This window comes from Micropterus salmoides, unplaced genomic scaffold, assembly GCF_014851395.1.
Source record: "Micropterus salmoides isolate LMB-PRFRI ecotype aquatic unplaced genomic scaffold, ASM1485139v1 Ms_hic_scaffold_1, whole genome shotgun sequence".
Taxonomy (NCBI): Eukaryota; Metazoa; Chordata; class Actinopteri; order Centrarchiformes; family Centrarchidae; genus Micropterus; species Micropterus salmoides.
Window position 1 is genome coordinate 6,611,325 of NW_024040040.1, and position 288,358 is coordinate 6,899,682.

Here is a 288,358-nt window from a genome sequence, read left to right on the forward strand (position 1 = left end):
AGGAAAAAGGACTGAAAAAGCTTTTACTCTGTTTGACTTAAAGATATTTGTTGACAAAGATTTTATCATAATGGTTTTGAATGTTCTACCTCAGATTTGTGAAGTGATCCACTGTTTGGCATCAAGGGTTGACTATAAATAAGAGTTTAAAAAACAATAACCATCAGGTTTCTTCTACTTTCACTTAGGAGCAAAAATAAGCCTTGAAACTTGGAAGAAACAATGATTTCTTACTTATCGTGATAATTATGGATATCGAAAGATATTAAACTTTTTTTTGTGATACCACATATCATCCAGCTGTAATTTGATATCACGTCCATTACCTCGTTGTTTAGCTGGTACTCTAAATTGCCTTGTTGTGGAAATGTACTAACTAATAAATAAACTTGCCTTGCCTTCATATTTTCTCTCCATGCCCTTAGAAATGCTTAATCTGTAAATTCTGTATATTAAAAGTTAGTGTGATCAAGTTGTTTTTGAAAAACTATTAAATAGGGTATAATTATGTCTCATTATCATTAATGTCGGACAACGAGGAAGTCTAACGTAACCTCTGGTCATGACAACGGTGCTATCTCCATCCCCTGAAGTGGATTATGAGATGTGAATGAAAGCTCTGGAAAAAAAAAGCTTGTAAGTGGTCTTGTTTTTGTTCAACTATGTCAAAGTATAACCTACATAATAAATACGGTTTAGTCAATAATGAGTCAAACTTAGATTATAAATAGATACATGTGATACTCTGTATTTTCTGCAAAAACAAAATATCTGAAAGGAACCCGATGGCAGTCAGATCAGGTCATGTGGTAATTAGGATGCACCACATGATCTGAGCTGATGCAGAGACACTACCAGTCTCAGTTAGACTTACCTTATTGACCTAGGACTTTGTTTATGTCTGCATCGGGTCAGGTTACTAACTGTTTGAACCATAGAGAGACTGTATAGTGCATGCATTTCTAACTAAGAATAGGGACACAGATAAAATGGCATTAACATGTTGTGATTGTAAAATGTCCTAGTACAGAGAAAGTCACTTACTGACATCATCAACAGCATCGGACAGGTCAAACCCTGTGTGTGGAAGACATGAAGAACATCATTACAAATCAACACTGGTAGCAACAACTTAAACTGCTGTACAGAACTGCATAAAAGTCACCACTGACTCACAGTCATTGGTTAGTTTTGACTAACTTACTGCAGTGTTCTTCTTCTGAGTACCTATGACTCTACAACCACACAGTTTTTCCGTCATAGTGGAGCACATGTGTTCTGTGTTTGGGTGTTGCAGGGAGTCACAGTGTTTTTGCTGGCTGCCATGGCAGCGCTGACTGAAACACTGAGCAGCTTTGAAGCATGAGTCACCACTGAAACTAGTGAGCTGCCAGTACTCTTTGCACATGAGGCTGTAAAACACACAGCAGCGTGCCCGAGTTCTGCTTCGTGTATTAGTAACCTCACAGTGTCAGCGGGCGATTATCACAGACTACAATATGTATCCTGATACAAGCTTAACACTATCTATTCACAAACAGAAGAGCAAACCAATGCAACAAAAGGCAGTTTAAAACAGTGACTGACTATGAAACCAACACTTCACAACAAAAGCCTTCCAGCAACAAAAAACGCACAGGAAAACAAAAAATGAAATTAACCACCAATTTCACCAAATTCACCAATTTAAGTCTTGAAGTACTTTTACAAACCATTAAGCTAAAAATACAACAGCATAAGTGATCACTTCCAACAAAACAGCACAACAGTAAACAACACAACAAAGCAAATGTTCTACAGTAGGCTGAAGCTACAGCTCATAACACCTACTCTTACAATACCTGACCTATTCGATGTCGTACGTAATACCAAATAAAAACTTTCAATATTCCTACCATACTAATGCCACAAGCCGCAATGCACCAATCACAGTAGACTTATCTGTGAGTGTTTTAAAGAGTTTTTTTAAACGTGGAAAAATCCGTAAAGTTTGTATTTCTTATGCTTGTTTAACTTTGTCTGTTCAAGCTGCGAAATACACATTTAAAAATTTCAGTATTTTGTGCATTGTTCCATTATTTGGAAATCCCAATATTGTCCACAATAACCGCAATATGACCTTTTCTCCACATCGTGCAGCCCTACAGGACATTAATGAACATCTACACATGACAAGTAGTTTCCAGTCCAATACACAATAAAAAATTACCTGTATTTGTATTTTTACAAAGTGCTAGAAATTGGGTGTTTATTCCTACAACTGACCTAAAAGACCAAAAAAGGCCGTGGTCACCCAGACGCATGGTCAAGACCCCCCCAATGGGGAGCACCTTATCTCCATAGTACAACGCATTGGGGGAAGCCCTGTAGACTCATTTTTGAATGCTATAAGCTGGTGCAGGATATAAATAACAGAAAAGTCAGAGTAAGAAAGTGAGAGGGCCACAAAACAGTTTGTTTCTTGTGTCAACACTGATGTTTTTAGTGAAGTTAGGTAGGTTACTTAACTAACGCAAGTTGAGTCAAGTAAGTAACGAAGTAGCTTTGATGACTAGATCTAACCAAATGCTGACATTTCACAACATTAAACACTAGTTTTATTTTGAAAGTTTAACAGGACTCTGCTTATTTATTGTTGCTAACTTGACCGCGGAGCCCTACACGCTAAAAGGCGTTAAAAAGCAACGCCAAGGGGTCTTGACCAAGCGTCCATGAGTGACGACTTAGGAGTGAGAATGCTTAATATTTCTACAGTCTACACAATTATCCTCCCGAAAAACTACACAATCTGACTGGCGGGCCTGCAAGAACCCAGTCACCCAACACAATGAAGCAAGCAGCCTACATCTATTCTCTGTCCACAGCAGCCCTATGAATAAAGCCTGACCCCCAGGTGTGACCTCGAGCATGGTGCACTTGTGTGCAGGGTAAAGTCAAGTTTTAATTCACTCGTTCAATCAATGGGTCTCAGCTGAATACAGGGACTGAGTTTGCAGGGCTCAGTCATGGTCATTTAACTTGAACAATGAATTCAATCAAATGATTTTTTTTCAGAGAAACTCAATGACTCAATTGAAATGTCAACATCACAGGGTGATTTTTCACTGGAAGGACCTCCATCCAGAATGTATACCGTAAAACTTCGATTAGTAGCCCGTGTTTCTATTTGCTTCAACCCCTGAACTCACCCTGCCTACGTTTGGAACAGGCCTTAACTTCATTTTGCACAAAACTCTTGCTCAGCAATGATGAGAAATATAAAACATGGCTTTTTCTTTGTCTCTCTTGTTTACCATATCGCCAAATCTAAATTGTTTTCGTAACATTAACTGATTGATTGAATTGTGGAGAATCTAACTGTTTGTGCAGTCTAAGCAGCTTAGAACTATCTCAAGAACCCGATGGACTTTAAGAGGTTTTAAACATCCAGAGAACTTCTATAAAGGCGTCTAAATGACACCTGCGTTTAGTTGTGAGAAGTAAAAGGGACAGGCATCTAATTGGGACTAGGCCTTTAATAAAGGTTTCACAGTGTTGTCACAGTGAAGTTAATTTTGAGGCACTCCTTAATTTTTTTCTTCTGTGGTCCCTACTATAAATTAATTTTGCCTATTCCCCTCTGCCCTAAGTGTACAGGGGAGCAGGAACAGATATGGAGGTTCTGTCTCACGAATCCATGTAATAAACAGTAATAAAATCACCCCGGTGTCACATCAACACAATGGACCGGTCACATCAGCAGTCAAACTGAACTGATCATAACTTCCTGATCCTCTCAAATCAAGCCAACACATGTTTCCTTTAAAACTGTTGCTCTGGTGTAGGATTCAGGAAGTGAAGCTGGCCGAGCTCACTGAGCTAAGGCACGGGATGGAAAAAGGCATTTAGCTAACTAACATTACTAACTGCCACATAGCTACTGGTCTGTGGCAAATTCTACAAAAGTTGCAGCTTCTGTCGGGCTCATTTAAAATGTTCCTGGTTATATAATAACCCTAGCTGCCAGAAATACTTAGGATTGCCTTAACTTAGCCACACTTCTTTCCTTAAAAGGCAAGACCTCAATCATTGGCAGACAGTAACTAAGTACATTACTCAAGTACTGTACTCAAGTACAAATTTGAGGTACCTGTTCTACACTGTACAGCTGAAACTATTAGTGGGTTAACACAAAGTTAACTGGCAACTATTTTGATCATTTAAGTAATTTTTTGTGTAAAAACATTTCATGGCTCCACTTGAAAACTTGAATGTAAAGTTAATAATGTTGATGTTTGGGCTGTTAGTTGGATAAAACTAAGCATTATGAAGGTGTTACTTTGGGCTCTGGGTAGCCTAAATGTGACAGCATTTCCACTTCAGAATTTTTACAATCAGTCAAGTGATTAATGGAGAAAATTATCAGCAGATGAATTCTTAATGAAAATAATTATAAGTTGCAGTCGAATACAAAATAGTTCAAAATGAGCTCCACCTCAACAACTAAAGCAGTAAAATCCAGCTTTTACATGAATGCATGAGGAATAATGATCTAATGATAGCCCATAAACGCACAAGCAACAGTCACAGGAGACATTTTTCTGCAGTGAGTAACGTACTTCTAATGCTTTAAGAAGGCTAATTTAATTTACCTGATTATACTTTAATACCTTTACTTTCATAACACTTTCAATGCAGTACTTACTTGCACCAGAGTATTTTCACAGTGGTATTAGTACCTTTAAAGGATCTGAATGTCCACCACTGTCTAAAATACATACTATAATAATTAAGTTACACAACCTATAATTGTGTTCCAATGAGCTTACCTTGCGTTAAAGTTCCAGAAACAAGAAAAAGAAGTAAAACAGAAGCACTCAAACAAAGCCTCATGTTGGCTTTTCCTCTTTAGCGGCTACTTAAGTTTTTAGGAAACGTTAATGTTTGGTCGAAGCTTTAAAACTTTCTAGCTACGTTTTAAAGTGTCTCGCTTTGCGTAATTATCATGCTCTGGCACAGACGTTTTCCACGATCAGAGGCACACAGACCGCACAGCAAGCCCCGCCCGGTGTCATCTTACAGTTTGCAGTGCGTCAACTTTGCCTGGGAAGGACAGACGGGGTGTGGCAGCTTTTCAGAAGGACTTCATGTATGGCTTCGTGCTGATCCACCAGACACGTGCATGAAGGCTATGGAAGCCCATTTCAGCCACTGTGATGACAAAAAAAGAGATACTGTTAGTCATTATAATGAGAATATTTCTCTAAATATTGACTTGATATCTGAAATTAATGACAAACTTTCTCAAATGTATGAATTTACATATCTAAATAATGACTTATTGTACCTCTAAATAATGACAGTATTTTAAAATAAGGACTTAAATAGTATCTCAAAATAATGACTTTGTATTTCTAAATATGACTTATAGTATCTCTAAATATTGAGTTAATGAGCTAGCATCTCTAAATAATGAGATTTAGTGTCTCTAAATAATGTGTTAGCGTCTTAAAATAATGACTTATATAATAATAATAATAATCTTTATTTGTAGAGCACTTTTCAAAAACAAGTTACAAAGTGCTTTAACAAGTGTAAAGACAATAATACCCAAAAGACAATAATACAAAAACAATACAAGATAAAAGCATGAAAACAGTGAAAAATAAAGTCAAATAAGATCGGGAAAGGCTCTCCTATAAAAGTATGTTTTAAGAAGGGACTTAAAAGAGTTCACTGACTCAGCTGACCTGATTTCCTCGGGCAGGCTGTTCCAGAGCCTCGGGGCCCTGACAGCAAACGCTCTGTCCACTTTAGTTTTCAGTCGAGACTCTGGAACAGACAACAGACCTCTGCCCGAGGATCTCAAGGTACGTGCTGGTGCGTATGGGACTAAAAGGTCAGAAATATAACAAGGCGAGAGGCCATGAAGAGCTTTAAAAGTGATCAATAGAATTTTAAAGTCAATTCTAAAACACACTGGGAGCCAGTGTAATGAAGCTAAAATAGGAGTAATGTAGTCATATTTCTTTGTTCTGGTTAAAAGCCTGGCAGCTGAGTTCTGGACAGTCTGGAGTCGATCAATAGATTTTTGGGTTAAACAGGTGAAAAGGCTGTTGCAATAATCCAGGCGTGATGAGATGAAGGCGTGTAAAATGGTCTGTGTGTCCTTAAAAGTTAACATAGATCGAATTTTAGCTATATTTCTAAGTTGATAAAAACATTATTGAACAAGCTTTGTGGTGTGCTGCTCGAAATTTAAATTACTATCAAACCAAACACCAAGGTTCAAGGTTAATGTGATTTACTAGGGAACCAGCAGATGGCAGTATTTGATTTGCCATCCGCAGACCCGATGACCAGGATTTCTGTTTTGTCTGAGTTCAGCTGGAGGAAATTATTTGACATCCATTTTTTAACTTCACAAAGGCAGTTGTTAAGTGAACTCAGCATTCCAGGGTCTGTGGATCTGACGGGCAAGTATATTTGTGTGTCATCAGCATAAATATGAAAAGAAATGCCATGTTTATGGATAATATGTCCAAGGGGAAGCGGTTACAAGGAAAACAAAATGGGTCCTAAGACCGACCCCTGAGGCACACCATATTTAACTGGACAGAACGAAGAGACATAGTTGTTTACAGACACGCAAAACTTCCTATTTGACAGGTAGGATGAAAACCATTCTAGGGCAGTACCAGAGATCCCCACCCAGTGCCTCAGTCTGTCTAACATGATGTTGTGATCAATGATAAAAATAATGTGTTAGTGTCTTAAAATAATGACTTACAGTATCTCTAAATAATGTGTTAGCGTCTTAAAATAATGACTTACAGTATCTCTAAATAATGTGTTAGCGTCTTAAAATAATGACTTATAGTATCTCTAAATAATATGTTAGTCTCTTACAATAATGACTTATCATATCTCTAAATAATGTGTTAGTCTCTTAAAATAATGACTTATAGTATCTCTAAATAATGTGCTAGCGTCTTAAAATAATGACTTATAGTGTCTCTAAATAATGTGTTAGCGTCTTAAAATAATGACATATATTATCTCTAAATAATGTGTTAGTCTCTTAAAATAATGACTTATAGTATCTCTAAATAATGTGTTAGCATCTTAAAATAATGACTTCTAATGTCTCTAAATAATGTGTTAGCGTCTTAAAATAATGACTTATAGTGTCTCTAAATAATATGTTAGCGTCTTAAAATAATGACTTATAGTGTCTCTAAATAATGTGTTAGCATCTTAAAATAATGACTTATAGTGTCTCTAAATAATGTGTTAGCGTCTTAAAATAATGACTTTTTGTAGGCCTATATAAATAATGACCTATGGTATCTCTAAATATTGTTTTAGTATCTCAAAATCAGTTGGTATCTCAAAATAATGACTTATAGTATCTCTAAATAATGTGTTAGCATCTTAAAATAATGACTTATAGTGACTCTAAATAATGTGCTAGCGTCTTAAAATAATGACTTATAGTGTCTCTAAATAATGTGTTAGCATCTTAAAATAATGACTTATAGTGTCTCTAAATAATGTGTTAGCGTCTTAAAATAATGACTTATAGAGTCTCTAAATAATGTGTTAGCATCTTAAAATAATGACTTATAGAGTCTCTAAATAATGTGTTAGCATCTTAAAATAATGACTTATAGTGACTCTAAATAATGTGTTAGCGTCTTAAAATAATGACTTATAGTATCTCTAAATAATGTGTTAGCATCTTAAAATAATGACTTATAGTGTCTCTAAATAATGTGTTAGCGTCTTAAAATAATGACTTATAGTGTCTCTAAATAATGTGTTAGCATCTTAAAATAATGACTTATAGTGTCTCTAAATAATGTGTTAGCGTCTTAAAATAATGACTTATAGAGTCTCTAAATAATGTGTTAGCATCTTAAAATAATGACTTATAGTGACTCTAAATAATGTGTTAGCGTCTTAAAATAATGACTTATAGTATCTCTAAATAATGTGTTAGCATCTTAAAATAATGACTTTAGTGTCTCTAAAAAATGTGTTAGTCTCTTAAAATAATGACTTATAGTGTCTCTAAATAATGTGTTAGCATCTTAAAATAATGACTTATAGTGACTCTAAATAATGTGTTAGCGTCTTAAAATAATGACTTATAGTGTCTCTAAATAATGTGTTAGCGTCTTAAAATAATGACTTATAGTATCTCTAAATAATGTGTTAGCATCTTAAAATAATGACTTATAGTGACTCTAAATAATGTGCTAGCGTCTTAAAATAATGACTTATAGTGTCTCTAAATAATGTGTTAGCGTCTTAAAATAATGACTTATAGAGTCTCTAAATAATGTGTTAGCATCTTAAAATAATGACTTATAGAGTCTCTAAATAATGTGTTAGCATCTTAAAATAATGACTTATAGTGACTCTAAATAATGTGTTAGCGTCTTAAAATAATGACTTATAGTATCTCTAAATAATGTGTTAGCATCTTAAAATAATGACTTATAGTGTCTCTAAATAATGTGCTAGCGTCTTAAAATAATGACTTATAGTGTCTCTAAATAATGTGTTAGCATCTTAAAATAATGACTTATAGTGTCTCTAAATAATGTGTTAGCGTCTTAAAATAATGACTTTTTGTAGGCCTATATAAATAATGACTTATGGTATCTCTAAATATTGTTTTAGTATCTCAAATTCAGTTGGTATCTCAAAATAATGACTTATAGTATCTCTAAATAATGTGTTAGCTTCTTAAAATAATTACTTATATTATCTCTAAATAATGTGTTAGCGTCTTAAAATAATGTATTATAGTATCTCTAAATAATGTGTTAGCATCTTAAAATAATGACTTATAGTGTCTCTAAATAATGTGTTAGCGTCTTAAAATAATGACTTATAGTATCTCTAAATAATGTGTTAGTCTCTTAAAATAATGATTTATAGTATCTCTAAATAATGTGTTCGTCTCTTAAAATGATGACTTATAGTGTCTCTAAATAATGTGTTAGCGTCTTAAAATAATGACTTATAGTATCTCTAAATAATGTGTTAGCATCTTAAAATAATGACTTATAGTGTCTCTAAATAATGTGCTAGCGTCTTAAAATAATGACTTATAGTGTCTCTAAATAATGTGTTAGCATCTTAAAATAATGACTTATAGTGTCTCTAAATAATGTGTTAGCATCTTAAAATAATGACTTTTTGTAGGCCTATATAAATAATGACTTATGGTATCTCTAAATATTGTTTTAGTATCTCAAATTCAGTTGGTATCTCAAAATAATGACTTATAGTGTCTCTAAATAATGTGTTAGCATCTTAAAATAATGACTTATAGTGTCTCTAAATAATGTGTTAGCATCTTAAAATAATGACTTTTTGTAGGCCTATATAAATAATGACTTATGGTCAGGGAGGTGCACAGGAATTTTGAAGGGCAGTTGCTCTGACCTGAAAAAAGGCACTAAACACAGTATCCAAAATGTATTAACAATATAAATGTCACCAAAATACATATGAGAAAAAGAGTTCCTTATATTATTGTTTATTGTTTTTTTTAATCATTATTATTTTTTATTTGAAAATAAATAATCTAGATTGAATTGACAGATGGGGAAAACTCGCTTCTAATAAAATATTAAATTAAAAAAACCGCTTAGATTTCGGAAAAAAATACAATCCTTTTTTAACCTTTTGGCTTCCCGTACATTCAGTTGCGCTTCTAGCTTGTATTCACTTCTGTTGGTACGTATCACGTATGGTAACTGGGCAAAACTACGCATGATTTGTTGTAGTATGATTGCATAAAGGAAGGAAACAGGAATTCCGGTAGGGAACAGAATCGACTGACGTGCAGGCAGCGCTGCAGCAGTGCAGCCACTTAAACAGAGTTTGCCCTTCCCCTACTGACTTTCACTTTCGGTGCCCGAATGGAAGTGAATGAGGCTTTGCGATCGCGATAATTTTTTTATTTTATTTTTTTTCTCGGAAGGGCGAGTCGGAAGGGCAACTTGAGTCAGGAAAGGCAAACGGGCAGTTGCCCGGGCAACCAGAGCAACCCCCCTGTGCACGTCCCTGCTTATGGTATCTCTAAATATTGTTTTAGTATCTCAAATTCAGTTGGTATCTCAAAATAATGACTTATAGTATCTCTAAATAATGTGTTAGCTTCTTAAAATAATTACTTATATTATCTCTAAATAATGTGTTAGCGTCTTAAAATAATGACTTATAGTATATCTAAATAATGTGTTAGCGTCTTAAAATAATGACTTATAGTGTCTCTAAATAATGTGTTAGCATCTTAAAATAATGACTTATAGTGTCTCTAAATAATGTGTTAGCGTATTAAAATAATGACTTATAGTATCTCTAAATAATGTGTTAGCATCTTAAAATAATGACTTATAGTGTCTCTAAATAATGTGCTAGCGTCTTAAAATAATGACTTATAGTGTCTCTAAATAATGTGTTAGCATCTTAAAATAATGACTTATAGTGTCACTAAATAATGTGTTAGCGTCTTAAAATAATGACTTATAGAGTCTCTAAATAATGTGTTAGCGTCTTAAAATAATGACTTATAGTGTCTCTAAATAATGTGTTAGCGTCTTAAAATAATGACTTATAGTGTCTCTAAATAATGTGTTAGCATCTTAAAATAATGACTTATAGTGTCTCTAAATAATGTGTTAGCGTCTTAAAATAATGACTTATAGTATATCTAAATAATGTGTTAGCGTCTTAAAATAATGACTTATAGAGTCTCTAAATAATGTGTTAGCATCTTAAAATAATGACTTATAGTGTCTCTAAATAATGTGTTAGTCTCTTAAAATAATGACTTATAGAGTCTCTAAATAATGTGTTAGCATCTTAAAATAATGACTTATAGTGACTCTAAATAATGTGTTAGCGTCTTAAAATAATGACTTATAGTGTCTCTAAATAATGTGTTAGCGTCTTAAAATAATGACTTATAGTATCTCTAAATAATGTGTTAGCATCTTAAAATAATGACTTATAGTGACTCTAAATAATGTGCTAGCGTCTTAAAATAATGACTTATAGTTTCTCTAAATAATGTGTTAGCATCTTAAAATAATGACTTATAGTGTCTCTAAATAATGTGTTAGCGTCTTAAAATAATGACTTATAGAGTCTCTAAATAATGTGTTAGCATCTTAAAATAATGACTTATAGAGTCTCTAAATAATGTGTTAGCATCTTAAAATAATGACTTATAGTGACTCTAAATAATGTGTTAGCGTCTTAAAATAATGACTTATAGTATCTCTAAATAATGTGTTAGCATCTTAAAATAATGACTTATAGTGTCTCTAAATAATGTGCTAGCGTCTTAAAATAATGACTTATAGTGTCTCTAAATAATGTGTTAGCATCTTAAAATAATGACTTATAGTGTCTCTAAATAATGTGTTAGCGTCTTAAAATAATGACTTTTTGTAGGCCTATATAAATAATGACTTATGGTATCTCTAAATATTGTTTTAGTATCTCAAATTCAGTTGGTATCTCAAAATAATGACTTATAGTATCTCTAAATAATGTGTTAGCTTCTTAAAATAATTACTTATATTATCTCTAAATAATGTGTTAGCGTCTTAAAATAATGACTTATAGTATCTCTAAATAATGTGTTAGCTTCTTAAAATAATGACTTATAGTATCTCTAAATAATGTGTTAGCTTCTTAAAATAATGACTTATAGTATCTCTAAATAATGTGTTAGCTTCTTAAAATAATGATTTATAGTATCTCTAAATAATGTGTTAGCGTCTTAAAATAATGACTTATAGTATATCTAAATAATGTGTTAGCGTCTTAAATAATGACTTATAGTGTCTCTAAATAATGTGTTAGCATCTTAAAATAATGACTTATAGTGTCTCTAAATAATGTGTTAGCGTATTAAAATAATGACTTATAGTATCTCTAAATAATGTGTTAGCATCTTAAAATAATGACTTATAGTGACTCTAAATAATGTGCTAGCGTCTTAAAATAATGACTTATAGTGTCTCTAAATAATGTGTTAGCATCTTAAAATAATGACTTATAGTGTCTCTAAATAATGTGTTAGCGTCTTAAAATAATGACTTATAGAGTCTCTAAATAATGTGTTAGCATCTTAAAATAATGACTTATAGAGTCTCTAAATAATGTGTTAGCATCTTAAAATAATTTGTAGGCCTATATAAATAATGACTTATGGTATCTCTAAATATTGTTTTAGTATCTCAAATTCAGTTAGTATCTCAAAATAATGACTTATAGTATCTCTAAATAATGTGTTAGCTTCTTAAAATAATTACTTATATTATCTCTAAATAATGTGTTAGCGTCTTAAAATAATGTATTATAGTATCTCTAAATAATGTGTTAGTCTCTTAAAATAATGACTTTAGTGTCTCTAAATAATGTGTTAGCATCTTAAAATAATGACTTATAGTGTCTCTAGATAATGTGTTAGCGTCTTAAATAATGACTTATAGTATCTCTAAATAATGTGTTAGTCTCTTAAAATAATGATTTATAGTATCTCTAAATAATGTGTTCGTCTCTTAAAATAATGACTTATAGTGTCTCTAAATAATGTGTTAGCGTCTTAAAATAATGACTTATAGTATATCTAAATAATGTGTTAGCGTCTTAAAATAATGACTTATAGTGTCTCTAAATAATGTGTTAGCATCTTAAAATAATGACTTATAGTGTCTCTAAATAATGTGTTAGCATCTTAAAATAATGACTTATAGTATCTCTAAACAATGTGTTAGCGTCTTAAAATAATGACTTATAGTATCTCTAAATAATGTGTTAGTCTCTTAAAATAATGATTTATAGTATCTCTAAATAATGTGTTCGTCTCTTAAAATAATGACTTATAGTGTCTCTAAATAATGTGTTAGCGTCTTAAAATAATGACTTATAGTATATCTAAATAATGTGTTAGCGTCTTAAAATAATGACTTATAGTGTCTCTAAATAATGTGTTAGCATCTTAAAATAATGACTTATAGTGTCTCTAAATAATGTGTTAGCGTCTTAAAATAATGACTTATAGTATCTCTAAACAATGTGTTAGCGTCTTAAAATAATGACTTATAATGTCTCTAAATAATGTGATGCATCTTAAAATAATGACTTATAGTGTCTCTAAATAATGTGTTAGCGTCTTAAAATAATGACTTTTTGTAGGCCTATATAAATAATGACGTATGGTATCTCTAAATATTGTTTTAGTATCTCAAAATCAGTTGGTATCTCAAAATAATGACTTATAGTGTCTCTAAATAATGTGTTAGCATCTTAAAATAATGACTTATAGTGTCTCTAAATAATGTGTTAGCATCTTAAAATAATGACTTATAGTATCTCTAAATAATGTGTTAGTCTCTTAAAATAATGACTTATAGTATCTCTAAATAATGTGTTAGTCTCTTAAAATAATGACTTATAGTGTCTCTAAATAATGTGTTAGCGTCTTAAAATAATGACTTTTTGTAGGCCTATATAAATAATGACTTATGGTATCTCTAAATATTGTTTTAGTATCTCAAATTCAGTTGGTATCTCAAAATAATGACTTATAGTGTCTCTAAATAATGTGTTAGCGTCTTAAAATAATGACTTATAGTGTCTCTAAATAATGTGATGCATCTTAAAATAATGACTTATAGTGTCTCTAAATAATGTGTTAGCGTCTTAAAATAATGACTTTTTGTAGGCCTATATAAATAATGACTTGTAGTATCTCTAAATAATGTGTTAGTCTCTTAAAATAATGACTTATAGTATCTCAAAATAATGTGTTAGCGTCTTAAAATAATGACTTTTTGTAGGCCTATATAAATAATGACTTATAGTATCTCAAAATAATGTGTTAGCGTCTTAAAATAATGACTTTTTGTAGGCCTATCTATAAATAATGACTTATGGTATTTCTAAATAATGTGTTAGCGTCTTAAAATAATTAATTATAGTATCTCTAAATAATGTGTTAGCGTGTTAAAATCATGACTTATAGTATTTCTAAATAATGTGTTAGCGTCTTAAAATCATGACTTATAGTATTTCTAAATAATGTGTTAGCGTCTTAAAATAATGACTTTTTGTAGGCCTATCTATAAATAATGACTTATGGCAGCTGTAAATTATGAATTATGGTATCTCTAAATATTCTTTTTGTATCTCAAAATCAGTTGGTATCTCAAAATAATGACTTATAGTATCAAAATAATGAGTTAGCATCTCAAAATAGAGTGAAGATTTGCGGTTCTTACTCATTATTATGAGATGCTAAGTCATTATTTTGAGAAAGTTTCTCGTTATAATGACTTACAGGGTATTTACAGTGGCGGAAATGGGCTTCCATAATCAACGTAAGCTGCCCAGTTTCTTATTGAAATAGTTGGATTAAATAAAGTGCTGCTTTGTGAAATGGTGGTAAAGCTTGTTGCCTAATTGAGTATCCTCATTAGTAAAGTTACAGGTAAAGTTTTGCTGAGAGGCAAGGAATCCTTAACCCATCCCTCAGGGGAGCAGTGGGCAGCCGCTGTGCAGCGCCCGGGGACCAACTCCAGATCTTTATCAATGCTCGGCACTGACTGGAGAACATGTTTTTGGTGGTGGGGGAAACCGGTGCACCCGGGGGAAACCCATACAGACACGGGGAGAACATGCAAACAATGCACAGAAAACATTTTGTGAGACGTTTTCTTGCAACATTAAAGCAACATAGCAGGGTCTGTATGAAACATCATAAGGGGCCAAACATGCTAAAGCACAGACTGGACCTGTTTTCACTTACATGCAAAGTCAGTAGGAGAAATTACTGGCTTCCAGGAAGGACATGGGTGTGGCCCAACATGGATCTACAGTTTCTGATAAATGTGTGTGCCATCCAGTGGTGGAGAAAGTATTGAGATCCTTAACTTAAACCTTTAAGTAAATAGACAAATACCTCACTGTTAAAAATAATCTATATACGCTAATAAAATACTATGTTACAAGTAAAAGAACTGCATGTTACTTAAGTGAAAGTATGTAGGTATAATCAGGGAAAATTTACTATTAAAGGTAAAAGTACTCCACGCAGTCCCCTGTCCCTGTTACACCATTATATAATATATATAATTTGAGATTATTGTTACTCATGCATTCAGGTAAAAGCAGGATTTTCCTGTTGTAGTTGGTTGAGGTTGAACTATTTTGTATCAGACTGAATTTAAGTACTTTTTTGATCCTCCCTTTGCCAACAAATCATTTGAACTGATCTTGATTGTGCCATGTAGAGCTACAGAATCTCCTCATTAATCAAGTGTGTCCCTGTGAACCCTGATAACCCCCAACATGCTAGTAGTCTTCAAGATTCAAGGTACATTTATTTATCATTCTACAACACAGGGATGTTGTGTTATATTATATTATCTTTTCACACATATCTGTTGTACAAATGAAAAATGTAAGCTAAACTTTGCCACAAGACACAAAAGACACAAAGCTCTGTTACTTACTTACTTGATGAGCATCACTAGTGTTTTTTCCCAGCATGTATTTCATATGATGTTTTGCTTCCAGAAGAGATTTTGCAAACTTTAATGTTGATTTACAGGGAATATTTATCTTGTCATATTAGGAAAAACAAAAGTTGAACATTAACAGTGGCTCGGTGCCAGCAATAATTGCAATACAATACAGCAATTACTAATGTTATCTGTCTTTGGAAAGTTACATCCTCTATTCAAAACGGTTGTTTCACATTATCCCACCCTCCTGCAATGGCTCTGTACCCCACTAGGGGGAGACAATCTCTTACTTTGGAACTCATTTTTTAACCAATGATGGCCCCACACTGACCAAATAATATGGTGTACTATTAAGCTTTATACAAATGAAAGTACGTAATATCTTTAAAGATTTAACACACTCTTGGTGAATCACTAAACATCCTCCTGCACTCAGCACCATCCTTCCACCTGTTCTGGAGACATACTGTCACCTTATTTCATAACTTGTGCATCTGAAATTCAGGAGGTCAGTTTATTTAGCGACTGAATTCATGACAAATATAAATGTTTATTGATCAGGAAAAGGGGTTAAGATGTTCAGGCATATTCTGGAAGGCGTCATCATCCAGATCATCCTCTTCACGTCTGAAAGTAAAAGTGAGCAGAGAGTATAGGTTATGGAAATGTGTCTGTATCTCTTAAAGCCACAGCACATATTATTCTTCATAGACATTGAAAAATGCATGCGAAAAAAACATTTATTTCCTACTCGTAAAGTCCTTCCAGTAGCTCGACACTCAGCGCATGGGTTTTTCATTCAGGCGAGCTGAAGATGGCCGAGCAACCATCTGCAGCAGCAGGCGCAGCTGCTGATTTTGATTCTCAATGATCGTGCCCAGTTTTTGGACCACGTTTCCCTGGCAATCTGAGGAAGAGTTTAGGAAAGTGTCATTCATTTGCAGTGGTGGACAGTAACTAAGTACATTTCCTCAAGTACTGTACACATTAAAGGTATTTCTACTTGAGTAGTTCATGCTACTTTCTACTTCTACTCCCCTACATCTTAGAGGAAAATATTTGTACTTTTTACTTCATCTGACAGCTTCAGATTTTTACACACGCAAAACACATGAAGACTTAATAAAATATGTTTTGTTGTAAATTAAACTACCCAACATTTTATACAAGTACAGCTGATACGATTATTAGGTAGTATTATTTAGTAAAGGAACTAAATGTTATGTCCGCCACTGTTCATTTGGTTATGGGAGGAGATTACAATATTACATTGTAAAACAGAGGTAATGTCACTGGCACAGGAACATCTTTGAAACGTCATAATTTCCAAGTAAACTACTGACTGTAATAAAAGAAGACGTGAGGTTTGTAGACTCACCTCCTCCAGCGGGGTGATCAGTGGGTTTTGGAGCTGTGGGATCAGGAACATTGGACATAACATTAGTCATGAGGCACTTAGAGAGCGCATACCTCTGCCAAGTGACTGTATTTCATCATCTCATTGGATTACGTTACGCTGATTGAAGTCATTCAGATTCATAACCAAACCACAGTTGTGGATATTTAAACGTCATGTCTCTGTTATTCCACCTGTTGCCATCAGGATAAGCAGGATTGCATTTGGTTTGTGCTCTCGTCATGTAAATTTAGTTGCAACTACAAATATGCCAACACAACAAGAAACATATAATTTCACATGTTGCGTTATATCACTCACACTCGCGAAGTCATTTAGAGATGTACAAAATATAGAATAGAAAATATCAAAGCGCCCAGTTTACAATATGAAATTCAACAGGATATAAAGGATTATTTAACTTTAAGCTTAAACTAAGAACTTTACCTGGACGGAGAGCGTCCTCCAGATTGAACCCAAAGTCATCTAGGAATGAAGAATGTCAATGATACAGTTACTTACTGTAATGTCTTCTTGGCAAAACTTCCTGATATTTTTTTAGACTTTGTACTTTCAATTTTTGCCCATCTGTATGTCAAGAATCTGCAGGAAATACGCAAGTTGAAGTTTTGTGTACTCACTTCCACCAGCAGGCTGGGAGGTTTTGGGATCTATAGGTCAACAGAAAAGCTTGTATTATTACCGTATGTTGATTCAAAGTACATTATATTAGCATACTGTAATTTACCAGAAGGTTTCTTTATTCCAAACTACATTTATACAAATGAATGCTTATTAACAATTATTATTACTATCCTTGGTGTCACATGTGTCAGCTCTGGCTGCACTCCAGTATTTTTCACCTCAGCTACTTCCTGGTTAAATACAACACTTCTCCTTCTACTCGGCGGCAGATTGTTCGGTCACTCCACCACCAGCTTCCTCAACCACGCGAACAACCCCATCTTCTACTTGCTCGCCCTCTGCCTTCGTCAGGCCTGCCAGCCACCTCACTAATAGATGTAAAGACTTTCTTCCTAACTCCACCTGTTCTGTGTCTGCTCTTCCACTTAAACAATCTGGCCAATGTCGACCCAGCAGACACAATCAGACATGTATTAGCCTTTCATCCCCTCAACATGAGAGGATCGCTCAACTGAGCCAGGTGACCACTCATTGGTCTGCTTCCTCAGCCAGAGCGACTGTTATACCTCTTCTGCAACAGATCTGGCTTTGGTCCAGTTTTCGTGAGAGTTTTATCAGATATGTCTTGTGTTACATTCATGATTGAGTAATTGTAATTTTCAGTAGAACTACACGTGGTATTTTCAACAGTGAGGTCCCTGCTACTTTTGTCTGAAGAACCTAGAGCCCATCTCTCCCTCTCTGTTTGTTTCGCTGCCCCCAAGTTGCCACAGAATCACTTATTGAAACTTTTATTATAATCTGTATGTATAACACTGGCGTAAGTTGTTGCTATCACCTGTATAAACTCCTTTTTAGTAGAACCTTTTGGAGAAGCTGTACTAGTTTACCTGAACCAAGAGCATCTGCCAGATTGAACCCCAAGCCATCTAAAAAAGCCAAACAAAAAAATATATACAGGTATGTATGTATGAAATATATATATATATAATTATCAGTATGATAAAGATGCAATGAATTTAAATTAGTGTGATGTTAGTTGACTCACCTCCTCCTGTGGTTTTAGTAGCAGTAGCAGTAGTAGTAGCAGTAGTAGTAGTAGTAGTAGTAGTAGTAGTAGTAGTAGGTTTGGGCCCTGTAAGATAGAGATGCATAAAAAGAAGGATCTGTCCTCACTATTGTTTCCTTACAGATTTTGTCATTTCCCTGTCTAAAGTTTCTTATTGTTACTTTTACAAACTTTGTGGGGGGGTTACTCACCGCGAAGCTTATCGAACAAGCTAAATCCTGCATGAAAAACCAATTCAAAACACAACGTTAAAGATCATTTGACGATCCATTCAGCCAACATAAAGTTTCATGATGTTGTGAAACTCGGGAGTTTCCAAACATCAAAGCTGGGAGGACGTTTGGGGATTTGTGGTTGCTGTTGGAAAATCAGGGTGTCTTTCTTTAAACTCTTTCTCAGACCTGGTCTGGATAAAAAAAATCATATATACAACAGAACAAATATTCAACATGGCTTTAAAAACACACTTGACTATTAAATAAATACAGTGATTACAAAATATAATGCAGCCTAAAGTACAGTAAATAAAATTATTTATCCTGAAGGCAAGAAGTCTACTCGGTTTGTATCCTGGATAATGCTCTCTGTGTTTTTGCCTTATTGACATGATCCCTCATTATTTTAATATGCCTGACTAATATGTTACACATATAATATAAAAGATGCAACTGAAGCATTTGCCCACTCACCACGCCAACGCTTAGGTCGGTGCACAGCTGCCTCATGATTGGGCTCTGTGAGTACAGAAACATGAAGCCCATCAACAAGTAGGAAAACAGAAGGTGGAAACAGAGCAAGACAATGAAAAGGATTCTTAAAGATTACAGAATATCAAACAAAAGCTAATTTTTTGTTTCTAATGTATTTTGTCTTCCTGTTTACAATAGTTGATCATATCCATTCTGGCTCCATATAAGTGTGGAGATAAGTTTTTATTAGCAACACCTCACTGAACATTCAGTACATCTTTGTATGAAGCATTCATCACTTATTGATTGCTTTGACACTTTTTTGGCGTCTAGTACCAACGCACATAGCACCTTTCGCATTATAGTTCAACGCACTGAGGGAAGCCCTGTAGCGTCTTTGTTCAACGCTAAAAAGTCAGACTAAGGAGGTTGGACGGGTGGGACAAAAGATTCCACATTTTAGTGATATTACATAACTTACTGTATGGAAGTAGCGTTACTTAACTTGTGTAATTTAAGTCCCATAAGTAATGTAGTTATTTTAAGCCAAGCCATGATCTTTTCCTAAACCTAGTAGTTTTTACTTTAACTTAACCAAACCACGCACCATGCCGCTGCAGGTTAATCTGGCCCTGATGTCATAACATTAAAAAAGTTGTATTATTTTTTTTTAAACCTCTCCTCTTTCATTAGGAACAATAAAATAAAACAATAAAAAATACACGACAGCAGATGAGACACTATGAAGAGACTTTACAAGTGGTGGATACGTTACACCACTAGTGTGATACAGCAGAAATGGTGCAATGCTGCAGTGTTGATCCAGACATCTGATGCGATGATCTGTAAGAATCAACCTCAGAAAATCAGCAGTATCTGTTGCTCAACCGAAGCAGGACATGTTGTTGTTAGGACTGTTGTTGTTAGGACTTGCATGTCTTTGGTTGGCTTCACCAGCCCTCCCTCCTCATTAGGACAATAGTTAGATGCTACTGATGTTCTAAAGTGCATTCAACATCATCTATTTCTCCCTTTCATCTCATCTCTTTCAGGCCACAAGACAAAATCAAATCTAAACACCCAGATGGACACACACATCACAACATACTGTATGTCCATCAGACTAACAATCTAAAATAAATAAGTAGGAAACATTCAAAAACTGCAAGATCTTTACTACAAATTCACATTATTAGAATATGGAAAAGACTCTTGGTTTCAGTGTTAAATGTACTTGTATACAGCAATATTAAAAGGAAGTAATGGTCACTCGCCGTTGCCATCGAGGGCACCAGACAAGTCAGATCCTGTCAGAAGAAGACGAGGAATACCATCACCAATTAGCATCAGGCTATCATTGGTAGCAACAGCTCGAGCAACAGGAAAACATGAAAGTCATGACTGGTATAAACTGTGTTCAGTACAGTTTCCCTCAAACTGTGTGCCTATAACCATCACTAATAGCTTGTGTTAGCATGACAGACAGTGTTTTTGTTGGTTTCTATTGATGCTCTGAGCAGCTGTGGACACCACGAGTCAGGAGTTTCCCAAAAAGCCTGTTTGCTATTTTTTTTTTTAAGACAAAATCAGGGCCGTATCTCAATGAATGGGGAGAGAGACATAACTACACTTTTACTGGTCTGGATATAAAAGTAAAATCTGATAAAACCGCTGAAAAGGTTTGATGGCTTTGCCCCAAAATAAGGTTGAAAAAGGATTCCCCCCCCGCAAGGTTATACTTCTACTCTTTAAATACTCATCAGATGCAAACCCTACAAGTTGCTCTGATTTGATTGATACCACGTGGTCATAACCATGCAATGATCATGGATAACCTTTCTTTTGATAAAAGTGTAAAAATTACACTTTTGTCCAGTTGTCAGCTTACCTTCTACTGCCAATGTGCCAGAAACCAGAAGCAGAAGGAAAGCGACCCTCAAAACAAACTTCATTTTGACTGTAGCTTCCAACGTTTTCTCAAAGCTAGACCAACCTAAATCTTTTCTCGCAACACCAAATACAAACCAGCGTCAGTACACTAGATGTGGCTATCTATGAACTAGACTTTGCAGGTCCAACTGTCCTCCTACCTTTTAAAGAGCTCACCGGGTGTGGCAGTCTGAGAGGGCTGTTACAAAAGATATATTGCGAAAAAATATTCTTAATGAACCTGACAAAAACAGATTAGTTAAAAACAAACAGTCATTACAGAACAATAAGTGGTGTGAATGACTAATATGTTTTATTCTTGTACTAGTATGCACTGTATTCTTTACTTTATTTTTATTTGCATTGGACGATACATCTACAGATGGATGGCACGTAATGATCCATGCGGTGGGGGTTATATGTTAAACGTTATGTGATCTTATTCTATTTATTGTTGTGATTAGATGTTGTCTTGTCATGTGCCAATAAAGTATTGAATCACTTGTTACAGAACACAAAATGCGCATAAATACACCTGTCTGGTTTATGCACCGATTAATAGCAACTGTGCAATAACTTTTTATGGGTGCATTCACAATAATAATAATAATAATAATAATAATAATAATAATAATAATAATAATAATAATAATAACTTTTTTATATACAACTTTTTTGTTTCAAAAACAAAGTCACACAGTGCTTTACAATAAAAACATATAATAATATCGAGTAAGCTCTTGAAGGGCCCGGACAGTAAAGGCTCCTGGGTTAGCGGATCACAGACCGTTCAACAAAACCAACAGGTAAGGTTTGAAATATTGTGAGTCAGGTCTCTTTCTGTCTACCCCCCTAGGTGTTATGTGTTAATCTTTGTTCTATATTTTTATATTGTCAATTTATATATTATGTACACAATATTCTCTTCCGTTGCAATACGTCTGCACAACACAAACCCAGAATAATATATCTGCAATGTTGTTCTTTCTCTGCAAATAGTTGTATTATTTTTCCTCTATTCTTTTATTATTATATAACTTGCATTTTTTATTCCATATTTATATATTTCTGCATCTATTTATGTCAACTGTATGTTTGTCTACGTGTAGCACCTTATCACCAAAACAAACTCAAATTAAATTCTTCATGTTGAAAGTACATTTTTAGATTGTTTAAGGGTTGGGAACAATGGATTTCTTTACAAATGATTGTCATTGATTCACCTTCTGCTATCCTGCATGGAAACATTTCAAACACATTATTAAAGCTGCAACTAGCGATGAAATGGCTTGGGGCCAGAGGTCAGTCACCACAGCTTTGGATTTTCATGTGTTTTGGACGTTGCATGTGTCGCTTGATCGCACACGCTAATTATATGTTATGTTCTAGATCAAATGGTTGTCACAAAGGGCGCACTTCCTGTTGTCAGTCAGTGGCACAATGACTTTTACTGAGGATTGATGTTGATGTCTTCACGGCGGGAGTTCTGTTGACTCAAGAGTCTGTTTCCCAGATCTCAATAATCTTTCTGTGACAGGTAAATCATGCCAAATCAAGTCATGAAGTGAAAGTGACATGTCTTGTCATCATTGAGTGCAGGCCTACTCTATCGCCAGTAGTCATGTGGTCTACTTGAGGCTTAGTGCATTTCATGCTAACCTGGATATCATGCAATGTTGTAGGGTGAGAGGACCGTTCGTGGAGTGTGACACAGAAAAGGTTCATCTTCTGGAGAGCAGAAGATGTGCTAGTAAATTTCATGTCTGTTCAGTGAAGTTTGAAATGGAAATGTTTGCCTCTTGGTGTCAGGAAAGGTTCGTTCATTCTGGCCAGTAGTTGTTGTGATATATCTTGCTCTGGACCAAATTGTTTGGCAGACTGACCAAATGATAAAACAACAATGTAAAAATGTAGACAGTTTAAATTCATCAACCATGATCGTCTCTATGTTCCTCAAACCCTGTGAGAAATCTGAATGCTGTCTTTCATACAGCCACACGGGACACAAAATAATCTGGAGCATCACAGATCAAACTCCCCTGGACGAAGACAGAATCTGTCACATTTGAACTGGTGGTCATAAAATTACAAGCTTATAAGAAGTACATATATGGTCCCAAATGTCAAATATACCCCGAAAGCAGAAAAATAGTCCCACTCCACAGACCTTTACCATTTCCCCACTTGAATGAAAGTGCATCTGTGAAACAGCACACTATGACAAATGGTGAAATAGTGGATTCTGATTCATCCAGAACAACTGACCCGCTTTCAAACAATAAGACTCTGTTGAAAGCCATATCACATTAGGGAAGGATTGAGTGGGAACGTTCATGCTATTTGAGAGTTTGGTGAGTAAAATGAAAATTAGATCTTGTCTCATCATGAATACATTTTTGGGCAAAGGTCAATATCAGTTTTCAAAGTTTCAATGATATCATCTGCATGGGCTAAGCCTGGCATTTAAGATAAATGTTTTAGTAATAACAAGATGTAAAAAAAAATCATTACAAATTAATTATATTTAACAAAGAACACATTATACTTCCCGTGTCAGCAGAGCATGTCCGTGATGGTCTCTGCAGATTTTTCTGGGAATTCGGGGGATTTTATAACATGAAATAATAATTAAAAACTCACACAAGAGGATTATTTTATAGGCTGATTCCCTGACGACACTGACGTGACCTTCCAATTTGCGGCTTCCGATTCAACAGTAAATGGGAAAGTTAAGGGAAACTCCGGTCCAGATCAAACATCCACAATGCCTAGAGGGTTCAAATGTGATTTAGATTGACGCTAAAGCAATCTGTAAGGTCCCTTTTCCGCTGTTTCGATCACACTTGCCCTAGCTGTGTGTCCTCCTGCTGTGACTTTGCATTAGCCTTTCTGTGACTGACTCGCCTAGAAATATCCAGAATCCTTTAGTTTTGCTGCCATATTGTCCAGTTATATTGCTGCTGTACTGCTGGTGGCTCAGTGGATAAGACACAAACCTCTGGTGTGGGTGACCTGGATTCAAACCACCACATCCAATGTGTCCCTAGCCCATAATTCCTCCAGAGGCATGTGACCTCTGGCACATATAGCAATTGTAAAAAGTGGCAGCTAAATAACTAATTATTGTTGTTGTTGTTGTTATTACCAAGATTGACACAGCAATAAGTGTTTTATCATTCCAAAACAAAAATTATCTTATGAGCCCAACCACATCTGCCTAATTAGGCCTACTTTGCCTACTTACAATATTTAAATGTTTGTAGGGGTCTTTTTTCCTCTGAAAGAAATTAAAACAATTATAAAGAGTGGCCAGTCTGCAACTTGAAAATTCAACAACTCCCCATGTTTCTTTCTCTTTAGGAAATTCTAAATTGTTATTTTTGACTCATGAATTGGGAACTATAAGGGACTTTTATATAGTATTTGTTTCAGAAGTAAAATATGAGATTACATACTATTCATTGTGTAAATGACCCCTCCACGGGGAACCAGCCCTACGCTCAGCTTTAGCCTAAAATATGATAAAAACACATTCATAAAATGCAGTATGTTGTTTTAACAGTTAATCTGCACCATTTCTGGCATTTTGTGACGCAATTTTCCCAGGGGCGGAACCAAGGAAAGGAAAAACCCCATGGCAGGCTCCGAGCCGGACTCATTGACGTGAAGCACCGTTGGACTCGGAAGTTGTCCGGTCGGAAACAGAGGGATGTGGCTGCTGGCGGTGTTGGTGCCTCTTCTCAGGCTGTATTTCTGCGGAATTAAAGTTCTTATCTATCAGACGTTCAACAGATCTTTTTACGCTGCCAGGTCAGGTCTATCTATATTCCCCAAATGTCTGTCACTGTCTGCTAATCTGTAATCTTTAATGTTATATTTTCATTTCAAATACGTGCCGCTTGCATGCCGAACTTCTTTAGAAATTTGACAGTTTACAGAAATATTACTTTATTCGTCGACCTGTGAACATAGTTGATGGAGTCTGAATTAAGACTTTTAATAACGGTGTCTTCTGGGCAGTTCGGCGTAATATTATTTCTGATTAGTCAAGCATGTTTAGTGTGATCAGTAATTTACTCAATACATCAGGTTCATCTTCCAACAGTGACGTTACTTAAGTTATGTAACTTAACGTTAGCTTACATTGTGAACCAAATCTGATAAATGCGAGTTCAGTGAAAAGAAATGCGACCAGAGGTGTCCGTGTGTGTGTGTGTGTGTGGATTTAACTAGCTAAAAGGGATAACGGTAAAGTCTTAACAGGCGTTTATGGTTGGAAACATTGAAGACAACGTTAAATTGGGGATATTCTTAATGGAGTTTGGTGACACCGTTTATGAGTGCACCACCTGTCACTATTTATTTTGCCAGCTAGGGTGACAGTTAAAAGACTGTGTTATAGTGTATCTAATAAAGCAGTTTTTTATTCAAATGAACTGACTTTAATAGTGCCCTTACGTTTATATTAACTAGAACTACATACTGCTAGGCCTACTACATACTATCCACTCCAAGTGACGGGCTCTGGGGTCTGGTGGTTGAATGGCTCAAAAATAGGATCTTCACTCAGGAGAATGGGGTTTCTGTCCTGTGTGAAGCCAAAAGTCAAAATGTACTTTTTAATTTTAGACTCACTTTACATAATTTCAGTTTTCTTTTAAATTGTTTCCAGTTGTGGTTGCGGTTTTAGGTAAACAAATTACTTGGTTGATTTAGGAAAAGATTATTGGGTTTGGGTTAAAATTACAAGTCAGCGTTGACTTTTGGTTTGACATGGGACACGAACAGAATGCTCTGAAGGCAAACTTCACCCATGTGCAGAAACAACCCGTAGAAATCTTGCAAGAGTTTCGCGAAATCTAGGGTTTTACCATCTTGACCATAGACTGTGTAAAAGAAGTGGACGTAGCCACCATGGTGTCACCCATAGGTTTGTGGACTACCATTTTGAAGTGGCTTTTTGGAAGGGACTTGACTGGACATGACCATATCTGGGTGAGAGGGTGGCGATAGCTTGCTTGGTTAGTAAGGTGAATCTGTAATATTAATTGGGATGCAAATTTTGGCTAGCGAAAAAAAAAAAAAAAACAGGCTTAAAACCAAATGTACTTACCAGAAAAATTACAGGCGACTCCTACTGAACTTTTTCAACAGCGCTGCTTATATTTACACATTGTTGTGGATATGAGTACCCTCCTATACTGATGGACAGGTGTCCAAAAGACTGTCGCTCTCCATAGACCCCCCCCCATGTTAAAAAGACCAACTTTACAGCAGAAATAAATATGTTTACAGCCTGGTTTTGGTCCTTATAGCTAATTTCCCCCATAATGAAAACTGTGTGACAATTATATTGAGGCTTAAAGTTATGCATAATCAAGGGTGTATATTATAATTGTATTATATAGGGTGTATGAAGAGCAGATATGCAAACTCAGCGTTCAGTGTGTCAGTGTGTTATTAACACCTTCCACTGTTCAACAAGCACAATGCCATCATTAATGGGAAACACTAGCACTTGCAGTAACCTAAAAACGTTTTTATTTATTTATTGTTAATTGAATAGGGTTGCTTATCTAATGGTAGAGAAACCTGCCTAAAACGTTGGGAATTTAAGCATCAGACTTCACTCTTGACTTTGAAAGAAGTAGTAGTAGTAGTAGTAGTATGTTGGACTTTGGGCAAGGTCCCACTACTTTTTGCTGAGTTTAAAAGCCGTGGAGACAGCTAGTAAGTGGACCTTGAGCTTCAAATGAATCTTCTTGTAATACCTTAAACTATTAAAACATGTGATGGTAGAGTGAGAAATCATTAATGCAAAACACTGTAAGACAAAGAGGCGATTGTGTCTCCAGACACACACTAGTGTAATCTCACAAAAAATGCAAGCTGTTTAACAAGTAGTAAGGAGATTTCCTAAATTCCCACCATGGCAAAAAGATAAAGCCTGACTGGCTTATGAAGCAAAAATTCCAGTTTTGCTGCCTGGGTCTCTATTTATTTTTTTGGTTTTGGACATCAGTGTTTCTGGTTATGGACGACATTTACAGGAGTTTAGGTCTGTTGTAATTCTCCACTGCATTGTAAAACCATGCATGTACAAATAAGTAGAGTAGGTCAAAGTGCTACGTTACACAAGCTCTCTTAGCTTTTGTTGTCTGATAAATAAACTAAATTAACTCATAAAATGTCAAGAAAGGAAATATTCTTAAACCTATTTTCCTATCAAACAGAAACACCGTTCTAATGAAGTTTAAATAGTATGGTTAATAAATAATTACACAACTCAGACAGCATTGACACATACTGTATATTTAAATTAGTATAAGTAATTAGTGTAATTTGTTATATTTGTTAATAATAATAATAGTGTTGTGTGGCTCGTCCACATAACAGACTTCTCTCTTAGATATGAGCTCCTCGTTTTTGCTTGCATGGTCAGAGTCTGCCTGTTTTACCCAGTTCTGAGTAAACTTTACTCCTTCCGTGTTTGTTTATTCTGAATGACATTTCTTTGCTGCCTCCCGTACATGTGAGAGAACTAATGAAGAATCTAATCTATTTATCCATATTTTATTTCTTGCAACGAATAAGAAAGTAAGTTAGGCAGTGACCAGCAGAAGTGATAGTACATGATCTCGGAGAGGAACCTTCCTTCAAGGAGGTGTAATTATTAATTGAAAATGCAGAAGTTGGTATGGGAGATATGAAATATAATGACTGTTTGCATGTGAAGCAGGTTATTGGAGATCAGGCTGCAGCATGGGTAGAAGTAATCTGATTTCTTGTGTGCATGTGTACATTGCTGAAACAGTTTACAATCCTGTTTCAGTGTAGCTTCTCAAATGGCTGTAATGATTTCATCAACATCCTCAAATGTTTATTTCACTATTCTTGTTAGGTACTCAATAAGTGATTGCTTACTGAAGGAACCAATGGAGGGTAAAAGTTCAGGACCTTCATGCTCTGGCCTCAATCTGGTCGCACACCCACGGGCAAAAAGCAAAGTCTGGAAATACTTTGGCTTTGACACAGATGCAGATGGCTGCGTATTGCACTGGAAACGGATATACTGTCGCGTATGTATGAGTCAATTGCGTACTCTGGAAACACATCCAATCTGTCGTACCACCTGGAAAAAAACCACCCTGTAGAGTTCAGTGAGTTTGTGAAGAGCAACACGGATCAGATGCGCGAGGCGTTCGCCACAGCCTTCTCTAGGATAAAGACTGAGCCTTCAGGTCTACATGTTCAGCAACAATCCCAGGACACAAACCTACGGCAGAACTTAGACTTTGAAAACAGACGACACAATGATCTGACAGCTGCTGTCATCAACTTCATCTGCGAGGGGCTGTACCCTATAGCTGTAGTTGAAGAGCCTACATTCAAGACCTTAATGAGTACCATCGATCCCGAGTATTCTCCACCCAGCAAAAGTGATCTAGCAGTTAAAATGCTTCCTCGGATGTATTGCCGTACCCGGGACATGGTCTTTAGTGAGCTTGCGGGGGTTTTGAACTGTGGCATTACTACAGACCTTTGGCAAAGCCAAACCCAGAATAGAACATACATATCACTCTCTATGCATTCGGTTAATTACAACAGTTCAACTGGCTTCTCTGTGGCCAACAAATGCCTTAAAACTTTTGAAGTACAAGAGGACAACACGGCCGAGAACATCACCAGAGCTATGTATGAAGCCTTTGTTGAATGGGGAATAACTCATAAAGTCAGCGGTGCCACGACAAACGGTTCACTGGACATTGTAAAAGCATGCTCGCTCCTGGAACTATCAGTGGAAATGCCGTGCTTTGGACATACGGTCAATCGTGCAATGGATGAAGCCTTCCAGCTGCCGCATGTGGACAGCTTTTTGGGATGCTGCCGCAAACTTGTTGATCATTTCAGAGAACCGGCAATGTATCTGCTGAAGGAAAAACAAAAGCAGCATGGCCTTGCTCAGTGTGCACTTATCACAGACAGGGGTAGGTCTTGGTTGGCCACATTAGCAATGTTACAAAGACTGAAAGAGCAACAGGTTGCTGTAACTGCAGCACTTATAGAGAATTCCAGCAGCCATCATTTCAGCTTTGATGGTCCTGACTGGGCCTTGTTGGAGGGCTTGGTTGAAGTCCTCCAGTCTTTTAAAGTTGTGGCAAACATGATAACTTCTTGCAGGTACCCAACCATTAGCATGGTTAGGCCTGTGCTTCATATGCTGTTGAACACCACCCTCAAGGTCAAGGAAGGGGACCCCAAAGAGATCAGCATGACCAAAGAGGTCATCTCAAAGGTCCTTTCAAAAACCTATTCACAGAATTCACCATTATTGCAAGAAATTTCAACATTCCTCAACATTGCTACCTTCCTGGATCCTCGGTACAAGAAGTTGCCTTTTTTGTCCACTCAGGAATGCTCCAAAGTTGAGAATAACATCATTGAGGAGGCAAAAGCAATCCTTGAGAAGCAGATTGCGGAGCGACCATGCCTAGATGATTTCTCCTTGGTATCTGACGAGCCACCTAGCAAAAAGCAGACCCCTCTAAGAGAATCTTCGTCCAGCAGCGTAACACAGAACAACCCTTTGGCTGCCATATTTTGCCAGTCTGATGCAGACCAGAGCCAGGAGGAGTTGCATGCACAAGTGGTAGAGGAGCTCAGCAACTACAAATCACAAAGGGTCTTGGGTCTTGATGAAGACCCTTTACTGTGGTGGTCAAGTCATGCGCCCTTGTTCCCCACCCTACCCAAGGTGCTCCAGAAGTACTGGTGTATTCCTGCAACGAGTGTACCTTGTCACAGGCTGTTCAGCTCCTCTGGGACTGTTCTGTGTGGGAAAAGGAACCGTATAGCTCCAGCATTAGTTGATCAACAGGTCTTCTTGTATGAGAACTCGCGAAACTACTATGAGCCTGAGCCTTGTGAGGATGACTTGGACAATGTTCATGAAGGAAACTAGTCTGGGTCACTCACTTGAGGACAGTGTGCTAAACATTGCAAAAAGTCAAATAACTGTGATGACGTTATTCCTTGTATACTGTTGGCCTACATGGCAGACCTGGTGAAGCATTAAAACCAAGGTGTATCAGTCAGTAGTAGGCTTGAGCAGTATCTATGTTTTGATACCTTTCTGACAGTTATTACGCTAGTATGCGCTATTTAGGTAAAACAAACAAAAAAGCAACTGGTGATAGAAGTCACTATTGCATCCTAGAGACCCTAAGTGATGCTACTCGGCCATTAAAATCTGTGCATTGCAACTCCACTCAGAGAATGAGAAACACGGCCTGTGTGACACGGAGATGACATGAGAGACAGACTCTAAACTCTAATCCAAACTGAGAACACAGAAAATAAATGAGCCATTATGATCGATCCACCAGAAAGAGGAGTGTCTGTTTTTTATGGTATTTAAAATCATACCTTTGGGATATCTAGTTTCCGTGTTATTGTAATACTTTGATACTGCCCAAGCTTAGACAGTAGTATGAAAATGTAATGGACTTGTTATGATAACCTTCCTTTGAGTAATCTGTACGAAGAGTTTGACCTATATTGTCTCGGACAGAGCTTAAGTCAGGCAGCATAAGCAAGAGAAATGGCTATCCTGCATCCGTCCAAGTTGGAAACACCTAGCAACAATCTCCAAAGCCCACACTTCCTCTTGTTTAATTTGTAAATGGAAATGTAAAATCCAAAACCAGCTGCTTAAGAAATCAAATCATATAATCTTTATAGTCCCATCACAATCAACTCAGTACAACTTACAGTGAAATTCATTCTCTGCAGTTAACCCATTTTAAGTGTGAGGCGCAGTGTTAGGGGACCATTACATACGTGTTTTTTCATTTTGGGGGAACTGGAGAATTTGAAGCAAACATGCAGGCAGCGTGGCTCCAGGTCCAATCTGAATATCTCAACAAATACGAATTACTTTAGCGATGCTCTAACTTTCCGTGTAGCGCCATCATCGGGTCAAAGGTTGTATTTATCCAACACTTTGGTTCCTAATGACATTCCCATCAGAATCGGCTGTACTTTGTGTTTGAAATATCATGCTAACACACTAAACTAGGATAAAGAACATGGTGAAAATTGTGAAAACTGAGCATTTCATTGTGAGCATGTTAGCATGTAGCTCAAAACAGCACCATGCAAAAGTACAGCCTCACCGAGGGACCGTGGCTTTAGACGCAGGGGTGATGTTGGACTTCTTTCTACTTTGTGCGGAGCCAGGCTTGCCATTTTCCCCTGCTTGCAGTCTTTATGCTAAGCTAAGCTAACAACATCCTGACTCCAGCTCTATACCTAACGCACTAAACGTAAATTGAAGTAAATCTTCTGGAACGAGTGTATTAAAGCCTTTAAGTCTAATAAACATATATATTTTTTAAAATAGCTATTGCACAAATTAGCTAAAATCATTAAATTGCTACAGTTGACGTTTTTCCTTCCTCACTGTAGTTTTTTTTCTGTCAAAAGCTCTACAGAAAATGTAGTTTGTAGTTTGCACATCCACCTGTAATCAAAACTAAAAGAGTTCTGGTGATTACATAATAACACTGTGTGTTGTCTCTCATTATCTGTGCCTCCTGCAAACATCTGCTGTATGTTCTACGCTCTGTTTATATATTTTTGGCCTTTTCTGTTGCACTTTTTTGAGGTTCTGTAATTCAGGTGTTTAAGTTTTGTTTGGGATGAACTTTGTAAATATATTATGTATATGGACATTGCAGCATTAACAATGAATGAGTTTTAAAATTGTCTTGCTCCGCAGAACATAAAACACATATTATTATGATGTAAAATAACTATGACAGTAAAGCTTTTGTTTTCAACATTGCCTGACTGGTTGATGTCGTGTCTTTCACAAGGCGAACAGATAACACTTTATTAATTTATTCTTCTCAGTAGTTCACATAGCTTACCCTTCTGTTTTAGTCTTAAGAGTCTTTCTTCCCTGCAAGTTCAGGAACTGGATCAATAACAATCAATGACCTGGCTGTGATGTAACTACATTTAACTGCGCAGGGGAAAAAAAGTCATACTGATTCCCAAAAAATAATGAATTTGCATAATGTTCTCATGTGGTCCCCTTTCTCCTCCCACACAGTCTTACCCAAGCAAAATGGAAGGGTTGCCATTGTGACTGGGGGTACCAGAGGAATGGGTTTTGAGACAGCGAGACACCTGGCAAGCCTGGGCATGCATGTTATCATAGGTAGGCAACTGTCCAACCATATCACAGGTTATAAGTCTGCAGTTCAGCTGTAATTTGCAGTCTCTCCCCCCTATCTTAATTTTATTACTGTAAATAAATGATATAATGTTAAAAAAAGACAAGTTGTGCGCCATAATTGTGTCAAATTCAGTTTTTCAAAAGCCACGTAACAACATAGTGTTACTTTCTTGCACAAAAAAATATGGAGTACAACATTTTTAACAATTTGTGCTTATTTTAGCTACTGCTTGAGCATTGCATTGGCTATACTTTTACATTTGTGGTTTATACCCTAAGATATCATAGATTCCAATGTTTTGTATTTACAGTGTATCAAAGAGCTTGTATAATTCATGTTGAAGTTGGTACACACTGTGTGGAAATTTAAACAGACCTACCACCGTGTTATCGCTCTCAAGTCGTCACATATGGGCGCATAATCAAGACCCTTTGGCGTCGGTTTGTGACGCACTGGGAAACCCCTAGCGTCATAGTTCAACGCAGTGGGGAAAGCCGTGTAGCGCTGTGTAGTTTTCAGTGTTAAAGGAAGGTTTAGGATATTTATCAGAAAAGTCCATGTAAGGAGGTGGAGGGGTGGGCTAGAAACCGGATTTTACACAGGAGACCAGTGTTCGTTTCCTGTGTGAAACAAAAAGTCAACATTTAATGGTTTTTTAGTTGCGTTACTTGAGTCAAGTAATATTGTTATTTTAACATAACCAAGTACTTCTGGTGCCTAAACCTAACCAAATTGCTACGTTTCACAACATTAACCACTAGTTTTATTTTGAAAGTCTAACCGGACGTTGCATATTTGTTGTTTTTAACTTGACTGTTCAAAAATGACACACAAAGGGGTAACCAGGTCGATAAAAGTGACGCCAAGGGATCTTGAACAAGCGTCCATGTGTGACGAGTATTGGAGGTCTGCTGCCTTGCACCTTGCCCCACGTCAGACTAAATTCCATTGAGCTGACTGACTGAAGTAATGGTCTTACATTTAAACCAACAGGAACAATCCCCAATAGGCAGGTGCTTTGTGTTTACATGCTCTGTCATTTAGTTGCATGCAGTGTTTTGTTTAGTAGTCAAAATGATAAAAAAAATAAACCTTAGATTGATTATGTTTTATGATGTAAGAATTTCCAGGATAGATGAATAATTAGTATACTGCTATAAACAGATGACATGACATTCTTTAGCTAGTCTTACTGAGTCGGTGTAGACAGTTGGATTTAGTTGAAGTGGATATCTACTGGACATCTGCCCACCAAGCCTCTCTGATCTCCATCATCTCCAGCTGGGAACGAGAAAGAAGAGGGCGCAGCAGCCGTCAGGAGGATTCATGAAGAAGGCAGCGAGGGGAAAGGTAATCATCTACCTGTCTCCATCTCTCTCTGTTGCTTTTATCAATTTGCTAGCCAAAACAAAAGCTTTTAGAAAATAGTATAGTGACACAAAAGTGATGCTCAAAGTGGAACCTTCAAATCAAAGCTGGTCCTGTAAGATTTCATTGGATAGAGACAAAAATGCAGATTTAAAATGATGTGGATATAAGTCATTTGTAATCTCCATTATTAAGTTTTAATTGTGTTTCAAAATGTGGCACACAATCTTGCTGTTATCTCTTTAAAAGCTTTTCAAACCCCGTTTTAATATTAACTTAATGCTTTTATATTTTACAAGGACTGAAGTCCTTTTGCTGCGCACCCCCCTCATAGGATAGCCAACACCTTATCTGAAATTATTCATGTCAATAAACAGTATGGTGGGTTGTAAATGGTAGAGCCAGATATTTGCCAGCTTTTCAGAAACTGTTAAATAAAGAGGTCCATTTGTGTGCATGCACTGCCGCCACAGCAGGAGGCTCTCGGAGCTGGAAGATGACAGATCTGTGGAAGCCAACTGCAAAATGTCGCTCGGCCTCTGTATACACCGATCAGCCATAACATTATGACCACCTGCTTGTCGGTCTCCGCCGAAACAGCCCTCACTCGTCGAGGCATAGACCGCTGTGAGTGTGCGCTGTGTGTTCTGACAAGTTTGGTGCATCGGACTACACATGACAGCTTTCGCTTCCCTCATGCCTTGGCCGTCCACGACCCTGTCGCCAGCTCATCTTTTTTCTTCCTTGGACCAGTTTTGATAAAAAATATTGTAAATATTTAATGGTTTAATTTCTGCTTTATGGGTTGTGGACAAAACAAGACATTTGAGGACATAATCTTGGGCTTTGGGCTCATCATCATATATTTTATAATTTTCTGACTTTATACAAGGTACATTTATTTTACACATACAACAGGGTTGTAAGATGAGATGCAGTTTGTAGTTATAGAAACTAATAATCGACAACGAAAATAATCATAAGTTGCAGCCATAGCTTTAAATGGGAATCCTGGAGACGTCCATCTGTAATTAACCTGATTGAAGTTGAATAGAGGCAAGTGTCCTAAAATTTGTAAAATCTTATCTTAAACCTCCTGAGTGCTGGATAAATAGTCCAATCTAACGATGATTTCTACCCAAAGAGCTCTTTGTTTCAGCCTGACGATGTGTGAGAAACAGCACTAATTAGACCAGGGATTAACTGAATTCCAAGTAGGCTTCTCCTTTATATGGACATTCTTTGGCACATAACCCTCTCTCATGAGGCATTTCAATTAGTGTAATGCAGAATATGCTGCAGTGGAGGTGTTGAATTGATTTAATTAGGTGTTTGAGCAACTCCTCATATATGGACGCTTGGCCAACACCCCTTGGGATTGCTTGTTAACTCCCTGGGGTACCCCTTTTACATAAACTTTCAGACGTGTACGGCTGCGTGGTCAAGTTAGCAAGACTAAATATGCATATGCAATACGTCTAGTTAAACATTCAAAATGAAACTAATGCTTAATGTTGTGAAAGGTAGCAATTTGGTTAGGTTTAGGCACCAAAGTCCTTGGTTAGGATTAGTAAAACCTCATGGTTTGGTTTAAAAAAAAAAAAAAATACATTACTCGGACTTTTCTGTTATTTACTATGCACCTGCTTTTAGCGTTCATAATAAATGACGCTACAGGGCTCCCCCCCGTGCGTTGAGCTACGACGCTAAGGGGCTTCCCAGGGCGTTACAAACTGACACCAAGTTGCTAAAAAAATAAGACTTTAGGGAGAAAACTGGGCATAACCCCAGAAGCCACACAGTGCAGACTCACCTCTGTAACTGTCTGAACTAATATTGTTTTTTAAGTCCACTTTTACCCTTAAATTGTCCTTGGGTAACTGCAGATTTGGATAATTTGAAGACTTCACACCAAACATCATCATTTTTACCGGTGGTGGAAGAAGAATTTAGGTCCTTTACTTAAGTAAAAGTACCTGTACAACAATGGGGGGAAAAAAATCCAGTAAAAGTACAAGTCCTGCATTCAAAATTAGTAGTAGGACTATTGATAGTATTGTAAGGGAGGGTTACTGAATACCCAAAATAAAGATCGGTCTTAATCCTAACCTGTCATTTAAAAATGATCAAACAAAAATCATACACCAGGTAAAGGACACCAAGCACCGATTCCGTTTCCCGAAATAAAGCTGACGGCCTTTAAACCAAATAATAATCAACCCGTGTGATTCAAATTCACAGAATTAACAAATCAAATTAACAGAACCCACGTTCAAAATTTAGACTTCTGAGAATAAAAACACTAAAAAGTTTTAGAACATTTTTCTACTTCTTCAAGTCCAGTGAAAAACCTTAAATGGTACAAAAGTAAGCAGCAAACTGACAAAGATAAAAACAATGTCACTAAAACTGAGACATTTTCAGATATAAAATTAACAATTAAATTAAGGAGTTTTGTTTGTACAAACAAAGCTTCTGAGGGTGAATTAACACGCTGTAGAAATTTGTTTCTTTCAACTTCCACTGCTGCAGAATTATTTGAAGTTCACTCATAACTTGATCTGTGAAAATTGGACATCTCTGAAATTTACACAATTTCTCTGTTTTTCTGACCTAAACTTTGTCTTTACCTTCTTTGGTTATTCTGGAGCAGTGAAAGGTTAAAGGTTCAGTCCAAAATAAAAATGTTTGCATGTAAGAGAGAAGTCGGTTTCTTCTGGGTCGTCGTGCTGCTAAATTCCCTTTTGCTCTCTAATGCTGCGCCTTCATGTATCAGAGTCTTTATGTGTCCTGTGATGATTACCAAAATGTTTCAGTGATACCTCATTTATCCCTTAAATTTATTGATCGATTGTGAGAAATGCCGCTACTTCTTATTTCACTTCAAGTAGGAATTAAATTTACAGTGTTTTATATGTTATTTTAAATGGCATTTTATGTATTGTAAATATTAAATTTAAACACATGTTAGGCTTAAAATAATTTATTTCCATCCCTGCCTGGCTACCACACACAAGTTAAAAAAGTACAGCCACCACTTTTAAAGTTTTATTTGTGTGTATGTGTGTATTTATAGACATACACATATGTACATATATGTGTATATGTACACTGAACAAAATTATAACACTTTTGTTTTTGCCCCATTCGTCATGAGCTGAGACTTTCTAAGTACAAAAAATTTATTTAATCTATTTCTATTTCTCTCAAATATTGTTCACAAATCTGTCAAAATGTGTGTTAGTGAGCACTTCTCCTTTGCCGAGATAATCCATCCACCTCAGGTGTGGCATGTCAAGATGCTGATCCGACATCATGGGTATTGCACGGGTGTGCCTTAAGTTGACCACAATAAAAGTCTCACCAGCTAGATCTGCTGCTCCAAAATTTCCAAAAGATCAATGAATGCAGCTTTAAATTCAGAGGACGACATGTTTTCACACTGTGTGACGCTGTCACGTAAATAGTATTACTTATATATTGTATTCTTAGTTTGTGTGTTCCAGCACTTGATTGAAGTCACCCACTGCATGTGCAGGGCTTTTCTTTTCAAGATGGACGAGGTCAAAGGTTGCTTTTGTTTTGTTTTATACTCCCTTTCTTGAAGTTCAACAGGCATCTGTAGAACATCTTGTCTTAGTCTAGGAACAAGACGTTAGTTCATTCCAGCTATCTTTAAAAACCTGCAGTCATAACTGCTTGTTTAAATATTTTAAACCAGTAGTTCTTAACCTTTTTCACATCAAGGACCCCTAAACTGACAAAACTTAGACCCACATGTGATGGTAGTTTTGCTTTTAGATGTTTTATTACATAAAGTGTATGAAACCAATGGCCTTATAGTCACACATTCTATCATTGTGTCCCTGTATCGAATTATAGTAAAAGAAATTATTTCCCTTTTTGCTGGGGAACCCCCTGGAAACCCCTTTAGGACTGTTTTAAACAGTCTTAACTGGTCAGACTAACTTATCAAATCACAGTTATCTTTATCTCTGTCACATCTCTCTGGAATTTGTGCTAACATGTTTTTATTTTGTTTTCACAGCTGAGTTCATCTTCCTGGACCTGACCTCACTGAAATCAGTGAAACGGTTTGTTCAGACGTTCAGAGACAGAGGTCTCCCCCTCCATGTTCTGTTTAATAATGGTAGGCCACTTTGATTGTCTCCGTAAATCCATAAAAAAGTCATATAAGCTTATTATTTTTTTAAAAGTCGAGGTCTTTCTCAAACTATTTTTACCATATGTTAAACGATCTCATGTAGCTGGAACCATGCTGGTTCCTGAAGCACAGACGGTGGATGGCTTTGAGTTCCACTTTGGGCTCAACTACCTCGGCCACTTCCTGCTGACCAACCTGCTGCTGGACGTCCTGAAGAGGTCAGGAAGACAGGGCCGCTGCTCCCGAATCGTCAACATGTCCTCTGCTACGCACTACGCAGGAGTCGTGAACATGGATGACTTAAACAGGAGGTGAGAGAAAAGAAGGAAATCGTAAAATGATTGTTGTTTTTTAGATCACTAGGCGGTTTTATAAACACTTAAAAAGCACGTTATTTTAACTGTGCAAACACAACGACAAGTGCATCTTGGGTGTTTCCACCTGCTATTTTGAATCATGCGTGTGCAGCAGTGCTAAAGGCCTGGGTGATATAGATCAGAGGTGACGTGGTGATTAATAATAAACACACTCTCAGCCTGTCACACCACCGTTCTTGTTGCTCTGAAACAGCTGAGCCAATCACAGTGACGCACAACGAGCTACCTCTGGAAAATCGTGTTGCTGTCAGGATGCTGCAGAGCGGCACGATGTGAACACGCAGCACCAAACACCTGCAGGACGACAGACGACAGACGACAGGAGCAAGTAATTAAAAAGTTTGGTGTAGCGGTAATATCAATCTGACACTATACTGCTCTACTGTATTTCACATTGTAAATACTTGCATTAGATGTTAAAGTGAGACACAGCAGCACATAAACAGGCAGAATATAAAGTTGTTACGGACCAGTCTGATGTGTGCAGAAGTCTGTTTGGTTTTTCTGCATCAGCCTACTGTCCTGTGCTCATTGTGTAATAAAGGTAAACATCCAATTTTGACCAGTCAATCAGGGATGGCAGTGTCTGCCGGTGAAATATCTAAATATTACCATGAATTTCATGTTCCCTGTGACGGACCACCGTCACTACGGTTGAGTATGCGCTGTGACTGCCATACCAACAAGCCTGGCTCTTGCGGTCAAGTTGCTTGTTTGGTACACTGTAGACCCGGGTTCAAATCCGGGTGGGGTAACTGCTCTTGCCTTTCTGTCACATTCCCCTCAGGATGATCCTCTGACTTCTCATCATCACCGTCACCAGTATAACATTCAGATTTGTTTAATACTTTGGTTTGTCACCCCCCTCTCCAGGATCTGCTACAGCTCCCATGGTGCCTACTCCCAAAGCAAACTGGCTCTGGTCCTCTTCACCTACTACCTGCAGGAGCAGCTGACTGCCGGCGGCTTCCCGGTGACCGTCAACGCCGTGGACCCCGGCATGGTGGACACGGCGCTGTACGACAACCTGTGGAGCCTCGCACAGGCCCTGAAGAAACCAGTTGCCAAGATACTGTTCAGGGTACATTTTCACCAAAGCTTGAGTTAACACAGGCAAAATCTCTGCACAGCCTGGGACAGCAGAGTAAACAGTGCGTTATTTTTATGGAAAGAAAATATCAGTGCCATCAACTCTATTTCACTTTAATGATTTCCTTTCCCGTCTGTTTAATTCTGGCATAAATTACATTGGCTCAGACATCAGAACCACTTGTGAGTACAGATTTGTTCTTACATGGAACGCACTAGTGATTTGAAAGAACTTGAAGAGGCATTGCGCAATGTGAACATTTAATTTGGAATTTTATCTGTGACGCAAAACAAAATTCAGGAGCAGTCCAGACCTGTCGTATGACTCATGCAGATAGTCTGCATAGCTCCATAAGACAAAACATCTGTTTGATATTATGATGATAATGCTTTGGTCTGCATGATTTTGGAGTTAAAACAAAAAAATACTTTAAATAAACTTTTAATAAAACTGAATGCTAAATGAATATTCACACCATCAACCGGGTGTGTGTGAATATTCTAGGTGTGTTGTAATGTTTTTTCTCTTTTTGGGTTCTCTAAAACAATTACAGACGCCGCTAAATTTGTAGTCTTTCTGTCTGTTGATGTCCAACAGCAGGACTATGAGGTTCTTTTTACTCTTTGGTAACATGTTTGTGAATGAAACACTCCATTCTTTTAACACAACCTGCTGACAGCCTTCTCTTCATGCATGTCCTTTTCAGAGTCCAGCAGAGGGAGCATCCACAGCCATCTACGCCGCAGCTGCCTCTGAGATGGAAGGTTTCGGAGGCTCTTACCTGTACAACGGCCAGAAAAGGCAGTCCTCCGACATTTCCTACGACTCTGAGCTACAGGCTAAGCTGTGGAAGAAGAGCTGTGAGTTAGTAGGCCTTCAGGAGGACTGACGGACCCCACTGGGACCCTCGCACAAGGAGCGCCATCTGGAGCTCAATAATCATATCGAACCACTGCCTGACTTTATATTGTTCCAACATGTACATTAAGAATTAATATCTCTGTGCTAACCGCTAATGCTGTAGTCCTGTAAACGTAACCAAACTAAAATGACTAAACTTGCCTTTTAGTAATGCAGTAATGGCCTGCAGGTACATAAATTAAGAAATAATAATAATCAAATTAATATAACTGATGAAACATACTTTTTATTAAATTGCACAGCCATGTTTTTGTTAGCCCGGTTCCATACCTTTCTATTACTGCGATGGTTAGAGAAATAATCCACCGACAATGGAAAATAGCCACAAAAATGGCGACAGTTGGGGATGAGCTGGACACAGGTGCGCTTCTTACACAGTCGACTCACAGAAATAACAACTCGTAAATCAACATATTTATGTTAACAACTTGAAAAAGGTTAACAGTGAAAGTAAATTAAGTTTCTGTGTGTCGACTAGGCGGGACAGATGTGTCGCTCACCGTTCACTGGTTTGGGAAAAACAAAATAAACCCAAACAGAAATGACCTAATATGACTGAAAAATGAGGTGAAATGAAGTAACAGTTCCGTCTGATTATCCGATTGCTCTCTAATTACTAAGATGTCCAAGATATACAGGAGAAGATTCAAAATCGTGTCAGTATTATGTAAAAGGCTGCGCATTGTGTCTGATTAGACCTCTGTCCAGGGTAAAGCTAATTAATGCTGTGCTGGTAATTAAAGCTTACGCCCTTTAGGACCTTATTTCAGCAAAAATATGTACGGTAATCAACGGTAAGAGACAACTTTATCCCATTTAAATTGTGCCCTGAATTACCCTGAATATTATGATGTTTGTCAATTTATAAGATAAAAGCTGTAGTTGGTTGTAAGTAAGTAAAGTAACATTTAGTTTTGTGAAAACTGCTTGGTTGCTACTAGCTAGGTAACTTAGCTGTGTTCCACGCACAGTTTAATCTGATGTATTTAATCCAACGACTCCTGATCCTCTTATCACATGTACACATGGAGGTTATTTTACCTTAGCTTCGGTAATATTAGCTTTAGTTAATAGGGGCGTTTTAAGATGACCGCAGCTGACTTTCGCTGACTTGATAGTCAGACGTGAGTGCAGGGGTTAAGCAGTGTTCAGTCAGACACATTATACTTCCCATAGAGCGCATGAGCTTACTGTGAGCTTAAAACAGTTAGAACAATGACTGATCCTGCTGCAATTGCCTTTGCAAATGCCGCTAGATCAGGCAAAATGGTGGTTCCAACTGGGTTCAGCCGGAGAATAGCAACTGCGTCGGCCTGACTCTTGCTCCTGTGAGGTTTAATTTCATGTGACATGGTGACGTTTTGCAGCGACATTTCTAACCAGCATGCCAAAGTTAAGTCCAGCATGCATCACGTTAAGTCAACGCTGCAAAGTTTTACGACAAACTGCAACTTTCTTGACTTGCAAAATTATCTTTTAAATTGACATTTCAGGGCACAATTCAAATAAACATTAGTTGTCTCTCTCCATTGACCACCGTATATACTTTTTCTGAAATAAGGTCCACTGGAAGGGGAGTGACTAGTGCTCCAACTCTATCCGATACGCTATGCTCTCCATTAGCTATACGATTAGCTCTGTTAGCTTAGTCACCAGAATGGTATAGCTAATAAACTGTATAATATTTAACGTCCAGTACTTTTGTGGCATTAGCTACAAGTTTTACACCGTGTCTGTCAGTGGAAAGTACCATCAGCATACCACTCACTGCGTAAGTGCCGTTTCCCTCTTGCTTTGCTACTAGTTCTTATTTTCTGATATTCAGAGGCACTAACACTCACCACAGTGGATGACGTCGGTGTCGCATCACTTAGCAGATGAGACTGATGGGACAGATTCTGTTTCTACAACTGACTCCTGTTTTTCTTTGTACAGAGTTCTCCAAATGCACTTGTTGTGTTAATTGTCACTAAACCAGACTTTAATATGGGTGTTACACCACGCTGCGTTAAATAATCAAAACAACCTGAGCACTTGAACAACCTAAATGCCTTAGCGGTGCCTATTTAGGCCTATAAATAATTCTGTATCGATTTCTTATATCATGTGGTCCTGATGGCATCATCGGTCCGTGACCTTCAGCTCTCACTGGGTCGGTTCTCAGCAGAGTGCGAAGCGGTTGGGATGAGGATTAGCACCTCTAAATCTGTGGCCATGCTTCTCAGCAGGAAAGTGAAGGAGTTAAAGTACCTCGGGGTCTTGTTCACGAGTGAGGGGAGATTGGAGCAGGAGATTGGCCGGAGAATCGGAAGCAGCGGGGACGGTATTTTACTCGCTTTACCGCACCGTTGTGACGAAAAGAGAGCTGAGCCGATCTCGATCTACCGGTCATTTTTTGCTCCTACCTTCACCTATGGTCAGGAAGGCTGGGTCATGACCGAAAGAACGAGATCGTGGGTACAAGCAGCCGAAATGGGTTTCCTCAGGCGGGTTAATGTAAGACACTGTGTAATATCCTCTGGGCTATTTTTGTTAAATGTACTGTATACATTTCAGATGGTGACTTTATGATTTTATAATGCGCACAAATAGTTTACTATGATTTTTCCAGTGTATTAATTTAACTCCTGTAAATTAGTCTGTTTACAGTAATTATACAGATTGAGAAAGACGAACCACTTTGCAAGAATGTGTTGATTGCTAATAAAAAAATTGCCTTTTAGAGTCTGAACCACCTGGTATTTTATTAACTGTACAAATATAATAAATGTATAAAACAATGTATGTTGTTTTTGCTATTATTTTTAGTAAAATAACACAAAAACAGAATTTGGTGGAGAGCTGATGGACACATTATGTCTGACAGGGAAACAATTGTGAGGAGATGTCTCATTTTCTAGTCTGGACAGGCTGAAAGTTCAATTCAAGCTTCTCTTCTCTTTAAAAATATACACTTAAAGAAAGATATTCGCTGCTTCTGGCGCATAATGCAACTTACGCTGATAACATCATTCTCCAGAAGTAATCCATAAAGCTTTCTCAAGAATTCACTCAGCCAAAACATGGGAGTGTTTTTCAATCACGTGAAGGCCAGCTCACTCTGGGAGAATTTAAGGCACAGTGAAAAGCATTCATTCAGCACAAACTGTCATTATGTGGAGCAGCCAAAGATGATGCATGATCCACCTCTGGTGAGTCACAAGTCACGCAGATCAGGAAAAGTGATTCTGCTGTAGGCGAGACTTCAGAAAGTTTCCGCTATAGTGCCATCTAGTGAGTGAACTAGCAACAACTTGATGCATACTGAAAGATTATCTAACTTTCTACACTGAACATTCACCAAATGAGCAAAAGTATAGGGACAGGAAACAGGTCTTTAGTGCACTTTTGCATTGCAGTGGTGTTCTTGTAACTTTGTGTTCGGTGCTTTCCTGGTCGAACATGACAATGCTCCTGTGCACAAAGCCAGGTCTGGTATAGTTTGAGACAACTTGACTGGCCCTGCACAGAGCCCTGACTGCAACACCATCCCTCTGGGATGAAACTGGAACACTGACTGCAAGCCAGACCTCGTCGCCCAACATCAGTGTTGGACCTCACTAATACTCTTGCGGTTGAATGCGAGCAAATCCCCAAATCAGGCTTTCCACAAGATGTTGGAACTGTTCATTTTCCAGGCCGTGAAAGTTTATTCTTCACTTAAGGACTCTGAACTGAGGGAATAATAGTTTAACAACCTTTTCTGGAGCTTTAAACTGCATCTCAGTGTTCACTAATGAAGACAGTCTGTAAAAAGCTTCAGAAAGTGGTTTGAAAATAGATTTGTCAAAGACTATTTGGCAAAAGCAATTAGTGATAATTTAACTGGAGCCCTCAAAAGCTCCTAATGGACCTCTGAAAACCCCTATAACTGATTTTTGGCAGCACAGAAATCATTCATATGTTGATATTAGCACATACCGAAGGTCAAATCACAAACAAAGTCCTTTATTCAAGTGCAATGATGTGCAATGTTATTTATTAAATCTGTAATCAAACATACAAATCATTGAAACAGCCCCCATAAGTACAAGTAACCCAAGTAAACAGTCACTTTTGTTTGAGCTCTTTAAAAGCAAAGCTTTGTTATGTACCAGATTATAATGTGCAAGTCTAAGAGCTGATTTTGTTCAAATGTGCAAAGATGTAATAAAAAAGATTAAAAGGTGCCATCGAGTCAGGGAAAATCGTAGGTACAAAAATAATCTATGATGATTTGTTACATAGAAATGAGCAACGTCACACTGTATTAATCAATTTCCAACTTAAATACAAAGCGATGCAGCCAGCTTTTCCTTTAAGCACCGCTTAGTATGGGCCTCAATACCTGAAGAAGAAAGCTACGCAATGCCACACCGAAATCAACAAATACATAAAAAGTTAGGAATGATATAAAAATATGAATTCTCATGAGTATCTAAAAAGGATGACTTGGTAAAGTCAATTCTAAAACACAATACTGTGAGAAAATAAGTCACATCTTTTAATGTCAAAATGATGAGATACTTCTAGTTTGGCCAGTCCGAGCGTTACGACTGATTCAAATACTCGGCAGGAAGCGGCTTCCATACACTGTGGCACATACACATACACATAAACCTTAAAGTGAAAATTTTAATTTGATCTCAAACCGATATTCGAGTTAATACAGAGCAGAAACATCCCTGAAATTACTTTTCTGGTGGACAGACTATCTAATGAAAACACTGTTTTGACCTCAAACATAATATATATTTGACATTTCTCTACTGAAATATACTGTACTGTTTGTACTTATCAGCTGACATATACACCAATACTGATATATTGGTCAAGATATAGCCTGGTTCCACTGGAGACTACATTAAGTGTCACTTATTTCAGGCCAAATTAAAGGATATTATATCCTCTGTCCAGACAGTATCGGAATAAATGAACTGTGCTGTATAATTACTTCTTGTAGACCCTGAACAGGTTGAGAGGCAGTCTTGGATTCCTCATGTGGAAACACTGGACAGATTTTAAAAAAGCGAGATGATCCACTGATCCAGTCTGTCCTTACACACCATCAGGTGCATCTCAAAAACTTAGAGTATCATGGAAAAGTTCATTTTCTTCAGTAATTTAACTCAAAAAGTTCAATTTTCATGTATTCTAGCTTCATTACACATAAAGTGAAGCCTTTTTTTTTGTTTTAATTTTGAAGATTACGGCTTACAGCTCATAGAAATCAAAACTCCAGTAGCTCAAAATGTTAAAATAAATCATTTATAATACAGAAGTGTCGACCTGAGAAGATCTCTAATCAGCTAGTTAACTCAAAACACCTGCAAAGGTTTCCTGAACCTTTAATCTCTCAGTCTGGTTCTGGCGCTCACAGTGAACTTTTCCACGGTATTTTTGAGGTTGCACCTATGACACCATTATTAAATGCACCTTCAATAAAGAAATGTGAGCATTTAAACCTTCATCTCCTCGGGCCTCCAGGTGAGAACCTTAGCGCAGCTTTACATGCAGAGCCTGTTCAGTGGGTCAGGTTTTGACCTGAGGCAGCATGCTGTGGATTACATGTGTGATTCATAACCCTGCTGTGTCACCGGATTACTACTAAGTACCATTTCATGACTGGACAAAGTGTTTCTGTGCTTGGTTGGGGTTGTTTTGATCGTGTTGTTTTCCAGTCTGGCAACACATTTATTAAAGCAGAATATTGTACGTTCTGCAACATCCCTGTTGAGTAAACCGTGTGTAAACGTCAGTGCTGTGCGGTTTCTTAACCAGAGGATTTACTGGATTTAACCCTCTCCAGATGGCTTTTGTAATTCCAGGACACGCCTGTTGGCCCCAAATGTTGAGTCACCATTAAAATGTTGGCCATGTAAAATATGAAAAGCAAGACCAACCTCTCTCTCAATGCCACTGCTCTGGCGTCACACGACCCCCTTGTGACACAGAAATCTGCCAGCAGTGGTCACGATTACAGACTCAAGGTCAAGAGGCTTTAGAGGATAAAGAGAAGCAGGCTGACCCGCAGTCGCGTCACCATCTACAGTATGTGCTAACATCTAATCTAGCTTTTGTAACACAATGTGCATTTGTGATAGATCATGGAGCCATAAATGAGTGATACACAGTATGTTACTGGGATGTTCCCACTGCGATGATTCTGTAGTGGAAAAGCATTTTCAGAATGAACAAAACTACCTGAAAGAGGAAAAACTAAAATAAATACCAATTAAGTGCGCTGCTAAGAGGCTTAATTGCATTTTTGCCTGTGCTACCATTATTACATACGAAAGACTTGGAACTAAACGCATATAAATTGTTGTCACTGCTTTTAAAATAACTAATTCCTTTAAACCTATGTAACAACTGTACTTTTAATTAGTCTTAGTGTTTATTTGTAGATCTTAAAGAGTCATTGAACGTCCTTTGGTTTTGGCGGGTGTGTCTGGTAACTCTGTAACTCTGCTCTGTCAGTATGCTGCCAGGTGATCTCAATGAGATCATCTGGTTAAATAAAAACAAATATATTTGCATTTACACTGCCGGTCAACAGTTTAAGAACAGCCCCATTATTCTAGTTTGTATTGAAATATAAGTAGTTCAAGTCCAGAGAAAAACCTTTAAATGGTAAAAAAGGAAAGCAGCAAACTGCCAAAGTTAAAAACAAAGGTTATGTCACCAAAACTGAGACGTTTTCAGAGATAAAATTAACAATTAAATTGTATTGTTGTGTATGTATGTGTTTGTTTATTATTTAACTGTAGGATCAACAGATGCACACCTGGTCTGTCTTCCTTCATTAACTGCCTTCCTAGTAGCAATATTGTACAAACAAAGTGTGTTTTTACACAGCCTTAACTTTGTTGTTACCTTCTTTGGTTATTCTGCAGCAATGGAAGTAAATGAAGAACTTGAAATGCCTTGATGCAAAAACAAATTTCTGCAGCTGTTCCGACTATATTGCAACTAGAAAGGCATAAAGGAAGACAGAGCAGTTGATCCTACAGTGAAATATTGAACAAAACTCCTTAATTTTTGTTAATTTTATATCTGAAAATGTCTGTTTTGGTGGTGTGAATGTTGTTTTTAACTTTGTCGGTTTGCTGCTTACTTTGGCGTCATCAAGGTTTTTTTCACTGGACTTATATTTACATACAAACTAGAAAGACGCGGCCGTTCTAAAACCTTTGACCGGAGTAAATGAAAATCAATGTATGTGACTACTAGCTGTCGATAGGAAGACATCAAGGAAAAAAGGATTTGCTGATTGTTTTACACATTTTGAGATGCTGTATTCAACGCAAAGAATCAGCTGCACCGTAAAAAAAAAAAAAAAAGAAGCTGCGATTTGTTCTTGTGACCCAGTTTTTCCAATGCAACAAAAAAATTGTCTTTTGCCACATTTCTGCAAAAATTCTGTACCTGTCGACATCCCTGTACACCGTTTCCTGTCCTGTGTCAGTACCGATCTCACCCAAAGAAATGTGTCTTGGGTCTGGACTTGAAGGAACCTTTCGCTGACCCGTCCAGCTCCTCTGAGTCACGGAACGACGTGCTGTGGACAATCTGAGACGTCCTCGCGCGAAGCCTCTGCAGTTTGGGCTTCATCCTGCTGAGCGAAGACTTCCTCCTGAGGGGTTTCTCTCGGGGCTCCCCGTCCACAGAGTCACAGTTACTGGGGTTGAGGAGCCTGAGCGGCTTCAGGTTAGACTGGAGAACCTTAGAGAACCTCCAGCGGCCTCCATCCCTGGGGTCGGCGTTCTCTGACTCAGAACACTCGTATGCTCCTATGATGTCCCGTATGTCCACACTCACGTTGTCAGTGAGGTACTGGCAGGCCTTCCTCCCGCTGTAGTCTCTGATCTCCACATCTGTGTTGTAGGCCCCCACCAGGAGCTTCACCACCTCCATGTGGTTGTGCATGGCAGCGATGTGCAGCGGCGTGTAGCCGGTGTTGGATCGAACATCAACGCTGATGGGAACATTGTGCTGTTTGGCGAAGTTGATGATCAGGGCTATCAGCTCAGGCTTGCCGTGCTTGGCCGCCCAGTGCAGGCAAGTAAAACCGGTGACAAAGTCCTTCCTCAGGACGAGGCTGGGCTCTTGGGTGAGGAGGCCGTACATGCTGCCCCACTCCCCGTCCGAAGCACACACCATCCACTCATGCTCCAGCGGGTCCAGAGCGACTGAGGCCCTGTCGTCGTCCTGGTTGGAGGAAGCCAAGGAAACGGAGTCACTGTCATCCCTGGAGGACAGGTGAACAGAGTTACGTAACACCATGCTCCGCCTCAACTGGGGGGATCTGCTCACCATGACCTTGATGAAGTGTTTGCGGCTGCTTATCGGGGTGATGTTCCCTTCACTCCCAGACAAACTACGCTCATCCAACTGCCGTTCATCCTTCTCTTCGTCTGGCTGCTGCTGTCTGAATCTGTGCTTGGATCCTTTAGTGTTTCGCCGCCTGGTCGCCACATTAATCTGCTCCGCTTCCTTCAGGCCGTCTACTGTTTGAGACTCAGTCTCAACCTGCCGGTCTTTGGGATCGAGTCCAGAGGTGGCCGCGTCTACCTGTCCTGTAATACCAGTTTGTACAGGCCCAGGCAGGGTGAACACGGGTCCCGCTGCAGGGAGAGGCGAAACTTCAATCACTGCAATTTCTGGTATGTCAGGCCCTTTTCCAACACGCTCCTTCTTGGACTCCTTCCTCTCTTTTCGAAAGCTTTCTCTGTTCCCCATCTCACCTGAGCTGCTGCCCACCTCCTCAACTACACAAACAAACTTATGACTCTTACTTTTGTCATCCGTTTTGTCCGGCAAAATGGTTGCAGGAGACAAACCATGCGGAAATGTCACCTGCTTGTCACTTCCGAGACCTGAGGCAGGTGTTACCTGCGGCTGAACGTCACCGCCGGCGGGGCTTTGCGGGGCCGCATCCGCCACTGCGTCATTCCCACTAACCCGCCTGCTGTCTGCGGGATAATAACGGTGAGCTGGCTCCCTATCCGTCCCGTTGCTGACACCCTTCACTGAGCAGCGAAACTTTTTCTTAAGGCAGACATACTTAACTCCACTCTCCGTTTTACGAAAGCAACGTCGTCAACGTGGTTTTTAAACCTCTCGCGCACAGCCGCCCTCTTCTCAGGCTCCTCGGGGAACACAGCCTTAAAATGCTCAATTAAATCCGTGTTTTTCACTTTGCCCCCTTTGTCCTTCAGAAACCCCAGAATCGCCTCTTGAGTACACTCTGCAGCCATTGTAAAAAAAACTACTAATACGACCACTTTTTAACAGTTTTATCACGCTGTAGCGACGGACATGCTCTCCTGCCTGCCGTAGGCTCCCGTCCCGTCCCGACACATCCACCGAGCTATCCCTCGGTGTAGAAATTAAAAAAGTAGATCCTAACGTTGCCAAAGACTGAGGTCCACCTTTTCTCTGTGTTTTATTTCTACCGTCAGACGCTCTCCGCCTCCTAGGGACTGAATCCACTACCCGGCCGTACCATTTCATTTGTTGGGGGGGGGGGGTTGAATAATTAAAAACGTTATAATTGTTGTTATAAACTTAAAAATTATTGACATGTTTCGACATGATTATGTTTGAAAAAGAATCACATATCACAATGAAACTTTACAAGCTGATACATACATAGAAGCTTTTTTTCTTTTTTTTTTTTTTAATTAGGTTACTTTTTTATGTTTAAATTTTTTTTTATGAGCCTATGCAAATAAGTTATTTCCTCATTAAATATGCACTGATTTGCATATCACACAAATCCATTTTCCAGCACACATTTTTCTTTTGTTTGTGATAATATACCAGCCAGACATTTACAGAACGGCATATCAAATATTGTTTTTCCATGCATTTATTAAAAATATACTATATATATGTGATGGAGCCCTTTTTCGTTTTTTGCCATTTTGAGGAAACAGCTGTTAAAGATTAGCTAATGCTAATTAGAAACTTAGAATAAACATTACTGTTTGTCACATGAACACATCGCTTATAGATATATAGGCTAATTAGGATAAATGAACTAATATTGTGCTATAGAAAACAAACTTTCAAATGATATATGATTTAATATACTCAGTTAAACTTTTAAATGGAAAATGCTAACACAGATGTGCGGTTCATGGACTTGGTATAAAATAGATTATTATAGATAGATTTTAATAGATAAAAAAAATAAATTATTAAAGATTGTTTTGTACATTTTATGAAAGTTACAAAATAACTTGAAATCTTAAAACTGACAGAATGAAGCAAAATCATCATTTTGGATTGTGGTACTTAAGTACTAATGCCACACTAAAAATATTCAAGTAAAAGTCCCCCATTGAAAATGTTACTAAAGTATAATCAACAATAAATAAAGTTTTTTAACTGTGAATACAACTGTAAATAAAGGTATGCTACTAAAGTTATGTAACTATAAATATAGTTATACTGCATACTATATACATACAGTGTGATTCACCTTGGACTGGAAACATTGTCTGGTTTGTACTACAGGGAGTTTGTCTTTGTACTTATGTTCAAATAAAGTTTGATAAAAAAATACGTTCTTATCCTACAGGAACCAGAACTCCCTGATTGACCCTCCATTTTAAAAACTGATGTCCAACCCAAAGACTTGTGAGCTCTCCGGTGTTGATGCCATAAGGCAAAAGGAATTAAAAGACAATATCTGGAAAAAGATACCTGATCTTTAAAGGTTGTGGTTTCGACTGAATGCTGCTGTACGATAAAATTCACCACAGAGGAGAGCTCGAAGGTCTGAAGGCCGTTAACTCAGGTTGATAGAGGGTTGTGTGGATATCTTATCTGGGTTAGAATCTCAGCTGATGATGAATATTTTAAAAAGCTGATGTTTAAATGAAAGAGTGAAAAGCACCAGGAAACTCAGCGCATCTTTCTTGTCTAATAGCTCAGCCTGGTAGTGGGCGAGTTTGAGGTTCAGGGGTTGTGGGTTCAATCCTTATGGAGGCTCAGTGAGTTTTGAAGTTGAACTCCTAAAAGAAAAAGTCAAGAATTACAGGTGAAGTGTCTGGTCAGATAGCTCAAGGTGAAAGCACTTCATGGAGGTTCTGGGTTCGATGCTTATCGCGGCTCAGTGATTTTTGAAGAGCAACTGCCAGAAAAGAAAAAGTCAAGAGCTCTACGAAAGAAAATTAAAGTGTCTGGTCCTGTAGCTCGTTGAGATAGCGGCTGGCTTTGAAGTTCAGAGGTTGTGGGTTCGATCCTTATCAAGGCTCAGTGAATTTTAAGGCGCAACTCCTAATGTGAAGTGATAAAAGCGCCCAGAGAGAAGGCGCCATGGTGAAGGGTATTCGGTGGCGTGTTGAGATTGTCTGTGCCATTGGTGCGGCGTCTCCGGGTTCAAATCCCATCCGTTGCCGGTACCCGGATCATCTGAGACATTCCTGAAGTAACAGGGTCGGGGAGGGGCCGTGTCTCTCCCCGGCCGTTCTGAGAGATGCATGCTGGGGGTTATGGCAGGGAAGACCATAAGAATTTTACCCGGCTACACTTCAACATCACACACTGTGCATATGGAGAGTTTAAAGTCTTTTATTAAAAACGAAAATCTAACGAACCACAAACATTACATTTAACAAAGCAGCGTGTCATTAGGCGGTTTGTTTCAAAGACTGCAGAGCTGGAAGGATGTCGTCCAGCTGACTCACTCCTGAAACACAAAGCAGAAGATTCAGCCACATGAAGATTCACATTAAGCCCTGTTTATGACATGATATTCAGATTAGTGTTTGATACTTACCCAGAGTCTGTAAAATGTCCATAATGAGGGCATGGAAAGCAGGAAAGAACTCCTCGTGCTGCTTCACTTTGACGATGATGCTGGAAAACAAAAGCAAAGAGAAAGAAAACTTCAGCCCTGCAGTAAAAGCCTTTGATATTCCAGATAATATGTGTGGTTTCTGTGTATGTGAACCTGTCGATGTCAACATCTGCCAGCAGATCATGGAAACCAGCAGCGTGACCCGTGGAGGAAACAAGTCTGGCCACCTGGTTCACCACCTCTGAAGAAGGAGCCCTGCTGTCTGACACAACACCACAAAGAAGCAACTCAGTCATTTCATTCCTGCTGTGCAAACACCCAGCACTGACCGGCTCAGATTCCAGCTGAAGGTTACCTAGCTGTAGCTCATCTCGGAGATTCCTCATGGTGTTGGTCATCTCTCCCAGCCTGGTGTAGACCTCGTTCATACGCGGGTACACTCCGCTGAGGGAGGTCACGTCAAACAGCTTCTGGAAGTGAGACACCATGGAGCCCAGAGTGTATCGAGTGGGACTCCTCAGCACCTAGCAAACAGTTAAAAACGTTTAAATACAGTACGTTGCCTGGCTTGTCCTGGATCTGGGTTGATTAGAGCTATAAAAAGGGGCACTTGCAGCAGGTCTTAAAGGCTGCTGCAAGTGCATACGGCCATCAAAGCACCATGGAACGTATTAAACAACACCTTGAGCAAGTAGAACAAAGTAGTGTCCTACTTTCTCATTGTCAGTGGAGGCGTTTTCCAGCATGGTGTCCACCAGCAACATCATGTCCTCCACCTTCACAGCTTCCGCAGCGTTACAGCCACCGTGAGACGGCTGCCAGGGCATCAGCCTGTCACTCAGTTTGTTTAAACCCTGCTGCAGATCCTGCCAATATACACATATGAAAAGAAAGGTAAAGCAAAGGTAGAAAATCTGGAGACACATTCTGAATGATCAGCAAGAAGCTCGCTTAGACTGGGGTGAAGATACTGATAGTGGCGTTTACCTTCAGTAGGTGGAGCTGCTGGGCCCAGACTTCCAGAGAGGGGAGGAGAGTCTGAAACTCAGCCGGCTCCAAACCAACAGAAGAGGGTTTCTGTCTGTGCAGTCGTAACGGAGCGCTGGGATTGGTCACAACAGCACTGATCTCATTCAACAGCTGGAATTCAGGAAAAGTAGGAGAAGTGTTCAGTTAGGAAATCATATTTTAGAAAATGAGGGTTGAACCCCAGTAGAGAGAAGACAGGAAACCTTCCTTGTGGAATCAAACAGTATGCTTACATGGTGATAGTGGCCACACAGGCCGGCCTCCCTGGCTTGGTCACTGATGCTCTCACTGGTCTCAGTTGTGTCGTCTTCTTTAGGCAATCTGCAAAAATGGGTGGTGCTTCTGATTAAATCAGTCCCTGGACACTTACAATCCAATAGTTAAAGAGTTTGGCCCTTCATTCACTTGCCCAGTGCGGCAAATATGTTCACTGTGCTTTAAAAAGCTTAAGAACAGGTTGGGCTTACGACCCCTTTAGCAAAATCTACTTGTCACAGCTTATAGGCACTTTAAATATCCTTCATTAACACTTTGAATGCAATTTGTTTCATATGCGCTAATTGTTTTAGTGTTGCAGACGAGAGCACCCTGTACACTAGAAAGCAGCAAACTGCAGTATTTCAGAATAACCACAGACGGTAAAGTAAATTTCAGATATATACCATTTTCAGGAATAAAGTAATGAGTTAACAACTTCAAGTTATTCTGTACCAGTGGAAATAAATGAAGCCTTGAAAGTTGATGTCCCAACCTTGGAACAGCCTGTGTTAATACACTCTCAGAAGCTTTGTTTGTGCAATATTGCCACTAAAAAACTAAAAATAAATGAGGGAAGACAGAGCAGCTGGTCGTCAGTTGATCCTACAGTGAAATAATGAACAAACATACTTAATTTAATTGTTAATTTTATATCTAAAAATGTTATTTTTTTTGACCGGTAGAGTGCATGTAAAATAATAAAGATTTATGTTTCAGGAACTAAGAATCTATAGGAATAATAAACAGTTATGTTTCTGAAATTTCTGACATTAAATACAGTGAATGGCCATCTTCCTTTCTTTTAACTTGGACAAAAAAAACAAAAAACAAACCAAGCCATAATAACCACATCAGTGGATGGTTTAAATGGACTCTTATGAACGTGGTATTCTTATTTACATGGTAACACAACCACACCTGAAGGCATCATGCATCTGATACACAGATATAGCTGCCCTCCTCACATCTTGGGCACAGCGAGTAGATTTACAGCAGTCTTTCACTCACTGGTGTTCCTACCTTGTGTTATTTTGTTTGTGTAACCCCTCCAAACGGCGGAGCTTGTGTTTGTAGATCTTCACTTCTCTGAGTGTCGGCCTGCGCAGATGAACACAGTCAGCATGAATACTGATACGCCGGCACATGCACTTGCTTCAAGCTGGATGAACACGCACCTTGTCTGCAACTCTTGCTTCAGGCGCTCCGTCTCCCTCTTTAGCTCTTCTATCTCAGCTTTGCTTTCCTTTTGCTGTTCTTGGTACGCCTGAAGAAACGCAAGAATGTTACCTGCGGCTTCAGGGGAAACTACTTTGAAAATAAATAAACATTTCTCACGGTACCTTCAGAATGGTTTTGAAAGATGGAGTAACATTACTGGACGCTTTCTTGATTCTTGTCTGATGAGCCACTTGAGATCCTTCTGGTCGTCCTTTCACAGATCTGGGGTGAAATTGTTCAGAAATTTTTGTTTTTTCTTCCTGCCCCAGTTGTAATCTTGCTATTTTTTAGGTTTATCGCCCTTGTTGGGCTGGGAATCACTGCTCTAGCATACTAGTGACTAACACAGTGTGCCTGACAGGATGCAGCCAGCGTAAACACAATGCCAGGTTGATCTGGGCTACAGTGAGCCAAAAAAGGCAGCAGTCCACTGAACTACGCCACCTGCCACTACAGCCTCATAATATTCTACTCTGAAGCCAGTGTTTGAGAAGCACGCTTACCTGAGCTCATCCATCATCTGAGTCATTTTAGTTTCATAGAAGTCAATCACATCCAACACCCTGCAGACAGAAGCACCAGAAAACAAGTAGCAATCAACTCAATCACAGACATCTGTCTGAGGAAGTCTGCATGATGCATTTGAAAGCTGGGGAAAAAGCGAGTAATTGGACCTTAAGGTACAATTTCTGCAAACATTGTGTCCGACTCTCCTAGCCCCACGCCTCACATACTTCATGCTGCCATAGCCTAATGCAACCAATACTAACAAAAGAATCAATACCTTTGATAAAATCACCATGTGCTCATATTTTACAAGCCAGCAAAGAGAAGATATCATGTTCTTACTGCTGGTCTGCTGCGGAGTTCTGCTGGCTGACTTTGTTGCAGATGCGCTGGAAAGTCTGACTCTGTTGAGCCAATCGTCGCTCTTCTTCTTTGACGGTGAAATAAAGTTTCCTCTGAAGCTGAGCTGCCTCCTCCCTCTGTTTAGACAGCTTCTCCTCCAGAACCTGACACAGCTTCTAGAAAGATAACATTTCCCAAAATAATGAATCATATATGTATCCGGTGTGTACAAACTGAGCATCATATCTATATCTATCTATCTTTCATGTAAGTCTGTTGACATACCTGTGCTTCTTGTTTTTCCTGCTGCAGCTGTTGGGTGTGGCTGTGCTGCTGGACAGCCTTGCCGAGGTAGCGGTCCTCAAGGTCCTGGACTCTGGTCTTTACCACGTCCAGCAGCCCCTCCAGCTCTGCGGCCCTCTGAGACTGCTGAGCTGCTCGACCCATGTGCTCATGAACCTCCTCTCTAAACACACACACACAGAAAAGGTTCACTCTCAAAATGCAACAAGTTAGTCGTTACTATTTATTATTCATCGTATCTGTCTGTAATAAGTCATTTTATTTTAGATTGCCATTTTAAAAACTGGCCAAGGACAATGGATGAAAAACTGTCTCATTTACAGTTACTTTGCTGTCAAATAAACAAATATATGACAAAATGAGACATTCGGTGCAAACTGTCGGTATTACGCAGTTTAAAAGAGTACTCCCAAGATCTACTAATGTGCTTCCATGAATACGGAGGACTCACAAGAGCCAAATTGAAAACAAAGAGCACATAATGTGATTTACTAATGGTGATGTAACCCAAGAGGCTTCTAACTACAGTATTTCATCTGACTAAATGACTGAAATACGACCGTAATACAGTCAGCTGGTTTCCCTTTCGTCACTTCATACCTGCACTGAGCTGTAGCACTCAGGAGGCGCATCTCTGTGATACTCATCTGATGCTGATGAGATTAGATGACAGGAGGACAGGTGGTCGACACACACTACATATCCATTATTAAATAGATACACCTGCAGTAATCCATGCTGCAGGCATGTATGCACTGGAGCATTCCCTCAGCTGTGCTTCCACTGTTTTACTTCACTTTGAATTGTTTCATACATTCCAGGACGAGGACATGATGGAGTCTACATACTGCTATTGCCAACATGGCGCTGCAGATGGCTGCCTCTGTGTTTTAGCGCACGTTGTTAAAATTCAGTTTCCCCAGACTAGAAACCTAAAGGCCCCCACTCCATTAACAACCTGGCCTGCTATTGCTTTGAAAGACAATAGGACAGTTCTGACACCAGCCCCCGTGACCCTCGATCACCTCCCTGAGCAGGGACCTGGGGCCTCCATCCAACCTGAAGCACTGTGCCGATCAGCTGCCTCAGATATTCTTCAACATCTCACTGGGTACATGCCATGTGCCAGCCTGTTTAAAATCCTCCACCATCATCCCGTACTCAAAAAAACAAGGACCACAGGACTTAACGACTATAGAGCCATCGCAGTTCGTCAACAGAGCCAACAGGTCTGTAGATGATGCAGTTAACGTGGCCCTTCACTTCATCCTCCAGCACCTGGACTCCCGAGGAACCTACGCCAGGATCCTGTTTGTGGATTTCAGCCTTCAACACCATCATCACCAGTAACCAGCCCGTCAAGCTCCTGAAGTTTGCAGATGACACCACCCTCATTGGGCTCATCTCTGGTGGGGATGGGTCCGACCACAGGTGGGAGATCGACCATCTGGTGACCTGGTGCAGCCAGAACTACCCGGAGCTCAATGCTCTGCAGACAGTGGAGATGATTCCTGCTGATTTCAGGAAGAGCTCAGTCCCACCCTCCCCCATTACTATGTGTTCCGCTTCCTGGGCACAATCATCTCCCAGGACCTTAAGAGTGAGCTGAACATCAGCAATAAAAGATGTATGTTTCCAGTAGCTGTACAGTCACATCCTGTAAGTGTTTGTAGGCCTTATTAACATAAATAAAAACAGAATAACATAAATATATGCATGAAAACACACTTGGTTCCTGAATGCCGTTGTAATATTGTTGCAGCAAACAAAACTAACCAACATTATTGGGCCTTTGTACCTCACATAACACTAATGTATGACTGCTGCAATTAAAATGTCTGGGTTATTTCTCTGAATGGAAGACAAAGTGAAGTAAGGTGCCTGCATGCCTTCATCACGACATCCATGCAGATTCAAACCCTCTAAAAACCTTACATTTTTAACCCCCGCCGTTTTTTCCATTCACCACAAATGAACACGCCACTGTTTTGGGCAAAAGGTGGCAGTGATTAATGAAACAGATGGTCCAGGAGGTTGGTACTTAGTATAAAGATCAACATATCTGAGGGGAATGAGTGACTGCATCATTGTTTGACTTACTTGAGTTGGTTGTTAGCCTTGATGAGCTCCTGGATGAGGGTCTGCCTTCTCTCAGAGTCTGTGAGCATCGTCCTCAGAGTCGTCCTGATCTCACCAGCTGACTTCTTGTCCAGCAGAACCAAATCTAAGGACACATGAGGAGTCACGGGACCGAGAGGCTTCACTAATGAGTATAAAACTCAAGCTTCCCAAAGCCAAATGTACAGTATGCAGACAAGAATAAACTACTGAGCGAGAAATGCTACAAAGAAGAAAATTAGTTATTTCCTTCAATTAATTTAATTAGATCTTATTTAGAAATTGATATTTTGGCAAGGAATAAGAAGCACTGACTCTTACCCGAAAGGCTCTTATTCTCTAAAGGATCTGCAAAATGCACTGGCTTAAAACCATGATGCTGCATAAGTTTATTCACTTCATCCCACTCTACTTGCTCCTGCTGCAACAGAGACAAACACAACCCATCAGAACAACATCACATCAGTGTGAACCTGGTAAAGACATCTGAGCTCTACCTGGAACTGCCTGCAGGTCCACAAATAAACATATGTCTTATTTCTTGATTGCAAAAAATGAGCTGTCCCTCTGTCCATGTCCATTCTTAAAAGTCCTCCACTCCGTGCAAAATTAGCAAGAGCATCGTTGTTATCATTGCATCTTGGGTGCCTCCTTTCAAAACCAACAAGTGATCAAGTTTCTGCAGCTCCTGCTGCGGAGAAACTGCCACTTCAATGAATGAAAGGCGATCCACTTACTCCTACATGATCTCTCTGAACCCCTCCCCTCCACACACAAGCCTCTATATTAATGTTATTTTAGTCAGTGTTGACTTACCTGCTCCATCGTTTCACCCCACTGCAGGAAATAAAACGATATGCACGGCGTTAGAGTTAGTAGTGACTTCCAGTTAGTACAGTATTAAGTTGATGCGGATCTCAATTTAAAAAATGGGCAATTTAAAGATGACAGAATGTCTCTAACAAAAAAAACAACTTCAAATTAAATAAATAATACCATTTATGAATCTTGAAGTTATTGCGGTAAATTCGGCATAGAAGTAGTTAACCGAGCAAGCACTTTTAATTTATTAAAATAACATTAAACTGCCTAATATTCAACAGTGTTTTTTAAAGCGCTCTCGAAAAGGAACAGAAATGACAGGCACTAAATTAGCTAGATTTCATAATGCAGTTCCTCCACAAATGGCCCATTAACGCCCAGTAAGTACTTAAATATATCTGCAACCAAGTAACATTAACTTTTTCAACTTTAGAGGTCGGTTAATTTAACGTCAGCTAAAAAGCTATCGTTAACTTCCACCTTCTAGCTGTGAATGTGTTACTGTTAGCAGACTTTTAAAAGTAAAGATGCGGAGAGGTCGGTTACCAATTGTTGGTAGTTTTCTGAAACTGCAAAACAGCAGATGGTTTCACCGCAGCTTCTATTTACTTTACATTTACGCCTCTTCCGCATCTTCCGTCATTCAAACAAGTGCGCGCTGACGTAATCATACTAAACCAATGGGAGTGGGTTAATTCTTCTTCTTCTTCTCTGTGTTTGTTGGCGAGTCGCAAACTAACTTTAAAGGTTCATGCCGCCACCTACCGTGTCAGTGAGGAGATTCATGGCTTTGTGTCAGAATCAGAAATACTTTATTGATCCCCGAGAGGAAATTCAGGCTGCTTACTTTTCATATCAAGATATTAAGAAATAAATATAGAAAATTAGTAAGTAGAATATATAGCGATATATATACACAAATCTAAACATTTAGATATGTAGGCTACAGTGTTGACAGAAGTGTCAAACTGAATAGGAGTAGAGAATTAAAAACTTATATTAATTATGAGTATAGGCATGTGGAATGGAAGCAGTCCTTTATAATAATTAAAATAAATTAATCAAATTACATTAAAAATCAGGACTGGCGACCTGTCCAGGGTGTACCCCGCCTTTCGCCCCATGTCAGCTGGGATTGGCTCCACTGTACTACAGGATAAGTGATTGACAATGGATGGATGGATGGATTAAAAATCATTTCCTAACCCTGACTGTAATCTATTTACCCCCTTCTTATTTAAGGCTGTTAACAAGTGGCCATAACAAATACTGTTTATTTTACAAAAGGCTATTTATTTCAACAAACAAATTCAAATAGATCTTAGCCTTCAGAGACAATTTGACAGGAGCTAATTTGATGTCCATGTAGAGATTTATCACTCAATTGTAGCATCAGTCATCAATTGAGGGACATTTCAGTAATTTCCTGGAGGTTCATCCTACAATTACCAGTACAAAGGGAAACTTTCTCTTTAACACCCAACTATAGCCCTAAAGCCAAACATCTGTCAGCATTTGGCCCATAATTCTTTTTTTTTAATGCAAATAATAGTTTATATTAAAACTGTCCAAGGTTTGGTCCTGAGGTGCTAACACTGTTTCTGATGAGACACATTGCATTTTTTCAATGCTTTGAGCAACTCATACAACATCCCATATCACATCTATCTCTGCACACAATGTTATTATATGTGAGTGTATGTTGTGTGTATATAGTGTAAATATATTTATTTACTCATAGAATAGTAACTGATCATACAGTACTTTTATTGTATTTTGTTCCTTGTTGTTTCATTCCTCTGTACTGCTGTGCCAATGTGAATTTTCTCTACAAGTGATTGATAAAGTAATATATTATCGTAAACTCACATGTTCTTTGTGGCTGAACTGACTATTTAAGATTGATTGAAAGAGATAACATAACAGGACATCATCACGTCATGCTGTGATGGATTACCTAGTTCAAACAAGCTTTAACTTTGAATGTTTCCTTTTTGAGTATTATTAATGAGGCAGGCAGCAGCTCTCAGTAACATTGTTCCTGTACTTAACATTAGTTACCACAAGATGGCAGATATGTTTCAGCACTTCTTCAAAATGTTGTTGCCAGCAGGCAATGTGAAAATGTAAACATCTCTTTAAATTACTGACCAGTCTGAAATTGGTCAATAAAGATGAAAACAATATCTATAATAGAGAGAATAAAAAAGCAACTGCACTTGAAAGAAAATAAATAAATAGCACAGTTTAGGTGCAGTATCTTCTCGAGGCTGCAGGAAAACATGCTGATTTGGAAAAAAATATCAAATGACGTCCAACAACCTCAGCCGTATTTAAAACAAAAGACTTGACTCTGACCACATGTTTTGTTAAACTAAACATGCTAATTAAGACAGTTATTACACTGAGTGATGCATTCATTAGCACACATTTGTATGTCAGTACGCTTGCTGTCATGTTTATATTAACACTCACTCAACCTCGAACCACTACAGATATGTCATTAACTTTTCCTCATCAATTTGTAAATGAATGCAAAATCTGTTCAGATCACCTAGACAGGGGGAGCCAGAGGTGAATCATGTATTAAATATGATTATTTCAAAAGAATACTCAGACACGTACTCTCTTTTAACGGGTGTAGAAGGCAGCAAAATGTGAAAAAGGTGTCTGGTTTGCAATTTCATGTCTGTCCCATATCACGTCAAAAACACACATATCTGCTCGAACAGACTGTGGCATGGTACAGCAAATACACTGTGGTAAATATTGCAATAGCATTAGTCATGGATGTCTAATATTCTAACGTCACTGAGATTACACACTTCTTTATCTTGAACTTCAGCTCCCTGGTGACATTCGGACCCACTGGTGGACAACCGTACTGAGTGGAACGGTCAAACATACACATTTAAATGCAAATTGTCAGCTGTTATTTTGTCTTATCTGAGTCATGTTATTGGCCACATCAGTGTTTGTTTTACCATGTAAATGTGAGATGTATTCACAATGAAGTTTTAGAGGGACAATCTGAATTTTATTTGTATGTGTACTTAAAACAAAGGTGTGTTTACTGCCGTGTATAAAGTCGTCCTCAGAAATGCGTAGGCCTACCATCTAGCACGCATCTGCTTTCAACTCCCCCACTGTGGTCACTATGAGTACTTGGTCAGGCTGTTTGAACTCACCAATTCCCCTGGTGTAGTTAATGATGCATTTTTGGATGATATCCTCATCTTCTCAAAATCCAAACAGGAGCATGTGCGACACACGTGGAAAGTGCTCCAGAGGCTCCAGCAGAAGAAGAGGTGTCGTTCCTGGGTTTCATCATCAGTATCCGGATGGACTCCCAGGAACCAGGACAGTCATGAAGTGGCTCACTCCCTTGACATGTAAGGGGTGTCAACGTTTCCTGGGGTTTGCCAACAGGTTCATCATGAAGTACAGCTCTGTGGAAGCCCACCTCACTGCGCTCACCTCCCTTTTCATTCTTAAATCGGTCTTTGGTGGTGGAAGAAGCATTTGGTGAGTTTGTTATCAGGATTCCACCCTCAAACGATTGTCAAGCAGAATGTATGAACCAAGATATGGAGAAAGCCCTGCACTGCCTCGCCTCCTGAAACCCATCCTCCTGGTCCAAACAACTTCTCTGGGTCGAGTAGCCCACAACACCCTTCGGTTCGGCCACTGGCTTTTCTATTACCCAGTGCTCCCAGAGAGCAATACAGAGGCCCGGGGATGAAACGGCGTGGTTGAAGAGAGGGACTGAGAAGCAAACTGTGACAACAATAGTATAAACCTGAACATTCTTACAGTATGACAGTGTAAAAATAACACCTTCCATTTTCTGTATTACTAACATCAATTCTCTTTTTTAATTCACTGTCACAGTTATAGTGCTCTGTGGCCTTCGTACATGCTTCATGGTAACAGTGCAGACCAAAGACTCATTGCACCCACACTTTCCCAAGCAAGGATGAGCTGAAAGTCTCCCTCTCACACACAAGACATTCGTCATCCTTGGTCTGGGAAACTGTAGGTGCAGTGGTTTGATAAGAGTAGAAACACTTGTTGTTGCTGTAGAGAAAATGAAGAAACATCTGTTACTAGCGTCCCATCAATAACTCCTGTGTTACGTGCTGTACATGCTCACTTTGTGTTACTTTCATATCTGTTCTCCCTACTTTGCCATGCCTCAAGAACCTCACAACAGAACGTATAAAGCAATGTCCTTGGCACAAGCTTGCATTTTGTTGATGTGAAATTTACAGTCGCACAACTCCACACCTATCAAAGATGACACACAGATGAAAATCCCAATTTACTGCTGAGTATCTGTTTTTTTATTATGCTCCTCTGCACTAACACACAACCAATGCATTGTGGTGATCCAGTTTAACAAGCAAAACCACTGGTAATGGTCCTTTAGGTCTTCATTTAGAGGTAAGCAAAGACTTTGAGCAGGTAAACACACAAGTGATTTCCAAACCACAATGAGTAAACCTTGAAGAAATGAATTTTAAATCTCACCCTACATGACATTTGGCATGTCTCTTCATTGGATGGGAAATGTCTGGTGTCACTGAGTGTACGCATACTTTCCTGTCTCCTCATGTAGTTTTCCAAAAGAAAGGTCATCGTCATTTAATAATGAATGGAAGGGAGTGAAGAGCCTGGTTACTCACTGTGTCCCTGCATACATCAACTCCACTGAGCAGAAAATTAAAATGGAAATGTAGGCCTTGAACGGAGTCGAGGGTCCCATTGACCTGCGCTGTATGATTTATGGGAGATGATTACATCACCTCGACCACTGAGCTCACTCGGCGCTCCATCTCCTATCCACTGATTTTCAAAATGTTTCGAACATCTCTTTGATCCTCTTTTTATTATTAAGATATGAATATAGGTGTCAGGCTTTCTCAGGAAATGAACTCACAGAGCACAACTCCAATAAAATGAGCAATAACTTTATTGCAGGATGCTACAGTTCAGGAAAAGGTATCCAAAACACAAGGCTACGGTCAAACTCTCTGACTATGCAGGAATAACACAAGGAATAAGGCAGGAACGCCGTCACGGAAACATCTGGCAAAGACCTCAAGGGAAGGTGGGTTTATATAAACTAAGGGAGGGAAGACAATGAGACACAGGTGCAGCACATTAGGGCGGGGACAGGTAATCACACATGGAGGGACGGCAGACAAAGACCTGAAACGAAACACAAGAAAAGTAACTGAAACAAAACAGGAAGTGGTGACAGACAAGGAAACTGAACACATAACTCTTTAAAAGTTATATATTGACTGATTGTGTAATGAACCTCATCTAGTATGATGGATACGATTTCCATAGTTTGCATATTTATTACAATTGATTTAATTGATTCTGAACAGGGATTTTATCCCAAAGCTATGACAGAAGAAAGTTTTCAGTGTAAATAAGTGAAATAATAGTGTGTCAAGTATATAAAAGTCAGTGCTCTTACTTCATCACCTCATATCAAACCAAAATTTTAATATTATCTATGACTAGCATTTATTCTGCTATAACTATAGGTAGTTACTTTCTGTAATGTGGTTTCATGTAAAACATCATGAGCGTGCAAAGCACCAGGCACTCACATTATCTTGTCGTGTCATTAGTGCAGGAACTGTGCAGCATTGTGTGTGCAGCCAAGTGAATCTTCTGCTCAGCATGAGAATAATTGTTTGCATAAAATCAACTGAAAACAGAACTGTTTGTGTCTGCTGTCATGTTTACGAGCAGGTGACAAAATATTACACCGGCAACGCAGACATACGAGACTGATGATAAACACACAACAAACACCACTGAAGCTTCATGAAAGGAATTAGAAAGACTGATTTCAATACTCGCTAATTAATGCCTTTTTATTTATCAGTACAAAAGACGAAACATACAAACAATAACGGTTGGAAGTATTACCTAAGACGACTTGTTAATGACCAAAGGTCCCCACATGTCCACACCTCAGCTAGCTGTATCTGACGAAGAAGTGGATTGGAAATGGTCAAAAGCTTAAGAAAAAGTGTCAGTGAATAGCCCTAATAATATCATAATGATGAGCGTTAGTCTTGGAGAATTGTAATTTACAACAGAAATCACAGGTGTGTGAGGTGTGGAGTTTCAAAGAACTGGGTACAGGGCAGGTTCAGGTTCAGGTTTCTTTTTTGTTTTGTTGCATTGGACAAGTCATCACAAGTACTCAAGGTTCTATTAAAATAAATAAATGTTGCTTCTACATCTGTGCAACGTCACGTTCTTCTGTGTGATGGCTGCTGGAACAAAGCTCTTTTAATGCCGCATTCTTCCCTTTGGGACTGTAAACCTTCGTCTAGAAGGAAGAAGACATTAAAGTCGTCATTGAAAAATCGAGGCAGTTATCAGCTGGAACCGGCGTACAGGGACGCTGGGTTGAGCTGGGACTCAACAATCAGCCTACTAAGACAACTTTGGTTTAGGGAGTTTCTGTCTTTTAGGGACAGGTTTCCAAACCATGCCACCAAAGAGAAATATAAAATTGGTTCAAAAGCATGAAAAAATATAAAGTCATCATGGTTTTTTCAATGTGGAAATAGCACAGTTGCCTCAAACAAAACAAACGCTGGTTCAGTTTTGAGTCGATCATTGTCCCGAGATATTTGTAAGATTGGGCACATTCCACCATCTGACCCCTAATGGATGTGGCTGCATGTGAAGCAGGGGAGGTCTAATTAAAGATGCTATTAAGTTGCATAATGGGAAATGTAGGATCCAGAGTTTTTGGAGCTTGACTCTACTACTTCTAAGTACTAGTAATCAGGATATCTCGGCCTCTTCTGCTGCACAGATTTTGACCTTTCTTTCTAATAATCTATATCTTGTAAGTCCCTTTTTAAATGTTTTGGGTTCAGGCTGGGCTAATACAGAATAGGGGTCAAATGTTTGATCTCGTTCAAAACTCCAGACTGTGCTAGTATTTAACCATTACTAATTTTACTAAAGAATTGGTTTTGCTTCCAGCTGCGTTCCCCCTGTCTGCTCTTGGTTACTAACTTAATCATAAAACCTCATGAAAATTAAGTTAGCTAAGCCGTTGTTATGCTAATGTTAAAGGTGAGGACATACTGATAAGTTCTCTGTGGTTGGTGTATTTTTCTAACACCACTGTTGTTTTCATATCTCTGAGAAAAAGCTAACAGTGGTTGGAGCATTTTCTATCAGTGCTGTCGTACTGTATGTACATTGAGATCATGCAGAGGCCCATTAGGCGGCTAATGGGGTTTGATTGCTGGGGAAACGAGCCATGACAAATGAGGAGATGTTCTAATGGACGGACAACTTCAGCCACTGAGCCAGATAGTTTGATGGAGGGGGACGGGACCCTCAGGCTCTGCTCCAAATCTGCTCCTCCAGCTGCAATATTCCATTTACAAAGTGGAACGAATCATTTATCTCCCACGTTTTCACTTAAAACTGACATTAAGAAATATTTAATCTCTGGTGAGATTCTATATTTTTCAAAAAATTCACAGATCTCATGTGCAGAGATAAACCGACACTGAATGTATCCTATGCAACGAATAAGTATTGCGTGTGTATCCAAAGCCTAATATATATTCTTAATGTCAGAATGCGGTTGGAGCTGAGAGCCACAGACAGAGTCGGTACACATTACATAATGTCCCGGAGGGTCTCTATTCGATTCAGGTCAGGGGAACATGGAGGTCAGTCAATGGCATCAATGCTTTTATCATCCAGGAACTGCCCACACACTCTGGCCACATGAGGCCGAGCCTCGTCCTGCACCAGGGGGAACCCAGGTCCCATTGCACCCGCCTGAGGTCAAAGTGGGAGCTGAACATCACCTCCCTCACCAAGAAGGCCCAGCAGAGGATGTACTTCCTGCGGCAGCTGAAGAAGTTCAGCCTGCCAGAGACAATGATGGTGCACTTCTACACCGCCATCATTGAGTCCATCCTCACCTCCTCCATCACCATCTGGTACGCTGCTGCCACTGCCAGGGACAGGCGCAGGCTGCAGCGCATCATTCGCTCTGCAGAGAAGGTGATTGGCTGCAATCTTCCTCCTCTTCTGGACCTGCACGCCTCCAGGACTCTGAGGCGAGCAGGAAAGATTGCAGCTGACCCCTCCCACCCCGGACACAAACTGTTTCAGACTCTCCCCTCTGGCAGGAGGCTGCGGTCCATCAGGACCAAAACCTCTCGCCACAAAAACAGTTTCTTTCCAATGGCAGTGGGCTTCCTCAACAAGGCCCGGGTCCCCTACTGACATGTTGTTCTTTCTCTGCAAATAGTTTCTCTATATTTTTTAATTCTTACATAACTTGCATTTGTTTATTCCATGTGTATATGTTTCTAGATTTATTTATGTCAACTGTATGTTTGTCTACGTGTAGCACCTTAACACCACAGCAAATTACTTGTATGTGTTAAACTTGGCAATAAAGCGCCTTCTGATTCTGATTCTTCCGACAGTGGCTCTGAGGATTTCATCCTGGTAGGCTACCTAACAGCAGTCAGGGGACCGCTAGCTAGCACTGCCAAACCGGTCATGCTGTATGATGTTGCAGGCAGCGTAACGTTCACCGTCTTCCAAGTCTGTCACTGGTGCTCTCTGGGTCAAAGGCAGACGAAATGGCTGCTCAGGCCACAGCTATTTTTCAAGTTTTTATGTAAATTATAATATAAACTGGTTTTATATCTACACTTTATGGGAAAAATTAAACTGGAAACATAATCTCAGAGCAGAAGAGATGCAAGCCTCACAATTGCTAAGAAATTACTATTTCTAACTAGGCATTACTAAGTGGTTGAGGGGAAGGACTTTATCGAGGACACATTCTGTTTTACGTGGCCCCTGTCAGAGACTTAGCCCGGGAACATAATTTGCAGATAAATCAGGGAAGGTGGAGAAGTATGAAGAGTTTTCACTAATCCCACGTCACCTTGAAGCAGTTTGACTTCTCTTTTCTTTCATTTTTTAGCCACACTCAATCAGCTCAAATCCCATGGCCTGGAAACCAACTCATAACCTCTTGTACGTGGACACTAGGATGGGGAACGGAGGTTCACACAGAAAAAATAAACTAAATGTAGATAGGTCTGTCTTTTTGCAGAGGGACTGGCTGTCCCCTGGTGATGCAGAGCTGACAGGTAATCCACAGTGAGATTATCTGGCTCTCTCATGTTGCACAGGTGCCGCTGGCTGATATGACAGAAAGTAATAGGCCTCTAACAGCCCATGTGGAGATGGCGGTCAGGACAGCTTTAGATAGCAGCCGATACACCGCAGCTGCCTGGCATTATGTCAACAACAAAAAAAGCAGTGCAGCATTCACTAGAGTTTCCTCAATGCAATCATTTTGACATTACACCTTCACTGTCATGAATTTCAAAATGGAGACGCATTGAAGCAGTTGCATCCATTGTTGCTGGTCAAATCTATTTTGCTTTGCTCGTATATTTCCTAAACCCTCCTGTTTGTCTGGAATTGGCTCTTAAGTGGGAGGCTTATGTTATGGAACATTTGCTGTGGGGGTTTTACTGATCTGTCGCACAAGTAGCTGAATGTGGATATGAATGTGCAGCTTTAGAGGCCACAATATAAGGACGCCATTGAGACAATAAATGGAAACATACTTAGTCGAGTAAATTGATACATCATTTTCATAAATAATACATTTTAAGTACACAGAAAATTTAACAGAGTTTGGTTTGTGGCTCCTCAAAAAAAAATCCTATTAGGGTGGCTTTCTGAGAAAATCTTTACAATTACATTTATTTGTCTGGGAACATGAACATAAAAACATGAATCCTGAACAACAGAAGAAAAGAGATGCTTTGTACTACTGTAGATGTCTCTAGTGGCTTATTTCCATCTGCCTGGGAAGGTAAACACAGCCTCATGACCTCTGTGTTTTTGGTTCAGTGCAGGTGCAATCAGATACGTCAGATATTCCTTGTACAATTTTAAATGGAAAATTGAACCTGCCAGTGGAACTAAAGGAAAGGGAAGAAGATCACCAGAATAGATTACAGGCCGTAACGTAATGTGTAATTACTCCAGAGTCACAGAATAATCTTTTGTACTAACAGTTAAGTACAGTATGTATTAACGTTTATATATTTTTCAGTATTATTACAGGGATGTATGGCCTACAGTACTGAGCTATAATCTGGAAGTTTGGGACCAATCTAGAGAGAATCTATACTTTAGTTGTTGTTTAATTAGGCCCACATACCCTGTAGTTTGCCTGTCTGTTGGTAATAAGGTCATTTTCAAATAAAACCACATCATATTTATTAATTAAGGCAGAAGTCACTTTCATCTACTCTGATATCTCCCGCCATTAACTTCATTAATTACGTAAGCTTTTCTGTATCACCTGACTATTGCTTTAAGAAACAGAATTATCAACCTACCTGTTAAAACTGTGTGGAAAAGGGGAAAGCAAGGGCTGGGGTGGGCAAAGTTTTTAAGACCAAACCTTTCAGAGCCTACAGGTTAAATCCTTGAGTATGTCCTCGAGTATTTCGTAAACCTGCACTGCAAAGCACCATATCTGTAGTCCTTAGTTAAAGACAACCATAAAAAACAACTATAATAGCATTTTATTAAAGCTCTAGGCTCAGTGACTTGACACAGTTTCTACATATTTTATATTTATGGTTTTCATGCTTTACATGTAGAGCTCATGCATTAGGCCCCACAGTCTTTTACAGGGCAAATCAATGACGTAGTGCATGAACCCATCAGAACTGCAGAAGCTCACCAACATATGGACAGGGAGGATCAACATACAGAGGGCCATCTTTTAAAACTGATCCATTCACTTCTCCTCAAAGTCCATGAAAAACATGAATCGTTTCCCTTTTCGAAAAAGTGCATATCCTGTGGAAATATTATCAGCATCCAAAAACTGTGAGAGGCCGAGCATGGAGCCAGGTACACTGAGACGGGAACAGGTCTGCACGTGCTCAAAGTTAAGACATGTTTTCAGCAATTAAACAGAAGCGGAAGGATACACATTCAAATATATTAAGAAAATAACTCAACCTACATCAGAAGTAAGTTAGTTCAATGTGCCCAATGTGTGTTTGAGGCTTTACATCCAGAGGACGGCGGCAGCAAAACAAAGAGTTTAGAAAATTAAAAACATATTTGAAAGTTAAAATGTACATTTGGTTTATAGAAAACAGGTGATTTGGGATTATGTCTTGTTTGGTTTGAAAGAGTTGAACATCACACGTCACACACCGTCACAAACACTTTGTAGAGGCAGATTACAGTAATAAAAACAAACATTTGAATTTGTGGAAAACAACAGTGAAAATAAAAATGTAAAAAGTTGATGCTGACATCATCTTTGGTGAGCTTTTACTGGTGGTAAATGTGACTGAAGTGTTAACTGCAGCAACGCTAGCAGGGTCTGGGTTCTGGGATTTGGGTTTACTGTAGTTGCTGAATATGCAGGAGAGATTCACGTGCATAAGGGTTAGTTACCCTAATCTGGTGCAGCGGGGATCATATTGGGAGAGATGTTTGAAATTAACAAATTACCGGACGAAATCATTTGAATCAGCAAAGTGATTCATAATTCACCTCTCTCTGGCTGCAAGTGACGTATGATTGTATTTAATTGTAATTAAAAGTCCAAGCTTGTCTTTCAAAGTACAGTCACAATTTCTGTTGGTATTTGGATCTCAGTAGCCACCGTTTGTGCCTCTCAAGTATTACCATTACATTCAAATCACAATTCATCCGGGTATCCTTTTCTCAAAAAAAAAAAAAAAATCCAGCAATCTTTGATAAACCCAAAAGGTAATTTTAAAACAATTACCGCTGTTCTGAAAGTATAACCACCTGAAAGAAAAAATATTCTGCCCTAAGCACAATTAAACGTTTTTTTTTTTTGTTTGTTTCCCAAGTTTTGACTCTATTTCCAAATGAAAATCCTTTTTGAATTTGCACATTAACTAAAATAAAAAATGTATTATCACTTACTTTGGTACACGCAGTGGTGTAGTTGGTATACTACACTGTGTTCTAAACATCAACATGTAAGACTACTACATGTAGAACTATCATTATAAATGTATACCGTAAACACGCTTCTTTCCAATATTTTATACTTTCATTGAAAAACTCTGATGTATTGGCAACACACAGGGCTAGGGTCTCAGTAGCTTCCTTTAAACCAGCTTAATGCGACATTGATAATCATGTCATTACCGTCACTTTAAATGAGACTAGGTAACTTTTAAAAGGACACAATCTTCATGTTATGAACGAAAACTGAACCCTTAAGCAATAAAATAACCCTTGTCCAATCCAATACCACTCAACACTCTGGGGTTTTGCCTCTACAGCCTGACTGTACTTGGTCAGGTCTGACCAAGTGTCTAAAGGTGGCAAACTTGCTGAGTCAGTGCGCTACTAATACATTTTAGTATTTACCATCATCTCATAATTGTCACTTGTAGCTACAATAGCTTCTGCTCGGCAAGAGTTACGTAATTCAGGGGACGTCAAGTTTGAACTTCATGGGACTTAGCAAGGTGAAGTCAGAAGGTTAATTTGAAACTGGGACAACAGCGTTCTTGCTGACATCAGCAACACTTCAACGCAGCTTTACACCTGAGCATGAGTGTTCGTGAAACTTGAATGACACTGATTGGCCATGCTTATTAATAGTCCTGCCACAGATAACGGATTTTTTTTTTTCTTTTCATTTATGTGTCAGAGCATTTGATTCATTGATTGCTGTCGGGATGTAAAAAGAATTTCAACAAATCTAACAAAAATGCTTCTGAAAGAAATTGCATACCCCAACTTTAAGTATTTCAGTCATTTTACCCTAAAACTAAGAGGAAATATCCAAGTGAACTTAAGGTTGCTGTCAAAGAACCGCAACAGAGCAGATAAACATCCGTTACCAAACTGCAGAAGGACATCCTCAAGTTATCACAACACTGATGATTTGAGATCACAATACTGAACATGATAACAAACCTTTTACTGTAGATTTCCTACTGTATGAATTTGGTATAATCATACATGCAAAATGAATTTATCACTATTCTTACTGTACAGAAACACCTGCCATGGTAACTAACAATGCTGTACACAAGTTTCCATTCCCAACGTCTCCTTTTACATTTGTCCTTTGTATAAAGTTGCATAACTGATTTAATAATCTTTTTTTCAATGTGTAGTGCTGGTTGAGAGTAGCATGAGGCTATAAAAAAATAAGGAGGAACGTTAAAGCCATGGATTCTGACATCTGGATTAGGTGCGTCTTTCCTCCCGGTAACACACAGTCCACTCCGCGACAATCCAGAGGGAAACGTTTCCACCACTGAAACTGACCGAAACGGTTTCAGAAAGGAAAGCGTGCAGGTTGACACGTTTTCTGTCAAAAGACCCCCACCAACAGCATCACCAGCCCAGCGCTAACTCAGGTGGGGAGTGCAAACTGGTCCTGCTCAATAGGTTTCTTAACCCAGGCGCCCAGTCCGGCTTTGTGGAAGGCTCTGAAGAGCGCCTGCTTGGTGCTGTGGTACTCCACCGCCGCCTGCTTGGCCTCGTGGTAGCTGCTGGGCCTCACGGTTCTGATCCGCAGGGTGGAGGAGAGCTACGGGACATGGACAGACGTTAGACAGACCACAACCTTTTCTTATCTGTAAGCTTATATGACATATTGGCCATCGTTAGCTACGCGGAGACAGCTACAGTTGTGTAATTTTATCTATAAGGTCCTCTTATGCTTCCTTAGCTTTGCGGCCAGTATTCACACCTGGTCCTGCAGGCTACTGCTTTTTAAAAATTCCCAGGACGACTTGGACACACCTGTGTGAGTGCTTTGTTTTATGTTTTGTATATTGTTGTCCTTGGTTTTAAAGGAGACCTATTATGTTTTCCCACATTTTATGACTTATGTTACAATGTTGGATGTTCATGTTAAACATGTCTAAATTTACAACTAAATTTAGACCCTGGTCCCTTCGGTGGAAACGCAGTGAGTTCCTCCAAAAGGCTCCTAGTTCAGGGGTATAGTTCCTTTGGTAGAAACGCGGCTTTATACGTTTATAGAAGGAACCCCAGTATTTTCTAACACATACTGCAAGTACTGTATATCAGATCTGGCGCCTTTTCATGCAGTATTTTGGCGGACATGTAGTGCATCTGATCTGGTCACACAGCTGCTCCTCACTGCCACCACAACATTTGAAACAGTCGCAAACCTCAACTGTGCACTTAGGTCCGTGGAACCACACGATTGGCTTAATATGTTTCCTGGCTCGATTGGTTTTCTTGTAGGAAGGGTGGGATATGTGCATACACCCGCCATCCTTGCTGTTACAGGCTTTCCCCATAGATTTCTATTCAGGAATATTTAAGTGGCGTGCCTTTTTCCCTTAAACAGTCTCTACTACGCACTCGCAACTGTTCAACACCCGCTTGCTTGTCAACTTGACTTTGAAGAGATCCACACAGGAGAAGAGTTTGGATAGAGATTTCCTGCCTCACAGTGACGGTAGGACTAGCTGTCGTTCTGTATGAGTCTGTACCATTTAATCTGCGCATAATCTGTACCTTCATGATGACATGCCCACAGAGAACAAAACAACAGTAGGCTACAGGGTGTCAGTACACAGAGTGTGTTACCTTGCTGTGCAGGCGCATCCAGCGGCTGTAGAGAGCGTGTTTACAGAGCCTGGAGGCTCGACCCAGATCGTCTTTCCCTGTGGTGGCATTGATCACCTCTAGGCCTTGGTCTCCCACTGTCCAGTTCACACTGAAGTTGGGTGCTTTTCCAGGCTGACGAGCCTCTGCGTTACTTATTCCTGTAGAACATGGGAACACGGCAGGGTTTCAGCTCACAGTAGACGAGAAGAGAACGCCAAATCCATTTTATAAAACAGACCATTAAAAAAAAGCTACCGTCGAGAATGATATTCTGCTGAACTTGTATATCGTGCATAGATCAAATAGGACAATTTTAGATTGCGTTATGTAATTCAAAAGATTTAAAAGGACATGGAAAGGTATTTCTGAGCCGTAATCTCTTAAATGTTGAAAAATCATGTTTCAATACTTGTTCGGTGAATCATTTAATACAGTGAACTGAGGGAAAAAAAGGAAACTATTGTGAATTTCCTGACCTTCCCACAGAATTTACACAATGTTGTCTGCCTGAAATCAAACCCTCAAACTCCCCTGATATTCTATAACACCCATGAGAAGTGAACAGAGTGTACAGATGCCCTGGTATACTTGAAAATGCCCGATCTGTCAGGTGACAGATCATTTGTAAAAGTGCAGTCTGTTTCTCACCACTGAGCAGCGGTCTGTTCAAGCTGAAGGACTGCGGCAGGTCCTCGATCTCAGTAATCCTCTGATACATGGCTCTGGAGAGGTGGTCGGCGTGGTACAAGCTGCCCAGAATGATGCTGGAGAAGTAGATGGGCTCAGTGAAGTAGCTCATCAAAGAGCCTTGTAATCCAACCACATTCCACCTGAAGGGAGAAAGAACAAATGCTTTTATTCAATCAGGTGGATACCTATCCAGTTTGTCACCAAATGTACGGCTTAGGGCCAGAGACAAAGAGACAGCGGCGGTTAGAAGGAGTCTGAGCAAACATCCAAATCTACAAAAAAAAAAATCAACATTATTGTTCCAACTAATTCTCCTGAAAATACAAATCTGATTCCAGCTCAGAGGCGTCCTGAGGAGTTTGCGGCCTCCTGGAGATTCATCAAGAAGCCTAATCAAAGCTCGAGTGGCCTAATGACACCTGAGGACTGCAGCTGACAGACAGAAATGGAGTGATTGCAGCGTGGCACAGAGATAATTCAGCCTCTTTACACATGCAGATAATCATCAGGATTCCTGCTGGCCCGCTCAAAAACACCCGCCGACACCTCAAGTGCGTCTTTAGGGCTGAGTTTAATATTCTGAAAAGGAAAACCACAGTATGTATTACAGATTATAGGTAATGTTGATTCATTTACTCACGCTGTATACTCATATTTTTTCCATTACAAAGACATTTTAAAGCTAAAGCCGAGGGCAACGTTTCAGTGTAAACACACACCCCCCTTAGTGAAAACATTATGTATTCGCCCTTTTACTTTACTGGGCACTACTGGATCCCATGCCAAATTTAGGTGGCGTAAATGGCACTCTCTCTTGTAAAGTCTTTGTGTACTAACAGGAGGGCACAAGGGGGCGCTTGAGCTCCCCTTAAAATGGGCTGAGCTCCGCCTAATCACCGCCTGAATATTTCCTGTGTTACTGTATAAATAATTGTAATTGTAGTAATAATTGCATACAACCTCAACTGACTCCGTGTTTTGACTGGTTGCTCAAAACTCATAGGTCATGAGAGAAGATTAGACTTTTACGGAGAGCAGCAGTGAAACAAAGAAAGTAAGAAAATCTCATTGACATTTGTAAAAATGTAAATAACTACAAATACAGCCTTGGAACAGTATGTTGTATGTTTCACTCTATATGTTTAGATCAGGATATTTTTTTAGTGGCCTTTAACAGACACTATTTCCCACGAGCCCAAAGACCGCAGCAGGTTAAACATTGTGATTCAACAGAAGAGGTGAGTCCATGAGTAAGTCGTGGTTTAGTTCAGACACGAGTGTAATAACAGCAGGACAGAGAGGGTTGAAAGGTTTTAGACAGAAAGAGAGCGCTTTAGAAGAGAGTGTGCACTTTGCTAAAGTACTGTACTTAAGTACAAATTAGAGGTAGTTGTCCTTTACTTGAGTATTTTTTTCATGCCACTTTCTAATTCTACTTCACTACATCTCTGGCCAACCATCCACACTTCTCCGTTTTAGTTTACAAACGGAGAATTAAAACGAATACGATCTCCGTCCAGACCAGCGTTTTAGCTGCGTATCAGAGTTGATCTCCGTCTAGATTAAAACGACTGAAAACGCACTTTTATTGGCCTTTCAGGTACACTGGGCATGTGCGAGCCATTGTAAACATGAAGCAGACGGTCTATTCCGTAGTTACAGAAGATTTGGCGAAAGAATAAAGAAATGCAGACGAAGAATCAGACCAGATTTTTGTTTTTGCATGCACCAATAGCGAGCTGGGACTGTTACTGAATGTAACACGGGAGTGTGGCGGCGGAAAACAGACTGGGAGTTGTTGCAAAGTAAACAGCGACATGCACAGTACAAGTGTAGGCAGATAGGCCTAAGTGTCATTTGCACGTACACAATATTTTAATAAAAATACCAACTCAAAAACTGCTGTGCATGACTTATAAGAACCAATCAGAGAGCCGAGCGTGAGCGTCTGCGTCATCGTTTCTAAAGTCATCCGTTTTTGCCCATCTTCACTAAAACTCCCTCCGGAGTTTTGAAATGCAAAATGGGGTCGGCAGCATTTCTAAACTTCTACGTTTTAGGTCTTCGTTTTTGTCGTTTTAGTCTGGATGGGAGGTGCAAACGTAGCAAAAGGTCTCAGTAGTGTGGATGGGGCAAAATAAGATTTTCACACACAAAACATATGAAGATGTTACTACCCAACAGTTTATACAAGTACAACTTGTACATTTGCTGACTGACAGAAATTTAATTGGCAAATATTTGATAATCGTTTAAGTCATTTTTCATGTAAAAACATTTCCAGCTTCACAAATGTAAAGATTTGCTGCTTTTCCTTTTGAATATTTTATGAATTTTTTCATAATTTTGAAGTTTGGACTGACGAAAACAAGCATTGTGAAGTTGTCACTTTGGGCTCTGGTCATTTGTGACAACATTTCTCACTATTTTCAATACTTTTACAATCAATTAATGGAGAAAAATGATTAACAGATTAATTTATAATGAATTACATAATGAATAAATTTGTCTTAACAGTTATTTGTCTGTAACAGTGTGTGTGAACCATAGACTGTATAAAAAAAGGTGTGAACAGGAAGTGAATTAACACGTACCTGGCGATCTTATCGCTGCAGGACATGGTGAGCAACCTCTCACCCTGAAGAACCCCGTCCCACGTCTGAATGGTGTTACTGGAGCGCACTGGGATTGTTCCTTCACCAGACTCAATTTTAGTGCGGAGCTGCCCGCGGGCCTTTCTGTTCGGGTGTCTATCTCCCTGATCTGAGACATAAAAGCAAGGTCAGACACTTTGAAGATCTTATAGTGAACTATACATTTTCACGAAAAAAACCCCAAAAAACAATCATTAAAGTCTTAATCAGGGTCGTATTGAACAGACTTTCTTTAATTGTTCGTCCGCTCACCCTCCACTCCAGCTTCATGAGGAGAGAAGATGCGGGCGTCTCCACAGGGGGAGGTACTGATGTACAGGTGGAACTGGACGTTTTCTTTCAGTCTGAAGCCTTGTCTGTTGTCACACCTGGTAAATATGGATTTCTGCTGCTCCTCTTCGTGGTTACTGCAGACCCAGATGTGAATACATAAGACATTATACCACACAGGATGCTACGGAAAGTTTCTGATTGGTTGGCCTTTAAACTGGACATCAGAATGGCTCACCCAGTTCAAGGAAAAAAGACTTTCTTTAACTGGATGGAAGACATTTTAATTCTCCAAGTATCTGAATTGACAAGTTTAGAATTTATCTATAAAAGTTCTCCTCTCCTGATGTGTAAATGTTATTTTGATGAATGGTCGGGTCTTAACTGTTGGTCAAGACCCCTGGGCGTCGCTTGTTAACACCCAGGCTACAACTTTGGCGTTGTTGATGCACGTGTAGGGTTCCTTGGGCAAGCTGGCAACACTAATATGCAACATCTGGTTAGACTTTCTAAATAAAACGTGTGGTTAACGATGTGGAACATCATGATGCTACAGGGCTTCCTCTGCAGTTCGTTGAACTATGACGATTGACCTATGCTATGACCATTCGTCCATATGTGACGACTTGGGAGTGAGAACGTGTTGCAAGGACACAGCGTGGGTGTTTAAAGGACATGAGAAGACAAACGATTGCAGACATCAGCTCTCTGCTTTGCTGTGACTCACCTGAGGAAATGCTCCAGTTGGGAGTACAGGTACCTGATGAGCGACCGACGAGCCACAATCTCAGCATGGCAGTCATTGAGGGCCAAACCTCTATCGCTCATGTATTCACCATTGATGCACTTTGTCCCTGTGGATACGCAGATGACCTCAGCCTCCTTCACATCAGTACCTGTAAAAGAAAGTACAAAGACATAAGTCTAAAGATGGACACTGATTTGTCGTCATCGTACACTAACTGCCATACAGTGACCCAAAGATGAGTGACCTTTAAAGCTGGGGTAGGCAGTTTATTTCAGCTAATGCACATGTGCAGAAATCTTATGACTCACAACTTAAATCAACAAAATAATCCTTTTATCGTGGTTGTTCCTCAAATTTTACCATGCAGAAAACCCATTTGTCTTAAAAGATGTACAGAAAACCAAAGCATTTTGTTTTAACCTTTTCAGAAATCAAAAGGGAACAGACTATGGGAAACATTACAAGGAAAAAGCTTTATTAGTCTGTCTTTAGCGAGAGAAACAGTTTTTTGACTCTCATCGCTGAGGTTTCAACTCAAAGAGAAATTGAAGACTGACAGAATGTGTTTATCATCTCCTTATATAAGTGCAAGAAAACCTGAGGTCAGAGCTGGTTAGGCTTTGATATTTTACATAAAAACACATCACGATAACAGCTCAAGAATAAGTGCAGCTGAATCAGGCCCCTTCTGAAACAAACAAGGCTGCGACACATTTTGTGCAGAACAGGTACCGTAAACATCTTTAATCACTTGACTCTGTGTAAATGCTCAGCTGCAGTGTTCATGTATCCAATCCCCTTAGAAGAGCTTCTAAAATATTCATGGAAGTGGTTCAACTGTTTGACTAAAAAAATAATTTTTTTTACCTGTTGTCATGACGACGCCTGCCAATACTTTCCGTCGAGCATGCGGAGATGTGAAGTTTTCCGTCAGCTCGCTGAACTTGTCAACCACCAGACGAGAGACGGCATCTGCCAGCACCTGAGGTGGAGCATTGAAAAAATAATGACAGATAGATTACAAAAAGGTACAACAGCTTTAACAAAGAAACCCAGACCGAAAACGCCGGCCAGTCTCTTCTCGTCTGATTTTATGTAACACAAACACCAAAAAGTGTGATAAAAAGCAAGTGCAAGCTCTTCTTATCCACGCTGAAACTATTACTGATTATTTCAATTAGGAATGCTACACTGGTGTGAATGACAGGCAGGGATCTTAGCAGTTTAAAACTGTCGAATGCTTTGCTTCACTGACTGCTCTGCAAGTGAAGCAGAGTGACTTGGAAAGGCTGGTATAATGAACAGCAGTGTTTGAATAGCACTCAGAGGGTGATGGTAATTAAGATAGCAGCTTTGTTATCAGTGTGCAGGGATTACAGGCAGGGATTAGTTTATGTGTAAATAGATTTCCCAACGCATTGAACTTGTCTCTCCTGAAGCTGTCTCCATCTTCAGTCAGACACGGTCAGGTTGGTCATAATGATTTGTGGACGGGTCTTTAGGCGACAGAGATCTAACAAGCACGTGTTTGCAGCATGCGAGCAAACAGGCGAGACTACCTGCCTTTGACCTGCCTTTCTCTTATAATGCTGATTTTGAAATGGCTCACTTGTGCTTTTTTGTTATCACAAGCTGTAATGTTACGGGACTTTGGACTAAATTATTGTTATTGTACCTTGCTTTCAGGAAAACATAAAAACATTTCTTTCCTATTAATAAAAAAAGCTCTGCTCTTGCATGCCTGCTGTCAGCTAACGTTAGTACCGTTACATCAAAGAGAGCAAGACATGACAGTGAGACGATGGCTCAACAATATATATCCAATCTAAGCAGTACTAAGTACAGACCGATCCCCGTCTAAGCAAACTAATGGAAGCAATACTCCCATCAACAAAAGCCCCAACTACGGCTCCCACAGCCAGTTATGATGTTACAATAACTTCTAAAATTTAGCATTTTGGCTCCTAATAACATCTTTGCACGATAGCACACCAGAAAGCTCCTCACATAGAGGCGGCAACCAGCTGATACAAGATGTGGCCTGAGGGAACACAATTAGCAGCTGGTACAGCTGTAAGGCTTGGTGGAAATTAAAATCCCTTAGACCCACAAACCAACAAATCAATTCACAAGTACTACCTGTTATATAGAAGGTGGTACCATCAAATCAATTCAGGTTTATTTATATATTAGGGGTGGGAATCACCAGAGGCCCCACGATACAATATTATCACGATACTTATGTCATGATACGATATTATTATTACGATTTTAACACATATTGCAATTTCTTACCTTTTTCCAACTTCAAATTGTGTCCCCAAAGGAAAACTCTTTTTCTATTGGACTGAAAAAGCAACTGATTATATTATTATAGTACCAAAAAGTAAAGTTCTCATGTACAATTTATATAATAAAAGATCGAGACTTGACGTCCATGTATCGATACAATATTGCCACGGAAAATATCGCGATACTATGCAGTATTGATTTTTCCCCCCACCACTATTATATGTTATCTCATTGTACTTTTCATATAGCGCAGATCTCAGACCATACTCTTGTTCTTGCGACAGGGGCAAGAAAAAGCTCCTATTTAACAGGCAGAAACCTCCAGAACCAGAACCTAGACTCAGGCCCCTAAGGGTTTGGTTTAGAGAGAGAGGGGGAACCCTGCCTCTTTCCCAAAGCATGCTGATGGATGGAAAGATGGAGGCCTACTGTAGTTTCTGAGATGATAAATTCTAATAAAAACTGATTTTTTTTTTTTAATGGTGATAGTGTAGGACATGGGTCCACTTTTTCTTCTTGTAGTTTTATATGTATTATATGACTCCAGTCTGCCAGAAAGAATAAAGCGCGTGCCTGACAGAAAGAGTTCAGTGTGTTTATAGACATAGGGTGACAGAAGATCCAGGAAAAACATAAATGCCATATTAAATGGGACACAGCAATGAAAAGCCATAACTTACCAGAGGTCCAGATGAGGTACTGGGGCTTTTTGAATAAAATAATTTTGTACCATGTTCTTGATAATTTACATAAATCAAGTAATTGTAACCACACAATACTGACATTCATCAGTCCCCGTTTACTTTTCATATACTGCTACTAACTATAAACTGCTTCCATATGGCTGACACATACATAATGATCTTTGCATTGTTTATTTTTAACTTAGAGCAGAGAGACTAATTGTGAGCAGAACAAAGTTGCTGGTGCCAATTCATCAAGTAACACTCCTACAGTCTCATCATTATCATTATTTTCTTACTGTGATAATATTTTTTAATAAGTGAAAACTGTGAGGCAAACATCAAACTTTACCTTCCACCATGCTTACCTGTGGCAGGTGAAGCTGCAGCCCTTCTCTGGGTATAGGCTGTCTTGACGGATCCTGGTCCAGCTGCATGTTAAACAGAGCAGACAGAGCAGCCTGGGCAGCCCGAGCCTTGGCCAGCTTCTTGTTCCGTCCAGAACCCTGGAACTTCTGACCATCTACCGTCACCGACATAACAAAGTTCTTGGCATGGCTCTCCCCGCTCTCCGACACAAAGTCATACTTGAGGCCCGGCCGCAACTCATTGAGGATCATGACGGGATTCTTGCCGCTTGCAGGGGAGAAGAAGGTGGAGGAGGCTTGAGGTAAGGGGGCCTGGACCTGGTTTGGCAGAGGGGAGGGTAGCAACGGGTACTCTATTCCCAGTGAGCTGAAGGAACCATTACTGTTGGAGGCAAGGTAAAAGGGGTCATCTACAGGAGTGGATGTCTCAAAGGCATTAAAGAGCATGTCCGGAAAGTCAGCCTGGTCTGAGGTGAAGTCCGTGTGAACAGACAGAGTCCGGCCCATGGCCATGTGGGCTTCAGACGCGTTGGGGAACTGGACGAAAGAGCGCAGGGCCTTCTCTGCTGCGTTTAGCTTGGCCTTCTTCTTGGTTGGACCCGAACCCTCGAAGAGCTGCCCGTTGACCTCCACAGTCATCACAAAGACGGGCGCATGGACCGGCCCGGTCTGAGAGAGCAGTTTGTACTGCAGCCCGGGCTTGATCTCATTCAGCTGCATCAGGGCATTCTTAGGCAGAACCGGCCCCGGGACTTTCTTACGCTTCTTGGGCTTGTACTTGGAATGTGTGTGCCCATTATTGCCCTCCTCTAAGGGACGTTTCCTCCCACCCCCAGCACTCCCATTGGGGAGTTGAGCAGCCTCAGTTGCAACCCCCTCTTTGGAGAAGAGGTTGTCCAAGTTCCGATTTTCCTTAACATCTGTGCTGCATGAACCTGCGGTGCCCAGAAAGAGTAACTTACAATGCCTTCGTTGCAGGATCTTGTAAATGTAAAATTTAGAGATTCCTTTATCTCTCTTTGCAACCGAACAAGTGATGTGTGTTCCTTAATCAATACTTATGTGGTGACATTATAAAAATATATATATAGACAGTATATTACATTTGAACAAGTGTATTCTAAAACACAATCTGTGTACAGATTTTGATTTAAGCCACGACAGCTGACAACATTTAAAACTTCCCTGAGCAAAGTAAAGCATGACATTAGGATGAAATCACTGTATTAATGTCAAGAATTTGTTGCAGTATCACGCCAAATTTAGCAAATTACAGGACAAACTGTGTATATACAAAGAAGTCTTTCAAAGCTAAATCCTTCTTAAATTCCTTTCTCTTCTGTTTGTTGGGAACACATATCACCAGGCCCTGTTAACAAAGCCGATGGAACTTAATGTAAATTTCCATTTATAACATCCTCCAACAAAAGCTCGATAGGTTACTCCTTTCGGTGCTCAGGACAGAAACAATCCTATAAAATGCAGCTTTAGTGGGGTTGTGGGGAAAGAGTGGGGTGCAAAAAAGGGTGTCAACGTTTCCCAAAATAATTCTGTATTTTAATTGAGGCTGAAGGAAAATACCAGAGAAATGATATTAACTTTTAGCATTAGATGGCCACTTCAGACATAAAACCAGAAGCTACAGTGCATTATAATAAAAATTGGTTATTATTACAAAAACAGTAGTTCATGTTTAATATTTGTCAAAATAAACCAGCCACAGCTCAGGCACTGGAGTGTTTTAAACAAATAGACCTACAGTATTTCATTTGAGACAATAATGTGCCAACTGTAGGGACAGGTTCCCATAACCAGTTCAACGGATCTGTTGGATCTGATTCCAGGTTGGTAAAATACAGATTTGTTAAGCTCCGCTGCCAATGAATCCCGTATCAAAACCTTCATTCACAATCTCTCTTTGACAGTCTCTGGTCTCTTTTGCCTCTTTCTGACATTACAGGCAAAGACAAACATGATGTACTAAAAGTTCCAAAGTGCGGACCAAAACCAAACAACCGTGAAATGCAGTATTTGAGGGAGGGTACTCATAAAAAAAGGAGGTAACAACAGCTCCCTGTTTAAAAATGTATCTTTTGTCCATCATGTTAAAGTAAGAACCTGTGGCCTTTTTGATAACTTGAGAAGGACGAGTGCTCGGACTCATCCTACTGGCGGTGTTACACAATATTCTGTTGATATTCAGTTCATATTTGCTGAACGATAAAGTAGACGAACATTTCTCCTCTGTTGTTTTTACTCCTGCTGCTGTAGTACAACCCGCTAACACTAAGATGTCTTCATTCCCGACCAAACAAAGAACGTAGAAAGATTTGATAAGGGATTAGAAAGGGTTTGGGTTCGATTAGCAGATTCTGAAGTGGATTCAGTTTTCAGCCAACTGTCTGTTATTATAAGCCAAGTTTAGCTTTTACACTTCATATTGGACAACATAATCACTTCCTCTGTAACAAAAATGTACAGTGCTGTGGACAGAGTTGAGTTCGGCATTCAGTCACAGCCAGTTGACTACTGTAGGCAAAGTAAATAACAAGCATGCAAGAGGGGGACATGAAATATGGAAAAACACAATAGCAGATAATGCCCCGAGCAACAAGAGGAGGAGAGTGATTATAGGTCTGTTGGGGAAGAGGGAACACATTGTTATTGTTACTCCACTGAAACAGCCAGTATGAAGCTCGGCAAGCAAAAACATCCACTAGAAGCAGAAACAGAAATTCTCTTCATTAAAGTGCGGGAGAAGTAAATCTATCGGGCATGTCCTATTAGAAGGTCAATACCAAATGTGTTGCCTGGTGTCGGATACAGTTTTTTTATTTATCAAAAAGCCCTTGAACAACCTTGAGTACGTCCATCATCAGCCTTTGACCAACTCTGCCTACACTGTCAGGCATAATCCATGTTCTCCCGACTGGTTTCACTTTGGCTTACACAGAGCAGGGACAGGATTACTGCTGTCTGAACACAAATTCGTGTGTGTAAAGAAGCTCCATCAGTTAGTGTTGGGGCAAAGCATCAGCAGGCCGAATCATCGTGCAAAACTGGCTATCTAGCACGCACACGGGCTCCTTTCAGTCTACCTTGACAAACAGCTAGATTCGCTCACTCCCGAAAATGAAATGTCACCTCAGTCTGATGTTTGATCACATCACTTCTGCAAATACACAGTCAAGTTATCAAACCATGCGTCCTTTCCCTGTGAATAAACCATCAGCTTTTAGAACCAAATACAGGCACGTGAATGGTGTCAGATGAAAGGAAAGCTTTGTGTTAACTCTAAAACCTTGCCTATCATGGGTCAGGTGGTTTAAGGGCTGAAATAGACCTGCGTTCCAAATCCAGAGGTGGCTCTCAGGGGGCTTTAGGGAGCTTTTTTGTAAAGAGTAAGGGGACAAGCTTAGAAAAACGCCATCAAAATAGACTGAAATCTCCCAGTAGATACACCCTGGCCCTGGGATTAAGCTCTGATCCTGCCTCCTGAGTCCTTTTTCAAGGACAATCCTAGCGTAATACATTTTAATACTATTTAAGCTCAAGATTCAGTATTTCTTTTACCAATAAACATGCATCTCATACACAACCTGGACATTACTGGGGGTCCAGTATCATTTTCAGACATAGAATAAGTTTATACAAAATTAATCTATTTGTAGCTGAAGGGCAGTTTTGGCAAATACTTAAGAAAAGTTACATATTGATGTTTTGACTCGAAATGGAAATATTGACTCACTCATGCTTTCTACTTCGTCCCCCTCTATGGTGAGCAGCCTCTGTTGGTTTCGTAGTAGCCGAGCTCCCGCTCGACCTGAAAGAAACACACAAAGTTGACTTTCATCAAGGAAATGACAATTTACAGCAAATGGTTATGCAGTTAGATTTGCTCTTTGAAGGAATCACAGCAACGGTGTGGATTCTGCTGGGAAAGTTAATGCCACCTCATTAAACACAGTTAAAGTTGTGAAGGTGGAGGGAGCGCCAGCAAACAGCTTCAGAATTTATTACTATAGCATCAGGTTTTAATTGCCGCAATGTACATCTGCATGAATATATCTGGATGATCAAGCCAGTGATTATGCAGCATGAATGGAGCAGCTGATGCCAATCAACAAATCCAAGCGTTCATGCTTCATTTGTTTGATTGCTGTTTTTAACATAGACACCAGTATAGTCCCTTTGGGCCAAACTGGAATCCTCAATAACTAATGGATTTATTACCAGGAAAGTTTTGTAGAGAGATTCATGGTACACAGACAGTGAATCCTAATCAATAAAAAAACAACAACATAAAAATAAACTTGTAGGCTGTGAGTTATGTTTAATGCCACAGAAAATAAATTACTGCTTATGTAAATTTACTAAGGGGTCGTCTTCTTCTTCACAGCAGATTTAGCCCAGACTGTGGACAGCTAGCAAGCTAGCTAGCAGCTACAAGCCAGGCTAAATTCAACGTTACATAAACAGGGACTTTTTTATTTTCTGTGGCAGCAAACACAAAACACAGTTTTCACTAATTATTTTACTGCAACTCTACACACTTTGTGGCTGACTAAAGTAAAGCAGTTAACCCCCAGCAGGCAAAAGCACTGGAAAAAATGTGGTTATCCAGGGAAGGGCAACTGGACTTGGTTAAAAATGCTAGTGTTGTAGTACTAGAGTCTGGTCCTGGTCTTGAGACCCCTTTTTGATGGTCTCGTTCTCGTCTCAGACTCGGGATTTTATTTCAAGACCAGTCAAGAACATAACTTTGGGAATAAAAATAAATTGCTTTTGCATTGTCTGATTTATTTGTTATTTGTTATTTGCAACCAATAACTCCCCCCTTCACTAAGAAAGTGAATGTGGCTGACAGGAGAAGATGTGGGAGCAGGAGGATATGTCAGCAAAATCTTTGTAATAATATGTAGCTATTTAAACTATAAAGAATGAATCTGTCGAACTGCGTTCAGAAGAAATCACACACAATCTGTAAATTCTGCAGTGCAACCTTACGGAATATAACAAATGATTAATAAATGTTTGAGTTAATTGATTTGAATCAGAAACGAATTAGCTCTTAATTTTTCTATTAAGATATTTGTTATATTTCTTAATATTTTTTTTTTTTTATCATAATAGTTTTGAATATTCTACCTAAGATTTGTGAAGTGATCCACTGTAACAATAGTTTAAAACCACCAGTTTTAAAGAAATAATGATTAGACATTTATCGTGTTAATAATCGATATCGAATGATGTGACATTTTTTATCGTGATAACATTTTTGGCCATATCGCCCAGCTCTAGTGTTATGTCGACGGTAAACATGGAAAGAGAGCGTTGAATAAAGATGCTTAAGTTGATTTTAGCTCTTAGTGTTTGTATGTGGGTGTTTTAATAGGAATGTGGATCTTTTAGATCAATTTGAGAAGTGCTTGTAATCTCGTTCCACATTTTATTGTGTGTCATGTAATGTGGGGAACTGGTCTTGGTCTTGACTCAGTCTCGGTTTGGGTGGTCTTGACTACAACACTAGAAGATACTCAAAGACATTTCGTCCCCCAACCGAGAGACGTCTTCAGTTCTGACTGGTAGGGAAACTCTGCTATGTAAATGTCTGTGAGGTCATCTTAAAAACAACCCCAAAGAGGTTAAACATTTTACAGACTGGTCTATGTAATCAATAACATGATAACACACAAGACCACCACACCCAGTCCAAGAGATCTCACACAGTGGTGGGATTGGTCACCGATAACAATTAACTCACTTGGATTGCACGTTCTATCACTGCGCCAATCGGTCACATGATCAGCAGCACACACACCATAAAATCATTAGACTAACACAATGCCTACTTTTGGTAAGCTCAATCTGATCTATAACAGGAACAGAAAGAAGAAAATATTCAATATTTCTTTCATAGAGAGACCAATCAAAATCTTTTGCTAAAGTAGATAACTGATGTGTCTCAGGTAATAAAAGTTTCATGTGGATTAGTTTAATAGCAAAGTTACATCAAACAGTCTTTTAACCAAACCAGATTAAAACTTAATGTTTGAAAAGTTGAGAATTTCTTGCACTTTTCTGTAGCAAATGCTATCAAAGAAATCTGAAACAAGATCTGATGAAAAGACACTTCCTTTGTTGACATCTGGCTTTCATCATGCCATTATAGTCAGTGATTTCTTAGACATTTTGTTATGACAAATCTTTCATTGTCATCTTCCTGTTTGAACCAATCCATCCCCGCTCCCTCAACACCTCCTTTGCTCATATGTCACAAGTCATCACCAAGCATATTCTCCCTTTTAGCTAGCCCCCTCCACCTCCAACCGGCCCTAAGCTACTCCTGTCAGACAGAGGTACTCGTCTCTGAAGCTGATAAGAAACACTGAGCTGCCATTATTTCCTCCAGTCTAATCAGGAAACTGTCACTCAGCGTGTCATCCCTGGACATAAATAAACAAACCGCGGCCAGCAGAAATTACGTGATAATTGTTGTCGATTTACAGAGATGACAGGGGGGTTTCAACACCATTTCACTCCTCTGGTCAGAGGTGTGGTGCTGTAAGATTATGCGATAATCTAACTGTTTGAACAGCGTCAGTTTAAAGATCAACCCTGGTTTCTCCTCTTGGGTGGATGGGACAGACTGCAGCCTGACTATGCTCCAGTGATGATAACACAACATGATTTTTAAAGTGGTCATATTATGCTCATTTCAGGTTCATAAGTATATTTAGGGGTTGTACCAAAATAGGTTAAAGTGGTTTAATTTTTAAAAAACATACTGCACATTGCTGCAGCACCTCTCTGAACGCTCTGTTTTAGCTACAGAGTGAGGCATCTTATTTGTATAAAATCTTTGTTGGGGGTTGCACATGCGCAGTACCTAGGTAAGGACTACTAGCCAATCAGAAGCAGAGTAGGGCGGATCCTGACAAGCTGGTAGTGTGAACCAAAACAAAGCCCTTTCAGCCGATAACTGTGGCTTCGGTTTAGCCGTACATGTTTGAGCCCGAGGCTGATTCCAAAACACAGGCAGAGCAACCCGGACCAGCTTTGCAAACTGGTTTCAGAGTGGTGAGTTATTCATTTGTAAGAAATGTATCTTTCATACGTAAAGTTTTAACTGTGGACTGTCTCTACATCACGGTAACATCGTTATGTCTAATGACTGCGTGGAGGGTAGCTAATGGTTATTTGCCACACTAGCCGCTCAGCGAGCATTATGACTCGTGTTACAAAGTGATGCAGATAGTTTACGGAAGAAGACTACAATCGAGCTGGTTCAGGCAGTTCAGGAGCAGTGCTTTCTATGGGAGATGGTAACTCCCTTTGGGGTGGACTTTGGGCTTTTTTTTTTTACTATTACAAGCCCAAAAAATATATATAACACAACAAAAGAAAGGGAAAGGGAAAAAGACAAAGCATAACATGACTACTTTAAATTTCAGAAGGAAAACTAACCATGTTCCTTTATATAACCAAAGTGCACAGAATAATTGGCTTGAATACGGGGATTTGGAGAAAATGTCCAGTTTTTCAATTTTGATTCAAGTGGATATTTAAGTTAGTATTTAAGTAGTTGTGCGTTTCTGCCAAACAATGGCAGTGTACCATATAAGATGTGCTTTTAGAACGATCCATTAACGTGGACAAGTGGATCACACAAGGCTGAATTAAAAGGAGCAATGTTTTTACGAATAGGTCCCCATTTTCTTTGCATCTCCCTCATGGGAACATGGACCCACATAGGAGCATACATGTTCCTGTCAATGATCTTTATTCTACTAATGGGCAGTAGCAGTAATGACATCAAGACTTTTAGTCACTATTAGGAGTCAAGCTCCATAAACACTAGATCCTGTATTTCTCATATTCCAACTCCACAGTATCTCTCAGACCCTCCCAGTCTGATAAGCTCCCAGTCTTAAAACTCTACGCCATCTGTTGTAGTCTCCAAATCCAAACTGAGATTAGCCTAATGACATCACCCTGACATTATCAGGGTATTTTATTAGACTTAGAGAAGACATATAACTGTTCTCACAGCCTGAGTTATAGTAACCATGAGTGTAAACTGACTTTGACATGACTCAATGGAGTGCCCCTTTAAAGCTAGGGTATGAAACTAGCAAGGGATGATAGGCAGGTAGGTAGGCTCTCGTTTCAGGCCTGCGACAGCCACAGATACTGGACTTCTTTTTTGATTTATTGATTGCTGTGAGGATGTAAAGAGGCAAATGCTTCTGAAATATAGAACATTACCTACCCTAGCTTTAACAGGTCCCTGGAGGATATTTTAAAACCATTAACACTGCTTTCAGACTTTTCTCTTTTAGAACAACTGCAAATACATAAAACCAAATTGGTGTGAGCCAGTTTTACCAACACATGTTCACTCCCAACTCGTGACAAATGGACGCTTGGTGAAAACCCCTTGGTGTTGCTTTTTAACGCCCTGGGTACCACTTTAGCATCATTTTTCGACATGTAGGGCTCCACAGTCAAGTTACCAACAGTAAACATGCACCGTCTGGTTAGACTGTCGCAAATTGGTTTGGTTTAGGCACCGAAACTACTTGGTTAGGTTAAGGGTTAAAATAATGTTACATGACGTGATTACTTACGCAAGTTAAGTAACGTTACTTGTGTAATTTACGCAACTTATGTAACCTACGTAACTTCAATAAAAACAATCAATGTTGAGTTTTTGTTTCACACGGGAAACGAACACCGGTCTCCTGGGTGAAAGTCCAGTGTCTAGACCACCATCCACCTCCTTACTCTGACTTTTCAGTTAAATATCCAACACCTACCTTAAGCATTCAAAAATGACGCTACAGGCTTCCCCTAGCGCGCTGAACTATGATGCTAAGGGGCTCCCCAGGGCGTAACAAAATGACGCCAACGGGTCTTGACCATGCGTCCATGTGACAACTTGGGAGCTTGAACGGGTTAATTTTACTCAGCACTTAATGTTAAGACAGAAGTCAAGTCTCAGTTTTACCCATTCAGCCAGAACCAAATTTTTTGAGTTGCTTAACCTCAACCCATTAGCTAACTTCGTCAATACTTCATGGTGAGGAAACCTTCAGCAATATGTCATCAGGGTTGAGTTTCATGAAATTCTGTGACGCTAGGTTGTTTTTTGTCTGCATTTACATAAGTAGTTGGTTCACAATGTTTGTTATACTCAGCTACAAATGAGAAGATCTCAATTAGACCCAATGAAACGGCTAATCAGCTTTCCTCTGGAGGAAGTACAGAGTGAAACTCCACACCAGTGGGATTGACAGAAAAGGTTTCGGTCTGTATAGTCGCTCCTCTGTTGGCAGATATGGCCTCCTGCCCCGCTGCCACTCAGCTGAGTGGCTCCAACATTAGAAATGACAATGTTATCAGGCTTCTGTGGCTCTACTGTGTGAAACGGGTGGAAGGAGAAAAGGGCTTAGGTTGCCTTTCTTAAGATAATGGAAGAAGAAAATTAACTCAGAGAAAGTAAAATGTCAACAAATGTAGTTATCAGGAAGGGTTGTCACAGAAAAAGAAACTTTTGAGGGTTTGAAAATTGTATTATGCTCATTCAGCCTGAATGAGCCTGAATCACATATAGGTTACGATGACTTGTTATTATTTGCTTCAGGATCTGATTTATCTGATGCAGACTGTTTTATATGCACTGTTTCATACATACATACATACGGAGCATTATTTGTTGAGCAGTAATGCAAAGCGCCACCAACAAATTGGAACAAAAATGAAACTGGAAGATAAACAGCGGGCAGGATTTGAAAGCGGCATGTATATTAATGTATATTAAAGAAATCCGTGGCCTACCATCCATGTCGTATGTTTATCAGACAAGCAAGACAAAATAAATATAAATCTATTTAGGCTGCCTACTTCCACGCTCCGACACACTCCCGCCTCACAGCACAGCACACCAACCACAACAGCCCTCAGAACAAAACGCATTTACACACTGAGTAGCGAAGGCAGAAACTGTTTACATTTAAACAAGATTAGGAGCAGGCACAGGAGAAAATCAACTTCAAAATAAAATCAGCTTTAATTTTTAACCCTTTAATACTAGTTCAAGAAAAACCAAGCCACAAACAAGCTGTCAGTCGTGATTGGTCAAGCAGATGTGTTGTCATTTCACAATAAGGCCACCTGCAACAGAGTGTAATGAGTTTGGGTTTAAACAAAGTGTTACCAGATAATGGTGTGAATGTGGTTGTTTCTCGCAGAACTTGTGTAATTCCTTATATTTTCTCCATAATTTCTATCACACTGTACTTACAAAGCACAAATTAGACCACAGACCCCAATTTGGTCAGATTTTGTCCCAGGATCGCCCATCTGACAGGATTTTTAGCTTTTAGATGTGTATGAAATCCCTGACCAAAATAGTCATGTCTTCAGTCACTATAATAATAATAATAATAATAATAATCATACATTTTATTTCTATAGCACTTCTCAGGACACTCAAAGACACTTTACAGGTAAAAGCAGAAGTTATTTACATTTAAAACCATTAAAAACATAAATAGCATAATACAGTAGATAAAAACATGTGGTGCGGAAATACATGAGAGCAAGTGGCAACCATATAAATAATGTAATATAACATTATTTGATGTTAAAAGCTAGTTTAAAAAGGTGGGTTTTGATAAGTGATTTGAAAGAGTCCATGTCGCTGCAGTCTCGGATGTGTATGCATAAGGAGTTCCAGAGGGAGGGGGCTGCACTGGTGAAAGCTCTGCCGCCCCAGGTACTGTGCTTGGTCCTGATTTGTGGTGAGAGGAGGTTAGTGCCAGAGGATGATACTTACGGATGAAATTATAGTAAAAATAAATGATTCCCCTTTATGCTGGACCCCCTGGAACCAGCTCAAGGACCCCTGCACTAAGCTGAATGGTCTGTGCTGGGAACTTTGTTTGCCTGCTGTCACCTGTGCAGAGTGATTAATGTGTTTTGTACATGTGCATGGTTTTTATGTCTGTGCTTATATAGTGGCTTATAATTCAGCACAATGTTGTGTCCATATTTCAATTAACGTTGATATTTTCCATTTCATTGTTTAGTATGTATTGTATTATGAGCCTACAGAGGCGGATGAAGTATTCAGATCAAGTAAACATACTAACATTACTACTCACATAATACAAGCTTATGTTCCTTCTCGGAAACTGCGCTCCTCCACCAAATGCCGCCTGGCTCTGCCATCCCTACACACAAAGCAATCTCAGTCTCTTCTGTTAACACCACCATGGTGGAACAAGCTTCCACACGCCATCAAAGCAGGGGCGTCTCTCTCTAACTTCAAGAAGCTCTTGAAAATGCATCTCTTCCAAGAACACTTCCTCTTACACAGTAACACCTCTAACCCCTAACCTCTGACATGCACTTCCTGCGGTCTTCTTCTTCTATCCCCTTACAATTCTCTCGTATTGATTGCACTGTTTGTTAACTCTTACTTCTTTCCCTAGGTATTTACCCCATGATGCCGTACGCTCTAATAGCTCGCACTAGTATTTACTGCTGCACTTGCTGGTGTCAATGCAGTGAGAGACCGTACTGTATTGATGCTTTATTGATGTCACTTTGGATAAAAGCATCTGCCAAACAAGTAAATGTAAAAATACTCTGTTACAAGAAAAAGTACTGCATTGAAAACGTTACGTTAGTAAAAGTACTCAATGCAGAAAAATGTCCTCTGTGACTGTTATACTATCATATATTAAATGATCAGATTATTATTACGCATGCATTAATGTTAAAGCAGGATTTAATTTTGCAGCTGGTTGAGTTTGTATCAGACTGCAATTAATTACTTTTTTCATTATGGATTAATAGGTTGATCATTTTCTCCAACAATCGATTGAAAACATTTTGAAAATAGTGACAAATGTTGCCAAAAGCCCAAAGTGACCTTCACAACGCTAGTTTTGTCAGACAAAACCTCAAAAAGGATAAATTAAAATAATTTAAAGGCAAATCCTCACATTTGTGAAGCTGGAACCAAGGAATGTTTTATCAAAATAGTTGCCATTTAAATTTAGTAGAAAGTGGCATGAAAAGACGATACTCAAGTCAAATAGAGGGTATGCGCATGATGTCACAGAACGCAGTTACGCTCACTGAGTGGCAGAAACACGAGCAGCGGTGTTAGCTTGAATCAGCTAAAACACAAACGACACATCTAAAATGGGAAAGAGCTGGACCGCTGGTTCTTTGGTAAGCAGTAAGGATCACTGTCGAGTCCGACTGCCTTTAATTTGAGCAAATAATCACCTGTTTAACTCCCAGTTTGCTAAACGCGGCCACGGTAACGGATGTTTTGCCACTCAGTCCAACGTGTTCTGGAAGAGGAAGTGACATCAACGCATACGCTCTATTCAAATACCTCTAACATGTACTTAAGTACAGTAATATACTTAATTACTGTCCACCACTGTTTAAACAGTACCTGACAATGTAGTATTATGGTGTCTGGAATTATGTTTTTATACTAACATTAATGTTCTTGTCTCTTTGTATTATTGCTCTGCATGCTATCTGATCTACAAATTATTTTTGTCATTTTACTAACTTACTGTACTCTGTTTTTAGGGCGACTTTGCAGCAGCTGCCCAGGGACTACAGATGAAAAATAATCTCTGGGCTAACTGGTGTATTTACAGCAATGTTTATTAATGTGCTCTGTCCCTGTTAAATAAACCAATAAATAAAATACCTTCTGTATTGGCTTTGTTGTCTCCACTCCTGTGGGGAAGGAAATTCAAATAATGCACTCCATACATCAGAAACTCAACCTCAGAGATATTAGGCTATGTCAGGCTCTCACGCAGCCCTCAGGAAGCCCCATCAACAAGAACAGAGGGTTTGGACACCAGCCATCAGCGGTAACTAGCGACTGAGTCGACAATGATAAATGGATTTTGGAGCCTTTTCTTGGTGCTTGACGCGAGTTACAATCATAGCCCGAGAGGGAAAACAACAGCAAACAGCTGTCAGAGAACTCTTTTAGTGGCCTAATGCAGATGGATCGATCCTGAGGAGAAGCAGACTGCAAGGAGGGAAAAAATGGTGGCCTCAAACATGTGACGCAGACAAAAAAAAGAAGACTTTCGTGAACATTGCCGGCAGCACTGCGCTCACACACAAACTCTATTTTCTCCCCATGAAATGACATTTTGAGACGTACAGAAATTGGACCCTGACGGACCGGAGTGTGACACATTGATAGGCCAGGGAGAGGCGATGAGATGGTGGATGAGAGGGGACAGAGAGCAGAAACCTGGACACATTGGAGGGGAAGTTTCGAAAATGGTGTTTATTCTTTATAAAATTCCAGCTAATTCAGTTAAAAACACTGGCTATGGCTAAATCCATAATTTAACTGTCGTAAATCACATAATAGGATCTACAGTTTGGTTTAAAAATGTGGCATTTTAACTGTGAACAAGACTATCACAAAATTAAAACATTTCAGTAAAGTTTTCTCAATTCAACAAGATAATTGCCTGACCTTTTCAGCTGGGAAGGTACAAACAGAAAGCTTATTAACCTGCACCTATCTGGATAGTTCCGTTTTAAATTCACTTAACTTTTCACAGGCTTCTGGAGTTGGATGGAAATGTGACATTTGCAGCAGATTACAAGAAAATCATAACAAAATCTGCCTAATGAAATTGTAAAACCATCACATTCAATCACACAAGGAAATAAATGAATAAGGCAGCGGGTGACACAAAAACACACAGCTGGAAATCATTTTCCGTCTCACAATGTGGAAAGGTTAAGAGACACTGGGATCGATACCTCAAGGCCAACACATGATGCATGTCAAAACACCCACAACCCATAGTTTTCTTTCTTAAAAACAGTACTTTTACATTCACTCCCCAGATTGGCACTTCTGTGCTACTGTACCTTAACAGTAGAAATGTTTCAATGTAATTGTTAAGCGGATTTTATGCAAACTTTAAGCAAAAAAAAAAGAAGCAAATTAGACACATTTTCATCAACCGGTTTGGAGCGAACAAACCAGGCTACACAAAGCATAGTTTTGTCAGAAGTTGACGTCACGCATCAACAAGAAGTAGAGGTTGTAAACCGGAAACAAAACCTGTCGCATGGACCTGAGGACCATGGATCTAAGAAAAATGGAGAGAGGTCTTCAAGAATGTGTGTTGTAATTGTTCTTTCATGTCAGCTGGTACTGGCCATCTTTCTTGCTGTCCGGAGACAAAGAAATGCAGTTGTTTTAATGTTTTCGGGCATTACGGGAATATCCGGGAAGACGTCGACAGCGGAAACAGCTAATCAGTCATGTGAGGTACATTTTCGCTACGTCAAAACTTATTCAGCAAAGGTGTGTCCATCTCCCATTTAGCTCATTAACTCTTAAAGACTCTTAAACTCTAAACTGCGCATAAAAATACATAAACAATACCTATGTCTTTTGTCTACGTGACCTGGCCAGTGTTGGGCACATCAATTGATTGTCAGTTGAATGATGCTATACTTAACTACAAGTTAGTAGTTTAAAGTGTTCATCTCCCCCAAGGTTGCATTTTATCGGCCATTCATTTCTCTGTTTACACCAACAGCATCTCCTGCAGCAGCGAAGGAATGACACTTGATGACATGGCCCTAGTGGCCCACCTGACTGGCACCAGATGCTCTGTAGTAAACAACCTGGTCCTGACGTGTCGGGAAAGCTCCCTAGAGCTCAACATCACCAAGACCAAAGAACTGTGCTGTGGGAACAGACAGAAACCAGACTCACAAAAAACACCTTTTTTCAAACCCCTCAGTAATGAAGGCTGGCTGGTGGAACAAGTATGTTCATTTAAATACTTTGGGACGGAGATAGACACCTCCCTGTCCTTTTTCCCGCACACCGACTCTGTATACCCAGCAGTGCCTCCGCCTGCTGAGGAAGCTCAGGACTTTTATTGTCAGCAAGGACATTTTAACCCTAGTTTACAGGACGCTAATTAAATCCATCCTCACCTTCAACATTTCATCTTGATAAAACACCCTCACCATCAAACACAAAACAAAACTCTCCCGCATAACTAATCAGGCCAGCAAAATAATTGGTTCACCTCAAATCCCCTTTCTGAACTGTACACCCAGGCAGTAATCAAGAAAGCAACTCTGATCACGCTGGACCCCCTTCAACAGTCCTTCTCATAGGTGTCATTTACACTGGGGACTTTTTGAAATGGCAGATTTGGTCCCCATTACTTTTTTTAAGCATAATTTGTTTTTAAAAAATGTTCTTAAATATAGCTTGCCTTTTAATTAACAAAATGCCTTGAGAAAGGTTTATTTGCACATTAACAAAGCATGCAATGCAATTGAAATATAGAAGAAACAAAATGTGCATTGTCCAGAAAAAGGAACTTCAGCTAAAGAAAAACAAACATGACCCAAAAATGTGAACTTTAACAACTTCTTGACACTGTCACATATGTGTTGCCTCAGCAGGGATGATATTACATGAGAAAAGCTTATCTCCAGGAGAAAAAGATCTGAAAGCAACACAGAATGCCTCAGAGCTGCACTGACTTATATTCTATTATATTTTTATACTTTGAAATGTGAAGTGCCACCTGAAATTTGTGTTTCCTTTTACGTAAATAAAAACATTTTCAACGTACACTGGTGCAGAAACGTTCACCAGAATGCAGGAAATGAAGTGTTTAAAGAACAGACCCACAGCACCTATGTCTCAGCATTGAGGAGATCTTTAAAACACTTGTTTAAGGATCTTTTTGTCTCATTCTCGTGAACCTAATGTCGCGTATCGTGATGTCTCACGAGCTAAGTGTCTCTTCACCCCCCTAATCTGAGCCCATGTGTCCCCACCAAAGTGACGCCCTTGGTCCTTCCAGTCCCACTGGCCTACAGGAACATCTATAAAAAATATTTTATTCCCTCTGCGATCATCACCCTGAACAAACATAAATAGACATTGTAATATAATCTGTTTAACAATGTCAATATTTTGTCATCGATAATTTTATATTTTTCTTTTAGTTCTATCTTGGGTGTGTGTGTTTCTAGATGGGTTTAAATGTGTATTATTGTTTCAATGTTGAGCCTTGTCAAAGGAAAATTTCTGTTACCCTGTGACAGAAAAATAAAGATAACTAATTTTGTTGTTGTAGAGTTTGTGGCAAACTTACACCTTCCGCCTGTGCCCATCTGTCTCTCTGTATGTGTTGACACTGAGCTCTGTGTTGAGACAGACTATTAACACTTCAATGATAGAGGGTGCACATGGGGAAAGAACTTGGTCTAGTGAGTTGTCGTGAGGGCCCCCCCCAACCGAGTAGGGAATCACACCTTACCTGAACTTACACGGGAACTCATTTTGTTCCAGAATCTCATTCTGGATGGCCATCAGACATTTAGGATTATCACCACTATAAGATAACACATATGCAAAGAAGATTAAGGCAGATAAATAGGACATTTTGTAGACTGCTTTCTTTAAAAAGATCCATCCTCACATTATTTGCATTTATTCTTTTTTTATTCATTCATCACTAGTCATTGATGCTACACTAATTATGCCATAAAGACTTAAAAGGAAGTATCTCATTTAACTCTTTAAAAATAAAATATAATAACAATACCTTTACTATTTGCCAGCACCGCTGAACTACAGAAAGTAAATTCCTCACTGCCTCCCAAGGACAATCGCAGGCTTCAGCCATCTTTCTAACATTTTCACAGGGACTCTGTGAAATCTTTATGACGGCTTTAATTTGCTGTGTGGCCCTGTCAGTAGCTGGAGGGGCAGGGCGAATGCTGTATCAATTCCACACGCTAATGCGACTCACTTAACCAACAGGGCTTCAATGCAGACCAGCACACAGCCCGGCCCTCCCCTCCACCCCCGAGACATTGGTGCTGCTGACAGCAAACTATTCAAACCACTGTAGTGCCCTCTCCATTGGGGGCTAAGGAGAGGTGCCAGCATTCCTGAAGGCAAAGCAATTAAGTGGATTATCTACTTCCATACTGCAGAGGAGACACAGAGAGAGAATGCTTTGATAGCACATTGTAAATGAAGCCTGGGGGCCAACTACCACAGGAGTCACTTATGAAATAAAGCTTATGTATTTAGCCATCTGAGGTGGGTATGTTGCAGATCACCTGGAAACGAGCACTACACTCTTCAAAGATGTTGTTGGTAATTTCCTCCTGTGTTTTCTCATCATGCTGAAGTAACAGCTTTCTAAAGACTGACAACAATGTTCGCTGCTTCTTAATAAGCTGCAGTCATTTTTTGGGGCCACTTTAGGGCAGCAGACATTCGCCTGTTTGTTTGGGAATGTAAGTCCTTTTAGCTCTGGCTTGGTTTCCAGTGTGTTTTCATTCCCAGAGCGTCAAATAGCTACGCTTTGTCACGTCTTTCGCCGCCTGGTACCAACGCACATGAGACCCTTTCACGTCATAGTTCAACGCACTGGCGGAAGCCCTTTTTTCGCCGTTGTTCAATGGACGGGTGTGACAAAAAGCAGATTTTCACCCCTGAGACCGGTGTCTGTTTCCCACGTTAATAAAAATGTCAACATTGATTCCAATTTACTTTAAATATTTAACTTAAGGTATTTAAAGTTTCTAAACATCTCACCAAAGGACTGTAGTTGAAAACACTTACAGAAATGTTGATTAATGTGTTTTGTCCTTATAAATAAATGAATAAAATAAAGTTAACTAATAACTTAAGTAAGTAGTGTTACTTAACTTACATAATCTAACTCACATATGTAACGTAGTTATTTTAAGCCAAATCATGATCTTTTCCAAAACCTAATCAAGTAGCTTTGGTGCCTAACTGTGACGTGTCACAACGTTAACCACTAGTTTTATTTTGAAAGTCTAACCGGCGGTTGCATATTTATTATTGCGAACCTGTATAAAAACCCGTATAAAAACGATTCTAACCAGGGAATTAAAAAGTAACACAAGGCGTCTTGACAAAGCGTCCATATGTGGCGCCCTGGGACAGCTGCTGGAAACATGTTAAATGAGAGCGGAGCCTGTTGGCATAAAACCACACAAAACAGAGCTGAAAGGGCCTAAAAACTCTTTAGAGCTGGGTTCTGTAGAGTCTGCGAGTTCATCACTACAAGCTGCTACTCCTTTCACACTACATATAATCGTTTGATCCATTGTTACTATAAAAATTACTTAAACAAGCCAGTTCAGACAGTTCCTATTCCTAATGTCTTTTTGGAAACGTGGCTTCTTTATTGTAGGTGTTTTTCAGCGATACATGTTATGTTCCACAACTGTGTGTGTATGGCAGAGCATTTGGACTGACAGTGCAGTGAAAGGCCCTGCACTGACAGCACAGATGTGAAACCAACCAGTCTGAATTTTACAAATAGTCAAATGTTTAGCCGTGCAAATGATCTATTTAGTGTCAGTGTAAGTCAGACTCTGAGATTTTAAATGCTTAACTACATGTAATTATCTTTCATTTTAGTCTCTTGTCTGAAGTCTTTGTCGTGCACATGGTCACATGTTGAAGGCCAATTAGAAACTCAGTTACATGTATTCATGTCAAATAAATCATAATTTTGCAAGATGAAATTGGGTTTCTTCAATTCCCTATCATCATTAAAAGAAAGTGTGATGTTCATACACATAAAGCAATGAGGAAAGTTCACAGAAAGCCAATTATATAAGCAAATGTAAACACACTGATTGAGCCTCGCAGCTCTTTTCATTTTTGTATTGGCTTTCCCGCTCGGTCACACTGACCTAATCTTGACAGAGTCACATGCATGCAAATATACAGTGATCCAACAAGACCACTACATACTTGAACGCACATGTATAATGCATTAAGACTGTGTAACTGCAAAAGAAATATGTGCTGCACATCCTTGATGGATGGATGAGATTTATTGTAGACCCCACTACCAAAGCGTTGATATGATATGGTCTATAAATTTATTGCCTCTGTGAATGTTTTTATGTTGCAGTAAGATATTTTCCTGTCAGCCTCGGGACTCTCTGCTGTCTATGTTGTGCAACTTTGCCAGTTTATTCCCCCTCTACCCCACTGTTCCCCTAGCTCTCATTTTCATTTAACGCTAGCACAGGTGGCCGGGGGCCTCCTGGGCCTGAAAATTGCTGCTAACTACATGCTTGTGGGGGCCAACTGGGACATGGAGGCATGCACACTGAGGAACCAGTAGAGCAAGAATGTTTTCCCATGGGAGAACATCTCCTTACTGTGGTTACAGGTTTTTAGCCACAAGATTCTGCTCACTTACGGAGTCTACGGCCTTTACAACACGTTTGTTGGGCGCTTGTTAAACACTCCTTGGCGTCAGCTTTGTTTTTGGATGTGTAGGGCTCTGGTTATATTATAACAATGCAATGTCTGGTTATATTTTCAAAATAAAACTAGTGGTTACCATTGTTAAAAGTTGCAGTTTGGTTGACGTGACTTAACTCACCTAAATTAAGTAACGTTAAGTAACGCAACTTATGTAACTTAAATAAAAACATTTAATGCTGACTTTTTGTTTCACACGGGAAACAACCACCGGTGAAAGTCCGGTGTGTGGTTCACCCGTTCATCCTACACCCACCTTTAGCGTTCATAAACAACGCGACAGGGCTTCCTGCACTATGTTGAGCTACCACACTAAGGGGCTTCCCAGTGCGTTACAAACTGTCGCCAAGGGGTCTTGACCATGTGTCCACATAGGGTTATTTTCTCTGTCAGTCCAAGGGGTTAATATTACATCAACAAATAAAGACGCATTCAAAATGGTGAAACCAAAAATGAAAATGTGATTTCAGTAGCAACAAGCTCATGCTTTTAAATAGTTCCTTGCCCTGCGGCAGCTTGGCTCAACATAACAGGTTTGTACACCATCATAACTTTGAACAAAATGTAGGTGACTCTTGGTTGTGTTGGTGACTAAACCTTGATTGAAGGTGTATTTTTCAACTTTTAAATACCTAAAGGATAAAACAGGTGGTTTATAATTGCCTTCCTGGCTTACTGGCCTAAAAAGACCTTTTCCCACGACAGTTATTACAAATAAAACAGCTGTTAAAAGTCGGATAGATGCATCACAAATACAGTCAGACTGATACTGTATTTTTTAGGCTGATACCACTATTGATTATTTGAGAGGTTAAAACAACTACATTGTTATTAACGAGTTGTGGCCAAGATGTGTGTAAAATATTTTACAGTGTAGACACGGTTACTAAATGATCTCAAACTTATCTTTGGCATTTCTGTACTGATATTTCTTGCCATTTATTGCCTTACATATGCACGGCTATATCTTCAATAACCTAATATCTGAAATGCTTTAAAGTGACTCTGCATTATCAAAGTTTGCCATTTGAGTAAATCACTTTCATGCCTTCCATGACTATGAGGGGGTCAGCAAAAGTCAAACAACTCACCCAAAGAAAGATTATGTCCAGACAGAATGTTAAGTGAATTTCAGAGGCAGTGCACCTACATACAAAGTCAAAGGAAAGATGTAATTAAATGCAAAATCGCCCACGGTGAAGGCGTGAAGACGTGTCCCCAAACGAAATTTGCACTATTAAGGCAAAAACTTTGTTCACTTTCAATCCGAACACATTGCTCATGCTCTATGGCCCCAAACCTGCAGGAGCCTAATGGAGCCCACAGAAAAACTTTTTCTTTTTCCACAACCTGGAACTACCCCCTGCTCTGGACCGAAATTCAGTTGCTGTCAATCTCCTCTTCTGACGGAAGGTAAGTTAATTTCCCAACATGAATTGAAGCATTTGTAAAGCAGCTTTTCATATTCCTTAACAACTATAAAAAAAAAAATCTGTGGGACTCTAGGGGCTCTACATCCAGACACTTAAGTTCCTGGCTTTTCTAGTCACAAATTTAAATGTTTGTAGCACTCTTTGATGCTATAAAATGAAGCCAATTCTGTCATTGCAGCTACTGAAAGTCACTATATTTAAAATGTTGTACTCCGCTCGTCTTAATGCCTGTGTGACAGCTGTCTACCAGGCGACAGGCTTTGACTTTGCTCATTCATTTTCCCGACTTTTATATTTTGCAGAAGGTCGGCATAACAGATTTCAGGTTCCCCCTTGCACTCGCTGACCCTCCTCCACCCCATTCTCTCTGCATCACCGGCCTCGCCGCGCACAACAGATGGCTATCACTGTTTTCCTCACCCCAGTCAAGGCCAAGCCCTCCACTATCTCCCAGAGAGAGCGGGAGAGAGCGAGGGGTGAGGACAGGAAGCTCAGGGCTGATGTTGAATTTCACACCCCACAGCCTCGGGATTAGCAAGACCAGGAGCTGATGGACAGGCAGGCGGGGGTGCAGGGCGCAGGTTGGTGCTGTCTACTGATGCCTAACAAGCAGGGTATGTCTCACGCTTGGAAGTACTGTCCAAGCTCTCAGCTGTCTTCAACTTTGACAGTTAGCACATTAACGAACATCCCCTTTAGTTTTTTCCCCGGTAATAATCATATTCCTATTGTTTCTAAGTTCCTTAAAGGCGGACTCGTGGGCACATGGATGCATTGTTTGGAGTGCTTTGTCAATGTTGATGCAATGTGATCCAAATAAGATCCGAAGATAGGCCACAAATCTAAAGTATCTTAAACTCTACATGTGACTGCAGAACCCTGTGACGAAGGGCAGATTTCTCTGCTCAGGAATGTGATTTAAAAACAGCAGTTTTGCCAGAGCCTCTTTCAGTGATTGTTATTTGTGGGACCTTATCCCTCTAAATAAAGTCTACGGACTGGAGTTTCTGTGATAACAACAACAGTCCATCAGAATATGGAGAGGAAATGGAAATATTCATTCAACTGCATTTATTTAAAAGCTATAGTTACTTCTAGTTATATAATGTCCTTTGCAAAGTGACACACACTAGCAGCAGCTCTTTTCTTTAGGTGTCATTCTAATCAAAAGATGTAACTATAGAAGTCAGGGCACTGATCATCCTGTCAGACAGACCCTGATAGAATAAGTAAGGTTAATTTCTGCCGCTGTGCAGTAATTAGTTATAGATGATTACAACAGGCCATGTATTATTATGTGATATGGTTGAATCCTGACAATGGCTCAATTTAATGGTGTTAAATTAGAGTCAATAATTCCTACATATTAATTATCCTGTCTATTCAAATTAATCTAAAACCCTTCATTTTGTGCAGCATTGCGTACGTCGAAAGACTGAGTTTCTTTCAGCAGCTGCATAAAGAGCTATTCTCCTTGTGCACCTTTCTCTGCCTGTGGGAGACACAAAGCCAGTGCACATGTGGGCGAGGGAGAGGACAGAAGAACAAAAACGTCACCTCATCATATGTCATTCAGTTTGCAATTCTGTGGTTTACCAATTAAGTGTATAGAAAACGATGCAGACTGGAGTCTCTGCTAACTTTTAAGCCTTTTTTAAGTTACGTTTCCCACCACTGTAAGAGCGCAATAAAGAGCAGCTAGCATGTAAAAGTTTTGAAGGAATCATCACAGAAAACTGGTTCATGTAACTGCAGCTACTTTTGTATTTCACTCTTAATTATTAATTAATTACTTTTCTGTTGATGCAGAAGATTTGACACCTGACAGGAACATTTCTCTTCATATAGTTCATCTTTATTCTTGGCAGATGGGATGATTTAAGCTGATAAATCAATGTATTTTAAATGGAAATCTTGGCTCTTGAGCGACTTTTGCATTTAAGCTCTTTCCAAACAAGTTCACACAATGCTGATTAATCATCACCAGGTATTTTTTGTTTTTCACAGTATACCGGAGTTCCTAAATCTGGTGTCTGTGGCGACGTTCTCTCTCTGTCAGAAGGGGGCGATAAAAAGCTCTGCCCTGTGAGTAACCTGCAGTTTGTGGCTCAGGAGTTAAAGCAGGTCATCCACTGATCGGAAGGTCGGTGGTTCGATCCCGGGCTCCTCCAGTCTGCATGTTGTGTCCTTGAGCAAGATACTGAACCCCAGAATGATGAGCGATTGTGAATGTTAGTTTCACTCCGATGAGCAGCTGGCAGCCATTAGTGTGTGATTGTGACATGTATTGTAAAGCGCTTTGAGTGGTCAAAGACTACTTATTAAACCTGGTTTCAATAAAAAGTCAACATTAGTAAAACAGATGCATGAGTCTGCCCTTCATGCTGTGGTGCTGCATCCTTCTCTGCCTGTCTGATGCAGCGTTTTGATGGACAGCGGGGGTGGAGGAGGTGTGTGTGTTTGTGAGCCCACAGCGGAGCTCACGAACCTAAGCCTCAGGGGTTTCAGAGAAGAGTCTGGGTTATCAGCAGAGCTTCAGGCCAAACCCCGGGTGCAGGGCGTAGGGAGTGGGGGAGTCAGGGCAGGGGGGAGAGAAAGGAGTGTTGGGGGGGGCTGTATCAACTCCTCCACATCACAGAGCGGCGGCTGTTTGCCAGACAGAGATCTGCGGCTGCGGTTTTGGGCCGACAGACACATCCCTTAGCGGCAGCGTGCGGTACACGCCTCACAGAGCACATCGGCTTATACCTCGTCTGAAATTCACTTATGCTCCCAGTAGATTAAACTCACACTTCAGTTCATCTCACAGCACCCCGCTTAGCAGGGACACGGAAATGATGGGCTCCTTACTCGCCCCGCATGCAAAGTATGTACAATAGCTTTTACACATTAATACTGTTTACCACACTCTCCATGAATAACAGTTAGGCTAAATTGAATATCCCCAAGTGGTATGGAAAGATGAAAAATCGCTGTGCACCTGCTGCTTTGGCTTTTCGTGGTGATAGCTGAAATTTGAATTAATGTGAGGATTAAGTGCACTTGAGTTTTGCAGCCAGTGAAAATATTAGCAGACGTCTGCAATCATGCACAGAGCCAACGAAGCACGATGGAACAGGGAAAGACTTGAGCAGAGCTGGAGTGCTGGTCTGTGCCTTGAGAGCAAACACTCGTTTAGCCAGATATAAGACTGAATACATACATAGCTGATATTTACTAAGTGATGAAGTAAATGCAAAGTTTCACAAATGCATTTTCTTACTGATTCCTTTTCCAAATGTCTTGCACAGTTAGAAGATATGACTGCAGTGAGAAGCATGCAGGGTTTGACAGGCATGTGGCGAGAGACTTGTGAGCACAAGTGAATCATAAATCAATATTTGCAGACCTTTTTTGTTCTTTCTGGATAAATCAACACTCAGTGAGTGATTATTTCAGCACTGTGTGTAAGAAATGTGTTTCTTGATAAAAACCACTCCACTCACACCTACACCTTCATTCTTGTCTGGTGTCAATTCGTGTAGCAACAATGCATGGACAAGAACCAGCGCACAGCCCAGTCACTGCCAGTAACTGATCATAGGCATACAAAACAATACCACATGTAATCAGCACCGCAGTCATGAGACCCTGCATGTCCAGACCAATCATGTTTTGTGCATTCTCAAAAGATAAAGTCAGCGGTACTGAGCCACACACATTTAAAGCTACAGATGACTGGACATTGGAGTTTAAGAAAATTATTATCTAACATTCAACCTGCCCTCCAACCTAAACAACAAAATGTTTGCCGGTTGTTTATCTGTGACCAAGCGGACCGGACCAAGTCACATGACATGAAACACGTGGTTAACGTTGTGAAATGGTCACAGTTTGGTTAGGTTTAGGAAAATGTGGTGGTTTGGGTTAAAGTAAGTAAACTACATAGGTCACGTCACAGAAGTCAATAGGGCAGGAGTAGCTCAGCGCGGAAGGGCTTCGGCTTGGAAACCGGAGGGTCCCCCTTTTGAGTCCTGCTCGGACCAGAGATCTAAGCGGCAGCCCCCTCTCTCTGACATGTCTACATGTGTTGTTTCATGTGTATATGTCTGTGCATGTGTGTGTATTTTGAACCTATGTATTATAATAACAACAGAGTAAAAAAACATTGAATTTCCCCTTGCTGGATTAATAAAGTATTCTTCTGAAATAACGGAAGTCATGTCACGTAAGTCAGAGACTCAAACACCGTTCTCTCGACTGAAAGTCAGGGGTTTGACCATCCAACCTCCCTAATAATAAGAGTAGTATGTCGCTGCAGTACCGGAGGCTGCAGTTTCAAGACTGCAATCCTAGGACCGGAACTGCATTTCTAGGACGCTTGTTTACTTTGATACTGCAAGCTAGCTGGCTGGCTAGCTATGTTACTCTTGACAGCCCCCCTGAAGCCAGGTATCCTTACCACAGCCATCACCAAGTGTGTGCCTAAACTTAAGTTACAGATTAACCTCCTTTGCGTTGCTGTGCATTACCACCAACACTCCACTAGATGGTGCTGTCGCAAAAGAACTATGGTCCTGAAACTGCAGCCTCCGGCAATAGTATGAAGCTTGTGACAGCGCCATCTAGTGGAGTGGTGGTGGTAATACACAGCAACACGAAGGAGGTTAACCCTGTGTGCTAGCACGTCGGGCTGATGTGCGCAGCTGTAGGGTTAACTGGTCGACATGCATATAATCAATAACTTAGGTTAGGATTGCGGTCCTGAAACTGCAGCTACATAATACTGAATTATAAACATCACCCAATGTCCTTCTTTGCTACTGTTGTATGGCCACTAGAGGGCGCAGCCACAACAAACACAAATATGGGTCGTAATAATGTGGCTGCACAAAAGACCTATATGGGAGTATTTCTGTTGAGAACTGTCTCCTAAGAGTTGTTATGTGTAGTATTTATATCTCGCCAAGATAACACAACACAATTTTGTGTAAAAAATTTATAAATAGTTCTTTGAACAAAAGAATATCTGATTATGTCTGCTGATTGGTTTTGTGGTGGATTTGTGGAGCGTTGCCAGTGGGAGAGTTGCAAAGCGCCCTCTGGTGGACAAACTATAAAAGGACAACACTTATAACATGATTGAACGATCTCTATTTCTTTTTTAGCTGTCATTTATCGGCTGTTATAAACACCAATAACGCTATATCTGCAGTCAGATCATATCGGACGATAATATTGGCACTTCACTCTAATCACATGAAAAGATACATTTTTTTGTTTTGATATCACAAGTCATGAAAACATAACCAAAATACTGACACAATATTAAAAATGCCTTCTTTTTGCGTCTTTGTTTTGATGTTATATAGTTCCAAAACAAATAGCAACAAAGACCTTAAATACTTTGGGGTTTGATGAAAACATGCATAATCTAGCATAATTTACACTTGAAATCTATTATCTTGTGCTATTTCCATGACAAAGTCATCGAAAATTGATGCCTATAGAGGTAAAATAGAAAACTTTATCATCAAGAGCAAAGAAAAAACACAGTAACTAGTGACATCAGAGATGCAAGATAATTCTGAGTTTTGCCTTGTTCTAACCAGAGCATTTATTCAGCACAGGCGTCAGCACAACATAAAGTATAGGACAACAAGCAGCTCCGAAAAAGACCAATCATTTCCAACAGAAGCCCTCTGAGATTCATCTGACCTTCCCATGATGAGCTAACACAATCCTCCAAACAGCAGCGCAGTTCTAAAGTCAGAATTTTCCTATAACACACAAACAAACAACGTCAGAGTGAAGCAGCAGGTACAGCGCGGAGGATACCTTTGCGCTCGGAGCGTTTCTTTCTCCTCCTCTTGAACCTGCGGCGGATCAGGCAGCAGTAGGCGGCCGTGGTGTGAGAGCTGTCCAGCAGCAGAGCCATGGCTCGGGCTCACAGACGCTGATATGTCCCCTCAGCTACCCTGCAGGCTCTGATGTGTTCCCCACTCTCAGCCTAACGCTAAGCGTAGACACAGAGTATGCCTAAACAACTTTGGACAGAGAAGGGGAGGGAGGGGGAGGGACAGCCAGTCTACCATGAAGCAGGCACAGAGCTGCTGGCACACTGGCTCGCTGTGGTAAATGGCTGTCAGATAAATGGGCTGGGATGTCTCCTGCCCCCCCTACCCTACTCTCCTCTCTCTCTCTCTATCTGTACCCTGGGCTATGATGAACTTGGCAAGCAACTGCTCTTGAAAAAAATACCAAAAACCCCTTTTGAATATGCATTCGTTGCTACATTGTACAAGTATTTAGAGTAGCTGCAAAGGGGAAAACAGCAAAATCATTAAAGGAAACATTACTTAGTAATTCTGGATAAAGCAACACATAGTACTTTTACAGATGTTTGGCAACATATTCAGTGAACCAAAGATGTTAAGGTTCTGCTCTAATATCAAACAATCTCACATGGCTTCATGATCATAGTTTCTCATTCAATAAAAACAATCCCTATAAGGCTGTGTTCAGATAGACATCTGCTATTGTAGATGCAAAAAATGCACGGCAAGAGATGAACCAAGCTCAACTTGTTTGGACCAAGCAAACAAGCACATGTTGCTAGGAATAACTTTGTAACGTAAAAGGCGTGATACTACTGTTGATGGTAGATAAAATAACTGTTGCTGTTTATTGTTGTTTATTCAGTGTTTTTAATGTTTTAATGACTGGGTCTGTCACTTTTGGAAAGTACTACCCATCTATTAAGGGTCTTCCTGCGGTGGAAATGTCTTACGTGACATGTAAATGGGGTTGTTGTAGTGACAAACAAACTACCAATTATTACTCTGAAGATCTTTGTAGTTTTGTTTTTATTGTTTTGGTTTTACAGCCCTCAGCGCTGCCACCAGCCCCTCAGCAACAGGCAGGAGTTTACAGTGAAAAAGCTCTAAACACTACCTGCTCATCACCAAACAGAAATGACTGATGCATCATTTAATGAAGCGTTCAGTGTTAAAAATCCTGATATTTTTCTCAGGAGTTTGACACGTTTGCAATAAAAAAAGCAACCCCCTTCAACCCTCTCTGATGGAGCATCGCAACTGTTTAATACTGTATATGCATAGTGTATGGTTTATAAGATGACATGCGCTTCTGGTAAAAGCCAAGTTAAATTAAACCACGTGTCCTTGCGAGATCACTGGAGGAAAACATGCATCAATAATATTTTAATGAGGAGTACTATTCAGCCTGCGAAAAGAGTTGTCATCTGTGTCTCTAGAAGAGCTTTCTCAAGTCTGAGAAAAGAATTTTAGCTTGAGCTTGGGGATTACAAACGTAGAAAAGAAAACCTTTGTTACAAGCTGGTCTTACTGAGTGGATGCAGCCTTTTTTTCTCACTTGGTGACACCTAGTGGCAGTGTCAGAAACTACCATTATACCCCAAGGGGTACTTTGACAAGCAGATTACACCTGTTCTTCATCACCGCTGCAACAGTTTTGTGTTTTCCTTTACATTGTATATTAGTCTATAATGTATGAAGACAGGCTTTATTAAATAGAAAGGATTTGTAAAATAATGCATGCAGTGGGTGTTCAAGGAAAACTGTAAAGTGATGCCTCGGCAGTTTGAAAGTCAGCGCTGCCCTCTTCTGGGCAACAGTGAAACCATCAACTACTAAACTCTCCACAGGTTACATACAAATATGCTTCTTTAAATAGCCTTCCCTCAATGCACTGAGTGTCAGTTACACCTGCACGGCCTCATTTCTGCACTTGTGGAAGGGAACTCAATGAAGTCTTTCAGGTGAAAATTAAGACAGATGTCGAGCTTTCTCAAAGGCTCACCCTCCAAGGAGCTACAGTACATTTGAATTAGATGAAATCCTGCCTAATATTACTCTTTGGTTCAGAGAGACCTTCAATGCACTCCCCTTTCATTCGCCATTTGAATAGCAATGCACCAGGTGCACGCTTTAAAAAGGGAAAGGGAGATGATTGGTTTAATTCATGTTACATTTACTTTACTTTACACCCAGATTATGCACCGTTTAACAAGCAAAAGTGGAATTGGACGTGGGGTGCACACTATAGATAATTTAAACAGGGCCCTATATATTTACTGTGTGTCAGCAAGTAATGCAACATTACTGCAACGTCTTTCTTTTGGCTAGAAATGTATTTTAAGCAAGAGTTTGAACAGTGAAGCCAACCAAAGTCTGCATCGAGGGTTCCATTCCAGGCCAAAATACCTTTTGTTGGAGCAGCCGGATGCAGCAAGCCTTGCAGCTACCAGAACTACAGAGTTCCTGCATTGCTCTATGTTATTAAACTGCGTCTTATGCTGCGCAATCATGGGCAGTGGACCCTGGTGCCAGCAGGAAGTGGCCATGTAGTAGTACTTCACAGGACCAAAATTCACTGCTCTCCATTCAAACCTGCCTATGTACATACCTGTGTTTAACCCCTACAGGTGTTTTCACTAGTTTGCCACAGGGGGGTGCTGTTGTGGCCAGTTTGGAGAGGAGTTGCTAAAGTTGAACTGCTGCATATGTGGAGTTTTATATGTAAATTCAGAAAAAAGCTAATAAATAAAGCTTAATACCAGCCAATGCTTAAAAGAGGCATTCAAACACTTTTACACATAGTCAAAAGTAGTACTAGTTTGCCTGTGAAAAAAGTAATATAATATCTTCTGTGGCTTTGGGGGCAATAACCCTGATGATGTCATAGTGATGTCATCAGCCTTATCTCAGCTTGGAGCTTCAACAAACTTATAGCACCTCTAAAATGCACTTCCTGTGCTCTTCTTCTTCTTCTTTTATCTCCTTACAGTTCACTGGTATCGACTGCACTATTCATTGACTCTTACCTCTTTCCCTTGGTATTTACCCCAGTGACGCCCAATAGCTCTAACTCGTATTTATTGTTACTTGTAGATCTCTTACTTTACTGATGCTTTGTTGATGCTTGTGCGTTGTTTTTTCAAATGTAAGTGACTTTGGATAAAAGTGTCTTGATGGCATGAAGTTTGAAACACATGGACATTTACAAGCAGAGGATCTAAGCAAAATAAGCATGATGGGAAATGTAGGATCCAGTGTTTGTGGAGTCACACTCTGGTCTAAAGATCGGAATATCTCAGCCTCTGCTGCTTTAATTTTGATCACCCCTAACTCTACGGGGATGCGATACCTCTTTCATATTCTGTTTAAACATAAACATACAGTCACAGGGAAAAAGACATGCAGAGTCAGTCTACCTGGTTTATGTCTTCTTCTTCGGGGTCTGGAAGGACTTCACCAATACTGTGCTCTGAAATAAAGAAAACAGGGATTTTACTTTTATGATGTAATTCCAGTTCACAGACTCAATATTAACACGCATTAGTAGAGACATGATAAAAGATAAGAATAGCAGGTCAAAAGGCGAAGTATCTGGGCAGGCCTTCCTGCACAAATGATGATTTTAAAGTACGTCTACATGCTGAGTTTACAGTGAGCGGCCTGTAGGTGGCGCAGCTGCACTTTACATCCCCACACTGGCAGGATCAGATAGAACTACACGTGCTTTTCCTTCTTCCTACACTGCTCCCTCTCCTCCCACTCTTCTGTGCACATTAAAATTCATCTGAGCTGAAGGAGCTGGTTGTTATGAAGAGGCACATTCCAATATTTTCAGCATACAAGAGGAAGCAACGCAGGCAGTCCTTGATCTCATGTCCCACAGTCAGGGATAATATTCAAGATTACAATTACACGATACTCAGAGGAGCTTTCTGTGTCAGTCTCACAGAGACACAGCTCTGAAACCTTCAGGCTGTCACAACATTTCATTATGTTAGTTCTGTTTAATTAAGCTAAAGAAAAGAATTTCAGACGTCTATTAGGGACTGAAATACAATATTCCAGCTCACAAATGAAGACACCAAAAATCACACAAGGGTAAAAACCTTCCAGATTCTAAGGATATTCTTGGAGCCATGTCGATTTTGGAACAGGCCAAAACCCAATATCATCATCATTGTCTGTGGGTTTGTTTGACTTCCGATGCCAGATGGACAGATTCAGGCGTTGGGAACCTTGACAGTAACAACTCATGATATGAAGACATTGGCTGTTGAGATTTTCATAATAAAAGTAGGCGCTTCCCTCCACTTAGAAAGATAGGGTCACCTGACAGGCAAAACCCAGGGCATTTCGACTAGCCTCTCTGGACTACGGTGGCTAGACGGACCCGGTTCAGAGAGATTTTAGTAAGAAGAAAAGTTAGGGAGACAGTCTAAATTATGCTCTTGCAAACAGCCAATGAGGTTTCTCCGCAGGGTGTCTGGTCTCACACTGTTTGAGTGAAGATCTTTGGGCCGCTGCACTGCAGTAACCAACCTATGTACTATTTTATTAACGGCCACAATCATAAAATGTGTGTTTGTATTCTGTCAACAACCTTGTTTGTGTAAAAAGCCAAAAGGTATCATTTACACTTTATATTTCTATTTTGCACACGCATGTTGGACGGAATCTGTATTTTGTTGTGGCTTTCTTGTTCTCTGTGTGTGTATATTGTTCATTAAAGATCAAATCAATTACCTCATGCCGAACACGGCACTCATTTTTGCTGGGATTGTTCATTCTTCTTCAAACAAAAATGTTTTTACTAGATTCATCTAATGTGTTGCATAAAAAAGCAAAGTTAGCAGCTTAAATTTCAAGACATTAAAATAAAATATTTCCTAGTGCGTTATTAAAAAAGTACCTTTACTTGAACGGTGAACAACTCCGTTAGCAGCAGAGGAAGAAAAATTGTCATTTAAGTTATTAAATAGTGGCCACGATTACTGTGTTAAATAGCAAAAATGGCAGCCAACAGTCTTTTACCCTTTTTTATACAAAATATTTATTTACTTAAATATGTTTTCCCCGTGGTCATGTATTTTAGTAGTTTGTATTAATTTATGTTTTAGCTTTCTTTCCTTTTTTTTCTTTTCTGTGTAGGTTTGTTTTCTTGTAACCTTTATTTGGCTGGCTTTCTCATATATATATATATATATATATATATATATATATATATATTCAATTATAAAGCAAATGCTGGTTATGCACTTGTGTGTAAAACAGTTGTGGAAAGTAACTAAAAATTATTACAAAAGTACTGTTCTTATGTACAAATTAGAGGTATTGTACTTGAGTATTTTCTTTTCATGCCACTTTCTACTTCTTCTCCGCTTAATCTCAGAGGGAGATATTGTGCGTTTTACTTCATTACATTTATCTGACAGCTTCAGCTACTAGTTACATTACAAAGTAAGACTTTAACACACAAGAGTTTTAAAAATATGACATTTTGTTATAAATTAAACAGTTTGCACAAGTACAGCTAGTACATTAGTTGTTTTTATAATTATAATTGGCAACTATGTTGATCATTTAAGAAATTTCTCATGTAAAAACATTTCATGGTTCACTAATCAATCATTTAATGGAGAAAATTATCACCTGATTGAATCCATAATGAAAACACCCATTAATTGCAGGTTCATACAAAATAGTCCAACCTCAAACAACTACAACAGTAAAATCCTGCTTTTACATTCAGTAATAACATATAATAGTACAGACACAGGGTACTCTTACATTACTTTAAGTACTTTTTCCAGAATATATCATTTTAAATGCAGTACTTTTACTTGTCACACAGTATTTTTACAGTGAGGTATTAGTACTAGTTTTACTTAAATAAAATAATCTAAATACTTCATCCACTGCTGGATCAATCATAACAAAATCTACTTTTATTGTGGTGTTACTGAGGAACCGGCCGACATTAGGAAACATTAGTTTCATTTCCACTTTGGTTAAATGCTAATGCTTGTACCGCACTCCATCCGTAATACCCGCACAAATTAAACAAAGAATGTGCGCTGCTTAGACTACGGACGGACAAACACACACAATCGCTGCCCTCTCCTCCAACTCTAACAGAGCCCAGCAGCGAGCTTCAGCAGAGCACTTCAGCAGCACTTTAATCAGGTTTGCCCAAGTCACAGAAAATAATCACAGTCAGGGCTGCGGTAAAAACAAGCCTCTGATTTCTGTGATTTTAATCAAAGAAAAAGGAGTGTGTAGAGTGAGCAGATACCTGTTTGGACAAGGACATGAAAAACAGCAGCTGGAGCCAAGGTCACGCTCAATGACAGCGTAAACACAGGCTTCACTGTGAGCTCATCTTACTGTCGATTCCGCAACTTCTTCCATTTCCGTTTACATTCAATTATTGTTCACTGCTTTTGGTCATTATGATTTTGTAAAGTAAAAATGTCACTCTTTTTAAGATTAAAAACAGTATTATTAAAATTCTTATGGAGGTTTGGTCAAAACACTGTGAATTTCCATGAACGATATCATGCTCAAACACATGGAGAGCTTTTGGCTGGAAGTGTCTCCGTAGATATTTTAGTCCCATCTGTCAGGCTCTTCTGGCTGCTGGAGAAATTGTGAATCTCAGGAAGCCAATCATTACAACTTGCTTTGGTCCTATGCGAAGGTTCATAGCTTCTGCCCAAATGAATTTTCTGCATTCAGAACCTACAAATTTTAAATTAAATTAAATTAAAAATACTTATTTGGAATATTAAGCACAGCAGCTTGAAAAGCAGTCAAAGAAATGGCTTAACCCTGAACCCCCCAGCTGCACAGGACTGGTATTATTTATGAAATCTTTGTAATGCAAATAATTACTTTCTCTTTGAGACTCCAGGTTACTAAATTTGGAGAAATTTGGCATATATTTTCCTGAAATTCCCTTCTTTTGAGTAAATTTTTTTAATTAATTTTCTTTTTATTGACTTTATTTCAATTATTTTTTTCTCTTCCTATAAAGGCCTTTTTTTATATAGGCTATGTACTTCATGCGGAGAAACACACCACGTTCTGTTTCTGTTCTACTATTATGTTGTTTTAAAAAAAACTAAAAAACCCTGAGAGTATGAATCACTCTGTAAAGGTTTCAACCCAAATATGATTGTGATATAAAGTGTTAAACGAAGGAAAGCTCTCTGGACCACAGCTAAACTTGAAGTCGAGCTAAAAATGCCTCTGCAGGCAAGTCTTTGAACTCGATGTGTCCTGAGTGTCAATCACAGTGCTCTATTTCCAAAACATTTTTAACAATATCACAGTCCCGCCGGCATCTTGTGACTATATATCAAACATCTTTTACAAGGGCAGGAGTAAAAACAAACAAAGACAGCAGTTTGTTAGCACTGGTCATTTTGTTTGTCTGATTACATATATTGTAGCCAGCTGGGAGTAACAAAGGTCTAGAAGTGTTTGGCTGACTTATTTAAACTCCTGATGGAAACACATCAGAGCAGAGTGCAGCTGCTGCAGTATTTATATACCTACTGAACAATTCGGACAGCGGGATTGGACGTGATCTTTGAGATCAGTCCATTGGGTTACGCTAGAGGCAGCATCTTCTATTAAAGATAACATATTCTCCAAACTTTGCACGTAAAAGATGGACGGTGAAAACGTGATTCAGCACCAGGAGCTGTCCACAGTAGGACCTTTTGAAATAAACAAAACACAGAAAGTATGAATGAGTATCTTTTTCACTGAATTAGAGGACACATGTGGCTTTTGTAAAGTATTTCAATACTCACAAGTCTTTTGTCAAAATGAGGGACAGAGTCCAGTGTCAGTCCCTTAAAACAGTTAGAAAGTTACAGCAGTTTTAATATGAAATTCCCTTTTTGTGGTTCCAAGTTTCCTTGCTGAGATGCGGCAGGTTTGTTGTCTGGACACAACACTGGAAATGAACACACACACACACACACAACGGCCACAAACAGTTTTCCCTAACCACACTGTGAAGATAAATGTAAAGGCTGGCTGGATTACGTTCAGAGAGAACAGTGAGACTGACGTTCACATCCTGATTACCATCGGTGGTTAGATTTACTTTGGCTGCAGTTAGGGAAAGACGGAGGTTTCAGTTCAGTGTAAATAAACACGTCGTGCGTCAGGCTTCAAGTCACTGCAGACTTCTTCTGTATTAAACCAGACCATGATCTTTCACTAACCTTAATAGCCTAGTGCTGCCAGTGCCTAAACAAGACCATAACTTACGAGAAGATATTATATTAGCAGATAAGATACTCTGATGGAAAACAAAAGAAATATGATTGCGAGAAACAATATATTTCCTCCTGTTGCTGATTGAAACATGATCCGATTGACACTTCCTTCAAAACCTATTTGATGTTAGTTACAAAAAAAGTACTGATTGGTCTAAAAAAAAAAATCGACTTATTGCACAAATGGAGAACTTTGCACCTTATTTCTTCCAGCGTAGTCTCACAACAAAGGGCCAGACAGGAGGGACGATCGCTGTTACTCTTTTATTACATCCTCTTAAAGACAGACTTAAAAACGGTTGGTTGGCCCAACCACATAAGAAAGAGGTAGATCTATAGAACCTAAAAAGAAGTTATTAAAGCTTGGTCGACTTTGTTACGCAAGATTAGATCCATCATTAGCCTTTAGATTGTTATTTCTTTTAATAACACTTTCCTGTATGTATGAGGTGGATACCACTGCAGATGCACCACCATGTTCAACAGCCTAGTCTGCACCCATGAATTGCTGTTTTTACATTTTATACATGATTTCATTAAGCTATGAGAAAACGTATGTTTTGGGAGCAAAGCAGTTTGTAATATGAAAAGAAAATGATAATCCCAAATTGAATCTTTGTTTATCAGTCTATTTATTTTCCTGTTTATCCTGATTTTCTCTTATACGTGGCACTCCACCATCAGCTTCTGCAGTCTCCAAGTAGAAATCAAACATCCCCCCAGTGTTGGAGGAGAGCAGTCACCGAAAACTAGAAAAGCTGGCATCAGCCCAAACATCAGATGTGCGTGGAGCGACGAGGAGGCTGTAACCTTCCTCACATCAACACATGAAACTAACAGGAATGTCTGATTTCCATATAGCGTTCCATCATCTGAGCTGAAGCTCTTTTAATTTGTGCATCTTGTTGCGTCCTCATCTTGTGCAGCTGTTAAATGGCACATAGCTGGAGAATTAGAAGTAGTGGATGGGATCACACAATGTGGACAACATAGACGCACTGAAACCTTGAAGTTGTGTAAAAAATCTCATCCTGCAGTAGCTGCAAATGTCATCTGTACAAGCACAAGTATTCAGTATGCAGGATTCCTCATCCTGCAGCAGACTCCTGGTGCCTCAGCTGCAGGGGAAAGCATCCTCCTCTGAGCTCTCTCACATGCTGACCTTAACTGTTCTCCGCAAACCAAGACGGACGTTTCAGCTTCAGTCATCACTAGCTTTCAAAAAACAAAAACAAAACAAGATCTATTCTGATATATACTCCTGGTTAGTGAATCTGTGAGGTCTATTAGGCCACGTGGTCAGTGTCAGGGAATCAGACGTGATCCAGACATGATTAGAAGAAGAGAAGCAGTGACGGACCAGATGTGGGAAGAAGTGTCTCTTCCCTTTTTCCAAATCCCACAGAACAGACGCCTGAGAAGCAAACACGAGGGGATGTCTGTAGCCTACTTTCATAAATTTGCATATTTTTTTGAGGGGAAGAAGCAGTTTTGGCGAGGAGGGGTGGGTGTGAGGATGTAGTTGTCTTACAAGGTCAAGACAGGAACTCTGAGCAGAACTCAAAGTCAGCATTTATACCCAATGAGGTCTCTATGATGAAAAATCAAGCCAAAATGCATTCACAATACTTATAATTAAAATCTGAGCTATTTATTTTGGCATTGCTTAATTTATTCATGAATGTTTCTCTTCTCAATGGCCCCTAGCCTAAACATTTTTGTCCTACAGTCGTATTTATTTGATCTGCTCACCGTTCAGCTCATGAGAAGGACGATGCAGCCAGGCACATTATTTACACGGCAGCTAGTAACCGTGGGGAGACGGGGCTTTCGTTCCCCATGTGGCTAATCTGCTTCCCTAAAATCACTTTCAAAAGGAGGAAGATTAAGTTGGAGTGGGGATGACGGACCTGCAGCTGGGCAGCAGCGGAGAGAAGACTCCAAAAGAGAGAGTGTGGAGAGGACGCAAGACACAAACGCACGCCGACACATCAAGCTCGTGGTCGAGGTCTTAAAGGTCTCATGGTTATTCAAACCTTGCAGGGGTGTGTGTTACTGTTTCAGTGTGTTAACCTTTTAATGAGGACACATGGCGCTCTGATCCTCTGATGATGTCTTCAGCTTGGGCTTAGAGAAGTGAGAGATAATATTATTATTATAATATTTGAACAGAAAGTACTCCTAGAGGTACATTTCTCTGGGACAACATTTTCACAGGTATCGACTGGCAGACTGCGTGATTAATTAACAATAAGATTAAAATAAGTACGGATCAAAATTTTACACAATATTTACCCAACAAATTGCTTTACATTTTTAAATATTGAAAACAAATGTATTTTTTTTTTTTTGCAGTGATGAAACAAAATCGGTTTAACGCTGTGTACATTCAATTACTTTTTGGACGCCAATGAAAGTATTTCAATTGTGTGAAACTAAAAATAATATTAAAATTGATTGAATAAATGTCAATGCATATTTTGAACATTATAAATGTACTATTGAATTACTTGGAAATGTATTGATCGTACATGGTACATTTCATATACAAAACAACAAAAACTACCCACAAATTTCATTTTATTTTTATGTGAATACATCCGAACTCTCAAACTCAAACTATTTAATAAAACTGTCAAACTGTCCGGCAAACTCTTTAAAGAGAAATAATGCTCTTTTGGGTTTTTTTTGTTTATGTTTTGTGCTGTTCTTATAGTGTTTGTAATAGTTCACCTATCTGTGTAACTTAGTGTTGAGCACACGTCTGCACTCTTTGTAGATTTGTTCTTATCAATAAAAAACATTTTTAACAGAAAGAACCACACTGTTGCTTCGATTTTGACATCTCTTTGGAGTCCCCTGAAAATATGGAGGTGTAGTCACACAAGCAATTAAAAAAATAATTATAATACATTCCATTGAAATTGCTGCAATCAGCTTATCTGCTCACCAAGGCATAAAACTTTGATTAACACTGACATGCGACCCTGGCTGTGATCGACACTGACCAGTAGTTATTTAGTCCATAGAACCTAAAGATATTCAGTTTACTGTCATAGAGGAGGAAAGAAACCAGAAAATATTCACATTTAGAAAGTCAGTATTTGTGCCGATACTGATACCAATATGCCACTAATATTATACTGTTGTGTTGCCGCCATCAACTTTTACATAGCCCTGCTCTGCTGCAGCATGAACTGCTCCACATACAGTAAGAGAAATGACTTGCAGTAAGTTACACTGCCTCTTGGATATCTTCATGTCCGGCTTAGGGCTGCAACAGTTATTGTAGGGCTGGACGATACGGCCAAAAATGTTATCACGATAATCTTTCGATATCGATAATTATCACGATAGGTATCACATCGTTATTTCTTTCAAGTTTAAAGGGTGATTTCTGCACCTGAGTGACCTGGTGGTTCTTTATGGTCAACACAAACAGTGGATCACTTCACAAATCTGAGGTAGAACATTCTAAACAATTATGATAAAATCTTTGTCAACAAATATGCATGAGTGAAATTAACTAAAAGCTTTTTTTCAGTCCTTTTTCCTCAACAAAATAAACATCTCAGTAAAAAAAATAAGTCCTAATTCGTGTATGATTCAAGTGAATAAAATCAAACATTTATTGAATATTTATTGAACATTTGTTATATTGTTATTGGAAAAGAATATTGTTATTGTTTTATTGTCATGATCAATTTCTTGGATTTAGAAATAACTGTTCATGTTTTTTTGAAACTAATCAAGTACATGTTTGGTCCATTAAATGTCAGTAACGTAACATAACGCATCACAATTCCCAAAGCAAAGGTGAAGTTCAGATTGCTTGTTTTGACAGATATAATATCATAGCAGACTGAGAAAACCTGCTCTGAATTCTGCGATGTCTGAGACAAAGCTTTCAGCTGTGCTATTTTTACTCAAGGAGAGCTCATTTGATCTCATCCCAGCACTCATGCTGCCACTCCTGACAGTGTTCAAGTGTTGGGAAGGTTAAATTATGGCAATCATATTTCAGCTTTGCAAAGCGCCTCTGGACGCCCTAGATAGAGTAAAAAAGCAAGACTAAAAGTCAAAGGTTGGTGCTAGTGGTCCCAAGAGTCTGCAAAAACAACAGCAGCCCAAAAATTATGATTTTACTCTTCTTTGAAACAGTAGTGAGGTTAAATTAAAGCTGGAGCTGGAGGTTGTTAAGACATCTAAGTTTCATTTTCATAGTTTTTGTAATAACAAAACCACAAAGGACATTAAATGAGCATGTTAAAGTGTTCAGATTGCAGATTAAGCCAGAGATTAATGGATAAATGAGTTTTTTGTTTACATCCTGTTGGCGTCTTTCTTGCGTAGTCGGTTTTAAATGCAATTACTCTGGCTTGTTCATAACGGAGTATTCATAGGTGGGGACGATGGACAGAAATGCAAAAAGAAGCCTCAAGTTGCAATAATAATTTTCCAAAACAAGCAGCACATTTTTAAAATGGCTTATTATTTTAATAAGCCTACAAAACTGGATATGTAATTATATGAAATGGTAGAAAAACAAGCAAATCCTCACATTTTTATAAAGGGAGAACCTGCAAGTGTAGTGCAGCTTATGTACAGTATGTGGGAGTTGCGCAGTATCTACTGAAGGTATGTCATCTGTCTTTTTTTTCTGTCAGGTTTAAGAAACATGGCCTTGAACACATGGTTATTATTTTATAGGCTTCCACTATATTTTAGATACAATATATTACATTTTTATTATTTTAGGCAATTCAGTTTTCAGAGTTTTAATCCTGGCATTTTTTTAGGAAATAAAATGTAGCCTATAGAATTAATAATTAAATAAAACATCAATAGTCTTATAATAGGAGTGATAAAAAGTAGTACATGTAAGTATACATTAATCACTTGCAGATGTTAGAAGCAGTGTTTTATTGTTTATTAAATATAGTACACTAATATTTTAAATTTTTTTATGTGGATAAATATCTCTGAATGCATTCACAACACGTTAACTAACAAGGAAGAGACGCGTGAAACACAAACAATTTAAATATGTATATATATTTTTTTTAGATTTATATATACATGTATGTGTATGTGTATTAATTATAAATGTATAAATCATTCAAAATATATGTATATATTCTTTTCAATCCACACAATAGTACACATAGTTAACATCTCTTGAAAAAAAAAAAGAGATCCGAAGCTCTCGTAGGGAAAACTGTCCCGAGTTCCTTTATTCTTCTGACTTGACTGAACGTGTGGGGTATCCTTCAGAATAAAGGTATCATTATCAAGCCCATCTCCGTGTCTCTAGTGCTTTTAGGATTTTTTCCTTCATGTTGGGAGCTTTTATCTGTGCAGCCACTCCGCTGAACGAGTCCCCAGAGCGTAGTTGAATTACGCCGCCACAGATGCCGTTCGATTGGCCGTCTCTTCCTGTATTGTGAAATGTCCGTCTTGATGGAAGCACCCGGGCCGAGGGGACACTTTGCTGATGGGGCCTGACACACAAACTGCAAGTCCACATGCAAACGCACATACGCACGGTCACACATTAACTGTATGCCATTTCCTCTCTCACACCCATGTTTCATTGACTTTGAGATGTAAATGAAAGTACGGGGGCCCTCGGGGGACCCGGTGCTCCAGGAAAGGGTCACATACTGTACCTGCGACCTTCAACATTACATTAGTCACAGACTCTCTGTCCTAAAATCTAATCTGACAGTTAATTCAATGAACGGGCTGGCATCTCTGTTCCTCCTTGACCACAGCTCCATAATTTTTTAATAACAGCATACTCAAGGCCGCTTAACAAAGAGGGGGGGTTGAGGTGTGTGTTAAGGGCCCCAAGAAGTCAGTAAAAAGGTGTGCTTTGAGATGCGTTTTGAACGTGCCCAATGTATATTAGGGCTGAACGATTAATCATTTTCAAATCGAAATTGAAAGAACACACGCAGTTACATATTCATTCTGTTGTCATCCTTATGTGACAGACTTGCTCGCCAGTCAGAGTGGGCACAGGGCGTGTACATTTTACAACAACAAACAAAACCAGAGGAAAACGTGGAATCATGGCGCCAAAACGAGCCGACACAGGCAGCCCGGTTCATCTGCTCTGTGCTGCTTGACGCTGCTTACGTCAAAATTAGACTAACAGTGATTATTAAACTTTAGCTAAACTTTAAAAAAAACGCAAATCGAATTGTAATCGCAATATCTGGCATAACAATCGTAATTAGCCTGACCTAAGTGAGGGAGTTGAACTACCCGGTAAGGTCTGACAACATGCGTCTGTTACTTAATTACAGCTGTTCTGTTGTACTTTACTATGAAACAAGTTAGCATAGCATAGCCCTGATCCGAACGCCATTTAGAAAAGAAGCATTTTAAAATTTGCTTGCTTGTCATCTTGCGGACAGACCAAACAAAGTGTGAATTCAGACATTTAACAAGTCAGCATCATTATGTAGTTATGTCTGCATCATTTCTGATCTTTGTCAAAGGTAAATCACAGCTAAATGTTTAATTTGGGTTCATAAAGCTGTAGGAAATCAGATTAAGGCGAACTCAGTCAAACTCACACGAGTAACAAAATGGGGAAAAGTCGCTTCGCTCTCTGTGGGAACACACCATTAGGTCCGCTGATATTTTTAGGGCAAAAATTTAAAGTTTAGGTCAAAATTTGGCTGGCGCCAAATATAGTGATATATTGTGTTGGCTCCTCCATTACGGAGGTTGTGGCCAAATTGTAGGCCGTTTTTTTATATCATTCAGATTCATCTTTCACAACTAAAGCTGGTTTTAAATGCCGATTAAATTAAGGTAATGCATTTCTCAAATACTAGGAAGAAGCCTGTGAACACTTTGGATTTATTATTACTGCTCAGGAAAATAAGTTAGAAGTTGTCTCCAGTTATAAATATCTTGTTATTTGGCTTGATGACTGCCTTTCTTTGCCGAGCCTACCTTAAGTTGATAATCTTCTTAAAAAGCTGAGACTGACGCTCAAAAACAAATCCTGTTTCTCCTTTGAAGTCAGATAAAGACTCATCTCCGCTATGTTTTTTAACGCTTCGGATGATCTGTTGTACATGAATGCATCTGCACAGCGCTCTGAGATCTGTTACAAACTGTAACGTGCTTGTCTTTGGGGCTCGAACCTTGACTGCACAGAAATGAGACTGTAACTATAGTTTGAGAGCCCGACCTGTGGTCTTGGTGTCTGTTCCAGGTGTGCGGACCAAACTAGGAAATAAGGCTCACTCGTAACGGCCTTCAAAAAGACTTGAAACTAAGGGAATTGGTCACGCTGTCAGATTTTTAAGCTCTATAAGTGAAAGGATGAATGAATCGGTTGGTACTTGTCACTGTGTGTAGGTATTTTAATGAAGTTACATTTTTGACACGTCAATGTATGTCTTATATGATTTCCTGTGGTTACTGATGTCGTCTGGTAAGCTCACCTCTTTCTAATATCAAGCCCCCAGGTTATTTTCATTTTCTAATTTGTCTGTCTCAATGAAATGTCACCGGTGTTGTGTCCTCTGCTTTAAAAGGGACTTTACCGTGGCTTAAAAACGCCAACCTCTACCCGCACATCTCTAATTATAAGACCAAATTCAAATAACCCTAACCCCTTCTCTCTGAAGGACTACAAATTGAAGCAGCTATCCAATTAAGTAACTGTCTCTCCAGAGAAGGTATTTTTTGAACTTCATCACTTCAGTCACACTCACAAAGGCGGTAACGAAAATGACTTCTATCCCCATTATACCCTTTGTTCGGACAGGATTTAAGGAAGTCAGCTGAGGAAGTAGCAAGAACTAGTTCAAACATGCAACTCCCCGGGAAGGCGCAATTCTTTAAGTATTTGATTAAATAATGAGCTGGTAGCTAGGGTTTTTTTTAACCTTGATTGAAATCTGCAGCCAGTGAGAGCGAGCTGGCCGGGAAGCATCCCTAACCGTGTGTTGTGTACTTGTTCGCACTATAAAATGTAGAAACAGCGCTTATTTCCTCTTTTCAGCCTCGAGATCATCCACAGTTTTATTCTCTTTTTGAAGGTTTTTTTTGTGTAAAACAGAGCACCCACATGTGCAACAGCCTGCCTCCATGTTTGTTTACTTCTGAAGCCACGTTAGATCATGTGAGTTTCTGTGAGATCCCAAGTCCCCGAAACCGCCACTCTAAAATGATTTAGAGCAAGAGTGTGATCCTGCGTCTGGACTGAGCCGTCTGGCGATTGCTTTTTTGATGTTAACATATAAAAAAATTGGTTAAATCTGTCTGTGGTATCCCACAATTTTACAATCATGAAACTCCTCGAGTGTGCATTAGTCTAATTTATCTTTCTTTTGTCCGTTTAAAATTTAAAAAAATGTTAATTAAAAACAAAATTACAGGTTTTGGGGGAAAAGCTGTTTATTAACAACCTAAAAGTTGTTTGTGTTTACATGAGAGCATTTTTGTAAGTCCTTAAATTTTACCAGTATGACTTTAATGCATCAGGGCACATATGAAGAAAACTTTCCGCTTTGCTTCAGGTTGAATTATACGCCGAATACCAAAGTTCACACACACACAAACAGACTCGTATTCTACACGACTACATATGCCCTTCGCTCTCCCTCCGCTCCTCTCCACGGCAGACAGAAAGGATGTGATCTCTGGCCCGCTCGCCTGTCTGCTCTGTGCGGCCGCCGGTCATGTCATCCGCCAACGGAGGAGGAGGAGGAGGAAGAGGAGGAGGGAGGACGAACGCCCTGCTTGTCCGGGTGTCTGGCTGGCTTTTTTTGTCCTTGAGGTGTTGCAGTGTAGACAGTGTGAGGCACATGGCAGTGCGTGTGGAAGCTGAGTAAAGCTGTACATTTTAAGGTTTTATTAACATCTGCTTATGTTTGGCTTTCTGACCAATATTGTGATATATAAATAAATTTAAGTTAAATATAAATTTAACTCCAGGCCAGAAAACAACATAATTTGTACCGAGCATAACAACGAATTTATTATGTTTCTGGTACAAAAATACCACGTTAGAGTTATATTCCTCAAAAATATTATTATATAAACATACTGAAATGTAGCAGATATATTTATCATAATTTCTACAGTACATACACCAATCAGCCATAACATTATGACCACCTGCTGGTCTGCATTTTACCGCCAAAACAGCCCTGACCTGTGGAGACACATTTCTATCAGAACCAGCATCAACTTTTTCAACAGTTTGACCTACAGCAGCACGTCTGCTGCAGCCTTCACTCCCCACGTGCATCAATAAGCCTTGATCGTCCATGAGCCTGTCTGTCAATTCACCGCTTTTCCTTCCTTTGACCACTTGATAGGTGCCGCCCACTTCAGACCGCTTTGCCATCACAATTTGGCCCTTGTCAAAGTCGCTGAAATCCTTACGCTGCCCATTTTTCCAGCTTCTAACACATCAACTTTGAGGACAAAATGTTCACTTGCTGCCTAAAATATCCCACCCGCTGACAGGTGCCATTTCAAAGAGATAGTGTCAGTGTTACTGGTGTCACCTGTCAGAGGTCATAAAGTTATGGTTGTTCCCCTCTGTTCCCCTGTACAGCTGTGAGAAAGTCACCTTGTGTCCCTGCAGTAACAGCCCTCGGGGGTCCGGTCCAACCCTCCCTGTCACAGCGTGGCCCCTGCTGGCCCCCATCTGACGCACTGACACAGAACTGCACGCGCCGCCCTTGTTCCTCGTCCCCTCCGAAAATAAGCTTGACGCCATGCAAGCGGCAGATGCAGTGATGTGATTCTGGCTGACATCAGCCCACAGAGATAATAATCAGAATAATAATTAGATTTTAGATTCCTTGTCCAAGTCCAAATCTAATTTATTATCACTTTTTGAAGCTGAGCTTTCACTGACACGGTAAACTCTGCTGTTTTTGGCTTAAGTCTCGACTCCAAACCAGAACAATTTCCCGACTGCTTTCCATCTGTCAAAATATAGAAAAATGCATGTGAAATCTGTCTCGATACACACACTGCTATCAGCTCTTATTTGAATTCCCAAGTGGATGGACCATACCGCCAGTGAGTCATCAGTCCACACACAGTGACACAGAACTCTGAGACATCACCGCATTAAGACTCCTCTCAACTGTCCTCGTTTTGTTGTCTTGTCAGGAGTGATTACACAAAAAAAAAATGGATTTACTCTGCAGCGCTTGCGTAAGCAGCTTGTGGCAGCGTCCTGAGTTAACCTCATCCTCGCTGCTGCATCTGACTCCAGCGCCCGTGATCTGGAGTCCCTAAAAAAAATCCAGCTCCAGGCTCCAACTTCAATCACAGCGTGTTTAAGAAGTGGAGCAGGCAGAGGATCAAGGTCAAATCGGGGGTTCCTTTAATGTCTGACAGCCTCACATGAGCGGAAGATGATGCAGACGGTTTCAATTCTAAATGCATAACCAGCAACCTCTGGAGTACATGTCAGATCCCACCAGGCTCTTAATGCCACAGGAGAGGGTGACCTTTATGATAGTTAAAGGATAAATGAGCTGAAGTGATCGATAGTAACGCTAACAGAATTGTGGACAATGAAAGATCAACACAAAATCACTCTTTACAGTATAAGAGTACAACATGAGTTGTTGCTAAAGGACTTATTTTTACACGATCAGATTTTTCAAAATTAATAAATATTTTTTTCTTCTTCATCTTCTGAGCAGTTTTCAGAATAGCGGTCTCAAACTAGCAGCCCGGGTTTTAGATCCAGACCCATTGTTCATTAATTTCATACAGCAGCTCTCAAGTTCAGTTTGCTCATCTTCCAATGCAAAATAATGGACAAATGATTAAAAACTGTTTTACAAATCTGATATAAAGTAGGTTCAGTCAAAACCTGCAAAAGACAAGAAACTGAGCACCAGCCTTTGGCCTAAAGTTCATTACAAACTATGAGGAATACAGCTGTAGACCTGACATCTACATCAGACTTGTATTTAATTGTGCCAGACTGAATACCTGTGAGTTTATTTTAGCAGAACATTTAAAAAGTAAATGAGCCAAAACCGCTCTGCTGTGAAAATCACTACTATAAAATAAGTAAAAACTAAAAACTTTTTAGATTTTTGATTTTTGATTTCATATTCAGCTAATTCAGCTATAATTTAGCATAAATGCAATCCCATCCTGTTGTCACAGTGCCCGGGACTGATTATGACTGTTGTTATCATGACTATTGGTGCAAGTCACATAAATAAATCGCAAAACAGTAAATGGTGTCAGGTTCACACTCCATAAGACAAACCTCCATGCCTTTCGATCTGTTTATTTGTTGAAAGGTCGAGATCAGTACCGATGTCAAGATGACCCATCTGAACAATAGAGAGACTGTGCAACACATGGATAACATGTGCTAATGTTCATGCCAACAATATCAGGCGGCTGCAACTTCACATGATCTGCGGCCTTTTGCAGCTCATATCTGGCTTATCGATAAGACAGCCCAGCTCGAGCCACCACAAACCACTGCAATCACCAATCTGGTCCTGACGGCTGTCTGTTACGCTGTACAGTACGTGCTGTTTCAAAACTATGTTTCTACTCCAGTTACTGTGCTGTGTCTATGAATGTCTCTGATACAACATCACAGCGTGATCATGTCTGTGGATAATGTTTAACATCGAAATTTATAGGTATGATGACGCCTCTCACACATTTAATTTCACTTCACATCACACGTTACTAGATCCACCTTATCACGAGGAGCAGTGTTGCTTGTTAGTGTGCTAGAGAGGCATAACTATTGCAGAAGCACCTTTCAGTTTTAAAAGATAAAAGCCAATTCGAATCTCAAATCAAGTTCCGCTCAGTATTTCTTCAGCCTGTCTCACCACGCCGGAGTGGGGGATACCACTGACTGGAGCGATCATCTTGGCAAGGTGTGGATTTGCTATAAACTTAAATACTGTGGTGACCCGTGAGTAATGCTGCATAATGGCTGCGCTGGCACTGCAGAGGACAAGTTTAGGGAGGAAACAAGTGTTCAGGGACCACAAAGATTTCCTGGCCCATGATGATAATTTGCCTATTTAGATTCCCTAGAGTTACGCTGTTGGAACTGTGTGCTGAACTGGAACCAGCATTAGACAGACCAGCCCAACAGCATCGCGCCATCCTGGTAAAATACAAGCATTTTCTTTTGTCTGTGACCCGGTGCTGTGGCCATTCTGTTTAGGTTTTTTTTGTTTGCACATACACTTTTAGTATGGGTCCTCTGCAGTTTTATAAATGAGATGAGCAGAAAGTGGAGCAGAGAAAAGAGCTGCGAGTGAGATGCTCTGCTCAAACAATCGGGTAGCCTTGATCCCAAACACTGTGCACCAAATGTTTTTTAGGGAGTTTAGTATCTTTTTTACTGCAGGGGAGGTATGTTTTGCACAATGAAGTCTCTACAGAATAATAACACACTTATAATAATAATAATAATACAGACTTCAGAAGAACTGCAGAGAGGAAGCGGGTGAGAGATCCTGCTTCAGTCTACAGAGATTTCTAAGCTTCTTTTGGCCACAAGGTGCAGGCAGGCTAAATATGGAAGATTTAGTTACTGCTCGATTAATGACTGAATCAACAAGACATTAAGGAATGAAAGAGTATGATGAAACCAAGAGGTGCTCTGCACATCGAAGGCGGATACAATCTGATCTCGACTAAAAATTCAGACTGTATACAAAGGCTGCAGCTACACTACTAAATTATCGTTTTAAAACGCAGACCTTCTGTTATGCTTGCACCTCCCATCCAGACTAAAACGGCAAATCTGAAGACCGAAAATGGAGAAGTTTGAAAACGCTACTGACATAGTTTTCTTTTTAAAACTCCAGATTTTAGCGCGGACAGAGGAAAACGGTAGACATGAAAACGATGACGCAGACGCTCACATTTGGCTTCCTGATTCGGTCTTACCAGTACTTCAATTCCAATATTTTGTACTGTGTGAATAACACTTATATAGTACACTTGTCGGTGTCGGTCCATGCAAAAAAATCTCCAGTGTGGTTACTTCCTTCTTTTCAGGACTGTTCCCGACTAAGGATTTACATAGTCAAATCAGAATTAAGAAGTCTTGCCTATAGTCGACAAATTATGTGTTTGTGCACCGTGTTACACGCGGTAGCTCTGCCCGTCATTCACCGGTCTTGTGCAGAGTTTTGCGTGCATGCCGTGCTGCAGACAACTGCATGCACGTCGTGGTTCTTCGAATCAGGCCTGCTTCTTTTGCTAAATATTCCGCCACTGCAGAGTAGACAATCTGCTTCATGTTTACATCGGCATGTGCATGCCAAGTGTACATAAATGGCCACTAGATGTGCATATTCAGCAGTTTTAATATTGATCTGATACGCAGCTAAAACGCTGCTGTGGACGGAGATCGTTGTCGTTTTAAAACATAGTAATACAGTTGTAGCCCAATACATGTATAGTCAAAAGTAGGATTATCATAGGAGAGGTTTTTTTTCCATAACTGAGCACAGGCCACAAAGTGAGCTTTGAAAGCATGTCAGCACTCGGGCAAGCGAATGGTCAAGTCACTGCTTTTGATCAATAACTCCCAGCAGATGTTCTGCAGTCGGGGAATAAAAGGAGTGCTTCTTATAAAAATAAAAATCCTTTTTCACAGTCATTGTTTTGCTGTAGGACCTTCAGCAGCCTCCCAAAGTGATTCATGATGTGCGGCTGAAGGTAGTGCTCGGCTGGCTTTGTGTAATTATTGTAGCTGAGAGGTAATGAAATGATCAACATTTCCAATATCTCCACACAGATCATAAACTGGTGATGCAGCACAGTGCTGCTATTACATGCTCAGTTTACATCTGCTGCATTCATGACATTAACACACACACACACACACACACACACACAAGTGCCTGCAGTGTAGGTGTTCTCTCTCACACATCTTCCTCCAGGGCAAAAGCATGTGTCTGTGTTAAAATATATAAACCTTTCGTAGCTGAAGTAACGTGAGTGTGCAGCTCATCTCTGTGTTTCTGCGGTGAGCCTCCGTCTGAATGCATCAAAGAGCAGGTGAGGGGGAAAAAACCTGGATGATAAATGATTCAGCGGCGAGGCATCTAAGCATTGATTGCCTGACTCCCATTAATGAAGGCCAGCGTTCCCTCTGCTTCATCAAAGTGGCGACCTATGAAATATTAAAGTGAGCTTGACTGCAGCACAACACGGAGCTACAGAGGACTGGGCCTGACCTCCTACAAAAAGAAAATGAGGAAGGGGAAAAAAAGGAAGACGGGAAAAGCAGGAGAAATAGAGCTGACTCAATTAAGGATTCGGGGAATACTCCCATCAGCGTCTCAGAAACTGAGGCAGCAAAACTCAGGCGAGCAGAGTATCGATGCAAACGGCTGCACAGAATGTCTGAAGACGAGGAAAAGGAGATGAGTCTGATAGATTTACAGATATGGATCAAGACCTTCACTACATTTCAATTAGAATTACATTAAAGTGGTTTACTTCTGCAAAGTTAGTGAGCGCTGAGCATTTGATGTAGGGTATTATAGTATAGATACCGGTTCATATATAGTGGTTATATATGTTTTGAAAGTCAATTGTGAACTGTAGTTCAGAGCAGCCAGTGAACCGAGATTAAACTGATACTGCATAGGTTGCTATAAAATTTGGTTCAAACATTCATGTTCCCCTGCTAGCGGATGCAGTCAGCTAGCATTGCATCTAGCTCCACCATCAGGACAAGATTTCAATTTGTCCAATACTTGGTTTATGATCAAATACCTGCCAAGCTATTTGTACCTTATGTTTAGTGCTAATTAGCACTAGAAGAAGCTAGAAGAAGCTGGGCGTGCACATTACACGCTAATTGCACATTAACATTGTGAGCATGTTAGCTTGTCAATGTTAATCATGTAGCTCAAAGCAGCACTGTGACTTAGAGTCCCGAGGAACTGCGCTGGGTGGCGCCTTTTTTCCCGTACACAGTTGGAAAAGGAGCAACTGTAAAACGGTGAATACAGTTTTCTGTCACAAACCCCATAAATGAATTTGATGCATTCAGTCATGTAACATTTGGAAAGTCTAGAAGATTAAATTATTTTATCCCATTTATGTGTGCAGGACGGCAACAGGAAGTCAGCTGACAGAAGAGGGACAGAGAGGCTGAGTGGACTGGTTACAGTGAGGACGAGTGGAGTAATAATAATAATAATAATGAATTTTATTTGTAATGCACTTGACATTTGAAACAAATCTCAAAGTGCTACAAGGTAAAATCATAAAAGTGGGGTAAAAAACGTCAATATAAAAGACATAAAAAATGTGAACACAGTTCAACGACTTGCAAGGTTAATTAAAACTCATACGTTCTGCTAAAAAGGAATGTTGAGATAGGCTGAGTGAGCTGGCAATGTAACGTTGTTTTTGTGTGGTATACTTCTGGATTCAATGTTAAAACGGAGCACCAAAAGGATTTAATTAAATTATTATATATTTTTTTTTTTTAAATATCACTACAACACATCTGCAACCTTGTCTTCATGACCACATGTGGGGTCCCAACCCCAAATTTGAGAAACTAAAGGTTTAAAAGACTGAAATGTAGGTAAATCTGTGTGTCCTGTCCTGACCAGGCTACTGACAGGATTTCACAATGTCAAGAAATGAAGGAAACATTGTGACCACAAACAGGTATCACATAAAATCCAAATCCAAAGTTGTAGAGAGCGAGGACATTATAAAGCAATAAAGGCTATTTAAATATGTCTCAGGCCTGTCTGACTGAAGGATGTTGGGGGATTTTTGTGCTACCAGAAAATATTTGTGGTCAGTGTTTCCTTTCTTTCTTTCCACTTCAGATCCTGACCTCCAAAAGAACCCGTGGTCGTTAAGGAATTTGGTGTAACCTCTTTAAATGTGCATGCGGCAGCTATTCACGTCAGTGATAAAATTGTTCATTTTAATTAAGTTATAATCTCCTGGACTTTAATAGCTCCTGTGTTTCAGCAGGTTTTCTGCTCATGTTCAAAACTTTCTGCACATTCAAAATCTATCCCACATGTTCACTGACATGTCGACAAATAAGTCGTACTATTACAAGAAAACCACCATCATTTAACGATAACTGTGAAACTCTACCTGCCCTATTCTCTCCTGTGCATTAGCCTACATTATTGCTCTGCTGATATGGTACTCAAACACTTCTGATAAGACAGAAATCTCACTACAAATCCACACAAATGTTAACTTCAGCACATCTGATAAAGTGCAGCTCACAGCTGCTTCAGTGGGAAGCATCCTGGAGCAGAGAAACAGTCCCAAACAGAGCAAGTATACGCCTCAGTTTTAACATTTTATACTGCGAGAGCGGGTCCACTTCAGACTGTCACTGCATGCGCTTGTGTCATATCGGCTGGGCGGAGTTGATTCACACCGAGTCGACGTTATCAGTTATACATTTGGTTTTCATTGTGTGAAAAAATTTATGTGTGGCGTGAGAGTGTGTGAAAAGTGCTTAATGCGTGAGAGTTGGCAGTTATGGTAATGTGAGAGGTTTTGCTCACTGTGATCAACCCAGAGAATTACCATTACCATCACCTCTGCAGAGCTTTTTTGTAGGTTTACAGAACACATCTCTTGCAGGCAGCTAAAAAACAGTATACACAGTTAAGAGACTAGCGGTGAACATAAAATAGCATTTATTAGCTAAAGAGTGAGATATTTCTCTCAGGAGATGGTGAAAACCAAACCAGAGCAAAGGGGAGAGCGATGATTAGCCAGATAAATGACTCCAAATCTATTATATTATTACTCCATGTCAACTGTTTTCTAACATATTCTACCAATCTAAAGTTTGCTAGTATTAGCCACCATAAGCTACAAGTTATCCCAGACGTGTTAAAGCTGAAACACCAAAATTCCTGAGTGCAATGAATCAACAAGATTTGTTTTATTTCGGATGAATTAAACTTTAAAATTTGTGAGGACGCACGTGTTATTTCTTCTTTCAAAAATCACAAACACATAGCTTTAAAAACCCCCATTCTTCAGCCTAAGACACACATATTTTAAAAATCCGCCTCTACACCATGCTGTCAACAGGACTCTAGCTTCTCCTCACCTGCCGCTGATGCATCAAATCACATTGGCTTAACATATTTCCAAACCACACAGCACAATCCCACCTCTGACGGTGTGATTTTAAGCCTGTTTTTATAAGCCATCTGCCATGCCGTGAGTGCATTTCACAATGAGATCAGCATTCTGGTCCTCTCTCCTTAGTTCTCCATCTGACTTACAAAGCAGATGTTATATTAGAGTCAATGCTTTATCATTGGGAAAGTAATAAGGTCTGGAATAATGGAGTCGGATCATAATGAACGATAACAAATCCAAACAGTGTTGCTTATTCCTCTCATCGCACCGAAACAACTCAATGTTCTTTCAGCATTAACAACTCTACCTGGCAGTGCTGTAATGAAGGACACTTTGCCGCACTGTGAAACCTTCAGATCGCAGACAGATCTGGTCGAACATGTAGCCTCTTGTCCTCCGTCAAGGCTCTCACCTCTCTCTGAGATAAGGACACTTCCTCTTTGTCCAGCCGTCGCCCCGGGACAAGGCTGTCATTAAGATAAAAGAGGGGTGCTTGTACATCCCTGAGCACCGCAACGCTCTCACAATGTGTCAAGTTCAAAGGTGCATGGTAAGGCAAGAACGGGAAATAGTTTAGTTAAGGATAGAAGGGATGCTGCACAAAGGACAGGGCACAAGAGCAGAGGTGTGTTCAAGCAGACGTTTTAGCACTTTTTCAGTTCTGACATTTCTTCATGCCTCAGTTAGAACAAAAGCAATAAAGAATCCACACCTATACTATAAAATTACATTTCACCATTTTAAAGGCATTTAATTCCAATGAAACTACATGTGTTCAAAGTTTCTCCAACAATTTTATAAACTGGATTACAGCACATTTGATTGTATTGTTGCTTTTGCGCATGTAGACAAAGTTAGGGTGCACGGTCCAGCATAGAAAGCGGAGACTGTAGACCTGATTGTCCCCTTTTTTGTTCAGCGTAGGTAAAACCGAGCTGAATATTTTCCTATATTATTCTTGTCTCTGTCCGTGTTGTGCAAAAAGATTCTTGTACATCTACATTCAATGTACATGCAAGGCCACCACGGTAATGTGAGCGACAGAGACACTCACTCTGCAGTGGGAAACTGTAGCACCATGCCACTAGACTTCAAAGTAACTATTTTCTTTAGCTGTTTTTTTAAAAGGAGTTCGCCTGCATGCTTGAGACCCACTGAGAATAGACCTGCTGTTTTTTTGTTTCCGTCCACAAACCACCAGTTGGAAACCACTGCTTTCAACCATTGTGTGGATACTAAAACTTAAAAAAGCTCGTTAACTCAACACAAAATCTAATTCTTCTCTCCACTAGGCTACCCCAGCCTATATTTCATCTTCAATGCAAATACAATTTCAACTGCGTCCATCAACACTGTTATTCTAAACCTTTCTTGGGCGTCTCACGGTGTGATGCAAAAGGACATTAGTGAAGAACACAAACTGATACTGCAAATGTTCACAAGCCTGCCATCAGCAAACAAGCCATGATCTATATTTGTCAGTGCCTTGTGTCGACTACAGAGTGTCCCTCTTTTTCAGCCCATGTCGTCAAGATTCCTTGGCGGAGTAAAAAGATGACTGAGTCATGTAAGCTGAAGGCGCATTAATTGTCTAAAAAGGGATTCAGCAGTCTACAAAATGCTTCGACCACCCAGTCTGCCCTGCTAAACCCAGAGAGTGGGATGTAGTCCAAGAAACCACTGAGTGACTATTACTAAATAGGTCTAATATCAGAGAGTAGACAGGCAGGAAAAAACCTTTTATACCTCAAGTACAGTCAAGATATTTTAGATATTTAAGTTCGAAATGCATCACTTGTTAAGCAAACGTGTCAAACATTCCAGTTGAGAATTTGTTGCAGTAAGCATTTCTAGAGTAAACCAATACTCTATAAGAGGCTGCGCGATTTGGAGAAAAAATCATATTGCGATTTGTATATAATGTTAACAAATTGTATGTTGAGTCTGACATTTTGAAATATGTCATTCTCAACTCGAACAGACAATGTTAAACAAGCATAGGTAGATATAGAAAACTGTTTTTAAAATAAAATAGACATTTTTGCAAACTTGCTTTGATCAACAGTACAACTAAATGATGGGCGTAACACTCGTTACTCACACACAGATTACTGAACAATATTTATAACAATACCTTAAGTAAAACAGAACAAGGGGAGCGTGCTGCTCTCAGGAGGGGGCGGCTAGAAGCAGCACATAATGCCACACTGGCCTCCTGGCTCTGGCTCAACCTACATCTGTCCACTGCAGAGACTCTATCCTGAACCTGGAGGAGGAGGAACTAGTATAAATTTATTCAGGGAGCCTCACTGAGAGCAACCTCTCATTTGCAGGAAGGCCCTGATCACAATCACACCTTTACACATTCACACCTGGAAGCTGCCCAGTACAACCGCAGCCTGGTCAGAGCAGTTGGGGTTATGGGCCTTGCTCAAGAGCACCTCAAGGGCAGACTGCAGTGCACACAGAGACGAGTGTCACACACAAACACACAGCACACCTTTTTGTTTAATTAAATCACACCCTTTTGCATATAATGGCACAGGGTGACATCACGATTAATCATGCAGCTTTATGCAATTTCACGACAAATACCACAGCAAGTAATGTAAACAACGTTAGCTAAGTTGTGGGTTAGCTAACTGTATCTACCCACATCCAGCACACCAGCTCCAGACAGCGATACTCACAACTCTCCTGCTGCTATAGCTAACATCACAACAACAGCATCTCTTGGTGAACTAAAAAGTAAGGTAAGGTCATTAAACGTTACCTGATACACAAATCATTGTTGGAACAGCTATAATAGTGTTATGTGGCGGGTCACTTTGTTTGTTTCCCATTTACAGAGCCGGGGTTCAGTACAAACACCACATTTTTTTTTCAGCACACACACAGAACAATGTAGGAATTGTCATAAGAATGAAAGTAGAGATTGGGAGACAAGTTCAAAAGCCTCCTACTTTCACAGACTTGGTCAATCAACACACGAAGTGGGCGTTATTTCAAATCGTCTGTCATGGAAAGTTACCAAAGAGTTAGACCCCCCCAGCTACGACACTGAAGAGGCGTGGAAGAGTCAGTTTCAGATGCTATTTAACTTTCAGAAGAGCGCTGCGCCATACTTGTGGTGCTTTCAGATTTGGAAGCAGCTGGGTATTAAACCCCAATACCTTCTTGATGCAAACAAAAAGGTGCTTGAGTATGAAAACTGTCCACTACTGAAGGCTGGCTCTGAACGTGGGCACAATTATAATTATTCTTCTTATTCTTTGACCAGCTATAATCATAATTTTCCCAATTTTATACTGTATGTAAGTTCTTGTATGGCTGCTAGTGTTTAGACAACATTTAACTTTAGAGAACTTCAGAATATTTAGAAATTCGAAGAATAACCTGGATTGCTGCTCATGTGATGTTCAGTAAATACAGCAGAATGAGTCCAGTTTTGCTAAAGCTGCTGACTGATTGAGTCACAACTTTGAATACACATGTGTGGACGTGAACATGCATTCAGTCATCCGCCTTTTTATTTCTATTTTTGTGCATGTAGGCTAAGTGGAAGACAAGAGAAAAAAGTTGAGTCAAGCCACGCAGAGGCCAGAAGTACTGCAGCACAAATGAATTTGCCAAACAGGCGTTCTGTTGCAGCCAAAGGCAGTTTTCCTCTCGTGGGAATAACACAGAATGATCCATCTTCACACTCGGATAGTCTTTTACGCATCATGTATGAATGTTTCCAAGAAAATTGATGCTTAAACACACCTGTTCTTAAAGATAAGCGTTGTGAACTGTAACAGCCTTTTCATATTGCATAACAGGGACTGAGCTTTCAATTTTTTTGACAAAGAAATCTGCACAAATTGATGCTTTTTTTTTGAGAATCATTTGGAATTAAATTAGACCAAACAGTTTCACAGACAACACAGATAGGAAAGTGAGTTATGAAGTCAAAATTTCCAATCCAAATATCAGTCTATCGGCATTGTGTTGTGTTTGAAAGTCACTTTAACTCTGCCTTATGGCATAATATAGATTTTAACACTTTCCATTAAGCTACCACTGATTGTCATTGGGCCAGCAGCACAGTATACAGTGCAAACAAAAAAGGGGATAGAAAGAAAAACAACTCCACATATATAGATGAAAACAGCAATACCACAAAGGAAGATGTGGGCTATACAACAGAACCAGGAAGCAGCTCCAACCTGTGCCAACCACATGCAGGCTATAACAGCAATGTGTGATTTTGGGGTGCCCTCATCTCTCTCTCTTACCAAAGCTCGATTTTGTGGAAGCAGTAAATGTTATTATTAAATTTCTCCATTGTTAAAATTTTCCAAGAGTTTTTTTTTTTTTTTTTTTTTTAAGATTAGAAAATGTAGAACAAAACAAAATCACGTTTCCTAGAAAAGATCTCATTCTTTACGGGTCATCCCAAGCAGCATCGACTTTTATAAATGTTTCTCCTTTTTATTTAGGCTACACAAACATCGTTGCCCAATTCGCCCAGCTTTTTTACTATGAGGCTTGGTAGGTTAGGACCAAACCGGCTGATACGGTCGACAATATTTGTATTATTATATTTTCTCGTCTAGGTATATAGAAAAGCAGGCTTAAATGGACAGGATTTCATGGAGTTTAGTGCGATCCAAAATAGCCTTTTTTGACATATTAGACGGAATTTGATATAATATTATTTTATTGTGGGCTAATTATTACGGTGTACAGCTACCGTGGTAATAATCAGCTTATTCTAATTATACAGTATAATTGATAGTTCTTCAGATATTGCCATAACCCCTAACAGCAGATGTTTCTGGAGTCGTGCTCGTTGCGCTTTCCCTCACGTCAAGAGAAAGTGACGCCAACTCGAAAACGCTACTAATTTAAGGAAAACATGATTATCGGCTAAACCACATTTGACATAAATTAATTTAAGAGCCTGTCTTATTTATTCGGACTGATCCTTCGATTCGGCGTACAGATAAGACATGTTGCAGCGGTAGGTCCAATTATACAACTGCTTTGCATCGTAGCTTCCGCTAAAATTCAGCGGGCTGTGCTGTGGTGAGTCGCTACAGCCTGTCAATGAAGTTGTAATTTCACCAACATAACGTCTGCAGTTTTCACTTCATACACACGCCGTGCAAATCGGACTGCTTTATTTGTTAATTTTCTTTACTTGGAGTGTTTCACAGCCATGTGCTTAGAACGTAAAGCGTAAAATGATTAAATTGGCACATTTTACAATGGAGTTTTGACTTAAGGAAGACAGTCGCCATGAACTCGAGCAAAAAAAATATATAAAAAAATATATAGTATATATGAAAGCCACCCATTAACGGGTACTTACGGCGTGCTTCTGTGTGCTTTCAGTCAAAGGTTTTGGGAAGTCTCTGCTAAAGCAACCGACCCTGACGCAGGTGATGCTGCAGCGTCCAAACTCCACAGCGCCCAGGAGAACGCACTGACGGTGGAGTGGCGCTCTGCGGGGTGAGAGAGGGAAAAAACACACACACACAAGAATCACGGAATCACTGGGCAATATCACCCAAGCAAGGTCTTCCCTGGCTGCTCCAAAAGCAGCCTTTTCTTATTGGACAGGAGGAAAGAGGTGGGCGCTGAGAAATGAGGCCACATTGGCGCATTACGCACAAGAACACACACTGATTGGACACACTGCCTACTGACAGAAATCATGTTTTTAATCGCCATGTGTAACACTAGCACAACTAAAATGCTCTGGAGTGGGCTATTTTACAGTGTAATTTAATAAATGTACAAACCACCAAGACATTACATTCAAACTGTTTTATGATTATGTTAAAATATTCAGGATTTTATTCATGGCAATTAGACTTGACAAGACTAAATTAAAAAAGAGGAGCACCAATTAACAAACTAATTCCTGTACTAGCCTTTTCTGGATCTTCATCAGGGAGTTTGCTCAGCTGTGATGGAGATGGATCAGTAATCAGAGGCAGCATCAAGGGGGCATCAGGGGAGGCAGGCCCCTTCAGACAGAGGGTTTGCCTCCTCAGGTTGTACAAAACGTGTCATGTTTTTATATATGCATATTTTAATATACTTAAAACCTTAAAACAAACACGTCATGAATGTGACGTGATGATAGCTTAAGAGAAAAAGTCAGTTAAACAAAATTGATAGACACAATACAATGACATGACAATCCGCTGTGTGTTTGATGATGCTCATTTAAGTCATGTTAGTTAGGCTATTTATGCTATTTTAATTGCTGTTCTGATTTCATCTAAAGAAGGTCAAGGATGAACTTTTGAGCATTTAGAGGAAAGTCAATAGAACCTAAGATGAAATGATGTGTTTTTACTTGTTCTTTTGCTCTTACTCTGAATTCCCTGATGGGGAGGATGAGCTTGATGCAGTGGAACACAGTGAAGACAGCATCCACAGCAGAGGTAGAGGATGGAGAATTAAACTGGATGGAAATGTACAGGTAGGCAGATATTGTGCAAATTGAATCGAGCAGATAGATGAATTCTAATCTAAAGAAAAAGTGGTTAGGTTGCACTCACTGAAATGCATGTAGACATCAGGCCTTCTGCAGACTGTCTGACTAGTCTAAGTAGGAAAAGCACAGGTGTTACTCATAAAGTAAGCAATGGCTCTGCCCTATTCATGCGTCCATGTAAGCCTCTGCAGAGAGGAACGTGTCGCTCACAGCTGTGCCTTCATTCTGTCACATGTCAAAATGTTGACGCAGGATGTGCTTCAGTGATCAGAACTTCACATCAAGCAGATTTCACATGAAACTCTCTAATGTACGGAAGCCCTAAAGGGCCATACATTCATACATTTTATTTACTCTGTCTTCCCGTGATAACAAGTTAATTAATGTCATTATCTTGAAATAATGTTATTTTCCCGGGATTGTTGGATAATTTAATTTTCTCGAGATAACAAACTGAAGTAACTCATTTTCAAAGAAATTTGGATTAAATAAAATGTGTGACCTCCTAAGGCTTAGTGTTTTGACTAGTCATAATTATAATGTGAGCAGTCTGATTTATAATTCAAAGCACCTGCTACCACAAACTGACAATTCATATTACGGATTATGGCTGAAAGATATCTATAATGACAACCTAATTGTCATTTATTAGATCGAAGGGGTTGACAGTACAAATCACATCACGTCCACAAGCCAAAACTTTAATTTAATAATACTTTATCGATTATTATTAAATAATTGCATTTTGACTATATCGATAATTTTATTTAATATTTATTGTAAAGGCTTTTTAGGTCTCTGACACTAAGATATCACTGGTCCAAATATAAAACTGGAGTTATACTAGTCAACAGTAAAACATTTCTTTTCTATCTCAGTATGTTATGTCACAGCATTAACATATCCTCATGTTTAATTTCCTCATTTCACCATGTTTTTCTTTGCTGTTTCTGCTGTTACTACCAGGCACTAATGGCTCAGTTTCCCCGCAGGAGTCACTGACATTTCATCTAGTTTAACCTTATTACAGACGCTCAGATCTGTGGATAAACCCCCACCTCACGTTTACTCCGAATTAAGCCCTGTAACAACAGCACTGGAATGAAATTTCAAAAATGCTGTAAGAGCTGTAATTTGCGTAGCTGTACGCGGAGCATGTTGCGTTGTGGAACACGTGACCCCAAACATCTCCACAACATCTGGATTTACTAGCACTTATTAACATTCCTCCCTCCTCTGGAGCCATAAATTTGGACTTTGAGGAAACTCATTACATTTTAATAGCTCAGATGTTCCACATAAACATAATTTAGGAACAGGGGGCTTTGGTTGTGACTAAAAATAAGAGCTACACATGGCTCATGGCCTCCGATGAACTACACTGTGACATTGTGACCTCTTTTTTTTTCATATTCTTGTTTGATGGTTTTATTTAGAACATCTGTGAGTCTTATTAGTATGAAGATGATTGAAAAATATACAAAAACAGGATCTAAAGTGAAGGGTTACCCCTTTTTGACCCGTCCATAAATCTTTATGAGGTTCCTTTCAAAGTACATTATAGACCGATAAAAGTTTTCTGACAGTAAACTAGAATAAAGTCTGCTTTATTGAAAATGTAGTAAACGTTGGTGGTTATTGTGTCCGGATGTCTGTCATTTTATCCATTTGTTGCTACGTCACATCAAGCGTCAGTCTGACTTCATCCACAGTCCCTCAATATCCTGTCTTTGTTCTCTATTTATTTGTGCATCTTTTCTTTTCTTGTTATTTTTCTCCTTATCCTAGGTTTCTGGGACACCTCACATATTCATTTATTTTATAATTTGAATATTGGATAAACACTTAGAGGCTAATATGCAAGAGAAGACAAATGAAGCTTAGCCAAAGTTCAATCAGAAAGACTATCATTCATGCTCACTCTCACTGTTTATTTCAATTAGCAGCTGACTGCTCCACAGCACATCCATCCACATCTTCACCACCATAAAAAATGATGTCCCAATTATCTACACTCCATAAAATAACCCTGAATAAAAGACGTAAGATGAGAAGATCAAAATTTATTTAATCTCTGGGCTGTGCAGTTATGGAGACCGTAAACACTGTGATTGGCCAAACTGGAAGGTTACATAGAAATGTGTCTACTATTTGTTTCAAATCAATATCTTTGATGAAGTGGTGATGGCACAGTGGCCTTTGGTGTGGGAGGCCAGCTTTTGATTTCCACTGCTTGAAAAAACAACAACTTTGTAGTGTTTCCAGACAGTTTCAGCACAATGTTTCATTCTGCCAAAAAATAACTTTAACTCACAGCTTTCATATTGACAGCTGCCCACATTAGTTTGCAGTTCCTAAAAGACTGGTCTATAGCAGCTAAATGGACAGGATTGTGTGTTTTCATTTAATTAATTAATTTAAGATTAGAAAAAATATTTAAAAAATGAACTAGATAGACTTGAGAAAACAAAGGAAGGCTCAGTTGATTCCTTAGCAAAGTAAATCTGTATGTATCTCATTTTTTTGTTGTGTTTTTCGGCGAGACCAGGGCTAAAGGAATGATTTGTTAGGACTGGACTGGATGTGTTTAATTCTTTATATTATATCTATCTGTATTATTTTTGTTTTATATAAAACTAAAACTAAAAAAGTCTGGCACCTTACAGACAGAATCCGCAGGAATCCTGATGAAAATGCCAGCCTCTACGGTGAGGAGCTAATTCCAGTTTTCTGTGATCCTTTGCAATTTCTGTTGTTGCTGACAGGGGAACGTGGAGCTGACTGACTAACAATCATTTAGACTTTTATGTGACTGAAAATACAGATTTCCAGGTTTCCCTTACAGTGAATCTCATCTCATCCTGGAGACCTTCAGTAAATCCACAGCACAAACAAAAAAATCCAGGAATGAGTCTCATGTTAAAGAGCTCTGACACATTTCTGTTTTAACTGTTTTCACATCAAAGATCAGAAAGTGAAATATTTGGTATTGTCTCACATGACAGAATTAACATTTTCAGGCAGCCATTCTCCTTTTGACCCTCATCCTGCTGTCAAGGCACATTTAATTCTTAGGCCCAAACATATTAAAGAAATACAGAAGAAATGTTCCGGTGTTTAGTATGGAGACATTTTCACTTTATTTAAGGGGCCGTGTGCAGTATTAAACATAAACGTTGCCAGCGGGTTTATGTCATTGAAGGAATCATTTCCACACCGAATGCATCCCAGATTTATATCAAATATATATATATAAGTAGCTGCTTTGTTGTCAAAACAATCAAAAATCCTATGGTACAAACTAATTAAAACTATCATTCTGAAATCTAAAAAATCTGTAACCTTTAATTCGGTTTTCTGTCAGACATTCCTTTTACTGGGACATGTGCTCAGGTTTATTGTGGTGCACAGTGACTCAATTACTGTACACTGTGTTTTAAAGGAGGCAGCCAGGCGAGAGGAAGCCCTGCAGCGAAGTTTCATCTGCTTAATCACCAACACCACTGAGGCACGGGATGATTCCTTACCATCAGGAACGCCATTAAAACACTAACTAGAATTTAAGTTCTTGTTTCTATTATTCACCAAACAGGTGTTGAGGAGTGATGATAGTGTTAAAAAATCTCAGATCCATGTGCTGTTAACAACAGCCGAGCTTGTGCCAGCACCCCGCAGCAGATATGAATGAGTCAAGTGTGACTGAGCTTTAGAGGAGCAGAGCTGATCCTGCTTTCAATGTAAGGGCCCCCAGACTCCTTGGTGTTGAAAACATAAGCTGACCACTCAGGCCCTGGGACTCTGGGGCATTTTCTAAGCGTGCTTACCGTGTGAGATGACTACTAGGGCCCCTGGTTGGCAAGCTGTAGAGGCGAATCATACTGTTTGTGCTTTTTTGTCCATATCCTTTCTCCTTCTGTCACTTTCAGAAGGTGTTTCTGGCTCTGAAGCTGCAGGATCTGGATCTGAGGTTGCTAGCTCCTTGCTCCACCCATGTTCCTACTCGACACCTTCTGCTACTATTATTATTATTAGTCCTCTTTTTATTATCATCGCTATTGCTTTCAATAACGGTTATTGGTTCCATTCCATAACGTTGTCATGCTGCACTTTTAGTGAATGTACAGTATGCTACTTTGACCGTCGCATACTTCTACAATACTGCATCTGTTCTTTTTTATTCCTTTGTGCTGCTATGTCGACCAAAATCTCCCCAACGGGGGATTAATAAAGATATATCTTATCTTATTTGTCCTCAAAGATTATGTTGCAGCCACGTTGCGCCTGTTGAGGCGTCGAGCCATAATATTTCAGTGAATTAAAGATGTATTTCGACTAAAGCAGAGTTGGTGCTTGTTGGAACAGTGGAAAGACAAAGATAGTTTTGATGAGTTTTTTTTTGTTTCTGTCCAGCTTGAATGAAATTTGTTTTCAATCAATAAAGTTAAAAAACGACATTTTGAGTTTATATTGTGCTCACATGGCACATATTCTGAAATAAGGTTAATAGTACACACTGCAACTTCTTGCCCCAATGATCCTTGTTGGATTAATTTGACCCTGCTAGTAATTTGACAGTGTGTAAACAATACATTAATTTAAAAAGAGAAACCGTTATTTATTTAAATAAAGGAGTCATATGATTGTGATCCCTTTACATTGATTTTCAAAGCCCAGTGAAATTAAGTAAAAGCAGTTGCTTTCATCAAGATGAAAGGATGAGAGCCCACACACTGCATATTGTTCCTCCGACACCCTCATTAGACCATTAAACAACGTTTGGATGCACAGGAGGATCTCGACAGGTCTTCATCGGGTCCTGTTTGATCTGACAAAGATCCCCGAGTGGATTGAAACATTGTTTGATGGTATAATAAATGTGCTGCTGGAGTATTGTACAGTGTGTGGGCTCCCATCCTTTGATCCTCTGGGCACCTTCAAAAAAAACATGACGCATGATGTTGTGTTTGGAAACTGATTGGCAGTCATGTACAATGCATACAGGGGTTTGTTAATGGGTAAAATATGCAAAACCACAGCTAAGGATCTTTAAATATACATGAATATCAAGTAGGTTTCTGAAGCTTTTCCATAAACATCAGCTCCGTGGAGCTCAGTGCAGAGTTTGACATGACATTTTTATTTAATATAGTCTTATAGTCTTGCTGACGGAGCAATAGGCCAATAGTCTGCTCTGCTAACACTGGATTGAACTCTATACTGTACACACATAGGTGAAAGTCATATTAATCTGGTCTCGCCAGCACTTTACAGCACAATTGGTACATAAATGGTAAAGCCTCAATCGTAGGAGAATGCTAATGGAGTCAAACTCATTTGTGCAGGGTTTCTGCTTAGTATTCATTTGTGTGAATTCTTTGCCATAAAGCTAAAAGCTGGATTGTACAATCCAATTTTATAACCCAGAGCAGGGTTATAAAACTGGATCATACATTTTACTGTCACAATTTATTGTCTGGTTTGTGACAGAAAGCACAAGTACTCACTATGTGCCCAAGCTTCCAGCATCACCTTTGTGAGGATGTGCAAAAAATAATCCAATTTTGTCATGTCAATTTTATTTTTACAGCCCAATATCAGAAATTCGCTTCTTTGACTTTGGTTTGCTGTAGCACCTTCTGCTGGGACCGGGCCCTCAGACTGCAAACAAATAAAGCTCTCAGCCTTTCCTGTCATCCAACGGTCATCTTAGCTGAAGAATATTTAAACCACCTTCCCTGTTTTGTCTGCTGTCATCCACCACTCCACTGTCAGATTTTATAATGGACAGTACCGTAGACAAGTTTGAACCCTACTGGAAGGAGGAACAGGAAGTTGAATTTTTTCTGTAACTATGCAAAACTATAAAAACAACAACAAAAATACTGATAACTGCCTTGTAGTGACTTGTAGTGACATGACTGTTGAGACCAAACCACTACAATTACTAGCCTATTTAAGTGCCTATAAGAACAACAAACTGTTCAGATATGTCGGGCGTAACCGTCTCCTGTGCTGATGGATTATTATTCCTGCAGATGAAAGCAGTCTCTCAAACGGAGCTGAAGAGGGGAGAGTTTTGTTAAAGGGTTTCACACGCGCTCCAGCCGACCTGGTCTTGAAAATACTTGAAAGTAACTGAAATATGATTTCAAATACAAGTAACAGGAATACTGCCCATCTCTGGTTGCCTGTTCGCATCACATTTGAAACATTTCTAAATCAAAGGCCTGCACTGAAATGGCATCACAGCTGAGGATGAACAGGAACCTTCTTTTTACCAATAGCTTCTGTTTTTCGTTAATGTTATTTCCCAAAGTTTGTGTTAAATAAGTTAGCAGTTTTCAAGACTAGTGTTCCCGTAAATCAGGTGTTCACATCCAATTCATCGTTGGCCTCCGTGTTCCTGTTCCGTGTCAAATCAAACATGTTTAGTTGTTGTTAGAAGTCCGGAGACGTTTGCCTGTCAGGACACTTGTTGACTTGTGACCATTCACCCTCTTCCTGCCTCTCTCTGCTGTGTTGACTTAACGTCAACCCGTGAGTGTCAGCTGGTGACGAGCCGGAGTGTCTCTCCTCAGTGCAGGAATGCAGGACAGCCAAATTACAAAACATGTCATTTAACACTGCAGTGAAAGGGCCTTTAGAAAGAAGAGAATATGCCCATTCCTGTCTGAGAGACAACTGAAGTCCAACGTCTCAGGAACAGGTCCATTTATTCAGTATATATGTTTAAGGCTGCTAACAATGAGCTGATTGCTTTTAATTTGATACGGTGCTTTTCTCATAGTATCCATTATTAATGAGGCCTAATGGCCCGCAGCAGCACTGAACCTTGTATTGATGAGTTTTTTCTTACCTCTAATCTAATCATAGCAAAGGCTCCCAGCAGGCTGGGGGGAAGGGAGGAGGGCTCTCTTCATTTTCTTCTGTATCTCCTTCCCAGACCGAACATACACTTAGTTGCGTACTTTACTTGAGCGAGTCCATTTTACAACATTTTTAGTTTCAGCTAGCTATAGTTTCTTTGGATTGAACATTCATTTATTAGCAATAAGATGCAATGTTATGGATAAAACTACAGTATACTACAGTATATAAAATTGTTTAAAGTAGCTCCAGTTTAATGCTGCTACACATTAATATATCACATATAACACTTGCATTTTCTTGATAATCCTTAGGCTACATATAAACATTTTCAATGCCGGCCCTTTACTTGTAATGGAATATTTTTACAGTGTGGTATTGCGACCTTTACTTAAGAAACGGCTTTGAGTAATTCCTCAGTCAGTTGTGTGCTCCGTCATATGCGTCATTTGAATGATATCTGAGTACGGCATTTCAGAATTATGGAAGTCTATTTCTGCCAAGTGACAAATTTCAAAATGATCAGTACAGTTGTGTCGGAGTCTCCTGGTGAACCAGTGCTTGAGATGCAATCTGAATGTCCCTGGTTTGATTTGGCATGGGAAATGTGTTGCACGTCATCTCCGTTTCTCCAACTGTCACGATCAGCATGTCTAAAATGACAAAACAATATTGAGATGGCATTTACTGCACTCTCTTCAGTAATGCAAATCTTAGAGGTGATCCCACCTCCCAAAAATGCACAACAAGGTACACTAATCTACGTCTTTATTGAGAGTCACGACTCTTGTCAGGTAATTGTTGATCAGGAGGTTCCTTCTGCTTATTTTTGGGGGTTTTTTTGCAGGAGAGGCTTCCACTAAGAAATAAAATCTCAACACCGGAAGTCAGTGTGTGTGTGCCATCGCTTCCAGACTGATCACTAAATATGTGTAATTAATAAACACATGGCAATTTATGTTATTGACATATATGTACATTCTTACATACACATATGCGTCAGTACTTACAAATGTAGGTATACAGTATGTGTATATATAGTGTGCACATAAATACATGTATTTAATCATTTCTTGTAGATGAACATAATCTTAACCCCCCACCAAAAAAGCACACATTACAATAATTCAGGCAATTATAATTGAGGCAAGTTAGCTTATTATTTTTCTAATAGTTTTCTTTTACTATGTCAAGTGTATATTTTGAGTCACAACTTTAGAATTTTTGGAATATTAAAAGGAAACTGATCAGAATTTATAGGTACGTTTTCAGGTTATTTAAGTTAAATGTTTTATGTGTATTACATTCATGTCATGTTCTCTCACGCGTTTACATCTGTTAGCCATTGAGCTAGGAATGGAGGAACAGGCCAGCTCTGGAGTCACTGTGTCCTGTCAATTTCAGTTATATATCATCCAGCAAAGAAAATTTTGAGGATGTACCTGCTCATGACGCTGAGTGGACAATTACAAAACTACATGGCTGAACACGTGTAAGCCATGACCACCAGCTAGGTATCACACATTTATTATGAGTGTTTCTCATAACATCTTAGAATCATAAAATACATCATACTCATACTTATGAGATAGTGTCTCCAAAGTATGAGCTGTACAAGTCATAATAATGAAATAAAAGTTTCTCTTAACATCTCAAAATTGTTTGATATTGAAATTAAAATATGTAAAATATAAACAGAAGCATTTTTTTTTACGAGACAGGAGCTTATAATTATGTCAAAAGTCATAGTTTTCAAGAGTTTTATTTTCAAGTGGCAGAAATGAGCTTTGTTACAAATTAATTTTATAAAAATTTATTTAAAAAAAAGAGACGCTGGTGCATTTCAAGACATCTACATCTGCATTGTGCTGGGGAATGCTGGGCTTTATAACTGAAGACAGGATGGAGGCATGTAGCAGGAGTCTCTCCGCAACGCGGTGGTCTGCTTATTGATGACAGTTTGGCTGTGTTTTCATTCAGTTTGTGGCTCCGTGTTGCCCTGACAAGATGTTCATTTACATGATCAGTGGAGTTGCTATGGTTTTGCTGATGAGTCACTCAGTGTTGGGAGCTGATCTTATTCTCATTCAGCAAGACGCTGAAAATAGAAGAGTGGGAATGGTTTTGTAGGTGTTGATAGAAACAAGGCAGGGTTGCGTGTACGTGCACAGTTTGATTATTAAATGTTCTGAGCCAATACAAAACACCTGAAAATAGACAAATGTGACTGTAAATGTACTATGATTTATTATTATTGAAGAAGAAACGTGGATACAAAACTGAGAGGATATCCGTTAGAGTCAACATTTACAAATACTACACTTTATGCCACTCATCTGTCACTCTCTGTCTGGGAGCAGCATCCTTTAGTCAGTGGTTAAGAGAGGTGACGGGGTACAGCATTTCTGCTTCTTCCTCCTTTTAAACCCAAGGATGTGCCGGGCTTGGGTTTTCGTTCCTGGGATTCGTAGCTCTGAGTCTGTGGAAGCACTTCAGTTGAGCCGCTGCTGCTGTTAGCTGGGACCTTGCTCTTCTTCCTGCCTCATCCTCTTCCTCAGCTGCTCACCGATGTCAGCCAGAGGGTTCATTTTGGCAGAGAGGGTCTTTACGGCGTTGCTGAAATGGATGGTCTCCGTTTCCCTACAATAAAGGCACATTTTTAAAGGAGAGTTCACTGCTAGTGGTGCAGGTTGTTGGCAGAACCATGAAGCAAAGAGAGTATGAGTATGAAAAGCTGCTTACAGGAGTTTGCGTTTCTGCGATTGTTTCATCTGACTGAAATCTGTTGGCTCGGGTCTCTTCACAGGCCTGAAGGGAGGAGACGGGACAAAGACAGGGAGATTTTCACACGCAGGACTAAAACATAACAGGACAGTCCATGGGAATTTAAGCTACAGTTTAGTGATGAGCTGTAGCTCGTGTGATTCATGTTCACGTCATCGGATAACTCTTGTCAGCTGTATAACTGTTGTTACTAAACATCCTTTCAGCCAGATAATTACTGCTGTATTACTCTAACACAGTGTAATTAGGTCTGTGTTTTGACAGGTGCAGAACATTCATTCTAGACGACTAAGAAAGATATGGCAAGATTTGACTGAAGCAGCAGAGAGGTAAGATGTTTTTCAGTCAGAGAGTCCGGACTCTTACTGACATACCTGACCTGCCACAGGGTTGAATAGTCAAGACCGCTGCAGCACAAGCCTCTCTGGTCTGCCTCGTTACATCCTGTTCAAGCAGCGACAATGAGGCCTTCCTGTCTAATCAGTCTTCCTGAAGAGGATTTAAAGTGAATCATTGGGACCCGGGGCTCCACGAGTGCCAGTATTTCACTCCCATGGGCCCCTAAAAATAGAGTGTGTGAGGAAAAACTACCGTAATGTTTCACCCACCCCGCTATTCGTTCAAAACGTAGTCACCTTGAGCAGCTCCTTATACAAAATGGCAAGCGAGACGCATCGACGGGGAGAAAATAAGCAACGTTTGGGTTTTGTATTTATTTAAACCCAACTATATTGAAACTGGATTAATCGCCATTTTTTTAAGAAATAACTTCAAAATTATCTGATGTAAGTTTCTTATATGTGAATATTTTCTGTTTTAATTGCTCCTCTATGACAGTAAACTGAATATATTTGGGTTGTGGACATAACAAAACAGATGATTGAAGATGCCACATCGGGCTTTGGGAAACAGCGATTGACATTTTTCCCCACCACCTAACAACTAATCGAACTAATCGTCAGGAAAATAATCAACAGATTAATCTGTAATTACAATAATCGTTACTTGCAGCCCTTCCAGGTTGTGAATTGAGCCTCTGAAGTGGAGAGATCTAGATTTAACCAGAGGCATGGTTGGCACTGTACCATTATGTGCTGCTTCAAGTCGCCTCCTCCTCCTGAGAGCAGCAAGTTGAAGTTATTGTTATAAATATTGTTCAGTAATCTTGTTGTGGCGTGGGTTGTGTGGGTGCTGCTAGTGTATTGTGTATTCGTCCCTAGTTCAAAAGCTGGATTAAAAATCCCACGTTTCACAAGCCGCAATGCACCAACCACAGTAGAGGTTTCTGTGATGAGTGATCAGTGTTTTTAAAGCGCTGGGTCCGTGCTTTAAAGCTGTTTTTTACCTCTCAACAAACAGAGAGAAAATGTGTTTCAGTGTTCTAAGGTCAATGCAGAGTGTGCAGATACGAGGGTCTTCACTTCATAGTCAGACACATGTATGTAACATATTGCTTGTTAATAAACTCTGTACTGTGTTCACACGTGTTCCTGGGCGAAAAAGTTAGCGTAGAGCCCTGACACTGTAGACGAGAGTGTGGGAAGACACCAGCAAAACAACTGTCTGACCATCCACCTCCATGAGCAGTTATGACTGCGGAGTAAGATACTGTGACCAAAATCGGAATATTTTCAGAAAAAATAATCTGAAATGTTCATGACCCCAAATCCAATGTTTAATATAAAACTCAAACTTTATCTCAAAATTTCTAAAATGATAAAATATCAATAAATTACAAATTTATCTATTAAAATTATGGAAAAAGGTGGAGTGTGCGCACTGGATTATAGCTCCCGAAAAGGTTTTATTCGACTGAAATAAACAACACGCACAGCTAACTATGTAGTCCAAATCACTAAATGGTCACTGCAGTACGGAGTAAACCTGGACTGTTAATTTGACGGATCTGTAATGAAACACTGCCAGAAGTCTTTACTGCGTGTGTTTTATCCAAATATTATTTGTTGATTAAACATCTGACATGTGCTACTAACAGTGTGACGACAGTCAACAGATGGAGGCTCATCAGTCAGTCACTGCTGCTGCATCTACGTGTTCAACTCAAACACACTGTTTGTGTTCAGATTCACTCTCAAGGACAAAAGAAACGTGATAATTATGGAGCGCCACACTTGAAAATGGACAGCAGCTGTCATGATGACACCTGACGCCTGACCAGAGCGGGCACCTCGGCACTTACAATTTGTTTTTCCTGCTCTTGCGGCGAGCAGCGGGGGCGGTGGCAGCGGGGGCGATGAGCTGAGAGAGCTCCGGCAGGGCGTCGGCCAGCGGCCTCATGTCTCCCACCACGGGCGTGGCCTGCCTCCGGGCCTCGGCCGCCTGCTGCTCCTTGGCCTGTTTGATGGAGCTGATCTCTGAGAGGAGGCAGAGGAATGCACAGCAGAGAGAGAGCGAGTTACCTCCAAGCTAAACACGATGAGACGTGAATGTCAGTGAAGGTAAGAGCTCTCCATCTGGGACACACACAACTCCGTTTACAGAAAAAAAAGCAGTCTGAAGCGTGTAACAGATCAAAGGTCCAGAGAAACGATGCTAGTGTTTTGCAAATGCCCTGTTCATATAAAGATGGCCTTTAAAAAGCGTTCATCTGGCTGTGCACACACAAAACAAGTGGATTTTCATCTCTAACAACGTGGCTTTATTAAATGAAGACTGATCTGCAGTACTCAGAGATCAGCCTGACGAAAGAAGAGAATGATAAATGAATCCATCCCATCTAAAGCATGTTTTTCTTTCTGAACTCTTTTCTTTTGTTCCAAGAATGTCTCATTCACAAATGATTTCTTATTTTCCCTCTGAAGTTCGACCACAAATGCTGGTGTGTCCTGGTAGAAGAGGTGCATCCCAAAAAATAAAACATCAAAAAAAAGGTTAAAATCTCAGGAAACATTTGCAGGCATTTAAAAATAATTAGCTGATTAGAGCTCTTCTCATGTCAATATTTCCGTATTAGAAATTCTTTATTCTAATACATTTTGAGCAACTGGAGTTTTTATTTCCATGAGCTGTAAGCCCAAAACAACAGAAGAAGCTTAAAATATTTCACTTTATGCTTAATGAATCTAGAATATATGAAAGTTTCACTTTTTTAATTAAATTACAGAAGAAAATGAACTTTTTGATGATATTCTATCCATAATTATCTTTAGATGCACCTTTATGTAATACACCTATATGTAATATAGTACTTCAATGTCCTCAGTTTGATTCCATGTCATACTTATCTTCTCCCTGTTTTTTTTCGTGATACTTCTTAATAAAGATATTTAAAAAAACGATAGTGGGACGGGGTTATAGGTTTGTTGAGCCGCTGAGAAAACAAGCAAGTGATTTCTCAAATATCATTAGGCTACCCAAAGTGAAATCCACAAGCAAACAGAAAAACACTAAGCCAGGCCAGCGAGCGACTGTGAGGCTGCACTTACACACATGTATTAAGGAGAACAGGACACTACGTCCATAAATGACGGCCGAATCCTTCCTATAAAGTTGCTCACTGAGCACATATGCCGCAAAACCAAACCATTTCCAATCATAAGGCTTTGTTAGCCTGTAAAAATCCCAGTGGTCAAACTCTGCTATCCCCACCCTGTGCCCGTGAACTGAAAAGCTAATATTTCATTCTAATTTTCTTCTAATTCCTGCAAACTGTTAGCCATGGAGCCGCTCTTGGGTTTCAGCAGGATTGAGACGCACAGCCATTAGCGCCTAATTATACGCCTGAACAGGATACGTGTTGTGTTACCCAGGAATTGATTGGCTCAGCGGAAGGGTACGGTTACAGGCCTGATCGCAGTTGTGGGAGATGGTGATGATGTTGAAGGTGTTGGCCAGCTTTTTCAGCAACATGAAATTAAGGAAGATTCAAAGATCGGCTTCTGTTTTCGGCCTCCTCCACTCTAACCTTAAGGTTTCTTTTTCAAGAGTCGTTTACCCAAGACTTATATAATATTGTGCTCATTTTAATTAACTCTGAGTTATATAACTGCTACATAATCCATCAACCCATGTTTTAAATGTACCTCATGGCTGGGATTAAGTTCTGCTCTATTTATTGCCAATCACCCCGTCCTCACTGGAACAAATAGAAGTCTCACCAAAACGTAGTCCATATTGCCCAACAAACTGTATCATATTTCTTATATTGGAGCCTTAACTGGGGGAATGAAGTCTGCAAAAAACGAACCACTGAAAATTAAATAAACAAGACATTGGATTAAAATGTAACTTCAATGTGTTGGATTAAAGCTTCACATCTCGGTTTCACGGTTATGACAAAGAGCGGTTTCAAACCCATTTAAGCACGCTGTCTTTTTTAAATTCTTATTCTTTATTGACGTTTTACAGCGGTTGGCATTACCGCCACCTACTGGATTAAATGGTGCAAAATATTATCAGTGTCCACCCAAAGTGATTCCACTCACAACTATAGTCCGTCTAATTATTTTTAAGTTTTATTTTTCTAACCACTGGTGTAATTCATGTATCTGTACATTCCTACTGAAGTGGTGAGTGTTGATAGAAACTCACTGTTGAGCCATCTCTCCCTCCTCTCCTTCATCTTCTCTTTCTTTGGCTTGACTTTCTTCTCTTCTGGGCCTGTGAAACACACACACACACACAAAGTTACGTGACAGCACACATCAAACCCGGCTGGGCTCCACTTAGCAGAGGGAGAAGTCTACTAATTAAACATGAAGAGAGGCAAATTCATAAATGTGTTAAAGACACATCAAAGGTGGCGAGGGAATGACTTGGCTGCAAGCTACAGCAAGCCTCCACCCTCCCCTCATTAAGAGAGAGTTGAGCTGAATGAGGTGAGATAGGGAGGAGTGGATCATCTTTTAATGAATGCGTTTCTTCCCTTATTGTCCCTTTATTACAAACGTCAGCAGCTCCATCTCCATGAAAACTGAGAGAACTTTGCCTGCTGATAAAGATGGGGATGCAGTGAAGGTTAAAGAAAAAAAAAGCCTAGTAAGAAGCCATTGAGTGTGGATTTTTTTTTAGTCAAACTAATATTTTTCAAAAATCAAGAACAATGTTTCATTCTGAAAACCTTTAAAACATGATTGTGTCCAGTTTCATTTATTTTAAGCATTTGTGTATATTACATAAGTTAGTTCGCTAATTAGCACTTTTGTGTTAAGATGTTTTTTGTTGAGGAAAAGGGACTGAAAAAATATTTTTTCTTAATTTTACTCATGCATATTTGTTCTACCTCACATTTGTGAAGTGATCCCCTGTTTGGCCCCTGTGTGTTCTGACCACAAAGAAAAGTTTCAAACCACAATTAACTTTCACTCAGGAGCAAAAATCAGCCTATAAACCTGAACAAAATAATGACTTTACATTTATCTTGATAATTATCGCTATCAAATGATTTTTGGGTTTTTTTGTGATAACATTTTTAGCCATATCGCCCAGCACTAAAAGTAAAAGTAAATGATAGTGCAGGTGTCCCGCCCCCTGCCACTTGTTGGCTGTGATGCAGTTTCATTGTCTGAGGACATTTCTCTGGAGTCTTAACTAAAATGACCTGGACTCGATACAAATCTACAACAAAGAAAAAGAAAAGCACAAATCTTGACCTGGCCTAAAGGCCCCTCGCGTACTTTGGGAGCCACTGTTCGGACTTCAGAAATGAAAAAGACTGCAGCAGATTATTTATCCCACTGAATCATGGGATAAATCTGAAATAAAAAATGAATAAATCATGTAATTTAATGGCATAAATAATGGATTTAATCATGGGAATACTGTTGGAGAAGACAACAGCTCCTTTTCAGAACACAAAAGAAATGTAAATGTGAGAGTAAAAGTAAGTAAACACACTTAACGTAGTCCAATCTACTTTCCCTTTAGTGATAGGAAAATCAAGCTAAAGCTTTTTTTTAATGTCACCTTATCAGCAAAGCCACCTTGAGGTTCCCTGTGGTCAGGACATCCTGAGGGCCAGATAGGCGAGGGTGGCACAGATAAAAAAAGAATCTGTGTGTGCACGCTTGTTTCATTATATTCGTGGGGTCCAAGAACTGGCAATCCACTTTACTTTTGGGGTCCGTAAGCTTTGTGGGGACCAAAATGCTGGACCCCACAATTTTAAAAGGCTTTTTGAGGGTCAAGACTTGTTTTAGGGTTCAGTTTAAAATTAGGTAACGGTGTTCACATGTAGTTGTGATGACTGAGCTTAGAGTAAGGGGCTAAGACGAGGTTGTGTGTGTGCGAGAGAGAGAAAAATACAAAATAAATGTCATGCTATTAGTGCCAAACCTCCAGACATATATTCAAATTTAGCAGTAGTCCAGTTACGTGGTATAAAAAAAAAATAGACTCCTGTTTTTTTTAGAATAATAAAGTAAAAGTAGTTGAAACATGGGAAACAATGGTGCAAGGAAAAGACATATGCACGGTGAGCTGGACCTACAATCATTATTCATTTCCTTTTCTGATCTTCATAACAGTGGAAAGAGTTAACACTGACAGAAGATGATAATGGCTGGTGTGCAGATGTCACAAAACACACACAACTGCTGAGAGAGGAAAGATTCTCTCACGGGTGAAGAGGAAAAATAACCACACCAAGAACAACATCAGTGATTGGGCTTTTCCATGATCTGCTCTTAACAACCCGCGATAGTGTTTTCTCCCACTGTATTGCTCACTTCCTCTCTTTCCTCCCTTTTTGCACTTCATCCCCTCAGTAAAATGATGGGAAAATTCTGTGATAGTACATGGTCCACCAGTAGAGAACTGGGTTAACTGGGCAGTTTTTACATTTTAAAAACCATGAGGAGGTCTTACAATTTAAGAAAACCCTGGAGATGATATCTTCAACCTTCTTGAGTTTGATAGTCGAATCAGGCTCCGCTCATCAAAGCATCGACTATTTGAGGTCAGCCCTACTTGCCTGCGTACTTTGCGTGTACCTGGAGGATTAAACCTGAATCCACTAGGCGGCAGACCAGGACCGGGTCATCCCACGACACCAGATTATCTTCTTTGAAAATCTCTGAACTCGCACATGATAAACAAACAAAACATAGCAAACAAAGATTTTCACAGTAACACTCAACGCTTGGCTAGCTCCCTCTCCTAATTTCTTCAAAGGACATCTAAGTGACAGGTGCTGTTATCTGAGCAGTTTAAGTCTTAAGGAACAGTGAGTAATGTGTGCGTAGTGAGTGTGTGGGTGAGCAAAACCCAAAACGCGAGCGTCAGTAATGGTGAAAGCTTGTAAAGTAAGGTGAAAAAGCATGGACCATGGAGGAGATCAGGTTAGTAATGCAAATTAGGGATGCAAACTTTTACTTGGTAATTATCCAGAAATACTTTAATGAAAAAATATGCATCAAGATGCTTCGATAGTTGTTTTATAATCGCAGCCCTCTGAATCTTTGAATTGAATTGAATCCTTAATACTCACCACTGCTTCGTCACTTGTGATCGAACGTTTCAAATTCAAAGGCCCAGGGTAGTGAAAGCGAATTTCTTAAATTTGAGTTGTTATCATTAAGATACAAACCAGCTTCAAACTTCACAGTTATGACCGTTGTATTCGCCTAAGGCTGTTTATTGTAGTTACCGTGTTCTCCAGTGGTTCCAGGAGGTCAGTGAATGTGTCATAGCAGTCAGCGAATGTGTGATATGTGTAGAAGCCTGTCAATCATTTCTTGTCCTATCTGTGATTGGCAGTTGTTGTTGTTCCTGCTAGCCCGGGGGAGTGTTAGTGTGACAAGTTAAAATCGACATTAATAATTTGTATATAAGTTAATCAAGTATAGTAAATTCATGGTCTGTGATGTTAAAATGTTTACTGATGTTAAAATATGGTAAGAAATTATTTTGCAGAAGTTCATAAGAATGGACCATAATCATTAAATTGGGTAATTTAGTCAAAATATAAATATTATATTTTAAATATATTAAATATAAATATTAAAATAGTCTTACATAGCTTATTTCATTCTTGATTGTGTAATTTGGGATGTAAAAGTGTTAATTTACGATTTACAAGGTGATCTTGATCTAGAATCCGGAGACTGACACCTTCCGTTTCCGCCCACATGCCTGGGGATGTCGTGGATTATTCCTCCCCATTTTCAGGTATGCTGTCGTTGTTAAGCAGAGTTAGCATGATTGTAATAATCCACTAACATGTCAAAGAGATTTCAAGTGTGTTTGTGTGACATTTTGAGTGAGTTAGAACTATGTTTTGCCGAGTGTAGTAAAGTGTGTTTTAGCGAACTCCCAGCTAATTAGCACTGATCAACCCGTAGCCGAGCAAAGTGTGTCGCCATTTTGTGTGAATACACATGTACGCTCATTGTGGTGTTTCTTTGGTGATTTGTGTAAGAGTTTACAGAGTTAAAGCTATTTTGTGGTAACAGTAACATTACAAAGCGTGTTTACAGAAGTATAAAGTAGTTTTGCTAATGTGTTAGGAAACAGTCATTTACTTGCTATTTAATGGCTGATTACTTTCTGGATGCTTAATTACTTTTTCTACTAATAGACATATTTTGTTGCAATGTGTTAGTCTCATGGGACTTCAGTCTTTGTTGTTATTATAGATATGTTCTGCCTGAGTAAGGAGTATGTTTCAGAAGAAGTGTATGCATTCTCTACATCTTAGCATTTCCTGTATAAATTGTATACACTGTTTATTTTTGTACAAGAATTGATTAGAGTAAAAATTCTCGCTGAGGAAACATCTCTTTTCACTCTCGTCATTATTCTTCCCCATTTTCAGGGGCGTAACATTAGCCTCGGGACAAAGAGGGTGAGCCTTTCATTTAGGGACGCTACAGTTGGTCCAATGGTGAATGGTGGCACCGCTTCTTATGTCCATTTCGAAGCACCAGAGGGAAAATATTTCAGTCCACACTTATAATTATTATATAAAATTATAAATTTGTGTTCTAATTCGGTCCTTTTGGTACTGGTTGTATAGGAACTGGGTTTCGGTACCCAACCCTAATTATAATGTAATTATACATTATACTCTACCAATTATAACAAGGCTTTAAACTAAAAAAATATAAGGTTTCCAATATCCGCCAATGTATAACTGACTCTTGATTCTTTGCCAAAGTAACTGAAGGGGAACAGCCACTATGTGAGTATTTATATTACTTCAAATGACCTAATTATTCTAAGGGTTCGGATCATGAAACAAAACATTGACTGTCCAATGAGCTCCAACCATTTGCTCCATGCGTGTGTGAACAGAAGGAAAATCAATGGGTCCTTCCCTGAATGAAGCGCAGTGTTGTAATGGTGCATTATAGAGGCCTGAAGGCAGTGACTTTGTAATTTACAATGCAGGAAAGACCTTGACCACCATTTCTCAGAATGGTCTGAGGGTAAGAGCAGAAACTAGATTTAAGACGATATATGGGTTTGCTGATATTGGGTCAACACTGGTCATCTTTTAAAAATTAAATATCGGCAAATCAGTGTCATCTCTGAAATGTTGGATTTAATGTGCTTAACATATATTTATTATAGATTGATCAATAATATATGTATTAGAGTTCTGTGCATGAAAAAAGGTTGATGAGTCACAAAATTTACATGTCAAAATATTCCGACATGTTACATCAGCTATGTCTGGATGTTGTCCCACAAACACTCCCCATCAAAATGGACCCAGAGATGCTGAGCACATTTAAATTGCAAACTCAAGGATGCAACGTCGTGCCTGCGCATTGATCGGTGTCAGCTCCAGCCCTGTGGAGTTCAAAGGTCGGAGGCAACAGATAAGCCACATGTCATTTCAGTGAGCACAGAGGGTGTGATGTGTCCTGCCCTGCCCTAGCACAGCAGCAGCAGATCGACGGTGTGCTACCCAATTGATCCCACTTAGCCCAACTTCAGCCGTGAGGCAGTTGAAAAAACTGTCTGTTATTATCTGTATTCTACTGCCGCCTTCCAGGCCAGTCAGAAATGGGAAATTTCCACGTTGACTTCCGACCTCAAAGCGTTTCAGGTGCGTGATGCTAAATGTAAACAATAAACATGGATGACCGTGACAAACTTATGTTTCTTTGGCAAGTTTATGCAGAGTTAAACCCTCAGCAGTGCACTTGGTGTTAATTAAAAGGATGGCCATTTTATTAAAAACAACTGATAAACATACGTTACTCGTTAACTGTGTGTACTTGTAGCTACATCAGTTGGTAAGAATGTTTTCACATTTTTGGCCATTTTTAACATTTTCCTGAATAACTTTTGGGTGATGACTTTAAGAGATTGTTTACTGTAACCAGCTACCTAATAACATTGACAAAATATTTCTACATCAATTTACATGCAGAACAAGTTTTACTATTTGATACTAGTATGTATTATTTTAATTTAATACTTTACTTTGCCTTTTAGTTTACAGTGTGTGCTTCCATGGGAGCTGCCATTATTGTTTAACGTCATTTGGCCGCTACTCGTGAGGTGCCCCCCCCGATAGGAAATTATGGCGTTCCATAGTACTTTTTGTAGTTGGAGGTCGAAAATTTCCCAGTTCCCAAGTTGCCTGGAATGCAGCATACAGCCTATATTTCAGTCGCTGAAATGGGACAGGTCTAATGCACCAAACAAATCGGTTAAGACGACATTACTCATCAGCTAATGACAATCACACAAAAACCCCCAAAACATATTTTCTCAATCAGCTTCAAAATACATGTGCTGAGGTTCAAACTGTCTATCTTTTACATTTACAGCCTCATTTGAGGTATTCAAATCAAGCTCAGAAAGTCTGTCTTCATTTTATGATGCCATTACCTTTTGAAAAAGCAAAAATGCTAAATAAAAAAAAAACAAAAAACAGTGGTTTGATCTTTTTGTAATGACTTAAAGGCAGAATGAGTGGGATTTATGCTGCTGTTTGTGTACACACCATTCAAAGTTGGCCCGACAGCAGCGGTGGTTAAGCAAGCACGAGAGTGAATGGGGAGAGCGAGGGTGAGAAAGATGGTGAACAAGAGAAAGTGTTTTCTGATTGTTTCATAGCGGTTGCGTCCAGGGGTGCAATCGAACATGGCCACACCTCCATATGACCCTGCGGGAGGGAGGCGCTTCACCCTGTCTGCTCTGCTCTTCTAATATGGGTGGTGAAGATGCAGTGAGACCCCAGTTCGATTCCCACTGCGGCCCATCCATCAAGTCTCTGACATAAATAGCTGCTCGGTCAAACAGACACACTGACCTGCAGCTGTGCATCCGTGGCTCTGACGGACAGTAGAGGAGAGTGGCGATGTAACCTGGTCGCTGGTACATTTTTGTAGTATGAGCAGCATTACAATGTTGATTTAGAATTAGAAGAAACAGTGAACACACCTGTTGGTGCTGTTGTCATTCAGAACCATGTTGGGCTCAAATCATTTTGATAGGCCACATCATTAACGTCAATCCTCGCCCACATGTGCTGTTGTGAAAACGGAATCACGTGTTGGGGTTTTTGGTCGACATCATTAAAACTGCTGACAAATAAAGTCAACAGAGCTGTGAAAACGGCGGCCGAGAAACCTGCAGTTGTGCGTGAGTGAGTACATTCATTTTTAATACAATTGAATTGAAGTCAAGTGAGCGAACAAGCTTAAAATTTCCCAATTAAAAAGAAGAAGAAGAAGAAGAAGAAGAAGAAGAAGAAGAAGAAGCGGTCAAATGTTGCGAGCTTCATTTACGGTAAGAGCATAAAGGCGGTGTTTAAAGTGAGACAACACTACCCTGTTGAAATTCAGACACTAGTAAGTACCTGTACACAGTGTACTACATGTTAGGCAAAAGTTCACTTCCTCTTAAGTGATTATGCCTAGAAATTAAAAGCGCAAGAACATTTTTGCAGTTATGTTTAATTGAGAGCTTTTACTTTGAGAAGTTCTGTAGGAAATTCTAAAGAGTCTCTGGCTTGCTTGAAAAACACCTCTGAAAAAGCCATCAGAAAACGTGAGATCAGATTCCCCTGAATGAAAAAAGCAGGTATGGTCCTCTGCCTGGAGATACTGGGGACGTGAAAATAAGCGTCCATAGGCTGAATGTACACACTCCTGCACATGCTTAATTGGGATTTGTAATACGATCTTTCCACAATCAATTTGTTGAAAATGGAAGAATAAAATAGTAGCAGCAAGTGAGAATTGAACACACAAGCCTCTGAACAGGAGTCCTGTGCACTACCAACTGAGATCATCGCACACACAGTAAATGTTGGAATAGAAATAGTCAATTGACGATGTTCTGGCACGCCATCTAATGACTTGAAAGAAAGGCACTGTGGTGCTTTATACATATTCACATCAGCATGCTAACATGCTCACAATGATAATGCGAATATGTTGATGTTTAGCAGGTTTAATATTTACCATGTTCACCATTTAGTGTGTCAACCTGCAAACATTTATTTATCAGCACTAAGTACAGCTGAGCCTGATGTCTTTAGTTTTCCAGGTATTTGGTCATTAAAGTATTGAACCGATTATTATTTTGACCTGAGGAAAAAAAAGAGGATCACTCAAAGGTCATCAGTTATTACAATTCATCCTGAGGGGAACATGAATCTCTGTAGGTTTCATGGCAAACCATTTATGGCAGTGCTAGAGGAAAAAATCTGGGCATCACAAAATGCCACGGCAATCCATCCTCCAGTTGAGGTATTTCTGTCTGGACTGAAGTCGACGATGCCATCCCATCAGCCATTTTTCAAGCATGAATAAATCTTTGTTAAGAAACTTTTAGCTTCTTTAGTTTAAACAACATTTGGGCTGATATTTAATTAAAATCCCAACACAGAGTTGTATTTAGTGTGTGAAGTGCGCTGTGTACACATCCCATGCGCTGGTGTCAGTGGATGCTGTTCAGGCAGGCATTATCTCCAGAGTCTACACACTCCAGAGATCCTGGCAGGCCTTTATCTGCCACCACAGCACTAAACAACAGAAGTGTTTTTGCTGCTGTTTTCAGGAAGAGAACAGGCAGAGATAGGCATCTGCTGCTGACTACACATGCGGGCAGAGGTGGGGAAATCTAATCTCTCATGAGTAGCTGGGGGTGTCTTTTGTGTTTGTGGAGGGGAGGAAACGGGGAGGGTGCTTTACCACCACTCTGCTCCCATTGAGAGCATCGTCTTCCCGCTGTTAGATGAAATGGATAGCTGTGATTACGGCTGGCTGGAGGCTACCCCCTCTCATCTACCCAGACTATACACCGTGCTCAGACTCCTCACCTTCCTGCACCTTCTGGGCTGAACCGACAACTTGGATCAAAGTGGTGGTGGTGGTGGGGGGGGGGGGGTTGAAGTATTGACACTTCAAAGATTAAAAGGTTGGTAGATTTGATTATTAATAGAGTTGGTAGAGTGAAATGTACAGAAGAGGTGAGCGTCAGGTAATGAGGACTGCAGAGGAGCAACTAAAAAACCTATGGCAGGGCTTTATGGTTACATTTAGTTTTGGGGCACAGCTTTTTCTTCCAATAAATAACATTCATGGATCTACTTTTTCTCACTCGCTAAACTTTGAGATTACTAAAGAACTCTCCTTCTTTACTTTAGTGCATTCGGAGTAAGATGTGTGTTTTGCTTTTATTATCTTTTTAATAAAAGCTTATGGATAATTATGATTCTTTAAGGCTGCACAAGAGTGAATAACACCAACCGCTTCTATGTAGATCTCCAAAACCCTTCAACTTTTAGACTGAATCCATTAATTCCCTTCTTCAAGGGTGGTGCCCGAGGAACTTTAATATTAATTAAGGTTATATAGACACTACATGAATGTTTTATAGACTTTTTACATGTCCGAGTGTCACAGAGTCATAGGCAGCAAAATGCTTGCACTATGGAGCGTGTATGGTTGGAAAATTTTACTTTCAGTTTTAACTTTGCCTTAAGTAGTTTCAAGGTTGTAGAATTCCACTTATTTTTCCCACTGTCTGACCTCACTGTTTATATCCAACGTCATCTTGTTCCGCTTCTTTGAAGCTATACTTTCGTTGCACCATGTTTTGTTTTTTTTACAGTATTTGATCAAATGGAAATATACTGCACATTTCCAACAAATTCCACCTGACATGTTTTCTATCTTTGGAATTAAAACAACGGTCCGTTTTTGGCAGCACACAAGACTGGGTGGAAAACTAGTATAGGGCGGGACCCTTATTGGTTAATGTGATAAATTGTGGCCCAGACGGATGGTCGGGTCGATTGTATTCCTTTGTGTAATTGTTTCAGAGGTTCCTGTAGTATGGTTAGGACTAAGGGTTAGACACAAAAAGAGCAAAAGGAGCAGAAGCGAGGGGAGAGTGGTGATGAGCGGGGGAAGACAGAGGGGAGATGTGAAGACCGGAGTGTGGGTTTGTCTTTGTGTCGCACGACAGTCAGTGTGTGTGTTAGAGGCTGACATTTTTTCGGTAATCCTGTTGGTCCCGGGATTCCTGCAGGATTCCCACGGGATGAGCATCAATTTCACTATCCATCACAAGACTGGGACGGGAATCAGTTCTCACATATAAATCTGCAGTTCTATTAGGGAATAAATGCTTGAACAGAATGGACAGGATTTTGTTTTACTGTCATGGGATTGGGATGAAGTAGGAGTATTTTTGTGGGAGAAGGCCCCTCTACCATGCTTTTGATTAGTTTTTTCTGTGGAAAGGGTTCAAACTTTGCAGGTGAGTCTTTAGTCTTTGTCTCAGGCTCGTCAGGTGCAGTTTCAGGAATGATGGAGAAGATAAAATTAGCTTGCATGCTTCAGGTTTGCAGGTCCGAGATGATTTCCTTCATGATTTTGTTACAATTTCAAATCGGTTTGGTTAGAGTTTTAAACGGATGCCTGTAATGAGTTGATGGAATTCCAAGCTAGACTTCAGCTCTGTTATTTCTACATGAAGATTATTAACACTGGACAGGAAACTAACCTCAAGCTCTTTCGCCTGTGGGGTTTTTCTTTGAAGGAGTGGAATTTCCTTGTATGTATGTATGGAAACAGGCTGCTGCCATGGTCAATCTCCCCACTGTTGTTGCTTCTCGAAGAGTCACAGCTCAAACAAGCAATAGTGTAACCTCATCACTTAGTCAGGCAGTTAGAATTGCTCGCTTCCATATTTACTTCTGGGTGAATGCAGCCCACTGACTGTGCACAGTAGTATTTCTCCCGCTGGCCCCGCCTGCGAGTTTCCACTCCGTCCATTTGTAATGACGTCACACAAATCGCATTTCTCTACTTGGGGAAAGTTTCACAAATAAAAAACCTCCATGGATCAAGGACCTTGTTTGCAGTGTGAGTCGTCCTGTCAACAGTTTTACAGAGGTCTTTTCATAACGGTGGCCTGTGGGGGGAATGTTGGTTTGGTCGCAGTAGGGTTTGACGAGGTCTATCAAATTGTCATCCGACAATGTTTAAAGTGACACATCATAGTGGACGGTGGTATCGAGGATTATAGCTGGTAACAGAGGTGGTGACAGCAGCAGCAACGTGAAAGCCTGACACCCGGAACCGCTGGCCCAACCCTACGTTGCAGTTGCTGCAATACTGCGAGTGGCCACTGTGCAAAACTGGAAGCACGGCTGAGCGATGGCGCCAGACCCACCAAACAGAACTACAGATGTGAAAGTGACCTAAAGTACTTCAATTTTTCTTAGGTTAAAGATTATGAGATCAGGAATTTGTTTCTGAACGCGTAACTGAAACTAAATATGCATATGTTCTGTGCAATTGTCACTTAAATGCTGTTGGTGCTGGCATTACTTGAGCTCTAATGCATAATTCAGAATAATCCATCACTCTGGACCCCACAGTAAGGACCCCCTTTGTGAAATAAAATATGGCTACAGTCAGTTCCTCAGTGAGGCGTGAACGTCATGCCTTTTCTCTGTTTCAGGGAGGCGTAAAGCCATTCTACTGCTGGCCAATAACAAGCCTTCTCAGTGCCATTATGTCCTCACGGTCAAATGCACACAAGCACGGAAGACACAGCTGGTATGACGGTAGGAGTTCATGCATACAATTCAGCCCATGATACAGATCAATATACAGAGTACATCGGTATAACCTCCTGCTGGGCTGGCTTTAAAATCATGCATCGATCAAACTAATGTGGCGTTATATCATTTTTTGTGGTTGTCATTAGAGATATGTCGCATCATTTGATCAAATTTTAAATTGCCTATTTTACAGCCTATGATTCAACAGTGCCCAAGCCTTCAGACATGAAGCAAACGTGTGTTGCCGATACGTTTACACGTGCATTTCTGAAAGGGTGTTCCTGTTTGTTTTAGCTGTCACAGGTTATGCTTGGTGGGTAATCTGCTTACCTTTTTCAATAAATACTAACATGATTTTAAAACATTTGGTTTTATGTTGCGTTGTTTTTTTTTTTTGACAATTTCCATTCTAAACCCCTTGAAGAACTCTCTGGTTTCTTTCCCAGAAACCATTTTCATCTTTACACATTCAGATAACCATTACTTCCATGGCATGCTCTGATGCTCTGACAAATGCAGTTGCGTTATAATGATGCGAGTAAACATGACAGCTCTGCACGGGCAAACTGGCCTATCAGCCTTCCACCCAGCAGGAGAGAAATAACAGACAGCAAAATAAGGAGGAACACAGAGAACATGGCAATGTTGACAGATCAAGTTATATAATCCAGCTGAAATGATGTCAAATTTTCTGTGTTGTTGCAACAACAGATAATCACGCAGGAGAGTAAAAAAGAATAAGAAGAGGAGAGCAGAGGAGCCGGGGTCTTCACTCCAGGGTCTGGTACTGATACCATAACTCTAATTAGACTAGAAACAGAGAACTTTGTCAAAAGGCTGTAGGGGCTGTCTGATCAACTTCCACAGTGAGGACTCTATACTGCAGGCTCAACACAACACACATTACGGCCTTTTATTATAAACATGATCTCTGAGAAATTGGATATCATGCACATGATGATCACTTATATTACCCTGACGTTCAATAAGCAGTTTTGTACCATCATCAGTGATTATTCCAGGAAACACTGGGAGGTTTGCTGGTACGAGTGTTACAAGTCGGATTCACCAATCTCTTAACTGAACAAACTTGTGATGATATACACTCAAAGCGGCGTAACCTACATAGTGATCCCGTGGCTGTTGTACGAGGCAGAGAATTTTCCAAGAGCTACGAAGATGTATAATTTCTTGTGCCGAAACATACCAATAAAAATTTAAAATAAAATTACAAAATTGTAAATTGGCAGCCATGACGATGATAATGAGGAACAGAATATTAATTAAATCTCAATTTCTGTATATTTAAACTCTGATTTCAGGTCAAATGTGGAGATATTGCTTGTACGACAGATCTGGACCATTCGTGAATTTCGTCCACACCTTCGTTAAAATTCCAAATACCAGAAAATTGCTGAATGCCACAAATTGTCTAAAGCCACTCATACGTGCCACTTTACAAGGAATCTGTTGGTAAAATGTTAAATGCCAGGAATTCCTGAAGCAACCTTCAGATTTAAAGAGAGTGAATGTTAGAACTATACTATGAAAGAGAATAATCAACTGGGCTAGGGTTGAACAATTCATCAAAACCTACGAAATCGATATATGCTATTGTGATTTTCAAATCGCAGGCGGTGAAATATTTGTTAAAGGCTAAAAGTGTGTCAAAATACCATTATAAATTAAACATAAGTAGTGCTGCAGAGATTTCCTGACTTAACAAAACATCTTTGTTTGGTACAGATCCTTGAAAAATCCCACCATAAATACGTTTTTCAATGAAAATGAGAATAATTACGTAATAATGATCAATCCCTCTAATTAGGGCTGGACGATATGGCCAAAAAATGTTATCATGATAAAAAGTTTCATATCTTTCAATATCGATAATTATCACAATAAGTATCAAATCATTATTTATTTCAAGTTTAAAGGCTCATTTCTGGTCCTCGGTGAAAGTTGAAGAAATCTGATGATTAATTGTGGTTTAAACTCTTCTTTATGGTCAACACTTGATGCCAAACAGTGAATCACTTGCATACATGGGTAAAAAAAGCTTTTTTCAGTCCTTTCTCCTCAACAAAATAAACATCTTAATAAAAAAAAAAAAACGTCCTAATTCGTGTAGGATTCAAGTGAATAAAATCAAACATTTATTGAATATTTATTAAACATTTGTTATTGTTATTGAAAAGAAAATATCGCAATAATTATTATTATTATTATCTTTTTACTGTCCAGCCCTACCTCTAATATCACAAATCATATCGCAATATCAGTCAAAATAATCGCAATTAGATATTCTTTCAAAATCAACTCATAATTGGTGAGTCAACTTGTCACAGATGGCAATCCAGCGGTTCTGCTGTACAATAACGACTAATGTCCTCGCTGCTGAATGCGTCTGCATCCACAAGCATGCCGTCAGTCAGCGTACTTACTATAGGAGTAAAGTAATTTTATATATCATGATGTGCGATACAGAATTATTTTGGCGTTTAGCAACAAACACCTGACAAATCACAGTACGTCATCACATTGATGCAAAAATCCAATTTCTCCATTAAAAAGTCTTGTTCCTTGATTCATAAAACACCGCCCACTTTGACCTATTAAAGCAAGATGTATTATATGCTGACAAATTTATATTTCAGGTATATATATCATCTTATTGCCAACCCTGGTGTACTAATGCTGGTCAGTTACAAATCACTCAACTGGTGGTCTTAAAATTCAGAGTAACTGATCACAAACTAGCCGAGGAAAATACAAAGATGTTAGTCTAATAAATCAAACTCAAATACTGATGTCTGATCCACAACGGCTGCCCAGTCACCACAAAAACATCAGAGTAAGTCTTTAGATGTGAAGGCTGCAAAGGAGCCCTTGAAATGAGAACCAGCACCAAAATGTATCCATAGCACCAAGTATCTAAACGCATCCAAAGTCGGCACAGAATGCTCCTTCAGATTGTTAACGAGCGCTTTAAAGGTAACATGAATCTGCACTTTTTTTTTTTTCCTCCATCCCTTGTACCAGTCAGGTTACACAGGTACATTTCTAAGAATTAGACTTTGGGGCTTGTTGTTTCTGTTAAATGAACTGAACGATTCAATTGTGGAAAATCTAACTATGTGTAGTATGTCCATACTGACACACTGATCACACGTTTAAACATTAATATTTGTATTAACAATCTGAGCAGCTTAGAAGCAGCTAAAGCGGGCGACTCCGCGGGGCTTAAGAGGTTTTATACATCCAAAGGACCGGCCAAGGCGTTTAATCGGGACCTGCGTTTATTTGTCAAAATGTGTTCCCACATCAGGCCAGTAAACGGGGTAGGCGGCTGTTTGGACCTCAGCTATTAACTGAAGTTTTACAGTAAATTCTTTTCTAACCTTAGACTGTATTTTATTTAGGCAAAACATTTTTTATTTGACGCCAATGCTCTGAGCGGTTTGGCATGTTTTTTTAAATGAGAAAAAGAAAAGAAATATTGCTTGAGTAACACACATTTTCAAACAACACCAAGCCCTTCATGAAACAGGCCTCGTTGGAACATATTCATTTGAGAAATGCAGACTTTGAAGAATCCAGCCTTTGTATCTGGGATGCAGTTCATGTTCCCATCTAGCCCTGCACAGACATCAGCTGCTGCTGCTGCTGCCGCAGTGGGAGTGTGCTGGAGTCAGGATGCTGTCAGTCAGGGAGTAACATTGGACTCCAGCGGCTTGCAAGCAGCGGGGCTCTGAAAGATTTATCTTTTGGATATAAAGTTTTAAATGTCCAGAGCATACCTATGAAGAATCAGAGTCTAACATGACATTTAATCAATGAGATATAACAAGCGTCTATTTAAACACAAGTAAAGACATTAAAAAATGAAAAGCCAGTGCTGAACATAGCTGATGAAAGTTGCCCCTCCGGCATGTTTACTGATGCTGAATCCTTTCATACGGCTCAGCACAGTGACTGATCTAAAGCACAGCTGAGTAGCCCGAGAGTGAAAGTTATAAGGGGATGTTTTATGAACTCTATCGTGCCGGTTGCTTCATCACAACAATGGTCGCCTCTTTGAGACACTCGTTTCTCCTGTTGCTACTTTACTGCTAAACCAAAGTAGATCATTTCTGGAGCCACGTGTTTCCTGTTTTTCAGCGGATGAAATTACAAAACAACTCTGTGCTTCAGTTTCCAGAGAAAAGAGAGAGAATCATTGGTTGGCACATCACAGGACGTTCGCATTAGACACAGGAGTGTTGTTTTTTTTTTTTATTCCTGTTCCGTCCCACAAAAATACTCCTGTCCCTTCCCTGTCCAATGACTCCTGTCTGTCCCACTCCTGAAAGAATGACTCCGGTCCCGTCCCTTTCCCGATAAAATAAAATAAAATAAAATTCAGAAAATGCATTAATTCATAGTAGAAATGCATATTTATATATATTAAAATATGGACCTATGATTCCCGTCCCGCCCGCTCCTGTTTACTTTTTTCCCCAGTCCTGTCCCAGTTTCGTTGAATCAGAAAAAATGTCAGCCTCTAATTCATAAGAAGTGGAAATTAGCTCTCAAGTCTTCGGGGGAAACTTATTAAAGCCCAGCTTATTTGCATCTAGTGCAACTAAAAAGGATCTGATCTGACTGTTTTAATGTATTCTGCATGTCTTCTACTGCTGAACTAGGATATTTTGTTGAAGAGAGGATAGTCTCTCTTTCTCTCTAAGAAATATTAATGATGCCTGATGCTTTACATTCGATTCCAATTGATTTTAAACACTGGAACCCTATGGTGTGTTTAACACAGGGTTAAAGCTCTGTACTGCACATCAGTCAGCATTAACGGATCTTTCTAGCTGTAAGACACGTTCTGTTTTTTTAGCTAGGACATCAAAGCATGGCCTTGTGAACATTTTAAGGACATAAAAGTGTTTATTTTTATATCCCGTAAAGCATGCCGTGGTGTTCAAGGTTTTTTTAAAATCGACTTTTCTCGCTTTTATGGGAGATAATGGCTTCCATTTCTTTTTAGTGGAGCATGAAACTCAACTTACTGAGACATGAAACTTTGAATTTGGCACGCTGTAGTGCTAAATGACTAAATTAAAATGAATTAGCAACAATTTAAATAATCGATTAATAATTCTAGGCATTTTTGTTTTCTATCACTGACAAAGATTATCAGGACTCTTGGTTTGATGTCACCTTTTCCATCATTCTGTTAGACTACATTCAACAGTACTATATTATTATTATTATTATTATATTTATCTTAAACGTGTATTTTAGTCTTTTCAATGTTTTCTTGCTTTTATCTTGTATTGTTTTTGTATTATTGTCTTTACACTTGTTAAAGCACTTTGTAACTTGTTTTTGAAAAGTGCTCTACAAATAAAGATTATTATTACTACTAAAGAACCAATCAAACATTTCAACAAGTGACAGATTAACTGATAATGAAAATGATATGGAAATTATGTTGAGTTAGATCGATTGCTTCCCTCAAACTGGTTCGAGATTCAACTTCCACACAGAATGGCAATAGAACAGAAATCAATAGCTGTCCGAATAAACACATTCAAAACACTACAGCACACTTTGGCAAACTGCAGTAATATAAATGAGACTTTATCACAATTAAGTCACCAAAGAATCCCAAAACATTGGTCCATTAAGGAGACTAGCAAAGACCATAAATCAGAGCTCATTATTATTATTATCTTACAATAAGAGTGTCCTCAAACTGAGACGGTACCAGCCTCAGAGTCTTCTAGCTGAAGCAAGGAAACACTGATGCAGCTAAACCTTGATTTCATGCATGAGCTAAATTTATACTGCGCCTGCTCTATAAATAGCAGCGGGCCGTTGTCTGGTGCGGCACAGCGTGCTTAGCAACTAGGCCCACATCCGTCACTCCCTTCTTCAGGCACATCCCCGTCCACAGAGAGATGCTGCCACCGCTCTCCCTCCCTTTGATTGCTTTCTTTTTTGTTGTTGTTGTTGTTGTTCCTCAACAGCTCGGCTCAGATTTCTGTGCCAGTCTTTTTAAGCTGCTGTTCCAGCGCTGGAAGGACGTGTTCAAACAGAACAACCTTCATTAGAGCCACAGAAATCCCCAAAAAACCTTTGCTGTAGTCTGCTGTGGAGCTGCAGCAGCACGAGGAGGACAGGTGTAAGTCTTACACCCCATCTAGTGGCCAGAGAAGGAACTGCTACAAGCTGCTTGACTGTGTCCCACTTCCACACCACATAATCACTGTGTCCACATTTTGATCAACACACATATTGCACGATTTCCCGTGAGTACGACATGATGAATTCAATCAATTTGTTGTGCAAAAAATAATATACTGACAACCGGTATACACTGAGGACGGTAACATTCACCGATTTGCGTCGGTGCGGCAGCCTTCAGGTGGATCTCATAAAATTAGATAAGAAAAATGATTAAAGCTCAGCCAAAAATCCATATCTCATAATATTAAAGAATATCAAGGATATTAGAATTAGAATAAGCTTGACGAGGAGCTTGTCTGTGCCCTAGGTCAAAGCACCACGAGGCCTCCGACCTCCCGCCGTGATGAGACCCAGGAAATCATTGGCGCGGAACAAGTGAAAAGCACTGCTGAAAGGCGAGGCCGTCAAGCTTACCACCAAATGTACATGTCATGACATCAACTTCCCCACCTCCCGGTTTATGAACACAAGCCCAGCTATGTGAGCCATGTCAAGTGGACTGCTGACAATCTGGTTAAAGCATTTAAAACATTTTAGCATTTTGTGGAGAAACAGAGATGTTATCTGGAAATTTTACATCACGGAGCGACAGTGAACGCACCACTTGCAGATGTCACCGAGTAACGCGTTGGTTTTTCTCCACATGATGCTGTGCACTTGAAAACTGAATCACGGGTGAGTTTATTAAACGCGGCCACTTTGTGAAACATGCTGCTGATGGAGAAAGTCAGCAGGGACACAAACAGGGAGAGAGAGACAGGAAGGAGACGGAGGACGCCGGCGTGAGAGACCAGAGGTGCAGGTGTGAGAAGCTTTGACTTTGTTTGCAGTAATCTAACCTACTAGAGATGAAAGCATGGATAAGCTTTTCCATGGCTTGTTTGGATAGCATACCTCCGATCCTTGCTACGTTTTTCAGATAATAATACACAATGACTTGGTTAATGAGATAACACCCAAGTTTCTGGTCTGATTTGTAGTTTTTAAATTTAGATAGGCGCCGTCAGGGTATCTTTTGAAAATCTGTCTCTAGCCCCCCCCAACTTTGCAACACAAAACTGCTGGAATACTGGTTCAATCGAATAACTTGCAGCAGGTCTCACCTTTCTTAGCAGGTACGGGCACATCTGGAGGCTCCTCAAACTTCAGTGTTTGCACCAGGGCCTCTGGAGTTATTTTAGTGCCAGCAAAGATCCCAGTGGGGAAGGAGCCACCTGCAAGAGCCTGTAAGGGTTTTAGAACATACGTAAATAAGTCTATCAAAGCAATTATCCACCGCACAGGTGGGCTACTCGTCGCCACGGTTACACTTCGAGTTCCCACCGGAGTGAATCTTCAAAATAAAGCGGTATTTTTTATTGAGGTAAATAACTACAACTTCTCCGATGATAGAAAGGTTCCCTAAAATCACTGTGCCACATTCATAAAATGTCAGTCTTTCACTAGATGTACCACCACCGGTCAAACGATTTTAGAACACCCCCATTTTCTCTAGTCTGTATGTAAATATACGTAGTTCAAGTCCAGTGGGAAACCTTAAAATGGTACAAAAGTAAGCAGCAAACTGTCAAAGTTAAAAATCTTGACCTCACGTACAAACAGACAAAATAAAATTAACAATTAAATTAAAGGAGTTTTGTTCATTATTTCAATTGATGACTGCTTTGTCTCCCTTCATTAATATTATAATATTGTGCAAATAACTTAGTGTAATTATAATAATAACATGAATTGTTAATTAAAACTTGATCCCTGAAAACTGTATGTCTATATAGTTTTTCTGACCTAAACTTTGTCTTTACCTTCTTTGGTTATTCTGCAGCCGTGAAAGTTGATGCAAAAACAAATTTGTGCAGCATCGTGCAAACACCTTGGAACGTCCTGTGTTAAAACACCCTGAGAAGCTTTATTTGTAGGCAACAAATGAAGGAAGACATCAGTTGATGCTACAGTGACATATGAATAAAACTTGTTTATTTAATCGTTAATTTTTAAAATGTCTCACAACGTTGTTTTTAACTTTTTGTGCCATTTAAGTTTTTACACTGACTTGTACTCAAGAGCGTCACTTGGGGACATAAGGGCTCATATTAGGGGTGTGACGATACATTTTGCTCATGAGATTTGACGATGCACAATAAGACGAGTAGATATTCTAACAGTATTTTGAACATATATTCGATACTTAAATAAATGAGTGGGGGGTCTGGAGGTCCTTCGCCAGAAAACACTGAGTTTCCTACATTCTGGATCAATTTATGTTGGAAATGTCTTTATTTATGTAAAGGAAACACACAATTAGGATAAATATAAAATATATAATGGAATATGATGCAGTAATCAGTAGCTTTGTTTTGTTTTTTTTGACAATGCACATTTGTCTCTTCTACGTACATGTCGTTGCACGTTTAATTATTTCGAAGAATTTTAACATTTCTTGTTGCCAGAACATTTCACAACAAATGCATGGTCCCCAGCGTTCCCAGTGTAAAACAGTGGTTCTCAAAGTGGGGTCCGGGGGACGCCCAGGGGTCCTTGAGGGGGTTCCCAGCCAAAAAAAAAAAGGGGAATCATTTATTATATATACACAATGACAGAAATGGGGCTATTTTGTTCATGCACTTCATAGAGTTTCAGTAATAAAACATATAAAAGCAAAAATCAGATGGACAAAAATTCTAATTAGGGGTTCTCTGAGAACCACTGGTGTAAATGTCACCTACACTTTAAGTACATATATTTTATTACAAAGTACAAAATGGGGGGTGTTGTAAAACTTCTGACCGGTAGTGTGTATTTGCGGATACAACGTCAAACATCCTGACTACAACACAGACTGTGACTGACATCCTACCCGTAACCAGAACATGCAATATAACAAGTGAGCGTCGTTCAGTGCATCACAGACCTGCTTCACGTCGCTCGAGGCGTCACTCTTGTTGTTTCCCAGCGGTGGAGGACTTAATGTGTGTAACGTTGGTCCGGAGGCAGCACGCTTCTCCAGACTGGGAGATACCACAGAGGAGGGCGACGGTGTGAGGCTGCTCGGCCTCACGAGCTTCACTGCCTCCTGGTGAATCCTCTGGCGGACATGTTTTATCTTTCCAACCATGTTAACTTTATGATAAACTGAATCTAAAAGGTGTTTCGCCCCTGATGCTCCCCCGATGTCCACAGCGTGCGACGTTGTCAAGTCATCTGTACTGTCGCCGGAAGTGAATCTGTTTCGCCTTCAAATTAAAGTGTCCTTCCTTTCGCTCACACCTACTGTCTCTCCCTCCCTTATCAGTCTAACTGTTGTCTCCCTTACAAGGACAGTTACATATGATATGATTGCTTATGATTAATATATGTTCAGTTTTGATCTTTGAATTTGAACTAAAACACCCGCACAGAAGGTAACGTTATTCATTGGTTTTACTCTGAATGTATACCGGAAGTACTTGTTTCTATTCCTAGCACCTGCCATTGTTGACATGACAAGCGTGACTGGTGTCCCGAGTTAGTTGAGCGGTGGAAAACAGAGCAGGAAGAAAGTTCCGCATGATATTAATCCTAGTAAATGGTTTTATTTACAATTGCTTAAAACACATTAATAAATAAGTGTGCGAAAAGGTCGATTTATATGTTTATAAATCTATGTTATACATTAGACCAGGTCCAGATCAAAAACCACTACGCCTAGAGCTGATGATTATTCAAGAGAGGCTAAAGTTTCATTAAAACACAGTTTCAGATTTGTGAACCATTTATTCTACTTGTGAAAATGAAAAAAGGGCGATTTAGGTAGTGTTTTTTTGTTTGTTTGTTTGTTTTTACATGTAGACCACATTTGACCTTACAAGTCATTTTTTTCATTTTCACAAATAGAATAAAGGTATAGGCATAGTGACTTTTGATCTGGACCTGGGTTTCCCTTAACTTTCCCCTTAACTGCCGAATCGGAAGCTAACTTCAGTGTTGTGATATTAAGCTACAATTTCTGCCTTCAGATGAAGGCATGTCTGAAAAACTATGCCTTTTATGCACAGGAATTTCCTCAAAATACACACTTGTTTCAGTGATATGGTTCAATGTTCAATGTTAAAACTGATTCAACCCCCCCCAAGTTGGCATCTAATGCATGAAGCAGATCCATGAGTAGAACGAGTCATACATGAACATCATTTGTGTTGTGTCAATCAAATGTAAAGGCTAGATGTCAGCAAGATTGTTATGACTGCAACTCACTGTAAAAATACTCCTAAAGGACTCCTACGGACTAATAAAAGTCCTACTTTTACTAAAGTAAAAGTATGTAAGCATAATCAGGAAAATAAAGACTTAAAAGTACTCAAAGCGGAAGGAAAAATGGACTGTTATATTATTATATATTATATCATTTGATTATTATTAATGTAAAAGCAGGATTTTACTGTTGTAGTTGTTGAGGTATTTTTTATTTTAATGTTGGGCAGTTTAATTTATAACAAAACAACATATTTTTTAAAATCTTCATGTGTTTTGTGTGTACAAACCTTACTTTGTGAAGTAAGTAGTTCCTGAAGCTGTCAGATAAATGTACTTAAGTAAAAGTACAATAGTAGAAGTAGAAAATGGCATGAAAAGAAAATACTGAAGTAAAGTATAAATACCTCTAACATGTATATAAGTACAGTGCTTGAGTAAAAGTACATAGATACTGTCCACCACTGGGTAGAGCCTTTACTTTTGTCCACATGGTATGCTGTGTAATCCTTATCTTCAATGTACTGAGGCTTGAACTATACTGTATATATATATCACAGAAAGTTAAATATACAGTTAAATATAAATTTGAGATTCAAAGCAAAGAGAATACAGTACTCAAAGACATTTGAGAGATTAGACGCGTGAGGAAAAACAAGTATGGAATGTCAGATATTTGATTAGTTAATGCATGGCAAGGGCAATAAATGATTGCACATTGTTCCTGTCCCAGCAGATTATCCACTTGTGTTTTTTCCTTTTTCAGTGTTGCATACATTTTGTCTTGCCCTGGAGCTCATAAACTCTTCCCTTGCTTTCTGGTTATGTAAGAATATATTTAAAGTGACCCAGCTCAGTAAGAAGTTCAATCAGTAAGTGAAAATCTTATTTATTTGCAGGTAGATGCAAAAAGAGGCAAATGAATATGGGTCCTATACAATAAAAAACAAGCAAATAGTCATTTAAACACTACAATGTGCTACACTGTACAGTACATATGAATGTTGCGGTGTATCCCAAAAAAAAACAAACAAGACATATCAAAACACTTTTGCACAAATGGATTGTATGTACATGCCACAAATATAACATCAGATGACACAAGACTACTCATGAGTATTAAATTGTGATTTCCGCCTGTTACTCTTCAGCTTAATATTTATGAGATAATCATGTTATTCAAGCAAATCAAGCCCAACCAATCACTTCTGCTTTTTATAAAAGAACGACATGCAGAAGATTCTGGTGTTAATGGGAAGAGCAGAAAAGCAGCCACAGGCCAAATTCTCTTGAACTCTCTGATCTGACCGGGAACATTGGGAGGCGTCGTTATGCCCGTGACCTTCAACCTCCAGTTGCTCCAGTGCAGCTGCTCAAAGCTGCGATTGTGATATTGGTGGTTGTTGGGAATAATAAGTGTAACTGTAAGTGTTGCCAAAGTGAAGCACAGCTTACCTGAATGAGCAAAGATTATGAAAAGAATCCACAATGATTTAATAGTGTCTTGGCTCAGATTTTTCCAAAAGGATCAGAATTTTATAATTTGTTACAACTACTTTTTTTTATCAGTTTGATTAATTTGCAATGATGAGAAATGAGAAAAAGTATTTGATTTGATCACACAAAGTAGCCTAAAGTGAACATCAGGAGAAACTTGGTGAAGAACATAAAGGTACATAAATTTATATTTATTTTATTTTTTGGTTATCTTTGCAATTTTTGTGGTATTTTGTATATTATAACATCTATATCTATGACTTAGTCCTTGCTGGTAAAAACACTGTGTCCCCGTTAAAATGGTAACCATTTTTCTTTCTGTGTAGCTGCAAGAGAATTGCTTTCAAGTTTTGCATGTTGACCAAAGTGAAAGCTCAGGGCTGCAGTGAGTGTTCATGAGGTGCTGTTCATTAAATACTAACAGAAAATAAATATCCTGATCGAAGCATACTGGTGGCACATTCAGCAGAAACTAATATTTGTGCTACAGACGCAGTACACCAAACATGAGCAGCAAAGTTCAAGTCAATCACAGGAACAAATTACACACACTGTAATGAACAAAACAAAAACATGCTTTATGTAATATTCCACTGCTGCCTAGGAACCACTAAACATTTGGCATAGTATTTATTCACATCAAATAAGAATAATATTAAATACTCTTTTAGTAACTGTAAGTTTTTTCTATAGGAAGGATTCTACTCTCATCGCTAAATAATGCGTGCTGAGGATGTTCTTTCTAATAACTCTGGTGTATTAGGAAAGTGAAGAAGCTTTATCGTAGTTCTGTGATCCGGATGTGTACGAATAAGGAGGCGGGAGGAATACTGGTTCCATCTTTGGACAAAAGGTGAATGTGACGATAACCTGAGAACACAAAACATAAGGATTAGGAGAACACGACCTCTTGACTTATCTATACCAGCTAAATGCAATAAAATCCGGCATATTTTCATCAGCCTACTGAGATACAGTGCTCAAAGTCAAACACACAGACACAGCTGGAGCTGGTTGCAGCAGCTGTTCCTAAGATGAAAGTTAGCCTCGATCTTACATTAGTGTTTACTAAAGCCTACATGATTTTAAGCCTGATTTGCCTGTCGCCGAGCTCGCCGACAGCCGGGCTGTGATTGGTGGTAAATTAGCTATCTGGAGGAGTCGGCCGACTCCACATCCACATCCAGCCAACGAGAGTAGGCAGCTGACAGAGCAGGCTGTTACTCGATGTCAGCTCGCTTAGTGTGTGACTCCCTGTCGCCGATCAGTCGCATAGTGTCAACACCACAACGACTTCAAGACTCCCGCTACAAGACAGCTGGTTGTGTAGTCTCAACAGCACAACAACCTACCTGCTCACGGTGAAATTGTGTAGGCTGCACAAGCCTTGAGTGTATTTTTAAGCATTACAAATTAAAACCAGTTGCAGCACACAAACTAGTTCTTACGTAGAGATTAGTTGTTGCTAAATAATTGCACCTACTGCCAGGTGTAACTGTTGTGTAGCTAACTGAGGTAATTTACTGAAAGCTAACGTTAGTGTGCTAGAGAAAAGAGTGAAAGAATTAATATAGAAGACGGCCGACGTATCTGACTTGAAAGTTGATCATTTCTGTTTAATACTGCTGCAATGATCAAATTTGACAAAAATAATACCAAAAAACTTACAGCAAATGTGTAAATACGTCAGTTAGGTTAGCATAACTGAATATTTCCCACTCATTCTACTATAGTATGAATACAACTAACTCTAAAGCACACGGATGTTCCATACATCCAGACACAAGTAAACAAATACCTAAATTTACAAAAGACAGAACTGTAATGTTTAGAACTTATGGTAACTTGTGGTACTACAGTGACTTCCTGTTTACATAGTTGATTGAACTTGATTAGACAATGCTCCCTGTCAATTGATTTACACATTCTTTCTGTGTGTTCACACAGAAAGCGAAGTGTTATACAAAGTCAATGCAAATACGGGAATAGTTGCAAATTCGTGCCAGCCGAATGAAATTGGGTGACACGGATACGCAAAATTTGTGTCAGCTGAAAATATTCAACTTGAGTGAAAACTGGGCTTTACAGAGTGTTGTACAAGAGTTTTGTTTTTACTTTAAAAAGTAAATTTATCTTTACTCAAGCTTTTCAACCTGTCTACAGCAGCAAGCCACCGAGTTTCGTATCGCCACTGTCGTTGTTGAAGCCGTCAGTGGGCACCCAGAGCTCTGTGACACTACTTCATATTTATAAAAAGCCAAGACAGAAAAGAAGAGCGCATGGTGAAAAGTAAGCTAGGAAGTTGAACTACCTGGTAAGTTTTCAATATATATGTGTCTGTTACTTAATTCCAGCTATTGGTTTACTTTAGTCTGAAACAAGGCAGCATAGCATAGCCCTGATCCGAACGCCATTTAGAAAACAAGCATGCTAAAAGTTGTTTGCTTGTCATCTTGCGGACAGACCTGACAAAGCATGAATTCAGACAAAATAAAACAAATCAGCATCATTATGTAGTAATAAAGTATCATTTTGATCTGTTTATTGCTATTAAATCACAGTTAACACCATCACATTGGCTCGAACTGAACTAAACATGACACAGTACCAGTACAGTACAGTACAGCCAACGCTTTACAGGAAAGGGGTGCGCTGGATTTATAACACAAGACAAACTGAGAGCATCACTGGGAAACATAATATGGCATAAAGATTTTGATTAACGTGTTTTTATAATTGTTGGAAGCCAAAATTGTGATGAAAATTTCATCAATTGCACAGCCCTAGAAGAAGCTTTAAGATGTGACTTAACTCAGTTTTTCAACCTTACCTTGCTGCATGCAGGTGAGAGGGAGTGTATACTGCCCCACAAAGTCATTTTTAGACGTCTTGTCATAGTCTTCCACGACAAAGCGCACCATGGCCAGCTCAGGAGTGTGGATGGTGAAGCGCAGTGTGTCATACCACACAGGGTTGAACCCTGCAGGAAGGACAAATTGTTTAATGCCAGCATCCACCCTGCTTGGTCAGAGACATGTCTTAATTCCTTGTGGGACTAAACCAAATCTGAAATATTAAAAGTTACCCATCCTGTCCATTCATTCAGTCCCTGCTGTATTTATTTCTACAGGGGTAAGTGTATGGGCCCACAGCCACTGCAGTACCATTGTTCTCAATGTATCTGGTCTCCTGCTTGGCCTGGTCCACAGGAACACCATGGATCTCCACTCTGACTAGAGGATCCACTATAGAATCCTCTTTGATGTTGACTTTGGGCAGCTGCTGACCGCTGATCACCTGAAACACATAAATACAGTGTCCTCAATAAAAAAAGTCATTGAAATAGATAATAACCTGCAGGGATACATTTTTTCTTACTTCTTTGTGGTTGGTACCTGTATGGTGAGGACGACAGGTTGATAGTCATCCTGTTTTTGGGGTGTCTCAGGGTCAAATCTTTTCCTGGGCTCGCTCAATAAACTGGGCTTCAGGACGTAGCCACAGTTGCCATTCTGACGAAACAGCCCGTCGTTCAGGTCCATCCCCTCCCCGGCAGTCTGGAAATTCAATGCAACTGAATGAAAAGGAAAAGAAACAAGATTTACTTTTTTGCTTTTTTCTGACACATGCCAACATTTAGATTCACAACACAACACTGTATTCAGGCATTTTGAAAGATTTAAATGCTATTTAAGCTGTACAGGGTAACTTTGCACACTGCTAACTTAGATGTCAAGTTCAATACCACGAAGCTATAAAACTTGTTCCTTGGTACCTCCAAGATCTTCTCCCTGCTTGCACAATTGTGACTGTGAAATGATTAAAGAAGGAAGGTCTTAAAGCCTGCTTGAGATAAAGTCAAGTCTGCCTTTGAGTTGCAATCACCGATTTGGCACCCAGCATTCCACATTTCCTGAGGATTGAAATTGGAGGAGTCAGTTCGGAAGCCACTGGGATAAACCCTGGTCAGCTGCTGTGAGTTATGGTGCACAAACTCGGCCCCTGAAATAGAGATAACATCAGAAGTATAGTTAAAGTTGAAAAAAAATTCTCAAAGTACTAATTGTTTCCCCTTGACACAAAATGTATTAAATTTAAAGCTACTGAAGCAAAATATCTGGTGATAGATAGAACCAAGATCCCAGACTACAAAAATCAAATAACAGAAACCCGTATTAGTCAAAGCTTTGTATTTACATGATTTATCATAAACCATACACTTTAATGTCTAAAGGAGACAGGACTGAAAACACTGGACTCACCAGCCTCTCTCAGGTGTTTGCGTGCCTTGGACTCTGTGAAAGAGGCCACCTCATAGAACTTGGAGTGGATGCGGGAGTGTTTGAAGCTACTAAAGTGGACGCTTTTGCAGTAAATGACACAGTCTGACAGCTCCTTGGACAGACGCTGCTTTGACTTCTATGGAAATAAGAAGACAAAGGATAAAAATGGTAAGACATTGATAAACGCATAGGTCAATAAAAGGGGGTAGTTTTGAAAAATCATCAGCAACTCTTACATGACAATTCTAATTTATTTATATATGCCACTGCTGTGGTAATGTATGCCTGATACATAAAACATATTTTGGCATGTAGTTAGCATTAAGATCAAACTGACACTTATGTCCTAAGAAGAACGACAAAAACAGTTGTTTCAGTGAGACCCTAAACCTTTGCCTAAACCTAACCAAGCCAAATCCTAACCATAGTGTTGTCAAATCATAAAACAGTTTTGGAATGCACAGACAAATTGTTCAATTTGGAGTAGTATTTGCAACATCACACAGCTTCCTATGATGTATAATGTTATGGCATAGTCTACTAGTTTAACATGATACTTGCCAGATAAAAAGTGTCATCTGTCAGTGAAACACAAGCGGTGTGCTGTTTTAATGTAGCACCTAGCATTAGTATACCAATAGACAGCAAGAATCATGCCAAAGTGGAGTGGTATGTAGCAGTGGAGCATAAATGATATACCATTTGCATTATACATTTGCATGCATTATTTTCATTATACATTGCACATATTTGTTGTGAACTGTTGTTGTGTCATTGTTGTTCTATATTTTTATATTGTCAAGCTATATATTTATGTACACAATATTCTCTTCCGTTGCAATACGTCTTCACAACACCAGAATAATGCACATGTAAGTATCTGCCACATTGTCTGCAAATTGTTGCATTATTTTTCTTTATTCTTTTATTATTCTTATATAACTTGCATTTGTTTATTATTATATCTTTCTACATTTATTTATGTCAACTGTATGTTTGTCTGCTTGTAGCACCTTATCACCAAAGCAAATTCCTCATATGTGTAAAACAATACTTGGCAATAAAGCTTCTTCTGATTCTGATTTTTATGAGCCGCATAAAAGTCGGCATATGACACTTAAATAAGAGTAGCACACCACTGGTGGAATATCAGTGACATACAGTTAATAAATAGCATAAACCAGCAGAACCACATCAGCATACCAAATATCAACAACAGACGTGGACAAAGACACACCACTTCGAATTAGCCACATTTCCATCTTGGTATCACTCAAAAACAAGTTGCGGGTCACAGTAGGCAGCATGTCATAACAGTAACTGGATAATTGGAGCAGGTAGCAGACAGGCAGAAACAGGATACATTATACAGATACTACTATGGCATGGGTATTTATTGGAATAACCTCACAGGTATATTACAGTATACTGTGCTACTAATGGAATAAAGAGGGGTTGGTGTGCAGGGATGAGCAGGGTCTGGTGACTGGCAACGGCTTGAAACTGGATGAGGGCAACTAGAGGACAGGTGTGAAAGATCCTTCAAAATGCAGTAGGTAGGGACAGTTTGTGAGGCAGAATCTGGGAAATGGGACATGGCAAGTGAAGATGACTTCCCAATGAATGTTAAATTCAAGGGCAACTGGACTTGGTTGAAGATACTAGAAGACGTTTCATCCCTCATCCAAAGGACTTCTTTAGTTCTGACTGACTGGCAGGGAAACTCAGCTATTTAACCTCAGTGGGGTCGTTTGCCAGGATCATCGATACGCTGGTTCGTTAGTGTTCCTGACTTTTGTAACGACAGTCGTTACTGTCGTTAGGACTACCTGAGGCCAAGACTGAACGACCATCGTTGGCATCTTCACCTGAGGCCAATAGGCTACATTTGTTAAATTTCCTGGGAAGTGATTAAAGGACTGCATTGTAAGTGGGGGATAAGTGGTGGCGTAGACCTCCTCCTCTGTTCAACGACGGCTTCTCAACCCGGGTGTAGATGGCTTCCTTGACACCTCTTTCAAACCATCCATCTTCTCTGTCTAAAATGTGCACCTGGTGGTCCTCAAACGAGTGTCCTCTGTCCTTCTGATGTAAGTAAACTGCAGAGTCTTGACTGAGGAGTTGGCCTTCTGAGTTGAGCCATGCGTTTGTGTAGTGGTTGTTTAGTCTCCCCAATATATAGGTCTGTGCATTCCTCACTGCATTGGACCGCATACACTAGATTGCTTTTCTTGTGCTTGGGGGTGTGGTCTTTGTGGTGTACCAGTATCTGTCTTAGCGTGTTTAAAAAAAACACAGGGATGTTGTGTTTGTTGAAAATCCTTCTGAGTTTCTCTGATACTCCAGACACGTATGGAATCGCAATGTTGTTGCGGTTGACCTTATTTTCTTCATCCCCTGTAGTTTTGTTCTTCCTGGATCTTGTGGCTGTTTTCACAAGGTCCATTTAGGGTATCCACAGGCTGTAAGTGCCCCCTTCAGGTGTTTCTGTTCCTTCTCTCTGCCTTGGGCGCTAGTTGGTATGTTTTCCGCTCTGTGGTGCAGTGTTCTCATGACCCCTAGCTTGTGCTCCAGTGGGTGGTGTGAATCGAAGAGTAGGTATTGGTCTGTGTGCGGGGGTTTTCTGTAAACACCAATCTGCAGGCTCTTGTCCTCTTCAATGTGTACAGCGCAGTCCAAGAAGGCCAAACTGTTGTTGTGAACATCTTCTCGTGTGAACTTGATGTTGCTGTCCACAGAGTTGATGTGTTCTGTGAAGGCTTGCACTTCCTGGCTTTTAATTTTGACCCAGGTGTCGTCCACATATCTGTACCAGTGGCTCGGTGCTGTTCCTAAGGAGTTTAGGGCTTTGTTCTCCTCTTCTTCCATGTAGATGTTCGCCACCCATTGGGTATGCCGGTGAACCCATGGCACAGCCATGCTTCTGTCTGTAGAAACCTCCGTTGTACTGGAAATAGGTGGTGTTTAGATAGATAATTTGCAGATCTGGTCAGGGCTGAGGCTAGTTCTGTTGTCCAGGGTGTGGTCTTCTGTTAGCCGTTTCCTAACGGTTTCTACTGCCTCTATGGTGGGGATGCAGGTTAACAAAGATGTCACGTCATAGGATACCATGGTTTCTTCTGGGTCCAGTTTCAGTCCTCAAACTTTGTTTACAAAGTCAATGGAGTTTTGGATGTGGTGTGGCGTGTTTCCCACCAAAGGAGCTAAGATGGTAGAAATGTGTTTGGCAATGTTGTAGGTGACCGAGTTAATGCTGCTGATAATCGGCCTGAGTGGGGCTCCTTCTTTGTGTATCTTGGGTAGTCCATTGATGCATGGAATGGCTTCTCCAGGATACAAACGGTAATATTGTTCACGGGAGATGGTGTTGTCTTTCTGTGGCTGTTGTAGACATTCTATGGCCTTTTTCTTGTATCCGCTGGTTGGGTCTCACCTCAGTGTCTCATATGTGTTTGTGTTCATTAGTAATGTGTTGACCTTGTTCTGGTAATCCGCTGTGTTAAGGACTACCGTGCATCTTCCTTTGTCAGCAGGTAGGATAGTGATGTTTTGATCCTTGCTCAGTGATGTCCCCAGCCTTCCTTTCTTGGATAGTGAGCTTGGAAGGGGGAGCCTTCACATTAGAAAGGGCCGATTCTGTAGCTGTGATGAGGTCCATTATAGGTAGCTACTGTGGTGTAATGGCAAAGTTTAATCATTTGGCCAAAACATCTTTCTCTGGTTGGGTGAGTTCCCTATGTGACAGGTGTTTCACCCATCTGTTGTCTGTTTCATGCGTTGTGTGGTTTGGTGTGCTTTCTCCTCCAAGACAATTGTCCTGTTTTGTTAGTGCTGCTGGCTCTGGACTGTAGGTTTTGGAATTTCCGGGTCTGTCTTTCTTTGCTCTTGTTGTGTTGAGATAGCTGTGCTTTCTTGATGAAATCCATGACCTTTTCCAGTACTGTACTGGGCAGATATGTTTCTAGTTTGTGGTGTACGTTGTCCAATTCTTTGTTCAGGGCTTCAATGGTGAAATGTATCTGTCTCACTTTCTTATTCAGTAGCTGGTGTTGCGCTTTCTCCAGGATTATTTTGGCCCGTGTCCTTTCACCGTAGAGCCTAAGTGTAGGCTGTCGGAAAGAAGTTTGTGTTGTCGGCATCTCAGGTTAAATCGTAGATGGTTCCTGTAGTCTACAATTTTTCCTGGCTGTCCTTTCATACTCCTGTACCAATCTGAGGGTGTTCATCCCAAAATGATTAGCAAGATGTCATCCAGGTCATAGTTATCCAAAGAAGGTTAAATTCAAGGGCAACTGGACTTGGTTGAAGATACTAGAAGACGTTTCATCCCTCATCCAAAGGTTTATAGAAAACCCACACACACAGACCAATACCTACTCTTCAATTCCCACCACCCACTGGAGCACAAGCTAGGGGTCATGAGAACACTGCACCACAGAGCGGAAACCATACCAACAAGCGCCCAAGCCAGAGAGAAGGAACAGAAACACCTGAAGGGGGTACTTTTACAGCCTATGGATACCCTAAATGGACCTTTGTGAAAACAGCGACAAGATCCAGGAAGAACAAAACTACAGGGGATGAGAAAAAGAAGGTCAACCGCAACAACATTGCGATATCATACGTGTCTGGAGTATCAGACTAACTCAGGAGGATTTTCAACAAACACAACATCCCTGTGTTTTTTTTTAACCCATGAACATGCTAAGACAGATCTGGTACACCCCAAAGACCACACCCCCAAGCACAAGAAAAGCAATCTAGTGTATGCGGTCCAATGCAGTGAGGAATGCACAGACCTATACATTGGGGAGACTAAACAACCATTACACAAACGCATGGCTCAGCACAGAGGGGCCAACTCCTCAGGTCAAGACGCTGCAGTTTTACTTACATCTGAAGGACAGAGGACACTCGTTTGAGGACCACCAGGAGGTGTCAAGGAAGCCATCTACACCCGGGTTGAGAAGCCGTCGTTGAACAGAGGAGGGGGCCTACGCCACCACTTATCCCCCACTTACAATGCTGTCCTTTCATCACTTCCCAGGGAACTCAACAAACGTAACCTATTGGCCTCAGGTGAAGATACCAACGATGGTCGTTCAGTCTTGGCCTCAGGTAGTCCTAACGACTGTAACGACTGTTGATACAGCAACTAGGAACACTAACGAACCAGCAGTATCGACGATCCTGGCAAACGACCCCACTGAGGTTAAATAGCTGAGTTTCCCTGCCAGTCAGTCAGAACTGAAGAAGTCCTTTGGATGAGGGATGAAACGTCTTCTAGTATCTTCAACCAAGTTCAGTTGCCCTTGAATTTAACCTTCTTTGGATAACTATGACCTGGATGACTGAGAATCTTCACAGACGAAGATGACTTCCCCATTCTTAATCCTTCCTACAAAGCTCTGAATTGTTGCTGTTAATAAAAACAACACAGTACCTGTTTCTATTGCTAAACATATCTGAGATGTGGGCAAAAGATAAAGAGGACACCCGGTCATAGGATTTCTTTGCGTGTTTTAGACTTGAAGATGTCATTTGAGCCCAAGAGGCTTCATCAATTCGGCTGACTGATAGGAAGAGGCCCAGACCCAATGAGGCATTTAACCTCTTAAAATTCATATAAAAGAAACATAACATTTTGCCTTCATTTTTTTTTAAAGAGAAAGTGGAGACGTGCCGTCCATCTTTATTGTGAGGGTCAACCCATGATATGGCTCTGTGGTATTTCAGTCACTACGCCATGATAGGGTATACCCTTGTGATGCAAAGGAATCCTGTCATGGGTGGAAGCACAGGGCACATGAAAAACCTTGAGACAACCCCCATTTAAATTGTGTAAGTGATACTCGATCACAATGCTACGCAAAAGCAGGTGTGTTGCCAGGCTAGCTTCCATGACTCTAGAGATCAGAGGTGTGGCGAGCACTTCAGCATGCACGCCTTCCTGCTTCCACTTGAAAGCTGAGCTGGCTGGTCTACCCAGGCCTCAGAGCGTCACCCCCCCACCTTCACCCGTCTACCGCACGGCAAGACAGCCATCTCTCCAGACACCTAAACCATCAGCAGGGGCACCTGGCCTCACCCCTGGTGACCGTGTTGACAGGAGTCCCAGTGTGGTGTTTCATGCTTCTCAGATGCTTATCAATAAACATGACAAGCGCCCAATGATTCTTTAACACGGTTTCCTGCACTGGACAAAGATGCATATTCAGCATCAAACATTATCCTCTAAAGCCTTATGCTCTAAAGCCTGTAATATCAATACAAATCCATATTACGTTTAGGGACAGACATTTAGGGATGTAAAAAGTAGTAGCACATATAATGTCTCATATGTTCCCTGTGATGCAGTGGTATAAACACATAAGGACAAAGTTGAAACTAGGTCAGAGCTGGAACATGAGTTTGGGGCCCTGAGCACAACACGTCTCCCATCCCCAACTCTTTCAACACACTTTCAAAATGAACTGTGCAACATGCAAAAATGGGCAGAACACTTTTGCTGCACTACAGCTGCAGTGCTGAGGACAGTTCCATTTGTACATTTTACAATCTGTTCATATAAAGACACTCCGGTGGCTGTGTGGTCATAAGCAAGCCAGTTTGCAATGCCTCAGTGGGCTCACAACTAGTCATGTTAAGTGTGAAAATGTCATTCTTTGGCTTGTAGTTTACTGTTCGTTTGCTTCAAGGACCTCGAGAACCTTGCTAATCCCCCAGAATCTCATGTTTTGCTGTTTTGCCAATTATACTTTTCTCATTCCTGCAGTTTTGACAAGTTTTAACATCACACACCACCAACAACTTTAGGTGACAACCAATAAGAGCTTTTGTTCCACCCCAGCAGTTCTCAAACTGGGGGGCGTAGAGCCACTGCAGGAGGGTCGTGGATGTTGAATGGATCTAAAGTTGCATGAATATGACTTAGAACTAGTTTGAGAACCTCTGTTATAGAAATACCACATACATTATGATAGAGTTGGCAAGTGGAAAAGTGAAAATAGCTTAGTTGTGGTTCCTAGATTCTCCAAAAGTATAATGGGAGCCAGAACCTTCAGCAATCAAGCTCCTCTCCTGTGGAATCAGTTTCCTGCTTGGGCTTGGGAGGCAGACACCATCTCCACATTTCAGAGTAGGCGTAAGACTTAAATAAAGATAAAGCATTTAGTCAGGGCTGGCTCAGATGAGTATCCCTTAGTTATGCTGCTACAGGCCTAGGTTACCTTATAACATATATGAGATTCATAATATATATATATATATATATATATATATATATAGAGAGAGAGAGAGAGAGAGAGAGAGAGAGAGAGAGAGACCTGGTCAACAGAACTGCATAAACAAATTAACACACATATCCAGTTAAAATGCGGTACAAGGTCATGGACAGAAATCCAGTTAAAATCCATCTACGAGTTGACCAAGAGTACCTTTTTCTCCATCCTTTAAGTGATCCCTTAAATTCCCCTATAGTAATAAGCTTTGACTAGTGCAGGCTTTTCTGTGCATTATTCCAGGAAGAAGGGGCAGCACATTTAAAATCTTTTTTGCCTAATTCTGTTCAAACTCTGGGAAACAACATCTGTAAAATATTTTGAAAGCGCAGGCCTTAATGATTTTGGTTTTTACACAAGAAGGAACCAGCCCAAGGAGAGATGTATATATTAAAACCAATATATTACATTTAATGATAATTTCTGATGGTAAGTTGTGTGAAGATGTGTCTTTCCTTTAGTTGAGTTCAGTTGATGAGTATATCTTTTAGTTCAGTAAGAGCTGATAAAGTCCTGTGTTTTTAAGTTTTGAAGGGACTTCAATTCAGTTAAGTTCACTTCAGGTCTGGATGGCTGGGACACAGGACACCAGTGTCACGGGTGGTAGCACAGTGATGAAGCCTTGTTCTCTCTTTCTTGCCTGCCTTGTCTTTCTCTGCTATCACAGTTTAAAAAGATCACCTTATCTAACACCCAGTGTCTGCTGCCTGCCCATCAATCCTCTCTGTTTTTCACGAGTGATAAAAGAAGATTATAATCATTTTCTGCTGGATAAGAAGGCGTGTGATGTTGTGCTAACTATGCTGCAAAGCCAGGAAGTGTATCTTTAAATGTGTACGGTATGTTGGAACAAAACAAAAGTAATGACAGACACCTGGGTCTTTAAGTGCAGGTAAATATAAACAGCAGAGTCACATTAAAAGAGCTTGTGTAGTTTCCATTGAAAGCTCAAGCGTGAGTTAACAGACCCTGTTATTATATATGAAATTAAGTCATGACTCAACTGCACAGGCTGAACCAATACTGTGGTAGTTGTTTTACAGTACAGTACAAAAGGAATATACAGTGAAATGAAGTGCAGATAAGAACATTACAATCATGATCATCATGAATCATGAATTAATGATCAACAGACCATGCAAATTATGTTTTAATGTTCTGAACTGAATGCATGGAAACTGTAAGTATACAGCCCCCTACTACATTTCTCTTTCACTGTGTGACTATGGTCCCATTTCCACACAGGTTGGACTACTATATACAACAACAACTAAACAAACTTAATGCAGCTGCAACAGTTCCAAAAAGGACAACAAAACAATAAACATACATATTACAGTATATAAATACATTTACTTGTGTTGCCCCCAGAAAATGTTCAGCCAACAGAGACTCTAGGGAACACAGATATTCAAGAGCCATTGCACTGGTTTATTACTGATACTTCTGCACAGCATGCTGCAGCATTTTTGGTTTTTGAATATGTTTTCTTATCAGCCAGACAGAACCTGGCTTCCCGTCATTTCTTTTCAACAGTGAATATGCAGAGACGAATGCAAAAACACCAGTATAAAGATACGCTGTATCAGTATATACAGTTTCAGTATTTCACTGAAACTGAAATTGCATGTTGCTGGCCTCAGGCTGTCTGTTGCATTCTGTCCTCTTTTACCTGCATGTATATCTGTTTATTTATGACTTTGTTTAATTGTTTTAAATTTTTTTTTTCTTCTGGGCAAGTGTTATGTATACTGTACATGCTGCTATGCACCTGTTAGTCTTTGTCAATGGATGTACTCATTATGAGCTTTAGTTTGTGTTACGGCAGAAAATTGTGTCCTCTTACATTTAATCTTTTATGTATGTTATTTTGCTATTATTATTATGTATTGTGTTTATCCTTAACCTTTCCTCTCCTATACTTCTTGTCCACATTTACTAGGGTTTAGATCAGAGCTGTGAAATTGTTTTGGTGCTTTCTTGTTGTTCCTCTCCTCTCCTGGAATGTTCATTCAAGGTCGAGAGAGGATCTCTTTTCGCCAAAACATAGAGACCTAAGCTGTGTAAATGATTATGCACCCCTTTGCTCGGGGCCAGACGTTGGCGACTGTCTTAGGAGACAGAACCTCTGGTCCAGCTGATTTGTGTTGTAGTACTTCTTTGTTTATTCTCTTTTGTTAAATAAATTCTTCAAAGACAACGGTTTGTTGTAACTCAATTATTTGCTCAGCCCCTCACCAGGAATATAATTTCCACGACAATTTGCATGTTGCATTATTATTATTTTTAAATAGGTTTTGAAGTACAGGAAGTCCATTAAAAAGCATTTCATTACAAAGTCTGTGATTCTTCTATCTAATTTTAATGCATGCATTCATAATGTATGACTTCATTTTAAATGATTGTAAAAATAATTTTATAATTGTTTTTTAGGTAGACTATGTAACAACTGTCCAGAGACTACAGATGAAAAATAGTTTTTTGGTTAACTCTGGCGCATTTGCATCTATGCTTAAATTAAACTGATTAAATAAAATATGTATAGTTAGTTTGATTCAAGAGAAGTTTATCTGGAAGTATAATCTGGTTGCGATTCATTTTACTGTATTTTACGTAAGGTGTTAATGAAAAAGTGCAGAAATGCTGCTTCCTATTAATATTCTCAGTCAAAGAATTGACAATATCATCATAGAGGTTGTGAGGGACTCCTATGCAACAAATTTCATACCGATGTTATTAAAGAGTAACTCAACACTATACCCACTTTAGTTAAGTCAACAGGTGTTTCTATCCTCTACACTTTAAGAATATGTGGTGTTGTTTTGTACTCAAGTTATGTGAAGTACAAGGCATTATAATGATCTCTCCATTCTGCGGCAGCTCCAGAGACAGTGGATTACATTCAGGTATTACATACAGTACTATCTCTTGCAGTCATCCAGAATTCATAGAGCCATATTCACATACATAAATCTTGTTAAGAGGTGTTATTAGTCGCTGTAATGGTTTCCTTGTCAGGTGATAAAGACACTTCGGGTTGAAAATACAGGTGGAGGTGGCATAGGGGTTTAAGGCCCTGCTCATTAACAACGCAACGCTCCTGATTTGATACCAATTGGGACCTTTTGTTGCATGTTGTTCCACATTTCTCACCCTTGTTTTCTATATCTTCTCTCTACACTCTATAACAAAGGCAAAAAACTGAGTTCATCCTCTTAATTCATCCAGTCATTCTGGACATTCAACATTCATTCAACTATTCCGCTCTCCTCGATCCTGCTTCTCATTCAAGCAGGTACATACATTTACACTGGCAACCTTCTACTGGATGCCACAGAAACTCCCACAGTTGTTGTAAACCTATAATCTGGTGTTAACAGAGAGAGGACATTCTACTGCAACTACCAGCTGTAATTCATTAAATTATTAACAAGATGCATTTAATCAATTGGAGTGCCATTATTTTGGATTGGTCAAATCTATTAAGTGTTCCATTCATACAGTGAAATCCACTTCCTGATTTGCATCAGTGTTGCATCATCAGCCTAAAAACGACACAAATAGAGCATCCTGATTCTATATCAGGCTGGTTCAGTAGACTGTGTGTAATAGGCTGTCTGGGCGTGAGGCTAAAAAGTTGTACCATTTTGCGTGAAAAAACCTGAACCTACCTTAACCCTGCGACGGACACTCTCACGGTGAAGGTTATCTTCATCAATTTCGGCCACTTCGTCTTCATCGCTGACCTCTCCAGTCAGAGAGTCTTCTACCATGCCATTGAGACTTTCCTGCAGACCGCCAATTTTCTTCGCCTTCAGCAGAATCTTCCCCTTAAGATCCTGACAGGAAGAATAAATGAAACCCCAGAGTCATCCTTCGCATCCAGTTTAGTTTTCAAACAATGTACGTGTGAAATAATGGTCAGACGGTAGTAGCGGGAGTTGTTACTGAAGTGAATGCATCATTTGGACAGAAGAAGTAGTCATGACATGGTAGCCTCAATGTGCCAATCCAGGAAGTGTATGTGACAATTATTTTCTGGCATACTCTTAAACGTTGACACATATGCAATGATGCACCTCAAGACACTGGTAGTGAGTGGGGTTAAATGAAACAGTAACTTGCCCCCACATTGCGTGAGTGTTCAAAATGGCATCGGAAACTGCAGCATGAAAAGCTGATAGAAGTGTGTACACCAACAACAACAACCTACGTTGCACTGCGTTGCAGCAAAAGCTATGCTAGGTTAAACTTTCTGTATCTTTTTGCGACCCTTTTTCAGTGCGGTGATCTGCACAATGGCATCTTGGCCCTTACTGTGCCCGTTTGTGCGTTTCTATCTCTTGGATATGGCTCCTTCTCAGGATCCAGCTCGCAAGTGCCACCTAGGATCTGTAGAGGGGGAACATACACTGGCAGTGCCTGACGTTTCAGTGAGAAGTCAGGGCAGTGCAGGTGTTAATGGTCAGGCCAAGCCCCTATCGGTCCAGTGACCTTCTCAGGGGTGTCCCACCATTCTGTCAATAGGTGATGTGGTGGTCGGGGCTTTGGCCGGCCTGTGCCCGACCGGGTCGGTGTGGTCGGGCTCCACCCATTGTACCAGTAGAGGGCGGAGCCTGTGTGAGATAGAACGAAGGTTACGATATGGTAACCCTAGTTCTATAAGTACAGGCGTAGCCCTCTACCGATGAGCCCTGCCGCTCTGACGCCATCTGCTGAAGAGGTGGTCGGATGCTGAGGCAATAGGGACACTGCTATTTGTACATCACGCACGTATCGGTAGCTACGTCCTACTGGTCGGCTACGTGCACGATAAAATTTCAGTGGGCAAGTGCATGCGTGTGATTGGAGGAGGTAGTACCCATAGAGTCCAGTAGAGGGCTCTGCCTGTGCTTATAGAACTAGGGTTACCATATCGTGACCTTCGTTTTTTGCTGTAAAACCAGCGAAAACCATATGGGGAAGGGTAAGGTTAGGACATCAGACTGCTCTGAGTCTCACCTCAGGAGACGGCAGCCCAATGGGGGGCTTGCCGTCCAATGTGCTTTTCAGCAGCTTGTCACCAAGGATGTGGTTGAGGTGTCGGGCCATCACTTTCTGTTGCTCAACACTGCAGTGGTTCTCGATGGACAGGATGACTGGATACTCCGATACCTGGATGGGAGGGAGGAGGAGGCGGAGGGAGTGAGTGAATTTGTAATTTAACACTTGAGAGCGTTATCAAAAGGGAAAGCTAATCCGCCTGCTGCCATATACCTGTGGGTTGTGCCTGGCTGGCTGAATGACCAGCAGATGGATGGACAAGGGGTCATGAGGCCACAATCTTCAGTTGTGGACAGATGCTCATACACAGCAGGCTCTGATATGCATTTGAACCTGGCAGCTGTTTACTTTGGCAAGTGGATGGCATCCCTGGCTAGCTCACTTTATAGGGCTTTCAGACAGTTGTATTCCCTTTTATAAATTTGTAATGAGATGTAGAGCGATTTGTTGATACAAGTCTACAGGACAATGAAAGCAAAAACAATTGTAATGCCAACATGAGGGGATTGCAAAACATGCCTGGACTACTTGAAAAGCCATATTCGGACCAGTGTGATGATCTTTCCAATAGGCTGCGAGCTCGCACTAGTGCACAACAAAAAGATCTATTGTCCCAAACACAACTGTCTTCAGAAACACATAATCAACTTGAAGGACAGGTACATCAGAAAGCCATCGTACTCAAGAACAATTCTATGTATAGCTCAAAGCTCATGACTCGGTGTTTTGCTTTCGGTAAGGATAGACTAAAAAAGACTGACTTGACCATTCCATGGTACGACTGCATCCTGAATCTTCTAATTAAGTTCGCATTCACGTCTACGCTGGCAGTAATCAACAATGCCAAACAACCATAAATGTGATGCTACCTTGAAGGCATAGTTGCCAACTGCATTGACCACATCTTTGAAGAGTATCTTGGAGGTGAACGTGTGTCCATGATAGACGATGGGCTCCCCGTTGGCACCATCCCAGCAGTCCACTTCCACACACCGGCAGCCCCGACTCAGAGCTCTGACCAGCAAAGACAAATTCATCCATTTGTTAATTTTTTATTTTTAGGATAAACAGGAGGACACAAAGTACGCTGACCTTCAGTTAATGTCTTTCATTAATGCCATTGTCAGACTGATGTTTGCATGAATACATTTGATGAAGTAGAATTTAATCATAAAATCAGAATCCAAATTTGACGTCAGGTATTTAACTTTGTTTTATTAATGAATTTTGTTAAACTGATGAATGGTGGAAGATTAATTCAGGTCAAAGTCACAGTAAATCTCATTACCCCTTTGAGGCAATGAAGCATGATAGAGAGCATATTAGGTAAGGGATTTCCGCTGAAGGAAACCCTAAAATCTATAAAATGGTTCGGAAGTGGATTTGGACAGAATCATCTTCTAATTTGAAAGACCTTGAATATAAAAAAGAGAAATGGTGATAGTTTCAGAGGCAGACTGGTATGTCTTTGTGCCCTAGGCAAATTCTAGGATTTGTTTAATTAATTCTGATTAATTCTGATGATTTCCTACGATTTCTAGACGTTTCTAGACCACTATCCCTGTAAAGTTGTGCTGCCTCCAGGACTGTGTGTATCATGTCTGTGTGGTCAGGTTTGACTAAGTTATGACTATGAAGTTATGACTCTTTGGGGTGTGAGGGCAGCACCAGGCAATTTTTCTAATTGATGATGCCCCCCCACTAATTGGTGCCCTAGGAAATTGCCTATGTCACCTTTACCACAAACCACTACAGGATAGTTGGTTCGACAGATTAGTCTCAGAGCTACAGTGTCTTCTTGTTGTACCATTGGTTGGTTTTAGAAGTCATAAATCTATTCAGATGGAATTTTCCACATATATAGTTATAGTTTGGTATAGTTCTAAAAGTTGTTTCAATGTTAAAACGTCTCACTAGCTTTTGTGGACTGTGGTCACAAAGTGGCAGCATTGAGTAATATGACTCTGCCAAGTGCATCATGGTCTTTCTTCCTGTTCACGTACGAACAACTTGGAGATTTGCAGCGTGGTTGGTGATGTGACCCTGTCATGTAAAGTGCTAGGTATATACACGCATATCTTGTAAAATATTCCTGTACAAATACATACATAGGATGTTATCTGCCTAAATTGTAATGAGATGGTTTGATTTAGGCACAACTGGATTTTATGTCCTGGAATTTTGGACGCCAGTTGTCAACCACTGTGTAGTGAGGGGCATGCTAATATTAGCGTGCATAAAGTCACATCGTGCTATTGTACTTTGTTACTCAAGAAATAGTACAGGGTTCATTTTAACTGTTATGGTTGTTAAATGTTCTATGTAAAGCGCTTTGAATTGCCTCGTTGTTGAAATGTGCTAAACAAATAAACTTGCCTTGCCTTACCTGTTTATTTGTAGGCCTCAGTAGCGTTTGCACTCTGTTAAAATTACCTGTTGCAAATGAGGTAAATAATGAACCTAAAGCTACAAAACCCCATAAAGTAATTGTGTCCTTTGTGGCACCTAATCCCACGGGCTATAGAAGTTTAATGTTTGATTGCCTGGTCTCAGTCACACCACCTTCACAGCAAAATAGCTTAGTGGCTCACCAACAAGCACCACAAGTTGTCTTCCAGTACACTTATTTTGCAAGGCTGCGCATGTGAATTTTGCTGTACCACATTTTGCTGTTAGTAGGCACTTCGTCTGAACATTACAAAGACATTACCAGCACAGGCACATGATCATACCTGGCGAGGCTTAGAAGGCTAACCCAGCAGCATTACCTGATGTATCCCTCCACACTGCTCTGGCCTCGGAGCTGGTCCTCCATCAGATAGGTGTTGTGGGAGGAGGAGATGAAGTAATGGCACAGCGGCTGGCTCATGTCCTGGAAGACCCCTCGCCGCTGTGGGTTGAAGATGGAGCCCTCAGCTGAGCCAAGGTACATCAAGAAGCCGTCAAATGTCATGGCATTCAGCAGCTTGGCTGGAAATACAGCAGGATCGTGTCAGAACCTCATCACATAGTGCTGGAGTTCCAAAACACACTAGGACTTTACAGCAATCTTACTTTTCCTGTGGTCTCATTGATTCAGACAAACACCAAGAAACTGTGTGTTCTTCACTGTCCATGTACCTGTGTCAGAGGGCTCATAGCGCTCAATGAGCTGTTTGGCATGCTGCTGGATGTCATCGCCCTCCAGCTGCTCCTCTCTCAGGAAGTCCTCCAAGTCGCTCTGAGTTAACTTCTGGCTATCAAATGAGTACTCCTGGAAAACCCTCAGAATGTCCTCCCGCTGGGTCAACATCTTGTAGAAGAGCACAAACTCATCATCCTCCAGTGTTCCTGACCGGGACTTATCAGCCATCTGAGAGATGAGAAAGTAAAATACTGTAACTCTAAGCATCTCTGCTGAATGCTTAAATCACAAGAATAACCATAGTTTATGTGATAAGCTTAGAGGTTCTCACTGTGAAGAGACGATGAGCGTGGTGCTCGTTCATGTCCACGTTCATCATCTTCAGTAAATCTCGCACTTCCTTGAAGTTCATCCTGCCATCGTTGTTCTTATCTGCCTTCTTGAACCAATCGCCAATCCATCTGGGTACGCCACTTAAGGACAGTGTCACATTCAGTAGTAGATGACCACACACAGCTACACAGCACAATAAACTTTACAGCACCTGCTGTAAAGTTTATTATTACTCACTTCTCAAACCGCAAATTTAAATGAGTATTACAGTAATCTGAGACTGTATCATGGAATTGCTTGTCGAAGTAGCAACTACCGCAAAACACTTTGGTTTTTTGTTTCTGTTTTTTCCGGCTTTATTGCCAAAACATGTGTTACCTATGACAGAAATACAGTCATTGGAAAAGGAAGGCAGGACGCATGAAGGGACTACACACTTGTACCTTGAATGCAAAGGCTCATTTACCAGGAAGGTGCCCTGTGAACCGTTTTGCTGCATGTAAACACTACAGATATGCTGACTTAATTCAAATGAATCTCTCTTAAACTTTACTTTGGATACTTATGGTCCCGCAGGATGAATTCTTCATTATTCAGTTCTTCATATAACACCCTTGGGTCAGACTGGTAATTTTGTGCCACGGATTTCTATGATATTTGCTGTGCATATTCATTTTATTCCTGATGGAGTATGTATGGACAGTATGGAAAGATCTTGCTTATGGTAAATTTACCAGTTAAGATTGGGTAAACTAAAACCCACATGATTATGGAGAAATTGTTGTTATGGTTAATAAATAAGCTAATGTTAATTGTTGGTCTTTGATAGGAGGTGAATGCACTACCCACCCATCCACCACCCTTACCTCCCCACCATAACTTTCTACCTTACTACATAAAATACACACTACTTCCTACACTGACCCTGGATGTAAATAATGATGGGCACAATCTTTCAACATGGACATAATTCTGAGGATACCAGGGAACCAACGATGGACAGAAGACTATAACGTGTAGGGATGTTCATGCTATCATGGGGATAAAATCTTTGACTCAACAATGCAGCTTTTATCGACTACTTGATGGGTTACAATTTTGCTAATAAGCACAACTCTAACCGAAGAGGAGGAAAACAATCAGTGAAAAAGTTTGGTTGGGCTGCAAACAAGCAAACACTTTGATGGGATTGCTGGCACCTGACTGAAAGCGCTAAGTGAAGGATACTGGTCTAGTTTTTCTCGCTCCCCCATGTTCTCCAGATTCTCTATCAGCTTCCTCATGCCTCTGATCCAGGACTGCGCTTCTTCGGCTGACTCGGCCACCAGGTCCAGGTTGCCCCTGCGACCACGGAAGACCAGCGTGAAGCATCGGTCTGCCGGAAACTCATCAGCAATGCTGAGCAGCACCTCAGACTGGTGGCCCTCTCGTATTGCCTCCACATCACTGACTGAAACTGGGCGCAAAGGCCAACACAGGATGGAAAACTGAGTCATATTCAGTGAAAAACAATCTGTGATGATCAGTGAGTGATGAGAAATCTACTGTTTGATGTCCTGGTGGTGATCATCATAAGATACAGAACAGTAAAATATGCTGAAGAACTGAAGATAAGTTGAAAACTATGTATTTCATATCATCAGTTGCTTTGTTACATACACTAACTGTATTACCATAATGAATTTGGTGATGTCTTGTGTCTCACCATAAGGGTTATCAACTGTTATGTTGGGCTCAGTGTCTGACTGGAGACGCCCATCACATCAGTAAATCAGGTTTTCTTACATGTGGAGTGGGCGTTTCCAGCCTTCTTGGACTTATACCAGATGGTCATGCAGTCATCCTGCAATTTGAAGTAGCGCTGCTTTTTCCAGGTACGAGACTTAATTTTCCTCATTACCGTCCCCACCAGCATGGACTGGAGGTTGTCATCCCCCCGGATGCCTAAAAGGAGGAGGACAGAGTGATTATACGTAAGAAATATTTTGTGATTAAACGGTAATTTCACTTAAACATGTGGAAATTCAAATATTGAGGATTGGACTTACAATGTGTACACAAAAATAGAAAATTCAATTTTAACTTGATTAAATTACTATATCTTATTGCTGCAGCCCTTCGTAGACCTAACATAAAAAGCCTACCTGTAATCTAAAAATGAGTAGCCTACTTTACCAGGGGAGATCTTTGGGCTTTAGATTTGCAGGATATTATATTTAGTAAAGTTCATTAAAGCTGTGAATCATTCTTTGAGCCAGTATTGAATATCTTAATTCCTATCTTTTGTTTGCCCAGCTTTACTGAAAATCCTCCCACTGCAGACAAGTGTGATGTCTCTGCTTAGGAGTGGACAACACTGACTAGACCAGTTTTGTTAACAAACTGGCAAAGATCAGGCATCTGGTTTCATCAGCTATTTCAGAACAATGCAATGATTTAGTGGAGAATGTATTCGTATTGTCCTCAGTTTAATCATTTGAAAAGTAAACCATAATCCCACCACAGGAGACAAAAAGCAGACTTACGGAGGCCACTCCCCGTGGAAGCCATTCGTTGTTGTTTCACACTTCTGCCATCTAAAGAGAAGAACAACAGAAATGATTTGGACTTTTTAGTTATTCATGCTAGTGGACAGTAGACATGATGGTGATTTCAACAGCAAAAGGAATTATTATTTAGAGATAGATTTAAGAAAACCTCAAAGCTTTTGTTCTTTAGAGTTTGTCATTTTTAAATCTATAGCAAGATTTTATGGGCTGATAAACCTTTGTTTTCTGCAGGCTTACACTCACTTTTGACAGTCCAAAATGTCTGTACAAAGCTACTGAACCCTTGCAGGGATTTAACTACCATTAAACTCTATACAGTGTTTTTTTAAAAACAACATTTTATTGCCACCCAAATATGAGACAACAAATAGACTTAATAATAATAATAATAATTTAAATGATACATTTTTTTGAAGTCTTTCTCCTGAATTTTTCAGATTAAGGTCCATCTGCTCCTCTTTTGGCAGCTGCTCTGAAACTTTGCTACTCAACTTTATTAACGTTTCACTGTAACATTTGGGAAAAGCCTGCAAGAGCCTTAGACATAGTCAGTTAGTTATTAATTCCGTACGTGTTCATACATTCTTCACGCTGCACTGCAATGACACCTTACATGGAGATTCATCATAGCAAAATGTTGATGTGATGCTCAGATAGTTCTCTGTAGATGGACTACAGAGAAGTTCATTTGCAAAAACAGATAAGAAATAAATGGAGATATGTTTTTGCAAATAAGGCCTGCATATATCCTCATGCTGTTCTAAGGAACCTTTTAGGAATGAGTAAAATGCTTAGGCGGCAATTTAGGAACTCTGTAAAACCAGTTTGGGGTCTTGTATAGAAGCACTCCTTTTAACCAAAGACCTCTAAAAGGACTTTCTCTCCAGGTGAAGTTGCATTAGCTGCCTGTCCCACGTAACAATAGCAGCCTTATTATTCAGCCTTCATGCCCGGGCTGTTTGTGGTTCAGCAGGCGGCTCACTAAGCTGATCTGGATGCTCTTTTGCTGCTCTGTTATGTTATACTGCTTTCTGTGCAGTCCTGCACTTTTTGTTCTGTCTCTGTGTCAAGCTCACTAAGCCAACTAATCTCCCTGTCACGGCCCAGCATTCCTGTCACTCATGACCTAAACTTACTCGGCGCTGGTCCAACTCATGCTAAAAACAAATTGTGTTCATAGTTCATTCTTGTTTAATCTGAGTTGTAAACAACATTATTTTAGCGAAACCACCTTGGCTCGGCCTGCAGCAGGGCTATTCTGATTGGCTTAGCTTCTGCCCGGTCACCAGCATAAAGTCATGTCATGACAGAATTAAGAAATAATGACAAATACAAAAAATATACTGCATTAAATACATTATAATAAAACACACACAAAACAATTAGTGACATAAAAAGGAAAGGCGGCTGTCTTTCTCAAACAAGTGACATCTACATACTTCAATCACTGTGTTATAAACATTTAGAGCCAGACAAAAAAACAAAACAAACATACAATTGTTGACAGTACATCGTGTACTAGGAAATTTCTATTCTGTATGTGTTCTATCTGACAAAATGTTAATGTGGTCTCTGCAAGTGATGCTGCATTTTAGTCAGAAAGCAAAATTGTGCTGAATATTACCACAACTCCTTCTTTTACTTTTATCAAACATCTACTCATGTTGAAGGAACAGCAAGCACATGGGAGTGTCATCATACTTTTTCTTGATCTGCAACATCCCTGACAGCAAGTAAATTAAGCAGCATTATTGTGTCAAATTGCAAGGACATAAAAGGAGGGTCTGACCTGTTGCAGGATCATCCCTGAGTCCCGGTCGGTGCTGCTGGCTGTAGCAGAGCTGGATCAGATCAGCTGATGCCCCGATGCATGCCACGCGGCACTGATGAAAGCCAGCAGCAACTAACACCAGTGTCAACTCACTGTGACGCTCACCTGCCCCTCCTCCCCATCGCTCTCTCTCTCTGGATCCTTTTTGTCCTGTTGCTTGATCACCTGTTTGGCCCTGTTTAGCATTTGTTAAGCTGTTCTAAGAGTTGTATCTTCATTACTTTCCTTGGATAAGGAGAGTAGTGCAGGTTAAACTCATCTAAACGCTGTGAGGAGGATAAGAAGGACTATTGTGTCCGCAGTTTATAGATAAGTGTATGTGTATGTGTATCTATATCTATAAGTGTATAGATATAGATAAGTGTATGTTGCATACATTTCTAAAGCATATGATGGGATGCCCAATCTCATTGAGACCACATGTAGAAAAGAAAGAACACTTTAACAACTACACACTACTAATCTATTTTAAAACTATTTTGAAAGAAAGGGTTTGAAGCTGCCTTCATTTCTATTTTGCATTGATGTAAGATTTGGCTTAACTCTGTCGAATCCCTCTAAATGATGGTGTGCAAGCTTCGTTTGGAGAGAGGACCTCGACACAACCTGTGTTGTTTAATGGAAGCAGGAGTAAGAGAAAAACAGGTTCCTGCATACGATGAAGCATGAGCTCGATTTTCATGATGATCCGTTGGGTTACATACTCTTCAAGTGATGTAGAGTGGTTAAATTACAAGAGTGAGTCCGAACGCAGCACTATGCGTGTCTCTATTCTACAATCACATCAAATTACATGTAATATTTTTATATGGTAGACAAATTCTCTGTAAACATGCTTGACTGTGTGCTTTCATTTAAGGTTTTCCAGGTCAGTCAAACCCAATTACTAAACCTTTTACTGTGATATACAGCATCTAAATCAAAACCCCATTAAGGCCGTCATGTTGACCACGTTAAATTGGTCTGGCAGCCTGTCTGCTGTCACACAATACACTCACTGGCTGATTGTAACAGCACGTTTCCCCCATATTTGGCCGTGGACCACCTTTCTTCCAACATGCCAGGTGGAGGCCCAGCAAAGCTCCTCCATAGAGAGCCAGCATGTTTTCTGTCCCGTCTAATGTTACAAAGCCCTGCTCATCAAACTTTGATCAGGCAGGTTTAGCTGCAGGCCACGAGGACAGAGCACCAGGGAGAGATTCACCATCAAATTAACAAATTGCTCCCAGCCTGCCTCTGGAGTCATTACTAACATCACTTATGCATCCGAGAGCTCGCGCACATCAGTTTGTAAGTTTTCAATATTAATATTCTCTCTGTGGTCTTCATCTGTGTGCCCTGCTCAGGTTCGGAGGCATTCATAATTCACAGCTTCAGCTCAGCTTCCCGGCTCAAATTACACAGTTTGAGCCAAGACTAAAATGGAGGGGCTCCCTCACAATGACCTCCTCTAAGGAAAAAAAAACTACAGTACCCAGCAGCGACCTCTACAATGACCTGAAGTCATTCAAATCCGACATCACAGTGGTATAGTTTACAAAGTAAAGGGAAAACCTGAATAAATGAGGGCAGAAACACAACGAACCCTTAGATTTTGAAGCAACATGTGAGACAGCACTGTCCACCACCGTGAGGGAGTGATGGAAATGGGAAGAGTGCTGTTCATCCCTCCAGCAGAGCTCCACATTTTCTCTGACAATGAGCATTGACACTGTTCTGGAGGGTTTTGTTGGAAGAACGCTTTCAGACACTTGTATTTTGTTGTCTTACATCTCTCTGCGGATACATTGCGATGGGCTACTGTGTTCTCCCTCTCCCCCTGAGTTTAGATTCTGCTCAATGTTTCAGCCTTTTAAAGGGAGGTTTTCCTCGCCACTGTGGCCAAGTGCTTGCTCATGGTAGGAATTGTTGGATCTATGTTAATAAGATTACAAAGAGTACAGTCTAGACCTGTTTTATGTGAAAAGTACAATGAGATAACTTTTGTTGTGAATTGGCGCTATACACTCACCTAAAGGATTATTAGGAACACCACACTAATTCTGTGTTTGACCCCCTTTCGCCTTCAGAACTACCTTAATTCTACGTGGCATTGATTCAACAAGGTGCTGAAAGCATTCTTTAGAAATGTTGGCCCATATTGATGGATAGCATCTTGCAGTTGATGGAGATTTGTGGGATGCACATCCAGGGCACGAAGCTCCCGTTCCACCACATCCCAAAGATGCTCTACTGGGTTGAGATCTGGTGACTGTGGGGGCCATTTTAGTACAGTGAACTCATTGTCATGTTCAAGAAACCAGTTTGAAATGATTCGAGCTTTGTGACATGGTGCATTATCCTGCTGGAAGTAGCCATCAGAGGATGGGTACATGGTGGCCATAAAGGGATGGACATGGTCAGAAACAATGCTCAGGTAGGCCGTGGCATTGAAACGATGCCCAATTGGCACTAAGGGGCCTAAAGTGTGCCAAGAAAACATCCTCCACACCATTACACCACCACCACCAGCCTGCACAGTGGTAACAAGGCATGATGGATCCATGTTCTCATTCTGTTTAGGCCAAATTCTGACTCTACCATCTGAATGTCTCAACAGAAATCGAGACTCATCAGACCAGGCAACATTGTTCCAGTCTTCAACTGTCCAATTTTGGTGAGCTTGTAGCCTCTTTTTCCTATTTGTAGTGCAGATGAGTGGTACCCGGTGGGTCTTCTGCTGTTGTAGCCCATCCGCCTCAAGGTCGTGCGTGTTGTGGCTTCACAAATGCTTTGCTGCATACCTCGGTTGTAACGAGTGGTTATTTCAGTCAAAGTTGCTCTTCTATCAGCTTGAATCAGTCGGCCCATTCTCCTCTGACCTCTAGCATCAACAAGGCATTTTCGCCCACAGGACTGCCGCATACTGGATGTTTTTCCCTTTTCACACTATTCTTTGTAAACCCTAGAAATGGTTGTGCGTGAAAATCCCAGTAACTGAGCAGATTGTGAAATACTCAGACCGGCCCGTCTGGCACCAACAACCATGCCACGCTCAAAATTGCTTAAATCACCTTTCTTTCCCATTCTGACATTCAGTTTGGAGTTCAGGAGATTGTCTTGACCAGGACCACACCCCTAAATGCATTGAAGCAACTGCCATGTGATTGGTTGATTAGATAATTGCATTAATGAGAAATTGAACAGGTGTTTCTAATAATCATTTAGGTGAGTGTATAAATAAAATTGAATTCTTGTTAATTGTCATCTTGTGTCAGTTTCTCCAATAAAGGCAGGAATCTCGGTCTGTGTGTTTGTATTTCGATTATGTTGAGATCTGTTCATCCAATCAACCTCACACGTGGCGGGGGTTTTGCTGCGGATCCAAGGGAGTGCAGATTTACAGACCAAATTCTACAAAGTAAAAATAATACTGCATTGTCCCGTCCTAACAGGTGCAACAAAACAAGCGTGAGTAAGCTGTCCATCAACCACTGTCTGTGCACACTCACAAAGTCTTGAGAAGAGGTCTGATTAGGAAACATAACACCAGTGTGGGGGAAAAAACACAATCAGTCACCATTTCGGTTGTGTGCATTCGACAGAAAATCAGTCAGATTAATACAGTTTTGAGGGAAAATATTTATTACATACGTGCACAGAGAAGAAAATGCTGTTATGGAAATGATGATGTGTAATGCAATGTTTTTATCACATTGTGATTTCTGTGTGTGAATATGTATAAATATAGTTTACACAGATACAATAATAAGTTTACACTAAATGATGTTACTTTTAGTGAAGTGACTTTTCAGCACCAATGTTTGTTGACAAAAAATAACATTTTAAAAAATCAATCAAAGTTGTGGTGATTGAAGATGTCTTGACGTCTGATGATTCCTAACGAGAGTCCTTTGGGGAAAACAGAGAGAGAAGTTTTAAAGTTATTGTTAAATCCGTGATAATGATAATAATAATCGTATAATAATGAACATTGTAAGATGAATTTTAATAGCACTTCAGAGAGTAAAAAATCTTGTGGATTTCTTATATCTTATTTGTGAAAGAAATGATAAATGATCAGTGAGATTTACAGCAAACTATCCACAATAAAACAAAGAATTAATCATATAAGTTCCCTTTATAAAAACAAAGGTAAGCAGCTCTCATTGGCCTCTATCCCAAAACATGACCCCCGCTACTTTTTCTGGACACGATATTGATGAGGTGAAAAGGAAGACGCGTTGGCTGGTCAGTGAAAGTTGCTGTTACTGGTCTGAAGTGAACCAATAGTGGCTGCAAGTGTCTTTAAATTAAAATAAATACACCTGACCTTAAATTAAAGGACAAAAGACAGAATGTCAACAGTCAGGCAGGAATACATCTTTTAAATTAAAACATCAAATACTTTATTCTGAGAAATTGTATTAAAAATTCAATTCTTATTAATTGTTATTTAATTTGATTTCAAAATGTAGCAAGTAAGTTATTCACTATAAAAATTCCCATTTTCATATTACTGACAGCAGCTGTTCAATTCTGCTGACGGCAAAGAACCTACCTCTATCCATCTACAGACATTGACAAAACCAAAGAAACATATTCCCCATTACACGCTTGAACTATATAAGAAGTATTTCATTTTGTAAATCATCTATAAATTTTGGTTTAGTGACACCTGAGTATGTTTTCCAGTGTTTTTTCCCAGCCTCTATCAGGATTAAAAGTCCAGATGATGAATGGTTTAAAGTATTGGAGGCCCCTTGCTGCCCTCTTGTGGATCTTCCAGGAAGACTTTCTGTCTGCCTGCAGAATGGCAGCTGTGCATGCTTTGATGATTCCTTAACATGCACATGGGTTGGTCTTACTACACAATTCAACGTTTACCTCTGTTCTCCTCAGCCTGCATCCTGGAGGAGAGAAGCCAACCGCCAGCACCGACGGTCCGGATGTCTCTAGCTTTGGAACCAACACGGCATCCTGCATTCAGATTCACAGTTTCACTTGTCATTTCATTTCTTTCTAACCAGACGCATATTTCTGGGTCTCTGTTTCTTCCATTTTAGTGACATTTAAAGAGAACAAATGGTAAAAATGTAACTTACTATTAGGTTACAGCCATGGTCACTGTTGATTATTAGCTTTGTTTAAATGACACTGAAAAATTATAATTATTAAGCTCAGTGATAAATTTGACATGAACTGTAAAGTGACTCTCAGTGTAGCAGTAAAGTCAGATTGATTATAACACTGAAGTGAACTTGGAAAACTCACATTACCAGGACTGTGTTAGCCTGGAGGGATCAGTTTTCACAGTAACTTAGGTCACACATCTTCTAATTTACTTAAATAAGCCTGGTCTGACTGCTAATATGTAATCCAAAGGTAACCAAAGGGGTCAAATATTCACTTTCAATATTAAATACAATTTCCTCTAAGATCGGTAATTCATATTTGTCCACTGTGGGGGACATAAACACTGAAGATTTCATTTCAAACGCCATACATGCAGTTTATTTGAGTCCTAATGTACTGTGAAAAGCACATCCTGGACTTTCTAGTGATGTAACTCAGTCAAATCCTTTCAAAATGGCTGGCATTGCAGCAAATGCCTTTTACGGCAATAAAGGAGTTATGTGTTGAAATTTATCAACATATGTTGGTTCTTTCCTTCATAAGGATGTTGTTTTTTATTTGTGAGAGCTTGAATTATATTATATTAATATTTTTGTTGTGTATGTTAATTTTAAGTCTTTTATTTTAACCCATGTCCTTTGTGAGCGGCAGTGAGACTTGCTCCTCATTTTCAACCGTTTTCTAGATACAAACAGAGCAGTGAGTGAGAGTTTTGCTTTTTAAAAAAGCAGATGAGAGGAAGAGAGCCAGGCAGCAGAGCAGGTTTTAACATTTGTTTTATTTGTTTCCAATAGTCATGAAATGAGTGAGAGTAAAATGAAATATAAAAAATGAATGTATTGTCTTATCATCACCAAATCATGCCGTGTAATGTACTTTTTGTGGGGAATAATAACCCGATGTCCACTAAAATAAAAAAATGTTATTAAAACCTTTTTTATATATGTTACTGTAAAAAAAAAAAAATTATCAGAGAGAAAATAAAAAGGAGTAACCTGAAGAATGGGTTTTTGAGGTCCAGGATGTTTCCAGATCTGAAGCCTGATTGGTCGACTGTGGCTGTGATGTGGATGTCATAGCTCTGCCTGTAACATGGGAAAGGTAAATGTTCATGATTATTTAACTTCCATGAGAGCTTTCACTAGTTTGAACCAAACACTAGCAGAGACAAGACGCATGGAAACTGACATTATAGAGCAGCCATCTAACATTAATTTAACTCATTGATTTTCACTTGAAATGGAAAAAGCAGGCTTGGTGGAAGCACACGTGTACCTGCTGTTAGCGATCAGCAGGACAGTCCCAGACAGAGTTTGTCCCAGCTTGGCGAAGAGCGGCGTCTGAAGCAAACACCTGACCTGATACCAGCGGGTCAGAGGCTCAGTGGGAGCTGTGGAGAGCCACACTGTTGACCTGCAGAGACAGACAGAAGTTTAAACCAAAGCTAGCTAGAATGATATTTAGAAATACATTATTTAAATAATCTCAGGCATTAAATAGCCTTTGCATTTATATCTTGCCTGTCTCTTTAAACTAAAAGCTTTTAATCGATCAAATCAATACAATATGTCAAATTGTATTGAAAGTCAGAGTTGTGTATTTCTTACTTGGATCCCAAATAGGCCACATCGAACCAGAATGCAAGTCCATGGACCAGACCAGACTGCAGCAGCGTAAACACAAAGGGAATCTCTATTCTGGAAGAAACACACAAGTTTACTCTCAGTAAGCATTCAAGTCATTGCTTGCACCAGTAATACCTATCGTTTTGTATGTTCTTATTCTGATTTATTTGTGTTCTTAACCTTTTAAAATCTTCTTCTTTAACCTCCATGAAGTTGATGCAGTGCTTAACAGACCTGGCCATCAGGACCTGCACATCAAACGTGTCCTGAAAAAGACATTAAATAAATAATCTGTTGACAAAATGAAATTAAAAATACATGTTGATCACTGTAGAATATTTAAAACATCTCTCGCCACACTTAGATTTAGAGCATTTTCCTTCTAGGGCAGATAAAATGAAAAGGCCATGAAAATAGACCTGGATATAATAAATATTATGTGCTGCTGCTATAACTGTGATTGATAAGCAGATCCCTCAGTAACACCAGAGTAACACCAGAGAAAGCCAGCAGTGTTTTGTGGCTGCCAATCACTTGTATATATATTTTTTGCAATCACACATGTGATTGTGCTATTAAACTACATTAAATCCCACAATGCAATGGTCTGGAAATATTTTATATGTCCTCAAACAACAATACAATATATATAGTGTCTTCATGTAGCTGTCACAGTTTCCTCCTCAGTCCCTCTCTTATCCTCAAGCTATCCATCAGATGCCCTCGGACGTTCCCTCCTCTGCCCGTCACCTGACCGTCGCGCCCATCCCTGGCCTCGTTGGGAAACTACTGAGTAAGCACCAACACGAGACAGCATTTTTATGATGTCTTCACGTAGATGACATTTTAAAGTAGTTTACAACAAAATATGAAACCTTGAAGTTTGTGATCCAAAGTATGAACCTACCCTATCAAATACAAATAACAAAATCCTATTTTGTTTTGGAAATTCGTATTTAAAATACATGTATCATAAATACTGCCCATCCCTGGCTACTACAGTAATTTATGCACTCAACTAATTTCTTGACTTAAGTACACTCAAGCACTTTAAGTTCGCCTAGGATTCAAGCCACTTTATTAGATTGGTTGATGCTCTTCATATACTGTAGGTATATTAGCAACCAGGATTTATGAAATTATTTTGGATTAAAGAGAGACTCTGTGTCTAAAGTTGTATATTTGATTGTGCTCTCGCATTGTGAGAGTACCTGAATACAGTTTTGTGTCCGGTGTCGTGCAAATATCACCTGGCTAGATTTAGACACTTTGAGATCATACCATACTGATCCCGTGGCAGAGTTACTGTTTTGACGCGTACAGGAAATAAAGTTTTGCTGCACTTACCACTACAGGCTGCTTGAAAAACTCATCCACTGCAACACTGTGAAGGGCAGTCAGGTTTACACCGTAGAAGCTTCTCTGCTGCCTGAGGAAAGAAAAGAGAAGCGTGAACACTGTAGTAATTTACGGTCTGCTGATTGACACATTACTCAAGACATTTAAACAAGCTTTTATCACGTGCCGACTGACTCTCTGAAAACAGGGTACAATACAAGCTATTAATTCCTGTTTTCTACAGTATTTTTCAAGTTATAAATCACATGTGTCTTTGTTGTAACTGTGATTCCTGTGGATTCTCTCCCATGCCGGGCTCTCAGTTATTATGTTTTTGGCACAATTGCGAAACCATGTTTTATGCAATTAATAGTCTGAACTCCAAAATCCAAACTAATAAGTTAATTAAGTATTTTCCACAGAGTCACTGCTAAAATTGTTTTGATGAACAACATCAGTCTATTGTTTGCTTTCATTCCTCATGTCTGACTGAGCCTGACCTCCACATAGTGGTGGAGCAGTGAAGGGCACAGACCATGGCAGCACGCACTCACATGCTGGTACACTTGTGTACACTTGTGCACAAACAAACTGTACAACTGAGGTACTATTGTCTGCATTAATTTTTACAGAAACTCTTGAATTTAGCAGAATACGTCCTCTCATTTGTGAAAGAAAAAAATATACAAATATTCTGTGGAACCAGCTGGATGTACCAAATGTTGATATACACTTTTACACAGATGGCACCGTTATTTAGTGTTCAGCCTAATTGAGGCCATTAAGTGCAAGTTTTTGTCGCCATTTTAAACTAAATTTTAATATCTTATGAATAAACGTTTTTACTTCAGAGAGCAACTCATTTGTTTCAAGTTTGTGATCATAGGTGTCACTTACACTGTTTTGAAATGGCTAATTTTTTCCCCACCACTTTTTTAAAGCATCATTTGTTCTGAAACATAGCTCGCAAGTTAAATAAAAATTAAACTGCCTTTAGAAATGTTTATTTGCACAGATAGAAAACATGCAGTGCAATTAAAATATTGAAGAAACATATGTACATTGCCAAAAAAGTAACTTTCACCAGAATGCAGGAAATGAAGTGTTTAATGATCAATATTTCTTGAGGGAGGTCCTGCCAGACCCCCCGCTCATATATCTTTTCGGCACGTTCTGGTGAACCTAATATCGCGTATCGGGATATCTCGCAAACTAAGTGTCTCTTCACACCCCTAATCTCAACCCCTATGTCCCCACCACTTTTCAACACTAAGTGACTCCCTTGTTTGTGATGCATTATTGAGCTGATAGACTGACTTATACAGTGCCTTGCGAAAGTATTCGGCCCCCTTGAACTTTGACCTTTTGCCACATTGCAGGCTTCAAACATAAAGATATAAAACTGTAATTTTTTGTGAAGAACCAACAACAAGTGGGACACAATCATGAAGTGGAACGAAATTTATTGGATATTTCAAACTTTTTTAACAAATAAAAAACTGAAAAATTGGGCGTGCAAAATTATTCAGCCCCCTTAAGTTAATACTTTGTAGCGCCACCTTTTGCTGCGATTACAGCTGTAAGTCGCTTGGATACGTCTCTATCAGTTTTGCATATCGAGAGACTGAAATTTTTGCCCATTCCTCCTCGCAAAACAGCTCGGGCTCAGTGAGGTTGGATGGAGAGCGTTTGTGAACAGCTGTTTTCAGTTCTTTCCACAGATTCGCGATTGGATTCAGGTCTGGACTTTGACTTGGCCATTCTAACACCTGGATATGTTTATTTGTGAACCATTCCAGTGTAGATTTTGCTTTATGTTTTGGATCATTGTCTTGTTGGAAGACAAATCTCCGTCCCAGTCTCAGGTCTTTTGCAGACTCCACCAGGTTTTCTTCCAGAATGGTCCTGTATTTGGCTCCATCCATCTTCCCTGTCCCTGCTGAAGAAAAGCAGGCCCAAACCATGATGCTGCCACCACCATGTTTGACAGTGGGGATGGTGTGTTCAGGGTGATGAGCTGTGTTGCCTTTACGCCAAACATAACGTTTTGCATTGTTGCCAAAACGTTCGATTTTGGTTTCATCTGACCAGAGCACCTTCTTCCACATGTTTGGTGTGTCTCCCGGGTGGCTTGTGGCAAACTTTAAACGAGACTTTTTATGGATATCTTTAAGAAATGGCTTTCTTCTTGCCACTCTAAAGGCCAGATTTATATTGTATACGACTGATTGTTGTCCTATGGACAGAGTCTCCCACCTCAGCTGTAGATCTCTGCAGTTCATCCAGAGTGATCATGGGCCTCTTGGCTGCATCTCTGATCAGTCTTCTCCTTGTATGAGCTGAAAGTTTAGAGGGACGGCCGGGTCTTCGTAGATTTGCAGTGGTCTGATACTCCTTCCATTTCAATATTATCACAGTGCTCCTTGGGATGTTTAAAGCTTGGGAAATCTTTTTGTATCCAAATCCAGCTTTAAACTTCTCCACAACAGTATCTCGGACCTGCCTGGTGTGTTCCTTGTTCTTCATGACGCTCTCTGCGCTTTAAACGGACCTCTGAGACTATCACAGAGCAGGTGCATTTATACGAGACTTGATTTCACACAGGTGGATTCTATTTATCATCATTGGTCATTTAGGTCAACATTGGATCATTCAGAGATCCTCACTGAACTTCTGGAGAGAGTTTGCTGCACTGAAAGTAAAGGGGCTGAATAATTTTGCACGCCCAATTTTTCAGTTTTTTATTTGTTAAAAAAGTTTGAAATATCCAATAAATTTCATTCCACTTCATAATTGTGTCCCACTTGTTGTTGATTCTTCACAAAAAATTACAGTTTTATATCTTTATGTTTGAGGCCTGAAATGTGGCAAAAGGTTGAAAAGTTCAAGGGGGCCGAATACTTTCGCAAGGCACTGTAAATTGTTATTATAGGAACACACATCATTGAATGCTGTGGCTGGATGGTTATCCTGCTACCTGCACATATGTCCCTAACCTTTAACTTGTAATGGCGCGTTCACATACAACGCAAACCCAACCCGCGATAGCTAGAGCTATATGATGCCAAAATAAAGGTTTTTCTGAGATTTCATTAGGGCTGGATGATATGGCCAAAAAATGTTATCACGATAAAAAGTTTCATATCTTTCGATATCAATAATTATCATGATAAGTATCAAACCTTTATTTCTTTCAAGTTTAAAGGCTGATTTCTGCACCTGAGTGACAGTTGAAGAAACCTGATGATTTACGGTCAACACTTGTTGCCAAAAAGTGGATCATTCACAAATCTGAGGTAGAACATTCAAAATAATTATGATAAAATCTTTGAGTGAAAAAAGTAAAAGCTTATTTGAGTCCTTTTTCCTGAACAAAATAAACATCTTAATTCAAAAATTAAGTCCTAATTTGTGTATAATTCAAGTGAATAAAATCTAAAATTTATTGAACATTTGTTATATTGTTATTGAAAAACTTGTATCACGAAAATTGTTGTTATTATTTTATTGTCCAGCCCTAGATTTCATTGCAATAAACGGATCATACTAGCGCCGAAATAACTACATCATGATGCCGATCTGTTAAACGTATAAATTCATGCTTTGTCAAGTCTGTCAGAGGGATGACAAGCAAACAACTTTGAAATACCTGTTTTCTGAATGGAGTTTGGATCGATCAGGGCAATCTTATGCTAACTTGTTTCAACTGCAGTTTTAACACAGGCTGTTTTTGCTCTATAGCTTTAGAGAAACTTGTGGGGACCGCATGCGGGTACCTGCAGGTACTGTGGAACAGGATGTCTCAATAGGAAAGTTTGTGTAAATGATGCAAGGGGGGTTCATTTTAATGGACTCTACCTGCCCTGACAGAACATCTGCATAACAAACCTTTAGCTTTAATGTCAAAGAAGATGAAAAGTCTAGTCATAGAATATTTTACTGTTGGATTCTTGAATTTTCCTGAAACATAGCCCCGTGTTTTGAGGCTATTTGTTTGCTTTTTTTATCAGATCATCGCTGAATTTCACTATAAATTAGCCTAATTCTACGTAAATTCAAAAATGTGTGGTTGTCAATCTAATAAACAAGGAGTGATTTTTTTTTTAGCCAGTTTCTTCCCTTTATATATTTTTCATCCCTTAAATATGTTTGACCAATTATTCTCCTGGGTCACAACGTTATAATGTCCCGTCAACGGCCAAATCCTGTATCAAAGAATAAAATTCTGGAAAAACAAAACTTCAGCCTCAACCCTAAATTATCAGCCTACAAAAGATCATATCAGTCAAACCCTTAGTTGGCCTGCATGAGTCAGGACTGGACTGAACCCAAGCGTTTTACACCCAACAGGAAACATGCCTGACTGAGGTCGAACACTGGGAACATGTGTCTGTGTGAGACAGACAGAGACTAAGGGAAATAAAGGGGTCCAGTGTGTTTGCGTCCTCATGCATGGATTTATGTTTATGCGTGTGTGTGTGTGTGTGTGTGTGAGAGAGAGACCAGAAACTAGCTCGTGCGTAGTGTTCAAAGTAGAGCTGCTCGTCACTGAAGGGAGCCAGATGAATATCACCATAGGAGGGAAACATCAGACCTGGAGAGAGGGTGAGAGAATGATATAGAGACATGGAAGACAGAGAGCCAAACGGTGAGAGACAGAAACATTGAACATGAGGTTGAAATAAACCCTGACAATTTGCTAAAATCACTGAATTGACCCTGCCTATATTTGGGGCAGGCGTCCATATGGGACAGGCCTTTAATTCCTTTTGCACAAAACTGAAACTACTATGAAAACAGTTTATTTCAAACAGTATGAATATTACTTGTATAAAAAATACTATATCAAATACACGTCATTCGTTTGATCTAGCTCCGACAGACAGGCTTTTGCACTCTTATTTTGAAGGCAGCAACCTAAGGAAAACAGCAACAGGGTGCAGGATGAGAAAAGTGTGGCAGAAGTTAGCAGACGGAGAGCGATGGACCTCACATGACAGGATTCACAGCTTGGATTAATTTTGAACTGAACAATAGAATTGTGGACTATCTAACGATGTGCAGCATGTCCATACTGACATATTGTTTAAACATTAATATTTGTATTAACGCTCTTAAAAGCTTTGAAGCAGCTAAAGCAGGTGACCCAGTGGGGTTTAAGAGGTTTTAAACATCCAAAGAACTTCTATAAAAAAACAGGACCAGGCGTTTAATGGAGACCTGCGTTTATTTGTCAAACGTGTTCCCGCGCCAGGCCAGCAAAGGAGGTCGGCGGCTATTTGGGACTCAGCTATTAATTGAAGTTTTACTGTACTCTACTTGCATAACCTAAATAAAAATAGATTCAATGTTGACTTTTTGTTTCACACAGGGAATGAACACCGGTATCGTGGTTGAGTCCGGTCACCATCCAATCCAGCCACCTCCTCACTCTGACTTTTCTGTTAAATATCCAACACCTTCCTTTTAGAGTTCATAATTGACACTACAGGGCTTTTCCCCGGCGAAACTATGACCCTAAGGGGCTCCCCAGTGCATGACGCCACTGGGTCTTGACCATGCATCCATATGTGACAACTTGGGAGTCAGAACGGGTTACCAAGTCAATACAAACCAGTACAAAGTTAAGATTGTAAAAGTTAAGTCCCAACCCAGGTTAAACAAAACTTGTTCCAAGTCAAGACCGGTAACTCGTAAGCCAAGTGCCAAGTCAAGATAGCAAAGTCCCAAAGCATGGTGAGTATTAAACACAAATGTGGAGTTATCTCCTACTTGTCATATAAAACCAAAATAGACATCCATTTTAGAGATTTGAGTATTTTATTTATTTATATATATATATCAACCTTTCGCCCTCCTATGCATCCCTGATACTTCTCTACTCCTACCGTTGGGCTTGAGCCATTTCCTGGCATGCAAGAATCTCTCCATGAGTCCGTCACTGAGCAGCATGTATCCCATTGGCTCAGAGACAATGACATCCACCATATCAGGACAGCTGACCTCCTCCACCTCCCCTTCTAGGACCCTGATCCGCTCAGACAGACAATTACTCTGGACCAGGATCTGCACAGGAGACAGTGAACATGTACTGCATTAAAACACACTATAAAAACCACATAACTACTAAAGATTGTCGATTTCCTCCACATACATACATTGGACTAGAGTCTAGTGAAGGCTGAAAATGTCTCATTATTTTGAAGAAGAAAGGTAGATCTCTCAACTACAGTATACATTAACGCATCCTAAAGCTTACCACTGAAACCCAGAGTAATTCAGTTACTTTAAAGCATCACACGTACGACTTCAATTACACAAATTATCTGAATAAGAGCCCATTTAGAATAAAACTGTACAAACTATGTTTGAGATGAGTGAAAGATGTTATTTTAGGAAGATTCACTACTAATTCTTCTACTGGTGCAGTTGCAAAGTGGGAGGAGTCACTGGTTCCAGAAGTGCTTTTTCCCAATTCAATTTTATGTTTCCGTTAATCCTCAATGTTACTTAACATAGAAACATGAGAGTCTCCCAGATAATCTAACAAACTGTAGCTTTGTATTGTGGTCACCAATTTGAATGGTTTCAACTTCTTCAACAAATCACGTTTTGTCCATTATTTTGGCATGACGGGGTGACTCAAACTAAAATTCCAAGGAGCTGTGGAGAAAAACCAATCAGAGGTGGGAATGAAAGTGGCAGCAGCAGCACATTGTCATTGCACTTGAGAACAAAGCACAGTGCCAAAGTTGCTAAAACATCTAAAATTGATTGATACAGGCTGTGTCAAAACCATCATTTTTTTTGGATGTGTTACAACCATCCCCCGTCTCCCCTACTAACTATGAGCTCCAACTTTAACACCACTTCAACATCACCCAATCCATAAGTGTATTTCTGTATGTCCATGTTTTTAAATAGGTGTGGTCAAAAAGTTTCAGAGAGATGAACAGAAAGCCCTACTTCTGCTTCTTCAATAGAAAGACAAAACCATAATGATACCAAGTGGTCATGTTGATCTGCTAGAGCCCCTGAATGCCTAATATACATTACTGTGCAAAGGTTTTAGGCAGGTGTGGGAAAACTCTGTAACGTAAGAATGCTTTCAAAAATAGACATGTTAATAGATTATATTTATCAATTAACAAAATGCAAAGTGAGTGAACAGAAGAAAATGTAAATCAAATCATTATTTGGCAAAGGGTGGTCACACCAAAATTGAGTTGTTTTAGATCTTTCTTCTGTTCGCTCTCTTTGCAGAGAGAGAGAACTGTGCAACAGCTTTGTCTGGGAATTTGAGATTTCTGCCTCTACCCAAATACAATGGATGCAAATGGGATTTGGTTTGTGGTGTCAACAACATTGAATAATTTAATTCAACATCAAATGTCTTTCCAGAAACAATGTTGTGGTTCCTCTGGACAATCCACAGGACACACATTGTCTGCAGATTTTATAGGGACCGTTTCTTCAAAATGAATTTCCAGTAAGAACTGTGGACACTGTGTTCTGTGGATTATCCAGAATGACAGGGACATTGTTTTTGGAAAGAGACCTCCCAAAATCTGGAAATATATAACTAGAAGCATCAAAATCCCTTTGTAATATGCCATTTATTTGGATATGGTGTGGAGCAGTTAAATCTGACACCAAGCTAATGTCCACTATTTAATAAAAGGCAGACATAATCCCCATATATCCGTCTAAGCCCAGTACTGTGTGCATCAGCATCTCTCTGCAACCCCTATCCTACTGAATGGGCCAGATGTTGCCGCAACCCATTAACTCCCCAGAATGCCACGCTCTGCATGTGATGTATGTACTCTATGTTTGTGTGTGCTATTTAGTGCATTGCTGTGGTTTCTTTTTAGGCTCTATCAATGCCAACACACACACACACACACTAACATAACTCTCAGAAATCTGCATGTGAGCTCACAGTTTGGAGTTTTCATAAATTGCTTGTAGGTTAGTTACATTTACTCAAACAATGCTTTCATTTCTGCGCTTTTAAAACCTGTGTATATCAGATACCTAGACTATTTTAAGGCTGACAGTATAATGACAGAAATGGAAGATGAAGGCTTCAAATCTACTGACCTGTGTAAACTTGGCCATGGGGCTGGCCTCAACAGCATACACTCTGGTGGCTCCTGCCTGGACTGCAAAGAAGGACAGAATACCAGAACCACAACATATATCCAGAACCACCTACAGAGACAAAAAAAAGAGAAGAAAATGTGTTATGCTGTGAAACACCTTTTTTGTCTTGTCTTTGCATTTTATTTAATAGAGGAAATGTGATGTAAGATGATGGGATGACCTGATGTATTTAAAGTGGGGACGTCGCTGTTGCGAGCTGTGGACCACTAGGCCACTGTGAAGACTCCCATCATTTATTTTCTTTTGGCTAACAAAACTTTGTGTTTGTGTTTATTTTTTTTTCCAAATAACTTTGATTAACCTGTTTTACAGCCTGTTTCATTGTTAGACTGACTGTGCTTCTTGATCCACCAGACTTCTTTTAGGAGATATGGCAGGCAGCTGTTGTTCAGGTGTACTAATTGTAGGCTTGGAGGTTTGAACTACCTTTCAGCAAACTGAAAGCTAAATTACTCCCAATGTGTTTAAGGAAGATGTGAGTAGCTTTGGAAAAAATCACATAGCAATTACTTTGAGTACATGTTATCATAACTAATGAAGAGGCCTAACATATTGGAATAATCCTTTAACTGTATATTACTGGCTTGTTTGAATACATTTCAATAAAAATTAATAACTGTACTTGACTACTACACTATGTACCTGACTGTATACATCTGTTTTTAACAGGGATAAGGAAACCTGTGGGCTATATCATTTATACATGGATGGAATTTACATACTTAGTGGAGGAGCATTTTATAATATAAACAGGATAAAGCCAGTGTCTCCAACAACAGTCTTTAGGAGCTCATGAGCACCTTGTCTCTGAAGTCGGTCTCATTGTTTAAAATGGCTCTCTGGTAGGTGGTGATCCTCAGGTAGTCTTGAAGCAGAGACTGCTGCTGGGACAGACAGCTGTGGAACTAAACACAAATCCAGCAATGAACAACATGTATTTTAAATTCTTGTTCAAACCGATTTATTTATCCCCAGCACCTGTGAAGTCAGAGTGAACAAGTGGCTTACCTGGTAGGTACCCAGGGTAGGGGCATTTTCAGTTCTTGATTCAAACATAGGGGGATGTCTCCTAGAAGGTGTTTTGCCTCTCTCTGAATCTCTGTTTTCCCTCTCATCTCTTTCTGTGCAACCTTTCTTAGTCTCTTCATCATCCCCTCTCTTCAGTAACTGCTGGAAGTTCTTCAGATCTGCAGATTCAAAGAGAATATGTTTCCCGAGTTCATGACATACAACCAAACCCATTTGGATAAGCAGTATGAATTTAAGAATATACTGTACAAACCAGCAGGAGTTCTGAACTGCAGCAGAAAACTCAACTTGCCAAAGGAGACCAGGAAGGACTGCCGTCCGACCTGGCAGCAGTCCATCTCCTTGGAAACAGTAAACTGGAAGACTGATGCTCTGTTGGCTGAGAACACATTTACATTTTATCAGTGGTGGACGAAGTATTCAGATCCAGAAGTAAAAGTACTAATACAACACTGTAAAAGTACAATGGAAAATGTTACTTAAGTATAATTATGTAAGTATAACCAGCAAAAAGTGTACTTAAAGTATTAAAAGTACTCAATGCACAAAAACTTCCATCGCTGATGAGCTATGATCTTCAACACACAACAGTGAAATGTATGTTATGGATATCTGATTTTATTAATGATGAGGTGTCATGACTAACTTTCCATTTCTGGTTGGGTCCTATCTCAACACTGAACTTTTGGCACACACTTTTTCCACTACTACAGCCTCTTCCTGGAATCAATAAATCAGTGGCTTTCAAAGTGGGGTCCGGGGACTCCCAGGAGTCCTTTAGAGGGTTCGAGGGGGTCCCAAGCAAAAAAGGGGAATCATTTATTTTCACTATAAGTAATTACCATAAGTAACGACACGACTTTACAACTAGACTGTGTGATTATTTTGTCATTGGTTACATACATTTTTTGTAATAAAAAGCCATTTCCATGGTCTAATTTGTTTCAGTTTGGGGGTCCTTGACATGAAAATATTTGAGTACCACTGCTCTAACTTAGCGAGCGTGGCACGTTTCAGCGTGTGTGTGTGTGTGTGTGTGTGTGTGTGTGTGTGCGCTCACCATCCTGCACAGTGAGCAGCTGAGTCTCCAGTCCTGTGGTGAGGAGCAGTGTGAGCTCCTGCTCTGCTCTCTGTCTGCAAACACTGACCTGCTGCTCCCTGTTCATCCCTTCCTGGACCTGCACCTCCTTCAGAACACAACACACTGGGTTATGTCACAGAGCACAAGAACGTTTCAGACCCAACCAAATTACTCCGGACCAGATCTAGTATGATGAGCTTTCGTGTTTAAATTACTTTTAATATTAACCCCACAGTCTACCAAAATCTAAATTTGGCAAAGAGGAGGAATCCTGAGGTATGACAGTTGGCTGTGATAGTGTAAGTCTACAAAAGACAAGCAGGTATAGTAGTGGATGGATGGCGGGTCTTTGGTCCAGAATCTAGTGGATGTAATTAAACTGGAGCACACTGGAGCTTCCTCCATACTCAGACCAATCATTTCCTCCTCTGTCTCAACAATTTTAAAGTAAACAGCAGAATTTATTTGCACTACATAACTTTCTACCAGGGATGTGCACTTGCAGGTAACTGTTTGGATAGGCCAGATGACATTGCATTGGGATAAAAATAAGTATGGATGACCCTGCATCTTTGCTGGGCCAATTTTAGTCCCATTTGTCCCAACGCAAGAAGCTTGATTAATAATACCTAACTCAACCATCAGACATTTGAATGTCTGTAGCACAAACTAGAATAACCTTTAGCAAGGTATATAATGTCTTATCACTACACCACGGCTTCAAAAAGACATATTAGGAGCACCTTCTATGTTACAGTGATGGCGTATGTTACCAACAGCAGCATGTCTTTTCATCACATTGCCACTTCCTGTGTTTTAAACAAACTTAATGAAAGGCACGTGGTAAAACAGGATTGTGGGAACTACTGTAAAAACTCTGGATTTAAGTGTAGTAAAACTGCAAGATGTGCACGTATTAGCTAAAAGAACAAATCTTGTGGCTGATCTCTCCTGGTTCCAAGCCTCTGGTTTGCGGCAGACATCTCTGATATTTTCAGAGATTCAAACAGGTCTGGAGTTGTGATTGAAAGCAGTTTCACTGGCGGAAATAACAACTGATCTGATCAGAGCTAAATAGGAGGGATTAAGATTGTCATCTTCCTACAAAATATTTCTTAGATCGCTAATGTCCCTGCTCCAAACAATGTTCCTGTTTAAATGAACATGATGTCAGACTAAATAATGATTTAAAAATGAAACAGCAATGTAGGGAAACTCACAGTCTTTAAAATAGGTAAACCAGGAATATAATCCAACATCTCCGTTTGTCAAATGTTTTATAGGCTATAATGCACACAAAAAAACTGATTTCTTTGATGACTGACGGAATCAGGTTTATGCAGATAATTGCATATCTGCAACAAAGTCACATGTAAAAACGTACTTTATCACTGTGGGTGAAGTTGTCCACTGAAATTGGGTTAAAATCAAGGTCAGCTGGACTTACTTTCGTTTCTCATTAGAGAGGCTTCTTCTTTTCTGGCAGGAAGTCCCAGCTATTTAAACTCTGAGGGGTCGTTTTCAAGGAAATGGATCCAGTTTGGTTTGTTAGTGCTCCTGGAACTACACAACACTGGAAGAAACCATTTCCACTGATACAGAGATACTGTCTCTCAACAGGGGAAGGAGGTCTGCAACACCACCTACAATGCTGTCTTTTCATCCCTTCCCAGGAGTTGAAACAAATGCTCACATTTGGACTCACGATACAATGACAACTAGGGTCGTTCAGACTTGGCCTCAGGTGACTCCTACAACCATAACAACTGTCATTATGAAACAGCCAGGAGCACTAACGAGCCAAACAGAACACCCCCAGAGGTTAAACAGCTGGGACTCCCTGGAAGACAGCTTCTTGGATGAGAGGCAACACGTCTTCAAGTATCTTCAACCAAGTCCATTCGCCCTTAATTTGAACCTTCCTTGGATAACTACGACATGGATGACTGAGAATCTTCACAGTAGTAGTTGAGATGATTTGAGCTTTGTGACATGGTGCATTATCTTGCAGGAAGTAGCCATCAGAAGATGGGTAAACAGTGGTCATAAAGGGATGGACATGGTCAGCAACAATACTCAGGTAGGCTGTTGCATTTGACCGATGCTCAGTTGGTACTAAGGGGCCCCAAAGACAAATTCGTTCAGAGATGGTATTCTGCATACCTTGGTTGTAACGAGTGGTTATTAGAGTTACTGTTGCCTTTCTGTCATCTCAAACCAGTCTGCCCATTCTCCCCTGACATCAACAAGGTGTTTTCGTCCACACAACAGCCGCTCACTGGACATTTTCTCTTTTTCGGACCATTCTCTGTAAACCCTAGAGATGGTTGGGTGTGAAAATCCCAGTAGATCAGCAGTTTCTGAAATACTCAAACCAGCCTGTCTGGCCCCAACAACCATGCCACGTTCAAAGTCACTTAAATCCCATTTCTTCCCTATTCTGATGCTCGGTTTGAACTTCAGCAAATTGTCTTGACCACATCTACATGCCAAAATGCATTGAGTTGCTGCCATGTGATTGGCTGATTAGCTATGTGTGTTAAGAAGCAACTGAAGAGGTGTACCCAATAAAGGGCCGGTGAGTGTAAATATATATATACTGTATATATGCAGCCTTTGGCTCAGCATGGTCATGTTATCTTTTTGCATTTTGTGCATTTTATGTGCCTTTCAGATCCATTTGCATTAAACCAGAACAGACTAGTTTTGGAGCTGCCGCAGAACAGCATAGCAGCAGAGTTTGATTAGTTTAAACTCAGAACTTACGCCAGGTTTATTTACATAAAATGCGTCTTATAAAGTCACAACCCAGCAGATAGGAAAATATAAGCAGTATATAAAAGTGCGCCCTCTGCAGCCTCCACTGTTACCTCCTCACGTGTCTCCATGTTCTCCTCCTCGGCCCTCACCTCCTCCTGCAGAGCGAAGACCCTGACAGAGAACGTCAATGATTCCTCACTCCTCTCCTCCATTCTTCATTCTGAAGCTGCTCTTTGGGAAGTAAGAACAGTAGAGAGCAGAGGGGAGCGGGTGAAGGGGGGTAAAAGGGGAGGAGAGACGGAGGATGGATTATAGGGGAAGACAGAAGGAAAGTAGGGAACAGAAGTTAACGTTGGAAGAAACTGAGAAATCCATGCACGGCTTTGCTATAAGCACTTCACAGCAGCTCACATTTCAAGAATTTCACATTCCTTTGGAATTGATTCAAGTCATGTATCTTACTTACAATTTCGCTTTTAGTTAACAGAAGAGATATGTATACTGGTGGGACTGGGTAAGAATTCTGGTGGGATATTGGCATTGTATAACTTGCGTCTGTTTTTCTGTTTTTATTGCATGTTCTTTGGACAGGGTGTGTGTCCTCATGCCCTTAATAAAAAGCTTTGATTTGATTGATATTAATGGTTTGTAAAAACATTTGCTGAGCCTTTACATCATTTATAATAAAAAAAAGGTTGTGAAAAGTCTGTTTGACTGATTCTAGTACATGACCGATCCCAGCTGCTACTGCTGAAACACACAGCTAGACAACCATTTCATTTAGAACAAGTCCATGATGTATAAACTTTATACTTTGTCTCACACATCATGCTGGAAGGTCAGTTCATTTATAAATAACAAGACTCCCTCTGCTGGATACTAGCATCACTGCAAGAAAACAGAGAAAACATCAACGCATAATAATGTTATAAGAAAATTAAATTAGAGGAAGGAAAAGCCACCAGCTTTACATTTTTAAATGCACATTGGCTGTGCTATTTATTTATTAGTTTTCAACTTTATTCCAGAACAAACACAAGAATAGGAAAGTGTTAGAAGGATGAAAAACCAGCAAAGAACACCAACTTGTTAAAGAATGGGTTCACCCATTTTCAAGTCTGTCTTAAAACAATTGTACAGCCTCTTTTGTGTTTTTGCCCTTCTAAATTTCCTCTTGTTTTTATTGTTCCTGCACTGCAGCTCAACAGGGAAACATTCACAGGCCATTTTACACTAAAACATGAGTAACTTTGTAGTTATTATTAAGATGTAATCCTTATGGTAACTCACATAACATCGAGCACTAGTACCTCTGATAGTTACTTTGCTGTTTCATCATGGCATTTTATTGATGCTTCTCACCAGATAGTTTTTTGTGCTTTGAATGAATTTGTCTTTTCAAATCCACAGCCAGACGCTCAGAGACATTGATACTCTAAAATAGAGGAGCAGCCTGACCTATGACCCACAAGTAGGCTACTTGTGAGTGACCAGCTGGCCTCTGCCCTTTTGGAACTGGTGGTTTTAGAGTAGATAATAGTGTTTAAATGAATTTAAGAAGTCATTGTTTGCGGTTATTGTGTGTGGCATTATGATAACAGTTGCTGAGACAGCCAGTGTACGAACTCATCCTTCACTGTCAGTCTATTATCAGTTAATGACGCTTCATTATTAATAGTTTAGAATTAAACGCCCCTTTTTGAGACAGTTTGGAGGTTTGATTATTGGTCCCTGATCCCAAGGTGGTGCTCCTTACATATTAATCCTAATTAAAGATTAATAACTTTTCAGTACCTCTAGATCCTGTTTGATATTCAGGTGGTTAATACCCAAACCTGCGCCTATGTTAATCCCCAACAACAGTGAGCGTCAGATAAGCAAAATTAAGCAGCATTGAGAGGTAACTGAGAACTGATTTGGTGCTGAGGGTTTATGGCTGATACGCCTTATACAGCACAGTTTGGCTGAGTCGTTTCTATATTGAATTTCATTCTATGCTGTATGCACCTGTTCCTCATTCCAAACCAGAGACAGATCGGCTCCTGTCTTCTACCCACGGATCCTAAAGGCACGCAGTCAGATCAAGCAAACATGAACCAATGTTTCAGCAGTGAAGTCATGTTGAAATCTGTCACATACATGCAACAATCCTATACTAATTGGGCAACAATATACAGCAGTAAAGTGTATCCATGGCAAGGAAAAAAGTATAAGAAAATGTGACACATTTTGTCTGATTGCACAATCCAATAAATGCCGGAAATTCTTTTATCACCTTAGCTGAAGAACCAAGCATTTTATTGATCCAAGTTATATTTAAGGACAGGCTGTCATTTCAATTAGATTATATAAGTACAACTGACCATATTTTAATGAGGTTTTCATGTTTTCTGATCTATGTTGTTGCTGCTTTTGGCTGTTAATGCAACACAGACTCTTTCACACAATTCATTAAACAATGCGTGACAACAGTATTTCTGATTATAGCGGATTTATTTTACTGTGACTATAATTGACCGTGTTTATATTTGTTAATGGGGGCTACAGCTGCAATTCATTGTGCAACCCTGTTTTATAATGACAAAAATTACGAAAACTTTGAATGATTACAATAATAATGTACATTATACTGAATTTAACACACACATTATTGTCGTACAGGTAATTCCTATTCAGCAGCCATTTAAAAGTGTAAACCATGATACAGTACATCAACGTGGAGTTCTTCTGGACTTGGTCCTTCCGCCAACGTCATCATAAATATATTTTCACACTAACAAACACACTCAAGGACTGACATATGGCTTGCCTACAGGTAGTGTTTCTTTATACTGAAGGTTATTTACAGAATTTGAGTCTTTGTAGAAATCTATTAACCAAATATCAAGCTGCAAAATGTTCTTGGTAAAAGCTTGTACTTTATCCACATTCAGTCAAGTTCCAACCCCAGCTCATCTGTGGTGAGCCCAACCACAGTAACCCTTTTCTTCAAACAAGGAGGCTCTTCCTTGTACCCAGCTCAGAAGCCGACTCAAATCCTTTACGTAGTACAACGTGGGTCAACTGAATGGCAGAAGTGGGAATCCATTTATCGTGCTTTGTATTTTAAATTTTCCGTAGAGCTCCCAGAATGCACAGGACCACTACTGTGACCAGCAATACTCCGGCAATGAGGCCAATCCGAATCCATGGGATTGTGTCCCACTGGAGAGACTCAGATGATGTCTCTGGGGTGCCTTAAAGGATGGGTGAGGGAGGGAGGGAGGGTAGAAAGAGTGGAGAGCACACATTATAGCTAAAATTCACAGTATACACGTTGCACTTTAAAAAGGAAATAAAGTTAGCTTCTATTTTTATCTGTCTTTAAACTCTTACTACAGAAATGGGGCTGAAATTGGGGCGCATGACATCTGTATTGAACCAATGTTGCATTTATGCATGGTAATAACATGTAATCACGATGAAATATTGTGTTTTGATAATTTGTTTGTTAATTAGAAGTGCAAATTTGTGGACATGTTAGGACCTTGACATAGTACCTTTAAAGCCCACAACAATTTGAATATGGTAAACATCTAAACAGCATCTTGGTCACACTTGAAACTTTCGTCAGTGTAAACCTCTCAAAGTTTCAAAGAAAAGAAACCCAGAATTTGGTGGTTATGTAAAGAGGATTCCCAGCCCTGAAAAGTAAAATATTTTTGCTGATTATACACTAATAACAGATCAACGAACACACACAGGAGGTAGGTAAAGTGTTTGAAAAAAGTATAGAGCTGCTCACCTTCATCTAGAAATGATGTCATTGACTCCTCAGAGCCTTCCATTGGCTGTGACTCTGTTAGTATAAAAACATCATTAAATTGAGGTGTGAGGTTGAGACGTGCTGCAAACACAGAAAACACATCCAGACCGAATGACGTGGTAGCCCATGCTTATTACAGTAAGGTGACAGCCACAGATACCGTGTTTTTTTCATTTTTGTGTCAGAGCTTTGATTGGCCAGTTTGGCAGCGCTTTCTTGGGTTTAAAAAACACAGGGTTTCGATTTTTGTTGAAATTCCTCTCGAGTTTCTCTGAAAATCCAGACACAAATGGAAGCAAGATGTTGTTGTGATTCTCTTCCACCCAAAACACAGCAATCTAGTGTCTGCTGTCCACAACAGTGTGAAATGCACAGACCTGTAGGGAAACTTAACAACAGCCTACACAAACGTATGGCCTAACACAGAAGGGCCTCAGGTCAAGACTCAGCAGTTTACCTACATTTTAAGGATAAAAGATACTCTTTCAATTACAACAATGGACATATTTTGGACATGGAGGACAGATGGTTTGAAAGAGGAGGGGAAAAAGGCTATTTACACCAGATTAGAGAAACCATCGCTCAACAGGGGAGCAGGACTGAGACACCACTTATCCCCCACTTACAATTCTGTCCTTTCATCTGTACCCAGGAGAGGGAAATAGCGCTCACATTTGGCCTCATGTGACAATGCCAACAACGGTCGTACAGACTTGGCCTCACATGACTCATACACCCATAATGACTTTACAATCATATGTCGTTACAGCCAGGACCACTAAAGAACCAAGTGGCAGCTTGATAACAACCTCACAGAGACTATAAAGACTCCCCAGACTCCCTGCCAGTCAGTCAGAACTGAAGAAGCCTCTTGGATGAGAGGCATATCGTCTTGGAGTATATTCAACCAAGTCAAGCTGTAATTAAATTTTAACCTTACATAGATAATGGTGTCTGATTTTTAAGGTATCTTCTTCTAGTTTAAGCATGTATCTTCTTTATGTGTATCCATACTATACTACTCCATAATATATATACACAGTATGTATCCATAGTGAGTATGAATTTTTAGTTTATTGCCATATAACCTGGCGTCTTGTAACCTACTTTTCTTTTATATCACATTTTCATTCTTACTGAGCAAGGCTCACCTTTTATTGAGTGTGGGGAATCTTCCAGGAGAACAGGAATACGATAAATTGGGGATTCTGTGGTTTCAACATCCGTCACATCCGTCATATCTGTCAAATCCGTTACATCTGTCAAATCCGTTACATCTGTCAAATCCGTTACATCTGTCAAATCCGTTACATCCGTTACAGCCGTCAAATCCGTTACAGCCGTCAAATCCGTTACAGCCGTCAAATCCGTTACAGCCGTCACATCCGATGTCCAAGGTATTGTAAGCAAGTGTGAAGTACTGACCCAGACCCCAGTGGTTGTCTCTTCAGGATGAAAAACTGTTTGAAAGAGTAACCGAAATATTTATGTTCCAATAGAAACTTCAGATTATACATTATGATAGAACAACAGGTATGTGTTGTGATTTGGATTAGATTGACAGATAGTATGTATTTAGGGTCATAATAAAATGTCCACCTGAACGGCCTTGTGATGGTAAACCACCCTTATCTTATAACGATTATGTCTACTGATGAAAATACAGTGTGCTTACCAATAGCTGTAGGGTTTGTTCTTAGCACAGTCAATGTGATACTCTCTGGTATCCCAGGCTTGGGATCTTCATAATCCCTGAAAATATAATTAATAATGGTTATATAATTAGTACAAAGCCCATTTTATTGCTGCATTTTCAATGATATTCTATTATGCACCTAAATAATGGGAAAGTACCTCATTCTGAGGTACATTTGAAGTAATTTGCCTTCTCATTGTTGTTTGATCCCGTTTGTTTTTTTTTGTTTTTTTTATCCTGAAGGGCTTGGAAATGTTTGGAAACTATATTTCTTTTCTTGTCAATAATTAGATGTACTTCATTAAATGAAGAGGAAAAATAACAGAATTGTTAGTTTCATTTATTGTTCAGAAAATATTAACAAAATAAATTAAGATTAATGTACCTGAAAGCAGATTTGTTGCACTGCTAACAGGTCACAGAAAATGGTTTACACCGGCAGGATGGCAGGATTAATACTATTACTAATACTACTCCCCCAGTTATGCACATAAAAATGTAAATTTACTAGCTCTGGGCAGTACTGCTCAGATTGAGAAACTTCTCACCGTGAGCCTCGGGCATGAATTCTACAAATCTATAAAACAAAACTTGCATTACAAACTGGGGGCATGGAGTTTAGAAGATGTGGTTGTTCCCCAGCAGGGCAGGACAAGAAAAAAAATATGCTTGGTTTCATTATGGGAAATGTAGGATCCAGTGTTTTTGGACCTGGAAACATACTAAAGATAAAAAGTCAGCTGCTTTAAATTGTACTCTTCTTTTTCTAATATGTCTCTGAATGCAGTACTAAATTGCTGGAGCATCCATTTAAGGTATGAATGTGAAATTCTAGCTAATTAAGGGTAAATGTAAAGGTTATAAAGGTTATACTACTGGCTAATAACTCATTCCTTACGCAAAAATATTACAAAAACAACTAATCAACCAACCAGTCCTTCGAACATACCTGGTTTTATACAAACAGCGGTATTCTCCATTGTCACTCATCATTGTTGGGTTGATAAAAAGATGAATTGCTTCTTTAGTGTCAACCGATAGATCCATCCGAGATAAATCCTCAGCGTTAGACACCACAGCAGTAGAGTACAAAGCCTGTTGGTGAAAAGAGATAATCAGATATTAAATGAAAAGACTTTGATGCCAGAATACAAACCGACAACAGCATATAATATTGACAAAGAAAGCATTTGACATATGTTCACTGTGAACTGTGGATAAAGGTTGTGTGAGAATCTGAGATCTGCTTTTCTGCCCAAAACAATGCGGTATATCTTTATTCTACCCTTCTTTGTTTTTTGGGCCTACCTACCTTAATCACCATCCTTTTGTTTTTAAGACTGTGTCTTCTCTTTGTTTAGTGTCATATTTATGAGTTTGTCGAGTGTTCCTGCCCGTCTTCTGTGTTTTCTATCCGTGTTTCTGGATTTTGTGTGAATTATTGGATTTTTCTTGTCTCTTAATAAACAATATAAACTGCATCTGTTTATAGAGGCATGAAATGCACAGTTTAAGCTCTTACCCCTAATATGCAGTCAAGGTATATAACTGCTTATAGTGTCTTAGAGTCTTTAGAACACCTCTATCTAGATAGATAGATAGATAGATAGATAGATAGATAGATAGATAGATAATTAATCTGTCTCTTACTCACATCAGACAATAGATTTAGGAAAAGATAATAGCATCTACAGTATGCATGATTATCCATCTGCAGTATAAAGTACCTCCTTTCCTGTTGACACTATAGGGCTGCCATTCTTGGTCCACCAGACCTGCAGATCATTGGGTGACTGGCTTCTGGAGATCTGAATATAGCATGCTAGATCCACCATGGTACCCACAGGCACCTCTAGGAAGTGGTCAACGCGGGGCGCTTGTCGGAGAAACAGAGAAAGTGGCAACAGGACAGCAGAAGAAGAAACAGCGATAATATTAATCGTCAATTCGCGATTGGGATACATTCAAAATATTGCTAACTTTGTCTTCAGATTACTTGAAGTCATGTTGTATTAGTTTGCCATGTTGTAGTTTGTCAGGACAGTCAGTAATGTAGCAGATTAAAAGGTAAGCATCAGAGCATCATTCTACAGCTCAGCAGTCCACAATGCGGTGGTGAATTGAGTCAGTTTAATGCAATGCAATTAGCATGGAAGGGACATAAACCTATCAATATCCAGCATCCACTGAATTGTCCCAAAACTGTAACATAACATCTGTTGTCCATCAGTGTCTAGTCAACATATTTGTATTTTTAAGTGGTTTGGTCCCCTGCCAATTTTTTTTTTATCTCAGTGAGACAATCAGGAGGAAGAGTAAGTAAGAAAGTAGTAAGAAAATACAAAAGTCTGTTCATTTGGAGGCTAGTTTATTCCCCTGCATGCTGCTCAGAGTAATCTCAGTCAGCGTCTCTCCCTCTCCTCTTGCACCATGTGCAAGCAGGCAGGAGTGAGAGTGAGTTACTATGGCAGGCAGACAACACAGGACGATACAGGGAGATAGAAAACATAGCGAGTGTCTACTTAGTCTTGCACATCCACGACAGTAACTGAGAACCACATCCTTCTCCCTCAAACTCACCCATGACTGTGAGCCATACTGTTGATATCGTTCTTCTTCTTTCCCACATGCACTCATACATGTCAGTGTCACTGAGCATCGCGTGCTGAAGGACCACAGACCAGTCTCCTTCCCTGAGCTTGTCTTCTGAGGGCAACTGGACCCGGCCCTGGAAGGAGTTATGGGAACTGTTAATCACAAGCCTTGCAGCCTGCTAAAGTGGAGTTCAAACACGGGCTGGTTTGAACTGAATTACAACTACAGTTAATTACAGTTCATGTATTGCTGAATTTTACTAGTTGCATCAACAATCTGTAGAAATAACGCAGACATCATTTACAATTTTAGGGCTCTATTTTCATGAAACCCGCGGTCCATCTCAACTCTCTTTCTCTTTAAACACAAGTTTCCATGGTTATAATGCAACAGTCTGGTGGTTGCACAAAATTCACTGTCCTCTCTCCACTTCATGGCTATCCACGTAGCCGTGTGGAAGGGCAGGGAGATCCCAGAACAGAGCCATACTGCCAAACATAACTTACTGCGGCGCAAATATCAGTTTCTTTGATGAAAGTCTAAAGTTCTAGACTAAATTAAAAAGACAACTGTCGCGCTGATCTGGCAGAGGTGCGCCTGTCTCCCGTGTGCCCGCCTCCTCCTGCATGCCGTCTCACCTGCGTGCCGCCCCGCTCTGCATCGGCAGCCGCGTGTGACCGTGCGTGCGCGCCCTGGCGCACCCTCGACCAGGTGAATTAGATTGAGCAATCAGAAGCTCGCACACACTTCAATCAGCGGGAGCATATAACGCAGTCATTTGGCTGGTGGAAAGGGACTGACACGACGGAATGAGCAGCACACATCCACTGCGGGGAATGAGACTTTTGATTTGACGGGCTATCGGTAAGCTCACTTGAATGTTGTTTAAATCTTTTCTGTTTAGGTGTTAATATGGGTGTGTTAAAGTTGTCGCTGCATGGTTGAAGAGAGGGAGAAACTATGTTCAAATGCATGGATATATATGGTTAAAATGTGTGGGTTTTCCACCTAATTTGTGTAAAAGAATGCTTAAATAGTAAGCCAAAATTGTTTGTTAAAGATTAATTAAAATGCATAATTAGTTTGGTGAAATGTGAAGAATAATATTGAATTTAAATATACTTACCGTTTTTGAAATATTTACCTTGACTTGTGTTTACTGTGGAAATACCTGTTTTATTCAAATGCTTTTTATTTCTGTGTTTAAAGGGTTTTCACCTATACTGTTCAACTCCTGTTCAATTATTCAAATAAATTATTCTGAGTGAAATCCGAAGTCTGGTCCTTGTCAAGTGTGGACACCTCGCAGTTAAAAGAAACACTTGACAACAACACTAACCTGAAATTTGTCCCCAGGTCTTTGCTCCCCTCCCACCAGGAATGCCACATCCTCTCCCATCGCCTCCCAATGGACACTCCCTTCCTGCCCTAGGTAGGCTGAGCCGTTGCAGGGCAAGATGGTTGACTCCCCGTACTCCACCTGAAGGTTCACCATCTGCGCTATATGAACGGCTGGAGAGAGGGAAGGGGAGCATAAAAAAAGTTTTAAAAAAAGAACAATGGGAAAATGAGGATACAGATATTAGAATGAGGCCGAAAGAAGGTGAAGCAAAGACAGAAAAGAAGATAAAAGGAGTCATGGGAGTAAAGAAAATGTGATGGGAGATGTCTATTTGTGATGTGCAGGATTGATGGGAAGTCCTTATTGATCAAGTTTGTCCACATGCTTGAGGTCTTAACAGGCACTTGGACACTGTGGCAGTTTCAGAGTCACTGTATAAATACCAAAAGTGTGGGTGTTACAACAGACCAACTGTCTCTACACTTTGATAACTAGTTGCTAGTTAGCCAGCTAGGCAGGTACATGTGCAGCCTTGTTAACTACAAAAAAGGAGATGTTAGTTTCTGTGTTTATTTATAGCAGCTAGTTCTTTGATTAGCATTGTTGTGCTAAATGTGGCTACATCTATCAGCCTTTGTTGAGCTTGCTTCCTTGACTGAAGCTTGATTTATACTTCTGCGTCGTCTACGCTGTAGGCCGCACGTAGCCATCGTGAACCTTTAAACTTGTGCTTGGTGTCTTTCAAATGGATCGAATTTCTGATAGTGAAACGAGTCATTTCACAGGAGTTGTGATGCGCAAAGAAATTGATCCACTGTTTTACAGCTGCTGGTTCGGCTGCTAGTAAAATTGACTACAAGGGACAGAGGAAATGCCACATCCACATGCTACCAAGCCGACCAATCACAGTTCTTGCAGGCCGCATCGCTGTGATGTAAGTTACATTTTTGGGTAGGTGTGCATCAGGCTATGGCATAGATTTGTATAAATCAGGCTTTAAGAGGTGTGTGGCAGCATGTGATTGGCTGAAAGGTGAGAGGGAAGATGATTACACCACTGCCTTTAAAAGGGACATCATGAATAAACAGACTTCATGTGTCTATTTTTATTTGAAGTTATGTCATAAAAGCCCATTTCAGAATTGCAGAATTTATACTCACCATTGCACACCCCTCCACTCTGAAGACACAGCAACATCCCCAAAACACACAAAGAAACACCTTGTCCCTCCTCCTCCTCCTACACTGCAGCCCCATTCAGGATCAGACTGCTTTTAACTCTTTATCAAAAACAGAATCCAGGAAAGTAAAACAAACCAACATCTTTTTATTTGCACCATCTCGTCATAGTTAAAGGAACATTAAATATTTTAGCACTAAACATTAGTAATACTAATGGATTTCTTTTGGCAATTTAGACTCACTTTTAAAAAGTTCATAACTTTGAAAAGTGGCTCTTCGGCATGGAAAAATAATCCTATGCAAATTTATTTGAATTTCTATTGTAACTCTTTCATAAAAGTAACCAAAGTCGGAAGTGCAGCAGATATAAACCACTTCCAACTGTTTCATATCTTAGTGATGACAGATTAGCAGGCCTCTCTCTAACTGTAAACATTAATCTGTTGGATTTTTGAATGAAGTTCGGCGTACTGTTCTTACCGAATGTTGACGAGATTAAATAATCCTCTGAGGCGGGATGATTGCAGCTCTGATGGTCCCACAGCTCTGTGTGTTTTAAATAACCGCAGGTGCCTCCTGTCCTGTCACCTCTCTCATTACAAGGCAGCATTTAAATCTCAACTGCACCACATGCTGCCTTCAAGTGCTGTGGGAAATGTTGAAATAACATGGCAAATCGGTCAAAGACATGTTAGCAGGTAGATATTAATACCTGGCAGATGGGCAGAAGAGTAGCACACATTGATTTATTCATTTAATTCATTGTGGACTACAAAAAAAAATGCTATTAAGCTCATATTTCTTTTACAACGCTACTTGGTTAAACTGGCGTTTAAGTGTTTGGCCCCAGTGCCCTCAAGTGCCCCTGTCCTGTTTGTTAGTAGGTGTGTGACACTGGCAACGTGAAAATAGATACATAAACCTGTTGTTTATATAAAGTTCCATTTAACATACACCTGATTTCCTGCACTGCCAAACTCAGAGTAAATAAGGCCACACAAGACCTCCACATTGTGCTTAGTTGGCAACCTGGACTTGGGAACCGGACACCAAGAGGCACGTGGCAGAATTCGCACTTGTCCATACTGGGGAATTTGAAGTTCACAGGAAGCATCTGTATTGCAGTTTTGGAGAAATGCGGTTTACAGTGCTGCAATTTGACCTCCATACACTAAACATAAAAGGATGGAAAATAATATAATGGAAAATAATCTCACAAATGAATGGAAGAATTAACCCTCATTAAGACTAATAGGGATTAATAGGAACTTCTGTTTCTTTCTAGTCAAGATGACGTCTTAATGAAGTCACTATAAACCACCGAAAGAAACTTAAACGGGTATTTCAAGGAAAGGATCTATCAGTGAGATATTGACATTCTGTTAATGCCTCAGACGTGAGCAAGATTTATATACATGTGTATATATTTATATATGCAGTACAGGAGTGAAAGAGGTTGTGTGTCACATAGATCAGATCAGTTTTCTGAAACATTAGATGGCACGAGGCCCGTGCTGCCTGTAAGTGGAGTTCCACCACATGTGAATCCACAGGAAGAGTGACAGCTGATGCGTTCAAGCTCCATGGGGAAAACGGCACACAAACTTGCACCATGCATTTGTGTCCAGTGGCGTTACTGTCTGAACTCTTAATATTATAGTTATGTATTTAAACAGCTTATGGAAGAGGATGAGGGCCACATGTGAAAAATGTATTTGGGTTCTCCGTTTAAAGGCAAAACTCAAATAAATTTATCACATGTGGCCCAAATCCTCTTCTGTACATATTGTTGTTTGGCTAGATTGCTACGCCCTAAACCATATTGTTTTTTTTTTTCTAAATGGGACCATATTTATTAAATGAACATCATGCTGTGTTGAAGAAGACTGGAAACTAATGATTGAGACCATAAACTCAGTAGGAAAATGTTTACTGAACATGATTTAAGGCACTTCAGCATTGACTTCACTTTTCACACCCGGGGGTTGTGCTTGTCCATAACACTTCTGCGAAGGTTCACAGAGACGTAGCTCTTCAGAGAAGCATAACTGTAGCTAAAGCATGCGTTTTAAATCTAGGTTTGAAAAGGAATCATCACTCCACCAGTGCCTCAGTGAACCATGAAATGCCAACAGCATACACCTTGATAGTGCGAGATGCTCTCCTGAGTGTAAGAAGGAAGGAAGTGTCAATCTCCCTGGATGTAGCATGAGCTTGGGTCTTGCTTCTTACTGCAACACCATTCAGAGAACAATTTTCATCTGGTTGTAGCTAGTACGCGTGGAAGTGGACCCGGTGTCGTTTAAGGTCTACATGACAGCATTGCCTAGCTCCTGCGAGAAGGACTGCCAAGTGGCCACACCCCAACCTGGAGAGTGGCTGGTTTTAGGTGCATCTTTATATTCCTCTTTCTCAGAATATTTACAAACACGACGTTAAATACGGTGATGAAATGCTTGCGACCATAGCATCCTGAACACGCCTAATCTCATCCAAATTCTGAGTCACATTTTGTAAAACAATCACAATAACAGCAAAATAACTAGTCACAAGTAACTCAAGCCTGCACTAAAGTACAGTGGTTAGTTATCAGCAGTCTTTATCATTCATGTGGGAAATTGTATCACTGTAATCAGATCTCTTGGCCTGATCGTTTATATACCTATGTCTCTATGGAAATAAATGCACACAGATGTCCACAACGGTGATGACAGAAAGGGCCTTTTTGTTAATGGTAATGTAGCTTATGTTCATACCATCATAAACACGTAGGAGCAGATTCAGAATAGTTTGAGTATCCTCGTGAATGAGTGCCTCTACACCTGTTCTGTTCGGTTTTTTGGAGTCAGCTCGGGCACATCCTTTGGGTGTGCCCAGATCTCAGTTGTCAAGTCTGGAGTCCAGGGCACTGGGCCAGACAATGCGGCATAGCAAAAGCTAAATGCAGGATCAGCAGCCAAGACATACAGTAGATGTTGCAAGAACAGTTGCAAGAAGTTGATTTTAGTGGAAACAGCATGCTTTAATAAATTTAGAGACATTTTGGATAAAATTTGTAATCGTCTTTAAGCCAAAAACATTAGGTTTAGAGGGAAGATGTTAAGTGAGTGTTTGAACAAAGGGGCGTTTGGCCTTCCACCTGATTTCACAGCATAAGATCCATAAGAACATGTACAGCAGGAAGTTTAGTGTGTGTGGTTTGGTAATAAGGACCTTAAACTGCTCGGCCCTCAAGCTTTTTAAGGGATAAAGTAAAGAAGCTATTAATGGACTGCTGTAACCCAGGGAATCTAAAAGATGTCGACTGAAAGTGGACATTTCTTCATGGACTAGAACACTCAATGAGCAGTATATTAACATTGGGGTTGCGTTGGCCAGACAGACGAACTTTATCTGGTGAAACTATGGATATTTAGTGTGGGTTTGTTACTTTGGTTTTTAGGGATGTTTAAGTCACTTATTTGAGAAATAAAGGGGATTGATTTCATGAATCTCTGTATAATTCACCTTGTTTTTTTTACTTTGATGCAAATATAGTATGAATTATGTATTGTACATTCTGTGTTTTAAAGTCTGACTAACACTCTGATGGGAACCCCTCTCTCCAGACAGCAGAGGGCGCTGCTGCTTGTTCAGTGCAGGGGGAGTCCGGAAAAAGAGCAGGATGTCTGAGCACAGCCTGCTTACAGCTCTGATACAACATGTTTTTTTAATGCTGTTCTGCAGCTTGAACTCAATTTAGGTCAGTCTCAATAAAACATTCCCCACTGAGTTGGATCCTGTATGTAAATGGGTGAAAATGAATGAATTGGTACTGTACAATAACAAAATAAAATGTATGGTATTTGGTAGTAGAAATGCTCCTGCTAACACCACTGTGCTCAACTTGTCATTAGATGGGACATCAGGGTCACCAAACATTAGATCATTTACTGTCTTGGTCTGGCCAGACAGATCAAATTGTTTCTATGACGGGAAAGGGCAAGTGTTCTGCATGTGTTCCACCTTCAGTCATGAATGTTCTTGTTCTGTCATACCTGGAATACTGCCCAATCATCTGGTCAAGCGCTGCGAAGAAACATTAAAAAAAGATTGGTCAAATTGCATAGAACAGATGAGCTAGATTAGTTATTCATTGTTCTTTTCGTGCCAATGTGTGTGAGATGCAAAAATTTATATCATATATATTTTATATTTAAATGTTCGTTCTTGATATTGGAAAAAATTATTTACGCAAAGTTCACTTACCAGATTTCTTTTTGAACTTTCAGCTGCATGTTGGGTTTCATGATTATTGGACAAACTACATCTGCTGCTGAGGGAAAACATGGGCTGAACATTTTATTTGTAAATGAATATATAAAAAGACACAAGGTGCACTTGTTTATCCAGAGATATTACATCAGATTTATTTGAATAAATCACAGAGACACATGAACTTAGATGGTAAAATCTTTATTTAATGGTAACTCAAAAATGTTAATGACTTTTTATCAGGATAAATGAACTCAAAATACCAGCAGTAGTAATAAAGTAGCTAAACTGACAGGCTTACACAACCTCCAATCCTCTAAAGTGGAACAGATGAGCCATCTGACTTGCCGGCAGTGCGTCATGTGCTTCACAGTGCTGCTTCCACAAGCTACTGTTCTCTCATCACCCTGAATGAAGGCAAGCTTTACAACTAAAACAGGAGCCTGTAGTAACCGACAGTAACTAGAAATAATGTAATAAATCACCTTTCTTGAATTCTACCGGATCTGTTAATACGTTTTAAGACGCTGTATCTACCAAAAAAATACTTGTTAGTACATGTTGTACCCCCCCCCCGCAAAATACAGCTTCTTCAAGACAACAGAGAATGTAGGTCAGAGGAAAAGAAAAGAGGCATTTTAATACACAAGCAAAGTGTGTGGATGAAGATGTAGAGACCATCAGGGCTTTCTTTGTGATCAGACAGTTGGGCTCCAGGTTCCCTTTCATTTAGCACATGAAACTACGTGAGCTTTCCGACCGTTGTGTTTCTGCCATTTTTAAAACCCTGCTGACAGTTTCATCATTTGCTTAACTAGCAGGAAATATCAGAGCCTCTTCAAAAAATGTGCCAAACTCTACAAGTTATTAACATTACATTTTCTTTACATTACCAAAGACTTTGGGGCCCCTGTGTGTCTAGGGCCTCGCGGGAGAGTTGCTCGCTTTCCTGGTTGGGAATCCAGCCTTGTTTTTTTTTCCCCCCTTCATTTTATTCACTGAAGCAAAGAAACAGATTTCTGTCAAGGAAAACGTCAAACTGAATGTTTGAGTTTTTCCATTTTACACTCGCATTCTTGTTGAGGTGACTCAAGTGTCAAGTGTGTCAGATTTTGCTAGAATTTAGCTTGAAACTAATAAAAGCACCAGACAGAAAAGTCCAGAAAAGCTAGTTTAATCATCACCAGACACACACACACACCTGTTAGCACTGGGTTTCCTGAAGAAACCTTCAGAGGTGTGCTTTTAAATCTGTAACAGTTTCACAAATCTTAAATTAAAAAGTAGGTGTGTAACAACAACATACTTATACGAGCAAACAGCCTGTGGGAATGCAACAAGACATGAACTACGGGCAATACACTAACCTCCTTAAAACATACAAGCACTCTTATCAAATGGGGACCCGCCAGAAGAGGCCAGCAAGCGCACCGGGCCCTGAGTCACAGGTTGAACAACAGCGCTGCAGGTGTAGTTTACCACAGTTTTCTTTTTAGCCCAAGAATGAACTAAAAAGAGGTCAGCCCTGTTTAGTTGATAGCATGGTTGGTGTAGGGCTGGGCTTGTTCTCCGTTCAAAAATAAAAAGCCTTGTAAAGCCACAGTCATTTAGCACTATTAAATGTCAAACAGCAACAGCTCTTTGCTACAGTACAACCAAAACACAGACGGACAGGCAGAGTACCAAAACAATACAAGTCATTACAGGAACAACACTGTGGTTCCAAACTCCATTTTCATCCACTGTTTCAATGTAATCAGTACACGACCAAGGGGCTGGCCTGTGAAATGTGATTAAGGCGAGCTTTGACTTGACTACACGTCCACTACAAAACAGCTGTGACATCAAACAGCGGTGAAGACATGAGCTCTTCGGCAATGACCACGCAGCCGAAGGAGATGTGAAAAAAGCACAAGCCAGCGGCGAGTAAACTCTACAGCTGACCGACATACACACGTAGCACCCGAGCAAAACAAACAAACAAAAAAAAATAAATCAACAGTCGCCAAGTTATGTTTCAAATCAAATCATTCAAAAAGTCGTTTCCCTCTTCAGTCCTACATGCAGCTCTACATGAGGAAAACGCAAACATGACCTGTCAGAGTGATGCTGCATTCATGTCATGTGGGAAACATCCACATGACTTTGCACCTGACCAGCTTCATCTCAAAACCACACAACCTTAGTCACGGTATGTTTCAGTTTTTCTTTTTTTTTTGTGCAAAATATCAAACCAAAAGTCCCCTCCTGCCATTGTCCTTAAGAACTATAGTTAAATCAGTATACATTATTTCCTACGCTTCAAAGTTAATATTTTCCTTCTGTTCCATCTCCAAACCTCAAATTCACAAACAGTGCATAGCATCTTATGGCTAAACTGAACAGTATTTTCCACTAGGAAGTTGATATCTCCCGTCTTTCCCACGGAACATGAATGCAGCATTCGACACTATGTTTTCTCTCTCTGTCTTATGAAATGCTCGCCTGCAGGGCGTCGCAGCACCCTCAGGCACCTTCCCAAAGTCCAAACCTCCTTCAAAACTCAGAGAGCGTGTTCAGCTCTTCAAAAATCACTTCAGGATGAAATGTTACAGCCGTCACACTGTGATCCCCCCCCTCTTTTCGTCGCTCACTGCTCGACTCCGGGCACGTAGTCGGGACGTCGCGTCTGGATGATTTTTGGCCGCGGGGTGCGGGGTTTGTCGTCTTGGTCGCTGTCGTCGGGGGCCGAGCTGTCGCCACGCTCGTCCTCGCAGACGTGGACGACCACGCTGGGGGTGGTGGGCGTGGCGGTGTGGAGCTCATACTTGTCCCCTGGGAATCAAACATCAAGTACAGTCACAACGCAGAACTTTCAGATGCTCAAAGTCCTACTTTTCTAAGAATTGTTTGACTCAGTTACATGACCATTTCTAGCAGTAGCTAGTACCTCCAACTTTTAGGTCCCATCTACACTTAATAATGTTTGACCCTTTTGCTCAATACAGCATTGATAAAGCCAGGTATAAACAGTGCCATGCCAGTGTTAGCTACATCTAGCAACCACACACACAGAGGTAAAGGGATTAAGTCGTCGCTTGTGCTCACAATTCTCCTGTGATTAAAAAAACATGGGGATAAAGCTGAAATACATCATCCGTTAATCTTGCTCTATTGGAGAGTCTTGGCTTCGATTTGGGCTCTAACCATGATTCACAGGCTGTGCACTTTACGATACTCCATCAGACCTGCACAGAGACAGATGCGGTACCATCTCTAACATACCTGGTCCCAGCTTTGAGATGGCGCACAGCAGGTCGTAGTTCACGACTGGCATGGCGTCCGGAGACGGTTCCCAGCCGATTGGAGGGGAGGCCGGGGGCGAGATCAGGAACTGCTTCTCTGGCTTTGGGGGCTCTAGCCGAGGACTCCCTATGTGGACAGACTGCAGGCAAAAGGATAGATGTGAGTCTTGGTGATAGAGCAAAACGAGAAGGACCTTCCTCTCCTTTCTGCAAAATTACAGGTCCCCTGTCTCTCTTCACAGGCTCAACAACTGCTAGTTATCTAGAATTGGTAGCAGAGTTTGTTAAAAGAAGCTAGGCTGAAACGTGGTAGGGCCTCCACTGTATTAGGAAAGGGCATGTTCAATAATTGTAATAAAGGTTCATTTCATTTGATCTTGTGTGATTATGCATTTCATTTTTCTATTTAAGCACTGAGGTGAGACCTTGGAAATGTGGATGGCGATGTGAGTAAACTGCAAAGACCCCTTACTGATCTATAGTTCTTTCTACCAAAGCTAGCAAAGGCAAGACGGAGATTAAAATGTCTGACTGGACTCTTTTCTCGATCAATGCAGCGAGTGGCAAAAAGACATTACCTGGGCAAAGTACAGTCTCATCTCTTTGCCGTTCAAGTCGGTCTTGTGGAGTCGGAGTCTCGCCTCAGCTGCAGCCAGAGCATCGCTGAAACTGATCCTGACCCGCCGGAAAGACTTGAAGTACTGGAACTGCACCTCCGGGTCGAAGGAACGGAACAAGGCCTCAAAACTGGCCTGGAAAGATAGAAGGAGAGAGGGGGTGAGAACAGCGGGAGGAGACTGAAATGATGAAATCAGGAAAATGAAACCAGCTTCAGCACCATCCTCTCAAGCTGTTCCCTTCAGCTCTTTTTTTCCCTTCTTATCTAAAAATACCAAACGCTGAGCCGGAGGCAGCCTTGAGTACCGTTATGAGACTTGAATAAAACCGATAAAAATAGCCAGCCCCTTCTCTTAGCTCAGCCTGCAGCTTGTGTGTGTGTGTGTGTCTTGCGTCAGAGAGGGAGAGCTATGGCCTCGATTGTAGACGACCAATTATTGTTACAGAAGCTAATTAAGAAAGAAAAATAGACTGGATGGCTGACCTTGGCTACCATTTCCAAGAGGACGTACACACAAACGGCGATGGCTGACAGAGGTCCATTAATATAGAGAGACGGACTCTGACATTACGCATGCTACTTAAATTACACCCACACCTTTAAGCAGCAGCTAGTCAACCACACACATTATGTTTAATGAAACAGTTGCCCCTGTAGAAACCATCCATCTTCTTAATCTGAGGCTTGTTAGGTCTGTGAGTACAGACCGCATCAAACAGTGCAGGAGTAATGAGCATGTCTGCACAGCCCAGACAAAGAAAGAGACTCCCCACCTCTGCTAACTGCTGGGTTCTCTTCACTTAGCTGTTATGACGCAAAAAGACTACGTTGCTTCTCTAAGTAATTCAAACAATACCGGTCGGATTCGAACCCAGCCCGCTGCAGTAAGTTTTCAAAGAAGATCCACCTTAAAAAACCTGACCTGTTTCCTGTTTATTTCTCTGTAAATGCTAAATCGTGCCTAAAATCGTGTTTAACCCACGTTAACGCAGAAATAGGAAATGGAGGGGAATCTGCTTGCCTAGCTCCATCAAGTGTCAAAATATGCTTTCTAACCACAGTCTTTCCCATTTCTTAAACTAGCGAGCTAAGCCAACAATGCACATCAGTCAGCTAAAGATGGACTCAGACGCAACACGAAGGTGGCGTGATTGCACATTAAATCAATCCAAAGACATGAATGCATACAAACGGGTGCAAATAGAGGCGTAGACAGATCTGTGTGCATTTCTTCATTCCGCAAGAGAAGGCATGTAAAATTCACAAACATTTACTCCAACAGGCCTAAATGGTGAATAACTGTTTACAGGTCATTCCCTCTTCTTTGGTCATTTTTGGCCTCATATCTCAGAAATTTAGAATATTGTGGAAAAGTTATTTTTTACCCTGTAATTTAAATCAAAATGTGAATATTTCATTACACATAAAGTGAAATATATTTTCAGGGCTGTTTGAGTTTTAATCTTGATGGTTATTGCTTATTTGCATGGACATCAAAAATCCATATCTCAAAATATTACAATATAATGAAGAGTGCATAATATAGAAATGTCAAACTTATGAATGTTAATTTATGCACCCATTACTCGGTTGAGGCTCCTTTTGCATGAATTACTGCATCACTGCAGCGTGGCATGGAGACAATCAGCCTGTGGCACTGCCGAGGAGTTATAGAAGCCCAGGTTGCTTCGATAGCGGCTTCAGCTCGTCTGTATTGTTGGTCTGGTGTCTCTTATGTTCCACTTGACATTACACCGTAGATTCTCTATGGGGTTCAGGTCAAGCGCACTGATTAAAAGTTTGTTACAAAAGGTTTTTCCAGTGATTTAATATTGCACTTCCATAAAACCTGGGGGCTCACAAGAGACTTAAGGTGGAAAGGTTTCAGAGGCCTAGATATTCTGACTTTTAAGCTGGGCATACACTAAGATTTTAGAAATAATGTTGTTTAATTCCAGCTCACACTGTCCGAGTATATGGTGTGCAATGTAAAGCCAAAGCTCATGATGTGCAAGCTCACACTGTACAGTCCAATGGTCAAGCCACAACTGTTCTGCCTTCTGACAGTCGTCAATAAAGATTAGTTTGAAAGCTCTGAGGTTAGCTACATTTTACATTTACATGCAGAGTGAAGGTGCCAACTGGTACTAATCATGCGGCACAGCCTTCAGGAGCCCTTCGACATGCAGACTGGAGTAGCTGGGGATTGAACCACTGACTGTTACTGGACGACCTGCTCTACCGCTAAGCCCCTGGATCATACGGCTTTTCGTTAAGCCCTCCCCCTGCCCACATGTTTTCAACACTATGCCTCCAGTTTATGGTGCAGGTTTTCTGTTATAATAGTTGTGATCTAAAATCTCACTATTTGTAGCAATCTTCAAAATAAGAAGTGTACAGATAGAACCAAAGTGCTGCGTTTCTTTAAATGCATTTTAAAAAGGAACCTGGGATCAGACCGCTCTCTTACCTGTGCCTCTGGACGGTTGAACACTTGACTGGTCACAGAGGCGACCAGGCAGAAGCGGTTACACTTGGTGGTCTTGATGTGCATAATGGGCAATCCCGAGAGCCGAAACCTTTTCCACTTGATACCTGAAGTCGGGGCGCAACGGGATGCCGAAACAGTCTTCAACGGCGGTGAGGATGACGATGATGATGAAGAGGAAGGGGGAAATCGGGGAGATCGGAGGAGCGTTGCCTTCCCCAGGGTGACAGACGGGAAGGAAGTAATAGATGCTCCTTAACAGGAAACAGGTCAGGTTTTTTAAGGCGGATCTTCGTCTGCCGCGGTAACGCAGTAGTTCTTCTTCTTTAGTCCACGATGTCAGATACACTCTACGCTACATTCAAGTTTACTCAGTCGCATAGCCTCCTAACCCACATTCCAAGGTTATCTAGTCTGCATCTCCTGCCGCCAACATTTAAGGTTTGGCTTTTTTCCCCCCACCTTCTGCTGCTTCAGCAATCTCCTCCGTAAATCTTTTGCCTTTTCCTTCCTGCCTCAGTCGGTCTCAGCGAGCCAGCTCTGCAGCAGCCTGCATACTGAAGGAATTTTCCAGAGATTTGGGTGTGGAGAGCTGAAAGTCATTCAGCCTCTTCTAAGCTCACACTCTCTCTCTCTCTCTCTCTCTCTCCCCTACTGCTTCACAGCCGCTTAAATGAGCCTCTGCCAGCCGATGACGCATTACCCACAATCCCCCCTCCCCATCCTGGTCTCATTCATTCGTTCATTCACTGCAAGCCAATCGGCTGTGGAAGAGGGAGGGGCAGCCTTTCTTTATTTTTTTTTTTCTACCTATCCCTCTACTGACTGATACTAGCCAATGCTGACTAATCAGACAGAAACAAGGGCAGAGTGTGCAGAGAGAGTGAGAGATACTGGAAAATAATGACATAACCGCTGAGCAAACTGACGCATTAATCTGCTTTCTGTTGCATTTGAACTCAAACAAAAATCCTTTGCTGAAAGGAAAATATGTGACAATGAACCCTTCACCTCTTGATTCCACACACAGACTTAAAGACTATCACCTGACTCCTGAGGGCATGGAGCAAGACGTGGAAAACATGTCAGTCTTAATAAATATGGATGAAGCCGAGAGAGAGAGGGGCAGACAAAGGGAGACAGAGAGAGACAGCTGACAGACAAAGAAGGGAAGATAGGAGATAGGCAGGGATAGGAAAAAAAAAAAAAAAAAAAAGAGTGGAAAGAGAAAGAGAGACATGACTGGTGAAGAATGCAGGATGGAAAGATGAAGGGATAAAAAGCAAGAGGTGGGAGAGACGTGGCGCTCATGGAAAGTATGCAGTTTGATAACATGCTTTTATGAGGTATAAATAGCAGAGAGCTTGAAGTGTGCACTGCCGGCCGTTGGAAAAACAAGACCAGACTGGGAAGCCAATTCACCAACATTTGCACCTGCGTGTGTGCAAGTCCTTAAACACTTCTTGGTTGGGAAGAAGCAGTCGACACAATTGAGACAAAGACAAACAGGCCTGTTTTGTTGCATTTAACCCTCTGCCAAGTGCTGCATTTAAAACGTAGAAGAGCTCAAATCCAGCTTTTATTTTCAGACGCCAATGAAGCAGCACATTAGTCTGCTTGTTGAACTGAACTAAAAGCTGTTATGCTTGTTTCGTGGACCAATATTAAGTATCAGCAGTGTTGGGGAGTAACTTGTTAGATGTAATAAAAATATAAATCCGTTACAGTTACTGAGAATAAATGTGTAATTAAAGGTCCGGTGTGTAATATTTCTGATGCTCTATTGACAAAAATGCAATATAAAGATCCATAACTATGTTTTCAGTGGTGTATAAAGACCTTACATAATGAACCATTATGTTTTTATTACCTTAAAATGAGCCATTTATATCTACATAATCGCGGGAACCCCCTGCTGTGGAGGTCGCTGTATTTTGTTGTCATGTCTGACAGACATGACATGTCTCCCCTGTCAGTGGTGTGAAATATGGATTAATTTCATGGCGCCTACTTATTCTACGTTAGCGAGACAATCAGCTGATCAGTAACGATAATTGGCAATAAAACCATAACGTTAGCTTAGAGCATGGAAGCATCAGCCAGCTAAACTTTTACTGACTGGTAGAAAAACATTTTTTGTTAGTTGGATTGGTTTATTCTCCAGCGCTGTGCTTTGGCTTGTGGCGTTATGTTAGTTGGATTATTTTTATGTAGTTACTCTCTCTCTCTTTTTTTGGCTTTGTCTGTTAAGTTCGTGAGAATCAGCTGATCGCTAATTGGCAATAAACGGCAGCTTCCAGCATCGGAGCTCAGACCAGCCCGCTAAACTTTGACTGCGCTGGTAGAAAAAATATGTAGTTGGATTCATGTAGTTCTTCTCCAGTCTCTGTTATGGCTTTGTTACGTGGACAGAAATGTGCCGTTACCTTCCTGAGACAAACAGCTGATGAATATTATTGATAATGAGACTAATAATATTACTGGGAAGTAATGGGAAGCTCGGATCAGCAGCTAAACTTCACATTTTACTGCCCTGCTGGAAAACATGTATTTGGTAATGGTGATACATAACAAGACCGTGTACCTATCAAGTGACCAATAATAAATATTTTCCGAATTTGCATTGAAAAAACTTTATTGGATATTGCATCCGACTGTGCACACAGATATGTAGTTTGTGCTTTCACATGCTAAATGCCCATTAAACCGTTGCACCGTTTTACCACAATCTGAAATGATGGCTGTCAGTACTACTTTGTGTTTCTGTTGCATTTCAAAAACTTTAAAAAAATTTGCATGCTTATCTAATTAAGCAAAGTGAGAGGAGCGTTGATCCTCACCAAGCTTTGTAAACTTCACTCCACTTTTATGTGGTTTATAATGGACTGTGGTGCAGAAACAGTGAGGCTTATATTGTCCTGCTATCTGTCAGTGGTCATACTGGATGCACTAGATGTGATAGTTTTTGAAAATTTCTTCATTTTCATCTATGTTACTCCAGAATAGCCAACCCTCCCAAGATGTAAAATACTGTATTACAGGAGTATGAGACATCATGGTGCACTTCATTTCTTCATGTGGCTGTTGTTTATTAATGAAAAACAATAATATTCAAAAAACCCCAAAAACATATGGTTTTACATAATTTATATAATTTCTTAATATATCTAAAAGTAACCTCATTTCTTCTCTTTTATCTCATAGATGGCATCTTTGTCCTGTTTCAGGCACCGTAGCTATACTGTTCACTTGGATAGGGGAGGGCGGGTGCAATTTGCAACCCTCACTGCTAGATGTCACTACAACTTACACACTGAATCTTTAAATTACAGTTATTTATGGAAATTTTAATGATTACATTTGAAGTTACATCTGAATATTTTCTGTAAAAAGCTCGGCTATGTGTTGAATACTATTTATTTCATTGCTCTGCATGTTTTTCCTGTGCACAACGTCTTCCTTTGTCATTTCTAGCCACAGTCGTTTAGTAAAGTTTGATGCTGTTCTGATGCTTTTGATTGTCATGTTTGCAGCGCCGCCCGTCTGCCAGTTAAACTGCCTCTCAAGCTGTCTTGAAAACGGTTAACAGTAGAAAACATTCATTAGAAATTTAGAAAAGTAATTAAATGTAATAAGTAGGGCTGGACCCGAATATTCGGCCGTTTGTCACACATTAGATTTTCGATTATGAGATTCGATTATTGAGGGGTTTTTTTCCACGCGCCTGACCTACGCTGACAGCAGTGAGCTAACACTCCAGTTCACATCAAAGGGAAAACAAAATGAAGTCCTCAGCTGTGTGGGAGCACTTTAAACTGAATGATGACAGCACTAGGGTGGAAGTTATGGTGTTAATTGATTTAACAATTGCTTAATTTCATTACAGATCAAAACAGTCAAATTTCCTACATTTTAAAAGGAATCGGTATCAAACCGTGGGCTGGAAACAAACAGCAACACAATGAACGCATTTAAATAAGCCTAATTATATTAGGCCGATTGTAGAAGAAGAGCATTTTGTCGCTATATTAAAATTAAAAGTGAATTTTGCATGATAACGCGTTAGATTTAGTTCCGCTACCGGAAACACCGCTCATCCCGTGTGCTCTCCGCCTGGACCCCCGCCCGGCTAAACTATTCCCGGATTCTCAATATAGGCCTACCATCCTTTTAACCCCGCAATAAATATTTCTCCCTTTCTTAGTCCTGCACTCGGGTCTGCTAGCCGGGCTATAACAAAGTTAAAAACAAAGATTTGGTAATAATCACTCAGTTAGCCTAGCTATGAGAATAAATAAACGGAGCTCTTTCTTCTCTCTCTCACACACGCACAGACAGACTTGCCGCCGCTATCACACCCCTATCCGATCCTCCCTCACTCAGCAGAACTTAGTGGGCATTTAACTTTCTTCTGCTATTCTGCTTCTATCCATTAAATACAAAAAACCCAGGTTTAAACAATCACCATACTACATACTACTACTACATTTTAAATAGGGTAATTTGTAATCTGTAACCTACATTACCAGCAATAAACAGCGACAGAAAGTAAATATTAAACTTGATTTGATATGTGCCTGTAAATTGTTTGCCCACTACAAGATATCATGAGTTTTGGGCTCCAAAACAACAACAACTGAGAAGTAGAACCACACCCTCACCAACGCAACCCCTTATGTTTTCTAACACAGGGAATGTTTTCGGACTGAATCCCTGCTAAAACACAGGTACACTCAAATTTACACCTGCAGGAAGTCACTCGCTTGCTGCTACATCCCTGTGGACAATGAGTCTGTTCCCGCTGCAGACTAGCAGAGACATCTGGCTGGACATCAAACTATTAGACCAACATGTCAACATACTGTACACGACTTCTGCGGCTCACTGCATGCAGGTGTTAATGCATGGTGACATGACTAAAAGCACTGCCTCGTGTGTGTGTGTGTGTGTTTACTGGATGGAAAATGTGTGGGGAAAATAAAGTGGTGTAATGTCGGTGAAGCCGATGCTGTCATGTAAGTGTTGTTTGTTGATGTTAAACATTACCGTGTGAGTATGTGTGTAGGTGCTAATCATCTCCAGACCTCACCCTGCTGTGGCCACTGTGTGTGAGAGAGTGAGTGTGCACGCTCAGCCTTGCATTTTTTCCATGCCTATGTTTTTGTTTCATCTTCCCATTTTTTCCATTCCCTCACTAGACTGATATACAGGCAACACACACACAGACAGACAGGTGTGCACACAACACACACAAGAACAAATCCTGACTGCCTGATACATACTGGACACGGCACTATGTTACTAGCCAGCTGCTACATTTTTATTGCCTCATGCTCTTCTTTCCAATGTTGAGGTGAAAGTTACACAGTTCAACTAACAACTGATCTTTGAAGGCTGATTATTGGGAACACAGCTAGTGTACTGGATGGAGGATTACCCATACTGGCTATCTGAGGCCATTATATTACATTTACTCATTTGGCAGGCGCTTTTATCCAAAGCAACTTACATTTTACGAACAACATACAAGCATCAACAAACTGACAATACATTCTAGTAAGAGCAGCAACAAATACTAGTCAGGGCTAACAGCGCATGTCGCATCAATGGGGTAAATACCTAGGGAAAGAAGAAAGAGTTAACAAAAAAAGTGCAATCAATAGAAGATAACTGTAAGGGGATAGAAGAAGAAGAGCACAGAAAGCGCATACCAATACCAGGAAATCATAATAACTGGACCAGTTCTTGAGTTAGGGCCAAAAAAAAAAACGTGCTTGTCAAGGTCATTTTGAGGCCACAGTGACCTTGAACTTTGTCCACAAAATTCTAAATCAGTTCATCCTTAAGTCCAAGTGGACCGTTGTGCCAAATTTGAAGAAATTCCTTAGTAGCCCTGTATCTGACAACGCTGATATTTGTGATAAGCTGTGTTCGGCAGTAACTTGTTAATGTAATATTATTACTTTTCCCAGTAACTAGTAGTGTAGGGGTTGCTACTTCCAAAACAGCAATATAACAGTTGCTAATCCAAGTGACACCACTTTACTGTGTTACCAGAACGTGATTTGTTTTGTTGTCCTTGAGGGGCGGCTGTGGCTGAGGAGTTAGAGCGGGTTGCCTGGAAGGTCGGTGGTTCAATCCCCGCCTCCTCCAGGCCGCATGTCGAAGTGTCCTTGGGCAAGATACTGAACCCCGAATTGCCCCTGGTGGCTGTTCCGCCAGTGAATGAAATTGTGTGAATGGTGAATGCAGATGTAGTGTAAAAGCGCTTTGAGTGGTCGAAAAGACTAGAAAGGAGCATTTAGATTTACATGTATGCACAATTGATTACATGGCAGGTCAGCGGCAGTTCAAGTCGAGGAGTCAGACCTTATGTTTTTCACGTCGGCTGCAAGCCAAAAAGCTAAAAGAAAGAATGGACGTCTGAAAGTACTGCCATTATTGTGTCACAGTCAAAAATGCTAAAAGCCTTTTAGTCCGTTGTAAACTTTGTATGACCAGCAGAAAGCTTTCAACCGCAAACAATTCTACATCTAATTTATTAAAGCACAGCCTCCTCTGTATAGCATCACCTGGTTTGAGAGGCTGCAGTGTTTTCTGTTTGGCTGGTTGTTGACTTGGGCTAATTATTGTTTTGTAGTTCTCTTTATAAGGAGTAATAAGTAAAAAGTAATTTATTACTATTCCTGAGTAACTTGCCCAACACTTGTGATAAGTGAAGATTTCATCTTTACCAGCTGATATGTTGAGGGGCTCTAACAGTTTCCCACACCATCAGCAAATGACTGAATGAAACCAAATCATCAGCACCATCCGTTTCAGTTTCTTTAAACACAGAGACAGACTTGTACTTTTAGGTGGATTCCACATCCTTCAAGTAAAATTCCAGTGACACATCCTTATTTTTAAACCCCGGTTCTGAACAACTCTGTGATCCGTTCTGCCACAAAATCCACTTTCAGACAGACGGAAGCCAGATTCCAACGACAGGCAGTTTCCTCAAAGCTTTAATATAATTCCACATCTGAACAGGAAAAGAGGGCCTGGAGCACGATGACACATCTGTCCCTTTTCCAGCTCTGTCCGCCTACCACTGAACTTAGGGACAATTTCAGAATAACAACAGTAAACCTCTCATTCTTCCAGGGAGCTACTCGGTGCATGAATCACTGGAAGTGCTCAGATTTTCCATTTGACCTAAAACTTGTTTGTCAGATGCGGGTTCATTTCTAACCTGCTAATCCTCTACAACAAGTATTGCTAATCACTGTGCTGGAAACTGTGATCACACATTTACAATCTGAATTATTTTTGCATTGGAAAAACAATGGGACCAAGATTTGCATTTGTCTTTACCTTAAACCTGATCTCATCTGCAGCTACCACTGGGTGTGTCCTGCTGGAGAAGCTCATGAGTCTTTCCAGACCTACATCAGAGTTTTGCCTGACCCAAATCTGTTCTTCCATGCTGGTTTATTAATGCAGTTTAGTGCTCCAGTTGGGCTGAGGTCAGTTTAACACAACACACTGGAAAATATATTCTGCTTCATTCCTGTAAAGTGACCTGTCTGAAGAAATGTCCTCATACCTAAACAACAAAATAGGTCGATTGTCAAGTGTCCCAAAACAACATAGAACACCTTTTTCCAAAACGTCATGAGCGTTTCCTGCTTCCCTGACCTTCAGTATGTTACATAAGTCATTTGATGTGACGTTTAACATGTGGAAAACGTAAAAAAAGGTTCGTAGTGGGGTTAGGTTTACGCAACAAAAACTATTTGGTAAGTTTTAGGAAAAAGATTGTGGTTTGGGTTAAAGTAGTAACTCAACATTTACTTTGTTTTACAAGGGACTGCCCTGGGGTTTTACCCATCCATTAATCCATTAGTTGTTCGGTCTATAAAATGGTGAAAAAAGGCGACCAGTGTTTCCCAAAGCCCAAGATGATTGGCCTGTACTACGGGGTAACTGGCATATCCAGGTAATTTCAGGAGTAACTTTGTGACATTGGGTGTAACTTCCCGGTTAACCCGTACTACGAAAGGTGGATAGGTGTTAACCGAGGTCTGTTGCCATGGCAATCTCTAAACTGCTCTGAGCAGGTTTTGTTCGTGGTTAACTCGAGGTTACCCTGCATGTGGACTACACACCACATCTGTACTCAGCGTTAATGGTGAGAAGTTGGATATTAATACACACCACTAGATAAAATATGTTTAGATTTCATCCCGATTTGTTCCACTGCGGCTGCAATGAAGTTCTGAACACAACAGCATCACGTTCAGACAGCGAGCCCTGCAGCCTCTGTGATGAATCTTAATTAATTAACGGGATAGTTAGTTTCTTAGATGGAGCCCATCTGTAGGCTATAATTGAATTCTCCTGTGTTTTCACATATTTAGATTGACTATTTTACATGTCTAAAAAATAGGGAGCCAGGGTTAGGGGTAATAACCGTGAAAAAAATCTCCTACCTTACCTCCTGTACCTTTACATCTTAATCATATTACACATAAAAGAAGAGCCCATAAAATACATAATAGAGATTTGATCTACAATCAGAACACTGAGCAGATAAGTAGGCTACAAATTTACTCCATGCGATGCCAACAAGCCTCCCTGGCTTTGTCGTTTGCTACGATATCAGATTTAGCCGTTAACTTGTCTTTACATTCATAATTTTCTGACACTACCAGCGTGCATTCTTCTGGAGAAATACGGAGCATGCGCCTTTGCGAAAAAACTCAGCCGAACACGCCCCTTTATGCGAACGTTTATTATGACCCATGTATATATGGGTCGTAATAAACTGTAATTATCAACCTATACGGCTGTGTTTTTCTGGTGAAGACGGGCTGCTTTACCGGTTATATGCTATAAAATGCCATTTTTTTGCCTAAAGTCAAGGTGACAACTTCAAATGTCACAATCAGTTCAGAGAGATATAAAACACAGATACGTAGAAAAGCTTCACAGTTGAGAAGCTGTATAGATCGTTCAGCTTTTATTTTGTAGGAAAACGATTCAATTATCAGAAGAGTTAATGATTTAATTCTCTGTGAATCGACTACTAGATTAATCAACTCAGCTCTAAAACACATAAAAATGTTTATGATGACCTACATGATCATTTCTGCACTGACATTTCTTGTTGCTTCTCAGCTTTTCGACGCGCTGATACAAATAAATCTGCAATAATGTCAGGCCACTGATGATCTGGCTGATTTACCTGCCAGATGATAAACTGGCCTCTCTGGCCACCAACACTACCCGATCAACAATTAAAACCCTTCTGAATTCAATGTGTTTCCCAGTCAACTTTAAAACAGCCGAGCTGCTTTTGTTTCTGCTGGTTTTCATTGCGTTTTATGTAAATGCTTTTGAATTACAAACCGGCATTAAGTGCTCACTGTTCAGTGTTTGTTAGGTCTTATACAGTAGTCTAGTATATCAGGAAAGCTTTAAGAGCATTGGGATAATAGCACTTACAGTAATATTTTGTTCATCATAATGGTAGAATGAAAATGTGATACCAGCACAGCCCTTAATACAGATTACTAAATGCATGAATAAACCTATCCTATAGGTCCTGATGAAACAATGAGCCTCTTACTGTATTTTCTGGGGCAGACACTGTGTGTAAATGATACCCTCGGTTTTACATTACAGAAGCTCTGTCCACTGAAGTACCCTCAGTTCTTAACAAAATAAAGCAAAGCAACCGAGTCTTCTGAGAATTTATCAAACATTCACACACCCTCAGTGGAATTTTCTGCCAGACGAGATATCAGCTGACCATGAAATCCTTGCAGATGCCCGGTGGAAAAGCAGCAGGATCACGGAAGAAAGGGAAGGAGGGAAAAAACAACACCACAAGTCATTTTTTCATGCCCTTCTGTTGCTTTTCCTTTTCCATCAACGTCAGCAGAGCCCTATAGCACGGCACCAAACGCTAGCTCATGTCACAGTCCTGTGTGTAAATTACCCTTGTGTACAGAGCGCTTACCATTTTCCCCAAGGTGTACAGTGAAAAATATAAAAATGGTAACAGAGTTTATTTAAAGGGAGTGCTCCCTCTCCTGTGCAATTAATAGATGAAAACCAGTAACGGACTACGAAAGTGATGACCCTGGTATCTGGACACTTGGCACGTGCCTTAAAATAATGACAAAGCTTTTCAAAACATTAAAACATATTTTTAAAACATTGATCTGTTGGGAGCAGCTGTTTTTAAAGACGGAGAACTATGCTGTGATTGTTGCACAGCATGTAGAATGTCGCCACACGCCAGCAGCACCCACACAACCCACGCCACACTTTATGTAAACAACAAACAATATTTAGAACAACAACTTCAGGAAAACAGAACAAGGGGAGCGTGTTGCTCTCAGGAGGAGGAGGCGGCGGCTAAAAGCAGCACATACTGGACTCCATTCACAACCTGGGGGAGGAACTAGTACAAATGAGTGTATTAGTACAATATTATAACATTAAATAAAAAGTTTAATGTGAATTTAAGAGTATACTGTTAGTATAGTATTAATATATTAATTATAATATTACTAAATTCACAACAATTTAATATATTAGTTGTTTTCATTCATTAAACCGTTGTTCTTTATGGAGAACAATAAGTTCAACATTTCCATATTTCGCTAGCACATTTTTTTAATGTCTCGCACCATCCAGGCTGTGATTGGTTGGTTCCCGGAAAGTGACACTGGCGAGCGCGTCAGCTTTATGAAATGTTGATCATGTTTCAACAAAAGGCTCCTGATATAACTAAATTGCCAGCTAGACAAACCCAAACAAACGCTGCTCATCTTCTCCCCGTTTTCTTCTGTCTTACGGCTTCAGCTGCTGACAAAATATTAATAAACACATCTCTGTTTACAACTACATGACAGTTTGTTCTGAACCATCTTGGCTGATATGGGGGACTTTAAAGTAAAGTGTTACCAGTTTTCCATTATATTTTAAACATACAGACACACATAGACCAACTTAACACCCAAGTAGTATATTTTCCTCCACCCATTTTGCCGATGAGAGGATTCAAACCCAGGATTTAAAACCCTCCTCGCTACTCTTCCATTTTTTCCATTAACGAAGTTATTGAGGCTTAAAACTTAATGAAATAAGAAGCAGTTCCCACAAGAGAGTGCAATTAGTGCTGAACAAGACTAATGTTGGGGACACACAGGAGGCGAAGAGCCAATTCTGGCCTGAGCAGAAGCCTGGCAGTTCAGTCTATGTCTACTTCTCTGCACCGGTCAACAAGCAAATGTGCTCCCCTGCTCTGGTCTAATCACATGTTGAGCTTTTTTTCCCCCTATACAACAACTTATTTGTGTAGGCCCGCCACTTAACCATTTTTTACGTTTTAAAATGGGTAAAATCTTATTTCAGTGATTCGCTCAGCCCCTCCTTGTTCCGCTTCACACAAACAATCCGACAACAGACCTGTCTGCGAAAAGCACTCACTGTGATTCAAGTCATTCATTCGCAGGAGGAACGGTGTGTTTTCAAGACAGCAAATATGCAGGCGATTTGGGTTACTGACATTTAGCTGCAATGGTCTCAGGCTGTAATATGCAGATATGTAACTATATTTTTTGAGCACCTTTAAAAACACTTTGACAGAAAGCGAAGCAAAAGCACGACAACACAACAACAGAAAGCAAAACAGCAAGGCATGGTAACAATTAACAATTGTAGAGATAAAAACAACAATTAAAAAAACAAAACATGTCAATAAAGTAAAAACTAATTTTATAAATGAAAGTTTATAAGTCATATATTTATGAAAGTCTATAGAAAGGGCTTTTAAGAAGTCATTTAAAACAAGTCAGTAAACTTGCAAGCCTTAACTTTTCAGGCAGGTTTATCCAAAGCCACGGGGCCCTGATGGCAGAACAACAGCCAGGAGGGCCCCCACCTGAGGATCTGATACTTTAAGGTGCAAACTGGCTCATATGGGAGTCAACATTTCCGCCACATAGCTTGGGGCCAGACCACAGAGAAGATAAATGTGTCAATTTACAGCGTTTATAAAAGATAATCACTGTGTTTTCTTGCCAGATTACGATCGCGGCACACAGGGAAAAAGAACAGACGCCGACTCCATCGCCACGGATCGCCAGCCGTGCCTCCTGTCTGAACAGCCCAACTGGTCAACAGTGTCCCCGGCAAAATCACAACTAATGAGGAGACGTCTGCTGCTGTGGCTTCTGCTGTGAACCGGCAAAGAGGAGATTGCAATCCTCCTGCTGACACGTTTTTAGAATTTTACCAAGTCTGTAAAACACAGTAACAAAGTGGTGGTACATTTAAAATGTCTAGTGATTACTGTAAACACCGGCGCAGTCATGGGATAACTATATCTGCATCTATAAAGGCTTGCTATAGCTGTGTTGTATAGCTCTATTGTCCCATTCCAGTGAGTCATATCTTGCACTTAAATTGCAATCAGGGACTGAATTGCAGTGTTGACACTAATGTGCCCTTTGTATGCTTTGTTTTGAATGAAAGCGGGAAGGATCTAATCAATATATAAACAACCAGGAGCAGGAATCTGAATAAGTAAGAAAATTAGAAAGTATGTGTTCCTTATTGTCAACATCATCCTGGCTACAGTAGTGAAATTCATGCCTAAAAGATGCTGAAATAAATTTAACAAAGGCTTCAAATACCCATTGTTTTTTATAACAAAATCTACAGCATGACTCCCTGGTCATCAAGACTAAGAAATATTTCTTCATCCTGCTTCTGCTAACATTAATCACCCCCCCCCCCCCCCCCACAGGAATAAAAGTAAAACCCTGAAAGAGATCCATACATGTACCTTACACCTAGTACATGAATATTTCTGGAAACTTACCCATGATGCATCTCTGTGGCTGATGTCATTCTTGTGCCTTATCCACTAGGATAAAATTAAACTGATGAGAGTTTAGCTATTAAGTAACTCAGAATGACTGAGGAACCGGGGTATGAGTGTGTTTGTCGTCAACTTAGTCACAACAGATTTAGTGCGGTCTTGGTGGTGTGATGTGCGGATTTGGCTGCAATCCAAGGAGATGGTGTCGTCATCCATGACAGTGAAGACAGTCATGGACAGTATCACAAATGTTTGTAGTTAATTCATTTGAATCGTGAAAGAATTAGCACTTAATTTTTCTATTAAGATATTTATTTTGTTGACTGAAAACAGATTTTGTGTAATGTAATCATGTAAAAAGATTTTATCAATTGTTTTGAATCTCAGATTTGTGAAGTGATCCACTGTTTGGCATCAAGTGTTTGTTCTGACCTTGAAGAAAAGTTTAAAACCACCGTTAACCAGCTGGTTTCTTCAACTTTCACTGAGGAGCAAAAATCTGCCTTTAATTTGAAAGAAATAATTTGACATTCATCGTATTAACTATCAATATCAAATGATGTGGAATGTTTTATAACAACATTTTTGGCCATTTCGCCCAGCCCTTGTAAATACTTTAAGACTAGACCTAAACTCTTGAATAAGTCACTGAAACTTGTTAAAGATAAAACTTCTAAGTTGGTTTCGTTATTAGACAAATTTAAGTTAATTTGACATGATCTATTGACCCTGCTTATTTACTTATTTGCCTACTTATTTATTTTTATATTTGTAATACTTGTTGTCATTTGGATTTGTGTTATTTTTGCTAAACCTGAGGCAGAGGATGTTGTTATGTATAAGACTTGTAAAGGCGTCTCTTTTTTCCAACAAAGGTTAGAATTAACTGGACTTGGTTGAAAATACTCAAAGAGATTTCGTCCCTCATCCCAGAGACTTCTTCCGTTTGACTGACCGATTCGTTAACGCTCCTGGATGTTTTTGGCGTACTCATCTGAGGTCAAAAGTAAACTTTCAATTTTGGCCTGCTTTTTCCCCTACCAGTCAGTCAGAACTGAAGTAGACTGTATCTAAGAGTATCTTCAACCAAGTCCAGTTGAACTTGATTTTAATTTCCTATGGATAACTCTGACCTGGATGACTGAGAACCATCACAGATATCTTGCCTTCTTTTGTTTAGATGTCATGTTTTCAATTTAAAAAAAAACAAACAAAACAAACAGTCACAACCATCTTAGTATCTTTAACAAGTAACTCCATCTAGTGGTGAAATGTGTGACTTGTTTCTACTTGTTTAGAACCAAACTCCATTCAAAAATCAAGTGATTCAGCGTTTCTTGCTCATTTTCTTTTCCAGCCACATTACAGGACATTATTTTTTATATTTGACACATTTACAATGTCAGCATACATCCAACAGACCAAAAGGTAGGCCCCTGACTAAAATGCCAACGTGTGTAAAGGGCCCACCTCGCAGACATGAGCACTGCTGCACAGCTTGTTGTCCTTACCTTCACACTGCCGTCATTAAACAAATCCTCCGGTACTTTGCAGGCGATCAGGGCGTTCGGTAAATCGGTAAACTGGACATCAACCGTAGCCTCCTCTTCACTGCCATTTTCTGCCTGTTGCATCTCGACGTTTTCTAGTCTGTCTTCTGGGAACACAGGAAGAAACCCATTTCAGCAAAGCAGACATCCATACACATGAATCATAGACTTGATAAAATACTTTCTAACGCCTGAGTTAACGTTACCAACCGTTTCTAACGTTAGCTGTTACAGGTTTAATTAACGTAACATTAGAGGGTTCACAAGGATTTATTCACTCCCATACGTACCGATAAAGCCGAGGACGTTATTTCATGACAATGTGTTGTTGAACAGCGAGGTTTTCCTCCAAACAGCCGACAGAAGTTAAAGATACTAAGCTGATCGAGTGTATTAGCTTAACGTTACAAGCTGCACTAAGCTGGCTAGCAAGTACTGCTAACCGGGGCTCTGAAATTATGCTGCCAAACAGGCAAAACACACGATATTCCGTTATTATCTCCTCTCGGTTAATTGTGAGTGAAGGTGGGCATTTGGCTGTCGGTACTGTCTTAAACCAAAACAGCACGATATTCCCAAATATTAGCCATACATCAACCTCTCGGCTACATTTGTTTGCATGGCGCAGAGGATAAAGGAGATGACGTAAACTGGAGAGCAGCAGATATGCGCTTCCGGTTTTCTGGACCACCATGTACAGATTAAAAACGGTATAATGTTATGTGCGGGGTTCATAGATGGTGATAAATTATACCACGTTTATATTTTATGAACGTTTAAAGTCATTGACATTTTATTACACTTAGTAGAAGTAGCATTCTTTGAGATTGAGCAAAAATATTTGGTGGTAGTTCCGCATTAGATCAATGTGCACAGTAAAGTATGGAAGCCCATTTCTGCCACTGTGATTCAAAAAAATCCTGTAAGTCATTACAATAAGAAACTTTCTCAAAATAATAACTTATCTATAAACAATGGCTTGGTATCTCAATATAATGAGAAACGTTCTCAAAATAACGCCTTAGTGTCTTAAAATAATGAGAGACTATATCAAAACAATGACTTAGTGTCTTAAAATAATGAGAAACTATATTAAAATAATGACTTAGTATCTCAAAGCAATGACTTAGTATCTAATGTGAAACTGTATTACAAAAAATGACTTAACATATCAAAACAATGACTTAATTTCTCTAAATCATTAGAAACTTTATGAAAATATTTACATAGTATCTCAAAATATTTATTTAGTAGTAGTGTTGTAGTACTCAAGACCAGTCTTGGTCTCGCAACCGGTCTTAAGACCACTTTTTGACGGTCTCAGTCTCAGCATTTGTACTTGGTCTCGAACATAGAGGACTCGGGACTTTATTTCAAGACCAGTCAAGACCATAACTTATAATATCTATCTATCTATAAATTGCTTTTGCATTGTCTTATTTATTTTTTAACATCCTTACTTTGATTGGGAACTGTTGGGTTTCTGTAAATATCATCACAGAGTACGGTCTATACCTGCTCTTTTATTAAAAGCGCTCAGAGATAACCGTTGTTGTGATTTGGCGCTATATAAATAAAATTGAATTGAATTCAAAATTGGATGTAAAACTTATTGCTTCAAATGCAACCAATAACACTATTTAAAAATGTGTTGTCACGCCTGCCTGACCCCCTTCACACGCACTCCAACTGTTTAACAAATGTTTGATTTGAATCACAAATGAAGAGCACTTAATTTTTCTATTAAGATATCTATTTTGTTGAGGAAAATGGACAGAAAAAGATTTTACTTAATTTAATTCTTGCATTTTTGTTGAAAAGACATTTTACCACCTCATATTTGTGAAGTGATCCACTGTTTGGTATCAAGTGTTTGTTCTGACCATAAAGAATAGTCTAAAACCACCATTAAATTTGAAAGAAATAATGATCTGACATTTATCATGTTAATTATCGATATCGAATGATATGACATTTTTTATTGTGAAAACATTTTTGGCCATATTGCCTAGTGTTAAGTGGATGGTAAACATAGAAAGAGAGTGTTAAATAAAAATGCTTACGTTGATTTCAGCTCTTAGCGTTTGGGTGTTTTAATGGGAATGGGGATCTTTCAGATCAGTTTGAGAAGTACCTATCTCGTTCCACATTTTATTGTGTGTCATGTAATGTGGGGAACTGGTCTTGGTCTTGACTCGGTCTCGCCCTCCCTCGGTCTTGTTCTTGACATGGCCTCGCCCTCCCTTGGTCTTGTTCTTGACTTGGTCTCCGCCCCTAAAGGTCTAGGTCTTGTCTCAGTCTCAATAAACTCTGGTATTGGTCTTGACTTGGTCTCGGTTTGGGTGGTCTTGACTACAACACTACTCAGTAGTCTTAGTATCTTAAGTCAACAAACTTGAACTTAAAATGACTTATAGAATTTCTTTTTCATCACAGTGGCAGAAATGGGCTTCCATACAGAACAGATGTCGTAAGCTACCTGCCAGGATTTGCATCCACCCCTTTTCTCAGCATATATGAGCGTTACCTCCCACGAGGTGCATGCAATTTTCAGCAAGCATGTAGTACTTTGTTTTTGGTGGTGTTTCCAGTCTTTTGGAAAATATTAACAATATTTACCATTTTTAATATTTAAATTATTATTACAAATAGTTAACTTGAAACATGCAATATGGACATTATTCCAGTTGCAGCTCTCATATTAGAAGAAAAGCCAATTAAAGGAATATAAATCTGATTTTCATCCACCTTATTCAAAATTTTCTGTGATCCTCATGCACTTCCTGTGCTGTTCTTCTATCCTCTTACACTTCTCTTGTATTGATTGCACTTTTTTGTTAACTCTTACTTCTTTCCCTAGGTATTTACCCCATTGATGCCTTAACTAGTATGTATTATCAGTCTTGTAGTCAGTGCTATATTGATGCTTTGTTGATGCTTGAATGTTGTTCCTCAAATGTTAGTCGCTTATATATATTAGATAAAAGTGTCTGCCAAATAAGTAAATGTGAATGATCCAATAAATGTAATATGTGCATATAGATAGAGAAATATTTTACTTAATTAAATCATAACTATTACAGTATAAATGTAAATTACTCTCATTTACATCTCCTATTAAACATATAAAAATAAGCAAATATAATATATAAATATAAGCAAAAATAAATGATAGTATGTGTTACTGATCATGATACATTGGTCAGATTTAACTTAGGAGCTTGCAGCATGTTTATGTTTAGGTATCTATTATCTGTCATGTTCTGTTATGGCTAGTGCTAGTTAGTGAGCAATAGCACAGTGCCATATTGTGTCACCCAATGTGGCCTTCTTATTATACAAGCTTCCACAATTACTTTCAAGTGTGGAAATAGAAGAGAAAACGTCAGTGCTGTATGCAAAACTTTGAAGGGTATGTGAGGCTGAACTGCAACTTCTGTGTCTGTCTAGTGTAACTAAGTGTTCTGTATGTAATGATAATGCATGTGTGTGTATGTGTGTGTGTGTATAGGTATTTCTGTGTGAACTTCAACTCAAGTGGTGCTGGTCCCTGCGTGGCAATGGGGTTTAAGTTCCTGGTCATGTGGGGATCAGCCTCCATTTAATCCTCTGGAGAGAGAGAGAGAGAGAGAGATTGTATTTATTGATGTCTAACTCTGCTTAAGGTGCAGTACTGATCCGAGAGCTCCATAGCCACAAGCAAAGAGTAAAAAGAGTGTGGACTTATAGACCCTAAGCCCTTACACCTGGATAATTTATATTGTCTTGTGATCTTTGGAGGTGAACTATCAGAATCTGGATTTACTTTCATGTGCCTGGAAATTCTGAACTTTCCAGCTGTCCTACAGGCCTTTTATAACCTTCGTAGCTTTGCTTTCAAGAGCTTTGTAAACATTCTTAGATCCATCTCGGAACCATTCTGGAAACCTGGACTCATCCAAAAATCAGCCTTCACATGGCAACTAAGAGCTATTTCCGGATTTGAGTTGTTTGATCTTTGAAACACTTCGTTCCTAACTCCTAGTTGCTTTCAAACGTTAGAAATACTGTGAGATCCTTTTTGGATATTTTCTGGAATACTAGATTTATTTTACAATCTTTGGAATCTCTGCGTCCTCAGAAGCACACTTTTTGGAACTAATCCAGAAACTGGAACCAACTGGAGTCTTACCTCCATAAATCTGTCTTTGATCATTTTTGGAATACTGTTCCCAAACCACAAACTTGGCATCTTGCAGAACTACGTACAGATCTTGGAAAATTCTTCCTAAGTAAGTGTCCCATCATTTGCTAAAACAATGGCTCAGTCAGGTTCCTGCCCAAATCAAGACCTGTTAAATGGCACCAATGCCCACAGTCCACAACGAGATGAGGATGTAGAACTAGCTGAGGAAGTAGGGGAGGATGTTTTGATGATGGCTGAAGCAGGAGAGGGACAAACCAAAGGAAAAAGCAGAGAGCAGAGTGAAAGGGTGAGGATTACCCAAGTGGCCCTGTCACCAAATGGAGTAATAAAAGACGGGGAGGGAAGAGGTGAAAGACTGGGGGGAGACGAGGAGGGAGTAGAAGTGGGGGATGAAGAGCACGAAATGATAGATGAACAGACAAGACAGAAAAAGAGTGAAGGCAAGGAAGAGGACGCGTCAAAAGACACAAAGACAGTGATTAAAAATCTGTGTCAGTTTTCAGCATTGATAGAGGTTGAGAAAGGTCAAGAGCAGATGTTAGACAGCAATGAAGAAACAGAAGAAGACAGAAGTAAACAAGAGGCAGTAACAGCAAGGGCAGAAACAAGGATAAGGCAGGACAAGACCAATGATGGAGACAACGTGTTAGAAGAACACCAGGTAGTGTCCACTACTGATGGTGCAGAGCATTTTCAGGACTCAGGTACTTTTGTAGAAGAGTCAGGAGAGGCTATAGAGTTGCCTGCTGATGACACAAACGAAACAGAAGCTGTTACTCTACCCACTAATGGCGAAGTAACAGAAAGCATTGGGGATCCAACAACAGATATGGCCTCTGTTACCACAGGGATAAATTATCAAGTCAACAATCAAAAAGATGTGTGCCAAACCTTAAAGGTTAGCAACAATGGCATACCTTTTGAAACAATTTGCACAATTGAAGTGGTAGCTTATGAGACCAATCACTTAACCAGTGAGAATAAAGATCATATGAAAAAGAGTGGCGGGAAGGCCATTAACAATAACATCACATGGCAACAGAAGGATTGCATAGAGGCAAAGGTTGAAGATGAGGGAACTAAAGAGTTTGTACAAGATGCAATGTTTGCTTCTGATGATGTTCTAGACATAGGGGGTGAAGCAAACCAGAAGGCAGAGCAACCAGACTTGGCCGTTGTACCCTCAGAACTGACAGAAGGAGGGATTGAGAATGCAAGAAAAGTAGGGATCAACCAGCAGGAGCAAGAGGAAGAGCATATCCGACAGGCTGGGGATAATACTCTAACAGTGATGGATGGGGTAGGACAGGGTACAAAAGAGGAGGGGACGGCAGGTGATACTGTTTTTAGAGCATTAATGGATAAGGAGCAAGAAGAGACGATTGTTCAAGTTGAAAATCTGTCTAAGATAGATCTTTCAGAACCAGTACTGCACCGTGTGGAGGAGGTACCTTTAGATACACAGCAAGATGTGGATTTAGACCAGGTGGAGGAAGCCTTTGAACTGGAAGAGGGAGGTAAAGTTGAACCTGATAAGCCAAAAGGTGAGGTCACATTAGAAGAGAATGAGTTGACAACAGAGATGAGAAGTAATTTGCAAGAACATCCTTCGCAGCACCTCAAAGAAGCAGGAGCAGCTTGGGTAGAAAACTTAAGAGAACAGTTAAGACAGCAGGCCCTTGTACAAGACGAGAAGGGAGGAGGAGCACAAGAAGAAGCAATGGAGGGAGATTTAGAGATGGCGGAAGAGCCCGTGACTGTTTTAGATGATGAGTTTGAAGACATAGAGGAGAACATGACTAGCGAATTTGAAGAACAAAAGTCTGCCACCATTACAGCCCCTTCTAAAGATACCATAGCCAAGACAAAAGATGAAGAGGATCTGCAAGGAGAGATGGTTCAAACTGGTAAAAAGAATGACGCGAAACAGAATGATGAAATAGCAGAGCGTGAGTTGGATAAAAACGGAAGAGTTAAAGGACTGAAGGAAGCAATGGAGAATGGGATCTTGTCTCCTGATCCGCAGCCGCTAAGGAAAGAAGAATGGGGGACAACAAAAGTGCTGTCACCCAGGAGAAAAGATAGTGACTGGATTAAACAAAATCAAAGTGAGGAAGAGAGAGCATCAGACATGAAAGACTGGAGGAGAGAACTGAGGCCTGTGAAAAAAGACATCTGGGAATCTGAGAGGTTAAGAAAAGTTGAACAGTCGAAACAGGAAAAGAAGGAATCCCCAGCAGAAGAGAAAAGTCCACCAAGGAAGGAGGACTGGATAAAGGAGCTGAAGTCAGTGATCAAAGACGAATCCCGACCTAAAAAAAAGGATGAGCAGCTGAAGAAAAAGCGAGTGGTGCTGTTGGAGGACGGCCATTCGTACATTCCCCAGCGAGAGGAGATGACCGAGGAAAAAAAGGAGGAGGTGAAACTGATCTACCATAAGAGGGCCGGGAGCCCTTTGCCTTCTGTGTGCGGGAACAGCAGAACACCCCAAGACCAGGACTATAAGATTGCGCTCTATGTCAAGGTAATAAACCATATAAACCAACACATACTGTACTCATACTGTATGTCCACCCTTATTAGTTAATTACTGAGAAAAATTCCTCCATTGTTATTAGGTCAAGGTAACAGACCATAATGGTCTAAATGGTTGTAGCACTGTCAAATGACCTTATGGAGCTGTATCGACATTAACTGAAAACATAGATCATTTATCAACATAAACATAAATGAAAACTGTGTTCCAGCAAACAATTTTACTGCATCAAGAAAACACGACTTCCTCATTCAAAGAAGGAGTCCAGATGCAGGGGTATCTGGCAAGAAATGTTGAACCTCAACCTCAACCTCACTCTGCAGCACCATTTCACATAATACGGCAATTCATTGTGTTGGCCAATCAAATACCCACATTTCTTGTAGTTAACTTCATAATATGAAGGCTTTAATTCTACTGCTTACCATGCATAATGGAGGACAAAATGCATGTCACTTTGATAACATTTCAGAGTAGTAAATTCCTGTTTAATGAGATTATAGATAGAAGTCCAGTGTTTCTAGTCATTTAAACCCGATCTATTGACATCCATAGCACACATGTAAGGCGTCATACAAACAGAAGAAGCAGTCAAGATAGCAGTAGTAGGAATGTGCTGATCCAGGGGGCAAATGTGATAGAATTGCACCAGAATCCACCTGCATGTTTTGGCACCAGAGGCTCAAATGTGAGCCGGCTTCATACAGCGTATGGCTGCCTCAAGACTAAAGACTTGGGCCAATTTGGGCTGAGAAACAAAATGTTCCATTAGCAACACAACAGCTCTGGACCTGTAGTTTTGAAGCATCATTCATAAAGTGCCTTGTATGACTCTGGCAAACACGGATGCCAGATTTATGCTGCTGCTGAGCCAAGCTATTTGTGCAGCAGAGGTATGGACACAAGCCCAGACTGGCAGTCCAATGGCATGCCTGTTTGTAAAAACAGACCAACCCCACACCGCAAAGTCACTATAACCTCCAATGTTATGTTTTTGTTAGACATTTGCTGCTTTTTATTTCTTCTGACAAGCATAAATCCACACAAAACTCTGATCAAATTGTGTTGTTTAGTATGTTTTGACTGCATATGTTTTGTCTATGTGCCACTGATACTGTGTACATGTACTACTGTACATCATGTGTATGTACATATGACGCTGTCTACTAACACTAACAAAGGCAGCTGTTTGCTGACAGTTAATACTAATAAAATTATTGGTATGGGCAGGAGTATAAATTTACTGTATCCAGAACTTGACAACATCAACTTGCCAGGGACTGCACATATTTACTGTTCAGAACTGCTGTTGAGCAGTGGTCAGGTTGCCCAACATTTCTAGAGGTGCCATTATGTAAACATACGAACACCAGGTAGACTAGTGTCAGTGAAGTCAAGAGACTTTAAAAAAACACTACAATGGTTGCGTGAATTAGGCTACAGTTACATTTTGTGTGTGTGAGAGAGAACAAGTGAGAGAGAAATCCTATCTTGATCTGCTTACCTTATCCCATTAAGACAGTCATATCCTAATCCATCTGGCATGGTAACCTACATGACTCCATGCATGCTTGGCAGGTTGTGGACACACTACACTCTGCTTCAATCATGTCATTTAATTCAATACAATATCCATGTCAGCTCTTGTTGGTGTTTTTTCCACCCTCTACATGCGTGTGTATAAACTTTAATAATAATGTCTTAACCTGCACAGACGTACACAAACACACACACAGAGATCAGTTTTGCTCTGTGTTTCAGCAGCACATTCCTAACTGAGGCAAGAGAAAAGCAGGGCAGCCTTTCGACGGCCAGCAGGGAGGTTTATCACCAAGGAAAAATGTACTAATATCTGAGAGCTGCTTCACACACACAAAACACAACAAGCTTGTTCTCTGTGGGAGCTCACATTCAAACAATGGCTTCCTTTGTGAGGGGCTCAGTTGGCAGCACAAAGTGAGGTAGATGGAAATGTTATGGAAAGGTTCAAGCGTCCTTCTGTGTCACCGGACTCTATGGCAATGGGCCAACCAGTCAAAAAATGTTTGGAGATTATTCAGTAATTACATGACTGCAATACATCAAACTAAGTATTTTGATTTTGACTTAAAATACAGTAAGTGTCTTTGGTGTTATTGTCTTGTATGCCACTCAGGAGCTAGTTTTAGGGCACCAATGTCTGAATAACACTGCTATGCTGCTGCCTGCAGAGTTAATCTCAACATTCTCACTCTGTAAGCTGATTAGCCTGCTGTTTGGTGCTGAGAGCTCTGGGTACAGGGTTGCTGGAAACACCACATAGCCTACTCCCCTTAAACTAAATACTGCATATACATTATCGTTTATAACTGGAAAACAATCTCAACATGAACCAGTTTGACTTATAAAAGTTTACTGGGTTTTTGATATATAAGGCTGATATATGGCGTCCATTAAAATCAGATCTGTTCCACTCATTGTGGCCCGCTGCTGATCTGTTGACCTGAGATGTCCTGTCTACTTATACTTCTACCCAGCCTCACTCCCTACCTGGTGCCCCTTCATGTGGACTTGAGTGATGTAAACTTTATTGACTTTTTTATTAATCTCTTTGTCACATTTTATTACATTTAGTAATCTGATCTTGTTATTTCTAAAATGGAGACACTCTCTTTGAATTTGCATTTTTCTTCCTGTTTTAGTCATTTCCACTTTACCACCTATTGCTTCTAAAGCAACTTCAGCTGTCCAAAGAGACCGGTGGTTTCAATTTTCTTTCTTTCCTCCACTTTTTTCACATATTTTTTGTAAATCTTTTCCTTGTCTTGGGAAACCACAAACTAGACGTGGTGGGTTTCTGATTCTTCTCAGTATATTCCAGATTTCCCTTATTTCAGTCAGGAAAGACAACACAATAATGCAGAACCATTTGATATAGACTATAAAGACTAAGCAAAATGAAAATTAATTTTATAACAACCAAAATAATTCACAGGCTAGTCAAAAATTTGTTTGGCATATAGGATTAAACTGGATACTTTGTGTGCAAAATGTTATTGGAAGGCAGTTATTTCAATAACCTGAACATATATTAGTTCAGTATTGATTTAAACTAACAACCTACTTTAAACTTAATTGTATTGCACATCTCACTGATTCACACTCTGGGGCTTATCTGTCCTCCATTTTATTGCAGCTCTGTTTCCTCTTTCACCTGATGAAGATTTTAGACACGGATTGCAATTGTGTTTATCAAACTTTTCAGAGGAGATTTTTAGTGGTACAGCACATCCACGCCATTTTCAATGAGGATTTTGACTTCTGACAAGTTCCTCTGGGTTGGTGGCAGCTTCATGTGTAATGTGCCGCGTAAAAAGGTTCAGATACAATGTGCTCGGCATAGAAATAAAAGACAGAAAACAAAAGAGCTATCTCAGCTGTTGTGGGTGTGAAGAAGATTTCCATCCCTGCTGCAACACACACTCACACTGGACGCATTGTGTGTATGTGTGTGTTTGTGACGGAGCAGAGATTCCACCTCCTCCCACTCCTCTGAAAAAGAAGGAACACTTACACTGTGTTCTGTGCCTCCTGACCTCACACAAACACTGAACACTGTCAGATTATAATGTTTTTTTACAGTAGGATTTTCCGAAAAAACAATGTATTGACTCACACAAAAATAACCCCTTTCAATCATCAATTATGTACAACGGTGTATTAGAACCAATGTAGATTGTTTTAAAATTTTAATTACTGAGTTGGGGGAGGTGGGTAATATTCTGAGAAAAGGTAGTACATTTATTATTAAAAGCTCTGTACACAATCAAAAGTAGGGTGTGCAGATGTTAAAAACAGCTGTCGCATATGAGCTATTTTCATCCAGCACTACTATGAGATGCAAAGAGAATGTACGTATTATGGTCATGGGTCATTTCTACACTTTCTGTACTAAAACACCTACAAGCAAAACTCCTGAAAAGTCTTTTCAAATCGGAGTCCGTGGTCTAATTTGTGTCAGTTTAGTGGTCCTTCATGTGAAATCGTTTGAGAACCTTAAGGCTCAGTCACTGCAGGAAGTGGCACAGCAAAAGTGATGTGTAGTTGGTGGCACTAGAGGCTTGGTGACATAGGGACTTGCAGGGCTAGCTGTCAGTTAACTGTCAGTTTACTAGTATTAATGGTCAGTTAGCAAGCTTGTTAGCGACTAAGTAAAAAAGCTTGCTAACTGACCATTTATTGTATGCTTGTAAGCATGCCTTAGTCGCTAACATCTAAATAATATCACACACAGTTTATTATTTTCTTTGCCATTGTGGCCAAGTGCTTGCTCATAGTGGGAATTAAATAATATTACAAACAGTCTAGACCTGCTCTATATGAAAATTGCATTGCGATAACTTCTGTTATGAATTGGCGTTATCTAAATAAAACTGAATCGAATTCAAAAGACTAATTTTGTCAGTCAACTCCTGTCTCATAACTTTTTGTAAAAACTATGCTTCTCAAATAGTATGGATGCTGCAACACAGCTAATAGCTTTCTCCATTTTGAAGTGCCGGGCCCCACAAAACGTCATAGGTCCGCTCTGTCAAGACACTTTGCTATTGGTCAAAGAAGTGAAATCTGCCCGTCAAAGCAAAATGTGAAACACTGGCATGGATTTACTTCCACCTGATCGCAGTGATTCCATTGAAATGAACTAAATTAGTCCTGAAATGTTGCTGTCTTAAATGGTGGTCTTTGTCACAAAGGTAGTGCTACAATCAAGAAATAGATCTTGTGTGCCGTCATGTATATGTTCAGGACATGTTGAATGTTGCTACATGATATTAGCTCCTGGCAACTTCTAACAATGACTGGATCTATATTGGTCTTAACCAGAACTGTTACCACCACAGGACCAACCACAACCCTTACCATAATCAACCGAAAATGTTTTACCCGGAAATGTATTGCTTAGCTTCTTGTCCCTATGTGGCTTCTTAATCCCATGCTGTGACTGTGTGAACGGATTATGTCCCCCCACAATGTAATTCAAACACACAAACATGCACACATTTTCGTTTGAAACTGTGTTTAGTATTTGTTCTAACAAAGAGGCATTGTGTGTGGAGGAGACACTGACATACCAGAGAAAGCAGAAAAAAAACACACAAGCAGTCCGAGGAGCAGGCAGACTGACTCACAGACAGACATGATGGTGGTTGGTGGTTATCATGGCTTTATTGGAAAGGAAACAGGACTGCTATTATGGATTAACTAAACATGGATTGTATTATATTTATCCTGAGCTGAAACATCTCTTTTGGGTTTGTTTTTAATTATGGTAAGAATTTGTCGTTTGGGTTTCACGCAACATTTCAATACATTGAAAAGCTTTTCAAGATTGTTCACCATGTCCTGGTATCACACTGCAGTTAAAAAATTGGGCTTCCCTACCATTGAGCTGTTTGTAAAGGTAAGCAACATTATGATCCTCTGCAAATCCTCCCCTAATTCATTTCAGGGAACAGTGTCGCTGTGAATGCAATTGTTCGTACAGTCTACATGCATGGCACCTATAGGATGGTTGGTATGGTTAAGGGAAGGCAATTAATTTCAAAAGGTCATACTAAAGCTGCATGAATCGTTTTTATTTATTCTACTTGCCTACCTATCTGTTCACCTGATAAACGTAACATTCCCTCTCCTTTTAGCTCTGGTTTGGTCTCCACCAACTCCTGAGGAAAATATCTGGCTCTTTAGTTCCTAAATGTTGCACTTTTTCACCTCTCTGCTGTTCGGTGCTTGGCAGCTATTGTACAGAACTAAAAACAGCAGCTAAAAAGCTCTTTGGAAACAGTAGTTTCAAAATGACTTCATCAGACTTCATCAGATGGAGCTTGTGACTCAAGTCTGGAACAATGAGAACGCCGTATGTGTGAGCAGATGGCAACCCTTGTCTTTGTTCAAAGACGGTCTTTGCTGTCGGATGTGAATGTTCTCCTTTCTCCAGATCTTCATTGACTCCTGGTCTGTGACCTTTGACCTCTTTTAAGTGGATGCTGAGGTTGCGACCATGTTATTTTTTGTCCAAGCAGATTTTTGACAACTCGTTGGTTAGGTTGGTTAAGGTTAGGGTGGGGTTGGGTTAAGTGATAGTCTGGTGGGGGAAAAAATATGCTAGAACTATTTCATTGTTATAAAGTTCATGGAAACATACAAACATATTAGACCAGGCATTTACAGGAGGCAGAAGGATCTACTTTTATTTAATATTTGTATATTATTTAAACATTCTTTTGTAAAGGATGTAAGTTTATTCATACTGTTGCTTCTACAGAAGAAGGATTGTTGCTTTGAGCATCACAGTGGCGTGTTATTAGTCTGTGTGTGGCTGTGGCGCAGTTATCGATGTGAGTGTGTGTTGTGCTAAATCAGTGGTTCTCAATCTTTTATGGGCCAGCGCCCCCCTATCCATTATCCAGGTCCCTTACTGCCCCCCATCAAAAAGGTGTTGGCTATTTGCCCTAAAAATTGTTGATAACTATTTTTCGTATTGTTTGTTGTTGTTACTATTGTTATTAAAAACATTTAAAAAGCACATCATTGCATGACAGACATATTTATTACTGATTATATACTACACTGATATAATGATTTAGTCTTCCCTCCTCTTTTGTGTCTTTTGTTTGGGGATTCAACATCTATAAATTAGTTTGAGGCACATTTTCACCTCAGTGATAAATTAATTCATTTTAATTCAGTTTCTTTCAGGAGAAGGCCGACAGCAGTATATCTAACACATTCTCATCTCAATGCGTCATAACTGATGCTTTCAGAAAGCTTGAAGGTACCCTTCAGCGCCTGTATGAAACGCCCCCGTTTCCTACGGTGCAGCAACACAAGGGAGGCTAGCCGGTTGACATGCATACATTCAGTGACTTAGGTTTAGGTACTAACATTTCTGATGGTTGTGGTAAGGTTATGGGCTTCGGGGGGCTGTCAACACCTTTATCGCGAACGTTGCTAGCTAGTGTCTGTACGGGACGCCCCAGAGCGTCTCATAGAGACGCTTCCGGAAGCGTCCCGTGGAGACGGTAAGAAAGAGAAAGAAAGAGAGCGTCCATTTTCCAAAGTTTGCGCAATAAACGCCATGTGGGTGAAATTTTACAGATGATGTTCTAACTTCCCAGTCCCGTGAAGGCAGCACAGAGCTGTGGCACAAGTAGCTGACAGAGAAGAAAAACACCGTCTTGCCCAGTCGCAGTGGGGTAAATTGGCTTTAATGTTGCAGACCACAGTTTTTTTTTTTGTGGTTGAAAGTTAAACTCCCATTTTTGTGAATCTTTGAGGTAAACACCCCCCCCCCCCCACCGTCGTACTCTGAACGTCCCCTGGGGAGCAGTACCGCCCCTGTTGAGAAACACTGCGCTAAACGAAACAACAAGCACACACAAAATTATACAGCACAGAGGAGATTAAAGGTGCAGACAGAAGAGAGCAACATGACCTTGGTGTTTCTTGGAATTTATTTTTCCTGCCTGCGTTAGCCACCGTGGCCGCTCTTACCGTCAGTACTGGAGCTAAATGATGTCTGTGCACATGTCTGACCATGTGTGAGACTGACAGACACATACTGTACCTCATAAATTGAGAAGGTGTTTTCTGCAGTAAGCCTACTTAGATGGTGAAGACGTGACTTATTTACATATAAATGAACGTTTGTTACATTCAAGCCCTTGCCAGACCAGTTCACACAATGCTGATTAAGCCTATATGGGGCAGGTAAATCTCTCATTAATTCTGTTTAGCAACTTCCCATTTCATGCACCTCAGTTTACCATGTACAATGACAACAATTCATTAACGTATGTCAAAAAGACAGCAAATCTGAATGCCACTGGACAATGCTGGGTGACAGAATTAGTGGAATATAGATTTGATCTCATGCAGAAACATGGAGGGAGAGACCAATGAGAGAGCCAGACAGCCAAAGCCTATCTACACATATTACCATCTGGGTCAGCTGACCTTTCGGCTGCTGAAAGCCTTCACTATCATTGCGGGAAGGTCTCCTCTTCCTCTCGATCATCATCATCATCATGTAAATGTAACGGAAGAGGTCAGGTTTAAAGAGAGTGAACATTTATTAGAATACACACTGAAATATATGACATTAACTGAGTGGTAATGGTGGAGTGCACATGGCAACAAGTAAAACTGAGAGTTTGCATCTATCTAGATAAAGCTTTCAGCATGGCATGGAAAAATGTAGCAAAATAATATGGCCCCGCACAGAAGATTGTGGGGGGCCACCCCTTGAATACTAACGCACTGTAGGCACTAAGCCTTATATTACTGCCAGGGAACTTAATGAGTGTGAATAACAAAGAGGCTTAAGAGAAATTGTGCAATGCTGGCCCAACACTAGAGGATAATTGGGCAGATTTCGGGTCCGATTCTCCTCAGCCTCGAGTTCATCCACAGGTTGCAGATCATAGCGCACAAGTGGAACTAGCTGACGACGCACTGCCACTCTGAAATGGTTTAGATGAAACGCCAAGTGTTTGTGACCGAGTGTGCGTGCTTATGATTAAAAGATAAAAAAATGGTCCAATCTGTCGTTATGTCTGTGGTATCCAACAGTTAAAATTTGTAAATCCTCTAGTGTGCACCAGGCACAACCTGCATGCAAGAAAAGTCAATGACCTTTCAGTTCTTCTGTTAGAAATATAATTTCAAAGAGAGACGTTGTTGTCTGATGAGACAACCCTAATGACTCACAGGACTTTGCGTTTATATTTAATAATTGGGGATCGTCTGTTTTGGAAGTAGAGATAAAATCTCATGAATTTGTATTTTGTACATTTGTACATTTGTATTTGCCCTGTTTTTGTAAATGTTTTTGAGTAATTGTTCTTGTTCTGCAGCTTTTTAAAGCACTGACCCTCACTTAGGAGTTATATTTGATCTAATGCACTCTCTCATTTCTGCACTGTGTACGTTTCTTTATGTGAATGTGTGTGTGTGTGTGTGTGTGTCTAGGCGGGAAGTGATGGGGAGAGCATTGGCAACTGTCCATTCTCTCAGAGACTCTTTATGATCCTCTGGCTTAAAGGGGTCATCTTCAACGTCACCACTGTCGACCTCAAACGGTAATGTACTACACGCACATATTACACATTTCTATATTGGGATTGCCTGGCCTTAATGCTCGTTGTTCCTTTTGTGTAGATTTTGTCCTCAGGGCCGGGCCATGCAGAACATTCAGTGAAAAGCTTTTATTCACTATGAAGGACAGTTAGTTAAAATAACAGTTCCATGAAACAGGAACGATGCCAAATGCGCGCATCAAGTCCACAGTGCTGCTTCAGTGTTTGTAGCATGAGGAGAAAAGTATATCTGAATTTAGGGGCGTCATGATGTTGATTGTAAATCGAAATGAGCAAAAGCAGGATCTGCGATCATTCCAGTATTATATTTTCTTTTCTTTACGCTTCATAGACGACACAGACGCCGGAGTCTGAGATGAAAATCGCGTTATGAATAGGTTGTTGACAGAAAGTAGGTTATGCAACACGGGGTAATCTTACGCCACCTCGCTAATCCTGGTGGCTTTTTGCAGACGGGGAAAGTCAAGATGTCGTTGTAAAGTATCATGACACCCCTATTTGAAATGACAAGTGATAGCTTGGTAAACACTATCCGGGATGACACCTACATCCTTCATACCGTCTTCTGCTTTGTTTTGTGGTGTCAGGAAGCCGGCTGACCTGCAGGACCTCGCTCCAGGAACCAACCCGCCTTTTGTGACCTTTAACGGCGAGGTCAAGGTCGATGTCAACAAGATAGAGGAGTTCCTGGAGGAGAAACTCACCCCACCACGGTCCAGAAACACACATTCTCACATCCAAGTCCAGTTGCCCTTCATTTTAACCTTCGTTGGATAACTATGACCTGGATGACTGAGAATCTTCATAGACATTCTCACATGCGCACACAAACTCACATGAACATACAGTTGTTGGCCACAAGAGGCTTAAACTGGAATTATGCTTCTACGGGCTTCACATGATCACGTACAGACTGCGGGTGGTACATATACGTCCACTACAGACGCACTGTATATATGTTCAAGCAAAAGTAGAACAAATCCAGAAAAGGAAACCAACGCCTTAACAAGGAATTGTTTTCCTCTGCTTTGCTAGAAGATTTCTTGTAATGTAACCACGACCAAACTCTGAAACACAGATAACTTCCTGACAGGATGTTGGATCAAACAATGGGCTTGCTTTATTGCATTGCACATACATTTTATACTTATGGGGGAATTAGTATTGTGCTGTATTAGAAAATACATGAGAAAAAGTCAGTACAGTACAAAAGCATTAATAAAAAAACATGGGGGTAGTCAGTTGACTTCTCATGTGTGTCTTAAACAGCTACCCCAGGCTGGCTGCCAGACATCCTGAAGCCAACACAGCTGGCATCGATGTGTTCGCCAAGTTCTCAGCTTACATCAAAAACCCGAGGAAAGACACCAACGACGGTAAATGAGAGAGAGAGAGAGAGAGAGAGAGCATCTATGTGTGAGGGCTGGCTTCAAATCATGTCATTCAGGAGAAGTATTTTCTTTAAAGCTTCACTAATCAATATTTTATATTAACAATAGAGAAAATTAAATGACTGTGTCTAATGTGAAAGACCAACCTGGAGATTTATTACCGCATCTGTAGCCTCAGCCTCTTTCAGGTTATTGTTCTGCTTTCTCAAATCTCATCAACCTTATTTCCAGCAGCAGGCAACTGTTTTCAGTGTACAACTAAGAGCTGTACAGCCATGCCGGAGACTCTGTGAGGCTTCACTTTCAGCGGTAGCACTTCAAAGTGTCCAACTGTGTCAAGCAAGTGCGACAACACAAGACATAGCAATATTACTTACTAGTCCAACAGAAAGAAGGCTGACTTGGCGTCTGTCTTGAAACCTTGCAGACACATGGAGGGAGAGACAATCCGGCACGTCTTTTTCCCGGTAAACTGCAAATGTTTCATAGTGACCATAAACCAAACTAGTGGACAAATCAAAATGTTGAGCTGCTGATGGCGCTAGATGAAAAGTTTAAGGATCATCACTTTCCTACAATTTATCCTGAAAGGAACATGGATTTATATTTGATAATAATCCATCCAATAGGCTTAGTTGTTGAGTTATTTCCGTTGCAACCAAAGTGAGACCCACGCTGCTAGCTGGGATAAAAAGCTCTGATAAACCCACTGCAGCAAACAGCAGACCAACACAGTTAGCGACTAGCTGGTGAACACAGTGGCACATTTGGCCGCTATTGGGGATTTCTAACCTTCAAGTTCATGTGTGTTCATATTTGTCTCATTAGTCTTGCTCAAGGAGACTCCATTTGTCTATGACTCTTTCTCTGTATCTGCAGCCTTAGAGAAAGCCTTGCTGAAGTCTCTCCGGCGTCTTGATGACTTCTTGAGGACTCTCCTGCCTGAGGAGATCGATGCTGATGCCGAAGGAGACCTGCCCGAGTCCACCAGGAGCTTCCTAGATGGGTCTGAGCTCACCCTGGCCGACTGCAATCTGCTGCCTAAACTACACATTCTTAAGGTTCATTCAGCCGGTTTTTATATACTCCTAATTCAAGAGATAAAAGATACTTGGCCTGCTGCAACCCTTAGATGACCACATCGAATGCTCTTAAATCCTGTCATCTCACACCTGTTCACATTGTTCTGTTCGCAGGTCGTAGCCAAGAAATACCGGGGCTTTGAGATTCCAGGGGACATGATAGGGGTGTGGAGGTATTTAAACAACGCCTATCAGAGGGAGGAGTTCACCAGCACCTGCCCAGCTGAGAGGGAGATCGAATTTGCCTATCTGGATGTTGCAAAACGCATCAAATAAGAGGAAGAGTGGGAAATGACGTAAAGAATTGGGATAAAATGAGTCATGCATACCTGCAGATGGTACAACAAGTAGACAGTAAAAAAAGAAACATGACAAGAGAGATGAGAGTCAAGAAGAAGTAAGAAATGGGTGAAACTGATGATGTGGAAATAAATCGAACTGTTAAATCCTGATGAATTTACAGAAATATATAGGGGAGGAGGCTAAGAATAAGAATATACTGGCTAATTCTAACACATCTATTAACTCCTTTCCAAGTTTAAGATCTCTGCATCATCTTGGAAGTGGAACCCTGATTATCTGTATGTGTGCAAATGTATGTGTCTACAGTATGTGTGTGTGTGTGTGTGTGTGTGTGTGTGCTCTCACAGGTTGGGTTGCACAGTCATCTATTATATCTTTATGCTAATCATTTATAATTATGACAACCAGTTATTGGATCGTTGCAGAATTAATTCCAGAATTTATATTGTTGTTTTTTTTCACTTTTCAGACAATGGCAGGGCCAAGTTCAGTGCAAAGACTAAGCATTACTATTCTCTGTATTAGAAACCATTTATTCCATTTTTAGCTTAGTTAACACTTAAATTTTAAGCTAGAATTTCAAGTGCGCTCAATTTCAGTTTGACAAACAAAAGGGGTTTAGATAATGTGGATAAACTGTTTCTGGGACCTTCAAAATAAATATGACTGCATTGATAATTTAAGATTTGCTATTAAAAATATATATATGTTTGCATATTTTGCATTGGCCTGTGTCTGCTGGCAGTGCATGACAAATTCAGTCTCTGCAGAAACTACAAAAATAATACTCAAGGTTTAACAAAACAGAATTTCATCAAGTAAGGCTTAAAGGATTAAATCCATTCGTAAATTTTATTGGAACTGACATGCGTTCAACTCTTCCTCGTTATATTTTGCTCCTTCTGCTCCCAAAGTTCAGTTATCTGTCCGCAGAGGCACACTGTGTATACAATACATCTGACTGATTCCATTTTCTTCATTGAACATCTCTGTCTTAATGTTATTGATGAATCAGTAGTCAAATTTAAATGAAACGTGTTTAATGTCAAGGCTATTTGTATGTTTTATAAGCAGTTTATTTTCTGAATGTGTACTCTCTGTACTGATGCAATGACACTATTTACTCATATTGTGATTTTCTGTGACATATCTATTTTGTATCTAATGCTACTGACTGGCTGAGTGGTGACAGGCCTTGGTGTGGGTTGGTTTGGTGATGATGACTTTTTGATTGAGACATTGTTTAGTTCAAAAGACTTACTGACCTCCAGTGTAATCCTGGGTCACTTCCCAAAGTCCTTTCTCGTCTCTCTAGCTGCAGTGTTAGTGCTATCCCTTTCAACCTTTATCAGTCAAAAACAACGCCTCCTGCTGTGGTAATTTACTATTTTGAATAATTTAATAACAAAATAACTTGACTGATTTTGTTTGGCAATGTCAGAATTCAAAAACAAAAGTTTTTTTATTAAAATTTTTATGTCTTAAAAAGGTAACTTTGCAATTTTTTTTACCTGGATGAACAGAGTCTGGCTTTGATGAGAGTGATATGAAGGTCTACCTCTGTAGGAATCCCTTCCATAATGTTGTTGGACACTTATAACAAGAAAAAAAACAAGCACTTTAGTGGATACACTTTGACGGGGTGCTATTTTCCACAAGGTCCCAGGTCCAGGTTAAAGAAGTTACCCTTTAGGACATATATGTTCTGTTTTATCCTTGAATGCAGCTTTAGTTCATTAAAATCACTTGTTTCATCGGTGGACAGAAGTGGTTTTAGTATGTGTTTTCACCAAACCACCGCTTTATATAGACATTTCCAGTCATTCATTGTTTGGCAGATATGTGTGAGTGTTTGGCACCAAACCAACCCTGACACCAGCCTGCTGTGTTCTGGCCTTATATCCTCTCTGGGGAGAATCTTTATTAAACTGATTTTATCACTATGTGGATTGTTTTTAATGTTTTTGTTGTCTCTGTTTGTCACTTCATCAGAATTCTGGTGTCGGCGTGTAAATGCATCTATGAAAAAGTGGTGTACAATGTATATTACATTTAAAAGTCATTTAATAATCAGCATGTGGAGTTAATCTATTTCTGAACCAGAGGTGTTCTCGACATTTCCAAACAACAACACAGAACCCTTAAGCTGAACTGACAGCACCGAATTGGCAGCTCTTTACGTAGGAGCGCCTCTCAGTGGTGACTGAAAGCACTGTTGCAGCTTGGCTGAGATGTGCAGCATGCTCGTTCCTGGTTAAAAGTGTTGTGGTTCTGGATTTGGATCAACAAAACAATCTAATGCGGAGTGACAAGAAGTTCAAATCTCAAAGTTTTGACTCAAAGTCTCTCTCTAGATCTGACAGCACCATCAGTTGTTTTAGATCATGCATCAAAGAGCTCAAGGAAAAAAATATAATTGGAAAAACAATATTTATTGTTCACCATATGTCTTTAAACACTGAATCACTAATTAAAAAAAGATTCAATTAAGTAATAATACATTGTAAAAGTCAATCATTCTATCTGTGGCACACTACAGACTCCATATTTTTAAAGCTTTTAGTGGAAAATAAAATGTACTTATTTAGCTATGTTTTACCTATAAAATCTGTTATTTCGCTGCTTTTTTATTATGAACACTTGTACTTTAAATTCAGATTGCTAAAGCCATGTGTGACGACTCTTTGTTTTAAAAGTCCAAAAAGATTCTTCACGCAAAACCGGGTATATTTAACACAATGCACACACAATACACACTCAAACGTGTGCAGACACCCACACTCATCACTGGGGCGACAGTGATAGCGACTTCTGCAGAAACCCTCTGAATGTAATGACCCAGAGTTTACACTCCCGGACAGCAAACACACACAGCTCAACCACCATAGAAACATCCTGAGGAGGAATGTCCTGTTCGTATTGTGATGCTGTGAACTAATAACGCAGAGTAAAGTCACACTTCAAATAGTGTAATTGTAGAGCTCTAGAACAAAACACAAGGTAATGACAGCTTGGGAGATAAATTAATTACTTGAAGTTCATCAGTAGAGGTCTGATCTTTAAGTTATAGTCCTGGATCAGTGCTTTCTACATTTCAATATTCAAATAGAGCAACTGATTTAAGTTTTGCAACCGATGCTAAGTGAACTCACATGTTTTGTTAAATCTATGTGCGTTAAATTATGTGAAAATACAACAAATTAGACACAATTGTAATGGTTAAAGAGGTTAGGTCACTCATGGTATAAAACTAAAGACATATTGATATGTTGATAAATTATCTATCTCTACACATCTGCATCTATGGTAGCCTGGATGTGCAAAACACAACATTTCACAAAACCATTGAACAAAACCTAAAACCCCAAATTTCAGTAAAACACATTTTACAAATCAAAAAAAGAATTGATAAAATACAATGAAATTTTTAAAATTAAGAAAACTGAAAACAAATTATTTTGTGAAAAATAATACAATTAAAAATAACTTATATATACATATGTATTTAGATTAAAATATAAATTAAATTAAATTCAGAGACTGCCCTCACAAGAAAAACGACAGTATAGATTGTTTGTGCAGCGCATTATTACAACCTCTGTTTATGTTAATTGTGGCATCGACCTCTAGTGGCTGAACAATGGCTGCAAAACAGGAATATATATACATACTCACACTCACACACACACACATGCATATATGTGTTATATATGTGACAACCTATGTTGTTTTTTAGGTTGGAGGACTTGCTGTAAATTCCACACACCTGTATACTGACAGGTGCGTTGGAGAAAACAAATTGCGTGAGCGAGTTAAACCTTGTTGAGTCAGAAACAACAAACCACAACCGACATTTCACAAAGCCAATTAACAAAACGCAAAATCTTGTTGTATCTTGCACTTCGGAGCCCCCTCATCACTGAGCATATACTTTAAATTTGAATACATAATGCATACATTTCATGAACCTTTATGAAACCAGTCTTAACAGTGTGTGATTTATTAAATGTATAAACTAACTGGAGCTACTGCACTTTTCCAATGTGGAATTGAAGTTGTATCATTCTCACTGGACATGATTCAGCAGGTAACCTCAGTGTGTGAGTCTGTCTACGATCAACTAAAGAGAGTGTAACTGTATAAAAATAAAATATCAATCTTTATTGTCACATTGTTTTTTTCCATGCTAGAAATCAACTTTATTTTAAAGTTGGCACACACATACAAAAACGACGTGCGTCTGTCTTCTAAGGAAGATAAATGGTTAACAGGGCTGCTTGTTCATGCGCCTGGCCAGGGGCACACATCGTCTTCTTTGATTGGTCAGTCTTGTTAATTAATGAGTGAATGAAAAGGTCCGAGTCGAGGCTGGCGCCCGTGTAGGGAGGGGAGGTGTGGGGCTTCCTGATGTCCCGGCAACGGTCTACTTGTGCTCAGATGTCTGAGAAGCGCCAGAGGCGAGGAAGAGAGACTCGATGAAGGGATGGATAAATAGATGGGTGGATGAAACCAAGGTTCAAGCAATATGAGCTTCTGATGACCTTAAACATCTTTAAATTCAACATTCTAAAATTTTATTCCTTATTAATTGCATAAAAGTGGAAACAAGAGGAAACTAGCCTGGCTCTGGTCAACGGTAAGAAAATCTGCGCATTTAAAGCTCACTAAGTAACAAGTTATATCTTGGTACAGGAGGCATGTAAATTCCTAACTTTCGGTTAAAAAGAAGGAAGACTGTGGATTTTGTGCCCCGTCACGTACAGTGCCGTCACATTGAAAAGGGATCTCTTGTCATCCAGTACAGAAAAAAAAATCCAGAGCTGCAGTAAAACGTGTGGTTTAAGAAAGTATCACTTATAATATCATGTGAACCAGCACCATGCAATTGTAGTAATGGCAAAACCCTTCTTGGCTTGTTCAGTGTTACATAACTAAAAATATGTCCTGTAAAAGACATTTAATTGTCACATGGATGGATGGATGGATGGATGGATGGATGGATGGGCAGGTGAGGAGGAAAAAGTTGGAGAGTATAGAGGGGGACCAATGGTCGAAAGGCCAACACTGGCTGAGAGACGATCAGTTCTGGGAGCAGTACTTCCAGAAACACACTGTTGGAGACAGAAACAAAGAACGTTCGGTTAAAAACAGCTTCAGTACTTGCGTGACAGTGGAAGAGGCACAGTCAACCATGAGTATGCATAATAAACACGACAATAATTCACATCATCTGACTGCTGCTTGTTAAGAGTTGGAGGATTACTCTGTTTCTTTCGCTATTGCATTGTTGAGTCACCTACTTACTTATTAGACGTCTAATCTTCGTCTTCCCTCTCCAACTACCATGTAAATTGTAACGTAATATTTCCCAGTAGGTAGGTAGCTGTGTGGACAGTCTTTCTAAGGAGAACTGATCAAAGTGAAAGGGACACCACAACTGTGCACTGTGCCAACCAGACGGGCACAAGGACTCACTTGGGATGAGCTCTTTTAAAAGCACAGACAAATCTTTTTGATTAACACTTTTTAAAAAATTCACTTATGTGTCTATTTTGAAAAAGGAAATTTGTTACTAGGAGGAAATAGCGCTGGGGTAGTTGTCCTGTTGGTGCTCTACTGTCGGTAGCTAACAATACCAACCCATGCCACGCTCTTGCAGCCCTGGAAACAAATTCTGCTGTAATTCCTCGTAAAGTTTAGACTTTCACCTCTTTTGTTGGTCTTCTTGGTCTGAGGTGGGAGGGACTTCTTGAAGTTTCGACCAGTCAGACTGGGGACGATGACATCTGCACTGGGTCTGGATGCAGTGCTGTCGTCTGCTGCTGGGGCTACAGTGGTGGGCTTCACGCCTCCCACAGCAGCAGGAAGCTTCAGACACAGAAGAAGAAAGAATGGAGAGGAGGGCGATTACTGAAACCAAGTATTCTCAACTACCTGTATCCTTTTCAAGAGTGCGACACACACAAAACATCCTAAGCTGGTGGTAGTATACTGTATATTCAAATACAACTTGTGTTATACAGTGATTAGTCATCAAAAAGAGAAAAAGAAATAATCCAAGTATTCCTTTTGAAATTTATGAGTGCAAATATTTTACAGGAACTTACCACTTTATTTTTTTTCCCTGAATTTCGTCCATTTGCTGAAATGAAAAACAAAAACAGGCTTTTGTGAAAATGCCCCTGATGGAGAGCAGCACATTGTCTCAGTCCTGGGTTTATGTGGAGTTGAAGAGACGGGAGCTAGTCCAAAAATCCATGTGATCATTTCTTGACAAACCTGTCACAGGGTCTAATGCATGCTGGGAAAAGTTTTAAGCCCCCTCTGACCGTGATCAGGAATAAGTGGGAAATTTTGTCTGCATCTCGTCTGTTAGCTAAGACGCACGGAGCAACACCTATCCATTTTATAGCCTACAAACTTCTTGTTCAGTTACAGAAGATATAACAGAGACAACCAGTGTTTGAAACTGGCTGAGGACGTTTGCCATCCCCTGATAAATAGCTGTGAGCCAGTGGAGCAGCAATGTTGAGCAAAATAATTTTTTTTCAACACACAGCATGGTTTAAAATGTGATTATGTGTAATAGCAATGTTGAATTAATAATGCAGTGTATGAATCAATAGAGCATGTTGCTAATTTTTACCAATTCTGCATCATTCAATTTACTTTATCTGAACTCGTCTTTCATGGAGTGTCAAAATGCTTTCCGTTAGTAGTTAGTGTGTCATCACCTCGTGGCATGATGGTGATCCGTGAACTCAGTGTGCTGTTGAATGTCCTGTGCAGCCCCTCTAGGGCCGAGATCGTCTTCAGCAAATGGGCTCGTTTACCTGGACCAGCCGTGTCAGGGTGGACCCCTGCCCTGAGGCCTGTCGTGAGAGTCCTTGTATTGGCTGTGTCGCTGATTCTTGTTGTCCCCGCCACTCCAGCTGCTTTTGTACTCAGAAGCCAGTGTTTCAGGTACTGGCTTGGAGTTAGTGCTGAAGACTTCTCTGGTGCAGCTGATGCATGAGTGCGACTGGGAAGAGGATGTGGGGGTTTGACAAAGCCTGGTAGGAAAAAAAACAATTATGTTAACACAAAACACTTTCTCCAACTTTTATAAATGGTAAGTCATCAAAATCACCCTGTAAAAGGCCTGTGGTTCTGGAAAAGCTACTGTAAGCGATAGTGGATGTGCCTTGCGTCCTGCCAGAAGACATAATAATACGCTTACACAGACCCTTACAGTTTTATCTATAACTGTTGCCTTATTTTAAAGACTGCCGGCTATACATAGTAGACATACTGCCATTACAAATTTAGTTTCCCATGACCCTCAAATAGTCCTAAATACACACAAAGACACAAACACACATGCTATTTTGGTGGGATTCCACCGCTTTGCTGGTTGCTGGAAGAGTTGCTATAGGACCTTCAGCTGTGTGTTTCTAAACTTGTTGCTTTCAGATTGTCATCTCGTGATATTTTGAGCACCAACAGGTCAGTACAAGGCAAATCTGTTCAACCTCTATTACATAATTTTTCTATAGCAGCAGGAACACAGCCTTCCAACGTGTCTTTATCTGTTTAGGCCTACATTATTAATATCTGGTGATAACATCTTGTGAAATAAATGGCACAGTTGTGTATAACTATTTTAAATCAGTTAACAAAAGAGACTTATTCTAACCAGGCCTTGAGTTTGGAATAAGGTACGGACCTCATTTTCTCTTGTTCCATAGTTTAATAGATAATTTACCAGCCTATTAGCAACATTTACTGCATGTTAGGCTATATGTTGCTGATTACATAATATTGCATACAATTACATAGAGTAATACATATAGGACCAAAGTCTATGATCATATTATATTTACGTTGTGTTTATTAGCCTACAGTAACATAATTGTACATAATCCTTTGTTACATTCATGATGGAAATGGAGTTCAAAATTACATTTTATAATTTGCCATTATTGTATATTACAACCTACAGCACGTCTGTTTTAAAGTCAAGTAATTTTTACTTTAAGACACTAACTGACTCCTGCTGCAATCTACTTAATATATGTGCCGGGCTTTTATGGTTATATATATACATACATACATACATACATATATACACACACACACACACACACACACACACACACAGGTATGGTCAAGATGATAAAGCCAACCCAATCAGACAGAAATTTGATATTAGATAATTATGCAAAATCCCAGATTGCTTTCAATGCGTTGTAACGTTCAATACCAATGTGAGTATGAGTATTGTTTTCCCACAATATCTACACATGGTAACTGAAGTATGTTTAAGGTAAGGCAAATATCGTGCTATATTATAGTTAATATAAAGGTGAACATGATCTACAGGTCTGTGATGGGACACAAACCCTCCTGCATGAACTTCAGATGTGCTGTAGGTCGGTCCAGTTTCCACCTCTCTACATAAAGAGTATGCTTCTTCCTGCATTGGCACTGAACGCTGTGTGCATGTTGGAACTGATAGGCGACTTGGCTGAATAAGTTAGTTTGGAGAATCAACAGCGAGGAGGTAGTGTGTCCTTTATGTGGCGAGATGGAAATGAAGGTGATGGCTGTGTAGCATCCATTTTTATATGGGAGACTGCAGTTTGTGTCCCACCGAAGACCAACGATGAATGGTTACTTTTTAAAACTGCAACCCTGATCTTTCTCTGTGTTTTAGTTACCAAACCTTTCCCAAGGCATATCCTTTGTTTATTTGCCCTAACCAGGATCGTCCCCTAACCTTAACCATAACAAAGTTCCCCAGTTGTGTTGGATGAAATGATTTCTAAAAGTGTTGGCAATGATCTGCCAGCAGTACTGATCTGATTTAGCACCTTAAAAAGCTTCAGACAGCTGTTTCTGTCCATCAGAGTAAGCGGCTCTTGCCTGTTATCTGAACACCTTGCTTACCTCTCTCAGAGGGTGCTGCCTCCACTCCTGTCCCAAGAATCATCAGCATCATCGTCACTACCTTGATCGCAGACTTTGCGCTGTTTAGCATGGCGACGGAGCACTTAGGTGTTTACGTGGTGCACTAAGAGATTTTCTTTCTGAAGTTTTGAACTCTGAGTCACAATTTTGTTCCAAGAAGACTTCTGCTACGGGTTCTCAGACTGTGTTGTTTCTTCTTATGCTCAACTCATCCTTCCGATTCTTCTGATTTTCTGTTGATGTTGGGGACGTTGCTGATGGTGGTGACATTAGCTGAGATGATTTTAAAGTCAATGTAGGTCTTTTGATCTCAAATCAAACAGCCTGCACCTCCTACTAGGATGTTTTGACTTCTTTTAGTTACTTGAAGTTCTGTTGATTCCAAAAAACCTCTTCATGTAAAATAGGTCAAGAAGTTTCTACGCTTTTCTTCTTTCTTTCAACCAGACGTTGGTATTCGTCTACTTTAGCTCTGCATCTTCTCAACTTTACAGTAACAAATCTTTCTTTTTATCTGTATAATGAAGTTAGTTGCTCTGTTCATTTTCCATGGATGCGCCTCTTGAAGAAGGCTTGTCAATGCGTTCCTTTTCCTAATGCGCCCGACCAAACCTGCCTTTATAAACCTGAGTTGGCTGATGGCACAGCATCAACCAATGACTGGCGCTCTAGCCCCACCTCTTCCTCCTCGATGGATCGGTGACATTTCGGGAGTTTGGCGGCAAGCTTTGTGTGTATGGAGTCAAAGCTATCTTTTTGTGAATGCGGTGTGTGTTTAGGATTGTATTTAACGTGTGTGTGCTGTGTGTCCCCCGGCTGTATAAGCAGTGATAAGGTAGTTCTTAATATGTTTGCTCAGGGGCCACAGAAAGAGAAAGGCCCTCTGACGCATGAGGGCCCTGGAGCCACACTGACTGCACACATAACACGCACACACACAAAGCTCGCAAAATACAACATTCAAACACAGAAAACGACATGGCAAACTCATGTACACACACACACACAAACACAATCCTGGGGTCAGTTTGAACTTCGAAGAAAGGGTGGAAGACACACACACACACACACACACACACACACACAGATTGTAAAAGGAAGTGTGGGATGCACATCAAAGGGCACAGAAAGACTGAGAGGTCATGCCCAAATGACAAAAGAGAGGTTTTTCTAAAGAAGGTTTTTGCCTTTTCCTTTGCTCAGCATTGTGACGACTAATCCCTCAGACAGGAAGTTGACAGAGTGACGGTGGGACGCCACCTCCACAAATACCTAAACCCAACAACACTTGTGCAGGAGGGATGAACGAAAGATGAATTAATTTGGGAGTCGTGGTGAAGGAGAGGTACAGAGGACAAAATACTGAACACCGCAAAGAGTAAGAATAATATGAGGTGTGTGTGTGTGTGTGTGTCAGTTGCCGGGCGAAGAGAATTCAGCTTTAGAACATCCACTCATTCATTACTGCTCTGTGTCTGTCTGCAGTGTGTCTGTGTGTGTGTGTGTCTCAGAGATGGGAGAGCGACAGGAAGTGAAGGAGTTTCAGTAAAATAAAGAAGCATTTTCTTCTTTCTTCCAGCTCATCCATCTTGTCTGTTCTACAAACCTCCAGTCTGTCTGTCTCGGTCTGTCTTTGCACATCCAACTTATGCTTTTTAATTATCTCTTTCTATTTGTCATCCTTTGCTTCTTCGCGCATGGCAGCAGCGACTTTTCCTTGAGACGAAACAAGCGATACCTTCAGAATCTTTTTGTCAGCAGTCTCTGGTTAAAACAAGATCTTTGCCGTGTAAAGTCCTTATAATGAAAAAACAAATTATGTTCAGTTCATCCAAGTTACAGAAAAAACAATCAATTTCACCAGTGATTTCTAATTATGCAGATAATTTAGGTTTTATTTTGAAATATCCTTCTTTCATAATTCATCTAAATACATTTAAAGAATTTAACAGAAACAGCTCTTTCCATGCAGAAACATGGTCTACTCGCATCCCCTTTGTGTGCTTTGTGTACTACTTCTATTGGTCACTGCCCAAGTTACATTCTTATTTGT

General features: G+C 39.8%; 11 protein-coding genes across 18 annotated transcripts in view; 3 read left to right on the forward strand and 8 right to left on the reverse strand.

The window, feature by feature from the left end:
- Positions 1–5,052, reverse strand: part of cd99 (CD99 molecule) — a 20,521-nt gene extending 15,469 nt beyond the window's left edge. The window contains exons 1-2 of one of the 2 annotated variants that reach the window (XM_038715602.1): positions 4,809–5,039; positions 1,045–1,077 (exon numbers count right to left, since the gene is read on the reverse strand). In XM_038715602.1, coding sequence (XP_038571530.1) covers positions 1,045–1,077; positions 4,809–4,872 — 97 coding nt within the window. In that variant the 5' untranslated portion in view covers positions 4,873–5,039. Of the gene's footprint in view, positions 1–1,044; positions 1,078–4,808 lie in introns of both variants that reach the window. The other variant, XM_038715613.1, reaches the window with a different exon arrangement.
- A 19,900-nt stretch (positions 5,053–24,952) lies between these two features.
- Positions 24,953–43,213, forward strand: dhrsx (dehydrogenase/reductase (SDR family) X-linked). Its single transcript, XM_038715639.1, is given in 8 exon segments — positions 24,953–25,063; positions 25,065–25,077; positions 32,384–32,491; positions 33,792–33,860; positions 37,927–38,028; positions 38,147–38,354; positions 39,294–39,501; positions 40,217–43,213. Coding segments are annotated over 8 exon segments (978 nt in total). The 5' UTR covers positions 24,953–24,976; the 3' UTR covers positions 40,400–43,213.
- Positions 25,087–30,433, forward strand: LOC119900553 (E3 SUMO-protein ligase ZBED1-like). The gene is given in 2 exon segments (XM_038715626.1): positions 25,087–28,359; positions 28,362–30,433. Coding segments are annotated over 2 exon segments (2,115 nt in total). The 5' UTR covers positions 25,087–28,112; the 3' UTR covers positions 30,230–30,433.
- Positions 43,214–44,421: 1,208 nt separating the features above from the next.
- Positions 44,422–49,903, reverse strand: LOC119900570 (ankyrin repeat domain-containing protein SOWAHC-like). Its single transcript, XM_038715649.1, is given in 2 exon segments — positions 44,422–49,532; positions 49,535–49,903. Coding segments are annotated over 2 exon segments (1,782 nt in total). The 5' UTR covers positions 49,710–49,903; the 3' UTR covers positions 44,422–47,925.
- Positions 49,904–52,013: 2,110 nt separating this feature from the next.
- On the reverse strand, positions 52,014–59,507 carry cep70 (centrosomal protein 70). Its single transcript, XM_038715663.1, has 17 exons — positions 59,405–59,507; positions 58,853–58,873; positions 58,358–58,457; positions 58,019–58,142; positions 55,901–56,081; positions 55,616–55,791; positions 55,270–55,329; positions 54,889–54,988; positions 54,724–54,812; positions 54,569–54,646; positions 53,524–53,611; positions 53,249–53,401; positions 52,975–53,127; positions 52,617–52,785; positions 52,415–52,523; positions 52,241–52,320; positions 52,014–52,150 (listed from the first exon to the last, which is right to left on the reverse strand). Exons 1-17 carry the CDS (start codon positions 59,489–59,491, stop codon positions 52,092–52,094), a joined length of 1,827 nt encoding a protein of 608 aa, XP_038571591.1. The 5' UTR covers positions 59,492–59,507; the 3' UTR covers positions 52,014–52,091.
- Positions 59,508–69,477: 9,970 nt separating this feature from the next.
- Positions 69,478–138,889, reverse strand: LOC119900583 (double-stranded RNA-specific editase 1-like). 2 transcript variants are annotated; one of them, XM_038715681.1, is made up of 11 exons: positions 138,722–138,889; positions 111,334–111,386; positions 85,027–85,101; positions 81,279–82,213; positions 78,803–78,917; positions 77,915–78,083; positions 77,170–77,324; positions 76,858–77,026; positions 74,222–74,403; positions 73,553–73,731; positions 69,478–72,518 (listed from the first exon to the last, which is right to left on the reverse strand). In XM_038715681.1, the coding sequence occupies exons 3-11, from the start codon at positions 85,028–85,030 to the stop codon at positions 72,342–72,344; spliced, it is 2,085 nt and encodes a 694-aa protein (XP_038571609.1). In that variant the 5' UTR covers positions 85,031–85,101; positions 111,334–111,386; positions 138,722–138,889; the 3' UTR covers positions 69,478–72,341. The 2 variants fall into 2 exon arrangements, with proteins under 2 accessions (XP_038571609.1, XP_038571602.1); XM_038715674.1 differs by lacking the exons at positions 111,334–111,386; positions 138,722–138,889 and adding an exon at positions 107,916–108,091.
- Positions 138,890–148,471: 9,582 nt separating this feature from the next.
- fam207a (family with sequence similarity 207 member A) lies at positions 148,472–174,947 on the reverse strand. The gene is made up of 6 exons (XM_038715693.1): positions 174,655–174,947; positions 172,850–172,970; positions 154,061–154,129; positions 151,710–151,884; positions 149,468–149,533; positions 148,472–149,365 (listed from the first exon to the last, which is right to left on the reverse strand). The coding sequence occupies exons 1-6, from the start codon at positions 174,856–174,858 to the stop codon at positions 149,239–149,241; spliced, it is 762 nt and encodes a 253-aa protein (XP_038571621.1). The 5' UTR covers positions 174,859–174,947; the 3' UTR covers positions 148,472–149,238.
- Positions 174,948–176,845: 1,898 nt separating this feature from the next.
- On the reverse strand, positions 176,846–202,099 carry LOC119915647 (1-phosphatidylinositol 4,5-bisphosphate phosphodiesterase delta-4-like). The gene is made up of 16 exons (XM_038735283.1): positions 202,019–202,099; positions 201,872–201,965; positions 199,319–199,540; positions 198,761–198,989; positions 197,532–197,661; positions 197,197–197,428; positions 196,845–197,046; positions 194,946–195,090; positions 194,035–194,187; positions 192,705–192,872; positions 181,733–181,889; positions 181,356–181,472; positions 180,866–181,044; positions 180,635–180,767; positions 180,301–180,450; positions 176,846–178,340 (listed from the first exon to the last, which is right to left on the reverse strand). The coding sequence occupies exons 1-16, from the start codon at positions 202,097–202,099 to the stop codon at positions 178,249–178,251; spliced, it is 2,484 nt and encodes an 827-aa protein (XP_038591211.1). The 3' UTR covers positions 176,846–178,248.
- A 3,415-nt stretch (positions 202,100–205,514) lies between these two features.
- On the reverse strand, positions 205,515–223,274 carry LOC119900606 (histone-arginine methyltransferase CARM1-like). 2 transcript variants are annotated; one of them, XM_038715714.1, is made up of 15 exons: positions 223,138–223,274; positions 220,247–220,373; positions 219,440–219,565; positions 219,166–219,344; positions 218,958–219,062; positions 218,095–218,205; positions 215,880–216,057; positions 214,495–214,585; positions 210,001–210,082; positions 208,834–208,919; positions 208,636–208,725; positions 208,304–208,441; positions 208,024–208,113; positions 206,780–206,872; positions 205,515–205,804 (listed from the first exon to the last, which is right to left on the reverse strand). In XM_038715714.1, exons 1-14 carry the CDS (start codon positions 223,237–223,239, stop codon positions 206,848–206,850), a joined length of 1,530 nt encoding a protein of 509 aa, XP_038571642.1. In that variant the 5' UTR covers positions 223,240–223,274; the 3' UTR covers positions 205,515–205,804; positions 206,780–206,847. The 2 variants fall into 2 exon arrangements, with proteins under 2 accessions (XP_038571642.1, XP_038571633.1); XM_038715705.1 differs by lacking the exons at positions 205,515–205,804; positions 206,780–206,872 and having other exon boundaries at positions 206,879–208,113.
- Positions 223,275–238,085: 14,811 nt separating this feature from the next.
- rcan1b (regulator of calcineurin 1b) lies at positions 238,086–259,367 on the reverse strand. 2 transcript variants are annotated; one of them, XM_038715739.1, is made up of 5 exons: positions 259,012–259,367; positions 258,683–258,828; positions 241,763–241,936; positions 241,165–241,324; positions 238,086–240,714 (listed from the first exon to the last, which is right to left on the reverse strand). In XM_038715739.1, exons 2-5 carry the CDS (start codon positions 258,803–258,805, stop codon positions 240,530–240,532), a joined length of 642 nt encoding a protein of 213 aa, XP_038571667.1. In that variant the 5' UTR covers positions 258,806–258,828; positions 259,012–259,367; the 3' UTR covers positions 238,086–240,529. The 2 variants fall into 2 exon arrangements, with proteins under 2 accessions (XP_038571667.1, XP_038571678.1); XM_038715750.1 differs by lacking the exons at positions 258,683–258,828; positions 259,012–259,367 and adding an exon at positions 244,274–244,929.
- A 3,110-nt stretch (positions 259,368–262,477) lies between these two features.
- On the forward strand, positions 262,478–279,299 carry LOC119900630 (chloride intracellular channel protein 4). Of its 4 annotated transcripts, XM_038715789.1 has the most exons (7): positions 270,618–270,751; positions 270,843–270,883; positions 274,453–274,562; positions 275,168–275,293; positions 275,850–275,956; positions 276,851–277,032; positions 277,168–279,299. In XM_038715789.1, the coding sequence occupies exons 3-7, from the start codon at positions 274,507–274,509 to the stop codon at positions 277,327–277,329; spliced, it is 633 nt and encodes a 210-aa protein (XP_038571717.1). In that variant the 5' UTR covers positions 270,618–270,751; positions 270,843–270,883; positions 274,453–274,506; the 3' UTR covers positions 277,330–279,299. The 4 variants fall into 4 exon arrangements, with proteins under 4 accessions (XP_038571689.1, XP_038571698.1, XP_038571717.1 ...); XM_038715761.1 differs by lacking the exons at positions 270,618–270,751; positions 270,843–270,883 and adding an exon at positions 262,478–265,431; XM_038715770.1 differs by having other exon boundaries at positions 270,616–270,883.
- The last annotated feature ends 9,059 nt before the right edge of the window (positions 279,300–288,358 follow it).

What these genes read in the sequence shown, in the direction of transcription:
- cep70 (XM_038715663.1), bottom strand. Translation starts at nt 59,491, where the DNA reads ATGCGGAAGAGGCGTAAATGTAAAGTAAATAGAAGCTGCGGTGAAACC. An exon ending in AAGCAAGAGTTGCAGACAAG is followed by an intron (nt 54,647 to 54,723) that starts GTGCGTGTTCAT and finishes TCATCTGCGCAG; the next exon opens with GCCGACACTCAGAGAAGTGA. An exon ending in CCGAGATGAGCTACAGCTAG is followed by an intron (nt 52,524 to 52,616) that starts GTAACCTTCAGC and finishes GTGTTGTGTCAG; the next exon opens with ACAGCAGGGCTCCTTCTTCA.
- LOC119900583 (XM_038715674.1), bottom strand. Translation starts at nt 108,015, where the DNA reads ATGGCTCTGCTGCTGGACAGCTCTCACACCACGGCCGCCTACTGCTGC. An exon ending in GGACGAAGTAGAAAGCATGA is followed by an intron (nt 82,214 to 85,026) that starts GTGAGTCAATAT and finishes TGGGCACCGCAG; the next exon opens with GTTCATGCAGCACAGATGTT. An exon ending in TGCAGCGATAAGATCGCCAG is followed by an intron (nt 74,404 to 76,857) that starts GTACGTGTTAAT and finishes TTCTCCCTTCAG; the next exon opens with GTGGAATGTGGTTGGATTAC.
- fam207a (XM_038715693.1), bottom strand. Translation starts at nt 174,858, where the DNA reads ATGGTTGGAAAGATAAAACATGTCCGCCAGAGGATTCACCAGGAGGCA. An exon ending in GCCCGTACCTGCTAAGAAAG is followed by an intron (nt 154,130 to 172,849) that starts GTGAGACCTGCT and finishes TGTGTTTCACAG; the next exon opens with GCCCAGAAGAGAAGAAAGTC. An exon ending in AAGAGCAGGAAAAACAAATT is followed by an intron (nt 149,534 to 151,709) that starts GTAAGTGCCGAG and finishes TCCTCCCTTCAG; the next exon opens with GCCTGTGAAGAGACCCGAGC.
- LOC119915647 (XM_038735283.1), bottom strand. Translation starts at nt 202,099, where the DNA reads ATGCTAAACAGGGCCAAACAGGTGATCAAGCAACAGGACAAAAAGGAT. An exon ending in TGGAAACGCCCACTCCACAT is followed by an intron (nt 198,990 to 199,318) that starts GTAAGAAAACCT and finishes CTTTGCGCCCAG; the next exon opens with TTTCAGTCAGTGATGTGGAG. An exon ending in ACGCTCATCGTCTCTTCACA is followed by an intron (nt 197,429 to 197,531) that starts GTGAGAACCTCT and finishes CTCATCTCTCAG; the next exon opens with ATGGCTGATAAGTCCCGGTC.
- LOC119900606 (XM_038715705.1), bottom strand. Translation starts at nt 223,239, where the DNA reads ATGGAGGAGAGGAGTGAGGAATCATTGACGTTCTCTGTCAGGGTCTTC. An exon ending in AGACCGACTTCAGAGACAAG is followed by an intron (nt 218,206 to 218,957) that starts GTGCTCATGAGC and finishes TTGTCTCTGTAG; the next exon opens with GTGGTTCTGGATATATGTTG. An exon ending in CTGCTGATCGCTAACAGCAG is followed by an intron (nt 208,114 to 208,303) that starts GTACACGTGTGC and finishes CCCATGTTACAG; the next exon opens with GCAGAGCTATGACATCCACA.
- rcan1b (XM_038715739.1), bottom strand. Translation starts at nt 258,805, where the DNA reads ATGCAACAGGCAGAAAATGGCAGTGAAGAGGAGGCTACGGTTGATGTC. An exon ending in TGAGACTGTACTTTGCCCAG is followed by an intron (nt 241,325 to 241,762) that starts GTAATGTCTTTT and finishes TTTTGCCTGCAG; the next exon opens with TCTGTCCACATAGGGAGTCC. An exon ending in CATCTCAAAGCTGGGACCAG is followed by an intron (nt 240,715 to 241,164) that starts GTATGTTAGAGA and finishes TTTGATTCCCAG; the next exon opens with GGGACAAGTATGAGCTCCAC.
- LOC119900630 (XM_038715761.1), top strand. Translation starts at nt 263,020, where the DNA reads ATGGCTCAGTCAGGTTCCTGCCCAAATCAAGACCTGTTAAATGGCACC. An exon ending in AGATTGCGCTCTATGTCAAG is followed by an intron (nt 265,432 to 274,452) that starts GTAATAAACCAT and finishes GTGTGTGTCTAG; the next exon opens with GCGGGAAGTGATGGGGAGAG. An exon ending in GAGAAACTCACCCCACCACG is followed by an intron (nt 275,294 to 275,849) that starts GTCCAGAAACAC and finishes TGTCTTAAACAG; the next exon opens with CTACCCCAGGCTGGCTGCCA.